Source organism: Eptesicus fuscus, chromosome 4 (genome assembly GCF_027574615.1).
Source record: "Eptesicus fuscus isolate TK198812 chromosome 4, DD_ASM_mEF_20220401, whole genome shotgun sequence".
NCBI classification, from domain to species: domain Eukaryota; kingdom Metazoa; phylum Chordata; class Mammalia; order Chiroptera; family Vespertilionidae; genus Eptesicus; species Eptesicus fuscus.
Genome location: NC_072476.1, coordinates 94,971,832 through 95,260,189, shown reverse-complemented (window position 1 = coordinate 95,260,189; position 288,358 = coordinate 94,971,832). Strand labels below are relative to the sequence as shown.

General features: G+C 36.4%; 1 protein-coding gene and 1 pseudogene across 1 annotated transcript; one reads left to right on the top strand and one right to left on the bottom strand.

Moving 5' to 3' along the window:
* Window positions 1-19,237: 19,237 nt before the first annotated feature.
* LOC103305286 (RWD domain-containing protein 1-like) lies at window positions 19,238-20,015 on the top strand (annotated as a pseudogene).
* Window positions 20,016-65,480: 45,465 nt separating this feature from the next.
* Window positions 65,481-279,048, bottom strand: CDH18 (cadherin 18). The gene is made up of 11 exons (XM_008161781.3): window positions 278,821-279,048; window positions 235,455-235,749; window positions 218,587-218,706; window positions 148,294-148,461; window positions 134,873-135,060; window positions 125,995-126,248; window positions 108,383-108,519; window positions 96,910-97,031; window positions 88,125-88,242; window positions 75,052-75,303; window positions 65,481-66,190 (listed from the first exon to the last, which is right to left on the bottom strand). Exons 1-11 carry the CDS (start codon window positions 279,046-279,048, stop codon window positions 65,700-65,702), a joined length of 2,373 nt encoding a protein of 790 aa, XP_008160003.1. The 3' UTR covers window positions 65,481-65,699.
* Window positions 279,049-288,358: the final 9,310 nt, after the last annotated feature.

The following is a 288,358-nucleotide window of genomic DNA, read 5'->3' as shown; positions in this document are numbered from 1 at the left end:
CAGAGAGGAAGAGAGAGGGATAGAGAGTTAGAAACATCGATGAGAGAGAAACATCAACCAGCTGCCTCCTGCACACCAACTACTGGGGATGTGCCCGCAACCAAGGTACATGCCCTTGACCGGAATCGAACCCGGGACCCTTGAGCCCGCAGGCCGACGCTCTATCCACTGAGCCAAACCGGTTTCGGCGAGGAGATGCACTTTCACTGGCAGGTATGGTCTTGGCATATGTGCCCAGAGAGGCCACGTGAAAAACATGGCACATAAAGAAATCTAGAATGGAGGGGTGACCTGCCTGAGCCAAAGTGATCTGCAACTGCTTCTCTTTTTTACAGTAGAGGGAACCAGTCAGCTGAAGTGCCTGGGAAACTATTCTTGACATGTTGTGGGACATCCCATTACAACTCCTTTCCTGTGAGTTGCTTTGTCACCTTTATATTCTCTCCAGCTAACTAAACTGGTGTATGAAGCGTACATCCTCAATGAACTTTCGGTCAATTCTAAATGTCGGTCAACTGATATAGATTGAATGGTCTTGTAGAAACTTTTCAATACAAGAAGGCATGCTCTCTCCAATATGTCCCTTTTGAAATTCCATAGACATATTTTTTAAATTCTTAAAAACATTTAAGACCATGGTAATAGTGTTTTAGATACATTTTTTTTTCTCTTTCTCACATGGTTAAAATTATGCTGCTGTATTGTTTTAGGAACATATCTACTAGTTCCCAGCCCTACATTCCATGCTAAAGAAAACTGTTCAGTTCAGAAATAGGCTGCAATATTAAAAGGTGGTAAAATTGGTTGAGGCCTGGATTAATCTTGTTCTCTTTTTTCTTTCTTTTTTTTTTTTTTTTATATCTGAACTACAAATAAAGGGGGCATTTCCTGGCAGAGAGGGATAGAATAGAACGATCTTGATAGCACAAGAGGCCAGAGCTGCCATTACGCATTTGGCAAGCTATGGTTAGGAAGAAGCACAGACTATGACCATCAGGAGGATGAGTAAAGAGAGGACAATTAAGCCCTAGCCGATTTGGCTCAGTGGATAGAGCATTGGCCTGAGGACTGAAGGGTCTCAGGTTCGATTCTGACCAGGGGCACTTACCTGGGTTGCAGGCTCCATCCCCAGTAGGGGTTGTGCAGGAGGCAGCCAATCGATGATTCTCTCTCATTATTGATGTTTTTATCTCCCTCTCCCTTCCTCTCTAAAATCATAAAAATATTTTTAAAAAGAGAGGACAATTAAATGGGAGTGCAGGGAGAAATTGCAATTTGAGTAGAAAAATTTTGAGACTCTCATAAGAGTGAAAAGGTAAGAAAAAAAGGGGAATAAAAGAGCAAGAAAAATGCTCACCCATTTTCTATAGAAGCCTTCTTCTCACTACACTTTCCAGTTTCCTTCTATAGATGCCCTTATTATAAAACATCTTTCCTTAACACTTCCTAATTCTGTTTCTTGAAAGAAAAAAACCACAATGACAACAAAATAACAAAACAAAACAAAAGCCTACCAGAAGAAAAAGTCATCTTATGAAATATTTTGTGCTTTGTGTTGTCTTGCTTAGAAATAATTTTAATAAGGCATCTTTTATTAAGATGTTTTTTAAAAGACTACAAATGCAACAATGGTTAAAACTATGGTAATAGCTATAACTTTTTTATTTTTGACTTAGTAAAGAAACATCTTTAAAATTTTTTTTTGCTTTAATTTGAACCATTTGCTTCATTTCATATGTAAAATTATAGAACTAGTTATACTTATTTCTTTACAAGCAATATTATAATTATTTGGTTATTTTTTATCCTTGTATATGGAGCGTATGTTTCTCACAAATGGGATGATATCATTTATTTTGGTATGTGTAGAACTAGCACAGGGCTTAGCAAATACAAGGTGCTTCTTTAATACTTATTGAATGAATGAATGAGTAAATTAAGAACCACATTTTTATATAGTCTTTAGGGAATTATTTTCAAAATATAACTTTTTACCCAAATGGAAAAAAAAAATAGTTTACTCTTCATAGCAACATGGGTGTGAAGAAAAGAAATAAAGAAAACAGGTACCAGGAAAATATTTTTATTATCCACCCATGAGGGAACATTGGCACTCTCTTTACATTTCTTTCTTTACGGGGGAATATATATTTCTTTTTCTTGTCTTCCTCCTTGTAGTTCAACGAATGGAGTTTGTGTAAATCATTTCTTAGTCAGAGGCCTTTTGAATCAATGTGTTATCAATATTTTCATAAATAAAGAATCCCTTCAGCTTGACTACTATATATGTATATCTCAAGAAGAAATCCAAATAACTCAACCCTTCTTTTTAATTTTTTAAAATTTATCTTTGTTGTTGAAAGTATTACAGACGTCCCCCTTTTGCCCCCATTGACCCTCTGCTCCTGCTCCATTTAAGTATTGGGATATATAATATGAAAACATGTTTGTTTGTTTTTCTATTACTAAGTAGAGGAAATTGCAAATAAACATTGAACAGGGAGGACTTTTTATAAAGCAATAAGAAATTCCCTTGTTATTCTTGAATTTGTATAATTTCCCTTTCTTCAACAGTGTTGTTAGGTGATATTTTTTTTTTAGGTTCTAAAGTCATGAAAATCACTTGACATTTGAATGATACATAAACCCTTTTCTACTTTAAGAAAAAAAAATAAGTGCTCCTTTTTGCAACATATAAACAACTGACTCAGATTTTGTATATGGTTGACATATTTGATAATTTGTCATCTGATGTTGATTCGTGACTATAAGGGAACATTGAAGCCTTGGTCCTTTTAGACATATAATATTTTTAAAATGCACTGTTATATTTAATTCATTGAAAACTATTTTAATCATTTAGAACCAATAAAATGTGCATTAAAGCCAGGTTTCTATGTATTATAAATGATTTCAAATTAGATATGAAATTATAAGATCCAGAGGTCAATCAAAAATCTGCAGTCACTAAGTCTGGCAATAAGGTACATTTTGGAACATGGGTATTTAGAAACTATTCTTTTTCATTTGTATAAAAACAATATTCAACATTTTGACTTTTACTTCAGTTCCCAAGCTACATCTTTCAAATATATTTTCTGACATCCTTCACTTCTTCAGAAATATTTATTTTCTATGATTGCTTGAGTCAAACATGCAAGCAGCAAGATCTGCACTTTTTACTCTGTAAACTTTTTACAACTTTGTTTTTTTTAGAAGGTTTAGTATGTTAGGTATGAGATGTATATAAATAAATATTCATAATGATAATGAGTCTGTCCTAAATTAGAGGTAAATATCCTGTGGAAACATACAATAAAAAGCAATAATTTAACAGTAATAATGTCACAGAAAACTGCAGGAGGAAAAACACAGAAGATGGAATTGTACATTGTTTTGGGAGAATTACAAGAAAAATAAGTTTCATGAGGGTGCATTGCAAAGGGAGGAGCATGGAGGAATAAGTACCACAATATTAGGAATGTCTCTGTAAATTATAATATACTAATTAAATGTTATATATTTTAATTACGTATGTTAAAATATTATAAAGATTAAATCAAATAGCATAAAATATTTTTCTTTGTTTTAGGTTGGGTTGGCCCAGAAGCAGATCTTGAGACAAAGATTCAAATGCAAGTAGTATATTTGGAGGTCATCAAGAAACTCAGACTAAATTTAGAATAAGTGCCATGAAGTTTGCCCAATCAATAGGTAAGGAAAGTAGGGTATTTTTCCATTAATATTAGGTTGAAGGATGCTCAAGAAAAATGTCATTGTCCAGAATTCCTGACTTCTATGCTGTTGTTAAAACAGATTTCTGCCAACAAAGGAAATCTTCAGGCAAAGAAATGCAAATGTTAGCATTTGTAAGTCAGTGCAATGAAATGTTATGGAACAATAGCTGGCATGTGAACAAAGCTGGCTACATACACCTCTTATTGGATAAACATTTATAGGTATTTCCTACAAAAACATTATTTTAATAATGGGAAAAATTAACTGCAGACAAAAATAATATAGCAAAACAAATATATTTGCACATTTTTTCCCTCATATTGCTCCCTTAAAATTATCTTTAGGTGATTCAAAGCAATCCCTGTCAAAATATTAATGGCATTTTTCAAATAACTAGAACAAGTATCCCTAAAAGTCATATGGAACCACAAAAGACTGAGTAACTACAGCAATCTTGAGAAAGAAGAACAAAATTGAAGGTATCACACTTCCTAATATCAAATTATACTACAAGGTTATAGCAATCAAAACAGCATGGTACTTGCATAGAACAATGGAATAGAATAGAATGTCCAGAAATATGACAAAGGAAGAAAGTACATACAATGGGATAAAAGATAGTCTATTCAATTAATGGTATTGGGAAAATTGGACAGATACATGCAATGCAGCCCAACCACCTTCTTACACCATATACAAGAGTATTAAATACTTAAATGTAAGACTTGAAACTATAAAACTCTTAGAACAAAACATAGACAGTAAAATCTCTGACACTTCTTTTAGCAAATTTTTTTTCTGATATATCTCCTCAAGCAAGGGAAAAACATAAACCAATGGGACTATATCAAGCTAAAACACTTTTGTGCAGCAAAGAAAACCATCAACAAAATGAAAAGCAAACCTATTGAATGGGAGAAGATACTTGCCAATGATACCTCTGATAAGGAGTTAATATTCAAAATTTATAAAAAACTCATATGCCTCAACACCAACACACACACACACACACACACACACACACACACACACACACACACACACACCCAAACAATCCAATTAAAAATGGGCAGAGAACCTGAATAAAAACTTCTCTGAAGAGGATATACAGATGGCCAAAAGGTGTTCAATGTCAGTAATCATCAGAGAAATGCAAGTTAAAACCACAAGGAGATATCTTACAACTGTCAGAATGGCTAACATCAATAAATCAACATATAGCAAGTGTAGGTGAGAATGTGGAGAAAAAGGAACCCTTGTGCACTGTTGGTGAGAATGCAGATTGGTGTATCCACTGTGGGAAAAAGTATGGAGTTTCCTCAAAAAATTAAAAATGGAACTGCCTTTGATTCAGCAATTCCACTTCTGGGTATATATCAGAAGGGACCAAAAAACATTTATTCAACACCATATATGTACCCCCACGTTCAATGCAGTAATATTTACAATAGCCAATATATGGAAGCAACCTAAGTGCCCATCAATAGATGAATAGGTACAAAAGCTGTGGTACATTTACACAATGGTATATTACTCAGACATCCTATATAATAAAAGCTTAATATGCTAAGTATCTGGCTGTCCAGTCATCTGTTCAGTCAATCAAAGCATAATATGCTAATGATATGCTAAGGCTGCTCAACCACTCGCTATGACGTGCACTGACCACCAGGGGGCAGATGCGCCGACTGGTAGGTTAGCTTGATGCTGGGGTCCAGCTGATTGGAACTGAGTGAGACAGGCTAGAAATGCCCTGGAGCCCTCCCATGGTCCCTCCCCAGCTGGCCAACCTCCCATATCCCTCCCCAGCCCTGATCATGCACCTGTGGGGTCCTTCTGCCTGGCCTGTGCCCCCTCACAATCCAAGACCCCTCAGGGGATGTAAGAGAGCCAGTTTCTCCCGATCCCGCAGGCCAGGCTGAGTGACCCCACTGGTGCACGAATTTGTGCACCAGGCCTCTAGTAAAAACATAAAAGCTTACTATTTGTGATAACATGGATAGACCTAGAGGGCATCAGGCAAAATAAAATAATCCAGACAGAGAAAGACAAATACTGTATGCATTTGCTTATATGTGGAATCTAAAAACCAAAATAAATGAGTAGACGAAACAGAAAACAAACAGAGATACAGAGAACAAACTGAGGGTTTGCAGATGAGAGAGGTGTGTGGGGCGGCTGGATGAAAAAGGTGAAGGGATTAAGAAGTACAAATTGGTAGTTACAAAATAGTCATAGGAAAGTAAAATACAGTATAGGGAATATGGTCAATAATATTGTAATGATCATATATGGTGCCAGGTGGTATGGTAATTATTAGGGGGATCACTTTCTAAATTATATGATTGTCTCACCACAAAATAATAATAATATTGAATGTCGAAAAAGAGTACATTTTGAGGTCATGGTTGGATTCCTGGTCAGGGTCTATGTCTGGGTTGCAGGTTCAGTCCCCAGTGAGTGGCATTCAAGAGGCAGTCAATTAATGATTCTCTCTCAAAATTGATGTTTCTATCTCCCTCTCCCTCTCATTTCCTCTCTGAAATGAATAAAAATATATTTTTTAAAAAGAGTACATTTTGTGGCCATTCAAAAAAATTTGGTTTTAAAGGGGAAAAAATCATTGAGTTTTTTTGTTTGTTTGTTGTTTTTTTGTCTTTTTTTATTACCACAACTATTTATTTAAAGATGTTTTGGTAGTATTAGTTATCTATCAAAATATGTCTAAATTGTATAATAACACTAATTATACTTATATTTATTGATCTCCTGTTCACAGTTAGATGGTAAAAATTGATTATAATGATTGTGTCTATGATTCTGTAATGGTATTGGGAGTTAGAATCCAAAACTTCTGGCTTTTCATTGGCATGGAAAAATAATCAATACCCCATATATTATAAATTATGTGTGTTGCATGAAGAAAAGCGAGTAGCTCATGAAAGTCTTCTACCATGGGAACAGGGAGAAGAAATTGTGGGATTAAGAATGAGAGAATGAAATCTTGGGCTTTTGTTACCTATTCTGTTTTCCCTTTATTCATATACACAGTGAAGAAAAAATAAATTTCTTTTTAAATTACCCACTTTAAAAAATGGTTAAATTGAAACATGTGGATATTCATACAAATCTTATTTTGTTCTTTGGGGCAAACTATGGTAAATTATGAAAATTATATTTTATTTCCTTGTATCCAGACCCGTTATAATGTGATGGTGCAAATCCTCAATTCAAGAGTTGAACCCTTTAAACCTGCATGTGGCTTGCTTTGATTAAGCAGAGGTTGGGAAAGCACTGTATATCGGTCATTCTCTTTTCTCACTCTGGGAAACTGTTGCCGACACGTAAAAATCTCTGGGCTACCCTGGTGGAACATGAAAGACACATAGCCTAGTTGTACCTGTCACCTCAGCCACCAACCAATCTCTGGAAGCAGAATTGCTTCATTAACCATCCGCTGGACACAAATACATGAGTAAACCTAGCTTACCCACAAACTGATTCCGGACCATTTTGCCAACACAGGACATTATGCGTGAGATGCGTAGTTGTTGTTTAGGATCACTAAATCTTCGGAAGGTGTGTTACACAGTAAATGCTTAGTGTTACACCATCTGTTATGGGTTGAATTGCACCCCCACAAAATTCATATGTTGAAGTGCTAACCAGTTGGACCTTAGAATATGATTTTACTTTGAAATAGGGTTGTTGCAGATATCACGACTTAAGTTGAGGTCATAGTAGAGTAGGCTGTGTCCCCAATTCAATATGACTGCTATTCATATAAAAAGGAAAAAAAAAATGACTTGTACATGGAGAGAATCCCATGTGAAGGTGAAGGCAGGGAGCAAAGTGATGCTTCTAAAAGCCAAGGAGCACAAAAGGTTGCTCGCAAACCACCAGAAGCTAGGGGAGAGTGATGGGATTGATTATTTGTCACTCTTGGAAGGAAGCAAACCCAGCAACACTTTGTTCTCAGACTTCTAGCCTCAGATGAATCTCCATTGTTTAAGCTAGCAATTTGTGGTACTTTATTAATGCAGTGCTAGCAAACTAATATACAACTAAACTAATTTTTTAACTTGAAATCTTTGTAGGTTCTATTTCCACTGCCTGAAGATGAATTTTCTCACTTTCTCTTTCATTTAAATTCTAGCTATAGTGTTGACTCATTGATTACATAATTGCAAGATATCCTTTCTCCAGTCACCCTCTATCAACTAGTTTTATTTTGTCCATTACACTTATCTCTATCTGCAGTCACTTAAAATCTTTGTTTATCGATTTTTAAATCTTCTCTACTAAAAAAAATAAGCTCCATGGAAACAGAACCCTTTATTATCATTTTATCACTTTATCCACAAGGCTTAGCATATACCAGGTTCTTAAATATTAATTACATAATATAATACATAAATAAGCTCGATAATATTTTTTAAAAATATGTTTTATTAATTTCAGAGAGGGAGAGGTAGGAACATCTAAAATGTAAAAGAATCACTAATGCATACTCCCCACTGGATTGAGCCCACAACCCTGACATGTACCCTGACCGGAATCTAACTGTGACCTCCAGGTTCATAGGTTGACACTCAACCACTGAGCCATGCCAGCTAGGCTAGCCAAAGAGCATTTAAATAGGCTATCTCATAATTAAAATTTTAACATATATAAGATAATTTCCTTCAAAGTAACTGCTGAATAACTGCCATTTGCAAGAAGTATGATTGCTTACTTAGAAATCCATGGAGGGGGGGGGGAGAAGAAAGAGAGAGAGAGAGAGAGAGAGAGAGAGAGAGAGAGAGAGAGAGAGAGAGAGAATTGATGTGAAAGAGAAACATTGATCAGTTAGGTGCTATGACTGGAGATCAAACCCACAACCTAGGTCTGTGTCCTGACCAAAAATCAATCTGGCAAACCTCTGGTGCATGAGACAATGTTCCAACCAACTGAGCTACTCAGCTAGAGCCTGAAAGAAATAATTGTGATTGAAACAAGAAATTAAACATATGGGCTATATTATTTTGTTAGTCCTCTCTAAAATGAAGTTCTCTTACCATATGCTGACACGAAGGCACTAAAGGTTAAGTGTAATATTCAACATCATGTAACTAGGGAAGCACTCTAACTCAGGTGTTATGAATCCAGAAGACATTATTTATTTCCAAAGCTCTGTTACTTTCCTGTGGCATAAAATTAAGTTGGTTTTGATTGACTAAACCTTATACATATAGTCTGCATGTTTATGTTTGGAAAATACTGGTTAACAGAGCCTAGAAAATACATAATAACAATAAAAAGGATTATTCATCTCTACTTTGATAACTTTTTTTCAAAACCTGGTTAAGCATGCAAAGGCAAATAAGAATCATCTTCTAGTTTTTCTACTTTCAAAATGTTCTGAGTGTTTCTTTATTTCAGCCACCAGGCTAAAAGTCAGAGGACAAGGATGAACAAATATACATAGTCTCAGGATGATGAAAGATACTAGTAGAATAATTTTGAAATTGAATTATAAATGTGGTCAGTACTGTATAAAATATGAGGCAACACAATGAATCAGCTAGCTTGGATGAACTCTAGGAGATGTTGTAATAGGAAATACTCAATCTTGACACATTTGGGATGAAAATACAAAATATGAGTTCATAGACTGTCTATTAGGAAGAAGAATAAAAATGACATTGATTAATAGTGTCCCTGGGACTTTATTAATAATGTAGGAATTTTAGGACACATCCAGCTTTGTTAGCATGAAATGTAGAGAATATACATGGAGGGCAAGAGATGATAAAACCTGTCTTGTCATGTTAAGTTCAGAAAAGTATTGCCACCCGCCAGTTATAGCTTGAAAGAGACTATGAATAATAAACTAAATTTCTGAAACTGAAGAAAGGAATGATGAAAGGGTAAAGGTCAGGGCATTATGAATAAACATGTGGATGGAGTTTATCTTGAGGAAGGTCAGCACCATGAATTTTTAAAAAGAGGTTTAAGCCATGAGTTATCAATAGGAAAGAATGTTATTATTAGTGCACAGGGGTATTGTGTTTGTTGTCTTAAATTGGGGCCCTGTAAAAAAGTATTAAAAGTGATGTAGCAGCGACAATAAAAAAGCAACATAGATGTAAGCCCACTCAATATGAAGGGAATACAGTAAGCCAATTTGAATAGGAGAGTGAGACTATGAAGTAGTTCTTGTTGATTTTCTTTTCAATGAAAATACTTTTGGAAAGGAAAATTATTGGTATTAACACAGTGGTGTGATGGTGTCACAGACAGGAAAGAGAAAATGCAACGAGAGAGAAGGGAGCTATATAATTTCAGCAGAGTCATTATCTTTAGTTAGAAATTTGCAGAGGTGGGTTTTAAGGAAAAGGAAATTGGCCATTAAAGAATGGGGTAAATGATTGAATGTCTAAACAAATTTTCCCCAAATAAATCTCACAGACTTCAAAGGAACAAATATGATCTTAAACAGAGAATGATTTCATTAAAATGTTTTACTAAATATCATATTCTCTTGTTTCTTTGCTCTTGTTTTTTTCTCCCTCTCTCTCTACGCTCTCTTTTTCAGACCACATCCATACACCCTAAAATACTCACATCCACAGATACACACAAATTCAAAATTCAAATGTATTTTTTCTTTTTTTCGTAATACAGTTGACACTTGAACAACACAGAAGTTAGGGGCATCCTCCTCCCTGCAGTCAAAAATCTAATGTAACTTAAGTTGGCCCTCCACTGATAATTTCTCAATAATGGAGCCCCTCTTTTATAAGGTGAGTTTGAATTGTGCAGGTGAAATGACTTGCCTGCTGTCACCTGAAAAATAAAAATAAATCTGCATCTAAGTGAACCATCTAGTTCAAAGCCATGTTATCAAAGAGTCAGCTGTAATCTAATAAAGTCCTTGTAATATTTCCTCAGCATCGTCTTTCCTTAAGGAGCATTTTAAAAGACATATTTCATGTGTTTTAAAGTAATCATTTTTTTAATATCTGCATTTTTAATAATATAAAACAGTGTGGATAAATGCATATTTTCACTAAATGATGATATTTGACTAATTTAAAGTTATCTTAAATTATGGTAGGCAGAATAACAATATGGTAGGCAGAATCACAATCACAGCCCCAAAATGCCCATGTCCTAATCCCCAAACCTATGACCATTTCTTGTTGCAAGACGAAGGGGAAGTAGATCAGCTAATTTCAAAATAGGATTAGGTGGCCTGGGATTTGGGATGTGCAAAGTAATGTAAAGAAGATGTATGGGAAGGCTATGTTGGACTCCCTCTCTCAGCTACTGTCCCTCATCTGTCCTAGGCATTGGCAGAGCTGCCGGGCCAGAACTGGCCTAGGGACTGGAGCAGCAGGAGCTGGGCCTCCAGATGCAGAGAGCAGGCCTCAAAGAGAGTGAGGTGCCCTTGTGCAGTTGGGGAGGTGGGCAGTGGCAGTGCTATAGGCTACTGGTGCTGCCAGAGGATGGAATTGTTGCCTTTGTGGTAGGATGCCAGGAGGTGAGGATAAGTGAGGGTTGCTAAACGGATTTTTATCCATGAAAGGGGAGGCTATAATGCACTTCTAAAAGAAGCCCCTGCTACAGAAGAGGCAGGTGATGCTCCTCGTGTGGGGACTATATGGCTCTTGGGACTGGTGAGGAGCTGGGAACTGGTTGGTTCAGGACTGCTCTGTCCAAGTGGATAGAGAGTAAAAGCCCAGGGAGTGAAAAGAGAAACTCAAAGCAACAAGGCTGGTGGGAGGAGAGAACTGGCTAAGAGAGCCTGAGGGGGTGGTGAAAAGCGAAAGCCTGGGCCTCCCCAGAACACAGAACTCGGACCTGGATCTGGGAGGCAGGGTCAGGAGCCTGGTCTCCTGCTGCCCCTGTTTCTGGGTTGCAGAAAATTGCCTCACCGTGTCTGTGCCTAGACTTTCTCTGCTGTCCGTTCCTCTCCATCTGATCCCATAGTGGTTTGAGTCCAAATAACCTGGATTCAAATCCTGCGTCTACCACTGAGTAGCCTTAACACCTTTGGCAAATTAGTGAATCTGTTATTTTAAACGGGGTGTTGATAATACCTACCTTAGAATTTGGAGGTATTAATCGGTTAAATTATACATAGGGGTTAGGGTTGCATGGGCAGAGTTTATAGTAACTGTTAATACTCAATTTTGACACTGTCACTCCCCTCCCTCACAGGAGCTCACTCAGCCCAGCTGTATCTTGTAGGTGAAGCCACCAGAAAGAGCCGAAGGCTCTGTAGGCCTTGCCTCTCCTGGGGACCTGAGGGCATGTTGGACACTCCTGATGAAGAGGTTAGTGCCATGCTCCCCCTCGTGCCTCCCAGGTGGTGCACAGCCCTTCCAGGAATGCCCTGTCAGGCAGATGTGTGTTGGTCTATCCCTGGCTGGTCAGTGACTCAGGTGCCATAGCCACAGGGCGGATATGAGACCAGCATATGGGGTACTAACTGTCAGACAAGCACAAGACCCCATTTGTAGGGTTTCAGATGAAATGTCCCTCCTGCCAGAAGTGGAGGGTTCATCTTAAAAAGCTTCTAAATAAACTGAAGTGAGTGTTCAGCATGTGGGAGAAAGAATTTTTGGTCAGTCAGTAGTTAATAAGGATGCGTGGGGAAGCTACATAATCATAGGGTGTTGCTCACATTCGAAAGGATGCCCTGTTCATTAGTGTTTTTTTGTCACATTGTCCTAATAAAACTCTATTTTTGAGTAGAAAAATAAAATAGGGAGATTATCATGGGTTATTCTGCTGGGCCTAATGTGATTACAACAGTTTTTAACAGTGTAGAGGGAGGCGAAGTATTAGCATAGGGTAAGATGTAATGACAGAGAGTTAGGTTAGTGTGATGTCATGAGAGCAGGACTCCACCCTCCCTGCTGACTTTGGAGCTGGAAGAAGATGGCCATTAGACCTGGGCTGGAGGCCATCTCTAAAAGCCTGAAAAGGCAAGGAGAGGGCTTCTCTCCAAGAAACTCCAAAAAGAAGAAAGGCCTGCTGACATCTGGATTTAGCCAGTGAGATTTATAACCTATAGAACTGGAAGATGCCAATAAGTTGGTGCTAATTTATTATAGCAGCAACCTTGTTCTGAGTTTCTTATTATGTCCACAATTAAGGATAAGCCAAAGGTAGACCAAGACATATGTAGTATTTCAGTCATTTATTGAAAATGGTACTTTCGTTAAAAGTTTGTCATGATCTTTGTTTCCAAATATATAAAGTTTAGTGACTAATTGGGTAATCTGCCTGAAATTCTTTGCAATCATTACAATTGTAGATATAAAGCTCCATGCATGTACCATATGTAATGCTGGGAGTGGAGACTCAGGGGTGCCAAAGGCTCATGGTGAAAACATAAAATAAAACATACAAATGAACCAAACTTAAAATTTACACTGTGCCTGAATCCCAATAGTCTTATGCAAAAGTTAACCTCAGTCATTATGAGGGTGTGTGTTTTATTTAGATCTCAATTTTATGTAAAGATCTTAGAGATTTGAGTTAGATTAACTGTGATAGCTGATATGACCATTGTTCAGAGCTCCAGGGACAAAGTCTAGATTCAACATGCATTCATGCTATCTATAGTCATGTTACCATTTCTGCTCTTGAAAGTTTGTTATATACCTTTTCCATTTATTTGTTTTATCATTTTATTACATTTGACCCTCTATCCAATAAATCTTATCATGCATATATCTTGTATATCCTTTGTATAGAAAATAGAGCACTAAACGTCACTAATTTTTTTAAGTTTTCATGTGGTCATTCAATGAAAATTAAGTTACCATCCAACAGCTTCAGCTATGTGCTTTAGTTTCTTTCTGAGAATTGGAGGTAGATGGGGAGTTGGTGAAAATAACTCAAATGAATATCCAAACAAATACTCTACCACAAGTGAAATACATATCACATTAAGGAAATCAAAATCTTTTAGTAATACAAGTATACCTTGGTGAATAGTTGATATTTTGCCAAAAATAATAAAATTCCCTCAGCCTTTGAGAGATCAGATTTGTTAAAAACAAAGACATGATAGGAATGATTTATGCTATAGTGTTTGTCTGCTACATGTAAAACTTTATGAGCTAAAAAAAAAGCAACAAAACCTTAAAGTTTGTTTTTCTGTTACAAGAACATCATGACACTTTTTGATCTGATAAAGCTACAAAAAAATCAATTCTATTACATATGAAAACATGTGAGTGGGCCATAGATTTCAGAGATAAATTCTTATCATTAAATACTTTATCGTTGCAGGCACTCTCTACCAGGATCCCAAATGATCCCTGTCCTGAATTCCTGTTCTAATGTAGTATTCAGCCTTTGAGTATGGGCTGGACTTCTTTGACTAGCTTTTAAAGACTAGAATACTACAGAAATGAGGGAATGCCACTTCTGAAATCAGATTAAAACAAAAAAGTATGTGGCTTTTATCATTGGAAACTCTTATTTATATGGAAAATGGGAAGAGAAAGTGGGCAAGAGGGACTATTCAAAGGCATAAATGGTGGATAATTTTTCAGATTTGTATACAGAGATGAAAAATACACTCATATCTAGACACATTTAAAAATATATAATTTGTGGGAAGAGAAATGGAATGTTTACATTTTTTTAAATATTTTTTTTAATGATTTCAGAGAGGAAGGGATAGGAGAGAGAGATAGAAAAATCACTGATGAGAGAGAATCATTGATTGGCTGCCTCTTGCACACCCCACATTGGGGATCAAGCCAAACAGGGAATATGCCCTGACTGGTAATTGAACTGTGACCTCCTAGTTCATAGGTCAATACTCAACCACTGAGCCATGCCCACTGGACTAGAAAGTTTACTTTTGGGGAAAAAAGGAAAATGTTTACTTTTGGGGAAAGAAAATGAAATTGGATCAACTTAAAAGAGGGGGGGGGAGAGAAAAACAAAATTGGTAAATGCAAAGTTAAAAGATAAAAATAATTATATTAATCAACACAACAAATGCAATGCTATTTACTTTGTATACATTATACACTAGATGAATGTATGTTTGTGTCTTTACTCTATCCATTATAGAAAGAGAAGCTCATATCAAAATGAAATTATTCTACTGAATAATTCTCTTGTACTTTAAAATCATAGTTTAGTATCTTTAAAAAAAAGATAGTAATTCAAAATATTTTATATACTAGCAAATCTTAAGTTTAAAATCAACAGAGATAGTGCACTACAAATTTAGAAAGATAAAGAGATAAATAAAACTATGAAATATATATGCAAAATTGTATATAGAATAACAGTCGGTTTTACAGAAATTTTTAAAAGAATTATAACCCATATTGAAATATTTTACTTATATTTAGAATGTGTTTATCATACAGCTAATAAACATTTCCAACAACAAAATTAATGCTGAAGCATATTAAATAAAATCCAAAAATCCACAGCTATAAACAAGTGAATTAGTAAACTAATAATAATAGGAGCCACTTCCTTAATCTGGGAAAATGTCATTGCCACAAACTAACAGCAAATACTCCTCATGTAGAAAAATGCTGGCAGAATTATTTTTGAAATTGTGAACAAATAATTTAGTTTTCCTTTATTAAGTTTACCTAATGTAAGGAGCATTATATAAAAGTGGGAACCAGGAAAAGTTTTGTATAAGAAACTAGTTTTCATATACATCAGAAAACACAGAAGTCACAATGGACAAAAATATTTCCTTAAAAGCAGCAACTGAAAAAACTAGATATAATCAAAATAAGAAATGTTAGGAGTTCTTATGAAGACAACTAGAGTTCCTCAGAATAAGAATAATCATGGTGTGTGTGTGTGTGTGTGTGTGTGTGTGTGTGTGTGTGTATGCAAGTCAGAGTGAGAGGACAATAACAAACGAGTATGAGATAGAAAATGAAAGAATGTCCAAGAAAGAAACAGATTGTGGGGAAAAAGATATTTAAAAGGGGCAAAGTGCAACAGAAAGAGAAAATGAAAGAAAGAGGGAGGGTGGGAAAAGAGGGAGTAGGCAGTCTTAAAGAGAACATCATAGGAAAGTTCACCACTAAACATACTGTGATAAAGAAGGTATGGTATGTGCACTTTATTCTCAAAAAGATAATTTGCAAATTGTGCAATAAGTATACATCAGATTTGCAATTCAACAATTAAAAATAAGTTTTAAGATAGAAAACAAAGCAATTTGCAAATTTTGTCAAATGCTTAGAAGAACAATTATGTAAAGTAAAAAAATGGAGTGACCTGAAAGCCTGAGTAACAAGATTTACATTAGCAGGTAAATGACAGGAAATTAGAAGATTGTAGGAATTTATAAGATGCAGTGTTTACTTAGATAAACATTCCCAGATAGACTTGCAAACCCTCTTTACATAATTAATGTACAGGAGGAGGCAGAGGCAGAAATGAGTTTGCCCAGGTGGGCGTTATCACCCAAAGCTGAAGACATTATTAGGCATAAACACATCCACACAGCTTCTCATTTGGAGCATCAGTTTAGGTTAATTTGTTCTGTGACTGTGCTTTAGAGAAATGACAGTCTTCAAACAGAGATTAGATGCACTGTAATAAGTTCTTTACTGTAATTTAATACTTTCTAGAAGAATTTTGATTTCCCATTTGGTTCATCTGCAGGTTCTGTTTATCATGTTGTATGCAAATTTTTGGTAGACAAGTAATTGCCACCCCTGCTGAATGAACTTCCAAGGAGACATTTACAGGAATATTTATAAGTACATAAATGCTGTGAAGCAGAGGGCATCCTCTCTTCTCTGCAACTTCTCACAAAATGATCTCACATTGATATACATATTAATAGTCCTACAGGTATATTTCAGGAAGAATTCTACACTTAAAAAATATATGAAACTGAGGATGTTATTGGACAGAAGTATTCAATACTGAATTTAAAGTAGGAGGAATATTATCAACTGTGTTATATTTCAAAACATTTGCTGTCTATGAATAATCTCTAAATGAGAAAGCCCTGGGTGGGAGGGATCTTGGGTTTGTCTCCATGACACCTCTTCTTTTATATCCACTTGTGAAATTTATTTAGCCTGTGCTGTGCATCCTTTAAAGTAGTGGTGTTGATCCTAGTGAGTTGATGTAGTTGTCTGCCTTCATAAAAAAAAATAATGCTTTTACGAAATACTCATAACAACTTTTGACAGAGCAAGAAAATAAACTTAGACAATAATGACCACTGAATGAGCTTTAGAGATACATAGAAAAAAAATGAAATCGGTGGAGGAATAAGGACAGGTAGGAGTCATTTTAGGAAATGTTATACTTGAAATACTCATAGGGGATTGCATGTAGAAACATGGAGACAAGGGAGGTCTGTGCCTCAGTAGAGAAATGGGCTTGGAGTTCATGACTTAAAGTCAGCACCTATGTGTTATTATTTTTCACTTTTTGATTAGGTCCAAAATAAGGGAATGCTACATCCTGTGTGTTTATTATAAGGAATGATTAAAATCTTTTAAATTTGGCAAATTAAAGTGACTTCTAATTAAAAATGTACTGAAAATGGGCCCATTGTATACTGTAAAGGGATTGTTCCCTTTAGAAATGCAAGACCTAAGGAAGAGAAAATTACTATCAAAATTCTCTATTCTGGTATTTTCCTATAATTTAGAAAATCATCATTCAATTTATTGAGGAGAAAGCATTTTTAAAAATATCTGTACTTTAAGCTACACCTTTGGGTTCTGCGATCTTTGAAATGCTGTTCTTCTACAAATGTCCCCACTAAAAATGAATTAGCTCCACTTTTCAATTTCTGTTCCTTTAGAAAACTGCTATGGGGAGAGGGAGAGAAAAGTCCCAGGAATGCTGAATGTAGAAGAAGCTTAATGAGGAAGCACAGAGGATGGGGAGAAATAGTTAGAACTAAGATGGGTGAATGGGTGAAATTTCCCCACTGCACTTTGCCTTGCTTGGACAAACTTGCTAATTTGTCTTGTGACTAAACAATTGACAATGCATTTGACGTGGGGACCCAGGTGTTTTACCACATATATTCTTTAAAAAATAACCATTATTTTTTAATTCATCTTTATTGTTGAAAGTATTACAGTTGTCCCTCTTTTTTCCCCATTGACCCTTTGTAGCCACTATTAAAAGTGATGAAGAGAAATTTGTAAACCTCCCCTTAGGAAAAATTTTCTAGATATTTATTCCACTGGGAGAACTGAAAATAATGGCAATATCTCTAAATTGTAGAGTATAAGTGAAAGTAAGCCTACAGTTGGTCTTATGCAGATACTAAAATGCATAACTAACTCTATGATTGACACATATAGACAGTTGACAGAAAGTGAACTTACTTTGGTCCACCATTGAAAGAATTCAGTATAGGTCTCAAGTGTACAGTTCTATGATGCATCCTCTATACACTTAAAATCGAAATAATATTTTTAACCAATGTCAACCCAATAAATTTAATTAAAAATCAGTAAGTAAAATGATATTCTGCATCTAGAGAAGTAAATGCAATATAGATGATAGAACCACAGCTTACAGCATCCTCCTGTGTATTTGTGTGTGAGTGTCTGTGTGTGGTTAACTTCTCTTAGAATGGAAGCAATAACATGGTTTAACTGCATGATCCCTTAACTTTTTGGAATTGCATGACAGTGTTCTCTAAAGGGACCAGATTGTTGACTTGAAAGTCAACCTTCTTATATTTCCTTCCCTATCACCATTTTGGTTACTATTAAATTGTAGCTCTGATCAATAATTTTCAGAAATAAAGAAAACATTAAATTTTCCATCACTAGGCAAAAAAATAAAAGCAATGCAGAAAATCATGTTAAGAATTTCTGTTGCAAAAAAAGAAGGAATTATTATTGAAAGAGAATAGTAGATTTGTGAAAACCCTTTGATTAGTCCCTTTCTCTTGGTGTCCTGATTTCAATCCCAATATAATCAAAAGTACTCAAGTACATTCTGTTCCAGAAAAAAAAGTAGGCACTCCAAAGTGTGAGAGATAGTGTAATAGAAATTGAAAGCTGGAAGAACTATTGATGATTTCTGAGTAAGCACTGGGAATGAAAAAAGCAACACAAAATAGAGAATGGCAAAACTCAGCCACAATCTTTGATTTAATGCAAGAAAGTTTGATGAGAGTGGCAAAATATTGAAATGGATGTTTTATAATTGGTTTTTGAGTCTTTCCAATAAATTAGATAATGTTTAAAAATTATATTGGTCCCCATTCCAAGAATTATGCAAAATTAACCAAATATTTTTTTTAAAAGAAAAAGGATATTGTATATATTGATTTTAGTAGCCACTTGAAAACAATCTTTTTTTTTTTCTTTATGGAGAGAATAGATAGAAAAATATTTGTTGACCGATTATAAAGTTAGGAAGAACTACACATAGGTGTATCCCTGGGAATGGACTGCAGCATGCTGCCTGAGTGTCTGTGCGATCCATGGACAGCAGTGAGAGCCCTGATTGATTGATGGCAGATTATGGAGAGGATCAGTGCAACCAGATGGAGGCTCTGGAGTCCATCTACCCCGACTCCTTTACAGCATCATCAGAAAATGCTCTCAGTGTCACCATTATTGTGCCATCTGAGTCTGGAGAAAATGATGAAATTATCCAGATGATCATCAACTTTACATACAGTGAAAAATACCTAGAGGAAGCCCCTGTTTATGAAATATTCTCCCAGGGAAATCTAGAAGATAATACTGTCTCAGGCATTTTAAAATTATTAGCATTGCAGGCAGAAGAGAACTTTGGTATGGTAATGATCTTTACTTAGTGACAGCTCTGTAAGAAACATTAGATGAGTTGATCAAATAAAACCTAGTAGAAAAGAGGAAAAGAAACAAAAGGAAAAAAAAAAGGTAAAAGCAATTATTTCATGGCACTACTATTACAATTGAGAATTTCTAATGTTGGAAACCCAAGTTTGATGCAGAACTCTTGGAAATTAAGAAGAAATGAATGAAAGAAGAACAAGCAGGAACTATTACATTAAATGGGAAATAGCTATTTGAAACAGATTATAATCTTGGCACATCTGATATCTAGTTCTTGGAGGATGCTGGGAACAATGAGATAGCTGAGTCTTTGTTCCAGGAAATAATGAACTGGAGCTGGAGGACGGTGAGGATGACCCAGACTACAATCCTACTGACCCAGAAAGTGACTTGACCAACAATGGACTATCCCCATCTAAAGAGAGGTGTGACTGCCACGCCATCTGTGACTATGCTGAAAGGGTATAGATTTTCCTCTCTTGTTTTTTTTTTTCTTTTCTAAATAATAAATAATAACTTTCAGGAGAATATTTTTCTGATAACTTTAGTCCTTTGACTTAATAAACTGGCCTTAAAGTTAAAAAAGATTAAAGAAGAAATGTTAGTGGGATAAATGTGTACACAAGGGAAAGAGAAATTTAGAAGAGAAGAAACTCAGAAATAATAAAATATATAATATTTGACTGTACAAAGTTTTATACTTTTTAATTTAAAATTATACCATTACACAGCTTCTAAACAAAGCTATTAACATTTGTTTACAGAGATAAAATTTTGGTATTTATACTGTCCAAACACCTGCTACTTATTAAGAAAAAGATCCAGTGTGATAAAAAAGAAAATTGGCAAAAGATATCCCAAGAGTATCTTCCAGCTGCCAATAGACTGAAGGAAAGATGCTCAATCTTAGAGATTGTCAAGGAAATTGAATACTAGTAAATATAACAATGAACTTGACTTCTTGTGATTAGGAAAAATGAATAAATAACAACAAGTGCTTGCAGAAATATAAGGAATGTGGTGTTCTCATACATTGCTATTAGAAATGTGTATTGCTAATTTTTTTCAAAACAATCTGATAATAACAATTAAAATTAGAATATACATTCTTCAGTCAAAAATTGTACTTTATACAAGAAGTAGAGGGCCAATGCACAAAATTCGTGTAAGAGTAGGCCTTCCTTCCCCCAGCTGCCGGCATTGGCTTCCCTCTGACACCCTGAACTGATATCTCCTGGTTCACAGGTCGACACTCAATCACTGAGCCACACTGGCCAGGCTGATGTTTAGGTCAACCAGTCTGTGGTATTTTGTAATATCAGCCCTCGCAGCCCTGGCTTCGTCTGGAAGGATGTCCGGTCTAATTAGCATATTATGCTTTTGTTATTATAGATATTTAGAGATGAAAGCATCAATATATAAAATTATTACTTTGGCATCTTTTGTAGAAAGCTGTAATATCCATCAATAGGAATGGTTGAGTAAATAATAGTACGTTTTAATGGGGACTGTTATGCAGCTATTAAACATTACACATATAGTCTATACATGCATGTGTAATATATGTATATATTTACCAAAAGGCTTGGAAGCACTTTCATGATATTTTGTTAAGTGAGAAATAAAATGTAAGAGAAGAGCATACAGAATTACATCATGCTTACTCCAAAATCTCCATATACATAGAGAAGTCTTGACATTATTTACTAAACATGTAATGGCTTGAGTGGAGGGGAGTGTAGAGTGCCATAGATAAGGAAGGGAAAAAGAGACCATAGAATAATGAGTTACCACATTATTATGAAATCTAAATAAATATTATATATGCAATAATTTTAACATATTATAAAGATATGGAAAATAATTGTGTATGTGGTAAATACTAAAAATTAGCACTGCAATGGAAGAAGAGGAAGACAGAACCAGCGACAGAAGGTGTTATGCCACTGTGTCATGGGCTGAATTATGTGTGCCATGCCCCCAATTCATATGTTGAAGCTCTAAACCCTAATCATTTCAGAGTATAACTATATTTGGACACAAAGCCTTTAAGGGGTAAAAATAAGGTAAAATGAGATTATTAGGGTGGGCCCCAATCCAATAGGTTGATATCCTTATAAGAGGAGAGATGAGAATGCAGGAAGGGAGATATTAGGCACAGGGAGACAGGCAGGTACAGACACAGCAGGAAGGCAGCCATACACCCATGAGGAGAGAGGCCTCCGAGGAAACCAACCCTGCCAATGCCTTGATCTTGGGCTTTAGCCGCCTTTTTGAGAGCAAATTATTTTTTGATGTTTAGGTCAACCAGTCTATGGTATTTTTAAAAAACATATTATTATTGATTTCAGAGAGGAAGGGAGAGGGAGAGAGAGATAGAAACATCAATGATGAGAGAGAATCATTGACCTGCTGCCTCCTGCACACCTCACACTGGGGATCAAGCCCACAACCCAGTAGGTGTCCTGACCAGGAACTGAACTGATATCTCCTGGTTCACAGGTCGACACTCAATCACTGAGCCACACTGGCCGGGCTGATGTTTAGGTCAACCAATCTGTGGTATTTTGTAATATCAGCCCTTGCAAGCTAATACATATTGGCTTTGAAGGTAGAAACGGGGGCCATGAACTAAGGAATATAACTTGACATGCTGGAAAAAGAGAAGGAATACCCAAATTCAGCCAAAACCTTGATTTCTCCTTGGTGATACTACAGAACTGTGAGAGAATAAGTTTCTGCTCTTTTAAGTCAGCATGTTTGTGGTGAGTGGTTACAGCAGCCACTGAAAAAGAACACAGGTAATTCATTAGAAATAGGTTTAACTCAGAGATACAAACTGGCCTGAAATAATGCTTTCCCATGTAAGATAGCCAAAACAGTATTTGTGAGGTAAAATCAAACCAAGTTTAAGTATACTATGGACATTATCAGTATGTCATAAGGGGACAAATCCTATTTGTGGCAATGATAAGATGTTTTATTGACAGTATTGATACTGGAATTTTGGGAAAGTTAGGGACATTTTCATATGTGTAATATACATGCCTGTTACTAAGGTTCAGTTTCAGGGATAATGCTTTGGGGAGAGAGATGTATCAAGTGCTTATGAGATATCAGAACCTCATTAGTGCAGACAAATTTAGAAATGATTCTGTCTCCCAGGCTTATAATTGCCATGCAAACAGAAACACAACGTTCATAAAGACAAACAGTGAATATTGAAGACACAAAAACATGTTTTAAGATTAAGCTCAGACAAACTATGCCACAAACTAATGAGTCTGAAGTTACCAATTTCTATCCAAACCAAAAACTTCTGGCCCATATCTGATAGAGCTGGAGAGGATGGTGAGACTAGGAGACAATGACTTCTCATTTGGACAGAAATTTGTGAATGCAGTAGAATACATGGGGATTTTTCAGCCCATGTCTCATATTGTTTACTGATTTTCAGCTGAATTTCTTTTTTTAAAAATATATTTTTATTGATTTCAGAGAGGAAGGGAGAGGGAGAGAGAGAGAGAAATATCAATGGTGAGAAAATCATCAGTAGGCTGCCTACTGTATGCCCCCACTGGGGATTGAGCCCACAACCCAGGGCATGTGCCCGACTGGGAATCAAACTGTGAGCTCCTGGTTCATAGGTCGGCATTCAACCACTGAGCCATATGAGCTGGGCTCACCCGAATTTCTTATATCAACTACTGTCAATATGTGCCTCACTTATACATTGAATTTTTGATACTCAAAGGCTTTCATTTAAATAATTACTAATAGTCGTTTGTGTTCTTCAGATATATTTCTGCCTCTCCATCTTCCATGTGCAAGGTCAGATGTCTTTCCCTTCACTTTTGAAGTCTGGTATGACCATGTGATTTGCTCTGACAAATGAAAGATTAACAGAAGTGACTGCTATACTTCCCAGATGGACCCTTGAGGAGACATGATACTTGTTAAATTGGCATGATTCCATTTTCCTGCCTAGGAAATGAGGATGCACGGAGTGTAGGCACCCTGAGACTTCGTCCTTTAGGGAAGACTATGTAGAGCAGAGCCCTCCTCCCCACAAGTTAATCTTTACCGAAATGTGCAAGCAAGAGAAAACTAGGGACATTTCATAAACCACTGAGATTCCGAGTTTGTTCATTGGAGCGAAATAACCTAACCAATGATGAATTTTTCACATGGTCCATTTTTATTTTTGGATTTGGGCTACATTCTAGATTAATACCATTACTTTAACTTCTAGTCACATAATTATTCATTTTACCACTCATAGAAAATACTAAATTTCATATACATATTTTTCTGTTTTCAATCACATTTTACTAAATGGAATTATAGTGAAAATGAAAAAAATTCATTGGTTATGGTTATAGTTTTAAAATATTTTTATAGAGGTCTTAGAGACTAAAGGAGAAACTTTGGGAACATCTTATTGAAATCACTAGCATCGTGCCTTTTAAAATGACACATCTATTCACTTTCTTTAATGAAACAAAATATTAGCCTTGCTCTGAGTATCTTTCTTTTATTTATTTGTTTTGTTAATCCTCTCCTGAGGATATTTTTCCATTGATTATTTGAGAGAGTGGAAGGAAGAGGGAGAGACAAAGAGAAAGAGACATCGATGTGAGAGAGACACATCGATTCGTTGCCTCCTACACAGGCCCCAACCAGGGATAGAGCCTGTATCCCAGGTACATGCTCTAAACTGAAATTAAACCCGGGACCCTTCAGTCCATAGGCCCACACTCTATCCACTGAGCCAAACAGGCTAAGGCTGAGTATCTAGCTTTTAGTTTAAGATAATGGTTTTGTAAAATTGCTATTTATTTTATCTGTTATATCATAAAAATATCAAAATAAATAAGCTATGATTTTCACATCTTTCTCTTCCCTTTGTGGTCTCTGTCTGTCTATCTGTCTCTGTTTCTCTCTTCATACACCACAACATACAAACGCAAACATACATACTCACACATACATTGATAGAGATCAGTTCCTATATTTGGTCAAATAAAAGGGACTTATAAGAGAACCATCTTGGTCACTATATGACACGAATGTATTGCCTAGGGCCTAGAACAGAAAGAAAAGAAGGAGGAGGTAGGAAGAAGCAAAGGATAGAAAAAGGGAGACATAATGAGAGGTAGGAAGAACTTGTTTGAATTTAACAAACTAGAATTTAAAAAAAGCAGAATGGAAAGAAGACAGGTTGAGTGTGTTCAGCAGGACTTTATTTGACACACATGTAAGTACTCTTTCAAGGTACTTTGCTACTTTCTTCAAGGTTATTCAGCTGTAGTTAGATCCAAATTACACACCCTGTTAAATGACTTTAAAGCCTTAAGACTTATGTTTCTGGGAATCTGCTATAGTGTGGCAAATTGGATTTTACAAATAATTTAATCCTTTTTTATTCAGTCACATTCACACAAGTTTTGAATCAAATGAAATTAGAGAAAAGTCACCCTATCAAATTTTACCCTCAAGTTCAAGTACTCAATGCAAAGAAAAACAAATAAAAAAATGAAGGCCAAATATTAAAAATCCTGCACTGAATTTCTGGATTCAATAATCATCATGACTCATTCTTTTAAACTTACAAATAAATTTGTTAATATCTTATACTTCTGGGTAGCATATATTATATACTTGAATAAGTAAATGGGACTATAAAAGTAAAGTACATTGAATAAAAATTTACTTGAAGAAATATATACATATACACACATACATACACATATATATATATACACACACACACACACATACACATATATATATATTACTAAACATCTCACAATTTAAAGAAACCAAATGTATTTTTGCTTTGGTGTCTTTTTTAAAATATCATAAAAATATCAAAATAGGTCTTTTAAAAATAAAAGAAGACACAATTCTTCAGTATATATGATGTCCTCTTGAACTAAAATTATTATGTGCAACAAAGACTTACACACTTTATGTACTCAAGTACAGACTGAAATTTCTATGTGAAAGCAATTGCCATGGTCATACAAAATAGCTATATACAAAAGAATATTGACTTTTATAACAACATAATGGGAATTTCAAGAGCAACATGAAATATCAAAAGCAACATTGTATTTTTCTGTAAAAGGAATTTCTGATTCTCATTAATTAAAGTGTATTACAAATTTCAACATTTAATTTATGTCATACATTCTGTGCTTCTAAGTTACTTTGTAATTTCTCTAACTAAATGAAATATTTATTTAAAATTTTTAATATTATAAAAAAAATAATCAAGTGTAAACCTAAAAATTTATATCTGAACCTTTTAATTCAAAATTATATCCATCAGATAACAAAAATGATGAATTTACTAATTTTTACTGAGAATAGCCTGCTCTTCATATTATTATTCAACATGTTTTTCATTTAAAATTATAGTTGCATAGATTGCTTCCTTATTCCTTTTTAGAAATGCCAAAACTCAGTGTTACAAGTCTTCTTTGTCTTAATGCTTTGTGGTTTGCATCCACGTGGCTAATATAAAATTTGTTATTTCTTCTTTTACATCAACAGCTTTTCATATAATTTTGTCTATACTGCATATATCATTGTCATGCTTTCATTTTTAATTTTTTAAAAAACCAGTGTGATTTAGGTATATCCCTTATATACGAAAAAAATTGCAAATTTGTTATCTGAACTGAAATTTAATAGGTTAAGTTAAACGCACTTAAATGTATTGATATGATAATATATTTAATCCTAGTTCCCTTTAAACTTTTATGCTATGTTTTCTATTTTTACAGGTTTTTTTTTTTAACTTTTCTTTTGTGACATGTTTTCTAGTGATTAACTTTGTAATTATGTCTTTTTATCATACCTTCATCTATTAAGTTCAAGCACTCTATATTTGTTCCCTAAGTGAGCAGAGAAAAAACTGTCAACATTTTTTAAAAAGCATAATGACTGAAAGAAATACAGGTTGCCTAAATACATGAAGGTGATGGATATGCTTTTTAAAAATTATTGTGATAATATTTTCACTTGCAATATTATGTCAAAAGTTAATTTTTAAGTTTTAAATATGTATAGTTTATTGTATGTCTTTTATGCCTCAATAATGATGTGTTTTAAATTAACACTTACATAAAGACCTTCTCAGATAAAACGAAGTTTAGAAAGTTAAGAGTATTCATTATCAGGAGACCTACACTACAGTACAAAAAATATTACAGATAGTTCTTCTGAAAGAAAGTGATAACAGATGGACATATGAGCTATGCTAAAAAGTTAGTAGTCCTGAGAATGGTTTTTAAAAGTGAATAAACATAGAATACATAGTTTCTTATTTTAAGTCTATAAAAATAATTGACTGTCTAAACTTAAAAAAATAGTAATGTATTGTGAGGCATTTAACATATGTAGAAACAAACATAAATAAGAGTGTAAATATGCGAAAGAAGGAAATGGAAGTTTGCAAGTAAACTCCTTAAAGTAAATATGGGTGTTATGTAATTTGAAGTTATACTGTGATGAGTAAGGGAGATCACAATCCATAAAAAACAAAAACATTGAGTATGAATAGAGTAGAACAAAAAAAGTAATAAGGATGGTAAGAAATTAAAAGATGAGAAGTAATAACAAATAAAGAAGCTGCAAAATTAATCAATATGCTGCAAAATTAATCAATATGAGGAATAAAAGTTGGCATTAAGATTTAGCAATGAGGAAGTTATTGGTAACTTAGGGTAGACTTATTTCATGCAGTGGTGGAGAAGATTTTCAACTGGAGTGACCTGAGGAATTAATGTGTGGTGAGTACATGCCATCTTTTCAAGAAATTATGCATTAATAAAAAAGGAGACTGGCGAGCCATAGTGAAATGCATTAGAATGAACTAAAGTTTAATTATTTTTTATGTTTGAAAATATAGAAGAGAGCCAAAATGATGATGGATTCATGGAAATAAGGTGGTAACTCATAAAAAATAGAGAATATGCTATATAGGGCAAAAGTTTATTAGACTAATACCAAGATAGGACTATTTTCATAAAAATAAAAAAGTTGGCAAGGCTAGATATTGATAGACAAATTCACTTTTTGTTTGTTTGTTTATTTGTTTTTTTCGGGGGTGATGAGAAGATAACTATTTTATCGGTGAGGTGACAGACAGAAGTGTACATATGCATAGAATGCTAAAGAAGCACAGAAGAATGGAATCTACCTTTAATGGAGAATAGAATAAAGGATTTCAGAGCAGACAATGCTAGGACTTGATACATTAGAAAGAGATACCAAGGAAAAGTAGAGTAAGATGGTATACAGGGGAAAATAAAGTCATTTGAAACCAAGGCAGATTGAATAAAACATCCTCTATAAAATGAATAAATGTATGAATTCAAAGTATTATTCAAACATAGGTAATATATACTATTTTATTCTCTACACAATTTATATGATCTCATTAACCAAAGCCAGACATAAACAGCAACATAGGTAGATTTTCTCTTTTATTAAATTTATTGGGGTGACAGTAACACAGATAGATTTTAAAATAGTAAATAAAGTAAGATCCAATTTTAAACTCAAATTTTTCCAGTCTCAACATTTTGCTTAATCTATATATATAAAAACCTAAGCGACCTTTACGACCGGTTGCTATGATGCGCACTGACCACCAGGGGGAAGATGCTCAATGCAGGAGCTGCCCCCTGGTGGTCAGTGCACTCCTACAGCCAACCTCCCCTCGCCGGCCCAGGATCAGCCCCAATCGGCCCCGATTGCCAGGCCAAGGAACCCCACCCGTGCATGAATTCGTGCACCTGGACTCTAGTTTGTTATAATTCCTTTGGCACAGCATATAGTTTATAGATGAATCCATTAATTAAAAATGAAGCTTTCACTAGAAAAAAAAGCAAATAAACTTAACACTAAACTTAAGCAATGGACAGTCTTCTACTGCAACCACTGCTGTCTCTCTGTAGTATATTATATACTGTAAGTAAGAATTAAGGGAAGAGATTGAACTCTCAGCTCTACTAATTATTATTTTTGTTATAAATAAATTACTTAAAATTCTTTTTTTGGTTTTCTTTTTCGTTAATCCTCACTTGAAGATATTTTTCCGTTGATTTTTAAAGAGAGTGCAAGGGAGGGGGAGAGACGGAGCGAAAGAGAAACATCAATGTGAGAGAGACATATTGATTCATTGCCTCCCGCACATACCTGACCAGGGCCTGGGATTGAGCCTGAAACTGAGGTTCATGCCCTAAATCGAACCCGGATCCATCAGTCCCAGGGCCAATGCTCTATCTACTGATACAAACTGGTCAGAGCATATTTCTTCTTTTTTTAAAATAAAATAAATCAGAATCCTCTGTGCATCCCCGACGTTCCATTTAAAATACATGTGCACCATTTAAAAAATTCATTTACTGCTTAAATACCACATTCTAATACCCACTTTCTTGAATTGATTAGAGTTATTTAAATTGCCTACTGATTGCCAGGTCAGTGAATTTCCTTAATGTTTATCTTGGGAATCCTGCCTCAGCTTTTGTTCTTTCTAGCAATATCATTAGTGGATGTCATGCCAAGATTCCTGGCAAGAGTGAGACAACGAGGAGTGTTGCAAACACTCAGATCGATCTAGCAATTCAAAAATCAACACATTATCCCCAAGTACCCGTTCCTCGCATTTGGCAGTACAGAATGTCTGACTTATCACAAGGGTATATCATTTTAGATGTCGTATTTAAACCAAGTTTTCTCAGAAACAAGTTTCCTTCTAGTTATTCCTATTTTAATAAAAGGAAAAGAGTCCCCTTCACTTATAAACTGTTTTATAATCTTTTAGTCTAATATTAGGTAATTTAACTATTTAATTATATAGAATTTAATCTGTGCAGGAGTCAAAATGTGTATTTAACTAACTGTACAATATAGATATCACTTAAATTAACCTTTCAATGAACTCAATCATAAAATGGCAATATTCAACCATTAATGTTATTAAAATTAAATATAAAAAGTCTTAATAAAGCTTTGAAACCATTAGAATATTTACACATGTTGTCTATAGCAACATTAACCATGCAGTAATATTATACTTACTAAGGTGCATGTAGAATAAATAAAGCATGTCTCTAAAGCAAAATATAGGAATTCAACCAGCCAAGTAAAGGGCATCAGACCTAACCAATTAACAGCAGGTAATAAATCCATCAAAAATCCTGATATATATTAAGGTAGCTTATAATGAACATAGTGTTCAAGGAGGTATTAGATATTATGGTACAAGGTTGTCAGAATAAGGGACCAAAGTGAAGGTGAGAACAGCCGCAAAACAGAATATGAAGAACTGTCTTCCTGTGATATTTAAATTCTCCAATTTCTCTGAAAAGAGGGGTGAACTTAATGACAAAAGTGGGGCATAAGTGGGCTTTAGCTGTGTGGGGATAGAAAAATATGTAGAGATAGACACTCGAGAAAATACTCATGATAACAGAATATATTTTCTTAATATTAAAAACAGATATTTGTTTACTAATTGCTAATTTTGGTTTCTATTGAATAATATCAGAGAATAACAGCACAGGACATCCTTAATAAGAAATATTTGGCCTGGCCGATGTGGCACACTGGTTGAGTGTCAACCTATGAACCAGGAGGTCATGGTTCAATTCTGGGTCAGGGCACATGCCCGGTTGTGGGCTTGAACCCCATGTGAGGATGTGCAGGAGGCAGCCAATCAATGATTCTCTTTCACCATTGATGTTTCTATTTCCCTCTCCCTCTCCCTTCCTCTCTGAAATAAATTTAAAAAAAGAAATGTTTGAATGCATCACTGTTCTTTTTTTTTTTTTTTTAAGGAATTATATGTGTACATATCTTACCATTCCCCCCCCCGCCCCCCCATGAATGCATCACTTTGAATGGGCACTAACAATGTGGTGAGATCATGGCCCCCTTGAGGAAGAACTCATGAATACTAATTCCGTTGTTTATAACATTGTTTTTAATAAAACATAGATTCTACTGAGAGCTAAATATTTCTGAGTACTTTGTGATTAAAAAATTAAAAGACTACTCTGATAAGCAGACTCTAGGATGGCTACCACTAATCCCCACCTCCTGATATCATAGCCTTGTCTATTCTCTTCCTCTTCCCCTTGAGTATGGCCAGGACTATTGACTGACTTTGAACCCATAATGTACAGCAGAAGTGATGCCATGCCATTCCTGAGATTAAGCTGTAAAAAGTTATATGGTTTTCATCTTGGTTTGCCTTCCTCATTCTCTCTTGGCTGGTTTGCCCTGGTAGAAGCCAACTGTCTTATTATAGCACTAGAGGCACAGTGAGGGTAGGGTCCCTAGGCCTAGCCTCCTGTGATCAGAGCCATCTTCTGCCCATTAGCCAGTCCCCAGGCCGAATACGGCCTCCGCCACCAGGCTGTCAGGCCGTTAGGATCACCAGCTCATTCCTGGCTGCTCCGGGGCCTGCGGGAAAGCGGCACCGGAGACATCACCTCCATGCGCTTACACTGGGCCAGCCACTAATGGAACGCGCTGCCTGCTCAGGGCCGCTCACGCGGGTGCTGCTGCCCATCACTGCCGCTGCTGCTGCTGATGGGGCCTGAGGCACCGAGGGGGGCTGCAGGGCGCTTGTTCCATTAGCGGCCAGCCCAGTGCACGTGCATGGAGGTAATGTCTCTGGCGCCTGCTTTACCGCAGGCCTGAGCCCCCAAACAGCCGAGGATGAGCTGGTGATCCCAACGGCCTGACAGCCAGCCTGGTCCTCTCACCACTCACTGCTATTCCCCTGTTCACCTTGCTGATCCATCGGAGCCTGCGGGCCGGGGAGAGGGACCAAAAGGTCAGCAGCTCAGTCTGCTCACCAGTCCCCAGTCCCCAATCCCACCCCGTCCCCGCTCACTGGCGGGGAGGGGGAAGGAATTAGAAGTGGTCAATGCCACCTCATGGTGACAGGTCTTTGGTCATTGTGGTCGTGACGCCTCTTGGCCTTTCATTATTATGATAGCTAGATGCCATGTCATAAAACAGCCCTGTGCAGAAATACAGGTAATAAGAGATTGCAGCCAGCCAACAATCACAATTTTCCCCACTTGAGCTTTTAGATATGTCCACAGTCCCTGCCAACAGCATAATTATAAAACCATAAGAGACCTTCAGCCAGAAGGAACTGACTGACACCTGGATTTCTGACTGTCAGAACCTGTGAGAAAATGTTTGCTGTATTAGCTGTCAAATTGTGAGATATTTTTAATGCACCAATAGGTACCTAATAAAACCATTAATTAAAACAAAGATTTTAAATATATATATATATATTTTTTTTCATTTATTTCAGAGAGGAAAGGAGAGGGAGAGAGACAGAAACATCAGTGATGAAAGAGTATCATTGATTGGTTCCTCCTGCATTTCCCCTGACCAGGGATTGAAATGTGACCTCTGGGTTCATAGGTTGATTCTCAACCACTGAGCCAGACTGGCTGGGCTAAAACAAAGATATTTCTGATGTATCAATCCACTGGTGGTCAGTGTGCTCCCACAGCGGGGGAGCCACTCAGTGAGTTTACGGAGCAGTGGCGGCAGCAGGCACAGTGGGGCCAGGATGAGCATGAGCGGCACAGTTCCCAGCCCAAACTCAGGCTCCTTCCCGGCCATCTGCTGCTTCACACACTACTACTTCCCTCAAGGGATGTCAAACTGCCGGTTTCGGCCCGATCCCTGCAGTCCGACATGTGCTAAGGGGCCCCAGATTGGGAGCGGGTGCAGGCCAGGCTGAGGGACCCCACTGGTGCACAAATTTGTGTACCGGGCCTCTAGTATGGGTATAAAAAATTTAAAGTGTTTTGAACTGTTGAATGCGTTTCTCTTAACTGAAAGAAATATTTAAAGAAAACTTTTTAAAAAGTAAATTAATTGAATAGTCTGATGTTAATATCCTCCTCTGACCAATTACTAATTTTACTTCATATTATTTCTATTGAAATAATAAAAAAAAAACACACAGTAAGAAAAAGGAAATTTTAGAAATCTACAGGTTAACTGTCACAGAATTACAGGATATCAGTGCTGGACAGGAATTTTCACATGCCACTGCTGGCAAGGAATAGTCATGAAATGTTGGGGAGCTATACTTTAGCATATACTATGCTGATGATAATCTGAAAGAAAGTAATCCATTCCATCATTATAATGATAAGCTTTTTCTCTATTTCAATAGTCTTCATAGATTTTAGTTGGAAACTACTTGTGTATAACTTCCTTATTTTTCTCTAGAGTAATTCACATTACGCCTACTCCCAGCTTCAAATACGTTATTTATTTATTTATTTTTAATGTTATTTTTCAGTTATAATTTATATCCAATATTATTTTGTATTAGTTTCAGGTGTGCAATACTGGTAGACAATCATATATTTTACAAAGTGTTTTCCCCTGGTATTTCAAGTACCCAGCAGACACCATACATAGTTATCACAGTATTGTTGACTATCTTTTCAATGTTTAGCTTATTTTCCCTTGACGATTTTGTGACTGCCAATCAGTACTTCTTAATCCCTTCATCTTTTTCACCCAACCCGCCAACGCCCTTCCCTCTGGTAACCATCAGTTTGTTCTCTGTATCTATGAGTTTGTTTTTATTTTGTTCTTTAGATTCCGCATATAAATGAAATCAGATAGTTAACACTTGTTCTGCATACTTCTTCTTCAAGTAAAGTTGCAATACTAGGAACTGAGAGAAATATTTTCCCTGAGTTGGTGGCCTCTGGAGATTTATCAGAGATTATCATTTCCTTTTCTCAGCACATGATGCTCTCAATAATGGTGTGTAAGTTTCAATTAGATATACTGTGTTTCTCAACACATTGTTGGCTCATATTGTTCCTGTCAAGTTAATACCCCAGGTCTGTCTTACATAAATTACTATTGCTGTTCTTGAGCATGGCAGTTTGTTTTAAAAATGTAACATATACTCCTAATAAATAACACTGACATAGATTCACATAAAAATTGATGTTATCTGAAATTGTGTCAATATGTATTTAGTTACGCCCAGGATACATCTCTCAAAGTTTTCAACTCTCAATATTGCCCTTCAAATTATAGTTTAAAATTTTGGGTGATAGATATGCAATGGTGCATTTCAGAGAATCTTAATTCAAAATGAATTATTTTTTTCTAATAATTTAAGTCTACAATATATTCAAATTTGAATTTGTTCTTAGTCTAGTTAACTTTTCAATTTAAGGCCTTGGATTTATATCCTGCAAGCATATCAGAGATTCTTTTTTAGGTAACTTTTATTGAATCTCTTTCTTCATATGGAAACAAAACTGGAAGTTAGGCAGAATGAAAATAGAGTCACCAGCATGTAGTCTTGAAAGCAACATTATAAAGTTCTAACAGCATATTAAAAGAAGGAAGCCAGCTTGAGAATCAGTGGGATTACTATATAAAGAGGGTGTAAATGAAGTTCTTTTAGATAAAAGGGAAATTGCAAAGAAACTAAGTAGATTTTTCTCAATTGCTTTGCCTGAGGAAAATGTCAAGGAAATTTCTATAGTTGGATCTTCCTTGAAATGGGCAATTAGCAATATTATACTGACTAGTGGCATGCTTTTTTCAGTGATTTATATTTTAACATGGATTAATCTTTTATGTACTATGCATGTCCAAATGATCTTATGAAACCATCAACTCCTTTGTGAAAATGTGTAATTCGTATTATCTGGTACTTGCTATCAGATTTTACAAGTAGAAGACATTCATTTAGATTATTTTACCACACCTCTTGGAGGTGAAATGTCATAAAAGATGTGATTTTATTTTGAGATAAAAATATAGTCTAGGAGAAATGGTAAATGTCATTTTATTTAGAAATTACAAATAAATGCCTTTGTCATGAATCATGTTATTTTCTCTCTCTAATTTAATTCATGTGAGGTTATTAAGCTATTAAACACAAATACCAAAATCTTAGTTCTCAAAATATTCCATTATAGGAGCTGCATCAATTTTTATGCTTTCCATATAAAAATGCATATATGATTTGCAATAAAAATAATGAATGTTATTAGTGGACAGAAATGTGTAGTAAATACTCGTGTGGAGAGACAATCCTCAATGGATCTCTTACATTTCTGATAATCTTGTGAATCATTGACAGTTTGTGTCTCAGATTATTTCAAGGATGTTTGTGTAGCAAATAGCCTTGGAACATAGAGTATCCAATTATGGAGTAGAAAGCACATTTTCAGATCAGGTTAATAAAAAATAATGCCATTCTTCAGGGAAATGTTGGGCAGGCTTGCTCAGAGCTCCATCCTGGATATAGCTTTCAACTGGGGTACTCTCCATTGCCTCAAGAGAATCGGGGACAGAGCAAGGGGAACTGATACAAATAGGAAACTCATGCTGCTCTCTCAGAGTAACAACATTCTTTCTGACCCAGGGGTTTTGTGCGTTCCACCAGCATCATTGAAAATGGGAAGCTAACTTGTTAGCTTGCAAATAGGTTAGAGCTTCAAACCTTTCATAGTTTTTGACAACCCCTCTAGTTAAGATCTGTGCAGCATAACATTTCCTTAAGTCTCAAAGTATAATTTCTGAACCACATTATATTGCAGTAAGAACATGGTTTCAGTTTTCTATTTTTCACCATAATATCCAGAGTGCTGTATTCATCACCAAATGGTTCTATTTACTGAGATGTCAAGCTTTTCATCTTTTTGAAACATGTCATTTTGTTATATTGAAAGCTGCACAGTGCTATAAAGCTGGAAAGTAGTTTTATATAAATTATCTAATTTAATCTCCCCAAACATGAGGAATATAATTGCAAGCAAGTTTCCGATAAGAAAACAATGAGACTCAACAACATAGCCAGGGATATACAGTTAATGAATGCTAACTTCTGCCTGGCCAGCGTGGCTCAGTGTTTGAGCATCGACCTATGAACCAGGAGGTCATGGTTCAATTCCTAGTCAGGGCATATGCCTAGGTTGCAGGCTCAATCCCCGGTGTGGGACGTGCAGGAGACAGCACATCAATGATTCTCAACATTGCTGTTTCTATCTCTCTCTCCCTCTCCCTCTCTGAAATCAATAATATATATATATACTAGAGGCCCGGTGCACGAAATTCGTGCACAGAGGGGGGTTGTCCCTCAACCCAGCCTGTACCCTCTCCAATCTGGGACCCCTCGAGGGATGTCCGACTGCCCGTTTAGGCCCGATCCGGGACATCCCTCTCACAATCCAGGACTGCTGGCTCCTAAATGCTTGCCTGCCTGCCTGATCACCCCCTAACCACTCTGCTGCCAGCCTGGTTGCCCCCAACTTCCCTCCTCTGCTGGCCTGGTCACCCTTAACTGCCCTCTCCTGTAGGGTTGATCACCTCCAAATGCCCTCCCTTGCAGGCCTGGTCCTTCTAAACTGCCCTCCCTTGCAGGCCGGGTGCCTCCCAACTGCCCTCTCCTGCTGGCCATCTTGTGGTGGCCATCTTGTGTCCAAATGGGGGCAGGATCTTTGACCACATTGGGGCAGCTATATTGTGTGTTGCAGTGATGACCAATCTGCACATTACTCTTTTATTAGATAGGATAGAGGCCTGGTACAGGGGTGGGGGCCAGCTGGTTTGCCCTGAAGGGTGTCCCGGATCAGGTGGGGGTTCCCTTGCGGCATGGGACGGCCTGAGCGAGGGGCCTGTGGTGGTTTGCAGGCCAGCCACGCCCCCTGGTAACCCAAGCGGAGGCCCTGGTATCTGGAATTTATTTTCCTACTACAATTGAAACTTTGTAGCCTGGAGCAGAGCCAAGCCTGGGGCTCCCTCCGAGGCCGACAGCCATTTGTGTTGGGGTTATAATTGAAACTTTGTTGCCTTAAGCAGGTAGGCCCGGCCAGGGTGTGTGGAAAGCTTTGCTTCCCCTGTTGCCTTCGGCAACCCTGGCCTGCTCTCTTAAGCTCTATTCTGTCGCCATTTGTTTGAATTTGTTTACCTTCTATAATTGAAACTTTGTAGCTTGAGTGGAGGCTTAGGCCTGGCAAGGGCAGGTGGAAAGCTTGGCTTCCTCTGTTACCTAGGAAACCTTGCTCTCTGTGGCTGTAGCCATCTTGGTTTGGGTTAATTTGCATTCTCGCTCTGATTGGATGGTGGGCGTGGCTTGTGGGTGTGTCGGAGGTATGGTCAATTTGCATATTTGTCTATTATTAGGTAGGTATATATATATATTACCATAAAGGGATTCATAAAAATTTAGATAACTTACAGAACATTTTGGATTTAGTACTATTATCAGAAACATGCTATTTCTGGGTATACCAGGTATTTATGACAGTGAAAGGTATTATTACAATTAAAATTAATAAGTTCTTTAAGTAATAAAAGGATGAATAATAAGTTATTTAGTGTATTTTTAGAAAAATGACAATGAAAGCACTATATCTTAAATCTAATATGATATATGTAAAACAGTAGATGGAAATATTTTTATCCTTAAGTGTAAAATTTAGAAACTAAAAATATTGAAGGTTAAAGGTTCAGAAGTTAGAACAACAACAACAAATTAGCCTTTAGAGAATAGAAAAGAATTGTTAGAGAAGAAATTGAGATACAAAAATATATGGAGATAAAAATGAAAACAAGGAGGAGAGGAGGAGGAGAAGGAATAGGAGGAGGTAGAGGAAGGAGAAACTGAATTTGGTTCTTTGAAATGATTAATAATATTTTTAAACCTCAAGATCAGTTAAAAAATAAAGTACAGCTGAAATACATAATCTTGGGAACATAAAATTGGACTACAAATTGAATAGATATTAAGTAGAAGTACCTTTTGAGAGTAAATTAAAAAGATAAAAGGGTAAATTCCAGGAATGTATACATGTCAAAAACTTTCTTAATAGATATATGTAATCTGAAGTTCCTTATCAATACCCACATTAAAAGCAATTTAAATAAAAGTCAGTGAAAATCCATATACTCAATTTTATGAAATGATCAAGAAAAAGATAATTCCAGTCCTAAAATAATATTCTACTGTATTCTACTGTATATAAAAGAGAAAAAAAAAACTTGACAGCTCACTTTATGGTGCTAGTATAATCTTTACCTCATATTCTCTAGATGGTTGCTAATGACCAGTAACCATATTCAAGGTAAAAGTTAAGGGCAAGAGGGAATTGAAAAGATGCTGCAAATTGCACGTATCTTCTTTGATCACAAATTGAAAGGTTTCCCACAGACTCCAATGAACATTTCACCCCAGGACTCATTGGTCAACATAACATTAAAATAATGTCAGGGACTGTATCCAATTCAGTTTGGGAATATATTTTTTTGAAAGATCCTCTACTACATGCTTCCAGGTAGGAGAAGACTGTGCAAGGAGTCTGGACTCACAAAATGTTGCCACAAATTGAATGATTTCATTTCTTCTCTTTCTATGTCTTAATAATAGTAACATAGTAGAAATTCCAGGCACAGAAGTGTAGTGGAAATTGGTGTTTGATTTTTAACAAATATTCAAATCAAAGTTTTTGCCTCACATCCAAAATTGTGGGCCTAACAATAATATGAGTATTAGCAGTGGGATTCACACCTGTTAACTGGTTGTTGTCTTATAGCATTCAAGTTGCTCTGTGGATAAATACTTTATTAGTCTAATCATGGAACTAAAAAAAAAAAAAAAAGAATTATATTTCCTATCCACTTATAAACCATTCATGCATTTCTTCCTACATTCACTGATGACTTCTGATATCCCATCTTGGGATATGTCCCATTTTCTGATTATTCCACACAGGCCAAAGTAGCTGGTTTTTTATGCTTATGCTATAGGCTTCCCATTATTTTGTCTCTAAAATCATCTTTTAAAACTTCCTGTTAAAACTTGTCATTACCCAGGGAGCTTTCCATTTCCTTTCATTTATATTATTCACCCAATTTATCCCAATCTCTATATTTTGTATTTTAGGAATAGAGTTAAAATAAAACTTTTATTATTCATATTTGGTAATTTCATTCATTTTTAAAGACGTATTTTCTTTAAGAACTGAGATTTCACTTGATCCACCTATATATTGATAAAAATTTATATTTTTCCATAGAGTAGCTAATCTTTCTTGCTCCCATATCTCATTTTAAAGACCTTGCTCTATGCTGAAAACTCGCTTAGATTAGAAACTCCAACTTGATTGGGCCTAGACTATGACTATTAATATTCATACTAATATGAAGAGCTCTTATGTATTGAAAAGCCAGATCTTAAGATACCAAGGATTGCATATAGTCTCTAAAACTCACAAAAAAGCCTATAAGTAAATGATTTGTCTCCATTTTCTATATAAGAAAACTGAGCTTTCAAGAAGTAAAATAATATGACCAAGTTAAATCACTTGTAAGTACGGACAATAATTGTGTTTAGATATGCCTGACTTTCAACCTTATGCTTACTTACAACAATCCCCACTAACTTCTTTAGTCTTATCTTCATCCATAAATCATGAACAATTGCATATATCTTATATTATCATTTTTTGTATATGTAAAGATTCTACAGTCTTGTCAATTATTTTTCAGATATGTTTGGATATTTTTCATACAAATAATATTTATTTACATACTATTGGCCTACACAAATTTAAAATTATTTTCAAATTCATATAGAAACTAGATTGTCTGATAATTTTCATTGACGGCAAACTACTTGATCTGGGAAGTTGTTGAAAACATTAGGAAACTTTACTCAACAAAATCAGATGAAACACATGTCTAACATTGTCATTACTCTACTAGTTTAATTGAGAAGCAGATGAGATTTAAGCATGTCTATCCACCCCTGACCTTTTTAATTTTTTATTATGACCTAAAATACAATTAAAATAATATAATATTACTCCCAGTATTTACTGATTTTTTTTTGTCTCAAGAAACAGGCATTAAGTAGTAAAAATTCAGCATAGATTTCTTATAGACATTTATTTAAAGTAAAATTATGAATTGGGATAATCAGAAATGGTCCCTTAACAAACCAGCAAATTATATAACAACAAGTATAATAAGGGATTGGTTTTGTTCCCTTTAGACGCATTCTTGAGTTTTGTGCTATCATCACTCACCCTGATTTCAAGATTTTTCCCTAGCCCACTAACGCAGATCAAATTAGTACTCTTATTACTCCTTTTCTATTATAATAGTGCAACTGTAGACTCTGAATATGTGAATTGCTTTTCCATTTTTAGCTCAGCAATTGTGCCAAAGTGGGGTGCATTCATATTTTTCTTTTTGAATGAGGTGAGAGCAGTGATTTAACATGTACCTCTTGATGATTTGCCAGACTAAGTCCAATCACTATTATACCTTCTGAAAAGACAGATGAGTAAAAAGCTTACCTAAAGTCATCTTCTAAATGATTAGAAGAAGGTACTTTTCAGAAATTTGCCTTCCATTGTGGCTTTAATTTCTCAATATTTCTTCCTGTATCATGGGTCAATGACGGACATATAGAAACAAAAGCTTGAAAATAGGATTCTGGTATTTTCTTTAATTTGGGGGTTTAGAGGCTCAATATAATATTTTTTCTTACAGATCTGACCCAAAATATTTGCTTAGAATATCTTTTAGTTCTGCTGATGATTACTCCCTTGGGCCTCTTCTATAATATGGTTGAATAGCAGTCTACTCAAGGAGAAGTAATAGTTACACCCTTCAACTCTCATAAGAGAATTCAATCATTCATGCAAGAAATACTTATTGAGTGCCAACCATATGCCAAACATACCATTCAGGTTGCTTGGATTATATCACTGAATAAAAAGATAAAAATATTTGTCCTTGAAGCATATCAGTAGGGTTGCAGAAAGTTAAAACAAAATACTACGTTTGCAATTACTGTGCAACACAGAACACTCATTTCCATGTATTTCTTAAAGAATATATCCTCAAAAACACTCCAAACCATTTTTATCAAAAGCATGTTAGAGAGAAATGATGTTTGTATTTGTTTGCTAGGGTGTTGTAACAAACTATCACAAATCGGGTGGCTTACATAACAGAAATGTATTATCTCATAGTTTTGAAGGCTACAAGTATAAGATCAAGGTGTCAGCAGGGTTGGTGTCTTGGCTGGCAGAATATCACTGCATTTGCCTTTATCATCACATGCTGTTCTCCCTCAGATTGTATACTCTCCATGTGTATCAGTCTCTGGGACAAAATTTCCCCATTGGGGGACAAGGGTCACATTGGATTGCCTCCCACCAAAACATCACTTTAACTTGACTAATTATATCGTCAATGACCCTATCCTACCTAATAAAAGAGTAATATGGAAATTGACCCTAACTCCACTACACCCACAAGCCACTCTCACCAGCCACACCCACCAGCCAATCAGGAGCAAATATGCAAATAAACCCAACCAAGATGGCTACAGCCACAGAGAGCAAGAGGGAGGCTTGGGTTTCCCTGGCAAAAGAGGAAGCCAAGCTTTCTGCCTGCCCTTGCCAGCCTAAGCCTCCACTCAAGGCTACAAAGTTTCAATTACAGAAGGTAAACAAATCCAAACAGAAATGGCAGCAGCTACAGAGCTGGAAAGAGCAGGAGGCAAGGGTTGCCCCGGCAATGGAGGAAGCAAAGCTTCTGCAGCCCTGGCTGGCCTAGGCCTCTGCTCCAGGCTACAAAGTTTTAATTATAGATATACATAAATTCCAACAGAAATGGCTGCCACCACAGAGTAAGCAGGAGGCTTGGCTCCGCTCTAGGCTACAAAGATTTATCTACATAAATCCCAGATACGAGGGCCTCTGCTTGGGTCACCAGGGGGCGTGGCTGGCCTGCAAACTACCACAGGCCCTTCACCCAGGCCACTCCACACCCCAAGGGAACCCCCACCCTGATCCGGGATACCCTTCAGGGCAAACCAGCTGGCCCCCACCCATGCACCAGGCCTCTATCCTATCTAATAAAATAGTAATATGCATGCAGATTGACCATCACTCCAACACACAAGATGGCTACCCACATGTGGTCAAAGATCCTGCCCCCATGTGGACACAAGATGGTCAGCACAAGATGGCCAGCAGGGGAGGGCAATTGGGAGGGACAAGGCCTGCAAGGGAGGGCAGTTGTGGGCGATCAGGCCAGTAGGGGCAGGCAGTTGGGAGGGACCAGGCCTGCAAGGGAGGGCAGTTAGGGGTGACCAGGCCTAAAGGGGAGGGCAGTTAGGGGCAAACATGCTGGCAGGGGAGCAGTTAGGCATCAATCAGGCTGGCAGGGGAGTGGTTAGGGGGGTGATCAGGCTGGCAGGTAGAAGCGGTTAGGGGCAATCAGGAAGGCAGGCAGGCGAGCAGTTGGGAGCCAGCAGTCCTGGATTGTGAGAGGGATGTCCGACTGCCCATTTAGGCCCGATCCCACCAGGATCCCAGATTGGAGAGGGTGCATGCTGGCCTGAGGGACACCCCCCACCCCTGCCGTGCATGAATTTCATGCACCGGGCCTCTAGTCTATAGTAATAAAAGCATAATATGCTAATTAGACCAGACAGCCGAACGAACTTCCAGACGTTATTCCGGACAAAGCCAGGGCAGCGGGGTCTGAGGCAGAGGCGGTTAGGGGTGATGAGGCAGGCAGGTGAGTGGTTAGGAGTGATGAGGCAGGCAGGCAGAGGGGTTGGGGTGATCAAGCAGGAAGGCAGAGTGGTTAGGGGTGATGATGCAGGAAAGCGAGTGGTTAGAAGCCAGCAGTCCCAAATTGTAAGAGGGATGTCTGACTGCCAGTTTACTAGGTGTACTAGTTAATAATGCAGATTTTTTTCAATAGATGGAGTTACACATACGTTGATATATATGTGATTTGATATGTATGCTATTTTGTTGTATTGATAACAAGCTTCAAAACTTCATATGTCAAATTTTCTGAAGGTGTCAACATCATATATATTTTCACACTTAAAAATGTCGAATTTTTTGCCAAAAAAAGAGCATTTGCGGGAAGTTATAATTCATTACTTTACTTTGAAGATAAAGTTATGATATACTTTGGGAAGCTTATGGTGAACGTGCTCCATCTCAAGATACTTGTGAACACTGTTTTAAATGCTTTAAAAGTGATGATTTCAATGTGAAAGACAAAGAATGTCCAGGTCAGCCATAAAAGTTTGAAGACCAATAATTACAAGCATTATTGGATGAAGATGCATGTCAAACTCAAAAACAACTTGCAGAAAGATTAAACATTGCTCAGCAAACAATTTCCGATCACTTACATCAATGGGAAAGATTTTAAAGGAAGGAAAATGGGTCCCACATCAACTGAATGAAAGACAAATGGAAAACCGAAAAGTCATCAGTAAAATGTTGCTTCAATGGCACGAAAGAAAGTCTTTTTTGCATGGAATTGTGACTGGCAATGAAAAGTGGATTTATTTTGAAAATCCCAAATGCACAAAATCATGGGTTGATCCAGGTCAATCATGGGTTGATCCATCAACATCGATTGCAAGGCCAAATCGCTTCGGAAAGAAGACAATGCTCTGCGTTTGGTGAGATCAGGAAGGTGTGGTGTATTATGACTTTCTAAAACCAAGTGCAACCATTAATACTGATCACTACCAACAACAAATAATTTGAACCATGCTTTGATCATGAAACGACCAGAATGTTCCAGAAGATGCAGCAAAATAATTTTGCTTCAAGATGATGCACCATCACACACTTTAAAACCAGTTAGCGACACGTTAAAAGATCTTGCCTGGGAAGAATTAACCCATCCACTGTATTCACCAGACCTTGCTCCTTCAGATTACCACTTGTTCTGATGGATGGCTCATGCACTTTCTGAGCAGCACTTCAAAACATACGAAGAAGTGCAAAATTGGGTCTCTGAATGGTTTGCCTCAAAACAAGAAAAGTTCCATTGGGATAGTATCCACAAATTACCTGAAAGATGGGGAAATGTGTAGCTAGTGATGGACATTACTTTGAATAAAGCACTTTTGATGTTTCTCTTGAAATTATCATGTTTTCTTTGATTACAAAATCCGAAGTTTTAACTGGTATACCTAGTAGGTGGGATCAGGCCTAAACCAGAAGTTGGACATCCCCTCATGGGTCCCATTTGCCAGAGGGTGTAAGCCGGGCTGAGGGATCCCCTCCCCACTCACCCCTGGTATATAAATTTCATGTACTGGGTCTCTAGTCTATATGATAAAAGCCTAAGCAACCATTACAGCAGAACAACTGGAACAACTGGTCACTATGATGTGCACTGTCCACCAGGGGACAGATGCTCAACGCAGGAGCTGCCCCGTCATGGTCAGTGCGCTCCCACAGGGGGAGCACCACTCAGCCAGAAGCTGGGCTCACAGCTGGCGAGTGCAGCAGCGATGGCAGGAGCTTCTCCAGCCTCTGTGGCAGCACTAAGGAGCAGCAAGCTGAGTGGTAAGGAGCCAGCAGCCGGGCAGTAAGGAGTGAGATATCCTGTACTGCAAGAGGGATGTCTGTCTGCTGGCTTAGGTCCAATCCCCAAGTGTTTCTTCATTCCATTCGGCCTGCAGGGATCATGCCTAAGCCACCAGTTGGATATCCCCCAAGGGGTCCCAGACTGTGAGAGGGCAAACACGGGCTGAGGGACCCCACCCACCCAATTCACGAATTTCGTGCACCAGGCCTCTAGTTTTAAAATAAGTTCACAGTCTGACATACTGAGGATTAGGATTTCAAAATATGAATTAATTTTTATACATGGTATCAAACTGTAGTTTAGTTTTATTCTTTTGCATGTGGCTTTCCAATTTTCTCAGCACTGCTTATTGAAGAGGCTTTCTTTTCTCCTTTGTATGTTTTTGTCTCCTTAGTAAAAAAAATATTTGCCCCAACACATGTGGTTTTATTTCTGGGCTGTCAGTTCTGTTCCATTGGTCTGTATGTCTGTTTTTCTGCCAATATTATGCTATTTTGATTATCATTGCTCTGTTGTATAATTTGAAATAAGGTAATTTAATACCTCCAGCTTTGTTCCTTTTTCTGAGGAATGCTTTGCCAATTCAGGGTCTTTTGTGGTTCTATGCAAATATGATGACTTTGTGTTCTATTTCTTTTAAAAATGTCATTGGAATTTTGATGGGGATATAAAACTGAAATTCATAGATACAGGTAACAGTATGGTGGTTACCAGAGGGAAGGGGGTGTGGGGGTAGAGTAAGGGTAAAGAGGGCCAAATATATGGTGATTTGATTTTGTGTGGTGCACACACAATGCAATGTACAGATCATATATCATGGAAATGTATACTTGAAATCTCATTAACCAAACCAATGCCATCCTAATAAATGTAATTAAAACAATAAAATTCAATCTAAGAAAATACTGCAACTAAAGGAAAGTGGTGATGTGTGATATAACATCAAGTAAAATGTAAAATGCTGCTTGAAGCAAGTCATTTAAAATTATGAGAAGACTGTGGGACTATGCCTTTGGCTTGAAGAATCACTTAAGGAAAAATGGGGTGATTAAACACACACACACACACACACACACACACACACACACACACGCAGACAAAAGGTGTTCTCTGATTCTGTGGTTCTCTCTTCAGGGAAGGCTCAAAGTTCAAAACTGAAGCAAAGTTGGTTTTATCACAGGCTCAGTCAAGGAGTATGTCACAGGCACTTAGATGCAGTCCCCTGTTCTCACCATCCTTTTTTCAGGTAAAGTCTTTTATGGATGACAGGGATCTGAGGTGAGAAGCCTGGGGAATACTACATCAAAAGGCTTCAAACACCAATACTCTTTCCCTTAAAACTCCAAATCTTGCCAGCTACAGATGCATCCTCAGAAGACTACAATAAGCTATATGATCAAGAATGAATAAAAAATAATTTTATATTGGCATGCTGCTATTTCTACTTATTAGTAACTATAAATATAAAATCATTCCGATTGGTATTCTCAGAGGGAAGGTAGGGGTGGGGGTGGTGGGTACGAGGAGACCACTCAAAGAACTTGTATGCATATATGCATAACTCAAGGACGCAGACAATAGGGTGGTGAAGGCCTGGGGTGGGGGGAGGGGGTGGAAGATGGCTAGAAGGGGTCAATGGGGAAGAAAAAGGGGACATATGCAATACTTTCAATAATAAAGATTAAAAAAAAAACACTATATAACTAATTAAACACCAAATTCAAGCGGCATTATAGTTTGACAGATGGTTGTTTAACATGGATAAAGACTGAAATTGTGAACTGTGGGGTGCAAGTTGTTAGTTGAATATTTGCAGGAGGGTGTGCTGATGTCTAAGCAGGAAGTTAAGTTTTTGTTTTTAATTTTTAAATCAGATCATACTCATCTAATAAATGCATCGTTTCCTACCAAAGAAGCAATCCCATTACTCCACAATTTAGGAATACTGAAAAAACTTAAGAGGAAAGCTACAGAAAAAAGGAATTTCCACAAAAAAGAGGAAACTTGCATTCAACAGAGAGCAGTTTCTTAAATGTCAGTATGATGTGTGCTGTAGAAAGTTGTTAATAACAATTCACTGCTTGAGCAAGTAGGGATTACACATTTTCTCTGACTGAGATCTAAAACCATGGCATTAAACGGAAAAACTTAACAGAAGTTGATTGATACTGCATAAAATGACTAAAAGAGAGAAAAACATACATATAAAACCAGTACATATCTCTTTTAAAATGATGTTTGTTAAATCTTTGGATAGGAGATTTGGCAGTTAAAATTAAAACCACGTGATATATAACTGATATGTACTTACTGTTTTATTGCGTGTTAACCTCTCATTTTATGATTCTTATTTTATGATATAATTTCACTAGTTATTTCTTCTTCATTATGAAGCTATTTGTCTGTTCTATAAATAGTTATTTAGCATTTATTATCTATTTGAAAGCCAGAACCATGCTAAGTTCTGTAGCAAATAGAGCCCATGTTGTCATTTTTGTTAAGATTCTAAAGCACAGAATGGGAAAAGAACCTGAGCAATATCCTTGAGAAGATGTTGCTTCAAAACATCTTATTTCTGTCATGGAGGATAATATATTTATAGTACCAGAAAAATCTAATTCTTAAAGGTAAAAGGAAGACTGTCTCTCAATTTAGATACTCAAGAATTTAACTAAATTCCAGATGCATGCACAGTAAAATCCATGAGCGACTTCTTAATATGTTTTAAATTCCTAAATAAATGCTTGGCAATGGATGCTGTATAGTCATTTTAACAACGAATGACTCTAATGCCTTTGACTGTTTTCTCAATGCTGAAATGCCAAATAGAAGCAAAATATTGCCAGAAGCATAATGGGAGAAAAACACTGACTTCTTAACTAGCTATGTGGTTGTAAAATGAGGAAAAACATATTATTTTCTAACATGCAATTTGCCATTTTTTTCTCACTTTGTGCAGGAAGAAAAGTAGCTGGGTTTAAGAATACATGGTTCCTTTTGCCTATGCTGTGCAGGAGATTTACTAAGACACAGCACTACTTATTAGAATAGAAGAGAAATCAAAAATAAGTTATTGATGTCTAAGCCAAAATCAGTTAAGTTATGGTTAAACAAGGGCACCAAACTCAAAATAGAGAAAACAGAGGAACCATAGTGTTAGAAAAGAAAGACCAGAAATAAAATGTAAGCTTAATGGAATCAAATTATGGGTAGTATGGTGGTATGGGAGTGGGGAAGTAATGATGAGTAAAACGTAGATACATTTTATTTATTAGAGACTAGGTGTAGCATGGCCAACTCTTGGATCCTGCACTTTTATTGATGTCATTCTTTTCTATGTGGCTTTCTGCATATCAGCTACAACAGTTCAAGTTATGAAAAAGATTGACCACTAATGGATATCTTATCAAATGGGTCTATTAAAAGAGAAGCTAATTTTACCCCAAAATAGCCTCCAACTAAAACATCTAGTAAAAGTAATTGATCATGGACCAGCCACAATCATTTCTGCTTAATACACAGTAATTTGATATACTCAGAAGTGAGAGTGTGGTTAATGGATATGTCTGAAATTCATCATGTGATCACCTTGGAAATATTTCTGTCATCTAAGAACTACAAATCCTAATTGATTTGTTCACTTTGGAATGACAAAACCATACTGTATCTTTTGCTTTTAAATTAAGCTTCTATAATCCCTCTCTGACTTGCTTTTTTCTTACCAGATCAATAAAATGAAAGCAATTCTGAAGCAAATGGACCCTACAGACCATCTCTAAGGAATTCCAAATAGGTCCATTGGACAATGGAGTTAAAATTCAATAGGTTGTTGGTAAAAAAAATTGATTTGGAATTCAATATTTTAAATATGAACTATTTATGATTCTGATTAGAATATTTTTTTCACATAAAGTTCTACCATTTGAATAAGATCATTTTCAAGGTACTGTAAAACTGATGGAGCATTACTTTGAAAGTCTTGAACATGTATTTTCTCTCCCTTTAAATCTGGTTGTGCCATTTTAAATTTTACACTTGATATTCTGGAAAATGAAATTGAAACATCTTTAACCATCTGGTAGTTTTGTGGATAATTTAGCCTAAAACTACATGTGGCAGTATATTTCAAGGTAGTTCCCATTAAATTCTGAACTTTAACCTTTTGCACTCGGATGTCCAGTGTGACTTGACACGGTTAGCATTAGAATAAAGGAATCGAGAAAAAAGCAAGCGAGTACAAAGGGTTAAGTATTGGGACTCCATTTTTTAAATATAAAAGTGTTGTAATTATATATTTCTAGTTGTCCTAAAGCTTTAACTATAATTGAGGTAATTGTATTCAATAAAAATATATAATTTTAGGCTCTTTATCATTGTGGAACTGCTGTTGCCTGCATGTGGTAGGTCAAAATGGTTAACCAATAGATGAACCAGGGGGGTATTTGTGAGGAATACACACAATGGCTTTTTTCAGATTTTATTCAATTTATATTTGCTTTTTCACTGGAAAAGACCTTGTAGCCTTCATAAACTTGCATAGCCCCTTGGTAATTCTGATACAGTGTGAGCCCTCAGAATATATCTAGAAAGTTAATGAGGTCATTTATAATGGGTAGACAGCAAATTTTCCATGATGTATTTACTTATATCTACTGTAAAGACATTTGAAAATAATGATAAAGGAAAAAAGAAACAAACAAACATGTGCAATATTAACTGAGAAATTTTAGGAGAATGTTATTTTCCTTTAGTTAATATAGAGGGAATGATTCAAGGAAATGATCATTTCAGCTGAATTGCTCTAGCAGTCTAGCACAGGGAAGAGCAGAACATAAAGAAAGACTTCAAAAAAGGTTGAAATAATCATTCAAGTGTTTCTGGGAATAGGAGAATCCCATGCAGGAGCATGAACATAGATGTGATTTCAGAGCCAAATTACATATACTTAGTAGTTAAGATAGCTATGTAAAATGTAAGGTATTAATACTTTTTACTATTTTATTTTTTTAATTGATATCAGAGAGGAAGGGAGATGGAGAGTGAGATAGAAACGTCAATGATGAGAATCATTGACAGACTGCCTCCTGCATGCCCACACTGGGGATTGAGCCCTCAACTCAGGAATATGTCCTGACCAGGAATTAAACAAAACATGACCTCATAGTTCATAGGTCAATGCTTAACCACTGAGCCATGCCAGTGAGGCTACACTTTTACTGTTAATAAGAAAATGGAAAGCAGTTTTTAATGGGGAGAGGGAGGCAGTCATTTATATAACTTTCATATTCTCTCATTTTCAGCTTAGAAATCCTATATAATAAATGCCTAATATGCAAATCAACTGAATGGCAGAACAACCGGTTGCTATGATGTGCACTGACCACTAGGGGGCAGATGCTCAACACAGGAGCTTCCCCCAGCCTGCAGACCCCAGGCCAGCCAAGACGGGTGCCAGCAGGGCCCCCCCCCCCCAATTGCCCCACTGGTCGCCCTGCAGAGGGAGGTGACCAGCTGTGGTGGTAGGAGGGTGTTGGGGGGCGGGGCTGGCAAGCAGGTTGTTGCCCCACAGATCGGCCCTGATTGCCGGCCAGGACTAGGGACCTTACCCATGCACGAATTTTGTGCACCGGGCCTCTAGTTATACATATAAAACTACAGTTGGAACAAGACTCAAAGCATCTTGGTAGAAAGGTCCATGATACAGCTTGAACAAAATGCAAAAACAAGGGTACTCAAGTTAGCAGTAGAATTAGAACATCATGGTTTCAAATGGCTGGTATTTTTCTATCTTTTCTTGAAAAGCAAATATATAAATATATATATATACATAAATCTAAAATAAACTTTACCAGACTAATTCTTTCATTTACAAGTTCTTTTATTTAAAATTACTAATTATTAGAGAAACAAGTAAATTATTTCTTGAATAGGCAGAGGTAAAGTCATAAATTCTTTGATTGTTTTACTTTCCTGATAATGTTCTGTAGCATGTCACTATGACATATATGCAAAAAATGAATATATATATATATATATATATATATATACACAGTTTGTATCTGTACATAAATATTCACTTGTTTATGTTTTATTACACTAAATCTTTAACCATAACTATATATTGCTACCTTCAAAAGGAAAATGTCATCATGGTAATGATTAGTATTTGTGTATGAGTAGAACCAAGAGAATTATGTGACCAAATTGCTTCCACAATTCATACTATGAAGATATTTTTATGACTCATTCACATTTAATTTTTAGTGCCAGACTCTGTTTTCAGGATTTATGTTTCTTCTGCTGTACTCTATTTAATAATGAGAGTACACATATTGAGTCACCTATCTGAAAACATCAAATTATAACAATGTATATATTTTGCTTATGGTTAAATTAAATAACAAAGAAATATTAAAATTCATCCATGTTCTACAGGCAGGATGCTAATTTAGTAATCAATTATGTGTTTGGTAATTTCCATTCTGAGGTACAACATAGGAGTTGAAAAGTTTCTCATTACAGCAAATAATTGCCTGCATTTTTAAAATGTCAAGGTCTGGGAATAATTTCTGTCAAATAATAGAACATGATAAAAACTATTTCACCTGACCAGGTAGCTCAGTTGGTTGGATCATCATGCCCCTATGGCAAGGTTGCAGGTTGGATTCCCTGTCAGGGCACATACAAGAATCAACAAATGAATTCATAAGTGGAACAACAAATCTCTCTCTCTCTCTCTCTCAAATAAATAAAAACAAATTGTTAAAAAATTGATGAGGTATATTCACTATTCTGTATTTGCACAAAGGAAATACAGACTAATGGTAAGAGATGTGGTCTTAATATTTCACAGTTTTGTATTTTTATTATGATCAGAATTAGAGTTTTTCTCTAGCCAAATACTGTTCTATAGCTTGTGAATTTTTTCATTCCTGACATTACATTTCCTTTCTTGTGCCTAACAACATTACTAATCTCTGTTCATTCTTAATAAGTTGGTTCTAGATTTTCTCAGATCAAATGTTCCCAAATAAAGGCATTTTTCCCCCTGTTATTCTTGTCATTAAAATATTTTTTTTTCTAATTAGATCTTCCATATACAGAGTTATCATGAAAGATTGCTGAAATTAATCAAATTCTCCTTTTTTGAGGTCGTCATGCTTACGCATGTATGTCTATCTTTTTATGGCTTAGCCTTGAGGGGCCCAAGACATTGGACTTCTGTCATAATCTCTATTATCTCTGGCCTCAAAAAGCTGAAGAGAAAGTAAATGATTCAGCTAAGGCCTCCCTTGTCCTAATACTGGTACAGCACAAGGAGAAAAATCTGCATTCCAACCTCTGTATGTCATAAGAATCAAAAATAACCAGAGAAGTTATCTAATAACAACACATTAAAGTGGCTAAGTACTAGAACTGAATTGTCCAATACAGTAGCCACTAGATACATAAAACTATTAAGCACTTAAAATTTGGCTAGCATGACTGAGACTACATTTTATTTTATTTGATGAACATTTGGTGACTTAATTGCAATGTGCTTCAAGGGTAACACATTCAGTCAGTTTAAATAACATAACATAAAATAAGGTATCTTAATTTTTATGTTGACTGCATATTAACATGATGCTTTTTGATACAATCTAAGATACAGCTGGCATGGTTTGTGTAGCCTTTATAGAATTGTTCTAAAGTGAGAGTTTTAAAATCAGAGTGTAGAAATGAAAAGTACTTGTCTTTCTGGCAATAAGGGGATATGATATCTTAGGGGTGGGAGAGCATCTTTGTGCAAAGCAGTTCTAATATTTGATAAAATACAAAGACATACTTTTAAAAGGCACTGTTGAGCAGACAATTACATAAAGGAAATCTTCACAGATTCCAAAGAGTAAAAAAAGCAGAAATTTAGAAAGGCAAACAAGCCCTCTAGACATTAAACACATAGACTATCAGCCAAGATTTGCATTCCTGGATGAGAAGCCATTGGGGTAAACACTAGTAGAGACACGTAAATGGTAATTTTGACAAATTGCTAGAGGCTGATTGCGGACTAGCATGAGAAATCTTGGGGCCTTCATCTTGGGGAGTCTACAATTTTGTGAGTTTTAACTCTAGGAACTCCAACATGCTCCTGCATTGAAGAGCCACGAAAGATTTCTTCCTGGATCTGACAAGGTGATGGAAAAATCAACCATTGAGAAATAAACCCAAAGCATTCCTTCTAACATGAGAAATAGGAAAAAGTCTTTATCAGAGCATTAATTCACCTAGGGGAAGAGCATTTACCTGACTCCATTTACCTCTAGGCTAAGTGTAAGGGAGGTCATAAGCTAAGAAGCACTTGTTAAAAAACATCACAACCCAAGGACACAGGATAACTAAAATGCACCGATTTAATCACAAGATTATAGTGAGGAGACAGAAGAAAGCTAGGAAGATAGGGGTGGGACCACGGGAAGGGAAAGTAAAACCCAACTAGACGGAGTTACTAAGACACCCCAACTGGGTGGGGAAGAAAGGGCATTCAAGTCAGAGGCATGAATTTTAAAATGTATGGGTATTGCTAAGACAGGCAGCATGCATATAACTAATCACAAGGCAGTAAGGCATACAAACCAATCCTAAGGATATTGCCAAGGCAGAATTCTCTGAGAATTCACCCCCAAAATTAAAAGGTGTGTGCTTCCTCTCAAGCTCTTTCTCTTTTCCCCAATATGCAATGGGTTCCTGATGTTCATTCCTGTGGCAGAGGAGCACATCCCTGCATCCACGTGGCTTATGGCCATGTGGGCCTCCACACATGGACTATCTAATATATAAAAGGCCAGGGTTGTAACCACCAATCATGACCGAACTCTGACAAACCTGGAAGTTCTTCAGTCAGCGCTGGGTTGCCGTGGTGACCCAGCACTGACTGCCCAGCTGCAGCCTAGCTTCCCAGCACTGACTCCCCAGGAGCCTGAGACCTAGAGAGAGAGACAGGGTCTGATCTGCAGCCTCAGTGGCAGCTGTTGATCAGTACTTGCCTCGCTCTTTCTCTCCCTCTTTCTTCCTGAGTTTCGCCAGCAGTCTGGCTTTTCTTTCTCTCCCAGCCTGGAGGGGGCTGCTGTTAAGCCCCGCCTCTCTAATCAGGCCCAGAGATAGGCCCGGAGATGCTGACTGGCATAGGAACTGACCAATCAGAACCAAATGTGGGTGCTGTGAAGAACCAATGGCTGCCTAGAAGGCGGAGCTTCTTATGCTGACTGGCATAGACACTGACTAATCAGAACCAAATATGGGTGCTGTGAAGAACCAATGGCTGCCTGGAAGGTGGAGCTTTTGACATTGATTGGCATAGAAACCTACCAATCAGAACCAAACTGGCCACCAGTGGAGGGCAGTTGGGGGCGAGATCCGGCAAGCAGGTGAGGGCCATTGGGGGCAACCAGGCTGGCAGGGGATGGCAGTTAGGGGCAATCAGGCAGGCAGGTGAGCAGTTAGGAGCCAGCGGTCCCAGATTGAGAGAGGGATATCCCTGTGGGATGTGGCCTAAACCGGCAGTTGGACATACCCCAAGGGGTCTCCAATTGGAGAGGGTGCAGGCTGAGATGAGGGAACACTACCCTCTGTGCACGAATTTTGTTCACCGGGCCTCTAGTTAGACTTTAGTTAGCTTGATACTAAACTACTCCCGACTGTAGCATGGAAAGGAAGCTCTGGACACTGGCCTGCTCCTGGAACCCCGGCTGCTCCTTTTCTAGGACTGGCTTCTCCCAATAAACTTTGGTTCCATTAATTGTTTTTGTCCACGCCTTCATTTTTTGATTTTTATGAGAAAAGAACTCGGACTCAAACACCACCCACATTTTTGGGTATCAGTAGTATAAATCACTAACCCAGTAACAACTTTGCTTATTATCATTATCAAGTATTATGTACTGGATATTACTATAAATGCTATACTTTGATATGACTGGCAGCTCAAGGGTATTACCACAAATATGTGAGTAATGCTTTGCTTGACTTTACAATGGCCACAGCATCACTAGATGAAAGGAATTTTTCAGCTCCATTATAATCTTGTGGGTACACATCACTGACCAAAACATCATGATGTTGTGCATGATTATATATACATACAGACACTTCTTACTGGTTCTGTTTCTCTAGAGAACCCTGGCTGATATACTCATTTATGATACAAATCCTTGGCAAACTAGGAATAGCTGAGAACTTCTCAATTTGATCAAGAACTTCTAAAAAAAAATCCATGAAATCTAACATGCATAATGGTGCTAAATTGGATACTTTCTCCCTCAAAACAAGGCAAATATGCAGAAAATAATTAACATAGTAGACCTAAGACCACTTTCCTTACAAAGGCCTGCTTGCAATTTGGCCCTTACCTGGCATCTGGGATCTTAGATTTTGAGAGACTTCCCACTTCTCCCGATCTGAAACTTAAGCTGGTTTGTGGTACCTAAATTGTGCAAAAAAATATGGTTTATTCTGAACATCTCTTACCTCTGGCAATCTGAAATTTTGATGTGCATAGGAAGAGAATGCATACATGACCAGGCCCCAGTGAATACCCTGGGCATTGAACTATAACAAGCTGATATCCAGTAATATTTCATACCTTTTATTGCATCTGGATGGGCCATGGCACCATCTCTCACCAAATAGAATGTGAATGCATCAGTCTGTCTTTTTTATGAAGGCAACTGGCTGTAGAAGGTCCGGCATTTGACTTCAAGACCTAGGGGATATCAGAGAGATAAATGGAAGGAGACTAGATGTATGAATCACTGCTTAGGAGAGATACTAATACAAATCTGGAACACTTAAACTTTACCAAAGAGGAAATAAATCCCTGTTTTCTAAACCACTGAAACTCTTTCCTGTTACAGCAGATAGCACTGCCCTAATAAATACAGATAAAATAGTTATAAGAGGTGGGGGAGAGATTTGTATATTGGAAGGCTAATACTTAAAAATAAGAAAAAATCTTTATTTAAATGAGTTAACTTTCAAACTTAAAATGTTCAATAAAGATTAATTACTAAAGCAGAAGGAATTTTAAAGATATGAAGTTAACAGAAACTAGGAACCTAAAATATGCTATAGAAAGAAATGAAAATTGAATATTACTCATTAAAAAGTGATAACATTGGCAAAATTATTTCAAGTTTGAAAAAAGAGCAAAAGGAGAAATGAAAAAAATGTTTGAGTACTGAAAGTAAATAAATGCTGATGCAATAGATATTAAAAAGATAGTAAGATACTTCTTACTATCTTCTGCTGAAATTTTAAAAACATTTTAAATGATAAATATCTAGAAAATTCTAATTTTACAACTGACACAAGAAGAATTAGAAAAATATGAATATTCCTAAAAGTATTAAACAATTGAGTCAAGAATTAAAAATCTCACTCATCTCCACTGTCCCCCAATGTAGGCCCAGATAATTTTACAGAGAAGTTCAATCAGGTTTTCAAAGAATGGATTTCTCCAGTTTTATCTAAAATACTCTAATAATAAAAATATGTTAAAGGTCCCTAATTTTTATTTTATATTAGAATAAGATTGACACCATAATTTTAAAAAGCAATATAAAAAATTAAAGCAGCCCAGCCAGTGTGGTTCAGTGGTTGAGTGTTTACCTATGAACCAGGAAGTCACAGTTCAATTCCTGGTCAGGGCACATGCCCAGGTTGCGGGCTTGATCCCAAGTATTTTTTTTTTTTTTTATTTTTTATTGATTAAGGTGTTACATATGTGTGATCCCAAGTATTTTTGTGCTTGCTATAAAACCTTGTCTATTGCAAGTTGTGACATGGACTTGAGACCTACTGTACAGTAAACTGTATATATTCAAAATTATCACTGTTCTTCCTATAATAATTTGATTTTGATTCTTAAAATTTCTCCATCCAAATAATATCAGGGTAGCTTTCTTTCTCCTTCCAATTTCTATCTGAAAAATTTACCCTTTAGGAAACCCATAATGAGTATTGTTTCCTATTACCAAGAATTTACTTTCTAAATGTCATACAAAAGTGACTGACATTAGCCATCTGTCCTGATTTTACTAGAGTATTTTGTTGTAATAATTTGGATGACATGAGGCATTTTTATTGCTCAAAGATTTGGTGTTTTTTGTGCCCTTATTTTAATTTGATTTCCCAAACTCACTTTTGTCAGCACCAGTGTATGTGGTAGGGAAGTGTTTTTATTAAAAAATATGACTGACAAGCCTTAGCAGGTTTTGCTCAGTGGATAGAGCATCAGCCTGTGGACCAAAGGGTCTCAGATTCTATTCTGATCAAGGGCATGTACGTTTGTTGCAGACTCCTCCCTGGCTCAGTCCCTGGTCACTTTCCCTATGGCCATCTAAAAAAAAAATAAAAATCTCCAAACTTCTCATATTCTAACCCCTTCCTGTCTACTCCTGGCTTTAACTTTCTTGACATGGCCACTAGTACTTTATAACACAATGTTTTTTATTTCATATTCCCAATATGTTCTGTTCTCTAGTAAATTATATTGTCAAAACCTTTATTTGTGAATTAAAAATTCAGTTCCCTTATCATTTAATTTTTCTCAAAACAATTAAGTATAATCTAATTAGGCTGCTGGTTGGTCCTCTTTAAGAAACCATGGGCAAAAAAGAGTGTTTAAATGTGCCAGGGAGAAATACTCTCAGAAAATGGTACAATTTCACCAGCACATTGATGATTTTTTGTCACTTGTTTTGTTGTTGTTTGGTTGTTGTTTTGGGGGTTGTTCTTTTTTTGTGTGTTTTTTTTGTTTTGTTTTTGCTGTGTGTGAGGGACTGCTTCAATGATCCTGAGGTAAAGGGTAAGTGGAAGTTTAAGGAACTATTCTTTAACAGACAAGGAAATAGCTACCAAAGATGACCTCACAGGGAGAATCTGAGATGTCAAATTTATTGAGACATAATAAGATTTAGAAAAGACAAAAGGAAAGGTGTGAGATTCTATTATATTTATTAGGAATTTCTACCTTTTCAGCGAACAAGATTAGGCTGTCCTTTAACAGAGAGTGACTGGTGTGTGACTGGGCTATAGTGAAAAAAAATGTCCTCCGGATCAACTCTGGTTTCCAATAAGAGCTGCCTTGATATTATTAAGTTACTATGTGCCAGTAAAATGCACTCCTGTTAACTCCCACAATGGGAAGCTATGTTTTATGAAAACAAATGTTTATTTTCCTATATGTGGAACATGAAGTTTTATTGTCTGTTAGATGAAGAAGTAGCCTCTAAGTAAATCATTTTATTTTGTCCAATACCTCCTAAAATAGGAGCATTCTTCTTTCATTGAAATTGGATAATAGACTCTCTACTATATTAGAGTTAAAACTCTATCACAATTAAGAATGTATAAATAAAAATTGATAATCTGGTATCTCTGGATTTGGGGTAGAAGGGAGGGGTGAATTGATTTTGAAGTAGATGCCAGGTTTTCTGCCAGATCCTGCATTATTTTGATTCTAAGAATTTACAAGCACTGGTTGGTAATTGAGCATTTATTACAATTGAGCATTTATTAATTATTATATAATAGCAAGGTATTATTATACATGATCCTATCCCTGTAATTCCCCCCATAGAAGTGTTTCCTTTATCATACAAAATATATCTCATGAATATGCTAATGAATTGTGTTTCTTTTGAATTTTGAGAGTTTCATAAACCTCCAAATATTCTTACTCTAAACACTTCATTTACATATTTAAAAAATAGAATTAATTTTCATTTTTAAAATAATTATATCAACAATATAAACTGATATTTATAAAAAAATTCTGAAACAGAGAGGAAATAAAGACTAAGTACAATTCACAAAATTATACTAATTTATTAGACTAACCTTATATTTAAATTTTTATGTACTAAAATTACTAAAGAAAATCCAATACACACAGTGAAATAGAGATTACAATGTCCTTTGTCTTCTGCATGATGAAGTGAAGGACTGAGTGAGCTAATACTCTATTTTTGCTTGCCTGGATGGGAAATACATATCCTTGCTTAGTCTGTGTTGAAACTTGGCAAAGCTTTGAGACCTGTAATATATAACCCAGGTCACCTTTTTCTGAGTCCAGAGGTTGGGGAGATTGAGGGAGCAAAAATCAAACCATAATACTACTATTTAATTTGCTAAGAACTTTGCTAATTTCTGTGTTTTGCACAAAAAAATCACAACTGGTACTCATAATAACTCTGTGAGGTAAATATAAAGATGTTGTTATTTCTATTTAAGACTCAGAGAGAATTTGAACAATGTTTATTTTGACATTTAAACTTAGACGAGTAGTTATAGTCACAGATTCATGATATGTTCTGAATCATGGGCTCCTAAGATACTCCCCCCCCCCCCCAGCTATTAATTTAGGTCTAAATATTTCTGTTAATATTTTACAGGTTCATATTTTAATTTAAGGCATTAATTAAGAATCAAGGAAGCTGAATTGTGACCTGATTTTCCCCCCAAGACTATTTGTCCCAATAAAGCATTTCACTTTTCCTATATCACTTACTTTCTCAAACTGAAACTGAGACAGTTAAGGGTGGTTGGGACAGCTAACTTTAAATTGGGCAAGTGAAAGATAAGGACAGATACTGGTAGCAGGCAGGGAGAGAAGTACATACCTTTCCAATTTTTGAAAATCATAATTTGAGAATTATTTAGTGAAATACAACTTAAAAGAAACTTATGCACTGTATCTCAACCTAAACTAAAAGATACGATTGAAAGTAATTTTTAAGTTGGTCTTTTATCGATAGGCTAATTGCCATTTATTACCATTGTGTGATCAAAAGGAAATGTATGTGCAATTGGAAAGAGAAACATAGGTGATGAAATCTGGGAGATTTATTCAGGGTTATTTGTTCTTGAAAATCAATTTTCTAAGTTTTCTTTTAAGTGAAGGAAAGGGTCTCAATAAAATAATACTTATTTTTTGAAAACTATAATTATACTTTAACTTTTAAAACATTATATTAAAAATGCTTTTGTAAAAAGTAAAACACTTTTCATTTCACTTCTGATTTTAATGTCTTATGGGCTGGGTCATCAAAGCCTTTTGAAATAAATTTAATATGAACAAAAATGGCTTCTCCTGCCAGCTGTCTTTGGAAGAATGAAGACAGGATGGATTAGAGGAGATTGGAAACCCACAGTGTTGCAAGAGCTACAAAACCAAACCACATAATGGAATGAAACCTCAAGCTCATAGGAAAGTGACTTTCACAGAGTATTTTTCTGAATGCAATTTTCTTTTATTATTTTTTTTTTGTGAGGAAGAGCATGATTAGTGACAAAGGGGGAGGAAATGCATTGAAAAACAAAATTCTGAAAACAACATGATAACTACTTTCTATTTCTGAAAAACAGTTTTCTTAAATTTGTTCTGAAAAATACATGAAATAAAGAAATTGCTCTTATATAGCTTTTCAAGGTTTGTAAAAAAAATGAGGCAAGTAAATGTCAAAAAAGAAAAAGTGAGAAACAGAAGATATAAAAGTAGGGATTTCAGGCTAAGTCTACTTGTAATATTAACAAGTCATTGAATCTTCATTCTGTATGATAGCCACTTTTGAAAATAAATTCATGTGTAATTTTATAAAATGAAATACCAAAACATGTGCCATCTTTTTTGTAGAGTATTAAAATAATACATTAAAAATAACTGGTATAGTTTTAATAAGGCATCAATTTGTTCTTTGGTATTTGAACATTATTTCTTTTTACTTCAAAAATATTTTATACTTAAAAATGTGATTATAGAAATTAAACACATTTATATAGTTAAGAATAACTGTTATTCTTAAAAGCATGTTTTTTGCCTTCACTTTAATTTATTTTTATTAGGATAAAAAATGATAAAATTAAGTGATTCCATGCTTGAAATATATATTACTGAAGATATTTTTTAACTTTCTCCAGATAGCCAAATATTATTTATTTATTTTGTAGGTACACAAGGATCCAGAATCTGTCTTTACCAAATGATAGATATTAATGAAAGATACAGATTCCTAAAAGAGAAGTCTGGCCATGCCCACTTTTCTGCTTTTTCTGAAACTCAGTGACATTCAGACTGGTTAAAGACTAAGTTCCATTCAGTCGTCTTAAATCTAAATTCAACTTTCTTAACTTAACGTGTGATTTCCCTGCAATAAATTATCTATTTCACATAGAATAATCACCCTTGGACATTTGCTGAAACTGCTTGCTGTGCTTCTACTTCCCTTTGGACTTGTATCATTCTCCCTGAGGTAGAGTACTAAAAGTGCTGCACAGCTGTAAGGTGATCTTGGATCTTCCCTAGCATTTTTATCCCAACATATTGTAGAACACATTCCACTTTTGCTTTCTTTTATATAGCTTATAGTTTTTACATGTAGGTCTTAATCCTCAAGTGAGACTCTAGTTTCATTGATGATTGAGTCACCAAGACTTTTTTACATCTCTCTCAGGGCCTGGAAGAGTATCTTAAATATGGTGCATATTTAGAGGACCTTAGTCAATTAATAAGTGTTAGAATACATGCATTTTTGTTGGAAACTAAGGCATCTGAAATAACATTTTGAAAATGCCAGTAGGTGATGTAGAGTAAGAATTTGCAGTATTTTTACATAAGAAAAATTGCTTGATCAAATTATTAGGGTGGCACTAACTATTGTGGCCCAATTTTCTTATTTCCAAAGCTAATATTGCTGGGCAATAAGACTAAACCATGCAGCCCTGTCAGTGTTGCTCAGTGATTGAGCGTCAACCCATGAACCAGAAGATCACACAGTTTGATACCAATCAGGGCACGTGCAAACCATCCAATTAACTCATTTTAAATTACAAACTGCATACCTTCCTCACAGGATATAATTTCAAGAATCCTTGAGCGACTATTTTCTCCATTTAATTTCACCTAAGACTTTAAAAAATGGATCATTACTAAAATGCATTTGATGTCTCTGTAGTATTGAAGGGCAAAAATCCTTTATTTCCATAAACTCAGCAAAGTGAAAAGGTGTAATTCTTACTCACTAACTTAAAAAGCATTTTTTTGAAACCCTTCTTGAAAAAATGATTTATTGTTTTCTCTCATCTCTTCCTTTATTAAAAAAAAAACTACATATTTCATTGGTATAAATCAAAGCAAGAACACTTATTTTCAAATGTTAAAATCATTAGTATTGATATTTTTATTTTTAAATTATGTATTTGGAATACTTGAAAAAGTGAGTGGGTTCTGTGCTGGTTGTGCTAGTCAAATGCTTGTGAACTACTTCAGATTGTATAGTTTATGAGATTCCTAATCCTATAGAACAAAAAGATTTACCTTCTGCAGATGAGGTAGAAAATAAAAGTTGAAATAATCTTGTTTCCTTCAAATAATATTTAAATAGTCTTTCTCCCTAAAGGGTAAAAAAAAAAAAAAAAAAAAAGGAAATTTGAATTTGAGTCAGATCTCTCAATAACTGTTCTGAGGTTTGTTCTATTAAAATTGAAAGCCAAGTAAGTTAATTCAATGTACTAAATCTTGAAATTAAGTACAATTTAAGTTTGAAACTTGAGATTCTTCCCTCTTTCCAGAATATGTAGCTTTAGAGTTCTGATTTGTTGAATAGCTGATCAAGTACTATCCATACTAATAAGCAGATGAAAAGTTATCCTATAAAGGTATTGGAGCTATGCACATCCTTCTATACTTATTACCATGCTCAGTTAATTGCTGATTTTTGATGGTTGCTGAAATGAATAGTCTACCTACATTTCTGTTTGTTTTCCCTATATATTCAGGTAAACCAGACAAAAAGCAAACAAGCAAACAAACAAACAAACAAAAGCTACACTCATCAGTGCAGGTTTGTACAAACAAACAAAACAATGAGTAGTTGTATATTTAATCTTTCCATATTGCTACTAAGAATGTTGGACCAATATGATCCTCTCCTTCTACCCAGATTTTTGACTATATTGCATTACACTAAGCATATAAGTCAAAGAACGTGTTAGCATTTAATAGCTGCACTGTGACCATTAAATCATTTCTAAAATAATGATTTATTACTGCTTGATAACTTTGTTCTGTGTAACCACATCTATGAATCAGCTTCAATCTTTGACAGCACTGAAAGTTAGGCTAAGGTTGGATACACAATGAAGGCCAAAGGTTGTTTATTAAATTCTGCCTGAATCTTCCAAATGCTGTATACTAAAGGTTTATATACTTCTTGTATTTGGATCATATCAATATCCAAGTCACTATTGTAAATATTCCTTTCTTCTCCAATATTCTCCAAGAAGAGTTATGAGTGTGTGTGCACATATATGTGTGTTTATGTCAATGCAATTTCTCCCAAAATATTTTCCTCCTTGTACCAGGTTTTAGGAAAGTCACAATTTAACTTTGTATAGAGCCTTTTCTTAGGGAAAATTTCCTCTTCAGTCTCATCTTTAAATCTGTGTTTTGTACAGATTTGTTATAGAAATAATTTATGATAGATTTTTAGCAATTTCTGCAAGATCTATTAATGGTTTACTGTTTTCACAAAGAATATTGGAATTTATAAATTAGCATAATAAAACCTTGGATAAAAATTTATTATAACAATTTATATTTCCTCTATTTAGCAGTCACCATTTAGTATTGCCTCTGTGGGTTAAAAAATTATCTTATTAGAAAGAAGTAAATTTATTTCAAAGTTATATTTTATTTAGATCTATGAATATAATTATGATATGCAAAATGTGCTGAGCACATTATTGATCCCATAGCTGATTCCATATGAAATCATATATGGTTCCATAGCTGATTATCCATGGCTAGTGAATGCTCAGAGTTGATTGTCAACTCTTTGCTCACTAAACATTTTGAGAATTTTCTCCTAACATTGATAAACTTGAGTTTTTAAAGCAAGGTATTGAATGTTGAATGACTTCAGTGCATTTGCAAAGCATTTATACATCATTATTGTTTGTGTGTGTGTGTTACTAAAAGTAGCAGAATAAAAAATATGAGACCCAATCCATACTTATGATAATAATATAATTGCCTAGTTTCAGAGGTCATATAAAAATAATGTTTGTAATGCTTTCATTAATAAAATTCTAAAAGAAATCAACATAGAAACATAATATTTCAATACGACAGAATCTCCATTTTGCCTCCATATTAGATTTTATATCAGGGACTTAGAAGCAATCCATTATCATTAGCATGTGCAATTAAAAATTAGATGGATCTGGCTTTTTTTTTCTATAAAAGTAGGGAAATATTTTAGTACTTGAAACCATGCAAGAGGCCCTTGGCTTTTATGTAAATGGTTATACGTACAGATACATTTTCATCGTTCAAATCCTCATTTGTAAAGTTACTGGGTGAATATTAAACACAAACAAGCAAAACAATATAAAACAAAACAAAAGCTGTGGATAGTTTATCAAAAGTCTAAACCCAAAAGCCTACTGGACTCCTGAAACCTGGCCTTCCTGGTCCTCTTTGCAGAGGGAAGTCAAAACACCAGGATTCATAAAGTTCTCCCAAGGTTGACCCTTTGTTTGGGATGTGTGTGGCCCAACATTTCCATAACCAGAGTAGGTACCTCCAGAGCTTATTCCCCAAAGCCCCCGTGTCTCTTTTGATTTAGCTTTTTGCCAGAATGCACACTCTTGTGATATAAAAAAGCGATAAAGTAGTATCTGGAAAGTTAAAATGTTATAAAAAATTAAATTGCATTTTATTCCTCAGGCTTAAAACACAAATTGAGAATTATTCAAATTAAACTTATTTCCCATACCTCAAAACTGAAATATGATAGCACAGGGCAGTTACGAACAGAGGCAAATATTCAAAGTTTTGCACATAGGTAGAATCAGACAGAAAATGTCATATAGCTTTTGAGGACACTAGAATATGATAAATTTGAAGAGCAAACCAAAGAACAGCCCCTTGAAACTATTGTTAATTGTGGATTTCAATTAATACATAAATGTGGTCATTTTTGGCTAATAGGACCCTATGCTATGAATTGTTATTTCAAGATCAATAGCAACAACCGCAAATATTATCTAAACAATTTGGGTGCAAAACCCCAAGAAATTCTAAGAAAATTAGCTGATTTGGAAAAATATTAAAATAAGTAAACCTGTTTATTATATGTATAGTTAGTAGTTGCTTCACTGTTGAAGGTTTATGCAATTCTCCCATGATAATACATTTTATTCAAAACGTATGCTACTATACATTTGTAAGTCAATGGAATTAGAAAATTAGATGGTGTCTGCAAGCCTTAATTTAACAAAACAGTTTATCGTTGGCAAAGCATTGTTGCAGATACTTATGGATCCTCACACAAGCCTGTGAGGTAGGGAGGAAAGCCATCTTTATAGTTCGGACCCTAAAGCTCAGAAACTTTGGGGACGCCTCCAGGAATAATATGTGTGAATCTCCTTTTGTTGTTGTTTGCCCCTAGTCTTACATATTTTCTTTCAGATTCCAAGCATATAAGGGCTAATCAGTCAGTGAGATGGGACAAATCTGAACTGATGTAAGGAATAAAAGTCAATTTGAAGTCTACAAGGTATTGGGGATAATCTTTTCGGACTACATTCTTATCTGGCGACGCACATATTTTCTATGACTGCCGAAGCCATAAATAAGCCAACTGTACTGAAATATAAACAAATTACAAAATTTTTGACAACTAATTTGAGTTACAGGAATGATCAAATCTGCTGATTTAAACATACTAAAACCAATGAGGGGTGGGGGTGGGAGGGAGAGAAATAGAGTTCCCCAAAGGTTTGAACAGGGTGAGGTTTATAGCTAATTTTTACATTAAATCTTTCCCTGATATTTCAGATTAGCTGAGTATACCGCAAACCATTCATTTTATCAATTTAATAAAAAGTGTTGTTTTGTTTTTTTATTTTAAAATAAAAGGGGGCCTGTGGGACAGAGACAGCAGTCTCTGTGGTTCAGAGCAGTGCACCGTCAGTGCACAGAAATTGCATACATTAGAGTGCAAGCAGCAAATCCCCATGCTCCATCAATTCCGTGTGGAGAAAAGAAGTGGGGAGGGCAAAGAAAAATGGTCCATTCAAGTCCATGACAGAGTGGCCGAGTAAGATTGAATATCTCTCACGTCATTTAAACATAAGACAAAGCTAATGAGATCTGTCACAATAACAGAGTTGGGTCTCAAAAGTCCACTCAGAAAAGTGGACAAAGAGGTCTTGATTACCTTCACAAGTTTTATTCTGCAGTGCACCGCCCCTAGAAATCAGGCATAAGTGATTTTGAACCTTTCTACTTAGTTTTGTTTTGAAAAAATAAAATAAATAAATAACAAGGTATTGAAACGAATATCATTGTTTGGTTGAATCCAGGTATTCTTAAGTAAACAGTACCACAGACTTTATTGAGCAATTGAAAATATACACAAGGTACAATAGCTTTTTCTCTGTGTTGTTTTGTTTAATGTGACTTTTCTCCTGATTAAATAACCCAGTTTCGATCATGAAAAGGGCACTTGTTTCTACAGTGGCTGTGTACAGCTTGCTCAGTTCCAAGTACTGTGTCCACACTTCTTCCTTGTCATGGCTGAGGTTATGTCTTCACTTGCTCAGGCAGCAAAATTCTAGAATGGTGAAAGAATTGACCCCCTAAGTTGTTCTTTCAGATTCTATTTCTCCATAGAGTTCAGCCAACTTTTTAAACTCTGGTCCCCAGTCCCCAAGGTACTGATAATCCTGGTCTGATTGTGTAGTGGCTGAGTCCAAGGAGCTGATAGAACCAGCTTCTGATCTCTGACCCTCATAGGCATAAGTCTGAAGAGAGTCATAAGGAGGGACACTGGGATCGAGGTCAGCTTCTGCCAGTCTTTGCTTAATGAATTCCTGAACATCTATACTTTCCAGGGTGGACAATGTCTGGTGTCTGGGCGTGAGCTGCACTTCAGGCCTGATATCTCTCCGGTACTTGAGCTCCTCAGCTGCAGACGGGTTCCTCAAGGCTGTGATGTCAAAGGCCTCAGTGTCTTCCTCCCCGCCCCCTTCATCATCATAGGTGACCACATTCTCCCGTACGTCCTCCTCTGAAATGATCAGGGGCTCTTTTTTGCTGCGTCTCAGGGTGATAAAAAGTACTACAATCGCTGAGGAAAAGGGAAAGAGAATGAAGAATTAGAGAAAAAAGGAGGGAATTTGTGAGGATTTGACATCAGCAATTTCCAACCCTTGTCATCAACTGCATCCCATTCAGGCTTGCATTGTAACACAACCCTGATTTTTGCACTCTCTGAATAACACATCAAGGATTTTTTTTTTAACATCTCAAATAATTTAAAAAATAATTACCCTTATAAAACATTAAGCATTTCTGATCTTTTCTAGAATGCCACAGTGTTCTCATTTGCCAGGCCTATGCATTTGGGGATTGCGATATAGCCATTCATTGTTTACACAGAGGGAAACTGATGATGGAAGTGAAATATGAAGTTTTGACTAGAAAAATGATGATGATGTGTGGGTCTATCTACAGATAGTTTTTCTAGGGAGATACACTGAAGACAGGTTATTTTTTTTAATCTTTTTTTTTAAAGATATATTTTCATTATTTCAGAGAGGATGGGAGAAGGACAGAGATATAAACATCAATGTTGAGAGAAAATCCTCATTCCGCTTCCTCCTGCATGCCCCCTACTGGGGATTGAGGCTGTAACCCAGGCATGTGCCCTGACTGGGAACGGAACCTCTTATCTCCTGGTTCAACCATTGAGCAACACTGGTCGGGCAACACAGGGTATTTTAAGTTTCTGTAAAATAGGAAAGGGTCTCTGCCATAAATCCTATACTTTTGATGCTTTGTTGGAAACCAAAGCAGGGATATTTTACATGGTTGATCTCTTTTGTCCATTTTCCTTTAGAAAAATGGCATCATGTATTAATAATTGCATTTTCTATCAAGCTGCAAAGGTGTTATTTTATCTGTATATAATTTAGATTTCCTAGGAATTTTTCAGTTGGCACATTCTTCTTTACATGATGTCTTTACTTAATCTTCACAACAGAGCTGGGGCTTTGCTCATTTTAAACATGAGAACACTGAGACTTAAAGTGCTCACATGAATTTTTACAATCTAAGCCCAAGATCGCACAAGTGGCAGGTGGGAAAGCTTGGACCAGAATCTATGACTTCTCACATCAAAGGTTAGGATGTTCCCATTACCACATTCTGCTTCATTATTTTAAAAATATATATTTTAATTTGAAATTCATATTTCTATACTGCATTTTGTTTATCTATTTTTTTGAATTTTGATATACTCTATTTTATTCGGCAATCTTAATTATATGTAAGCTTTAAACAGTTGTAAAACAAACACGGGGTAATCTAATTAAGAACATACCTGTACCCTAGAAACTTTCCTTTTACCCCTTACTTCTAAAAAGTAATGGGAAGAGATTAACCAAAGAACTTGTATGCATAGTATAAGCACAACCCATGGACACAGACAATAGTGTGGTGAAGACCTGGGAGGTGTGTGTGTGTGTGGGGGTGGGGGGGGCTAGAAGGGGTCAATGGGGAAAAAAGAGGGGCCTCTGTAATACTTTTAACAATAAAAAAATAAGAAATTAAAAAAAAGAAAGCTAACTGAATCTACTACTAGTTGATCTTAATGTTATTTTGCTGATGAAAATGGAGATCACATGACTTTATGGAACTCTAGACCCCAATTGTGATTGGCTTAGATGTTCATAGATCTGCTGAGTAGATTCCTTCCTTCTCCAAATTGAGCGGATGTGAAGACTGGAACAGAAATTAAAAATATTGTTCTGATAAATACAAAGCAACTTCTAGTCTTACTTTTATTGTTATTGTCTCCTTGCTTCTCTTTATTGTTTAACCCCTTTAATGTATGCCCCTACGCAATATAGATCACTTTTGTCTATATTTGAAATAGATATCATAATGTACATGGGCTTAATACTTCAAAATATGGAGACTAAGAGGAATAGATCTTCAAGCCAGAAGTGAAAAGGATAATTATGAGGCAGAAATCTACTACTGTACAGGTAAAAAGAGATGGTCACAGTACATTGGGAGGAATCTGATTTTTTTTTTTTTAAAGGCACATTGGAGGCTATGAGGATGAAGAAAAAAGAGGACAAAACATTTTTAGATAGGATCAAAGAATTATCTCGAGAAGTATGGAATAAAAGGATCCTGACAAGGTAATGGGAAAATGTAATAGGGGAAACCTTAGCAGGCACAGGGAAGCTTTGGGTCACTGTGTTTGAAAAGGAGTCATTACAGCAAACTGAAAATGAAATGCTGATGCTATGCAGCCCTGCTTCGCAAAAACTAACCTACAGAATGAAACAGTTTCCCGTCCATGTTGCTTATATTTCAAAGACATTTTCTAACACAGCACTTTTTTAAAAAAAGAGATTTTCACTGAATGTAGTCAATATACATTTAATACTTCACTTTTTATTTCAGTGTAAATCCATCCTAGAGCTTTCTAATTCAATGGCCTAAGCAGCATCCGCAAGGAGCTGACTTCATTGTATTCAGAGGTTTAGATTTATCATCCACTATATATTTCTGCTCATCTTTATGATTAAGTGATGAGGCTGCTCTAGATTAAAATATCTATTTCTACACACTGCCTAATTTATTATAGCAAAATTTCTAATGTCTATCAATAAATCAAGTTATTTTCCTTTATGTTGAAATAATTGGTGGTTGATGTCAAGGGGATTTATGTGCATACATAGGAAGAACTGGATCGATGCTAGTGTCAAAGTATGGAGGTAATTTTGATGTCACCAATATTAGTGCCATATTTGCCTAATGAACATAGGGGATAATGCTGGGTTTATTATTATGATAGCTTATGCTTGCTTATTCCCCCAAACTTAAGAAAATATTCCTGATATATTTTGATCCAAAATGTAGATACTAGTTAAGTTTGAATTTTGAGAATTTACATCTATTTCTTTCCAGGATAGTTATTTTCCAGTGACCAATATTCCTAGATTTGTTACATGCGGATTTGATATGGGGATCAACATATAATTAATCATACCATCTGAGACACTTTTAAGAGTGAAAGGAATGTTGTTTATAAGGATATCAGGACAAATATGAACACATGGTCCTCTCGTCAAAGGCAAATTCAAGTAAAATCAGAGAAGCCGGGCCAGCGTGGCTCAGTGGTTGAGCATTGACCTATGAATAAGGAGGTCACGGTTCAATTCCTGGTCAGGGCACATGCCCAGGTTGCGGTCTTGAGCCCCAGTATAGGGCATGCAGGAAACAGCCAATCAATGATTCTCTTTCATCACTGATGTTTCTATCTCTCTCTCCCTCTCCCTTCCTCTCTGAAATCAATAAAAATATATAAAAAATTTTGAAGAAGAATGTGGAAACATGGATGATAAGATGTGCTTTTGATGACTTTTTACACACATGGTTGTTTGGTAGCTGTTTTGAGAGCAGAAAGCACACAGTAGATATTCCATAATAAATTCTCATGTGGATGACAAAGAATCATCTGTGTAAAACTGGCAATGTGGCATTGTAGAAGTGAAACTTCATGCATAGTAATAGCCTCAGTGAGAAAATAATTTTAAAATATATTTTAAATCAGCTTATGGTTACTAATGATACCAAACACAATTTTACTTGAAACTTTTTTTAATATTTGAAAATCAAACTAAATGTTTTCTAAAAATTTCAAGAGCAGATTTATTAAAGGAGAATGAGTGAAGATAATAATTATACACATAGCTTTGAGAGTTAAATCTTTATTTAAAAACTGGCAATGAAATGAATATATTGAAATGATTCCCTTTCTTCCCCTCCCACCAGTCTATCAAACCATATATATAAGACATGGTATCTGGGAAAACAGAATATGATAAAGCCATTGGGTTGAAGAGAAACAGAAATTGTTCTTCTTCATTCAAAATTATAAATAATTTGTGATATTATGAAGTTTGGTTATATGATCTGGACTGAAACATGAGTAAACTGTATTATTTTGAGAAGTCTTTATTTTAATGAATATTTGATTCTTTGTCAGTGTTTCTTTTTCTTCACTTCTTTTCTCTTTGAGTTTGGCCAGAATTTTCAAGCTACTTGATTTTTTTTATATTTAAGAAAATTTAAATTAATTTATTAAATATCATAATTTTCTTTTATTGAAAAGGGGATTGAACTTTGGAAAAACATTTTCCTATTTGTTTTCTTTTTTTTTTTTATATATTATCATACTAGTGATTGGAGTTCTAAGGGGTTTTGAGTTTTCTTAACCTAAACTGTCACACAACTTGCATTTGAATACCTTATTTACTGACTCCCAACATACTTCCTCAAATATTTTTAATAGCAGGGTTTTTTTTTACTCCAAAATAATCACTTAATTTTTAATTTTTATATGATCATATCTTAATATTAAATTTGATAGAATGAGATGACCCAAGTCCGGAATCCAGGAGATTATTTTTATTAGCTCCTTCCATCTGTCTATTATACCTGGTATTGGCACTTCTCAGTTTGAAACTTCTTTTTTCAAACCAAGGGGTGCCCACAAAGTCATCTAAGATAGCTCTGGTGACAAATGGGTTGACACTTATCTCCTTAATCAATTCCACCTTTGTCTCCTTGTTCCTTTATTTTAAATCCACTCTGATCTCCATTTATCAAGAAATTGACATCCCAGAGTAGGAACAATCTAGCTAATGTACCCATCTAAGTCACCTGCTTATATGTGATGTGTGGACTGCAAAGGTCTGATTCAGATCCTGTTTCGGTGATTTCTTGTGCTGTGTGATTAAGGTTTGCTTTGCCAGCGGCCTGGTGCTCAGGCAAGTGGTGGGGTGAAGAGGGGAAACAGACGTCAACTCCAAGGAGGGAAAGGGGTTATAGCTGCCCTTCCTCTAGCACCACATTTTAATTGTACCATGAAGGCTCACTCTTTATTCTCTCCCATCCATCCCATAAAATAGATCTGAAAAAGGTAATTCTAACAGGACAATGCCCTACTCACAATCGCACATCTACCATTTACATTTAGGCCTTTTGATTTTCAAGCACCCTTTTTGTGGTAATCAAAATATACATAGATGGAGTCTGAACATACTGAAAAATATTGAATCATAATATGAATATAGCAATATGTATTATTATAAGAAAACAAAAATAAGCACCACAAAATTCTAAATATTGCTCTAGGTCCTTCCAGTTGAAACTGTATTTTCACAGAATCAGAAGTACTGTAGAAAGAGCCTGAATGGGTCCCTAAGGTCACACCATTAGTTAATGGCAAAACTAGGTCTAGGTTTATACAGTTAAGGTCATTTCACAAACAAATGGCTACTAGTTAAAACATATTTCTAAAATATTAATTTCATGATATATTTAGCTTTTAGGAGTAAATGTCACTTCAGAATTACAAAGTCTATCATGAAGATTTGTTACCTCTGGTGTTGCTAATATTTTCCTTAGAAATTATAAACTCACACCTTAACAAACATTGTTTTAAAATGACAAATGACTATATTCTGAGTCTGTTGGTTAGTACCTTCTGAATAATAATAATTACACCTAAAATGTCATAAAAATATAAATTACATTACAAATGATTGCTTAAATCCAAGTTTAAGAAATTATTAGGCAACCTTTGGGTAAAACTATAAGAACACATTTGAGTTTCAATAAAGATAGCATCTTGGCTTCCTTAGTGCTTAGGGATAACATAAAATTTAGAAATGTTCTCTTATTTATCCCAAAGGGAAAATCAAATTTTATAAAGTAAGTTAAATGAAAATATTGTTTCATGAAATAAAATGTTATTTTACATAATACACCTTCAATGGACCTGAATATTCATATTTTTCAATTGCTTTTAAAGGTCTTAGCATAGTAAAGGAAAATAGTTTCATGAAGATAAATGATAACAAAAGCCAAAGGTAACATGCCTCTCCCAACTGAACAATCTGTCAGAATAAGGACTCTGGAAGAACTTATGTCAAAGTCATTAAGTTCTATACTTTGTGGTTTTAAGTTAAAAACCCTAAAGGAATCAATGTTTGTAGTTGTTTCCTTTCCTGTTTTTTTTTTTTTTTTTAGTTTGTTTATGAGGTTGTTGTTGTGGTTTTTTTGTTTTTAATTTTCAAAGACAAAGAATGCAATGTGTTACTATCTAAAGAAAACAGTATTGTGACCAATCAATATATATAAACAAACAAACAAACAACTCCAGCCTGACAGTTGTGTCTCAGTGGCTGAGGGTTGACCCATGAACCAGGGGGTCACGGTTGGATTCCAGGTCAGGGCACATGCCCGATTGCAGGCTCCATCCCCAGTAGGAGGTGTGCAGGAGGCAGCCAATCAATGGTTCTTTCTCATCATTGATGTTTCTATATCTCTCTCCCTCTCACTTCCTCTCTCTGAAATAATAAAAAACAAACTAACAACAACAACCACAAAAACACTCCAGGAAGTCTGATTTTTCTGACTTCCTTCTCCACCATGCATCTGCAAAAGAGCATACTGCAATAAAATGGTTCTTGTTATGGTGCGCCAAACCTCCATACCCATGTTGCTAAGTGCAATGGATTCTTTTTGGTAATCAATTTATCTAACCTCTGAGCACCTTTTGACATTGTGGAATGGTCTTCTCCCTTTGATACATTTTCTTCCTTTGACTTTTACGACATTATACTTTACTAAACTTTTTTTTTTTTTTTTTTTTGCTGACTTTTCCTTTGGTCTCCTCTGCTATCTCATTCTTCTTGACTTAATGATCACATTCGAGTTTATCACAGATCATTCCTAGTCTGTTACCACTTTATATTCTCCAGCTGCAGTGGCTTCAACAAAGTGCGCTTCTGAAGTCCACCAGCTCAGGGAAGATCAGGATCACAGTCAGCCAGAGATAAAAGGTGGCATCTGATACTGTTCTAACTTAGCCATATATCAAATTTATCCAAGATCACTTCTTATCAGCTATTTTATTTTTTGACTGTGGAACGTTGTTTCAAAAAAGGACACTATGTCACAGACAATAATTTCTCTTCACAGAAATTAAATTATTAACATTGCACTTTTTCAAGTGGAATCTCAGGTGCTTTAGCTAAAATTTGTTTTAAATATATTTTTATTGATTTCAGAGAAGAAGGGAGAGGGAGAGAGAGAGATAGAAACATCAATGATGAGAGAGAATCTTTGATCGGCTGCTTCCTGCACGCTCCCCACTGGGGATCTAGCCCGCAACCCGCACACATGCCCTTGACCAGAATCCAACCTGGGACCCTTTGGTCAGCAGGCCAATGCTCTGTCCACTGAGCAAAACTGGTTAGGCCTTTAGTTAAAATTTTGATAAATATTTTCATCAGGGAACCTGCACCATATTATCCAAGGTAGCTTCTGATTTCAACTAAAAATCTTGACATTAGCCACCTTTTTGCCATTTCACTCAAAGTCAGCTGATCCAAACACTGCTATGTCTGAACGAGATGCTTCATTTCCTTCCTAGTCACTTTGCCTGGTCACTTCATTTCCTTCCTAGTCACCATCACGCATGGCACCATCCGGCTGGGGAGGATCCCTGCTCCTCCGGGAGCCCAGGCGCTGTGCCTGTTGGTGCTCAGCCACTCTTGGGTGAATCTAATACAAAACCAATGAACTTGTTCAGACCTTGTTCAGACCTACGGACCCTCATGTCTGCAGACTGACCGATTGGAAATATATTTCCACTTTGAACTATAAAGCAGAAATACCCTTTACATAATTTTTTTTCTTGTTTTAAAAATCTAGATTTGCTGTCTTAAATTAAATAGCAATTCCTGAGATCTGTTCTCAGCTTCATTTATAGTCATCTCTCTCTCTCTCTTTTTTTTTTAATGCAAACTTCATGATGACTTTTCGCTACTTTAAATCTCTATTTATACTCCTGGAACAAGTCCCACCACATTTACCATGTCCAAGAAGCCCTCAACTGCCTCAACCTCTCCTGAATCTCTATTTACTTTTCAGCCAGATCCCGCCTTGCTCTCCACTCCTTCTGTACAGGTAACTTGGCTTCTACCCCAGAAACTAAACAGGAAACATATCTTGCAAGAATATATCTGTTTCACCAAAGCATATATATTTTGCTTTATTTTGTTTTGTTTTGTTTTTTGGATGTATAGTACCAAGAAAAGAACAAAAGTGAAGGCTGCTATGAGAAAGATAGAAGGGAGAGAACACACTGGAAAAACAAATATATTTCCACTTTGAACTATAAAGCAGAAATACCCTTTACATCATTTTTTCTTGTTTTAAAAATCGAGATTTGCTGTCTTGTATTAAATAGCAATTCTAAAAAGTTTATAGCAATAACAGCTACAAATGAGGTTGTTGTAAGAATTTGACTTTTACAATAATAATACAAAATTAGAGGAAGTATTTTTCTTTTAATCAAATAAAAGTCCTAGTTGTTGTATTTTAATAAGTTTTAATAACTCTAAGGCCCAAATTATTTAGACTACATAACATTAGAATTCAGCTACCATAGAAGATTAAGTAATATTTCAGACTAATAGACGTTTCTACAAGAAAGCAATTTTTTTAAATTTGGTGTTGAGATTAATTTTAGAACAATGCCACTTTTGCTCTTTGAAATTAATTGTAAAAGCCTGTTCAATATGTGATTTAGAATATCAATTGTTTCTAAAATAGATTCCAAAATGACTTCTCTCATATTCCATTCCATTTTCCTGCTATTTCAACTTTTTTGTCACATCTGAATCAAATTATGTCTAGATTAATGGTAGTCTTGAGAAAGTAAATTGAAATTAAATTGTGTAGCCACATTTTGCTATTCACCTTATATATTTTTATTTCTTAATTTTGTCAAAATCCCTCTCTTCTCTCCATCTTTCTCTCTTGTCTAGTGTACTACTGGCCATTGTAGAGTACACTCAGAATTGCTATCATACAACATTAGGATTTAGAAGGACTCACCTAAGAGAATGACAACACACAGAAGAATAGCGATTAAGGCTCCTGTACTCAAACCAGTGGAGGACAGGAACGCTTCGGGATGGCAGGTCCGCACGCGCCCATCTCTCTCGCATGCACAAACCCTGATGGTGAGGGTGCTGCTGCTGCTGAGAGAGGGGATTCCACCATCAGAGATCATAATGGGGAGATAATACACATCCTGAATAGTTCGACTAAATCTCCTCCGCCTTGTCAGAATGCTGGCTGTGTTATCTATGACAGACATAAGCAAAACAAAATGTACTTAGTAAAGCACCATTCAAGATTCACATTTACTTTAGTGAATAAAATGGGTATGTGTGATTTGTTTATGAAATGGAAAAGGGAACATAAAGGGGCAGTTACTAAAGAGTCACTAATATTGGTTCTCACATTGAGAAACCTATTTGAAAAATTAATAAAGTCCAAGCTAAAGGAGAGGGGAAACCGTGGGAGGCAGAGGAGGGAGAAAGCAATAGATACTAAACTTTAGGGTGAGTCAGTGGTCCCAAACTCAAACCTGGTGACTATGAATATAAGTGAGAGGAATGGACATCTACATATTTAGCAAATATTTAGATGACATTCATGTACAAAAACGTTTAAGGTCCACTGGTATAGATACTATATTTACAGGGAAAACAGATCATTTGATAAACTTTTTTAGACTTAGTTGTGATTTGAAGCACTCTTCTTATAGCAAACACATCATGGGAAAGTCAACAAAGAAAGAAATAGTAATTGCATTTTTATGTACTTTTTAAATGCTATACACTACAGTAAATACTTGCATGATAATCCACACACCTTAAAAAGGAGAGGATGTTAAATTCTAGTGAACAAAATAAATCGATGGACAAAATAGATCCAGAGACATAGAACACACTGACAAATCTCAAAAGAAAAGGGCATGGAGCAGGAAGTGCTCAAACAAAGAACTTGTATGCATAAATGCATAACCCATAGACACAGATAATAGAGTAGTGAAGGCCTGGGAGGATGTGAGGGGTAGAAGGTGGTCACTGGGGAAAAGAAAGGAGACCTCTGTAATACTTTCAACAATAAAGATACATTTTTTTTTTTTTTTACAAAGGGACAGGATGTTAAATTCCTTATATTTTAAGGGATATCATTTTTACAATAAATAATAATTTGATAATAAAGAAACTGAGTCCCAGAGGATAAATTGGCTGAAATCACAGAGCTAGTGAATGATCAGGATACAATTGCATTATATTCTAGAACCCTCAAAACCACAATGTCACATTGCCTCTTCTCCACCAATGCCCTTCCTATTGGTATTGATGGCCTCTGGTGCACAGGGTACAAGGTTATTTTTGCATTGTTCTTCCTCATTCTATGTCTGCTAGTTTAATGACCCTCCTGGTGCACACTATTAAAATATTTCCAAATCTATCAGAACAGGAGAAACGATTGAGATTCTTATTGTTTTCATTTTTTCCTGTTTTTTTTTTTTTTTTTTTTTCAGAAGCAGTAAGATCCATTCATAATTTAAGTGTTATCAAGCCCATGCATGAAACAAAGCTTTTTGGCTTTCCCGCAAAGCTCCTTTCACATAATAGGTACTTGATACATAACGATGTGAACTACACTCAGCAGGAATTTGTCTTTTGTTATGGTGTCTTTATTATGTTGACACGTATTAAGAAATTAAAACAGAAATGAACGAATATATCTTGTAATAATTCAGCAGCACAATCTCCTCATGTTCTCCACTGAAGGTGTATTCTTTCTCTCATGTTACCTGACTTCTCCTTCTTTTAATCTTAGAATTTACCTAATCTCACTTTTTAGACTCTTGATTCTGCCTGTTCGTTTAAGTTTGTGAGTATTCTCCTGGCTTCTCTTGTGTTTCTGCCAAACGACAAATGTATGATTCCACATGTCATTAAGTTCTGATTTGCACCCTGGAATGTCATTCCTCTGACCATCTGCCACATTCCTTCTTGATAAATTTTAAAGCCCAGATAAACAACACCATCCATTGTGTTAGGTTCCTCCTTTTAGATTCAGAAATAATATGGATATAGTAATTAAAACCAACTTTATCAATTTCACCAAGTATGTAGAGAAATTTAGACTGTTCTCTCAGAGGGGGTTAATAAACAATCTATTACTATCCATTTTTATCCATTACCATAAAGTAGTTATTCTAATTTGATTTAGCATTTCCTTTTGAGCCATATTCCCCCACTCACAGCAGGAAAACATTTCTTTATGTGAGGAAGCTACATCTATTATTGACATTTTAAAACTAGAGTTGAAACTGCCCAGTCCTTCTTTGATATTAATCATGTCTACCTGTGTATACATGACTCTGTATATTAGATCATGAAGCAGAACAGACTTACTCTGTAGACTAATGGCAATTTTATATTGGGGGATGCGGTTATCATTTTTAAAAATGAATATAAATACATATGAAACAAAAAAATATATATCTTGAAGAATATCAGCAAATCTGTTCATGAATAACACATAATTTGCATAAGAGTGTTAATTTAGGCAGAGAAGGTGATAGAAAATTTATAAAAGGAACCTTTTAAAATAGAAATCCAACCCAAAATTCAAAATGATTCATAAACATAACACAATAATATAATTTTTAAATTAGAGATAAAAACAGCAGTTTAGCTTGGCCGGCATGGCTCAGTGGTTGAGTGTTGACCTATGAACCAGGAGGTCAGGGTTTGATTTCCTGTCAGGGCACATGCCCAGGTTGCAGACTTGATTCCCAATGTAGGGCCTGCAGGAGGCAGCTGATCAATGATTCTCTCTCATCATTGATGTTTCTATCTCTCTCTCCCTCTCCCTTCTTCTCTTGAAATCAATAAGATATATATATTAAACACAGCAGTTTACAAAAAAAAAAAAAAAAAAAAGGAAATAAGGTTAAACCCTCTCTACCTATTATTTTTTACCTTTAACAAATGCTATGATTTTTAGTAGGGAATGGAGCAGCCAAAGTAGAAAAAATTCTGTTTGAAGTCACTAAGTTTATAAACACTGCAGGAAAGTATAAGGATAAATCCTCCAAGAGCTTTGCTTCAAGTTCCCCTGCCTAAAGGCACAGGGTGGAGTAGGTGATTCCTGTGGCATTTTCATTACCTGGTTCCAAGCAAGGAAGGAATTAGGCAAAAGTGCATATTAAGAAGGAAAGCAAAACAAAGTGGCACAAAATGGTAAAATTAGTGGTACTTTAATTTTGTTTTTATAATTTTACTTTTTTGTTTAGTGAGTATGAGTCAGCTGTCCTTTTGTTGTCACTGTGAGTAGTATAGCATAAGGATGTGAGAGGAAGTATGAGCTGACAAACACATTTGCAAAAGATATATAAACATAAAAAAATCAGCAGAGGTTAAAATAAATTAGGAGATAAGAAAAGCTCATATATAGTTAGCTAGAGCATCAGGCTCACTAAAACAAATCAAATCACTACATCTGCAAATCACACTTCCCAATTTCAGGGTTAAGATTGCATATGGACTGTCAAGCATTGGGGTCCACCTTGCATAAAGAATAGCGTGATTCTATCAGGTGTGACTGGATAAATGCTGTGAGTGAAGACTGAGTGAGACTGGACTGAGAGCAGAAAGACATTCATGGCAGAGCAAAATCAGCCTCATCACTGCCACCAGGTGAGTGACTCAGCAGGCACAGCTGCCCCACATCCATCATGGCATATTTGAGGCTCATTGGCAGCCTTATTCTCAGGACAGGCTATGGCACTCTTTTACTTAGGAATGAACGAACTGCTAAGTGGTCTTTTGAAGCCCTGTGGTTAAAAACAGAATTGTAAATGGTTATGCTCTGTAGAGAAATTACTCACCAGCTGTGAGCTCTGGTTTGAAGGACAGGAATGAACTGGGAATACTGACCACTACAAATCTGACAATGCTAAAGAAGCACAAAATAAACTTAAAATTCCCCGTGGTTTCCAGAGTACATAAAATCAAATGACCGCATTTCACTACAAATGAACTGAAATTTGAAAGAAAAGACATCTTTTTATTAGCTACATGGTCAAAGTTGAAAGTATTCCTTATCTTAAATCAAGGCAATGTACTAGTAAACTCGAAGTTAGATATTCTTTCACTAAACCCATATTCCATAAGGAGAAGCAGTATTTCCCTACTTAAGTATTTTTCAAAAAAATCATTAAAGATTTGTAAATAATATGACCTCATTTTTAGAAGTAGAAATAAATATTGAAAAGAAATAATAAAAAGTAATAAAATGAAATAAAAAACAATAGCTTCAAAACGTTGCTACGAGGTGAAAAGGACAGTCTACAAAAGCTTTTGTTCCATTTTTGTTTAAAATGGAAATTTTTAGTGCAATTCTTTAATTACTTTTAAAAGAATGTGTTATTTGGACTTATTTTTTTTAAAATGCTAGTGTCTACAAAAGTGGAAAATGCATATGAGAAGAAGGAAACAGGTAAATATAAGTAGCAGATGTCCTTGATAGCAAATTATCAGCAAAATTATAATAAGGATTTTCAAATTTGAAAGGCACATTAAATGCTATTTAGGACACTGAAAACTGAGATACAAGTGTATAAGAGTTATAAATTACTTTTCCCCCTACTAAAATGTGTGAGATTTGTAAATACACTTGACAATTGGTATTAAGCCTAGGAATTAGGCTAGCGAAACGCCTTGCCTCAAATAAAACGTAGTCTCAAGAGGCAGCATAAAAGATCATGAAGCAGAACAGACTTACTCTGTAGACTAATGGCAATTTTATATTGGGGGATGCGGTTATCCTTTTATAATACAAAAATAAATGAACACAGTAATTGTATGCACAGCCTCCTGGTGTAAGCCTCTCTTCACAGCCTTTGTGGCATGGCTATAGCACATCTGCTTTAGGCATTGGGTTAATTCAAAATTATACAATGGATTTTTTGATGCTAACATTAAAAACTTACTTGTCACTGTTTAAAGAGTAGGTGACAGCAGGAAAAACTACATTTTAATCAGGAAACATTTTATGCTTTTTTATTGTTTTAGAGTAATAACAGTTTACAAATGCTGGAACTTAAAAATCATCTAAACCTGATTTTTAATTTTAAATAAAATTATTTCATTATCAATATATTATTAGTTCATGATAAAAAGGTCATTATCAAACATACAATACAATATACACTTCACTAAATATGTTGCAAAAAGAAAGTTAATTCCTTCACTTGATTATTTTCCAAATCAAAGTCTTTAGTATTTAATAAGTGTTCATAACTTTTAAGATAACTACTGATTATTTCTGTTTATTACAGTTTTTTCTATCTACCACAGTTTGTTACTAGAGTCCCTAAAGTATTCATGGCAGAATAACTTATTCATTTTTGGAGTGCAGAATATAGCACATGCTTATTACTTAAGGTTAATAGTGAATTATAATGCCTGCGTCTTGGCTTTGCCGCATCTCCCTTGTTAGATCCTTCTGACCGACTTAACTGATGCGGCATTGTGTCATCTCTCTACCATCTTCATTTCCCACCTCACTGGAAAGGGTTCTCTGATTGGCTCTACCTGGTGGAACACTCTGTCCTTTAAGTCAAACCCTGTTCTTCCTCTTTCAACAATATGACTTTTAGTGATCTCTCTAAAGCAACTCACATTTCACTGCCCCTAATGGTCAGTTACACTGAATATCATCTTTATTTCCCTAATTAGATGACAAGTTTCTCCTACATTTCGGGGTGGGTGTTTTAATGCCTTACATTCTAGCCAGCTCAGATTACTGCCTTGTAGACGGAGGAGAGTGCATATCACCTTAAAGATTAAGTGGCAGGAGAAAAACAATGTTTAGTTAAGAGCTGACTACAGAAATTCTTTTAGAGAAAAAAACATTCTAAGAAGGGAGAGGAATGGTGGTAAATAGTAATATAGTTTGAAGCTGGAGTAGAATGTGCTGGACAGCCATTGTAAAATGTCAGTCTAGGAAATAGAGCTCTGTGGTGTGTGTGTGTGTGTGTGTGTGTGTGTGTGTGTGTGTGTGTGTGTGTGTACGTGTGCATAAAAATTTTGGAGAGTATCTTGGTTTTGATCAGTACATAGGATGGGGTCCTGAACCAATTTAATTAAATTTCAAAATACAGATATCTGTTTCAAATCAGCAAACATCTAGGCAGTCAGCATCTCCAGGTTAGATTTTTATTGAACAGTGTCCTTTCTTCCAAGCCCAGTTTTTATCCCAACTATTGAATGAGACTGTTCCCAAAAGACTCTTGCTTTATAAAATGTAGGCCTGAGTAGAAGAGTTTTTGATTGACCAATACTCCCACTGATAACAAAGAGAAAGGCCTGAATCTTTCAAGAAATTCTGTTTAATGGCATGAGACAGCTGCTAAAGCGAGATAACTAGAGGGATTAGATTCCAGAGGTCAAAAGTGTGGAGAGGTGAACTGTTGATTACAATGTAGCTGCTTATTATACTAGGAACTGACAAGAGGCTGAAATTCTAACCCCAGGACAGGGGAAATAGGAGAATTTTTATAGAAGTCTTAGGGCCTGTAATTAATTTGGAAATTGAGGGGTCTCAACCACAAAAATGATATTCCCTAAAGACGTTTGTTAAATTGAAAGTTGAAATTGGAAATTTAGGAGGAGGAAGCTAAAATTCGAAGCTGAAAAGCCCTGAAATGCAAAGCAGAGGCTTTGTTGTTATTGTAGTTGATTTGTTTTGCCATCTCTGATAGTTGCACAATGATTAGAGGTAGGGACCAGGGTGAGTGGCCCTGGTGCACAAACAGGCACCTACTGGAAGCCCTAGAGGGCCACGCCAGAAACACTGACAAACCTGAGGTAGACGGAACCTAAAGGAAACTGAAAATTGGCCTTGGTTTAGCTCAACTCTGATTCGATTAAAGTAATAATCTCCCTCTTTTATTGCTTATCACAGAAAATGGTGACTATTTTCTAAAGAAATACATTGTCCTTTGAGAGTCTTCTAGGTTTACAGACTACCTGACATCCAGCTAAACATTACTAGACTAACAACAAATAGGACATCAGTCCCAGTCTTGCCTCTCCGGTACCCCTCTGAAAATCAAACACAAAAACCTGTCACCTTATTGAGATATTAAAATTAACTGACAATGATTATAAAATCATTAAGATTAATATGTTCAAGAAAATAGAGGAAAATATTAAAAATAAAACAAATATTAAAAAGACAGAAAATTTCACCAGAGATAGCCATCTCTATAAAAAGTAAGAAATGGCTGTTAACTAAAGAAGTCAGTGTTTGGACTATGTTTTCTTTGAATGGACATGTTTTCTTTGATAGGACTCTTGCTTCCTTGAGCAGAATGTAAGTTGCATGCTGGTGTTTTCTAACAATATATTCCCAGCATATGTCACAGTAAATTATAAAAAAAGCAGGCCCCAAGTAAAAGACTTTATATAAATAGGATGGAACACTAAAAATGACATCTGTTCTCCCATGTTCAGATAAATTAGGAAATTGCAAATTAATGAGAGATAAAAAAAATATGACAGAAAAGATCTACTGAATATAGTAAAGATCTGGGAAAACATGGAATATGGTTTAAATTTAATTATTTAGTAAGCAGATAAGGGTGGTAAACAGGAGAATCCCCTCAGAGTATCAATGGACAAAGACCTGATTTGGCATGAGGATATTAGCTAGCTTGCATGATTCCAGGCAAAAATGCCATCAACGCATCTATCTTTGGGATACTCTAAGTATACATATAGGAACAATTTATCATTCAGAAACAGATGTTTTGTTTTGTTTTTACAATTGTTTTTACTAGGAGTTAATCCAATGAAGTGTCAAGAAATATGAAGTAATTAAGATTTTATCGTAGCCATGTGCTAACAAGTTAGCCTGCTCTACTTTTATGGAGGCTGGCCGAAGACAAAAGGCTCCTGGGTCAGCCCTAAAGGACTTGATTACTAATGTCACAGCACACAGCACAAGCTCTCATTCAGAACAGTCTTAGCAAGAGAGAGAGAGAGTGTCTCCTCCCAGAATGGAAGGCAGGTTTGTTGCCACCCAATACAATCCATTTAATGACTACCTCTGGGGCAAAGGCCAACCTGATTTTCTGGCAACCCATTGTAGAATATTAGGATTTCCTAATCCCAAGTTAATTAAATTTCAAAGGACAGATATCTGTTTGCGTGTACCTGGGCCACTTCATGTCACTCTCTTGGGGTAAGGGAAATCAGAGAAAATATGAAGTTCATATTGCTTCCCATGTCGTGAGAAATCAAGTAATTTATCTCTGACTCAGAAGTGTGGAGCCTTCTGCCAGGCATCCATAAAGTTGTGTCCAGACTAAGTAGCTATCATGCATGAAAGAAGGATACAATCTCAGTAGCAAGGTGTGAATGCTACCAGAACACATCTTCAAAACGTGGTTGTTGAACCATTGACATTCCCAGATTTATATATATATTTATATTTTGGCTAAGGAGTTACATGTGACATATTATTATCTTTCCATTTTTATGTTTAAGATCACTAATGGTTTTGAACAATTGTTCATATGTTGATTTACTATTTTGGCATCACTCTGTTAATTATTTATTCTTTCATGTCCTTTAACTGTTTTATTTTCTCTTTGAAATGTTTATTTTATTTTGTGGGAGGTTTTGAATATATTCATGGTATCAATCCCTACTCACTTATATGTATGGCTATATCTTACACCAGGTTATGACCTGTTTTCAAGATTTGTTTGGAAATAATTTGATGCAGAAATAAAATAATTTTAATATTATCATGTTTATCATTATTTTATGAATGTGATATTTATGTCTTTTATAAAAAAAACAATCCCTCCCACCCAATTACAAAATGTAGTCCACTTCAGTTTCCTCTAAAGCTCTTAAATTTTTTATTGTATAAATAATTATTTAACCTATGTGTAATTTATTTGTGTATATATGCACAAGGAATTCTAATTTTAGTTTCTCTAGATATATAGTCAGTTGGTCCCTTTCAATGTACTTTTTGAATTATCCTTCCCACAATGGTTAAAAATACTACCTTGGCCTTCTGTCAGGTTTATATATTTATACATAGATTTATATATCCAATTATTTATTTTTGCCCTCTGAATTTGCTCTCATTTATCTATCTATGCCTGTACTAGTACCATACTTAAGGAGCACATTGTCGTGTGCTCATCTCACACTATGAATGACCTATGTTGTGGCTGGACCAGTCCTTATGGTTATTATTATGATTGAAAGACAGCCTCAGCAATAACCACCAGGAAACTTTGGGAAGAGGTTTGTTGCTTACATGTCTGGGAAACTACATGGCACACCTGTGGCCAAAGAGGTTGCAGGTTGAGAATGATTGTGTGCATATGTATTTTGGGGTTCTGCTTTTAGTGGGGTTGAGGGTAGGAACCTAGAGTTTTGCGGGTTTTATATGAATGGATAAGATAAAAGTGGGAATTTAAAGTGTGGGAAGAGAAGAAGAAAAAATGCAGCCCATATGATCAGTTATTGAAATTAACCAAGACCTCTAAAACAAAGGGGATGGGGTGTAGGGATGCAGCCTGTGGCTGGTAATGGTTGATTACAGATAACTATCTTTGAGGTGGATGCCTCAACAAATAAAGATTAAGTCAGACACATGTATTACAAAAGAAAACAAAATATTAGCAAACCAGATCCAGCAATATATTAAAAAGATCATACACCATGATTAAGGGATTTATTCCTGGAATACAAAATGTACAGCACCTACAAATTACTAAACATGATACATAACATTAAAAAAAAGGATAAAAAACACATGATTATATCAATCAATGCAGAAAAAGCATTTTATAAAATCTGGTACCCATTTATGATAAACACTCTCAACAAAGTGGGAATAAAGGGAACATACCTCAATGTAATAAAGGCTACATATGACAAACCTACAGCCCACATTATACTTAATGGACAAAAACTAAAAGGGTTTCCCTTAAGATCAGAACAAGACAGGGATGTTCTCTTTTATCACACATATTCAACACAGTATTTCAAGTCCTAGTGACAGCAACCAGACAAGAAAAATAAATAAAAGTCATTCAAATTGGAAAGAAAGAAGTAAAACTGCCATTATTTGCAGATGACACAATACTGTATATAGCAAATGCTAAATAGTCCACCAGAAATGACTAGAACTGACTAATGAATTCAATAAAGTAGCAGTATACAAAATAAATATCCAGAAACTATTTGCATTTTATACACCAATAATGAACTATCAGAAAGGGAAACCATGAAAACTATCTCATTCACAATTGCTTTAAAAAGAATAAAATACCTAGTAATAAATTAACTGAGGATGTGAAAGATCTGTACTCAGAAAATTATAAGACACTGAAGAAAGAAATTGAAGAAGCTACAAATAAATGGAAGTATATACCATGTTCATGGATAGGAAGAATTAACACCATATTACCCAAAGTAATCCATAGATTCAACACAATTCCTATCAAGATACCAATGAGATGTTTCACAGAGCTAGAACAAATATTCTAAAAATTTATATGGAACTACATAAGACCCCGAATAGCTACAGCAATTTTGAGAAGGAAGAACAAAGTTGGAGGACCCACACTACCTGATATTAAACTATACTTAAGGCCATAGTAATCAAAACAGCATGGTATTAGCATAAAAACAAACATATATATCAATGGAACAGAATAGAGAACCCAGAAATAAACTGACACCTTGTGGCCAATTAATATTTGACAAAGGAGACAAGAACATATGATGGGGTAAAGATAGTCTATTCAATAAATGGCATTGGCAAAATTGGACCAATATGTGTAAAAAATAAAACTAGACCACCTTCTTACACCATACACAAGAAGAAAGTCAAAATAGAGTAAACACTTAACTGGTAGTCTAGAAAAACCATAACAATTCTTGAAGAAAACATAGGCAGTAAAATCTTGGACATTTCTTATAGCAATACTTTTTCTAATATATCTCCTCCAGCAAGGGAAACAAAAGAAAAAAATAAACAATTGGGACTACATCAAATTAAAATGTTTTTGCACAGCAAAATAAACTATCAAGAAAATGATAAGAAACCCCGAGTGGAAGAATATATTCACCAATAGAGGTTCAAATATGCTATAGATGCAATCAGATGAAATATCATGCTTAAAGATATCTCATTATATTTTTAAATATACTGTCTTACAAAATGATTGAATAAGAACTCTGAAATTTTTATCTTAGTCTAGAACCCTAATATTATGTTAATCATAAACTGAATTTAATAATCTGCCAATAAAATGATAATTGTAAAGGGTTAAGAAAATCAAGAATGTGTTGAAAAAAAGATCAAGAAGATGTATAGCTAGAGGAAAGAGGAAAAGAGAGCCATATCTTAATAGGTATCAAGATGTCATAAAGATTTACATAGTGTCATCCCTCATAGTTTTAAAACAGGTTATTTTTTCTATCTCAAATATATTATTTCTATTATTTATAATATATATTTTCAAAATTTAAATAGTCTTACAGAAATTCAAAAATCTTTTAAAAAATATATTTTTATTGATTTCACAGAGGAAGGGAGAGGAAGAGAGAGATAGAAACATCAGTGATGAAAGAGAATCATTGATCCACTGCCTCTTACACACCCCATGGGGATTGAGCCCACAAGTTGGTCATGTGACTTGACTGGGAATCAAACTGTGATCTCCTGGTTCATAGGTCAATGCTCAACCTCTGAGCCACACCAGCAGGGCAAATTCAAACATCTTTACCCCTACACAACTATCCATAGTTCTCTCATACTTGAGATTGTGCAGCTGATTAAAGCATTTATACATATGATTAAAATAAATGTTAAAAGATTTACATCAATATTATAAATACATTTTAAAATGTTTATATATGAGTTTCTAGCATTGAAAATGTGGTCAAGTCACTGTAGTAAGACCTTTTGAATATATTCATTAAATTCACAAATTCCAGATATTCTAATCTAGTAGGAAGAACTTCACAAATTAGTTCCCATTGAAATATAAATATGGGTATCTAAACATAATTTCAATCTCCTAGGAGAGAAAGTTGAATGCTACCCAAATCATGCAATTATTTACAATATGGGGAAATACTAATTGATTTTTTACATATTTAGTATGCTTAATTCCACTAAGTATATTTGGAATTATAGAATGGGATTTCAAATGTAAATACGGTACAATAGTCAATTAAATACAATTTGTCATACACATATGCCATTATTTCTTTTTTGTTATTCAGAGGCAAGTGTTAAATCCCAAATAATAGCATATTCAGAAAGATAATCTGGGGGACAAGAAACTTGATGCTAATCAGAAATTGTACATATTGAATGACCTAATGTTTTTCTTATGTATGAAAGAATGACTCTTACACAATCTGGAGGAACCTACCAAATAGGGATCTAAACCATGATAAATCTTCTCTGATTAAATTATGGTGTTCTTTCCCTCCTCCCCCCCTCCACAATACAGAAGGTTAGACAAAAGTAGTTCAAAAATTTCCACAATACTCTGTAGTTACGCATATTTATCTACCCATGTTTTGAAAAATATTCATAACAACAAGAGGAAATATAATTCGTACAGCACATCTTGGCAATCTTACTAATGCAAGGTGATTCAAACATTGCATTTCTTTCTTAACTGTTCCTAGGACTCATTTTTCATTTTTCCTAATTTAAAATTTTTCCACCCCTAGCAGTTCCAGCAGCTCTCATAAACATGTTTGTCAGCTAAGATTTCTCTTAAAATTTTCCCAAGAGCACATTACATGTACATTGCTTGTTTAAAGGGATGCTTCTGAATAAATTCAATGGAAGTTATTTGTACATATGTCTCAATTTTAAATACAAGCTATTCACAGATCATAACATATTAACATCAAACTGACTTTAAAAGCTGATTTGCAAGCTGTCCATGGATATAAAAGAATATAGCAAAACTGTTCAGGCCTATTTCATAACAAGTCAAAACTGATTAAAAATATATATGTACTTATGTTCACCTTCATTGTCCTTCAGGGTGAAGTTTGGATTTATAGACAGGTGTTCATCAAGAAAGAAGTTAAACCTTGGTCCATTGGCAAAATCATCTTTATCAGTGGCACTGATGGTATGAATAACCTAAAGAGAAAAACAAACACCAAATAGTAAATTTAACTTGGCTTATTCCCTTGATTTTAATTATATTACAACATTTTCAGCTGTTAACACAAAAGGATTTTTAAAAGACCTCTTGTACCATCTTGAGTGCTTTCTCATTCTACTAGTAAAAGTACCAATTAACTTGCTCTTATTTGCATTGATTTCAAGAAACATATTATGGTATAATTTATAAGTATTCACATTTTATTTTCTAGCATGGCACAAACATTAGTTTTTTTTTTTTTTTGTTTTTTTTTCTTTATCACCCACAGTAACTTGGGGCCAATTAGTTTTAAGATTTTGTTTGAACAGCTGTTTGGGGAGACATGAGGTATTGTTTGTAGAAATATAAATATCCCAGTGTTGATATAGAATGGTCTTAGAGTATATGTTAGTCTCAACCAGTAAATGCAAAAGCAGTGGAGTTTTATTTTTGTTTTTATTATTTTTTTAATGTTTCAGGAAACCTTTTTGATCATGGTACAGCTCCTGTATTTTAGGGATGAGGAACCTGAGGCCCTAAGGAGTGTGATGTGCCTGAAATCTGAATAGTAAAATAATGGCACAGGCAAAACCACATCACTCAGAGCTTCATGGAACAGTTTTCATCTCTAGTGAGAGAAAACAATTTCAAAATTTGGATTCCTTGCACATTAAGAAGCTGAGAATATTGGCATATGTAAATAACATATTCCAGATGGCCTAAAAACTGAATATAAATTTTAATAGCTATAGCCATTATTAGTATACTCTTAAAAAATAAATATCCAAATTAGCAAGATAATATTTTCCTCTTTTAAAAATTAAAGGGATGCTTCTGAATAAGTACAATGAACATTATTTGTACATGCCTCAATTTTAAATATAAGCTATTCGCCTAATGCTTAGGTATCCTTTTTACAGCCTTTCCTATTTTTCACATGCAGGAAAAAGAAAAACAGAGAGAGAGAGAGAGAGAGAGAGAGAGAGAGAGAGAGAGAGAGAGAGAGAGAGAGAGAGAGAAAAGAGCCATAAAATATAATTTCCTGCATGTGAAATATTGTACATCCATTACAAAAATTGAGATTTCAAAGAATATTTTACTCAATACTACCTAAGTGAAATAACTACCAAAATGTACCACAGTTAAAATTGAAATTCCTCTCCATGTACTAAGCCCATGATGTTGTCAGGGTGTTGAGGAAGATAAAAGCACTGAGAAGGTGTGGTCAGTGAGTGTTGGACAAGACAAGCATGTGTTTTCATGAAGTGAAAGTGAAGAAAGTGCTTCAGGATTTAGAGTGATCCCTTTCCTCCATATAGTCACATGGCCCACTCCTTTATGTTCTATCATTACTCAAAAAGTACTGTTTTAGCAAGAGATCTAGGTGAAAGCCCTTCACTCTCTTCCCCCAAGAAGTCTTCATCCTGCTTTCACATATTTGTTCATTTTTAATTTCCTTTTTATTTAAAGCACTGGTGCCCAGTGCATGGATTCGTGCACATTGAAAGGAAATTAATTAGAAGGTGGCCAGTGGGGTGGGACTGGGCAAGACAAGCCAGGCATGCCCTGGAGCCAACCTCCCATGGTCCCTCCCTGGCCAGCCACACCTGGGGTAGCGCCGGGGCTCGAAGGGCTTCTGTCGAGTGAGCAGGGTCCCTCTGGCAGGTGGCGTCCCTCAGGCTGGCCTGTGGGGATCAGGCCGAAACCAGCTCTCTGACATTACCAGAGAGGTCCCGGGTTGCAAGAAGGTGGTTCTCGGGTGATGCACCCTGGAATGGGGCTCCCTCCTCTCTGTTTCTGGGGTGCTTCACCTGAGAACTGCCACTGCCATCACTGCAGCTCTGTAGCTCCTGCATTGAGCGTCTGCCCACTGGTGGTCATTGCATGTCATAGCTACTGGTTGGACAGTCAGATGGTCACTTAGCCTTTTATATATATAGATAGCTAGTCTCTGTTTAGATAGTTTTCCTCCTTGTTATTGTCTCTTAGCTATGATTATAGACTAATGATGAATAATCAGAATCTAAAAATATTTTTCTCAAGTATAGTACTCTCTATGGAGAGTACAGTGTGTGCATATGACAAACATACCTACATTCTCTACATGTCAGCTACTTACTGAAAAACAAATAAAAAAGACAAATTTCAAGGTTGTGTTCAGGGTTAAATAAAATAAATATGCTTTTCTTTTGGAAAATCAATGTCCTCTTACCCCTAGTCTTCATTCATTGTGATTCTCCAATTAGCAATTTTATTTTGGCAATGATCCCTTATAACATACTGCCACATTTAAAAGTTCACTTCTTATCCTAGAAAGTAATTTTGGAGGGGATTGGTGGAGAACAAGTAATTTAAATCAAAGACTATTTTGTTTCTTGTTATTACTTCTTTGGGGCAATTATATTCTTCTCATTTCAAAATTAGTTTATATGTTATTTTAAATTTTCTTAATATTTTTTACAAACAGGAGCTTATTCTTTTTGTACAACTCTGATACAATTCATATTATGTTGTATTTCCTGGTTTCCTGTTACCTTTAGTAAAATATATTTCCATGTTTATAAAGGTAATTTTAAATCTGAATTCACTTGGCAAATATGTCTTGATGAGAGGGTTTTTGGTCCCATCTACATAGAAAATGATGAGGTGATTATCACGACTTTTATTTCAGAGTGAACCATTCATCTTGAACTGTTGTAGAATTGTGAGTCATGCATCTATACTTACACTTTTCCATAACTTTTCTGAGAAATGCTTCCAAAAACCTAGAATGTTGTTCCTTTTTTGTCCAGAAGTCAGATATTTTTTGGATATGAGATGGGATATTTCAATTTTTCTGTTTTACTAATCATCTTTTCTCTTTCATTAGCAAATAGGATTTCCATGTATTGTCTCCTCAGACTTTTACTAGGAGAAATACTTAAGAAATTAATGTTTACAATTTCCAGAAGATTTAAACTTCTGGTAGATAGACCTATAATTGACATGTCTCTGTCATCAGTATTTTCTACACTACACTATGATTTATCTAAACTGACTTATGGAAACACAGTCACAGATTTAATCAACCAAAGAAGAAACAAATAAAAAATAGAGTTGGTATTTATAAGTAATTACTAGAATAATTCTTTATAATGCCCATGAGTAAATATTTACTTTTGACAAAAACTAATTAGAACGAATTTTGATTTCTTTTATCAAATAAATATATCCTCTTGTTTAAATGTGATTTCCAAAGTCTATTATTTCTGGAGAACATTTTAGGAAAAAAATATATAGTATCAAAAATTTCTAAAAATAACAATCTTCTATTAGGCAAATGATCTAGCCCTAACTAAACATTTACGTTAAAAAGAGCACTCTATGCCTGACAGTTGTGGCTCAGTGGTTGAACATTGTCCCATGAACCAAAAGGTCTCTGGTTGGATTCCAGGTCAGAGCCCAAGCCTGGGTTTTGTGCTCAATCCCAGTAGGGAGCATGCAGGAGACAGCCAATTACTGTTTCTCTCTCATCGATGTTTCTCCCCCTCTCTCTAAAATCAATATATATCTATATCTATATATCTATATATATATATATATATATATATATATTTTTTTTTTAAAGAGCATTCTATAGAAAACATCGCATCTTCTTTAAATTAATCAACAAGTTTGCTTTAATTTTTTTCTTTATTGATTAAGGTATTACATATGTGTCCTTATCCCCCCATTGACCTCCCCCACTCATGCCCTCACCCCCCTGGTGTCTGTGGGATTATGAATATATTTTCTAATATAATTATAATGACTTTTGTTAGTTAAATGAGCTTGATCCTTGACACAGTGTAAAATCTCTACTGATCTAACTTTACTTTTTTTCATGCAAAGTTGTATTGTTAATTGGATGCAATGAGGCAGAGACTTGTGTTAGGTAATAAAATATTTTATTTTATACTAGAAGACCAGTGCATGAAATTCGTGCACAGGGGAGGGGGGTCCTCTCAGCCCAGCCTGCACCCTCTCCAATCCGGGACATCCCTCTCACAATCCTGGACCGCTGGCTCTGAATTGCTCACCTGCCTGCCTGCCTAGTCGCCCCTAACTGCCCTCCCACTGCTGGCCTGGTTGCTCCTAACTGCCCCCCCCCCCAGCCAGCCTGGTCATACCCAACTGCCCCCCCTGCCGGCCTAGTTGCCCCTCACTGCCCCCCTGCCAGCCTGGTTGCCCCACGCAGCCTGCTGTTCAGTTGTTTGGTCATCCCTCACTAACCCCCCTGCCAGCCTGGTCACCCCACGCAGCCTGCTTGTTGAGTCATTTGGTCATCTCTCACTAACCACCCCTGCTGGCCTGGTCATAGGCAGCCATCTTGTGAGGGTGTGAGGGTTAATTTGCATATTACTTCTTTATTAGATAGGATAGTTTATTTCCTAAGTTTAATTACAATAAAACACACACACACACACACACGCGTGCGCGCACACACACACACACACACACACAAGAGAGAGAGAGAGAGAAAGAGAGAGAGAGAGAGAGAGAGAGAGAGAGAGAGAGAAGATTAAAAGCATTCCTTCATTATTTTCTTTAAAATAAATCTTTAGTGTTGAAAGTATTACATATGTCCCTTTCCCTCCTCATATTAACCCCCACCTTCATTTAATTTCAAATTTTCTATTTACTCTATTTTGGGAAATTATTTCAAATTTCATGCATGCATGATTTTCTTTTTAAAAAATTATTTATTTTCTTTATAAATCTTTTTGTTGAAAGTATTACATATGTCTCCTTTTCCCCCCATTGACCTCCTCCAGGACACCCCTGTTCCCCTGTGCCCCAGCCCCAGGGCCTCACTGCCTCATTGTCTTTGTCCATGGGTCATGCATATATGCATACAAGGTCCTTGGCTGATTACTTCCCACCTATCCACCCTCCCTGCCTCCCCATGCTAGGTACTTAAAGAACAGGAAAACATATTAAATCATGGAAATATATTGTTGCAGTTTATATTAATACCTGAATCACCCTGATCTCTACTATTATGTGGTTTAAACCTCTGCTTTCATAAAAGACCAGTCTCTTTGCCACAGTCACATGCTATTATATTTAGACACACAGCATCTATATTAGAAATGTCTTTAATTCTAAAATTAAGTGTCATAGAGCTGAACAATGCAAATATGCTTCAGAAAACCTATTTCACAAATCATTTAAACAGAATTATCCGTTCCAAACCTGCATCAAATTACACAGTTTCTTCAGAAATGCTACAAACATAAGTTTTAAGAAGTCCAGGACTGCAAAATTATGTAACCAACCATTTTCCATGTGAGCAGGGTTAATTTTACAATTGATCACACAGATTGGCAATGAATAGTTTAAATACAAGTGCAATAAGCAATACTTTAAAAATGTTTTTATCCCCTCAATGACAAATCTAAATTCACTTTGGTGAAAGAGTTGGAAACAAATGTTGAGCAACATAAAGAACCCAATTATCTTATTGTGACAGCTAAAGTCATACAACATTAAAAGAAAGCGATGATGCTAAATATAAATACAGTTTTTAAAGGGTAAAAAGAAGTAATCACATAACTTAATCAAATTTCATTACAATTCAGGGCTATTAAGTATAGTAATTAGTTTCTGAAAACAGTAACAGCTATGTGAATAAAAGAGCAATATTATACACTAGTAAATGCTCAATTGCTGCTGATAATTGAATAAATTATATGGTAGACCTACAAGTAGCATGTCTTTCATATTTGTATTGATACTTTCTTTTCATCTTTTTGACATTTTATTCTCATCTATTTTTCAATTCACTTATTTTCTCTTCAGCTATGTCTAATCTACTCTTACTACCGAGAACTGAAATTCCATATTCAGTTGCTGTATATATTAAATCTGTATTTATATTTTAATTTTAAAGATTTTTCTCAATAATTGTACCTTTATAATGTATGTTAGGCAAATAATATTTAGGATATATGCATACATTTCTGGCATATTAAAAATGGGATTTGGTAAGTAAATCATTATATATCTGTACCATAAAATTATTTACTGCTTTTAAAAGGGTGATATAGGAAAATTTTTAAGTACCAGAGGTGATAAACGTAATCTACACTAATTAAAGAGAAACATGCAATTCAACCGTACCTCTGCCATGCCCATAAGCCATGCCCACAAGCCAATCAGGAGTACGTATGCAAATTAACACAATCAAGATGGTGGCAGCCACAGAGCTAGAGGGAGCAGGAGGCTTGGGTTGCCCCGGCAATGGAGGAAGCCAAGCTTCCCTCCTGCCCTGGCTGGCCCCGGCCTCCGCTCAAGGCTACAAAGTTTCAATTATAGAAGATAAATAAATCCCAAATACTTGCTTCCAGCTGGCCCTGGCCTCCACTCAAGGAGGCGCTGAAAAAAAAAAAAGAAAAGAAAAAAAAGGAGGGGCTGGGAGCTTGGTTCACCAGGGGGTGATCTGGCCAGGATGGGATGACAGTTGTGAGTAATCAGGCTGGTGGGGGGCGGGGCCATTGGGGATAAGCAGACCAGCAGGGGGGCCAGTTGGGGGTGAGCAGGCCGTCAGTGGGGGTCATTTGGAGGTGATCAGGATAGCAGGGGGGGCAGTTGGGAGTGAGCAGGCAAGCAAGGGGGCAGGTGGGGGCGAGCAGGCAAGTAGAGAGGGAAGGTGGGGGCGAGCAGGCCAGCAGTGGGGGCAGTTGGGGGTGATCAGGCTGGCAGGAGGGGGCATTTGGGGGTGAGCAGGCTGGCATGGGGGGCAGTTGGGGGTGAGCAGGCCGACAGGCAGAGTGGTTAGGGGCAATCAGGCAAGCAGGCAGGCAGGTGAGTGGCTGGAGCCAACAGTCCCGGATTGTGAGAGGGATGTCCAACTGCCGGTTTAGGCCTGATCCCTGTAAACCAGCAGTCGGACATCCTTCAAGGGGTCCCAGATTGGAGAGGGTGCAGGCTGGGCTGAGCAACACCCCCTCCCCACGTGCATGAATTTCGTGCACCGGGCCACTAGTCTATAATAATAAAAGCATAATATGCTAATTAGACTGGACATCCTTCTGGACAACTTTCTGGATGAAGCCGGGCTGTGAGGGCTGAGGCAAGCCACTGCGACTGCGAGGGCCGAGCCCCTTGCACGAATTTCATGCATCGGGCCTCTAGTTTATTAATAAGAGACTAAAACATATAACTTGTACTTTAAAATAATATAATTTTCATCAACTTTGTCCTTATTCATGTTTTCTATTTTTTTTTTTGGTGGACAATAAATATGAAACAAATTATGTAAAAAAGATTTCTCCATTTATATATATAAAATACCTTTCCTGGGCATACTTAAAACGCATAAGCAATGGTTACTCTAGCAAGCCACTATTGACTGTTCTTCATACATGAATATATAAAACAATGTTTCTCAATATTATAATTTCATCAGAAGCTTCTAAATAATTTGAAGATATTTTGGATGATATCTTCATTCTGGTTTACCCATGGACCTATATCATTTTTTTATCTCTAGATTCATCTATGATGACAGACAGACTTTAAGGTGATTCTTATGCAATGCATGACGATGTGATCTCTTCCTCTTAAGTGTGGGTGTAACTGGGTCTTGTTGCTGACCAATAGAATATGGTAAAAATGTTGATACAGCATTCATCTGTTTATATTACATTATATAAAGCTGTTTGCTAGCAGTGTCTCACCAGAAATACATTCCTTACTTGTTTGGTGAAGTAAGTGTCCTTACTGGGAAAATCCTGAAGTTCTTGGGTCTACAGCTGAAAAGGACTAAATGTAGCTAGCAACCTTGTAAGCTTGAAAGAGGTCTCCAAGCCCCAGGTAAAAGCACAGCCCTGATTGATACCTTGATTATGGTCATGGGTCTGTAAAGACCCAGCTAAGCTATGAGCACATATCTGACTTCTGGAAACTATGAGATGCTCAATAAGAGAAGAGAAATAAATGTACTTCCCCTTCAAAGTCCCCCACTTGTATTATGTGCCTCAGCCACCCTGGCCTTCCTTCAGAATTGCCATACTCCTTTAGCTAGGTGCCTCAATACACGCAGACTCATTTCCCATTTTCAAGCTCTTCTCTCCTTCCTTTGCTCTTCCAGCTCCTTAATACATACACACTCTTCACATTGTTAAAACCTCATCATTTCTTTGTACTAGTATCACACAATGGTTACTCATGCCACTCCCTTGGGCCCTCCAAAATGGAAAAACCAGTCCATTCCTCCAATCTAGTCTCAAAGCTTCATTAGCACAGAAAAGTTCACAGTCTCCTTCTCATTTACCATGGGGCTATACACAAAGCATTCAATATAATTTTATTGGCATGATGAGTGCCTGCACGGATGAGTTCGTTTTTGAATTACAGTTGGGATTTGGAGAAAATTTATTTCCTATGATTCTAAAAAAATCTATCTGGTACTTAAAATAAAGCTTTGTAAAATTATTTTCACTGGGCACAAAAATAGCATTTTAAGACTTGGGGTGATGAACACACAATACAATATACAGATGATGTATTACAGAATTTTACTCCTGAAACATATCCTTTTATTAATGAACAAATTCAATAAAATGAAAAAAAGAATAATAGAAATAGAGCTGCTTTTCCTTTTTTCCATTCAAATGACAGGAAGAGAACAATTAACTTACCTGGCCAGGCTTAGAATTTTCACAGACAACAATATCATATTCCCTGGCAAGTTCAGGTGGATTGTCATTGACATCCAGAACTCTAATACCCACTGTGACATGGCTCAGCAAACCAGGATTGTCTGCAAAACACACAGGGATGTATTTAGTATTTCCATGCACACTTTAGAGGTTTGGTTTTAAACAAATCTCCTTAATAGTGTAGCTTGTCACTAGCTCCATATGCTACAGCAGGACTCTTGGCAAAAGACAACTTTATGATGGCACTCCTTGCTAAACTCATTAACTTACAGGAAAATGAAAAATGAACACCAAGGCATGCCATGAATGCTAAAATGGTATTTTTGTCATATCAAGGAAATTACATGTTATTCAGAACTGGAGTGGGAGAAAGTTGTCAGAATTCATTGTATGCTGTCAGAGTCTAAGGGATGAACAATCAGTTTCATCATTAAACTAAGAAAAGCACAGCAGTTGGTAAAAAAAAAAAAAAAAGTCACACGATCTTTAAAAAGTTCAAGGTTTCAAATCTAAATAAACTTGGAGAAAATAGAAAGTAAAGTCCTTTACACAAAGAATCATTCCCTTCTTATGGGAGAATATACACAGTGTGTGATGTCAAGTTCCACTTGGGGAAAATAAAGGGAAATTTAAATAGAACTTAGCAAGAATTCTCATAGAACTCTGGTAGATAACAAAATATTATAGTTAATACAAAGATTATCCAGACATAGAGGAAGAAGCATAAAAAAAGATACTTGCTTTACCATTTATCAAGCCTCATTATATGGAATTAGAACTTAAGACAATGTGATAGTGTCAAAAGTATAGACAAACAGAAACAGAAAAGAATCAACCACAGATCCATTATATATGGACACTTAATATATGGTAAGGATGCTATTGCAGATCAGTGGGTAAAGTAGGATTGATCAAGAAATGGTTGCAGCCTGGCTGGTTTGACTCAGTGGTTGAGTGTCAACCTATGAACCTGGAGGCGATGGTTCAATTCCCAGTCAGGGCACATGCCAGGGTTACAGGCTGGATCCCCAGTAGGGGGCATGTATGAGCTAGACGATCAATGATTCTCAACATTGATATTTCTATCTCTATCCTCTCCCTTCCTCTCTGAATCAATAAAAATATTTTTTAGAAAGAAATGGTTTCAGTAAAATTTGTTATCTATATCATTATCATTATAAGAAGGGCCACAATTACACTATACACAAAAATATATTTTAAATAATTAAGGACTTAAATGGGTAAAACAAAACTATATCTAATTTGGAAAAATATCAGTATGTAATATATCTTATCTAATAAAAGGGTAATATGCAAATTAACCGTCACTCCATCACAAAGATGGCCGTGGCCACAGCCACAAGATGGCGGCACCCAGTCCCCAAAGCCCCGCCGGAGTCCCCCAGTCCTGGGGGGCAGCCGCTGAGAGCAGGCAGCATGAGCGGCCTGGAGGAATGCTTGCTTCGTCGCCGTGGCGGTGAGGCAAGTGTCCCGCCCTGGTGGTGGAGGGCCTCGGGGGACAGGGGGGCTGGCCCGCAGCCAATGCAGCTGAGTGCAGACCGGGAGAGAGGACAGGGGGCCCGCCTCCCTCGGAATCAGCGTGGGTCCCTCCAGGCTCCTGAGGAAGTGGCGTGGCTCCCTCCCGGCTCCCATGGGCGCCGGCGGCTTGCTTCTGCCTCCCGCGGAAACCGCACGGAAGCAGCGGGGCTCCTGGCGGCGCGCTGCGGTTCCGCTGGCTCCTGTGGAAGCAGCAGGCAGCCTACTGCCTGCAATATTGTGCGATGGGCTACTAGTTTAGTAAATAAAAGCTTTCAAAACACAAAGTGCCCCGATCACAAAGAAAGCTCTGATAAAACTGATTACATTCAAATGTGACTTTTTTTTTAGTTCTTCCAAATATAGCACAAAGAGGAAGAAATTTCACAAAATGAGTGAATATATTTGCTGACAATGGATTTTCTATAATATATAACACAATGTATTAAGTCAATAAGAAAAAAAGAGCCAGCACAGTATAAAAATTGGTAAAATTAATGACAAAAATTTAACAGAATAGGTAATATAAGTGCCAAATAAACACATAAAGTACTTTCAACATTAAAGAAAGTTAATTAAAATAAGTTACCATTTAACACCAACCAGACTGATACAATATTAAGAAGTTTGACAATATTTCTCCAAATGCTGAACTGGATATAAACCAATGGGAATGTTTATAAATTAAAGTAACCCTCGATTGAAATCCTTTATTAAAAATAAGTTAATACAGCGTGTCCCCCCAAAAATGTACACACAATTTTTTCTGATAGTTCAATTGATGTTTCTTTCTTTTCAGATTTAACCCATTGAAATTACTAATTATTGAAATGTGTATACATTTTTGGGGCACCCTGTATGTTAAGTAACTTGCCCAAGTTCCAAATGCTTGTTATAAAGAGAAACAGAATTTAAATAGAGATAGTCTGACTTCAGATATAGTGTCCTTGAATAGTATGCATCACTGTCTAATAAAATAATGAAAGGATGGTAATGATAATAAAAGAATTATTAATGAGCTATAAATCAACAGCCTTTACGAACATAAAAGTAAAACTGGAGAAGTATATATAATGAAAACAATACAAAAGCCAGAACAGTCTATATTCATTTAAAAAAATCTCTAAAATGTGCTCAGATTCATACATAAGACCTAAAGCAAAAACAAGATATTTCTCACCTTTACTCCTTGTTTGGCAGGATATATGTGTAACACTTGGTTCACCCATTATGAGTGTCATACTTTGTGACCTTAATTTATTTGTGAGTATTTAATCTTATTAAAGGAGACTGCATAGGCATTACTTATGATTTAAAAGAAACATTCTGGCAGTTCTCCGGGTGATAGGTTAAAGAAGGATATTTAGGAAGCCACAGGGAATACTTGGTGGAGGTGGTGCTTGTTTGGACAGTGGTTGGAGTGATGGAAATAGTATAAAGTGGTTGATTTATGAATATTTTTTTAAAGCATAGCTGACAGAGGTTTCTGAAAAATTGGATGTGGAACAAAAGAAAAAGTGGAGCTGAATATGACTCTGAGTGATTTACGTGAGGAATTTGAAGGCTGTAGCCATCATTACTAACATGGATAAGACCTCTGGAGGAGCAGATTTAGAGAAAAATTGGATTTGGGGGAGGAAAAAATGTACTTGTGTGACTGTCATAATTAGCTAGCTAATATTAAAAAATAGGAAAAGAGAGCAAAGGAGAGGGCAGACGTTATAAGCCTGGTCATCTGGGCAACTTCACCAGGAAGCTGCAAGTCCATGCTCCCCAGAGAACCACCAGGCCATTCCCTGCCGATCCCTGGGGAGAAAGAACAAAACAAAGGGAAGATGTGCCCATGCACAGTGACATCGGGGTGACCTCGGGAACATGCTTGGCTGTCAGTCTAACCTGGGAACAAAGATAACTGTCGAGGCGGGCAGAGCCACTGGCCCCACGAAATCCGGAAGGGTTCATTGGTTAAGCGCCTGGTTCTAACTCTAGACAAAGAGTTCTGTCTCCTGCCTCTTCCTTTGCTCCTGCTCCCTAGCACTCTCTTGCTCCGTGGCTGGCACTTGCCCGTGTGCTAGCCTATCAAGTGGCATTGGCAGCTGCAGGACCCATGGCCATACAAACCTCACATACAATGGACTACAGCTGGGAATACAAGTTATGCTACACAGATGCTAGAGAATCTGGAGAATAATGTGTTCTTAAATCAAAGAAAGAACCTCTTTCTTGAAGGAGTTTTGCTAAATGCTGTTGCTTTGTTGAGCAAACGGTGAAATTAAAGTTAGACTTTAGATTTTACAATATGGAGGACAAAATTAATTTTGGCAAAGCAATGAGCACAAGATTGCTTTTACCGTGGATTTTAAAGAGCATGGTGATAGAGGGTGCAGACTGTGAATACAAGTCATGCACTACATGGCAACGTTTTGTTCAAAGAGGAATGCATATGTGATAGCGATTCCATTAAGTTCATTATGGGGCTGAAAATGTCCTGTTGCCTAGTGACTTCATAGTTGCCCTAATGGAGCACAATGTATAACACAAATACCACTGTGTTACAATTGCCTACAGCATTCAGTACACTAAAATGTTGTACAGATTTGTAGCCCAGGGGCTGTAGGGGAACAAAATTTTTCACCTGAAAGTATGTCTATTTGGCATAAAAATATATTTTGGTGGGTAAATTTTAAGGACTAGCAGACATGGGAGAAGATCTAAAAACCAAGTAGATGTTACCTTTTGTAAAAGACATTAACACATGTAAGGGGAATCTCCATTTGCAAGAGTATCTCCCTAGCTATACCAGGAGGCGGCAGGATGGGGGATTAGGACCTTATCTCTAGGGACCCTTAATGGAAGCTGAAGACAACTACTGAAATCTGCATAAGTTTTACCCTCCTTTACTGTGCTTCTCCTTGTAACCTCCCCAAACTGACTCCTACCAACCCAACATCTTTTGTCTTCAGCTGAAGCCTGGCTTCCGTCATTTTTGTGAGGTACTCAGTTTTCCTGGCCATGTTCTCTTCCTTGTAGACAGGAGGTAGACATGCTATTAAACATCTGTTTGTTTTTCTTCTATTAATCTTTCATTACAGGGATGTCCAAGCCAAGAACATAGAAGTGTAGAGAGAGAAAAAATATATATTTTCCTCTACTACAGAGCAAATGGCTATACCATATAGCATAGGTTGTGTAGCAGCCTATACCATCCAGATTTATGTACTTGCACGCTATGATGTTCACACAAAGACAAAATTGCCTAAGGACACATGTATCAGAATTTATCCCTATCATTAAGCTGTGTGTGACTGCATACTAGTAAGTAACTCCTCCAAGGGGTTTTTGGTAGAGGGAATACAGTAATGGAGTTGTATCAGGAGGGAAACACTGAAGGTAGGTGTTCAGGTTTTGTTTGTGAGAGTTCATTGTCCTTTCAGATAGGAATAAAGCCTGTTTATGAGGGCAGAGCGTTGTGTATCAGACAGGGGAAATGCAAGTGCAGAGAAGAGGAAAACAATTGACAGTGCAATGTCTCTGGGTGAGCAAGTGAGGACGCAGGGCACGCCTAGAGAGGGGGTCACACACATGGCGTGGAGAATTGACTTGCGGGAACCTGAAGGAAGACAGATCTGTGCAGATGAAAGCACACTGTGCTAAGTGGGCTGATAGATGTGATGGCAGAAAACTGTGGAAACCCTTTTCTGATTTTTCTCATTTTATGTCTTTAGAGAAGCAAGCTTATTTTTTTTGCATATCAGGAAGAAATTGTGTTGAAAGAGGTATTGAAAATTTAAGGAGAAAGGAAAACTATAAAATAAATATCTATCAGTGCTATACATAATTGCTTCAGTCATTCAAGTTTTTATCTTTAATACTCACTTTTGCTCTAATTCTTCCAGCATTTTTTAAAATATTGTTTATGTTTTTATGTATTTCAGGGAGAGGAAGAGAAAGGGAGAGAGAGATAGAAACATCAATGAGAGAGAGAATCATCTATTGGTTGCCTCCTGAATTGAGCCCACAACCTGGGTATGGGTTCTGACCGAGAATATAACCTTGACCTCATAAACGTTTATGAGACGAAGCTCAACCACTGAGCAACACCGGCCGAATTCTTCCAGAATTTTATACTGAGATTGGCATAGTGCAATTAGTAAGCCCTTAAATGCATCAACATATCTATAATAATAAAAGCATTATATGCTAATTAGGTTGGACTGCTGAACAACCTTCCGGACCGCCTTCCAGAGGAAGCTGGGGCTGCGAGGGCTGAGCCCTTTGCATGAATAAATATATCAGGCCTCTAGTTATTTAAATAACTAAATGACAACAAAAAATAGAATGAGTAAGTATGATAATTGCCTCACCAAACTTCTTCCACGTGTAGAACCCTCAAAGTTTGAATGCAATTGAGGGCAAGTGAAGATAAAATATGGGCCTTGATTATCTTGAGCAAATGTGATGAACACATACCTTTTGCCATAGTATTTAATCCAATTATATGCACATTTCATGAATAAAATGCAACTTTTAAAAACAGTGAATGAAAATTTAAAAATGACCTAATTGGATTAAAATTTTAAATGGTTATTCAAAATGACAATTTCTCTCACCTTGGTTATGAATGAGTTTACCCTGATTTAAGGTGGCATTCATCCTGTTAATATATACAAGTTAATGCAGTGTTTGTTGCTTGTTACTATAATATAGCAACTCTAAGGCAAAAGATGAGATAAAAATAAATGTATGAAAGGAAATATCACAGAGAAATGAAAATAGAGACCTGATCAAAGTACAGTAAGTCTAAATCCTAACTCACATGTGAGCTTTATTGTTTGTTACATGGGCCAATCAATTTCTTTTACCTTAGAACAAATTGAATTGTTTTTGGATATTTCCTAGTAACCTGCTATATGAAAATAGATAACTAATACACTGAGGCATCCATGTATAGACAGATATGTCAGAAAAGGACTTTACTATTTTTGATCATGCTTAAAGCAATACCAATTTCTTTGTGTGCTAAGGAAGAAGAGCCCATAAGAAATTATTTTCTTGCTAAGGGAAACTGCAAATATGAACAAGTTTGTGAAAGTTAAATTTCATATAACAAAATAAGAACACTGACAATAGCATGCATATGGCCAGAGAGTATATGGGGAATTTCTGTACCTTCCTCTCAACTGTGCTGTGAACCTAAACGGTTCTAACGTATAATGGCTTTCAAAAATTCAAACTGAAAAAAAAGTATCAAGTGCATTTCCACAACAGAATAAACTAGAAAAGACACTGATAGTGTGGCTGGTGTTGAGGTTAACACTTACAAACAATTGTACATGAAAGAGCCTCCAATATTTAATAGGCACTTAGGCTAAGTAATCAGGGCATCGTTGTGCAGTTTTCTAAACAGTCTCGCCATACGGCTATACAATCTTATCTAGTGCTCATTCTACATATGTGTTTATGATTAGGATTAAATTACATTTTAGTATTGCTCATTGGGTTGTCTTTAAAGCATTTTTATTAGCATCTATAAAATTCAGGTTACTGCAATTTACTATATTCTTTTACTAAGTAGATATGTATGAACTCATTTCCCATTTAAAGTACCGGCAAATATTTTTTTAAAAGTAAGTATATATTTTAGACATTACTGCAGTGAAAATGGGCCTCTCCTTTGGTAATTATTGCACATAATACAATTTTCATGATATATATGAACTCACGTATAGGCATAAATTAGTTTCTACTTGATACAAATATTATTTGGACTGAGGTAAGATTTAGAGCAACCTACAGTATGGTTTTTGATCAAAACACCACTAGAATTGGACTTGATTTTATTATAAAACTAGGGGCCCAGTGCATGAAATTCGTGCACTGGGGGGGGGAGGGTCCTAGCCCAGTCTGCCTCCTCTCACATACTGGGAGCCCTCAGGGGATGTCATACTTACGGCTTAGGCCCGATCCCCACAGGGAGCGGGCCTAAGCCGAAGTCTGGCCTCCCTCTGCGGGAGGTGACCGGGCTGATCAGGGGAAGGTGCCAGCCCCATCATCCTGCTGCCGCAGCCACTGAAAGTCACCGCAGCCACCAAGGTGTTTTTATCAACACGGACTCCAGTCCCTTCACCATGAAAACTTTCTTTAGGCATTTTCAAGATGTGTCTTTCATAGGATATGACATTTCTTTCTTTCTTTTTTTTTTTTATCCTCACCTGAGGATATGTTTCCATTGATTTTTAGAGTGTGGAAGAGAGAGGGAGAGACAGAGAGCAACATCAAAGTGAGAGGAACACTTCGATTGGTTGCCTTCTGCATGAGCCCTGATCTGGGCCCCGGCCAGGGAGGAGCCTGCAAGCTAGGTACATGCCCTTGATCAGAATTGAACCCAGACCCTGCAGTCGGCAGGCCAAGGCATTATCCACTGAGCCAAATCAGCTAGGGCAGGATATGACATTTCTTAGCCTTCCAGCAGCGGACCTTCGTTTTTTTCTCCAGAAGTGTGGTGGAAAAACCCTAGATCAACTTTTTGGATTCTTATTACCCAAGTACTAAGAATATTACCAGTGGCAGACAGGGAGCTTAGCCAATGAGTGGTCAGAAAAGGTGTTTCCTCTGTAGTTCACACCAGTCGCCGGCTTGGGCAGGGGCCCCTTCTGCTCTGATCCCCGGCTCGGCCCTGCCCAGGGGCCCACGTGGGGCCTACCTCAGAGTGACCTGGGTGCCGAGGATGTTCCTGGAACCCAGGCGCTGGGCACCTATGTATGCAAATTAACCACCATCTTTGTTGGGTTAATTTGCATACTCACTCTGATTGGCTGTGGGCGTAGCAGAGGTACGGTCAATTTACATGTTTGTCTATTATTAGGTAAGACAAGTTCCTATTGTTTCTGACAAACACAGTCATCCTTTTCAACAATTTGTCCCTTCCATATTCTATACATGGAGCCTGTTTCAAAAGAACTTCAGAATATTTTCTGGATCTTTACAATATTCTCATCACCTCTTTCTGGATTCATCCATTTATTCCCTTACTTTATCAACTAATTTTTAATGAGCCCTTAGCATTTAACAGTCATTAAATTTTCCTCAGGTGACAAAGAACATGAAATTCTACACCTATTGTGATTATTTTGAAAAAGAAAATTAGCTAAAATGATGACAAATGAACTCATTTATAACACTCATTTAAAAGTAATTAGTGGCCCTGACCAGTTTGGCTCAGTGGATAGAGTGTCAGCCTGCAGACTCAGGGGTCACAGGTTCAGTTCCAGTCAAAGGCATGTACCTTAGTTGTGGGCACAGTAGGGGGTGTGCTGATTGATGTTTTTCTCTCATCAGTGTTTCTGACTCTCTCTCCCTCTCCCTTCCTCTCTGTAAAAAAAATCAATAAAATATATATTTTAAAAAAATAAAAGTAATTAGTGAATGCTTATTTTCAAAGAGAATATGATGTTGAAAAAATTCTAAATGGAAGCTACTTGAGCAAATGTTATAAATCACAAAAGGTAGAATATTCATAAAAGGTAGAATAAAAAGTCTAACATAGTATACTTATTGATTTGTTTCAAAGGACATTATAAAATTGCATTAACTGCAAAGAGCAATAACCCACACACACTAGGATGATTATAACAAAAAAGATACATAATAAAAAATATTGGTAACAATATAGATGAATTGAACTCCTATACTGCTGATGGGAATGTAAAATGTGACCACTTTGAAAAACAGACTGGCAGTTAAGTACTTCTGATGGTTAAATATAATATCCATATCTCACTCCCAGATATATACCCAGAATAATTTAAGACATGACTACACACAAACTTTCTCATTAATAGTCAAAACATTATTCATATTGGACAAAAAGTGGAAACAACCCAAATGTCTACCAAGTGATGAATCCTATATAATAAAAGCATAATATGGTAAGTGTCCAGTCATCCGGTCAACCTCCCGTGTCCCTCCCCAGCCCCAATCATACACCGGTGGGGTCCCTTGGCCTGGCCTGCACCCTCTTGCAATCCGGGACCCCTCGGGGGATGTTGAAGAGCTGGTTTCGGCCAGATCCCACAGGCCAGGCCAAGGGACCCCACCGGTGCATGATTGAGGCTGGGGAGGGACACGGGAGGTTGTCCCCCAATTCATGTACGACACTGGTGTATGAATTCTTGCACCAGGCCTCTAGTGGATAAATAAAATGTGGTATACCTATATAATGGGATATTTTTTTTTTAGCAATAAAAAAGAATGAATTAATGACATGCCATGATGTGGATGAACTTTGAAAACATTATGCTAAGAGAAGTAAGCCAGTAATAAAGGACCACCGATTATATGATTCTTTTGTATGAAATGCCAATAATAAGTAAATGCATTGCTATAGACTGAATGTTTACATCCCTGCAAAATTCATATGTTGAAACCCAACCGCCAATTGATGGTATTAGGAATTGGGGTCTTTGGAAAGTGATTAGGTAATAAGGGTGGAGGCCTCATCATTAAGATTAGTGTTCTTAGAGTAGAGAGCTCTAAGAACGTCCTTGCCCTTCTTCCTTGTGGGGACACCACTAGACGGCAGCCATGGATGAAACAGGAAGATGGTCCACACCAGACACTGAATGTGCCAGCATCTTGATCTTGGCCTTCCCAGCCTTCAGAATTATGAGAAATAAGTTTATCATTTAAAGCACCTAGCAGCCTGAACAGACTAAAACAACTAGAGCAGTGGTTTTCAACCAGTGTGCCACAAGAATTTTTAAAACATACACTACCTGATTATTTAGTCAGGGGCACTGACCTCTTTTCCCTTAGATTGTCAAATGACACCAGCCAACACAACAATTGTCATCCCGTGTGAGTGAATAAAAATTATACCCTTTTTTGTCAGATCAGCATAAAATATAATATAGTTTTGGTGTGCTACAGAATTTTAATCATTAGTTTATGTGTGCCATGAGACAAAAAGGTTGAAAATCACTGATTTAGAGAAATAGAATCTAGATTAGTGGCTTCCTAGAACGGGGCACATGGAGGAGGCGTAACCTCTGAGGGCAAAGAAAAAGAGCATAATTTCATGTTCTATAGCACTATTTTTTAATGTGAAGTTGCTTATATGTGTGTGTGTGTGTGTGTGTGTGTGTGTGTGTGTGTACATTGAAATCTTTTCTAAATGCCTACATAATTTCTGCAAACATCAATTCTAGACCTGGGGTAATTTAGACTTTGGTTTATCACTTAATATGTAAAGAAAGAATTCATTATTATGATAGATCCATTTTCTTAGTTTTATTCTAATTTCATTTGAACACAGTCATATACAACTTTTTAAACTCACAAATAATTATTGACATTGATGCTTGTGTTTTTCTGAACTTAGGTATTAACCATAGTGCATTATTCTGTATCTCCTATATTTCTCTCAAAGAGGGCATAGTCCTGCCTATTGAAATTCCAGGTTATTACTTTACAATAAGTTTTCTAAATGGTAATTGAAGCTTGAGGAGGGGTGTTATATTGATGAAATTATTCAAGAACAATAATCAATTTTCATTTCTTTTTCTTCTAAACTGAAGTGTGTGAAGAACCATTCTTCTAGCCCCTTGATGACTTACTTATAAGTATGATATAAGAACAGTTAGAAGGAGAACCAAATGCTTTGACTCAGGCATGAGGACTAAGTGCCCATGATGCAATTTTTCACCACTATGCCAGGATTAAGGTAAAGGAGAACGGATATGATGTATTCACTGTGTCTGACAATGAGTAAAATTGTATCTAATACATTCTGTGCACTCTCTTAGATCCTGGCATCAAAAATAAAAATGGTAAGAGACCTGCTTATGAGAAAATCTCAGTATAAATCTTCCTGTACAGTGACATATTTTCCTATAGTACATAAAGTCAAGTCATTTACCATTTTCTGAAGCAGCAACTGTGATGTTGTACCACGGAGTTTCTTCTCTATCAAGAACCTTTGTAGTCTTAATAGATCCAGTATTGGCATCAATATTGAAGAATCTGTCATCTTCAGCATTGTAGTCAATGAAGTATCTAGATAAGAAAATAGATAAGTATTTTTACTTGATGTTATAATAAAAAAATAAAACTGAAGCAAGTGAGATACTCAAACATTTAAATATATATATATATATATTTAACTTTTATGTCTGGCTCTTAAGATTGGACTGGCAACTTTATATTTGCATAGGGTGACATCAATTATTTTTAATCTTAGTTTGTCTTTAATGCTATGCTTAGTTTAATTACTAATTAAAAAATACCTACCAAATTCCATGAATAGAATAGTAGATAGTAGAAATGCAATAGTTAATAAAGGAGAGAAAAAAATCACCTCTGGGAAGTCAATAGTATATTGGAAGAAAAAAATCAAATGCATAATAAAATTTCTCGTTGCTACATGTACAAACATTTTAGGATAGAAGGAGATGTCAGAGACTAATTTATATTAGAGTTTCATTGTAGCTGAGGTTTGATCATAAAAATAAAATGAAAAAAAATTTCGTTATCATCGTATGTCCATCCTCTAGCACCTTTTTTAAGTCAACGAATGAGAAATGAAATAAATGGAAGGTGGGTTGTATTACTGACCACAACTCTTCCTTCTCCAATTCATGTACTTTGCAGGGCTCTCTCACAGTAGGAGTGGCCTCCAGCTTACTTTGGCAATAGAATGATTTGAAAGCAGTGGTGTCCTAGACCAGTGGTCGGCAAACTCATTAGTCAACAGAGCCAAATATCAACAGTACAACGATTGAAATTTCTTTTGAGAGCCAAATTTTTTAAACTTCTTCTAACACCACTTCTTCAAAATAGACCGCCCAGGCCGTGGTATTTTGTGGAAGAGCCACACTCAAGGGGCCAAAGAGCTGCATTTGGCTCGCGAGCCGCAGTTTGCCGACCACGGTCCTAGACCATATTTGCATCTAGGTTTCATGAGACTTTGCATGTTTCCTCTTATGCTTTGCCACTGCCATAAGAAGTACATGCCGGAGCTAGTCCGCTGGCCCCAGAGGACGATAGGAGATGCATGGGCAGAGTTGTCCCAGTTGAGGATGCCCAGCCTGGGGTAGAACTACCTAGTAAATGAGCAGATGCAGGATGGAACGCACTGGAGATAAACAGAGCCAGCAAACAAAAGCCAGCTCAGTTCAGCTGATCCTCAGCTAACTCACAGTGGCATACACTTTGGATTTAAATTACTTTTTTCTTTACCCCCAAGTTTTGGGGTTTCACATTATTCAGAATAGTTAATTAACTTAAATATGAATAAAAAATATAATAAACAATCATGTGTTCTAAAAATGTTCCAAACCACAAGGAGAGAAGAAAAGTCTTCTCTCCTAAACCTCTAATACTTCTTCCCTTTGCATTAGTCTCAGCTTAAGTAACATTTTATCTTAGACCTGAATAAAAAGTGAACTATTATATGAAAAGTGCCAAGGGGAGAACACTTGAATATAGAAAACCAACATGCAAAGGTCGAACTTAAGGAAAAAGTTTGACCTGCTTTAGAAACAAATGTATCTTTCCATGTAGCCCGCAGAATGAATGAGTTGGATGGACAAGCCGTGCAGCACATGGTAAGGAGTTCTTGCTTTTTTGAAAAAAGCAGTGGTTTTCCATGAACACAATTTATTTTATGTCATGGAAAAAAATCACAGTGACTACTTTAAATCTTGGATTGTAGAAATGTAAAAACAATTCAGAATATAAATTATGCCATGTTGGACAAAGGTGGGGGGAAAAGAAGGGAATGGAAACAACTGTACAACATAATGGTATGCTGTATATAAGACACAACCTATGGAACTTTTTGTTGAAGTGGCAGTAGTAAAGGGTAGAGATCCCAAATAGCTTAGCTTGTGTATGTGTATGTGTTATAGTGTTATGATCATAAGGAAACCCCTCTAATGTGTGAAATGATTATTGTGTGAAATGTTGGCTGTGTGGAGACCCCAATACTCTGTAACTTCCAAAATGTTATAAACATGGTGAACGCCCCAGCCCCACTATCTTGATGTGAACACCCTAAGCCCTTAAAGTGTAAACGCCCTGCTCCTAGCGTAAGGCACACCGTCTGGCCCACACCGATAAGACACAAGTTGTTTACCACCGGCTATATAAATACCGGACCGTCTTCAGTCGACATCTCCTGCCTGATAGAGGAGGACTCCATGTCGCTCCGTGAGACGAGGCCCTGAATGACTGCTCTGATGTGTGAGCCTGAACCAACTGCAGTCGCCTGTCTGTCTCCCTCTTTGTCGTCCGTCATTCGGTGTGCATCGCCGGGTGGCCTTTGCCGGAGACTAGGACCCACTAGGAATAGGTAAATAAACCTTGTGTGATTGCATACTCATTCTGTCTTGTGTGTTCATGTGTCCCGGTTCGGCTCAGCTGTCTAGATATTAAAGTACCAGGGGATAGGCCGTTATTGCTGACCCCTGGTCACCTGCATTTGTCTCACTAAATCTAGGCAGATAATTAATTAATTGGGGCATAATTGGGACAATGTGTGTGTGTGTGTGTTTGATCTACCATATAATGGATAAGCCCATTTACTGATCTGGACAAAAAAGTAAGGGAGCCCGGCCAGGATGGTTGAGTGTTTGAACATTGACCTATGAACCAGGAAGTCACAGATTGTGGGCTCTATCCCCAATGTGGGGCATGCAGGAGGCAGCTGATCAATGATTCTCTCTCATCATTGATGTTTCTATCTCTCTTTCCCTTCCTCCCTGAAATCAATAAAATATATTTTTTAAAAAGAGGTAAGGGAAATACTCTCTTTGGGAGAAAAACAATTTGAGAAAAATCAATCGCCTTAACCCATTATGCCTTCGCTGTCAATTAGATAAGCATGTGTAATAAAAAAGCAGAGACTTAGATGTGGGTGTGAAATTTAAGTGTGTTTTCTGAACAGGAAATATAAATTTGAGATATATCAGCTTAAATTTAACGTAATGGGAATGGTGCAAGCTCATTTGGGAGAGAACTGCAAGAATAAAGAAAGTGAAAGATTTTAATACTACAGCTCTATTAGTCTAAAGCAGCCCAGGATCTGTGTAAAAGAAAGTGCTGGTAAAAGGAGAGAAACAGCCGAAAGGAAGAGAAAAGTTGGGAGAGCTAGGCAATAAAGAAATCAAGAGAGAAGTGATATAAACGGGCAGCCCTGGTGAATTCTGTTAAGCTGGGTGAGGTTAGTAAAGGTTGGTTTGATTTGGCAGGATGGACATGACTGGTTAACTTGAGAATAAAGTTTCAATAAAATATGAAAGGATGGGATTGTTATCCTAGTGGATTTAAGAATATATTGAATGTGAGAATATGAAGCACATGAGTTATGACACTTTGTTGGGCATCATTACCTGAAACAGAGATCAGGAAAAAATGAAGCCTTATGTCATCAGAGAAGTGAGTTTCAATAAATTATTATTTTTTTCTGTGAAGGGAAATATTAAGCACTGTCTTTCTTGAAGGAAGCTATCATTTTGAAAGAGTGAAATACCTAAAAAGGTGATAGGATTGGGTTCCAAAGCACAGATATAAGAGTTTCCATTGAAAGTAACAGAGACCCTTTTCATGAGGAAAATCTCAGAAGTTGGACAAATATTTTGAATAGGTAATGATGAGCATGGCAATATCACAGAATTCATCTTACTTTCTAGAACAGAGTATAATTGAAAAACAACCCAAATATCTGATAGGCATGTATTAACAAGACATCCTATCTAATAATAGACAAATATTCAAATTGACCATACCTCCAACACACCCGCAAGCCATGCCCACCATCCAATCAGAGCGAGCATGCAAATTAACCCAAACCAAGATGGCTACAGCCACAGAGAGCAAGGTTTCCTAGGTAACAGAGGAAGCCAAGCTTTCTGCCTGCTCTGGCCAGGCCTAAGCCTCCACTCAAGCTACAAAGTTTCAATTATAGAAGGTAAACAAATTCAAACAAATGGTGGCAGAATGGAGCTTGAGAGAGAAGGCCCGGGTTGCCACCGGCAACAGGGGAAGCAAAGCTTTCCGAACACCCTGGCCAGGCCCACCCGCTTAAGGCAACAAAGTTTCAATTATAACCCCAACACAAATGGCTGCTGGCCTCAGAGGGAGCCCCAGGCTTGGCTCCACTCCAGGCTACAAAGTTTCAATTGTAGAAGGAAAATAAATTCCAGATACCAGGGCCTCTGCTTGGGTTGCCAGGGGTCGTGGCAGGCCTGCAAACCACCACAGGCCCCTCGCTCAGGCCGCCCCACACCCCAAGGGAACCCCCACCTGATCCGGGACGCCCTTCAGGGCAAACCAGCTGGCCCCCACCCCTGTATCAGGCCTCTATCATATCTAATAAAAGAGTAATCTGCAGATTGATCATCACTGCAACACACAATATCGCTGCCTCCATGTGGTCAAAGATCCTGCCCCTATGTGGACACAAGATGGCCACCACAAGATGGCCAGCAGGAGAGGGCAGTTGGGAGGCACCTGGCCTGCAAGGGAGGGCAGTTGAGAGGGACCAAGCCTGCAGGAGAGGGCAGTTAGGGGTGACCAGGCCGGCAGAGGAGGGAAGTTGGGGGCAAACAGGCTGGCAGCAGAGTGGTTAGGGGGTGATCAGGCTGGCAGGCAGAAGCGGTTAGGGGCAATCAGGAAGGCAGGCAGGCAAGCAGTTGGGAGCCAGCAGTCCTGGATTGTGAGAGGGATGTCCGACTGCCCTGAGGGGTCCCATATTGGAGAGGGTACAGGCTGGGCTGAGGAACAACCCCCCTCTGTGCACGAATTTCATGCACCGGGCCTCTAGTCCTATCTAATAAAAGAGTAATATGCAAATTGCCCATGCCTCTGCTACACCCACAAGCCACGCCCACTAGCCAATCAGGATCAAGTATGCAAATTAACCCAACCAAGATGGCTGTGGCCATGGAGCGAACAGGAGGCTTTGGTTTCCCTGGCAATGGAGGATGCCAAGCTTCCTGCACACCCTGACCCACCCTGGACTCCACTCAAGGCTACAAGGTTTCAATTATAGAAGATAAATAAATCCCAACAAAAATGGTTGCGGCCACGGAGCAAACAGGAGGCTTGAGTTTCCCTGGCAATGGAGGAAGCCAAGCTTCCTGCACACCCTGGGCAGCCCAGGCCTCCACTCAAGGCTACAAATTTTCAATTATAGAAGATAAATAAATCCAAGATACCAGGCCTCTGCTTGGGTCGCCAGGGGGCGTGGCCAGCCTGCAAACCACCACAGGCCCCTCGCCCAGGCTGCCCCATGCCCCAAGGGTACCCCCAAACTGATCCAGGACACCCTTCAGGGCAAACCAGCTGGACCCCACCCATGCAGCAGGCCTCTATCCTATCTAATAAAATAGTAATATGCAAATTGACTGTCACTCCAACACACGAGATGACTGCCCCCATGTAGTAAAAGATGGCTGCCCCCATGTGGACACAAGATGGCCGCCACAAGATGGCCAGCAGGGGAGGGCAGTTGGGAGGGAATAGGCCTGCAAGGGAGGGCAGTTGTGGGCACTCAAGCCTGCAGGGTAGGGCAGTTAGGGGTGACCAAGCCAGCAGAGGAGGGAAGTTGGGGACAACTTGGCCTGCAGGGAAGGGCAGTTGGGGGGACCCAGGCCTGCAAGGGAGAGCAGTTGAGATGGACCAGGCCTGCAGGCAAGGGCAGTTAGGGGTGACCAGGCCTGCAGGGGAGGGCAGTTAGTGGCAAAAAGGCTGGCAGGGGAGCAGTTAGGCATCAATCAGGCTGGCAGGGGAGTGGTTTGGGGGTGATCAGGCTGACAGGCAGAAGCATTTAGGGGCAATCAGGAAGGCAGGCAGGTGAGCAGTTGGGAGCCAGAAGTCCTAGATTGTGAGAGGGATGTTCGACTGCCCGTTTAGGCCTGATCCCGGTAGGGCCTAAACAGGCAGTCGGACATCCCTTGAGGAGTCCCAGATTGGAGAGGGTGCAAGCTGGGCTGAGGGACACACCCCCTCCCCCCCGTGCATGAATTTCATGCACCGGGCCTCTAGTTTAGAATATATTGCTAAAGTGTGAAACCTTATAACTACTTGTGTGTACATACACATGCCAAAACATTGCAGAAATTAATATTACCATGCAGATTAAGACTATAGAGCATCTCACTAAAATGTAGGAGCTCTTTAGTAAAAATAACACATATAAAGGGACAAAAGGTATCACTTGTAACTGTGTGATCAAAATAAGAAATTGACTGTTGTGCACTAATTGCTCTAATAATAATTACATGTTAATTGAAGGAAGTTAAACAGTAAAAGCAATTTAAACAAGAAGTATAAGGCAAATCTGTTTCAAAGAAGCGACACCAGATTCTAACACTACAGAATATTAGGAAAGAGCTATGTCATTGGGCTTTACAAAACATTAGGCCATGGCACATTGAAACTGTTTTACTTGAATTCATAATACACACAAAAAACCTTCTCCTAATATGTCTAACCTAGAAGCCCAATGCTAAACTGCTTAGGAGGTGTGAGAAGATTTGATGAATGAAAAAGCTAGCATCCCTTAAAATATAATCAATTAGCATTCTGGTTTTTATACAGGAGTGGGAAAAAGTAATTAAATAATAATAAATAATGCAATAATTAATAAGTAAATAACAAAATAATGAATTCTGAGTTTCATGTATTCACAACTGTAAACCTACTTTTGCCCACCCATGTATTATCTAAAGTTAGTTACTATTAACCTGTCTTCAAGAAACTTTTCATTTGGGGGTACTCTCTAGAGAACAACAGTTTCTGCATCCGAAAATTGGACCCCAAAATTGAAACATTATTCAACCTGAAAGTTTCCTGTCGCAACTAATAGCAAAAGTCCAGATTATGTTTCTATCAATACAGCCCTATGAAATATGACAGAATATGCCCCTTTTTTGTAATCTGATCATTTCAGAACTGTCAGTCTGAAATAAAATGGGGGTTTCTTCTGTTTGTAAGCAAAATAAAGAATCTGAAAATGTGTAATTTCTTTATCAGAATAACCCCCTCTCTTTTACACACTTTGCACAGAGCTTTCTAATGTAAGGGCTAGTATTAGTTGTTAAATGCTTTTAGAATAAATATAGTTTTATTTGAATTTATAGAAAAAAACACCTTTATTTAAATATGTTTGGAAATGGTAGGTATAATGCTAGGCATGTGTCCTTTGACTCTTACTATTTCAATTTTAATTTTCTTTGCAACCTAACACCCTTGAGATATCTGCAACATAAGGGCTAGATATCAGCTATGCTTGGTTCCCAAGAGTCTTATTTGTGGAGTCGCAATTGAATTTCAACTCAAGGAGAACTAAATAGTTCTGCTTAAGTAACCGTGGATTTCTGCCTAGTCATAGAAATAAAAACTCATAAAAAGGGTAAATAGAAATGTTAGAAAAAAATAAACTATTCAAAACTATATTAGGAGACTAAATATAGAATAATTTAATGCTATTTAAAATTTAAAAAGTGGCATAGCTCTATTAAGCTGCTCATCAAACAATAAAAAATAGATGACAATATTCTTAGTAGGTAACTATCAAATAATCTATAATAATAAAAGCATAATATGCTAATTAGACCAGACATCCTTCTGGACATCCTTCTGGATGACCTTCCTGATGAAGCCAAGGCTGCGAGGGTCCCAGGTGCCAGAGGGAAGCTGCTGATGGCAGCCAGGGGAAGGAAGGCCTACTCTTGCACGAATTTCATGCATCAGGCCTCTAGTTTTTATAATAAAATTCATTCATTTCCTTTTACAAACCTTCAAAAGGTAAACATGGCATCTTAATATTTTATGAACTTTCATACACAGTTTTATGCAAATTATAATATTAATTTGATATTTTGAAAACCTCCAGCAAGTATAATATCTGGTAACCATTTGCCTAAGTGATATAGATTCTAAATTGGGATTAATGGTAAAACCTAAAAAAAATTAGAATTGTAGTCCACAGTTTTCAACAGCAAACCAGTGTAAATTGAAGCTAGAGTATATGTAACTGGACAAGACATTTAAAAATATTCTTCAAATTCTACTCTTCCCCATAATAAAGACTATATAGGGGTGATGTGTGAGACTGCAAGAAAACTGATACACATACAAAAGCAGTCTGTAACAGGTAATATAAGCTAACATTTATTGAGCAATTATATGTACTGCATTGTGCTTTAAGTGTCTTCTAAATGCTAGTTCATTACATACTCAAAACAACTGCGTGAGATCACTATTATTTGTAGGCTATTTTTACAGAGGAGAAAACTGAGCACAGAGTGATGGAAATGTTATCAAGGAGCTCCTTAGTGCAAGAGATTAAAATATAACCTAGGTTCGTTACATAATATTTATAAGCTCCTTTTCTAAAGAGTAGACAATATTGGAGCCTTTCCATATACATTCAAAAATATGTATTTGAGGGAGTACAGAAAATAAAAATATTCAAGGAGAAGAAACAGCAAAAGCTGAAAATTATTTAGATATCAATTTAGTTACGGCAGTGGTCGGCAAACTCATTAGTCAACAGAGCCAAATATCAACAGTACATGATTGAAATTTCTTTTGAGAGCCAAATTTCTTAAAGTTAAACTTCTTCTAACGCCACTTTTTCAAAATAGACTCACCCAGGCCGTGGCATTTTGTGGAAGAGCCACACTCAAGGGGCCAAAGAGCCGCATGTGGCTCGTGAGCCGCAGTTTGCCTACCACGGAGTTAGAGAAATGAATAAGCAAAAAAGGAAAAATAAAGTATTTCAAACTAATATGATCGATGGCCAGAGAATAAGTATGTTTACATTAACTCTATGTCAAAATTGAAAATAAAATGCCTTATACTGAAATAAGATGGAAATTCATTATTCAAATTAGAATAAATGGGCCAACAAAGAGGTAAACAAGTTATAAAGATAGCTAACAGTCACTTTCAGTAGCAATTACCTTTATTCCCATATTTTTATTTTCTTCAAGAGAAGCTACTTTAAACCAATTACTCAGTTCATCATCTGGCACTCAATTCCCCTATGATTATGTAGGTATAGACTCAAGAAAATCAGTCATATTTAAGTACATTGGAAGAGTTATTTTTCATTTAAATAACAAAATTTCACTCCTCAGAAGCATTTATTATTTTGATTACAGTTTGTCCATTTCACCATAATAAATTAATTGAAAATGTATGCACTGAAAATCTTACAGTGATTTACCTGGAGAAACATCAGTTGGCTTGAAGTCTAGGAGATTTCTCTCACATGTCACACTTTAGATACTTGCAGACACAGAACGTGAGTGGTAAAGCAGATTTATTTGAGATTTTGCCTCCCAAACAGCTGTATTTGTAGGTTTGACTGACCTTGACTAATAGATGGGATCAAGTTTAATCCATATACACCCTGTGGGATACTTCAGCAGCTTGGCCTTGTCTTTAACCAACCAACCAAACAAACACCTGTAGCATAGCTCAGATTCATTAAAAAAGTTAAGGTTCATTTTTCATTTGTTCATTTTTGGGATACAATGTATCCCACAAGCCATGCATCCAGAAAATAATCTTTCCAAAACATGTGGATCTTGTCACTTGATAAAGAGCATAGTGTGCTTCATAAAAGGGGCAGCACACAGAGCGCAGAGCTATTTTGGAAGGCTTTTGAATTTTCTGAACCAAAGCGATCCAATGAAACAAAAGCATCTAACTGAAGTAAAACGCTGGCATAAGAAATCATGTTTCCCCATCTGTTAGTTACTCCTCTAAGTTACCAAAATATCATACATTCTAATAATCCCGAGTTCTAGAAATGCTATGGAACCATTTAAAACATGTTTTATTTCTTTGAAATAGTCACATGAAAGCTATTAGGATGTTTAGTCTCCAGTCAGTAGTCTAATAAAAGAGTGTCCCTAAGCCAGGATTTAGCTATTCATTCCAGGGCCAAATGACACCAGACCACCCAGAAACTACACTCTCTTCCTGGGTCAGGACTGTGATTTGGGAAGGTCACTACTATATGCCAGGCTGTTAGATGAATTTGAGCAAAAAAAAATGGGGAAAAGTTTACAGGTGTTCTGTACCTTTATTAAGGCATGGAAATGACCATGTTCTGATTGAATCTCTATGATTGGTTAGCTGTGTGATCTGGAGCTAGTCATTTGGTCCTCAGTTTACCGATATCTTCTTCTATATAAGAACGGGTTTTTCTCAATCATTTTTACATTCTCAAGTGTCATATTTGCATGACATTTAGCAGTAAAGTTCTTAGTCAATGTAAATATGCTAACTTGACTATATGGAATGTGATACAGTTATAAAATGCAAGTTATAGACAAAGACTTCTGGTTTTAAATAGGAGACTGCTTTCTCTCTATCTTTACTTGACTAGTATTAACCATCCTTAATGAATTATCTCCTTTGTATTAGAAGACCCAATGATTCCACTTCTTGGAATTGATCCAATGAAACCTGAAACACTAATTTAAAAGACGTATGCACCCCTATGTTCATTGCAGTGTTATTTACAATAGCCAAGATTTGGAAGCAGTCCAAGTGTCCATTAGTAGAAAAGAGAATAAAACAGTTATGTACATTTATACAATGAAATACTACTCAGCCATAAAAAAAGAAGAAAATTTTACCCTTTGAGACAGCATGGATGGATCTGGAGAATATTATGCTAAGTGAAATAAGCCAGTCAGAGAAAGACAAGTACAATATGATTTTACTCATATGTGGAATCTAGTGAACAAGCTGAACTAACAGGTAAATTAGGAATAGAATCATAGATAGACAGCAGGCTGACAACTAAGGGAGGTAGGACAAGAGGGGTAGAGAGATTGAGCAAAAAAATAAAAAAAGAGAAAGACCTCATTCAGGGACATGGATAACCATGTGGTGATTATGGGGCGGAGGGAGTAGGTTAGTAGCTGGAAGTGGAGGAGGATACAGGGGAAATAAATGGTAATGGAAAAAATAAAAATAAATCAAGAAAAAGAACAACAATAATTAAATAAAAAAGAAGGATATTAAAGTCTTGATCAGGGTATATTAAGCTTGCCATTAAGGATCCAATTAAACTATACTAGATTTTCAATAAATTAAACTTTTATAAGCAAATTTGGTCTATAGAATAAAAATATATCAGATGATATCTTTAACATGAATATATTTTGAAAAAATTTCTGGTTATTCTTTGTCTCTCTTTTCAAAAGTTTGAATCCTATATTCAAACCTTCTTAATTATGTTTTGTTTTTTTTTACTGTTGAACTTTGCAATATAACCTTCTTATTATTCTCAAATATCTCTTAATTTTGTTGTTTTTAACATTTAATATTAATGTGGTATTTCTAATTCCAATTTCATCACAAGCTATGGGAAAATTTCAGAGAAACATCAAATAATATAACAACAAAAAATAATATAACAACAAACACACCAAAAATAATGCAGTCAAAAAAGAAAAAAAAAATAAAGAACCCATGGACATGGACAACAGTGTAGTGATTGCGGGGCTGGATGGGGGTGGGTGGAAGTGGAAGAGGGCACAGAGAGGATAATGGTGATGGAAAAAATAAAATAGAAAACAAAAATAAAGAACGCAGTGATTACACTGCGGGCATTTGTTCACTGAGGCTACAAGTAAACTCAAAATAGGCAGAGTAAACACTTCTAATTCTCTGCAACTCTCATTTGTTTTTAAATGATACTTTAGAATTTCTTTTTTTAATTTGGCATATATTTTCAACTCTAGTCACAATTTTATTCCTAATGTTAGCATATAAATGGGCTATTGCTTCCTAAATAGTGTCATGTTTAACATTTGAAACAATTAAGCACAATATTTGTTATTTCCTTCTGATTGCTTTAAAGTTATACAAAGAAACCATAAAAATGTTATCAACAATAAGTAAATATATAGATAAATGCAGATTTTAAATCAGAGTGGAAAGAAGTTAGGATGGTAGAATGTATTTGTAGATTCAGAATGTATATATAGATTCACACTAAAGCTCTTCCTCCTTTAAGAAATTGTTAATTGAGGTCTTCAATAATTTCTTTGTGTTGAATTAAATCAAGTACTGCATGTTTTAGTAGTATTACATTTACTACCATATGTTGTACTATAAAAAGAGGCTTGACTCCTTTCATCATCTCATTTTTCCAGTGTATGAAATGCATCCAAATAGCAGACCTGAGGTCCTGGCTTTACTCGATGGCTTTCTGACCATGTAAAACATCAGCCTGTTTGTTACTTTGTGATCCTTGACTTGTACAAATGCAATTGTTTATGACTATTATTATTAGAAGTTGTGGTTGAAATATATAAGAGGCCTGGTATTCTGCCTTTAAAAACAAACAAACAAACAAACAAACAAACAAGGTTTTGGGGGTAAAACAAAACTGGATTTAAATTCTGAATCTGCCACTTTATCACTATGTAAATTTGGCCAAATTACTTAACATTTTGAGCTTTAGTTTCTTCATCTGTAGACTCCTTAGAGCTCTTACACGGGTTCTTGGCATGCTATATAAAGTCCCTAGCTTACAGATAACAAGCCATAAATGATCACTATTTTTAATAGTCACAAGATCATATTTCCAGAAAGCTCTCTAGCTCCTCTTGTACAACCAAAGATTGTTCATCTCTCCCTGGCCAGATGGCTCAGTTTGTTGGCACATTGTCCTGTACACCGAAAGGTTGCTGGTTCTATTCCCAGTCAAGGCACATACCCAGGTTGTGGATTCCATCCCCTGTTGGGTCCTGTATGGAGACAACCAATCAGTGTTTCTCTCTCACATTGATCTTTCCCCCTATCTCTATCCCCTCCCTCCTCTTTCTCAAAAAAAAAAAAAAAATCAATTAAGACATAACCTCAGGTGAAGATTAAAATATATAAATACTACAGGCCCAGTGCATGAAAATCCATGCACTGGAAGGGGGTCCCTCAGCCCGGCCTGCCCCCTCTCACAGTCTAAGAGCCCTCAGGGGTGGGAGGCAACCTGGTGATTAGGGGAAGGCGACACCCCCATCACACCTGCTGCTGCCACTGCCAGCAGCAAAAGCCTTGGCCGGCCCTGGTTACCTGAGCCTTGGGCGGCCCTGGGCAGCTAGGAAGCTGTCATCCAAGGCTTGCCTGCGCCTCGGGCCGGCCCTGGGCAGCTGGGGGGCTGTGGGGACTGGGAGACTCCAGAGGCAGGCGCGAGGAGCGGGCCCGGCCTTGCCGCACGCCTGCCACCCTGGTGGGGCTGAGGGGACTGGGCACCACCATCTTGTGGCTGTGGGCGCTGCCATCTTTGAGGGTGGGACAGTCAATTAGCATATTCCCCCTTCTTATTGGCTGTGGGCACCTCCATCTTTGAGACAGTGTGAGGGTTAATTAGCATGTTCCCTATTTATTAGATTGGATATTGCTCATCTCTCCACAGCTACTGGGGAGTTTCTGATTTCCATTTGCAGCATGTCAGCAATTGAATGCAGCCTGCTTAAATTGAGGGTTTCTTCATTGCAGGTAAATAGCCTGGTTCTGATTTTACTTTTCTAAAAGGTGGTGATTATACTGCTGCCAATTGCACATTCTTGTTGTGAGTTGAAAGAGACAAAAGCTAGACATGGTATGCTCTTAGAAATCTGAAGAGTCTTACTAATAATTTAGAAAATTGAAATACAAAAGACTGAAGTCAGGAAGCTTTTCACAAATGCCTGAAAGACTCAAACTCCCTTTCATTATCAATTCTACAGACTTGGAGTTAATTGCATTTCAGGGCACATGGCAAGGTACATCTTTTCACTGCATTTTTCCTTAATTAGTACAAATGTTTAGTCCCCAAGAAAGGTGAAAGTATAAGGCTTGCTTTTGTGTTTGTTAATGTTTTCTGTTTTTTATTCACTGTTTGCACCCAGAGGCCCATATGAATGACATACTTTTATTGAAATCAAGAATAAATATTATGTAAATTATACCTGGCAAAAGCAGCTAAGGAATCTAATTATTTTAAGGTAGCTTTAGAAGGATTTATTTTGGTTGTCTAACCAAAACAAAGCAGAAAGAATAATGCATATGCTAATGGATTTGTTCTCAATATTAGCATTTGGAGTCAATACACCAATCATCTTTGCATCCCAACAAGTGGGATGTTCAATTAAATGACGGGTGTTCCTTTAATGCTACCAATAGTACAGAGAAATTACTGAGGCAATTAATAATATCATGGGACAGTCAATTATACATACATAATTTGTTTTATAAAAAGTGTATAGGTTGAAATATTACATGGCTGTGAATGTATGTGAAACATACTCATTGGTATACATTTCCCAAAAATCTCTTTTCAAAATCTCTTTCCCGGAGTATAATTAGCAGTCCAGTTTTACCAGTGGACCAGCCAGTTTAGTTTCCTCTGTATCAAGGATTTTCAACCTCAGCACTACTGACATTTTGGACCAGATAATTCTTGGTTATGAGCACCATCCCTGGTCTCTACTCAGAGGTAAGTAGCATTGCTCGCCCAGTTGTGACAACCAAACATGTCTTTAGACATTGTCAAATGTCCTCTAGTGGGGAAACTTGGCACGAGTGCCACTGTGCTATGTGGAATGGGTGTTTTGGGATAGTTGGCATCTACAGAGCAACAGTGAAAGAAGTTTGTCCCTGACCTCAATGTTTCTTCCTCTGACCTACCCTTTGGGCACATAGATGCCACTCTTCATAGCAGTTAAAAAATTCATTGTTACTTATTTTGAATTGCAAATCTTCCCATCATTGCTTTGATTATAATGGCTCATACTTTGTCCTTTCTTCTCTTCCCCCCTGATATTGCTGCAGGATAAATTTCAAAGATGTCAGCACAAAGCCTTTTCATGGTCTCTGTCTAGCTTCTTTCTACAATCTCAGCACTTGCCCTTCACACACAGGTAACCTATGCTCCTGATATACACAAAAACTACATTGATTTTCTCTATGCTTCATCTGTCTCATCCTTAACCTGGGTTTTGAACCTTACAATCTTCAACTCATTATGTATACAAGATTTTGTGCACACTTTTTCCCCATGCACACTTTCATATCTTTATCACCCTATCAAAGAATGCAATTTTTTCAAGTTTATCTCTCCACTGGACTTCAAACTGCTGCTGCTGTGGGTGCATGAGCTAATTTCTTTATCATAAGGACTATTGTAATAATCAAATAAGGTGCTTTAAATATCACTTTTAAAACTGAATGTACCTCCCACCTCTTTTAATTAAAAGGTATAGACTATATCATTAGCATCTTAATATTCAAAAAAAGTCTTATTAAAGTTTATCAAATACTTTATGTGAAACTAACAGCATGAAATATTTTTATTCTCAAAGGTGTTGGCTCCTTTTGGTAAAAAAATGGGCCACATTTGCAAATATCCTTTATAATGCTACAGTTTTAAATGAAGTGGAACAAATGATACTTACTGTTAAGTATCAGAAATGTCATTTAAAAACTAGAGGCCCAGTGCATGGATTCATGCACCCGAAGGGGTCCCTTGGCATAGCCTGCGGGGATTGGGCTGAAACCGGCAGTCCAACACCGCCTGCTATTCCTGACAGCCACTCTTGCTCATCCCTGCCCCATTGCACCTGCCGCCACGCCACCGCTGCCACTCAGTAGGCTCGCTGCAGCTCCGCTGAGGTCTCCAGGCTGCGGAGGCCAGCCATAAGCCCTGTGTCTGGCGCCTGTGGGTCAGCTGAGCGGCACTCCCACTGTGGGAGCACACTCACCACCAGGGGCCAGCTCCTGCATTGAGCATCTTTCCCCTGGAGGTCAGTATGTGTCATAGCGACTGGTCGACCGGTTGTTTGGTCATTCGGTCACTTAGGCTTTTATATACATAGATGGCATTCTATGTAATGCCCAAGCATAGAAGGCTTTCCTCTGCTTGGAAAACTAATTATGTCATCTCTTACTTTCATCCATTCCATATCAATTTCTATAACTGGGTTTATGCATATTATTTTGTATACTTGACCATCCTGCTTCTTCAAGCAATGCCCAGCTCTTGCTCTCAGTGTGAGAGAGGGTACCAGTTGACAGGGTACTCCTTCTATACTCACAGATGAAGCAGGATTGTTGAATACATACATTTGTGCACATAACATTGGTTCTCTCCATGCATAGGTACTGTGGACTTCTTTTTTTAAGCTGAAACAATCATGCTTACATAAAAGGAAATTGAGAGCCTTTACAAACATTATATAGATAACAATGGAAATGGTTACTCTATTAGCTTTTGTTAAAATAGGTGAGAACTCGCTCTGCCAGGTATGGCTCACGGTTGAGCATCAACCCAGGAATCAGGAGGTTGCAGGTTTGATTCCTGGTCAGGTCACATGCCTGGGTTTTGGGATTGATCCCCAGTAGGGGACATGCAGGAGTCAGCAGACTGATGATGTGATTGACGATGTTCCTTTCTCATTGATGTTTCTATCTCTCTATCCCATTTCCTTCCTCTCTCTCTAAATATCAATAAAAAACATTAAAAGCAGTTAAAAAAATAAGTGAGAACTCAAGAGAATCAGAATAAATATGGGGAAAAGCTGAAAGATTTATTAAGACTTTCCAACTTCCTAAGGCCTTAGGATTACCCAAGAGTATAAATTCAGGGTAACTGAAGACTCTTCTATATGTATGCAGTTTTTGATTTTGTTATAATTGAGACCAAAAAAAACCTTTCTGATTATACAATAAAATTTTAATAATTTCCACTGCATGACATACTGGTGCTAACATAATAAAATATTTACTGAGCACTTACTGACTGTGCTAATTACTTTGTATCAATCTAATCTAATTATATCTGCATATTTATGCAGTATTATTATTCCTTGTTCATATATTTGGAATTTACATTCCAAGGTTGAAAAACTCTATCAGATCACACAGCTAGTCAGTCAAGACTTCAGAATTCCCACATGCCGTCCTATAGTGTCAGTGTCTAGTCAGATTTGGACAAGATGACATTTATTAAATGACTACTAGGTGCAGGCCACTCTGCTTAACACTTTATACACAATGCTTAATGCTTTTTCATAATACCTGAGAGATAGTCAGTTTTGTTTTTTTCTTTTACAGGTAAGGATGGATGATTTCCTAAAGGAACACAGCTATTGAGTCACAACCCAGAGGCAGATAAGCCTTATTCCCAACCCCCTCCCTTTTTGTACTGTATCTATATTTCCTATCATTAAGGGATCAAGGTTTCTCAACTTAAGTTCTATAAATGTTTCCAGTGAATTATATCCATATCTATTAAGTCAAGTGGAAAAACTAATCTGTGTGGTCAAAAATATACTCATGGATACAGCTACATATATTCTTCATTTACTACAATACTCAGATAAAATATCAGTAATATAATTTAATTGTAATAATAGAAAAATAACAGATATAACATATTTAAGTATTATTTTATAAATTTTAAATTACTATGACACAATCAAAATATTTAGATGTCTAAAATGTTGAAGCAAACCTTACCTTACTAAGCTGTTAGCACTGTCAGGATCTTGTGCCAAAACTGCGCCAACGACAGTTCCAACCTTGGCATTTTCGTAGACTTCCATGATGTAGGAGGGCATGGAAAATAGAGGTGGTTCATCCACATCCCCGACAATGATCTTCAGCATGGTGGCATCTTTAAAGGGACCCAAGTGAGAGAAGCGAAAATCAAGGTGTGTATTTGCTCCTTCTATGTTGAGGGTGTAGGACTTCTTTTTCTCATAGTTCAGTGGCTGCAGGGAAAAAACACCACACAAGATCCAAATGATCACAGTTATCACTTTCAAACAAGCATTTTTTTTCTATTTTTGAATCGATGTAAGTACATCTATTTTCTCTTAAAAACAAACTATAAAGTTTGTATTAGTAATAGTATCTAAAGAAGAAATCAGGGAAACTCAAGTCTGAAATCAATTGTTACTTTTCACAACCATAAATACGATGATAACTAAGTACAAAAAAATATTCCCCATAGGCAAACAAATGTTGCTTTTGGAGACTCTGATTTATAGTCTCCTCAAGTAACTTTTCTCACCCTTCTTGCCAATTTAACTTATTAAGTATTAATTTTAAAAGCAATTATCTATAATACTATCAATAGTAAAAAAAATAAATTTAAAAAATTGCTAATTTGTTAAATTTTAAATTATATATATATATGTATATTTATATTTGAACTTAAACAATATATCTCATATCATTGATTTGCATCTACCACATCTTATTTTTTCACCTTGCTGGTTTTAAACTTTGCATCATATTTTAGAATTTGATTAACTTTTAAAAAAATAGTTTTATTGATTTCAGAGAGGAAGAGAGAGATAAAAAACATCAGTGATGAGAGAATAATTGATCAGTTGCCTCCTGCATGCCCCACACTGAGGATTTAGGCTGCAACCTGGGCATATGCCCTGACCAGGAATCGAACTGTAACCTGGTTCATAGGTCGATGCTCATACACTGAGCCATGCCAGCTGGACTAAACTTTTAAGTTTTCAGTTCAAAATATTTTTATTGGAATTTTAGCAATACATTTTATATAGACTTTTCAATTTCATTGTTTTGTTTTACATTTATTTTCTCTTTTGCTAATAATAGCATTTCACGTATTTGTTTATTTTATTACTAGAGGCCCGATGCATGAAATTCGTGTAAGGGGCTGGGCCTCTGCCATCATGGCAGCTGCCTCTGCCTCAGCCCCCACTGCTGTGGCTTCATCCGGAAGGTCGTCCAGAAGGACATCTGGTCTAATTAGCATATTACACTTTTATTATTATAGATATTATGGTGTAATCAATTCTGTTCTGTATAGTTTTTGTGTTTCATTTATTTTTTTAGCTTTCAGTTTTGACTAATCTTATAATCTTTTTAATGTACTCTCTTTTTTTAAATTGTCAACCAATATTTATTTTTCTCTATTAATTACATATGTCATCAATAATGAATCTGACTTAGCATATAATAATAAATAAGGTCAGTATGGCATTTTGTCCCAAGGAATATATGGTCTAATGTAGCATATAAAATAGTAAACAGACATTTATAGCACTGTGTATTTAGTGCTATAAGACTGGGTACTATGGAAATTAATAATAAGGATACAAACCTAGGTGCATGTAAGCAGCTCTGTCCTGTTTCTAAAAGGAAGTACCTTTGCAGAGAAGAACTGAATGTTTGGGAAGTGTTTAGCATGATGCATACAATAGGCTCCGCAACCTAAAGTGAGTTCAGATTTACGAGCTTAGAAAACAGAGTTCAGTGTCAAAAGTCTCCATGGTGATGTTAGTGCAGGTGATGCAGAGACCAGGCTTTTAATGTGAGCCTGGGGAAGTACCCACTGATGCTGAACTTCCTTTGTAATATCTATGAGAAGAAGAAGAGATTTTTTTTTTCATCCTTATTTCTGTCACTAATTTTGCACTAGCATGCTTCAATCTTGAAGCCTTTTCTCTTGGCCTTTTCAGAGAATGATCGTTCCCTATGGAGGAACTCAGCTATTTTCTTTTATCCTAAGGGACAAGGAGAAGCTGATTAGAATGAGTATCCTCAAGGAATTTTATAAATAGAAAGATCAGTCTTACTGGTGTTTATTTTCCTTACCTCTTCTGAATTGCCTTGGATAATTGGACTTCCCAGAGATTGGTGATTGCATAGAAGGAAAAATAACCATTTAATTTAAAAACTTAATATGAAGAAACTAAAACCTAGAAAACTTCTCAGGTCATGGGGACATGGATGAGATTGGGCTACCATAATATTTTATAAGTTTTTAATAGACAAAATAAAAAAAATTTTATCTGAAAATCTCAAATTTTCTAAAGTTATCATTTGTTCCTGGGAAATTATTTAGAAATCTGTGGATTTTACTTTCTTTATTTACCGGAAGATTTTTATTTACTTTTTTATTTAAAATACAGTCTACCAGGATCAGAGAAACCTATTCATGTAATACCTCATTTTGATGCAAAGATGTTACAAGGGGGACATTTTTTTTTGGGGGGGGGGGGGAATTACCCAGGCTATGCTGGTGCCACAGAAAACAATAACATGAGATGTGTGGCTGAGAGTTTATAAAATGCAAAATAAGCATTCTTTTCAGCCTGAAAAAAAAGGAAGAAAATAAATTCATAAAATAAGATGTAATATGAACTTAATAAGTATAGTTGTAGAACCAGAAAATTTTAATGAGTATAAGAAAGAGTTTGTCCAACTCTACATTAAAATGCCAACTGTCCACGCTCTTGTGGATCTTTCTGGCTAGATTCTGACAATAATCATTCAAATTGAACGATGACTAAACATTCAAGCTAAAGAAAAACTTGGGGAGAATTCTTCCTTTTAGAACAACTTTAAGACTCTTCAAAAGAGTAGGGTCCAGTCTTTGATAATTTGTTCAGCATTATTTATTATATAGATTTTGACTCATCAAGATATTTGGTGTAGGGATGGGAGTAGGTAATGTGAATATACTAGTAGTGTATACCATTCAACAACATTTCAGAATTATGAACTTCCTGGAAAACTGCAAGTCTGGATTATCAACAGCTCTAACATTTTCACAGAGATTGGAGTGATGTGGCCACAAACCAATAAATGCCTGGGGCCATCAGAAGCTGGAAGAAGCAAGGAATAGATTATCCACTAGAGTTTATGGAGGAAGTGCATCCTAGCCAAAAACCAAGCTTGATTTCAAACTCCTGGCCTTCAAAACTGTGAGGTAATGTTTAAGACATACAGGTTTGTTTTTTTTTGTAATTTGTTACAGGAGCCCTAAACACAAATATAGATTTACTAGGGGCCCGATGCACGAAATTTGTGCACTGGGGGTCGGGGGTCCCTCAGCCCAACCTGCCCCCTCTCACATACTGGGAGCCCTCAGGGGATGTCCTACTGACGGCTTAGGCCCACTCCCCATAGGGAGCGTACCTAATCCGCAATCTGGCCTCCCTTTGTGGGAGGCAACCGGGCTGGTCAGGGGAAGGCACCAGCCCCATCACCCCACTGCTGCAGCCACTGTCAGTCACCACAGCCACCAAGGTGTTTTCATCAACATGGACTCCAGTCCCTTCACCAAGAAAAAAATGACAACTTTCTTTAGGCATTTTCAAGATGTGTCTTTCATAGGATATGGATTTCTTTATTTATTTTTTATCCTCACCTGAGGGTATGTTTCCAATGACTTTTAGAGAATGTGGAAGAGAAAGGGAAAAACAGAGAGATACACTTTGATTGGTTGCCTCCTGCATGAGCCCTGATCTGGGCCCCAGCCAGGGAGGAGCCTGCAACCTAGGTACATGCCTTTGATCACAATCAAACCCAAACCCTCCTGCTACAGGCTGAGGCTCTATCCACTGAGTCAAACTGGCTAGGGCAGGATATGATATTTCTTAGCCCCTTCAGCAGCAGACCTTCATTTTTTTCTCCAGAAGTGTGGTAGAAAAACCCTAGATCACCTTTTTGGATTCTTATTACCCAAGTTACTAAGAATATTACCAGTGGCATACAGGATGTTTAGCCAATGTGCAGTCAGAAAAGGTGTTTCCTCTATAGTTCACACCAATGCATGGCTGGGCCCTGCCCAGGCCTAAAGCCTCTGGCTGAAGCTTTAGGCCTGGGGAGGGGACCTCCAGCTTTCTCTGATCAATGGCTCAGCCTCTGCCCAGAAATGCCCAGACCAAAAGCCTCTTGGGCAGGAGCAGAACCCCAGCTCCCTACAATCAATCACAGGGGGTCCGCTCCTGCCCAGGCCGAAAGCAGACCCCCAGCTCCCTGCCCAGGCGATCAATCACAGGGGGTCCGCTGGTGTACCAGGCCGAAGCAACCCCCAGCTCCCTGGGATCGATTGCAGGGGGTCCACTCGTGCACCAGGCCAAAAGCCACGGCCAGCAGCTTTTGGCCTGGAGCCTGAGCGGACACCCAGCTCCCCGCCTCCGATGGCAGAAGTCAGCTCTGGGCGTCTATGTATGCAAATTACCTGGCATCTTGATTGGATTTATTTGCATACTCGCTCTGATTGGATGGTGGGTGTGGCTTGGCTGGTGGGCGGGGCTGGTGGGTGTAGCTTGGGTGTAGCGAAGGTGTGGTCAATTTGCATATTGCTGTTTTATTAGGTAGGATTTGCCTCACATATAAACACAGTGAGTTTTTTTTTTTTTGTTTTTTTTTTTAATGTGCTGAAAGGTTTAAATATCTTTGGAACCAATTGCCCCTAAAGTTTTCATAGAATTTTCTTAGTGTATGACTGAATCTGAAGAATTTGGAGAGGTAGTTCTTTCACAAGTTTCTCATTATCTTATATGAAATTAGTTTATATGTATTTTTTTTATGTCTGAAGTTGCTTTTTAGAAACTTTTACAAAAATATTCTTTACATGAAATTTATTTGTGTAAAATTAAGAAAGTATGTCACACTTGCTATTTTTATAGCTATTTATTTTCTATTATTCCTTCCATGATTTTTATTAAGATTATTTAAAGCTTATTTATTGTTTTATATTTTGCTTTCTTTCCAAAATCTAAGGTTTTTGTATATAATATGTTTCTGATTTCTAACCTCATTAATGTCTTTATTTACTTTCTTATTCTTTCTATTTTTAGTGATATCTTCAATTTATTTAATTTTATTATTTTACTTTCTGTCTCTAATATATTTAGGATTATGAATATACTTTCAGAAGCACTTATTCTGTACCTCATAGTTTCCATATACTTTTTTTTGCTAGAAATTTTGCAATTTTGCTGTGCATTTTTCATTTTTTCTTTAATTTACATTTTATTAAAGAAAAGTTTGCTGTTGCCTGTTGTTGTGGTTAAGTTTCTAGGTTTTGTTGTTTTCTGAGTCATTTTCATTAATTTTTAGTTATATTGTATTTGGAGGAGAGCATTTTTGTCTGTACTCTTTTGGCACTTCTCTGTCAGAAGTTATTACCAACACAGTAATAGATTTCACTGAATTGACATGGACTCCTCTCTCTTCAGCATCAGGCTGAGCAGGAGTATTACTTTCTAGATATTAGAACCTATTAAGAATAAAAATACACGGTTGGCTGAGGTTTTCAATAATAAAATCCCTAATGAATATTCAATTTTTGTAAATAGTTCATTAGAATTAGAAAACTATTTTTTCTTATGTACAAAGTATGATCATGGATTTGCCTATATGTATATTTACAATGTGTTGGGATGCCTTGTTTATTGCTCTTTGTAGTTCATGGCCTCAAAAGTTTACAGTCCATGGCAAAGGACATTCTGATTCTTAGTCTTTCATGTAATGACAGGCAATGTAATGATGTCAAAAAATCAAATAAATACAATCTACTAAAAAAAAGTGGTTATTTGGAATAGATATAGTATGGCTATAGTGAAACCCATTTTACTTTTTTTTTTCTCTTAGGATTAACTTGAGATTTTACAATATAATTTTAAAAGTTACTATGTTTACTCATTCTTCATCTCAATGGATCATTTATTAAGTGAAATCATATAATATAGAATATGATTTTTATATAATATAGAGTATAAAATATAAGTACCTGGTTATAAAATATTTAACAGCTATTATAGACAGAGATACATTTGTAGCATATATTCATGGGAATACTAGTGGATTCACAGTAAATTAACCAGAATAAGGTCTTCCTACTTCTCCGACCTAACAGATTTAAGAAAGAGATGGAATTGCTCTGTTTTATACCATAAGAAATAAGTGAAAAATGGAAAAGATAATCCAAAGAAGGATATTTGTGGCTGAAATATGCCTGAAAATGTTGCACTACAAAGACAATACTTAAATTGAACTCTGAAAAACGAAATAGTTTTTTTTTTTACAAAGGAGGAAGGAGAAGTGGATTACCAAGACACATTAACGACAGCATGTTCATGTGATACAATATAATACCACAGGATACTTCATGCTTTGTGTGCTTCCAGGTGAATGAGACAACATGCAACAAAGGAGGGCAGCTATATAACAGCATGGTGTGCTCTGGAAACTATGTTTAAAGGTTTGGTGCACATGCAGGAAAAAGGGATGATAATTAAAAAATAGATATTGAGGTATTATTGTAATTATTAGCCAGGCCAAACTTAAAGTGTCTTTTGATCATATTTTATCTATGTTCAATAACCACCTTGTAAAGTGCTTAAATAAGAAAACTGAAGATTAAAAGACTTGATATAATGTCATATATTGCTTTAATGACAGGACCAAACTTATATTTCATCTGACAGGAAGAGTATGTTTTCCATTACTTTTCATTGATATGGAGACAAATTCAAGATTTTTTGGTTTAAATCAATAGGCATCTGTATGTAATTAAATAGGTTTAAAAGGAAAAGTAATACTACAAATGATATTGTTGATATTTATTAAGAGCAAATAGGGTTGGAACCCTGAATTAAAAAACAACAACACATGGAACAACTTTATAAAGAGTGCAAATTGGTATAAAAAGCCCAAGAAGGGATTCGGAGACAGACTGCTAAGAAGAAGCACATCCCTAGCTAGAGGTTGATGTCAGAGGAAAAAGTGCATCAACTTGCATTCATCTTTATCACTTTTCCCCCTTTCCACTCAGTCAGGCTCCATTAAACAATGAATGAAAGTTATCAAAGTGTATTTACAAGGTGCCATACCATGGACTGGTGAATTTAACTTGGCAATTTTCTGATGAAGAAATGATATGGACAGGAATGTGCAGTGCTCCTGCAAGCTGATTTAGAGAGCACAGCTGATTTTGATCTTTGGGAAGATTAGCTGCTCTGCCTTACTGGCTAACATGAGCTACTTTAGAGATTAAATAAGGAACATATTTTGACAGACTTGTATCCATTTCTTGCCATCTGAATCAGTACCCCTTAAAAGTTAAAACCCACTGAGTTATATAGTTTAGGTTTTAACCCTTTGCACTCGCTTGCTTTTTTCTCGATTCCTTTATTCTAATGCTAACAGTGTCGAGTCACACTTGACATCCGAGTACAAAAGGTTAAATCTCTATGCTTTACAACATAAAACATAGCAATAAAATAACTCTGAGATTGATAATGCTAATCTGAAAGATATGATTATTTTACACAGACCAGTGATGACTACTGCTTTATACACTTTAAGTTCTACTTTGTAGGCCCCTGCATAGCATTCAGAAATCTTGAATTTTAAATCAATATAAAATTGTGATTAATAGAAGAATTAATGTGATTTAATATAAAGCAAATAGAAAAGTATATACAAAACAAAAATAGATGGATAGACAGATGATAGATAGATAGATAGATAGATAGATAGATAGATAAGACAGATGATACATAGATAGATAGATAGACAGATGATAGATAGATAGATAATTAAATTTACATTAATATCTACAATAGCACATGAGGGTAAAATTTCTCAGCCTGTGTTCTGAACATATTTGTTAAAAAGGTCAATTCCACCTTGGTCAGTACATAGCTCAGTTGGTTGGAACATTGTCCTGTACACCAAAAGATTGCAGGTTTGATTTCTGATCCGGGAACATACCCAGGTTTTAGGTGCATATGTGAGACAACTGATCAATGTTTCTCTCTCCTCCTCTCCCTTCTTTTCTCTCTAAAACAATGAAAGAACATGTCCTCCAGTGAGGACTAAAAAAAAAGTAAAAAGGCCAATTCCTTGGCCCCACCCACTCCAGTCTTTCTGAATCAAAATATGCAACAATTAGAATCTAAAGATCTGAATAAGTAGATTTTTAAGCTGAAGTCATTAAACATTTAAAGACTGAGATATAACTTCACTAGGCATTACATTTAAATTGATTTTTGTAATTTTATTAGTTCCATTTCTTTTTTATAAGGACATGAGCCTTATGTACTCTTAAAAGCAAAAAGCAATTGACAAATTTAATCCAATGACAAATTCTTAAGAATAAAAAAGAATGGGGAATAAGGTTAATGGTTTTGCCAAAGCTGTTTTTATGGATCCATGACCATCAGGTATAAACCTATATCCTACAGAGTGTTGGATAATGTGGTAAAGATTTTTACATTACTGTAGTTTAGGAAAGTCTCTTATTTACAACATAGAGTAATGATATTAATATAACTGACATTGATGATAAATCTGTTACCTTAGAACAAAGACGAGGGGGCACGTTCATGGTGTATTCAACATAATGTTTTTCAACATACAAGATATAATTTCTAAGAGAGTATCCAAAGAGCCAGTCACAATGTTGCATAACTAAAATGTAATTACATTTTAAAGAAGAAATATTTTATCATCTTAATGACCTGACAATATGGATTATTCATACCCCTGCTAAATTTTCATTCATGCAAAAATGAGTGAGTTGCCTAAATCACTAACATTATATTCATTTTACCTTCTTTAAGGAAAGGATCCCTTCTCTGGTCTCTTTGTCAGTAGAGATGGAGAATATTCCAATACCGTCACCATTAATGATGGAGTATGTCATGTCAGCATTTGAACCAGTGTCTGCATCATTTGCCTTGATTTTCCCAACAGCTGAACCAACTTGAGCTGACTCAGGAACATACAGCTGATAATGCTCTGAAAAGTATTTTATATTAAACATTTCAATGATAATAAATTTATTTTACAAGAAAATACATTCAAATATTTAGAAAAATATTTAAATGAACATAAAATTAAGTTGTTTTCAAGTTTTAAATTTTAGTATACCACTTAGTAATGCAATACTAGAATTACATAAACTTTAACTTGTATGCAAAATAGCTTACATGCGAAGAATTTGTAGATATCTGAATTAAAATATTTTATCAATTCTACACCCAGAAACAACAGAAAAATAGATGAGGGAGGTCAAGTTTGCATTTTGATGTTGAGCAAAACTGTAGTGCAATCTCTACTTTTGCTCCAGATAATATGTGAAATTCAAAGTGAAAACAGAAAAAAGAATATAGCCTACATGTGAATGTGATTTTTACTTTGTTTAATAAACTTAAGTTGGTGAAAACTATGGCAAATAAATATAGTGTTTTTATACATTTATTTACCATGTATTCTTGGTCAGCTTCTAAAAATAATTTAAAGTAATTTTATAATTAATTAAAATAAAAAAGGAAATTCAATAGGGTGCCCAGAAGTAAATCCATACATATAAAGCCAACTGATCTTTGATGAGGGTGCCAGCAGTAAGCAATGTAGAAAGAATAATTTCTTCATCAAATGGTATTGGGGAAATAAAATGTTCACATATAAAAAATAAAATTGGACCTTTGCCTTATATTATATACAAAAATCATCTCAAAATGAATTAACAACTGAAAATTTAAATTCCTAGAAGAAAACATAGGGGGAAATCTTGACATTGGTTGTAGCAACAATTTTTTGGCTATGACATCAAAAGCACAGGAGAACAAAAGCAAAAATAGATCAGAAGGACTACACCAAACTAAAATACTTCTGCACAGCAAAGTAGAGAATCAACAAAATTAAAAAGACAACCTACACGATGGGACAAATATTTTAAAATTATTAATATAATAACATTAATATCCAGAAATTGAGGAACTTATACAACTGAACACTAAAAGAACAATTTGATCAAAAATGGGGAGAGGAGCTAAAAAGACATTTTTCAAAAGAAGACTTTCAAATAGCCAATCGATACATGACAATATGTTCACCATCACTAATCATCAGAAAAATGCAAATCAAAATAACAATGAGATATCATCTCACATCTGCCAGAATGTTTATTACTAAAAATACAAATATAACAAATATTGGCACGATCTGAAGAAAGGAAATCCTTGTGCATTGTTTGTGGAAATGTACATTGGTTCAGCCACAATGCAAAACAGTATAAAGGTTTCTCAAAAAAGTAAAATTAGAACTACCATATAATCATTAATCTCATTTTGAGTATATTTGAAAGAACTGAAATCAAGACCCACAGAGAAGTCGGTATTCCCATGTTCATTGCAGCATTATTCACACTGGCCAAGATATAGAAATAACCAGTGTCCTCAATAGATGAAGGAATAAAGATAATGAAAATGATTTTTTCTAATAAGATAAAAAAATACAAACAATTTGTAAAATACAGCCTCTGAGTACATATTATATAAGGCACAAAGGTAATATTCTAGCTAGAGAATTACAGGATTAATAGAAGTGGAAATTGAAAACAGAGACACTATGATAAATGTAAATGAACTCAATGAGCTTAAGATGTCTCTGATAATAAAGATTATTAAAATATAAAAATAGAACCTGCTAGAGTAGAAAGCATATTCTAAAGAGCCTAGCATGAATTTAATGCTTACACATTTGTGTTGAACATAAATATGATATCAACATCTACCTTTGTAACTTTAAACACCAATATAATTCATTTATGCCCTAACACATGTTAGCATACTATGCTTAACAATGGAAGAAAACACATAAAATTATCCTAAAATAACAAATTATATCAAACTTATTCTACATACTAATTCTAACAAAAACAGCATGCCAGTACTAACCATGAAGATATATAAATACTGTATAGAATTACCCTTAAAAATTCTGACACCTGAGAAACAACAGTCCACAAATAATTAGGTATTATGATTTTGAATTATAATGGTAATACATAAACTTTCATTTACCTGTTAATTTATGAGAATTAGAATTTTCTATGAGAGTGAAAAACACAGGGGAGAAACTTTATAGGGTATAATCAAAATGAATTTAGAAATCTTTGACTAAAAGCCTGAAGTTTTGCCATTGCCATTAATTCATTCACATAGAAAAAATCAGCTTGCTATTCAGGAAAAGAAATGCACTTTTATCTAAATAAGATTAATAAAGGTTGTAACTCATAGAATATTAATATACATGCTGAATAATCTTTTGCTTTTCCATAATATATTTACTTTATAATTACTCTCTGGGAAAAACAAACAAACAAAAAACAACACCCATCTAAATAATTTTATGCTACAGTCCAGTGAGCATTTCTACTCTTGCCAAAAGAATGCTCAGAGCACTCTGAGTTCACAAGAAGGTTATGTAGCCTGGCCCCTGGTGTGGCTCAGTGGTTGAGCATTGACCCATGCACTAAGAGGTTGCTGGTTCAATTCCCCATTCGGGCACATGTCCGGGCTGCAGGTTTGATCCCTATTAAGGGGTGCACAGGGGATGCAATGGATGTTGATGTTTCTCTCTCATCAATGTTTCTATCTCTTCCTCTCCCTTCCTCTCACTCTAAAACCAATAAACTTTTTTTAAAAGGTTATATACTGTGCTATACCATCTTTAAGAGGGTTAAAGCGAATTAAAAAAAATGCCACATAGACAGACAGCAATTTCACACACACACACACACACACACACACACACACACACACACACACACAAGCATATATACTCATGCATATTGTTTATACAAGCACATATTATATGTGTGTACTATATGGAATCTCCACTTATTTATTAGCTTGAGACAGAGAGAAAAAGAGAAATAGGCAGATAGAGACAAAGAGATCATTCATTCAATTTTCAGAAATACATTTTATAATTGGGTTTGTGAGAACAATTCTTAATTCTCCCTCTTGAAATTAATGATTGAGTTTTCCTTGTTCCCTCCCTTTTTTAGAGCATTTACTAGAGAAAAGAGTTGTTATTTTAACAGTTATCAATAATGCAAGGGTATTATGTAGCAGTGAAGAATCACTGGAAAAGATCCTTTATAGTAAAATAAATTGTTCTTTTGTTGAAGGCTGAAGTAGATAATGATTTGATGTAAATTTATATGATACAAAGACTCCTCCCAAACCAACCAAAGTGTCCATATTTGCATCACTGTATATTGTGAGATGGGTATATATTTTTTCAGAGAAGGAAAGTACAATTAGCCAGCTGATTTGCTCCTTTTCCTGCATCCATAGTTAAGGTTTATTTTGGTGTTTATGATAAACAAATATCATCAGATGTGCTTAGTTCTAGATGGTGTTTTCATATTAAAATGTAGAGTGATAACTTAGTCTGAGTTCTGAATCCTTTTTTTTCCCAGTCATAAAAGTTCTCTTTCAAAATGTTTATTTTATTTTGTGTTTATAAAGGAAAGTTTACATTTCACAGTTTTCTTCTCTGACCACTTCACCTATAATATACTAACTTGCTTATTGTATAGAGAATTTTCTCTACTTTCATTTTTATTTCATTGTTTCTATATTATTCATTCTTTTGATTTTTCTTGCTTTCATGACCCATTTTAATTATTTTCAGGTTTCTAGAACTCCTGGTTTATTCTATATATTCTTTTCACATCATTATGATGTCTTTTTTTAAAATCATTTCAACACAAATGTATATATGGCAGAAACTTCAATCTTTCTCTTTAATTCAATTTTTTTCCACCACGTATTGCATTGGTCAAACAAAGCCATTGGTCAAGCCCAAAGTTAAAGTAGTAGGGACATACACACCACCTACAGAAAAGCATGATAAGAGAGTGAAAGGACAAACAGTCCTGAATAAATGATACAGTTTGTTCAGTCTACTTTCCTGTCACAAACATTTGTCTGCTTCTCACAGGTAAAATCCACTACAGGCTGAGTGACACCCCAAATATCTTTAAACCATGGCATCAGACTTGTTGTATAGGTGTACTCATACCACTACAACCATAGGGAGCTATGAAGTCAATTGGAAGACTTTCTATCAGTAGCAAGGACACATGATCCCCTGAACTCTTGTTCCCCTGTATGCCACTTGGGCTTCATGGGGCTCCACAATAAGGCTCCCCTGGGAGGAATGTACTCCACATTTTCAGGGCCAGGGAGACAGGAAGCATGTCTCCTGAATGAGGTGCCTGTTACACCAAATGTTTACTACATAGTCTGTAGCATTTTGTTACCTTAATTTATTTTCAAGGTAGAATGTTTATCTTATCTCAAAAAGTTGAATGTATTGGAACAATTAGGATTTAAATGCCTTCAAATAATGATATGACTGACATCCGCCAGATGGCAGGTTAGAAAGCTCCAAGACCTCGATTCCCCGTGGAAAGGTGGAAAACACCAGAAACTGGCTGGACAAAGTTATAGGAGTTCTGGAAAAGCCAAAAGTTTATAGCCACCAAGCAAATACTCCATTAAGAAAAAGCACTTTCCAAACTGTAAGGATTTGTGGTGTTTTTACTTGCTCTTGCCCCACCCTCTCCCAGTACACAGAGCTCCCGGTCTGCAGAAAGTACCAGCTCAATTCTCAATTCTCTCCAAGCAAAGATAAACAAAGATGACAAACCTTTAACCAACTGACTGTCAATAAACTGAGAGACAAGTCAAATTACTAAAACCATAAATGAACTGGAGTCAGAACCACATATTGTGTAGAAATAAAAGAATTGTAAGATTTTGTAGAAAGAAAAATAATGTAAGAAAATGCTAAAAAATTATATATATAGGAAACTGACAAATTATTAGAAACTCACAAACTATAAAGACTGAAATTAGAATAGCTATTATTTCTACAAAATCAAAAGAAAATAAGTATTAACAAGCATGTAGAAAAATTGGAACACTAATGCATTGCCATTGGAAATGTAAAATAGTAAATTTTCTAAGAAAGAAGTATAGTGGTTCCTCAAAAAGTTAAACATAAAATTATCATAGGATCCATCAATCCTTCTTGCTATACACACAAAAGCATTGAACACCGCAACTTAAATATATATCTGTACAACAATTTTCATAGCAGCATTAGTGATAATATCCAAAAGACAGAATCATCCCAAATGTCCAACAGCAAACGGCTAAAGAAAATACAATATAATATCAAACAGAATATTAATAAGCTTTTACAAGGTATTAAATTGTAATATATTATACAGTATGAATAAAGCTGGAAAACATGCTAAATGAAGTAAAAAAGGGCAAATACTTTATGATTCTACTCATATGAAGTAGTAGAATAGTAAAATTTAGAGATAGAAAGTTGAATAGTAGTTGCCAGGTATTGAGGGGAGGGGAAAAATGCAGAGTTAGTGCTTTAATGGGTACAAAGTTTCAGTTTTGCAAATGCAGAGTTCTAAAGATGGGAGGTATTGATGACTGTACAGCATTGCAAAAATGTGAATGCCACTGATCTGTACAGTTAACAATGATTAAAATGGTAAATTTTATGTTATGTACATTTTATCACAGTAAAAGTTAAGTAAAATTGAGATGTGAACAACTGGTATTTGAATCTTTCTTCAGAATGGAAAAATTTGGGATACCACAAATGCTGGGAATCCATAATGATGGGGAGAATCTAATAAAAATGAGAAATATATTATTACAAAAATATATAATTGTCTTCAATATGTTAACTTTTTTCTGATCCTCTGATTGGAAAACTAAAAAATGAAGGTGAAATAAGCATTATTTAATTTTTAAAAAATTATTTATAGCATATTAGTATTTTTTTCCTTTAGTTTTAATATATATGAACTAGAGGCCCAGTGCACAAAATTCATGCATGGCGGGGGGGTCCCCTCAGCCCAGCCTGCACCCTCCCTATCCGGGATCCCTTGGGGGATGTCCGATTGCCGGTTTAGGTCCGATCCCTGGGATCAGATCTAAACTGGCAGTCGGACATCCCTCTCACAATCCTGGACTGCTGGCTCCTAATTGCTCACCAGACTGCCTGCCTGATCACCCCTAACTGCCCACCTGCTGGCCTGGTTGCCCCTAACTGCTCCCCACTGCCAGCCTGGTCAACCCTAACTGCTCCCCTTTGATGGCCTGGTTGCCCAACTGCCCCCTCCACCAGCCTAGTCGCCCTTCAACTATGCCCCTGCTTGCCTGGTTACCCACAACTGTGACCTCCCCACCAGCCTGGATGCCCCTAACTGCCCCACCCCCACCGGCCTGGTCTCCTCTTACTGCCCCCCCTGACAGCCTGGTCACCCCCAACTGCCCACCCCTGCCTAGCTGGTCAGCCCATGCAGCCTGCTTGTTCAGTTGTTTGGTCATCCCTCACTAACCCCCCTGCCAGCCTGCTCTTAGGCAGCCATCTTGTGAGGGTGTGAGGGTCAATTTGCATATTGCCTCTTTATTATATAGGATGATTTCTGTTAGAGTCTGCCTTATTAGGAAGTTTTAAAGATATCTTCAAATAGTGCTAACATTACCTATTTTTGTTTTATATTATGTAATTGTACACAGCATAAAGATACAAATACAATTATTTCATATTTTTGTTTCTGACTGTGCTATAATTTTATTTGCTAGATGTGATCCTTTTCACATAATTTCTTAGAAGGCATCATAAAATGTTAATGATTAAGTGAAGTACATTAAAGAAAGGAAGACTTGGTGGGGATAATAAAAGGGCATTTTGCTCAATGAAGCTTGTCCCTTTTAACAGTTTTTCCCCAGGATAGCATTGATTCTAATTGCTTTTTAAAAGACCTGTATGCTTGCTTCAGTGACTTTGCCAGGTAAGCAAATAAGTTATTCCCTAAGATTAACCCAAACCACAGCCTTCAAAACCTTTAATTAATCTGATCATCACATTCATTGTGACTAATTAATATTTTCTTATATGAATAATATTTATATGATAAAGTGACCAGCTGAATATAAAATATGTATTTATAGATGATTCTGGGAGAAAATTGATTGGCATATAAATAGTTAGATACCACAATATCTGAATTATCAAGGTTGCCTGACATTAACAAGATTACCCAGAGAGTTTCTAAATCTCTCTTTTAAATTGTGTTATGCAGATAGTTTACATTGGAAATGCTGCTTTCAACTTAGGAAAAGGAGACACAAGCAATAAGGAATTTTCCTGCATCTAATTGAATTCTAATTTAATTTTATTCATTGAATTTTAATCATTAAGCATTATATTAAGGTATGCCTGCAATGTCTTAATACATGAATAAAGTATATTGCTAACTAGTGGCCCAGTGCATGAATTCGTGCATGAGTGTGGTCCAGCTGGCCCGATCAGGGTGGGGAGGGTATGGAGAGTGGGGTCAGCTGGGTGGAGGGGCTGTGGGCGGTTGGCCAGCTAGCCCCACCCACTGATTGAACTCTCAGTTGAGGGGACAATTTACATATTAGCCTTTTATTATATATGATGATACTATAGCTATTTTAATGCCACACATTAAAAACACAATAGTCCAGTATGAGAATCTTCACTGCACTCTGAAATAACATCTTTAAAATTCTTTAACCTAACACATTCTGTGTTATGATGTGTTAATTATAGCAAAGCTGAACTTATGCTATGAAAAGTTATTCTCTTCAAAGTGAAGATACAGTGTGCCACTTTTGAACATTCTCTCACTTTTATTCTTTAAATATTTTTTATTGATTTCAGAGAGGAAGGGAGAGGGTGAAAGAGATAGAAACACTGTTGATGAGAAAGAATCATTAATGGGGTGCCTCCTGTATGCTCACTTCTGGGAACTGAGTCCACATCTGGAAATCATCAACCATGACCTCTTGGTTCATAGGTTGACGCTCAACCACTGAGCTGCACTAGCTGGGCAAATATTCTCTCACTTTTAATGATATGCATGACTCATAAAAAGCTAAAAGATAGTAAATTTATAAATTCTAATAGAAAATAATTCCTATTTTTTCAGCTTTCTGTGGAAAACTAAAAATTGATTTATAAAAACTAACTAGAAACAATCAAAGCACTTCAAATAAATTTCTGCTTATGACCATAAACATAAATATCTATACAAAAGAGAGAAAATAAAGGGAAAAAATGATAATTCTGCCATAGCATACTGCCAAATATATTTAAAACAAAGAGCAAAATGGTTGACATGTTATGACTGGTAAGTTTCTAAACAGGCAACCTGAAATGATTTAAACATATTTAACTTTAAAATCAGAAGTATGTTTCTTTAGACCAAGTGGAAACCTTCCACAAAATAAAAAGGCAACTTTCTGAATGGGAGAAAGTATTTGCAAATCATAGATTTGATAAGGCGTTAATAACTAAACACATAAAGAATTCATACAACTCAATCACACACACACACAAAAAAAAAATCCCAAACAATTTATTAAAAAATGGGCAGAAGACCTGAATAGACATTTTTCTGAGAGAGTACTATTCAACCATAAAAAATAATGAAATCTTGCCATTTGCAATGACCTACATAGACCAGGAAGGTATTATGCTAAGGGAAATATGTCAAAAAGAGAAAGACAACTGCTATGTGAAATCTGAAAGAAAAACAAAAACACCAACCTCATAGATGCAGAGAAGAGACTGGTATTTGTCAGAGATGAGATGGGAGGAGGGTAGATAAATGGGTGAAGGAGGTAAAAGATAACACAATTTTATAACTTAAAATAAAAAGTTAAAATAGTGTAAAAATCATAAATTATGACATCTGGCTATGGATTAACACTTATGGTTATTTTGTTCCCTATCTTTTTAACTTCCTCGTTATTCCTGATACTTAAAGAAATCCTTGCAAATTTCAAAATAATATGCCTGTAACCATAATAAAATCAACTGGATGTCATTTTTAAAAGTACACTACGGATCAAAGAAGCTTTTTGTGTGTTTCTTTGAATACCACCTTCAGGTAAAATACTGGTGTTCAATGTATTATATACATTTAGATTTGTTTTTATGAAAATGTATGTAATAAAACTATGGTTCTTCCTCCAGAATATTTGCTATCGCAATATCACAATGTCAATATCCTCATCAATTATATTTTCTTTTCCAGTAACATTAAAACTTACCCAAATCAGTTAAACATCTGTAATTTTTAGTATTATGGGAAATACTGCCATCTATTGAACTTTCAGGACTTGATCCTCCCACTATTACATTGCACTATATTAACTCTAGTCATAAGTGGGTTTCATGTTGGATGACTTATAGTTTTGCAATCATTTCGTTATTGGGAATTTTGTTAGATAATCAAGTTTCATTGCGATTATTTGACATGTGTTATGCTTCTTTCCCCAACTTATTTATTTACTCTTCAAGGGCAAGTCTTAGAAACACATATCCTTCCATTTGTGGTACAGAAAGTTTGCTTTATAAACTTTTGTGTAAGGTAATGACTTTTACATGCACATTTAGTTTATACAGATTAATAGTTGTCAGTGATTATTTTTTTTTTTGCCTAATAGTAAATTAAGCAACAACTACAATATAACTCTAACATAGCTAAAACCAGAGAAGGAAACAAGAATCTTAAGGAGTAGAATAGATTTCTTTCAATAAAAGGACTAATATTGAGGAATTTTTCATCGCAAGGTGTTCTCCTCTGAGGTGAACTGGGCATCCATTTGTACTTTTTAAGGATTCAAGCCATAGATGGTCTGGTTTCTTCTCAATCACTGAGTCTTACAAGCTGCTCCCTTTTCTAACACTCTCCTGCCCACATGTAGGCATTACTTAGAATTGAGCAGTGGCTGATCTCTTAGATGGGCATGGCTTTTCTCTCTGATGGACCTTTGTTCGCCTTATATCCTAGGACACTGAGTTTGCAACTCTGTAGAGTCAACTTTGTATAGCTATTAGTCTAATTCACTTTTGCTCTCAAACACTTACTCAAAGCCTATCCACTTTAAATGAAAATATAGTGCTAGTGGCTCAATGGTTAGAGTGTTGACCTGCACACCAAAAATGTGCGGGTTTGATTCCCAGTCAAGAGCCCATACTTGGGTGGCAGGTAGGATCCTGGCCCCGGTAGGGGTGCATGTGGGAGGCAACCAATCAATGTATCTCTCTCACATCTATGTCTCTCTCTCTCTCTCTCTCTCTGCAACCCCCTCCCCCTCTCCACTCTCTCTCTGAAAATCAATGGAAAAAATATCCTCGGGTGAGGATTAACAAAAAATAAAATACAGATCTAGCTTTAAATTAATACAAGGTATAACAAGCTGACTCACCTTCTCAGGCCATGGTAGATCAGCAAATAAAAGGAAAAGAATAAAAGCACAATAAGGTAATATTTTTGCAGTTTTGTATGCTGGATGTTTATGCTAGAACTGATCCCATAATGGTATAAGAAAGATGGCTCTCTCAGATAGGAAAAGATAGAAGGAAGTTAGGAGAACTAAACATATCATGTCTTAAGAGCAACAATGAGACCACAGGATCCATTTGATAACTGGATGTGCTCTTTATATAGGTTGAAATATAAATGGATTTATGTTTTGTGGTGCTTCATGAATACCAGTCCTCATCTACATCATTTCTTTCTCCCAAGAGTTTACAAAGTTTCCCATATGTAAGCAGCCATTTGATGAGTTTAATGCAATGGGTAAATGAAAAATAGTTTACTGCAAGCTACTCTTGTCAAGGTGACACTAAATCATTTTGAAAGCAGCAGTATGTTCGAGCAACATGAGTGCAAAATAAAATATATTTTAAACAAGTTAGGGTAGATACTGGCTCTGTTTCAAAACAAAGTCCATCTTGCAGTGTGTCAGGGGTGACATCGGTCAGTCATTCTGCACAGACTGTCACTGACCAAGGACAGGTAGATCCCATTAGATATAATGAGCTCACTAAGAGGGTACACATTTATTGTTTCCTTGTCAGGTAAAATGTTTGTTTTCACCATAAATTGATGCTTCCAACAACAAAACTATTATTAATCTATCATAAGCCCATACATAGTTTTCTACATTCATCACTATTACAATTTTTCTGTTGAATTCTAAAATCTATTTTAATTGACTTGTAAATTAAAAAAAAATAGATTATAGAGAGAAGAAGGAAGAGAGAGAAATGGAGATGTTATTTGTATTTTGACCAAGCATTTATTGATGTCCTATTGTGTAGAAGTGGATTTATTTTATTTTATTTTTTTTATTTATTGTCTAAAGTTTTACATATGTCTCCTTTTTCCCCTCTTGACATCCCCTCCTCCAGCCATTCCCACCCTGGATTTTTCTCTTGATTAAAATCAATGATATTAATATACATCTTAACAATAGCCATGGTATAATCTGCCTGAAAATAAGGTAGACAAGTTAGTATTGTAAATTATATTAAATTTTGTATTCAGTTGATTTTAGCACTATTACTCATTATCTTTTAAAAATATTTGAAATTCAGTTTTCTAATCCTGTGAAATAACAGCACTTGTGAGAAAGTGATGTATGTGTATTTGCATAATGCATGGACTAAATGACAAACTAAATATAAAAGTACAATGTACTTTGTAAAATGACTTAAATTTAATTATATGTTATGTTTAATGTAATATAACCCTATCTATGATTTATAATTTTCTTTTAGACATACTTTCTCCACAGGGCAAAGGCCAGTGAACCAGGTCACATAATCTTAACTCTAGAACCAATATTTTAAAGTGGTTTTGCCTAACTGGAAACTGGAGTTGTATGTATTACAACAATGGTAGTTTGACAGAGTATTTAAATTTGACCCAGTCACTCATTAGGAATCATTTTTCAAGGGCTGGGCACTGACCTGCACACTTAAGTTTACAAAGACAATTCAAGCATTGTTCGTACTTAGATGCATACTAGGTGAGGAGATATGCACCTATGGAAATAAAGGACATGAGAAAGTGCTATGTAATAGGAAATTAAGAATATAAATGCTGCTAATTCTGCAACAGGGTTAGTTCTGCAGGGCTTTTAAACAAACAAAAAAATGTGAGTGTGGAGTATTCTGAGTTGAATTAAGGGTATGCAAAGTATTACTGTGTTTTAGGAATGATCAGTATTCCACCCTGGTTGAGCCTGAGGTGTACTGAGACCAACATTAAGAGATAAAGCTGGGGAGCCCTGGCCAGTGTTGCTCAGTTGGTTGGTCACCAGTTTGATTCCTGATCAGGGCACATGCCCAGGTTGCAAGTTTGGTACCAGTTGGGGTACAGGAGGCAACTGATCGATGTTTCTAAGTCACATCAATGTTTATCCCTCTCTTCCTCTCCCTTCCTCTCTCTCTAAAATCAATAAAAAATATATTTTTTTTAAAAAGAGATAAAGTTGGGGAAGGAATTTAGCACTAACTTGTGAAGAGTCATTACTGACATACCACATTGTCTATTTTATTAGTTTTGAAACATCATGTGTAAGAAGAACATAAGGGGCAGATCTATTACAGGACTTTTATAATTAAAAATCATTCTATAAAATGTCATCTACAGTTCTGCCACATCAAAAAATTCAAATATAATTATTTATTGTCCCTTCTGATATCATAAATATCACTTCCTTCCAAGCACACAGAACTGATACTTCTCCCTAAATTGCCTGCTAGTTTATGCTCTCCCTTCTTAAGACTCATAGTCTACTCCAAAATCCTACCTTATTATATTAGTTGTAGCCTGATGTTGGATTGTTGGATGGTATGTGTGTGTGAGTGTGTGATGTGTGAAGAGCATTCATTCCTAATATGAAGAATTTTCTTTTAAGTTTTAGTAAAAAGGAACCTATGCAATTATTTTGCCTGAGAATGCCCATACCAAAGAGAATTTTGAATATCTCAATGAATACCTTGGTAACCCATAAATACTTTAGTCAATGCAGGACAACATCACTCCGTATGACTACAGCATTTTAAATGCTTAACTGTGATACCAACTGAAACACACACCTTTAACATGGTGACAATTATCCACCAGGTTCAGGAGACAATAGGTAGAATGGATTCTTTAGTCTTGTTTATAGGAGGGAGACCATATGGCACAAAAACAAAATATCCCATTTAAGATAACAGTAACATGCCACTATAGATGGAAGTATTTCATTTTGCTTTATATAAAGGAATAGTGTTACATTCAAACCAGAAGGAACAGGCACATACTCTGAGGAAAGCGTGGGGGGTTGTCGTTGACGTCGGTCAGGGTGATGTTGACCGTCGTGGATCCTGAAAGCCCTCCGACTTGCCCAGCCATGTCTTTGGCTTGAATGACCACCGAGTAGTGCTCTCTGGCTTCTCTGTCCATGTTATGTAAGGCCGTTCTAATAACTCCTGTAACACAGATTTAAAACCCAGAGTGGGTTATTCAATAAATGAGAAATGGCATAGAAATATTTATCCTTTTTTTCTGTTTTAAGAAATGCATTTTTCATGAAATACGTCTGAAAGAAAAGCCAGGCTTCCGAGGCAAAGCGTACCTTATCAATGTTACTAAACTGTCCAATGAAAACATGTCAAGCACATGTCCCAAACCATCCTATTCATGGGAAATGGAAGATGCCCATCTCTGCCTTCCCTGGGGTGGACAGCTACTAGAGGGCAGATTGCAACCTGAGCTTCTTCATTCTGCTGGTGTGTTCAACACTTCTCACCTTGTGCTTCTCAGTTGAGATGATCTGAGGTTACTTTTCCTCTTTGCAGAGAATTTACATAGTTTCTTGACAGTGATGTCAAAGTTTGATGATGGAAAATGTTGATAGTTGAAATAAGATTATAGGTGGGAAGCATTTTAACATATATCAAGATTAAGAAACTCACGGAATTTGGCAAGAAATAAAAACAACAATAAGAACTAGATCTAAGTACATATGCAAAATAAAGTTATGATATTGAGTCAAATTATCACACATAATGTGATATTTTTATAGGGACAAAGAAGACATTTAATGGACTTTCTCATGAATTAATACTTGAATCCAAAAGGGATTAAAAAGATTATATATCTACTAGAGGCCCGGAGCACGACATTTGTGCCTAGGGGTCGGCGGGGGGGGGGACCCTCAGCCAATCCTGCACCCTCTCCAATCTGGGACCCCTCGAGGGATGTCCGACTACCCGTTTAGGCCTGATCCCAGACATCCCTCTCACAATCCAGGACTGCTGGCTCCCAACTGCTTGCCTGCCTGCCTTCCTGATTGCCCCTAACCGCTTCTGCCTGCCTCTCACAATCCAGGACTGCTGGCTCCCAACTGCTCACCTGCCTGCCTTCCTGATTGCCCCTAACTGCTTCTGCCTGACAGTCTGATCACCCCCTAACCACTGCTCTGCCAGCTAAATTGAAGACTAACTACTCCCCTGCCAGCCTGTATGCCCCTAACTGCCCTCCCCTGCAGGTCTAGTCACCCCTAACTGCCCTCCCCTGCTGGCCTGATCGCCCACAACTGCCCTCCCTTGCAGGCCTGGTCCCTCCCAATTGCCCTCCCCTGCTGGCCATCTTGTGTCCACATGGGGGCAGGATCTTTGACCACATGGGGGCAGTCATCTTGTGTGTTGGAGTGATAGTCAATCTGCATATTGCTCTTTTGTTAGATAGGATAGAGGCTTGGTGCACAGGTGGGGGTCAGCTGGTTTGCCCTGAAGGGTGTCCCAGATAAGGGTGGGGGTTCCCTTGGGGCATGGGGTGGCCTGGGCAAGGGGCCTCTGGTGGTTTGCAGGCCGGCCACGCCCCCTGGCGACCCAAGCGGAGGCCCTGGCATCTGAGATTTATTTATCTTGTATAATTGAAACTTTGCAGCCTAGAGTGGAACCAAGCCTTCTGCTCACTCCATGGTGGCAGCCATTTCTATTGGGATTCATTTATCTTCTATAATTGAAACTTTGTAGCCTGGAATGGAGGCCGGCCAGGGCTGCAGAAGCTTGGCTTACTCCGTCGCCGGGGGCAACCCTAGCCTTCTGCTCTCTCCAGTTCCATGGCTGCTGCCATTTTTATTGGGATACCCCTAATAAACCCAGCGCTGAAGTGAAGCTGCCTGCCTGCATCCCAGGCTAGGGACATGACGCTGCCTGTGCGCATCCCCGTTCAGCGCTGACGTGATGCTGCAGGGGGGTGGGGGGCTGGGCTTAATGGGGGACCTCAGACCATGCCCCTCGCCCGGCAGGGCTTGACTGGGGACCTCAGGCCACACCCCTTGCCCCATCACTGGGACAGGACACCTCAGGCTGTGCCCCCCACCCCAGCGCCGGGCCGGGGGACCTGAGGCTGCACCCCTGCCCAGCGCTGGGCTGGGGGACCTGAGGCTGTGCCACCCGTCTGGAGGTGCTTGACAGGGTTGGGGCCGGCCAGGTCTGGGTCTCACCCAATGGAGGTGGGGCCAGCGGGGTCTAGGTCTCTTGTGTTTTTGAATTGCGGGTGGTAGGCGTGGACTTGACTCTAGGTTCCACGGCACACCCCAGACTCTGACAGGAGAAAGATTTTATAAACATTGTACTAATTTTCTTTCATCTCTGACACTTCTATTATAGAGAAAGGGCAAATAGCAATATTAAAATATTTCCTCTAATTAATTCCTTTTTAATGTTCACGAATTTCATGCACTGGGCCACTAGTTAAGTCATAAAATAAGAAAAACTGTCCTCATGTAGATGATCTATCTTATAAATAAATATCTAAATCTATACGTATATATGCTTTATGTGAATGCAAATATATAGTATAAATATAGTTGCTACCCCAAACATTTGTCTACATTTAACAACCACCTTTTTACTTCCATTAAAAAAATATCTGGATCATGCCACTTTTGAGAATGACACCAAAGGCTTCAATCACACACTTGATTAGTTAGCAGTGCAATTCATAGCATGATGCCAATTATAATAACTGCTAAATATAGTGTTGAACTCGTTTGCAAACAATATCTTGATATAATGAGAGAAAGTTGATTGTATATTCAAGTAAAAAATAGTCTTTTAAAAGTGGAATGGAATAGTCAATCAGTTGTTTTGAATAAAAAACACCGAACTTCTGGAATTTCTTACGGAATTGATTTACTGGATGTGTAATGACTTTGAGAGGAGAGCCTTGGGCACCAGGATAAGAGATCCCACAACTTTCAAAATTTGTGAATATATAATTGAGGAGTTCATAAAAACTTTCCTGAAGCTAAATATGAAATGAAAATTATTCTTATAAAAATTATAATTATATGATAATAAGTGATTCATCTAATTCATGCATATAAAAAAGCCTCAAGCATTTTTATTAAAAAGAACAATGTATTATAACATTTAATAATTATATAAGAAGGGATTGAGTTGATGCAGAAGGGAATGAGGTAAGAATTAATTAATATATTTTGTAAAATAAATATATATGTTCTAGTATTGGATATAAAATAAAGATGCCATTCTAAAAAGAATACATAATAAGTGGAACTTACCTCTGGTGGGAAGAAGTATATGATTATTGTCCAGGAAAATGCTTTACAATGAAATAATTAAAGTAATATTCTATATACTATAAATATACAAAACATTGATCATTACAAAGTGAGGATAGATACATGCAAAAAAAAAAATAAAAACTTTACCACTCATATAATATTTTTAAAAAATGCTTTAAGGACTAAAATGTAAATCCTAAAATCATAAAGCTGGAAGAAAATAGACAAAGTAAACTGTCTGACATTAGTCTGACTAATATCTTTGTGCACACGTCCCATTGAGCAAGGGAAACAAAAGAAAAAATAAACAAATGGGAATATATCAATCTAATAGCTTCAGTACATTGAAGGAAAACTTCAACAAAACAGAAAGCAACTTACTGACTGGGAGAATATATTCACTAATGACATATCTGAGACAGGATTGATGCCCCTTTTTAATTGGATTATTTTTTTCTTATTGAGTTCTAATAGTTCTTTGTATATTTAGAACAGTCCTTCATCAAACATCTATTTTCCAAATATTCTCTCCCAGGTTAGGCCTGTGTTCTTATCCTCTTGACAATGCAGTGTCTTTCACAATGTAGACGTTTTTAAGTTTTTTTGAAGTTCAGCTTTTTAATTATTTCTTTCATGGATCATGATTTCTGAGTTGTATCTAAAAAGTCATTGCTAAACTCAAAGTCATGGAGACTATCTCCTATGTTTTCTTTTAGGAATTTTATATTTTTGCACTTTATATTTAGGCCTGTGATTCATTCCGAGTTACCTTTTTTAAGGGTGTAATGTCTATGTCATGTTTTTGCATGTGGATGCTCATTTGTTTCAGCACAATTTGTTGAAACATTATCTTTTCTCCATCGAGTGACCAAAGACTAGTAGAGCTCCAAACCCACATGCTAAAATCTTAAGAGTTCATATAGTGACCTGGATCCAGTCGCATACACCACCTCAACCACACATTGCTTCTCAAATCTGTGTCCTTGAAAACAGCTCCTGTCATGGGAACCACAGGTATAAGTAATATTCCAAGGGCAGAGGTTGGGAGAGGAGCCCCAGATTGCTCCAGTCCAGCTGGAGGATAAATTGGTTTTGTTGACTACCCCCAACATCTATAACAACTACCACAGCTTATTCTAATGCAAGAGGGTCAAGGTCATATTTTAAAAAGCCGTAGTTAGAAAGATGAAGTTTTACCAGTATGTATTTATACTTTTGTTTACTTTTAATCTCCATCATGTAATGCCAAAAAATGCATATATGTATGGAAACACACGCACAAAGACAAAACAAAATGTGCAATGGTATTACATATTTTCAGAACTATGAAGCCTAAACTCATGTGACAAGTTAAACTATATTTACACAATGCAAGTAAGAAATGAAGTCTTCTTTGTTTGTTTGGGTTTTCCTGCCATATATCCATGCACACAGTATTGTAATCTACTTTACTTTTGTCTTCCAAATAAAACTAATAAGGACATAAACATGGCCTCTTCATTAAGTAAATTTGTAAAGAAAAAAATATGAAGCAGCTGTGGCTCAATAGTTGAGAATCAGGAGATCACAGTTGGATTCCTGATCAGGGTACATTCCCTGGTTGCATACTCCATCCCAGTGAGGGGCATGTGGAAGACAGCTGACTGGTGATTCTCATCATTGATATTTCTACCTCTCTCTCCCTCTCCTTTCCTCTCTGAAATAAATAAAATTAATTAATTAATTAAAAATATATATTATATGAAGCAGCTAAAGTAATTACCATAAATTATTGCGTTGCTCCTTTGTTTGAAACAAAGAAAACTCTTCTATTTACAATACATGTTAGGTAACTGGTAATGGCATATAGTGAATGTTTGCAAGACATGCTTCACTAGCAATGTTTACTTCCAAATTGTTAACGGGAATTGTTGCCTTTTATTCTCCTGTGATGCTGGGTTGAATCAACAGGATGTGATTACCATTGTATTATGTTGTTTTGTTTCTTATTACTTTCCTGGTAAATGATTGCAGGTGCCCCACTGCCTGCAAATTACCTATTGACTACTGCTTCCCAATCACCTTGATATGTAGGGGCTTGTAACGGAATTACTCTCTGCTGAATACAAGTTCATAACATTGAAAACTCATCTGTGGATATAAACATTGCTTGTTGAATCCAACTCACAGGACTACCATATGTGTAATGTTCCCTGAATGATGAGATTCAGATACAGCCATAGATTCTCCAAAATGTTTTCTTGCATTTTTACTCACTAAAAATAATTTAAGACTGAAATGTAAAAATTTAGTTCATTAGATACTGCCACAGAAGACTGCAAAATAAAATCCCTAAAAGGCTAGAACAAATAAATAAGAATGCACATTCAAATTCCTACAGAAATCTCCAAGATACGTGTACACATTTATAAAAGAAACTGGTAAGATTTCTTCAATGTCTAAACTATAATATGCACTTTAGCTCAAGTGCTTATTTTACTTCTTTATTTGCCTAACTGTTCATTCACTCAATGTCTAGCATGTTATTATATAATGTCTATTAAAATGTGCTGGTCTTTCAATGTTTTTCTAATGGGGCACAAGGACCACTTGATTACAAAATCATGTGAAATGTCAATTATTATGTAACTTCAAGAATGTCACCTCAGACCTACTGATCAGAACCTGGGGGAGTGGGCCTGAGCATCAGTACTGAGGACAAGCTCCTTTCCTGAATCTCATGAATGGTCAAATTTGAGAAATCAATCTAGAGTTGAGAACACATGATCTCTGGCCTTAAGGTGCTCGTATATCATTGGAGAATCTTTTTGTTTAAATGGATATGAATGCTGACAGGTTTAATAATGTTCAAAAGTTCCACTACCGTTTTCTACATGATGACACTTGATATCTTGTCACTAATAATTCATATTTCCAGCTGCCCCACTGTGGTGAGTTAGGAACCTGGGAGATTCTTTGTGTTAGCTATTCAGTTGCTATTTATTTTAACATTTAGTATATTATATGCTATGTTTGTTCAGTATACACTCTGAAATTTCCTTACTGATTATGAAGATCATGTGGCTTCCGTAAGTTCTTGTTTACAATGAAAGCAACGTGATTTAGACATTGAATCTCTATGTATCCATCAGCAACACAGTTCCAGAAATCTCTTTCTTCATTTATCACAAATTTAATGTATGCTGAATATGTTTATGACTTATATGGCAGAGCTTATGACATTAGAATGTTATGATTTGAGTGTTTACTGATGGGGAAATTGATATGCAAATCTGGAAAGTTAAATAATACAAAAAATATCATTTCTTAAATGGCAAACAAAACCTAGACTTCAGAGGTCATAGTTATCAAAATGGACAAGCATGACCAAAGAGTACTTTATGGGAGAATGGTATGCTTACAAAATATGGAAGGATTATGGACAAGCATGGTATCCATGCAAATGGGATCTGACATTAGTAAAGGTGTGCATCTGGGATGTGTATGACTGTATGGATAAAATGATATCATTGGAAAATGATTGTAGGAGAACAGTAGAGATCAGGTTCTCAGTAAGTGTGAAAACTCTCTCTAAATATTTGTTTTGTTCCTCAGGTGACAGAAGGTTTGAATAGCTGTCTTGCTGTCCCTGTGGACAGCTGATACTGACTAAACTTCACTACTTGTCAGTTGGTACTGGCTGAGGCTGAGCAAAGCTATTGCTGTCTCTATAGTCATATTCAGCATATTCCAGACTCTAGACTTCCAATGGGTAATGGAATAACTTTAGATTTATATTTAGATTTTTCTGTACAGTTTATTTTATTTTAAATAGAAACACAGAACATCTATATATATAAAAGCCTAAGCAACCGTTATGACTTAACGACCGGAATGACCGGTCACTATGATGCACATTGACCACCAGGAGGCAGACACTCAATGCAGGAGCTGCCCCCTGGTGGTCAGTGCGCTCCCACAGCCAACCTCCCCTCGCCTACCCCCTGCTGGCTGGCACAGATTGCCCAATCAGGGCCTGCTGGCCAACCGCCCTCGGTCCCCCCTCCTAACCCTATGCACGAATTTATGCACCAGGCCTCTAGTATTATATGACACTGGCATCCCAGAATTTGAAAACAAACAAAGTAAGCAATTCAACATATTTAGCTTCAAGTTATGACTCATGGACTTAATAATCATAGATTCATGAAGGCAGACGTTTTTATGCTTTAGTAAGGAGATTCAATTTTTCCTTCTTTATAATTTTGTCTTTCTATGATTAGAATTGATAGTGAAGCATTTTATTTCTACTGAGCAGAAAAGAAAGGAGATTCACATGTTTTGAATATGGGCTGTGACTTTAGGAGTATATCTTATATATATATATATATATATTTTTTTTTTTTCCAAAAAATTCCATGAGAAAGCAAACTCAAAGTTTAAGTAACTCTCCCCAGATCATATATCTGCAAAACCAGAAATGTAACCCAGGACTGCCTGCCATAAAAATACCAAATGCCACAGTGGCATTTTACATAGGAATATCATCATCATAAAAGTAAGAATTATCTTCTTTATAGATTTGGGGCACAAATCATACATATTCAAGGAGAATGTGGGTGTGTTGATGTGTCATTAAAGATTCGTCTGACTTAGAAAGTTTTATTTCTATTTTTTCTCTTTTTGCATTTTTTCATTTAGTTTTATGTATATTGTTAGTGTTTTAATGGGATTTATACTTTCAAAAGATTAATTATTAGTATACTTAATGATCATACCATTAAAAACACAGGGCTTCCAGGGCATTTGTGAAGGCCAAATATTCTATAGAATTTTAGACGTTTAGTATACCTATTCTATTCAGAAAGTATGTACTGAGACAGCACCATATGGAGAAATATAAACTATAAATTTTGAAAAAGCCTTATCTTGGAGTAAATTCCAATAGTGATGATGATGATGATGATAATGGAAGTGCTGTCAGTTATTAAGTATTTATTAAGCACCAGAGGCCCGATGCATGAAATTCGTGCAAGAGTAGGCCTGGCTGCCGGGACCAGCTTCGCTCTGGCACCTGGGACCTGAGCTTCCCTCTGGCCTTGCGGTGGGCAGGACAGGTGGGTACAAAGCCCTGTACAGCAACACCACCTCCGAGTGCCCATCGCCCATCATCACCGAGGTGAATACCTCTAGGGCTAGGGCCCCCCAGCAGGAGGGGAGGGACCACAACCTGAGCCCAGCCCAGCGCTTTGCCTAGCCTGCCCAAGCCACTGGGTCAGCTCGACTCTACCGATTTCAGATCCACCTGGGACCCAGGCTTCCCTCGCAGACCCATCTTCATCTGGAAGGACGTCCAGAAGGATGTTGATCTAATTAGCGTATTATGCTTTTAATATTATAGATTATGAAGAATGCTTTATTTTGATCATCATACTAAATCCTGGCATCAACTGCCTATGAAAGTTATTCATATTACCCTACTTTTTGTTTTTATCAAGGAGGGATTGCAAGAACAGAAAGGTTAAGGAAAATTGCCCAAGGATAAATAGGTACCATAGAGCCTGTATTCATTCCATACATCACTACCCTCCGAGTTTCTGATTCCTTGTGATGAAATTGGGGGAAATACAGCAACTGAGCCTGAAATAGATTTTGGAAGGATGTCTACATTTTGGCAATGTGGTTTCAGACACGATCCTGGTTCTCTTTGTCAGGTTGGGTTCTAATAGCACTGGAATCACAGTTCTAATTATAATCAATAAGATGTCAGAAAGGTGGTGGATAGCCTGGGGTAACTGAAAGATTTGACTCTAAAAACTGAGGATTCAGTCTTTTGTACAATAGAAGAAAGAGCAAAAACCCAAAGAACTAAATATCCATCTTTTTCCAAGTGGCCATTAGCAGTTATTGGTCTGCTTTATTCAAGAAACTAAATACTCAAATCACTAGTATGGGCTGGCCTGTGCCTGTTTTGGCCAATACAGTGCAGTGGAAGTGAAATTATGGCTATTTCTGCCCTGGACTTACGAGAACTAGAAGCTTCTACCTTGATCTACATAAGCCTGAGCTTTTATGTAAGTAGTCAAGCTACTCTGCTCTCTAGAGAGGCCCTGAGATGGAACAGGCAAAGGGCCTATCTGAGCCCAGTTCCCCAGATCTTTCCACTGACAAACCAGGTATATGAGTGGTCTCATCTTTGAACCTCCAAACAAATCCAAGTATCATCTGAATGCTAGCTAGCAAGTAACCAAGTCAATGCCATATGAATCAAGAAATTGCCTAGATAGTCCCTGCTCAATTTCTTGACTTTCAAAACCACAGTTGGTTTGAAAGTTCCGAGTTTTAAGGTAGCTTGCTACACTGTAATGGCATTTCAATTCAAAATATACATATAAACACATACATACCCATATATTCATGGATGCATGCATGCAAACATATGCACACAAACACAAATTTATTCCTAATAATTGATGGTTGGCTTTCTATGTCTCTTTCTCTAACACCTCTTCCCTCTCTCTGTCTTCTACCCTATCCTTCTCTCCAGAACTGAATTACATATGCTTTAATATATATAAAAACATATATCTCAAATATTTCAGCTATGGCACATGTAAATATATTCTATGAATCCAGGTAAAAAAATAGTATTTGGAAGGTAAAGAAAAGAGGAAATATGAAACTGACCTCCATAAAATTGATGTGTAATGAACACATGGAATACAACTTCTGTAAATAATGAAATATTAAGAGTATTATCATCTGGAAATATGTACTCTATGGAAAGTAACAAGATTGTAATTGACCTTTTTTTGATCAAGAGAATTCATAATATAATTTCATTTTAAAAATAACGAATAAAATATTTTTACCAGGTATTGAATGTTTGCAGAAATATTCCATTTAAGTAGAAATGTATTTTCTTGGAAAATAATAATGAAATCTATAAATCTAGAACTAAAGTATTATTTTCCCCAAATAGCTATTCACGTAGTTTATAAAAAATTCATGGATTCAAAATGCAGAAACAAATAATAAATATTAAGTTAATCATATAGATATATTATGCCTTGTTTTAGCATTGCCATGTTTTTCCACTATTCTGCTTCTTATTTTTATGTAATTTAATTTTTTCTCTTTAGTTTTGTGTATGGTTAAAATGAATTTAAAAAGGTTAAATATGCTTTATGTAGATTTTTATAATCCTCACTCAAGCATACATTTTTACTGAGAGATTGAGAGAGAGGAAGGGAGAAAGAGAGAGAAAGAGACATTGATTAATTGTCTCCTGTAAGCGCCTCAATTGGGAATTAAACCCACAACCTTTCAATGTATAGGACGATGCTAAAATGACTGAGCCATCCAGCCTGGGTTATATAGTTGTTATTATTTAATAAAGGGTACTTAATATAAATATCTCAAAAACATTTGAAATATCTGTTGTTGAGACAACTACAGTATTTTTACATGTATAAGACACTGTTTTTTTTCTAAAATCTTTAGACTGAAACTCTAGAGGTGTCTTATACATGGAAGTCAGCCAAGGAGGGAGCCGCATGGGTGCACAGCTGCCCATACCTTGTCAACCAGGCTTCATCCAATCACAACCCTTATTGTTATTGATGTCAGCTGATGCCTTAATTAGAGGTGGAGGTGGAGAGTGCACAGATGCAACAGGGACCAGAGCATTCTGAGCCTATAAAGATGTCCAAAAAAAAATAAAAAGATAAATACCAGTAAGCGATTGTCTTACTCTGCAAAATTCAAACTGAATGTAATCAGCTGTGCAAATTAGCATGGAAATGGAGCTGCAGAGAAACAATGTGGACCTCTTCCCACTGAGTGTATGATCAGACAGTGGAGAAAACAGGAAGAACAACTCCTTAAGATGCCAAAAAAGAAGAAGGCCTTAAGAGGAAAACCAGCAAAATGGGCAAACTTGGAACAGAGGCTTAAGACTTGGATTATGGAGTGGCACCAGAGTGGCTATGTGTGTCAACCAAGCTTATTCAATGTCAGGCAAGAATATTTGCAAGTGACATGAACATGGTTGATTTTACAGGAAAGACAAAATGGTGCTTCAATTTAATGAGGAGAGAGGGGTTGGCCATGGGAATACGAACAAAGTTAGCTCAGAAAATGTCAAGTTTATAAGGATTATCTCACATATATAGACAGTGACTCAGAAGACAGCAGTGATACAATAGAAGTTGAAGAAATTGATATGTCTGGAACTAATAGTGATGAAGAAGAGAGCAGTGGTGCAACAGAGGCTGAATAAAGTGATATGCTGCATAATATCAGAGTACTGTTAGGTAAACACTAGTGACCCGGTGCATGAAATTCATGCACATTAAAAGGAAATTTATTAGAGGAAATACTTTAATATTGCTATTTGCCCTTTCTCTATAATAGCAGTGTCAGAGATGAAAGAAAATTAGTAAACTGTATATGAAAATCTTCCTCCTGTCAGAGTCTGGGGCACACCGCAGGACCCAGAGTCAAGTCCCTGCCCACCTGCATGTGCCTTGAAATCGCACGAGACACAGATCCGGCCGGCACCACCCGCATTGGGCGAGATCCAGACCCAGCTGGCCCCACCCCTGTCCACCCTGGCTGGGCCAGGGCGCAACCTCAGGTACTCTGGCCCGGCGCCGGGCAGGGGGCACAGCCTCAGGTCCTCCAGCCTGGCGTCAGGGCGGGGGACATGGCCTGAGGTCCCCGGCCCAGCACTGGGGCAAAGGGTGCACCTTGAGGTCCCCTTTCAAGCCCCACCGGGCAGGGGGCGCAGCCTGAGGTCCCCTGGCCCAGCACTGGGGCGGGGACATGAGCTGAGGTCTCCCAGCCTGGTGCCGGGGTGCTGCCTGAGGTCCCCCAGCTGAGCACTGGGGCAGGGGGCATGGCCTCAGGTCCCCGTCAAGCCCTGCCAGGTGGGGGGCACGGCCTGAGGTCCCCAGTCAAGCCCCGCTGGGCGGGGGCACAGCCTCAGGTCCCCTGCTCCGGCCCAGCACCACACAGCCTCAGGTCCCTGCTGATCACTCGTTATGGGAACCCCACCTCCATTGTGGGCGCAGCCATCTTGTGATGGCGTGAGGGTTAATTTGCATATTACCTTTTTATTATATAGGATTACCTACAGTAATTACTAAATAAAAATGTGCTCTGTTTTATGTTTAAAATATTGATTTCTGAATTTTGGGTTGGAAAAGTGGGGGGGCATCTTTTACATGGGGATATTTTATACACGGAAAAATTCTGTATTTAAAGTCATATAATTTTTTTAAAATTTTAAAGCACTGCTTTATCAATGTATACATATACCAATGACTGTCCAGTTCTATTAGTAATTGCATAGTTGACAACATAAATCCATAAGTAACAGAAAATTGACAATTCCTCCTGAAATACCAGTTTTCTTATTGGGTAATCTGCTTTTCTGATTTAAAAAAAAATATATTGATATCAGAGAGGAACGGAGAGAGAGAAAGAGATAGAAACATCAATGAGAGAGAATCATCCATCGGCTGCCCCCTGCGCACCACCTACTAGAAACTGAGCCTGCAACCCAGGCATATGCCCTTGACTGGAATCAAACCTGGGACCCTTCAGTCCATAGGCCAACACTCTATCCACTTAGCCAAACCAGCTAGGGCTTATTTCTTGATTTCTAAAAGAAAGTTTTATTTTTCTTTTAGAGTATGATTTTAAAATGATTTTATTTTATAATGCATTATATTATACTCTAATGATCTAAAAAAATCATTGCCATTTTCAATGAACTCTTTATCATATTATATCTGCTATATATATTATATATATATAATATGATAAACAGTTCATTGAAAATGGCAATGATTTTATACACACACACACACACTAGTGGCCCGTTGCATGAAATTTGTGCACAGGGAGGGGGGGTGTCCCTCAGCCCGGCCTGCACCCTCTCCAATCTGGGACCCCTCAAAGGATGTCCTACTGCCAGTTTACAGGGATCGGGCCTAAACCAGCAGTTGGACATCCCACTCGCAATATGGGACTGCTGGCTCCTAACTGCTCACCTGCCTGCTTGCCTGATTGCACCTAACCACTCTGCCTGCCGGCCTGCTTGCCCCCAACTGCCCCCTGACCAGCCTGATCACCCCCAACTGCCCCCCTTGCAAGTGTGCTCACACCCAACTGCCACCTAGCTGTCCTGATCACCCCCAACTGACCCCCACTAGTGTCCTGCTCACCCCCAACTGGCACCCCTGCTGGTCTGCTCACCCCCAACTGTCCCCCTCGCACCGCCGCTGGCCTGATCACCCACAACTGCCGTCCCATCCTGGACTGATCACCCACAACTGCCCTCCCCTCTTGGCCTCTAAACACCTCTACCTCGGCCCCACCACCATGGCTTTGTCCAGAAGAACTTCTGGAAGGTCTCCTGGAAGGTTTCCCAGTCTAATTAGCATATTATCCTTTTACTAGTAAGGCCAGGTAAATGGGTGGGGGCCAGTTGGTTTTCTCTGAAGGGTGTCCTGGATCAGGGTGGGTGTTACCTTGGGGTGTGGGGCAGCCTGGGTGAGGGGCCTGTGGTAGTTTGCAGGCCGGCCACACCCCCATGGGTTGAGGGTCCCTGCTGGGGGTGTGTGGTTAGCCTGGGTGAGGGGCTGAGGGCTGTTTTCAAGCTGGCCACACCCCCTTCAGGGTGGGGGTTCCCGCTAGGGTGCCTGGCCAGCCTGGGTGAGGGGCTGATAGATGTTTGCAGGCTGGCCATGCCCCCCAGTGGAGACCCTCAACCCATGGGGGTGTGGCCAGCCTGGGTGAGGGGCTGAGGGCCATTTTCAGGCTGGCCATGCCCTCCAGTGACCCAGGCCCCCAGCCCCTCCTTGCCTCCTGCTCGCTCCAGCTCCATGGCCGCCGCCATCTTTGTTGGGTTAATTTGCATACTTGCTCCTGATTGGCTGATGGGTGTAGCGGAGGGACGGTCAATTTGCATGTTTCTCTTTTATTAGTGTAGATGATATACACATATTACATATGTTCCATGTAACATGAACGCAGTACTGAAGCAAACTCATTTATCCAAACCCTAAAATTATCTTTACAATTTCAAGAGCTTGCATATACATATGTTGTATTTCTTTTGGCACATAATTTAACATTGAATCCTTAAGGTACTTGTGGAGAATTAAAGTGAATATTGTGATTTTTAGAATAAGAATTAGAATGTAGTCAGAATAGTTGTAGTATATTCAAACTACAACATAAGGAATTGTAAATAAATTGAAGAATGTAGTAAAGTAATTCGAAGGCTTTCAAGAATGTTCATGAATTCTTACTGCCTTTGATCTTTTAAATATGTCTAATATGAAAACAAAATCATTTAACCATGACACTCCCTCTATTTTTCTTGAAACTTTAAAAATAGTACAAATTATATGTTTAACACTTTTGGGGGGATATATTATACTGATTGTATAACTTTGACAAATAAAAATTTTAGTTTTACATGTCTAATTGCCATTAACTCACAGAGAAAGTCATTATTAATTAATAATTAACAAGTGCAGATTATGACTCCAGTATCACTGGGAGGCAATATGGTGAAATCATGTGAACAGGAAAATGAATTATAAATCCTCTTATACTAGTAAGCACAGGTGCAGATTACAGAAAGTAGCAGGAACAAAAATAGGTCAAGGAAACATTAAAGTTTTATAGAAAAAGACTCATTTATGAGAAAAAAAGTTTTCTCATGTGTGAAAGCCTTATCGATTCACACTCTTGAATGGTTCAAGTGAGAAATAATCATACGATGGGTACATTCTTAGCATCTGCTAGGTGTAAACGATCCAGTTATTTAAAATTCTGGTATGCTATTTATTTAGCAGCTAAATGGTAATAACAGAATGTACAAAGTAGATCAGTATAGATTATGGGGGGAGGGGGGATAAGTACAAAAGGTATCTACATTATATATAGTTGATTAGGTGATGTTAATTGCTGGGGGGGAATGGATATTTGGTGTGGGCTTATAGTTTGAACTATGACTGGAGTAGCGGAGTGCTGGAATAACCTAGTATAACTCAAAAGAGTTGATTGTTAAAATTAAAAACTTGGAGAGCTGGTTTGTAAATATGGCATTGTTAAAATTTAAAGTATACAAATGAAAAAGTCAACATCATAATAAAAAAATAATAAACACTGGAAACTCATCACTTTATAATTGAATTAATATATTTTACTATTATTTATGGTCTTGTTGCTATTTATGTCTATTTTACCATATGGTAGAAATATTATACAATGCTGTAAAGCATTCTAAAAAATTATAGAGTACATTCTATAAAATGTTATAGAATGCTATTGCTCATTTTTCCAACTCCATGTTCGGTGGTGTCACTTGTGTCATCTTATCACTTAAAATTCATTGGCATTGGGGGCATTTTTATTGTACAAGTCAGCAAATGATACTAAATCAAGGCTTAATTTACTTTTTTTTTATTTTCTAGACTTGCAGAGTAAGTAAAGGAGAAAGCATAAATAAAGCATATTAAAGGTAAATAAGCCATTACATTGGGAATAATACAAAAAGTTGAAGAATACGAGTATAACTAATAAAAACTATATTGTTCAACTTAGCAGAAAAAAAGTGGCTCATATAGTTGATGAAAAAGTGAAGTTTGTATAAACTCTTTTATCTATGTTAATGTAAATAAAAATATCAACAGACACACAAGTCAGAACTAAACTTGTTCATTAATGGCCCCAATTACGTTTTTGCTGATTAAGATAGTAATCAAGTATTTATTTGTAGTAGGATTTTGTTAATATTCATTGAATTGTAACAATAGGTTGCCTGTGGATGCAAGAGTTTGGCAAACATCAATGCAAGCATTCTGTAACAATCAATAAGCTATGTAGACTTTACAATAAAGAGTAAAGCATATTTTATCATTATTTATAAATTGGGCGATACATATCTTATATCAGTAAAACCTACAATAACCATATATACAGGGTTGGCAAAAGTAGGTTTACAGTTATTCATATGGCAAATAATACAATAATTAGTAAAAAATAATATTGTTAAAAAATAAACTCCCTTTTGCATACTCATAACTGTAAACCTACTTGTGCCCACCCCTGTACTTATACACAAGCATACATAATTATGCTTGTTAAATATTTATGAACATGACACTGACTGCTACGAATAAACAGACTTGAAAGAGGTGAGAAAAAAAAATCCAGGATAAAGAGAGAGAGTAATAAGTACAAGTGCTCTAATGTAGATTCTTTCTAGCTTCTTTGAGAAAAATCTGTGAGTTCAGCATCTCTAAAACAACAAGAACAAGAAGAGGAGATGATACCAGAATGACATGCTGGGCCAGATCATTTACTGCATGTACATTACGGTATTGTAATGCTTTTTACTTTAGCCACACATGGGACAGGAAGTCATTGCTAGGCTTTTGAGCAAAGGAGTGACATGATCTGATATAATCTTACCTAATAATAGACAAACATGTAAATTGACCGTACCTCCACTATGCCACCAGCCAATCAGGAGTGATATGCAAATTAACCCAACAAAGATGGCAGTTGATTTGCATATACAGGCGCTGAGTGATGGGGGTGGGATGCTTGCATCGTCGCCATGGCGACGACGCAGGCGTTCTGCCCCACCCCCAGTCTCTCAGGGCCTTTGAGCAGCGTGGGAAGGTGGGGCCGGAGCAGAAAGAGGCAGCTCCCAGAGTGGAAAGAGGCGGCTCCTGGGCCTGAGTAGAAAGAGGCTGGGCCAGAGTGGAAAGATGGTGCTGGCAGCCAGGGAAAGGAAAGCCCATTCTAGCATGAATCTTCGTGCATCAGGCTTCTAGTCTAACATAATTGCTTTGGCTGCTGTTTTGGGAGCAAACGGTGGAACAAGGGAGAAATTAAGGAGATAGCTTAAGAGATAATTAAAATAAAGTTAGTTAAAATGGAAATGAGCAGATGTGGTAAAACACTGGGTATATCTTGAAGGTAGTGCTTACTGATGGAATAGATATGAGCTATGAAAGAAAAAAAGAAATAGAGTATGGACCAACATTTTGGGGCTGAGATCTAGAAGACTGTGAGAACTGTTTTTGGGGAGGTGGTTGGATTACAGCAATTTGATTTTGAACATGCTCTGTGATATGCATACTAGACACCCAGGCAGAGATGTTCAGTTGGCAGATGGTACTGGTATGTTGGAGTTTAGAGGAACAGTTCAGAGTAGCAAGAGAATGTGGTCATCATTAAGACAATATTTAAAACCTTTAAGCTGGATGATATTAGCAAATGAATAATTTGTGGAAAAGGTTCAAACACTGTGAACACTGCCACATGCCAGAGAATTTGGAAGAAAAGGTGGAAGCAACACATAACCAGTGATTGTTGAGAAAGGAAGAAAATCATCCTGGTTAACTAAGAAAAGCTGATTTGGTTGACAAATGCAGTTGCTAAATCAAGTATGATATCACCTAAGAAGTATACAAAATGAATTGAATTCAGTGATATCATAATGCAAAATGTGGCAGCCACATATATACACTTACCAGAAGATATGAAATGAAGAAAAGGATATGTGAGGCATGCTGGAGTACCTTTTTAAGGATAAGAACACTGAAAGTGGGTTGTGAGGGAAAGGAGGTATTCAAATGGCAGTCAGTCATTTGGCTTAAGGACTTGGGTCAGTATGGTGACCATTTACAAGATTAGAAGTATAAGAAAAAGATCAGTGAAGAGGTGTTAATTCATGATTATATTGACTATTATAAGGTTACGAGCTATCAATGTAAAAAAAGACTGATAGGTAGTTGCACACATGGTGTTCAGTAGAAAGATTTGGTGAATCAGGATAATGATAGTTATAAAGAAGAGCTGGATGTTATAAGCTCATCCTTGCCCAACGTAACGAAGAAAGTGCCATGAACTACAATTAATTGTTCTCTATTCAGTCTTCATTCCTTGCATCATATACTAAAATCTATCAATCAGGACTGAACATCCTACCTAATAAAACAGTAATATGCTAATTGACCTTACCTTCACTATGCCCACAGCCAATCAGGGTGCTATGCAAATTAACCCAGTAAAGATGGCAGCCCCCACATGCTGCCCCGCCCCCCATCGCTGCGGGAACTGGGGTGGGCGGGAGGCGCCAGGGCAACCTGGGACGGCGGGAGGCGCCGGGGCAACCGGGGCTGGCAGGAGGCGCTGGGGCCTGCCACCGCTCTGGTTGCTGAGCGGCTGAGGGAACCAGGGCCAGCGGGAGGCACTGGGGCCTGCCGCCACTCCCATCGCTGCTGGTGGCACGGGGCGGGCGCTGTCCGCCCTGTGCCACTGCCACCCGGGGCCAAGCCCAGACCCTGAAAGAAGGCAGAAGGCGGTGGCCAGAGCCAAGGCCTGGGTCCCCGGTGCCGGCGGAAAACTGGTGCAGGCAGCCAGGTGAATGAAGGTCTATTGCACGAATCTTCGTGTAACAGGCTTCTAGTTTTTATTTTATATAAAGGAAGAGTGAGACAAAAAGCAATGTATCAAGTCTTAATGAGTATAAAACAATAAAGTATTATTTTGACTGAACTTAACATTATTTTTTTCTTCTATATATATGACTATCGGAAGGACAGAATTAGCTTAATTACTCCTATATAAGTAATTAAACCTTGGCAAGGTTAAATCAAGTTTCATCAAAAAGTACAAAAACAGCTTGACTACATTGAATTTTCCTCAACCAGGTTTTAAAAACTTTTTAGCACAATATAGGTTAATTTAGTGATAGTGAGTAAAGTAGACATCTAAAGAAAAAATAAACTAATTTAAGCCCAGCTTGTGTGGCTCAGTGGAACCAGGAGGTCACAGGTTCCATTCCAGGTCAGGGCACATGCCTGGGTTGTCGGCTTGATGCCCAGTCATGGGCTTTCAGGAGGCAGCCAATCAATGATTCTCTCTCATTATTGATGTTTCTATTTTTCTCTCCTGCTCCCTTCCTCTCTGCAATTAATAACTGTATATGTGTGTGTGTGTATGTGTATATATATATATATATATATATATATATATATAGTTATTAATATTCAAACTTTCTTAAATTAGTTATTTAAAAAATATATATATATTTAAAAAAAAACAATTTAAGAAAGTTTGAATATTTTTTAAATTTCTTCAGTTATTGATTTAAACTGCCCATCCATGGCCCCTTTCTGCCACTCATTTATCAATGTGGCCCTTCCTTTGTCAAGCTATATCCTGCTCTGTCTGCTAACTGGAAATAATATAGTACATAAACACTGCCCTATTGTAGCTTTGCATTTTTAATGTTGTTTCTACATTCATGTGGGATGAGTAGGAATCCATTGTTTTTTGTTTGTTTGTTTTGGTCCTTGTGTATGTGTTTTGTTTTGTTAATGTAGCTATGAATGCTTGTATTTTGTGAGAGAATCAGGATTCTGGAATTAGGAAGTGGCTGCTTTCTAATTCTCATACCAAGTTCTTTCTTCAGCTGCTCCTTTGCCATTCAATAACTTTTCATTTTGTTTCTTAGTAGAGGGATCAGGCAGAAACAGAACTAGACACCTAAGGCAGACTATGAAGTGAGTAGAAAAAAATATTGCAACAATGAATGTATTGCAGACTGAATATAAATATCTGGGTCCCTGGAAATATTTGAGGATTCTTTGTATACAGTATTTCAAATTTGAAGAATGAGTTATATTAGTGAACAAGAGGCTAATCAGACAGGGGTGTGGAACAGAATTGAACTAAGAAGGGAATTGCTATGGCAAATAATGGCAAGGAAGGGAGAATAAATGAGGCATTGATTTAGTTATTTAGAGGCTTTTTCTATTAAAATAAACCCAGAAATCATATAGCTTTTGTTGATTTAGCACCTTTCACTGCTTATTTTAATGCTGTTCACTCTTAGATTTTGAGAGAGCATATAAATGTCTTTCTACTGATTCAAACACCATTTATCAAAGTTATTGCATCAGCTCACAAGGCAAGAGTTTGGTTATCTAACACTGGTACTTTCTTTCCGAAATAATTCAAAAAGAAATTAATTAAAGAGAGCATCAACTGTTAGTGCAACTTAAAATATTTCATACCTATGTATAATTGAGGTGTATCAAGTGGGGTTTTTACATATTCCCAATTAATTCAGAAGCAGAAGAACACTATACATGAATGGAGCTCTTTTTAAACTTACTTCTTTGTATGCCATTTGAGATCCCAACTGATTTTCAATTTCTCAATTTTTTCTTTGCCTTGTAACAGAATTTTGTTTACTCAAGTTTTTATTATAAAAATATTTATGTTTTATTTCTAATCTCTTCTTTGTAGGGACTTTAGCAAGGTCACTGGATGAACCATTTTTCAAGCTCTGAGGCTAATTTTCAAGTTAGAGGCTGGGTCATGGTACACCTAACTCAAACTATCTGACTATCCTTTAATATTTTAAACAATTCAACTCTTTTTTATTTTAACTCAACTTTTTGGTCATTAGTTGCATGCGGTAGCCTTTGGGATTCTCTCTTAGCTACATTTGTATATTAACTTGCAAAAAATAAAAATACTTTGTCCATATGGTATGATTGAGGGAGAGTATGGAGCTCTAGGCCAGTTGCCTATATTCACACCTGGATTCCACCATTTCCTTGCCTAACGTTCCTTAACTGTAAAATGGAAACACCAATAATACATATTTTATTCAATTAATCTTCAATTACATGAGTTAATTCATGAAAACATTTAGACAGTACATATCACATATTAAGTGCTCAATATAATTGTCATCTGCTTTAAAAAAGGTGCATTTCTGTTTTTCAGTTTTGTTCAAAATAGACGTGTTTTACCCCTCCAAAGCAAATATTCAAATTGGAAACCTCACAATTCCTGCACTTTTCTCTGGTTTGCATATTCCCCCTAGAGAATTTAGAATGGTGAGCTATTTGTTTTGTTGGCCTCAGCACTGGCAATATTTTAAACTGTAGTTCTAGTGGTTTGCATTGTTTTGTTTTAATTCCAATTAGAAATGCATTTCTAACTCTGAACTTTTCTTACCGAAATGTACAAGTCTTTTCCCTTCATTCTTTCTGATGTCCTTCCTGCTGATTCTAAAACCTTTGTGCTACTCCCTAAATCTTTTAAGAGTGTCCTGCCATCCCAACTATATTAGCAAGCCTTTATTATATACTATCATGTTTCCCAAGTACCTCTAAGTATGTGTGTATATACATAATTCAGAATACCTTCCACGTGCCAGGCATGCTATTTCGCATAATCACCTTGTGGTCCAGGTTCTTAAGTATCAACACTTATAAAAGTCTCTATAGCTTGTCTGTAACTCAGGCACCACTGTTTAGGTGAAGATGATGAACTCACTGTCTGTACCCATCCACCTTGTGTTGTGTAGGTGCCTGCCCTCCTTTAAAGCTTTGCATTCATGCCTTCTCTGCTTCACAGCAGGCTGAAAAGATTGCTCTGGCCTTTGGAGGCTGTTAAGTACAGGGCACAGTGTGATGTGATAAGTAGTGGTCAGTGTAGTATATTCATTCACACTAGATTAATTGGCCTCCAGTGGACTAACCTAGCTTCTCTCTGTAAATAAAATGAACAATAAAATTACTATATATTCTGGTTCTTGTGATATCTAATTTCTCTATAGTATATTTATTATACTCAGATTTGCCAGTGCAGCCCTTCCATCAAACCCAATTAATAAAAAACAAAGATAGCCCTAGCTGGTTTGGCTCGGTGGATAGAGCATCAGCCTGTGGACTAAAGGGTCCCGGGTTCAATTCCAATCAAGGTCACATGCTCAGGTTGCAAGCTCAATCCCCAGTAGGGGGCATGCAAGAGGAAGCCAATCAATGATTCTCTCTCATCATCGATATTTCTATCTCTCTCTCCCTCTCCCTTCCTCTCTGAACGCAATAAAAATATACTGAAAAAGAAAAACAGAGACAGTCTAATATCTACATTTCAACAGATATTAAATATAGCCTATACAATCCCATGGCATTATGCATGTTTAAAAAATTCTAACAAATTAGAAGTAACCAAAATAATTCAATAAGTGCCCAGAATACAAAGAAGTATAGAAAACAGTTCCAAAACTAATATGCTTATAGGTTAAATAGCATGATTTTTTTCTTAAATATTACATATTTAAGTTAGTTCAATCTGAATTATTTCAGGTAATTTTTAAGAGAATGAAGTGTTAGGGTGTAGGATGTTTTCTAATTAATATTTAAATTCTTTTCTGGCTAACCAATCATGTAGGCCCTGGTAGAAATAAGTGAGAAGTCCCTGGGTGTAATAACGATGCTTCAGTAATTTGTATTTAGGAAACATTGGTCAAATGCATTTTTTTTTTTTTTTTAGAGAGAGAGAGGAAGGGAGAGGGAGAGAGATAAAAATTAATGTGAGAGATGTGAGAGATCTATTGCCTCCTGTAAGTGCCCCAACCAGGGACTGAACCCACAACATGGGTATGTGCCCTGATCAGGAATCAAACCCACAACCTTTCAGTGTATGGAATGATTCTCCAACCAACTGAGTCACACTAGCCAGGGCTCCCTGCAATATTCTTGTAATGGCATGTAGGAATTTACGTTAAAGGAAAAGCTTTATTGTTCCTCACTTAAGATCATAATAAGCTATTGCTACAGAACTATTTATAACATGTGAAAGAAAAAGCTTACAAATGACTATAATATAAATAACTATAATTTGATATATAACAATAATGGTATTTAATAAAGATGATGTTTTCTTTTTTTTCTAATCCACACTAGTAATCAAGGCCACATTGGAAATAGTGTATCAATTAAAAACATGAGTTCTGCAGCAGACTGATGGAGTCCAAATCCTTTTCAACTCAGTTTCCTCTTTTAGAAAACACTAGAGGCCTGGTGCACAAAATTTGTGCACAGGGGGGGGGGTATGGCCCTTAGCCCAACCTACACCCTCTCCAATCTGGGACCCCTCCAGGGATGTCCGACTGCTCTTTTAGGCCCGATCCCACTTGGGCCTAAACAGGCAGTTGGATATCCCTCTCACAATCTAGGACAGCTGACTCCCAACCACTCAGCTGCCTGCCTGCCTGATTGCCCCTAACCACTTTCTGCCTGCCAGCCTGATTACCCCCTAACCACTCCCCTGCCAGCCTGATAGATGCCTAATTGCTCCCCTGTTGGTCCGATTGTCCCTAACTGCCCTCCCCTGCTGGCCTGGTTGCCCCCAACTGCCCTCCCCTGAAGGCCTGGTCGCCCCGAACTGTCCTCCCCTACAGGCCTGGTCACTCCCAACTGCCCTCCCTTGCTGGCCCAGTCACCCCTAACTTCTCTCCCTTGCCAGCCTGGTCACCTCTAACTGCCCTTTCTTGCTGGCCTGGTAGCCCCCAACTTTCCTCCCCTGCAGGCCCTGTCCCTCCTAACTGCCTTCCCTTGCAGGCCTAGTCACCCCTAACTGTCCTCCCCTGTTGGCCTGGTCGCCACCAACTGCCCTCCCCTGCAGACCTGGTCCCCTCCAACTGCCCTCCCTGAAGGCATGATCACCCCCAACTGCCCTCCCTTGCAGGCCTGGTCCCTCCCAACTTCCCTCCCCTGCTGGCCTGATCACCCACAACTGCCCTCCCCTGCCGGCCATCTTGTGTCCACATGGGGGTGGCCATCTTTGACCACATGGGGGCGGCCATCTTGTGTGTTGGAGTGATGGTCAATTTGCATATTACTTCTTTATTATATAGGGTGGGTCATAAGTTCTCATATAACCATATAGGTTATAATTAAACTATTGTAATGATTAAATAAAAGAACATGTAGAAAGCACTTAGCCACTGCCTAGAAAAACACAGCAAAATCATAAGCAAAATACAGCAGTGCTCGATTGTTTTCATATATTATTATGTGTCAGGATGACCAGATAATATAACCAACTTTGCAGGAATATTCTTCCCAAACAAAGAAGATGAAACATTTTTATAGTATTTCAAAGTAGTATACACATTTTGTAACTTAAATTATCTAATTTTCAACTAAAAATGTTCTGATGAAGTGACAGGGCAGAATATTTGTACATTATTTTGAATTTATTGATGAGGACAAGGGCACAAAATATCAAATCATTCTTCTGGATCAGCTAATAAGTATTTAGTGATTTCTATAACCATTGATACAAAATTTGTTTTATAGTTATTTTAATAAATATAGCATAGTATTTCCATAGATTAGTAGGCCTGTCTAACCAGAGTTGCCTATGGGAATACTTTATCTTTTACTTTTTTGATATAAGTATATCAGATAGTCTTACTGATGATGTTTGATTATTAGGTGATTCGTCTTAATTACATGAAAACAAAATTTGCATATGCATATACAGGATGTTCCCCAAAAATGTATACATACTTTGAATAATTATTAATTTCAATGGGTTAAATCTATCTGGGAAAAAAAAAAAAAAAAGAAAAGAAACAACAATTGAGCTATCAGCTGTTAAAGTGTTAATACATTTTGGGGGAACACCATCTACATATGGGGACTTTAAAAATTGTCTTCTCTCCATGTAATTCTCATGTCAAAGATGTTGCAATTGTGCTAGTATTTCAGAACCACTCTAGGAAGACCAGAAGAAATGAGATCTGATTGTCTTGTAAACCACTGGTAATGAAGTCCTTTATCTTTGGAGTTGCATTTGATGGTTGGAACTATGTAAAGAAATTTGAAGGAAGCTAAATGTAATTAGTAAGTAATTATTATGATGTATTTGTGCCAAAAAAAGAGTATAAATTCTTAGAAAGCAAACTGTATTTATGTGTGTATATGTATGTGAATCTATCACCTCTCTCTCTCTCTCTCTCTCTCTCTCTCTCTCTCAGTCTCTCTCATCTTTCTATCTATTTTACTTTTTTGTTTTGCATTACAAACTGTCTTTATGATTTTGAAAGGAAAGGGCTAAAAGATATGTTTAACAAGCTTAACATGATTATACAGAATATAATTCTCCAAAGAAATTATCTTGAAAACTTACAATTATTTTTACATGCTTTGGCAGAGTAAAAATAGACATTCTTATTAAATCTTAGTCAAAATGTATATTTATTATAGATAATGTCAGCAAAGGAAGGTTTTCTGAAGGTAAAGAGGAGTTTTTCTCTTAGTTAAATGGCAATGAATAGTGAAATATCACCCATAAAACCACTATTTGCTGAAATATACCTGACTCAATCAATGATTTTCAATTACCAAGTCAAAAAGACCTCCCCTGATTTTTATATAGTCTGATTCACTTATGGCAATAAAAACTACATTAAAGGATTATAAACTGTGGGTTTATAAGTTCACCTACTTCTAGAGCTTAACTAATAAATATCAATCACCTCCCTCATTAATGGTTCAAGAACCATGAATAAAATTTTCCAACGAAAAATGCATGTTATTTTTAATCAATGATCTTGTGATGAAAGTTTTATTTTCTTTGTTTTGTAAATGTTCAGTTCACATGATGTTTCTTGTGAGTATAAGGAAATTTATTTACAATTTGAATTTTAATTATTTACCTTTAAAATGTCTGATCAACAATTTTCATATGTACTGCTATCTCTAAACTCCAAGATGTGTTATCATATATATAATATTAAAATAGTTTCATTTATCAAAATAAAATTTTATACAAAATTATGCAATTATCATAATTACTAAAAATAGCTTTTTGTGTATCATGTCTTTTATTTTTTGACAGAATTTATTCATGCTATGTTCCTATTTACTCACAAGTTAGTAAAACATTTGAATAGCAAAGAAAATGAAAAAAAAAGACTGAAATCATGATGTAATCAGATTCTTAGCCGAATCTCTACTTCTATTGGCATTTTGCAAGCATAAGTTTTATTTTGTAAGTTATTTGCATAACTATGGATTTCATAAGCAATGTGATTTTACTCTTTCAACCAGACATAACAAAATAAATACCATCTCCTCTCAAGCAAAACTGAGAGAAAATGTTTAATAACAGTCTGCACCTCTTCTTTAATAGAGTTTTGCTCTTCTGGGGAAAATTAAAGTAGAACTTTTGGAAATCTTCAAGTTGTAGGTAGATTATTTTTATTCCTGCTCTGATTGGACATTCTAATATCACTGCCGATGCACCAACCCTCACACCTTTTATTTAATATCAAACCTTGTTTTAAACTAGTTTCCATACACCTGACCTTTTCTATAACTTGTTTTAATTTCATTTTTATACCATAGCAATTGCCCCCTTCTAACATGCTACCTAATTTTATTTATATTATGTTTTTATTGTTTATTGTCTTCTCTTCACCATGCCCAACAAGTAAAATGTAAGTCAGGCATTCATGGATATGGGTTTGTTTTGTTTGCTGATGTATTGCAAACACCTCAGTCAGACAAGTGCTTGGCATATACCAAGTTGTTAGTAAATACCTGTTAAATGAAAGAATAACTGATAAGAAAAAATGACAAGATGATCATTAATGCTGAATATAGCCTAATGACCAAAGCATTGTAGTTTCTCTCAGGTTTTTTAGACTTTTGACATTCCTAGTGTGGTCCCTGGAATGACCGCATCAGCCTCTCCTTGGAACTTGCTAACAATGCAGATCCAGACCGGCCAACTCTGAATCTACATTTTCAGAAAACCCTCCTCCCTTAACTGCATGGCATCTAACAGAAACCACAGTGCCTCCTATTATGCAGCACATACAGGACATTTGTATTTTTTTCTCTTTTGTCATGTTTTATAGGAAGGCATTCTTTCCCATTCTCTCTCCCATCAATATGACAGTAAGTGGGTAAGTGCATGTAGATCAAACACTTCAGTGCATTTATGTATTGGCTAAATATTTTGCATGAATTATGCAAGTTAAAATGGTGCTTAATTTGGCTGATAAAAGACAATTGATCAAGTTATACACAGCTTCTTTCTTTAGGTCCAAATTTTATTCTGAGTAAGTGATTACTATCTGTGGCTTTTGGAGAAAAAAAAAAAGATAAAATTGAGAAAACCACTTACTTAGTATCCAGATCAACTGACCAAAGGAATGTGCTAACAGGGGAAAATCTACTCGACACTCTAAAAGTAAGATCCAAGAGATGCAAGCTTCCAGTGATCAATCTTTCATGCAGTTAAAAAACCAAGTGATAGGAAAATTCCTAGGGATGAAGCATAATTTTTTTTTTCTAATAATGTGGCATGTGTCACAGGAAACACATAAACAAAATCTGTTTCTTGTGCTATGTCTCTAAATCATTCCAAATCACTTATGTCTGGAAGCCTAGAGCTGGCAAAGCAGTAATAATCAGATGACTCATTCAAGTTGCTTTTCCTTCTCCCTGGACAGTGGAGTCCAAGGTTCTTGTCTGACATTGCAGCCCAACAGCTAGGATGAAGTTTTAATATAATGACCCCATGAAAGTTGTGATAAACCAGATACAGAAATGTAGATCATCTAAATGTGTGTTTTTCAAAATAATTACAAAAATTAAAAAAAAAAAAGGAGGGATAAACAGGAAAAAATGAACAAGAGATAATTTCCCTTTGTGGGGGTTTGCTATGGCCCCAATAGCATCTTTTTGTTCCTAGGCCACTGAAATAGTAATGACAGGTTACATCAAACCAGCTTTCACATTCTGATCTTGGTAGGCGATTTCAGCAGCTTTTAGATGAATATGTGCAGTCCCAAGGAGACTTCATGCATAAACCTGAGACAATTCCAGACTGGCTTAGCACACCGCCTAAGCGCTTGTTCTTAGGGAATGCCCAGGTTCATCTCAGGCTTGTTCACTTAATCTTTTGTGAATTTGGTTAAATTACTTAACTACTTATCCTTCAGTTTCCTGATCTATAAAATAACAGTAGTGCTCTCTTTGTAGTATTATTGAGAGGATAAAATGAAATGAAACCTAGAAAATTCTTAGAACTGTGCTTGCATGTGTAAGTACCCGTATGTGTTCTCTACTGTTACTTCTGTATTGAAAGATATAAGCAACAGTTTATATGAAGACAAGTAAAGCAGAGTATGAGGCAAAAGGTGACTCAGTTTGACTATTACAGAGAGTGGCTAGGAAAGACCTTTAAGAAAGGTGATATTTGATCTGTGAATGAAGAGAATGATTCCTGTGTTTGTCTAAAGATGAGTCTTGCAGGCAGATGTGGAAGTAAATGCAAACTACCCAAAGCTAGAGGAAGCTGAAGAAGTCCAAGAACTTTGTGAATCAACGTGCCTGCACCAGAATGTATAGAGGAGCCAGGCCGGTGTGGCTCAGTGGCTGAACTTCAACCTATGAACCAAGAGGTTACGGTTCAATAACAGGTCAGAGCACATGTCTGGGTTGTGGGCTCGATCCCCAGTAGGGGGTGTGCAGGAAGCAGCTGATCAATGATTTTCTCTCATTATTGATGTTTCTATTTCTCTCTACCTCTCCCTTCCTCACTGATATCAATAAAAAAATGTATAGAGGCAAAGTAAAACAAGAATGAAGGGATACAGATGACTATCTCATGGAAGGCACTGAAGGCTCTCAAAGAAGTATTGGCTTCCATTTTGTAGAATTACTGGGTGTTTTCTAGCAGAGAAAGTAAAGAAGGTCTTAGCCAGGATAGGCTGAGCTCTGACCTAAGGAATTGCACATGTTGCATATCCATGGACACAGGTCAGTTGTAGCTCTATTACATTTCTTTTTATTCTGGGACTCTTGTTGAAAGACCATGCCCCAAGGCAGAAGTGAAGAAGGAGAGACATTTTTCTGCAGGGATCCGGCCCATATCACTTCCATTCATATCTCATTACCCTATAAGTCATCATGACAAGCCTCTTGATAAGGTCAGGATGTGTATATTCTTTGTCCTGAGAATCTCAAAGTAGCAGGGGTGGAAGTATATATACCATAGAAAAGAGAAGGAGCAGATGAATGTAAGCAATAATATCATCTATTAAAGTTAACATGATTACGTGAGTTTTTAAATGATCCTTCAATTGTTTTGTGGAGAATGCAATATATGGAAGAAGAGAATCAGAGAGATGAGACAGATGATATTAAAATCTTCTAAGGAAAGTGATAATGTCTCTCTTATATTGAAAAGAGAAATGAAATGATTAGATTGAGGATGTATATTGAAGGCAGAGTTTATGAGATTTACTGGTAGATTAGATGTAAGGTATGAAAGAAGGAAAACTCAGAATGACTTTTTGTGTATTTTGATCTGGACAACTAGAAGGGACTTGTGATTTACTGAGATGGGAAAGACTGAAATATAAATGAAAACAATGCCTATTTGAGGAAAATGTATTTTATAAAACACAAAATTATTTATTTAATTTAAATTATAATAAAAATTTACAAACAATAAACTCTTGCATCAATACTGAAAAATTCAAATCAACTTAAGTAATATAGAAAACATGTTGAAACATTCTCCTAGAAAACAGTGAAAAATAGCAGAGAATAAAAGAAAAGTGATGCAAGGGACAGACTTCAGTATTTTATTAATGACAACAAAGTCTTTAAAATGATAAAATGTATGCAATGTTTAAGGATAGAAGAGGTGAGGAGGAGGATGAGCAGGATGAGGATAAAATGAAGCTGAAAACTTTCTTACTGGTAGATAATGGATTTTCAGATTAAAAATTCTTTTAGCTGAGAGTGAGAACTACAATAAAAGAGTTAGCATTGAAAGACGTTAATGCAAGGTGTGTGTGTGTGTGTGTGTGTGTGTATGTGTGTGTGTGTGTGTTTAATTGCATATTTTGTCATATTTACAACACAGCTCCCCGGGAAAGAAGTGTGGGCTCACGTGATAAGAGTAAAGAGTTATGGTTCTCACTGACATTCCTAAAGTAAAGCCAAAAAAAGCAAAAATTTTAATCCCTTTGGCTAATACAGATTGTTGCAATTTAAGGATGGCTTTTGTAGTTGGTCCCAGAGGCCAGCCCAAGCAGGCAGAGGCAATTTAGAAGCAGCAATCTCCTCTCTGCAGCGGCACTTACACAGGGAACTGGTCCAGGAAACTGGAGGGTCAGTGTGCTTGAACACCTCAGTTAACTCAGCCAAGCCACAGATTGATCACTTGGTACTGGCCTTTGGCTTTGCTGCCGCATTCTCTTTGACTGGTTTTACATTGATGGAGATATGCCATAGATGAGATGGGGGTTGGGGGGTGGGGGCGAGGGTTGGGATGGAGGTCCTTCCATCATTTTTGAAAATGCTAGTTTCACTTGCCAGTATGAAAATAATTGAGGAAATCAGTAAACTATTCTTATTAGAGGGCTTAGAAGTGCATTTGCAATTGAAACTACATGAAATCCAGAAATACTCGAAAATGAAGCTATGAAGACAGAAAAAGATGATGTAATGGGTTTTAAAGCTAATAGAGGACAGAACTATCAAACGGTCTATAATGGAGTCTTGAATTTTAGAACCAGATCTAGACACACCTCAGCTACCCTGTGCTTTTAGCTAATGGCCCAGTTATAGAGGGGAGGAGTCAGATTTGACATCCTGTAATGTCTTTTAAGTAACTAAATAGTACTAATTGATTTTCACATTTTGTTTGTTTTGCTGCTTGTTTTCAAATTCAGCTTTTGAACCAAATTCCAGGCTCTGCCTAATTAATTCTTTCTCTTCTGTGTTCCACCCCTTAGCTATTCCATTGATGTTCACTTCATTTTGTAGATGAAATCTCTTTCTTTTGATGATGACTTATTTGATAATCAGTGTCAGTTTTCTTGGAGTCATTTTAATAATGATTTAAAGAAAAAAATTTAGTTTTGGACTAACATTAAAACACTTTATGTTTTATGATTCCAACTATCCTTCTCCTCTCTCTCATTCTTCACAATAAACTAAATTATGTACATGGAAAATTTTTTAAAACTTTAAGTTAGAAAAAAAATATTTGTTTTAAATGTAATAAAAACGTTTGCCTTTTTGTAAACCTAGTTATGGATTCTTGAGGTGTTTGCATATTTTATTTACTTTTTCCAGCAGGAATACATTTAAGACAGAAGCTGAAACAAGAATTCATAGTGAATTACTTCCTACCCCCAGATACTTTCTTAATCTATGTATTCATTCCCGCAAGAGTTTTAAGTGAATGCAAGAATAAACAACAAATGGCATGAAAATCTATAAACTGCTTGTTTTGACCCATGCATTAAAAATATACCACATAACAAATACTAACATGAAACTGGCTTCTTAGAAACCTTTGGATATACAAAAACAAAACAAAACAAACAACAAAAGCCATTCAGCTTAAGAGTAACGAAAAATCAACACTAACAAATACTGTCACCACTCTTTTTTCCTTTACCTTTATAGAATACACTTCCTAAATTAATGGGGGAAGAATTGATAAATGAGTAAAATCTTTCCCAGAAAACATTGTTAGGAATAAAGTTGCCAGTAAATATCTCTGGATTTTTTTTTTTTAAACGGGTTCCACCAGAATTGCTTGTCAAAGACATTTCTCCATTGCTCTTCTTAGGTAATTTGAAACAGAGGCACCACCATGACCATTAGAGGTCAGATATGCCACCGGGAGCTGCAGCACAATAACTCAAGTTCTGTCAAAGACGGTGCTAAGAAAGAGGAAGAACCTTTTAACCGGTGACAGGGTTTCATCTAGAAGATTCTCCGAAAAGGCAATTTTGTGTGAGTCTCATAAAAATTATAAGATAAAACTTTTCTCAGCTCTTCTAACCTACCATGAGGAGCTCCTTGAACACACATAGGAACTAAGCTAAAAGTGTCAACCTACACTTCTGTTTTTATTTGAAGGGAGAAGAGTCTGTGAAATAATAAATAACAAATAATAACAAATAATCAAATCAAGAATTGTGGGTCATGAGGTTCATTTCATGAAACCCAGAAATTAACTGCAAAGACTTCAGGATCAGGCTGTCATAGGGTCTTGCTGTTTTGTTAGCTCTGAATTTATTTCACCTCTCAGAACAACAGCTTCCACACTTAGAGAGAGGAAAAATAAAATATGCAAATTGTTAAGGTTTGATTAACTTTTTAGAAGTTTTGTGAAGTTATGAAAGTTATCTGGAATTCAGAAGCACTTACTAAATTATAGCTATCAGTGCTATTCATGTTCCTATTAAAATTTTATATAATTTTCATACAGTAAAATATACCAGCCATTTATTTGGTAGTTACAATTTACTGTTAATTTTAATTTTATTAAATTCTGTTTCATCTTTTAAACATTTTTATCATATTCACATTAGGTGAAACCAAATGATTAAACTATGATTTCATTGAGATATTTTGTTTTACTGGCAATTTTTATATTATTAGCTGTGTCTATTTAATTTATGACTTCTGGCAGACCTAGTCTGACAGAAATTTGTCAAAGGTTAACATAGCAGAGTAGGTAGCTCAGAGTGATGGTTGGAAAATCTTACTGAAGGCCCTTAAGGAAGTCACCAGTAGACGCGCCTCTGAGACCAATTTTGATGCAAAAGTAGACATTAGCAGGTAAGAAACTGGGAAAGGAATCAGGCAGTGGAACTGCCCTTTTAAAAGGAGAGTACAGGCATCCTTATTCTGAGAGAAGACTGCAGCAATACATAGTTTATATAGGGATGGGAAGCATGCTCCTCAGAAGGTAACTAGACTACAAAAGGGTCTGATATGTGCTGTGAAAAAGTTTGGCTTCTGTTCTGATGATGTTGGGAGGGAAAGGAGAAGATTAAAGCTTATAAAGCAAAATTGAAATGATTGCCTTCTGAGTGTTTGAAATACCAAACTGGAGAGGGTGTGGAGTACAGATTGAGAATTCTGAGACCGAAAGTAAAAAAAAAAAAAAAAAAAAAGGATTCAGAAGAATAAAGGAGATGTGATGGTATGAGGTAAGGAGCTAAGAATTAGAAAATTATGTTCAAAATTAAGATAGGAAATAAATGTTTCTTTAACTTACAATAATGCATTTTTTTCCAGGAAGGGTTGCTAAATAGTGAAATGGCTTCATATTTCAGGTTAAAAAACTTTTGGGCATGTAGTTGGATTTTGAATGACCTAGATTTAGATTCTGTCTTGTAACCAAAAATCAAACTACTTTTACTTCCATCATCCCTTTCCATCTGCTTTGTGAGCTAATCCTTTTTGATACTCCTGGATAGAACCTCAGACAAGTCCCAGAGCTTTTCAGGTACTCTATAAAATATATACTATAAAACTTTTGTTGTTGTTGTTTAGGCATTAAAAATTCCAGACCAAATTATTCATTACATAACACTAGTCTGATCCAGAATAGTGGACCCCACGTTTGGATCCACTCAAGGCCTGTAAGCCTTCATGGGACATGAACTGGTTGGTTTATTTTTGCTACATTGTTTTAACTGCCCAAGGTTTTGACCCAGATGAAGGGAAGGGTTTGATGAAAGCAACACAGTCACACAGGGCACAGTTAACTGTAATCTTGGGTTGGTGCCCTCCCAAATCATTGATGCTCTCGTGCTTGATCTTTTCCAGGGACCATTTCTGCGGACTCTGACATTACCCACTGGGGACCTGCAAGGGCAGTCACCTTAATATAGACAATGCCCAAAACTTTTCTGGCACTTCACTTAGCATTTCTATTTCATCCTTTGGATCAAGGGAGCTTAGCCCTTTTCTGATTAAGGGTTAACCTTTTAGAGTATCCTCCTGAGCAGGACCCCCAATTCTTTTTATTTTATGGTAGGCAGAGCACATTCCATCTTGCTGGAAATAAAGACTTGGCTACTTTAGCCTATGTTCTGTAGCCTCTGCTACCAGCTCATTGGGTCCTCAAGCTCCAGTGAACATATGACATACCCTTACTGTGACTGCCATGGAACCTTCTTTATTGGGCTAAGGTGAAGGGAAACATTCCCTGCCTTGGTCCAAGAATGGATTGGAAGAAGTGGTCGATGGGCCGTGTGCTGCCAATTTTCTATAATAAGATCCTCTCTTCCATATTTCCAACAATCTCCTCTCTTAGAGGAGGCAGGTGACTGATTAATGTTCCTCAAAGGACAATTGAGTAATTTCTCTGAGAGGTAACGTGCAGACATTTTTTACTTCTCACTAGAGGAAGGTGAAATAGGTCACTGTTGTTGTTTTTCTCAGTCTTTCTTTAGAGTCCTTTGCAGAAACTTTGAGACAATTGAATGAAGATAATTTACAACCTATTAGAGAGGCCTTTAGAGATAGAATATGTGCATTTTGATTCTGATTTTGATTCCTATGAGTTTAGGTAGGGTATCAGGGACCCTGATGGAGAGGAAGAAAGAAGTGGGAAAACATCCATAATATTCTCTTTTTTGTCTTGTATTTTGCAACTACAAAAAAGTCCTGTCTACGTCATATGTATTTGAAAAAACTTTACAATATGTAAACTATATGTGGGTATATAAAATAGATTATATTTATATGTGAATATATAAGTGCATGTGAACATATATGAATAGGTATATAGGATTCAATGTATACAAATTAATTTACATACACAGATATATATATATACATATATATATATATATATAGCATATATATATGTACATCATACTGTGCATATGTGTATATGTCCATACATCTATGCACACACATCCATAAAGGTAATGAGACATAAATACTATTTACCCAAGAAAAATTTCACTTAGAACAATCTTTCAAAATTAACTATATTTGATAATTATATGATTTGTATGTCATAGGTGTCAAACATGATAAATAAGGAATAATGCACATATAAATAAGAGATAATTTCTCTCTAAGTTATGTCTTTCTTAAAGTTGGTTTCGGTTGGTATTTGTGGAAAAAATACATTATTTTGTTCATTAATGTGTTTGCCAATGTTTAAATGCTGTTGTTATACTAAACTCAACATTTCCTTTCTCACATATTTAGTAAACTATTTCTCTGTATATTACCTGCATACAAGCAAAGGCAGTGGATACCTCGTACTAATTAAGTACCCAATTGGATGTCTTCTCTCAAATGGTCCTCCCGCGTATTTGATATAAACCTTTCAAACTGCAGGGAAAAGTGACAACCCGCTTCAGAGCTGCACTAGGGACTGAGAGAATCAGTTATCATGGTGTCACTGGAAGCACGATCAATTCATGTGCTCTGTCATCCTTATAAAGTACTCTCTCACGGGCTGTCAGCAATAAATTTTACAGGATTTCCCCAAAGTCAATTGCTCCTTCTATTTGGGATTAAGATGAAAGCAAATTGATTCTTCCTATACACAGAGGAAGCCCAAGAGAAGAGATACTTTTCGTATACTCACGTCATTTTTTTTTTTTTTTTACTGACAGATTTCTCCTGGCTCACTAATGTAAGGTTCTTAGTAATTGAAATTCTGGCTGTGAAATATATTCAGGCATAACCAACATGAGTGCAATTTCCCTTCGAGCTACCGTCCATGCAAGTAAGCAGGGAATTTACTTCTGAGCAGCTTAGTTCTGAGCACATTAAAAAGAAAGAAGAAGAAGCAACACTTTTCAACATTTTAATTGGAATTACTATTACTATCGGGATGTCATATTAAATATAATTTTACATTATCTTCCAAAATCTACTGATAATCTCACTTTTATCTTTTTCTTTATATGAATTGAACAATTTTAGATTCAGCATTTAAAATATTTTAATAAACTTTTTCTTAAAATATAAATTCTTAGTAGAGAACATATTATAAAGCCAAACAAAACCACTTGCAAACAACCACCGGTGGATTATGCTGCCATTTAAACAAGTTCTGTTGAAGTTTTTCTATAAGGAAAGTGAGGACATAGGAATACATTTTCTTCCTCCTTTTGAGCAGCATTGACATGTAGATGAATTTAAGAGAATTACCTAAACTAAATTAGAATTTACTAAAGGTACATAGCTACATAAAGTGCCGGGTGGAAGAGACTAACATTACTAAAGAAACAACAACAACAAGCGATCAAACAAAAATATAAACTGATGGAATATAGAAAACACTAAATTTCTATTAAATATGTACATGCATGCCGACCACTCTTTTGACGTTGTAAATTATATACAGTGCTCAATACTGTTTGTCATTATGGCCCCTAAGTGTACAAAATCTACAATTATTGCTTCAAGTAAGAGGCCACAACAAATGATTGACCAGGAAAGCAAATTAAAACTGATTAAGAACTACAAAGGCAGAAAATCAGTGGTGGTTATTGCTTGCCCGTCAAGCATGCCCCATTCCACCACAGCCAATCTTAAAGAACAAGACCAAAGTGATGGAAGTTGTTGAAAGATCTGCTCATTGGAAGTAAGGAGATGAACAAAAAATTGAGCAGGGCCTGTATCAAACCTGGAAAAACATCTAAGGACCTGGAGTGCAGACTAGACACAGCAGTGTCAGCACCATCACAATCATGCCCAAAGCAAAAAGTCTGTGGTGTGGTGTTTTCCGTCACCTCCTGCAGTCTTCACTGACTGACTTCTGGGGAGAAACACCTTCTATCAACCCTGCTAGGAATTCTGTGGCTCCTCAGACCTTCTGTGGAAATGCCTGCTTCATGCTTCTCGCTTGTTCTTGTGGCAGAAATCTTAAATTTGGATGCCTTCTCTGGATCCTGCAATATACCAGGCCAAGTGCCAGCAGCATCCCTTAGGCTTTCTCAAAGGCAAGCTACAATTCATGATTGCGGTCCTTTCCTGGCCCACAGATTTCAGCTGGTTTTCTGTGTGTGCTGTCTAGCTGTGTGTCAAAATTTAGTCTTACCTTTGTGAGTGCACACAGAGAACCAACCACAATGTGGGGGGGCCTTGGGGTTAAGCATGTTTAATGCTGGGGGTGTCTGTGGACTATTTAGGGACATCAGAATGTAAGGTAACCCCTGAAGCTCAATGGGGGGCTTCTTGATTGAGTGTGTGATGTATTTATTATGCTCTATGTCCTTTTATTTTTTTAAACACCTCTTTTTTTATTAAATATATTTTTATTCATTTCAAAGAGGAAGGGAGAAGGAGAGACAGAAAAACTTCAATGATGAGAGAGAATCATCAATTGACTGCCTCCTGCATGCCCCCTACTGGGGATTGAGCCCACAACCAAGGCATGTGTCCTGACAGGAATCAAACTGTGACCTCCTGGGTCTTGGGTCGACACTTAACCACTAAGCAACACTGGCCAGGCATTCCATGTCTGACCATCCTACTTGCTACTCTCCTAACCCATTCCTGCCTCCAGTAATGCAGTACACAACTCAATATTCTAGAAGGGGCAAGAGAGAAAAGCACGCCTCTTTGGCAATGTCTCACACAGCTGGGGCAGCAAGGCACTTACTCACACACTCTCACGTCCTCCACCATGGGGAAATTGCAGGTCTAGAAGGGCTCACTTGGCACTGAGCTGTTCTGTCTTGTGAAAGGATGACTTGGATAAAGTCAAATTTTTTTCTCTAAACATCTCTAATGTGTCCAAACTTATTTGTTTCAATGGTGTGCTACAACTTCTAAGCTGGGAACCTGGACAAAGACATTCTCTCAGACTGTTCTACTGGAGCTCCCAGACGATGACTGAGAGGGTCAGGAGCCAGTTCCTGGTCTATTGCAGGGCCCACACCTGGGATGAGGTCTGTATGCTTATTACACAAGGGTAGGCGAGTCTCCTCCTGGGTCTCTTGATATATGGTGTTGGCTGCCACAGCTTTTGTGCATGGATGGGGGCCAAATCATTGTTGTTGAGGGGGAGCTACTACGAGGACATTTTATTCAGCCATGTTGTTGATGTCACTTAAGCATTCATCTTTAGACATTAGTGTTTTACCTGGAACCTAACTTAGCACCAGGCCCTCTGTAAAAATGTACAGAAATCAATGGATTACAGACTTACAAATAAGGCCTGAAGTTATAAAACTCTTAGAGTGAGTACAGTAGACGAAGAAGCTTCCATAGAGCAAAAGAAACAGACAACAAAATAAAAAGGCAACCTACAAAATGGGGGAAAATACGGTAGTCACCCCTTATCCAAGGGGAATATGTTCCAAAACCCCACTGGATGCTGAAACTGTGAATAGTACTGCACCCTATACACAAATGTACTCTAAGTATACATACACACCTATAGTGAAATTTAATTTATAAATTAGGCAGTTTCATAGATAGAAAAGTTATTTTTCTTTTTTTTCCACAGATCAGCGATTTTCAACCGCTGTGCCACAAGAATTTTTAAAACATGCAATACCTGACTATTTAGTCAGGGACACTGACCTCTTTTCCCTTAGGTTGTCAAATTTTAAAAAATGACAAGAGACAAAAACTATACTTTCTTTTGTCAGATCGGCAAAAAAATATAACATACTCTTTGGTGTGCCACAGAATTTTAGTAATTAGTTTATGTGTGCCATGAGATGAAAAAGGTTGAAAATTGTTGCCGTAGATCATAGCCATCTTAAAATATGATTTTTTTCTTTTCTAATATGAAAAGTTGAGAACTTTCTCACTTTTTTACTTAATGTAAGCACTTCACAGCTTCTCTTCGGCATATCCACATTGCCTGCTTCACTACTGGGGTGCTTGTGGTCACTGCTGAGAAAAACAAACGTTACTTGAACACAAGCACTGCAGTAAAGTGGCAGGCAATCGGGCATCCCAGACGCCTCTAAGTGACAAATGGGTGGACAGCACAGACAATCAGAAATGCTGGACAAAGGGATGATTCACATCCCAGGCAGGATGGAGTGAGATGATGTGAGATCTCATCACGCTACACAGAATGGCGTGTAATTTATTGAAAACGTAGGAGTTGTTTATTCCTGGGTTTTTCTATCGCATATTTTGAACTGGCATTGACTGTGGGTATCTGAAACCTAACCTGCATTTAAAGGGAGACTACTATATTTGCAAATCACATATTTGATAAGAGAGTTGCATTCAAAATATTTTTAAAACTTGATGCAACTCAAGAGCAAAACAAAAACAACAAAACAAAAACAAAGAAACAATTATTCCTATTCAAAAATGGCTGGAGGAACTAAATAGACATTTTTCTAAAGAAAACATACAATGGCTTCAGGTGCATGAAAAGATGCTCAACATCACTAATCATCAGAAATGCAAATCAAAACCAAAATGAAAAATCACTTCACCTCTTTATAAGAGCTGTTACCAAAAGGAAAGGGATAAGTGGCAAGAATGTGGAGAGAAAACCCATGTTTGCTGCTGATGGTAATGCATATCGGGATAGCTACTGTGGAAAACAGTATGGAAGTTCCCCAAAAAGTTAAAAGTAGAACTAATACTTGATAGATAAATCTCATGTTTGGTTATATATCCAAATGAAATAAAATCAAATATCCAAAGGAAATTAAATCAGGACCTCAGAGAGTTATCTGTAGTCCCATGTCCATCACAGTATTATTTACAATAGCCATGCTATGGAAACAAACTAAGTGTCCATGTATGAATGAATGGTTATATCACTTATACATGGAATCTGAAAGAGCTAAACTCATAAAGACAGAGAGTAAAATACTGGTGGCCAGACATGGGTGGTGGGAGAAATGGGGAGATTTTGGTCAAAGGGTACAAATTCCAGTTACAAGCTCAATAACTCTTGGAACCAACTATAAAGCATGATGACTACTGTTAACAGTACTGTTTTATATGCTTAAACATTATTGAGAGAGTGGATCTTGGACATTTTCATCACACACAGAAAAAAAAGGTGATTATTGGAGATTATGGAGGTATTAACTCTACTATGGTAATCAATTCTTACCATATTTGTCAATCAAATCATCACACTGTACATGTATATTGGAAAAAAATTATACAATGTTATATAGCAACTATATTTCAATAAAGATGAAAAAGATAAATGCCAATTTAGCTTGTGTATGTGTGTGTTGGTATAGAGTAACCGTTTATATAACTGCCTAGTAAAAAGTAGGGCTAAGCTGATTACAATGATAAAAAATAATGATAGCATGGTATAGGAATGAACAAGTAGGACAACTGAATACATTTGGAAGTTTCACATTGGTCTTTGGTCTACAAGGATATGTAACATATTAAAAGCCAAGGTTAGAATAGCAATAATCACTTTTGTGTATGAGAATTATAAATGCTAGATCAAAATTTTGTTAAATAAACCTGTATTCTCCTGTGACATTAATATTCAGTTTGCTATCTAACTAGATCAAGATCTATCTGTATATGAGCTTTTTACTTGGGAGAGAATGTATCAAACTGAAAAAATGATAACTTGTAATTAGAAATATCATTTAACATCATATGTTTAAAAATAAATTAATCTGTATAATATGTAGAAAAAGATGCCAGTTTTCCAATAACATAACTCTCCACATGAAACTTTGAAAAATAAATCTCACAATCAAGAGTTGGTGTTGTCAATGCCTTCGTACAAGCCTTATGAGGTATTTATGCTCTTAGAAAATACTATTGTGTTCAAAGTATTATATGAAATACATTTTGTAACACAATACAACTACTTTTCAATTAGTTTAAATAAATTTGTTTAGATAGCTGAAGCTAATGGTAATCCATGGTCTCTGAGGAAATTGAAAAGTTTCAATTTATTTTAAATATCATGTATTTGAAAAAAATTTGTCTAGAAAGTATACTTTTAGTTTTGTTGAATCAGCTTTAAATGCATTTTCTGATTGAAAAACAGTTTAATTAATTTCAATAAAACAAGTTGCTTTTCTATCTTCAAGGGAGTTGTACTTTGAAACAACTTGGAAACCATTACTTATTTTCAGCACTCTTGGAATCTCGTGTTTTTTAGACCAGGTGAGGAATAGCAATTTCTCCTGCAGGCATTTGAGAAGAAATAACATCTATTCTTCTCAGTCTATTCTAAAAAATTCAAGAGGAAGGCACACTTCAAGCTCTTTCTATAAAGCCAGCATTACCCTAATTCCAAAACCAGATAAAGACACTACAAAGAAAGAGAACTACAGACTAATATCCCTAATGAACATAGATGCTAAAATCTTCAACAAAATTCTAGCAAATCTTATCCAGCATTACATTAGAAAGATCATACACCATGACCAAGTGGGATTTATTCCAGGGATGCAAGGATGGTACAATATCTGCAAATCAATAAATGTGATACATCACATAAACAAATTGACAGACAAAAATCACATAATCATATCAATTGATGCAGAAAAGGCATTTGAAAAAATTCAACACCCTTTCCTGATAAAAAAATCTCAGCAAAGTGGGAATTGAGGGATCATACCTCAACATAATAAGAGCCTTATATGACAAACCTACAGCCAACATCATACTCAATGGGCAAAAACTAAAACCATTTCTGCTAAGAATAGGAACAAGACAGGGATGCCCACTTTCACCACTCCTGTTCGACATAGTACTGGAAGTGCTAGCCACAGTGATCAGACAGGAAGAAGAAATAAAAGGCATCCAAATTGGAAAAGAAGTAAAATTTGTCATTATTCGCAGATGACATGATGTTGTACATAGAAAACCCTAAACACTCCAATAAAAAAACTACTAGAATTAATAAATGAATTGGGCAATGTAGCAGTATACAAAATTAACACCCAGAAGTCCTTTTTAATTCTTAACAAAAAGTTTACAGTTTGCCCAAAGGGACTGAGGGCTAGCCAGCTGAGGTTTTGAGTGTAGGGCCTCTTCCCCTGTACAACGCTTATCTCTAATCACTTGTGTAAGAGCCTTACCCAGGGACAAATTGCACTAGAGGGAATTGAGGATGCTTTGTATCTAAAATTAGTCTTCTGATAACTAGAACATTTCTTTTATTCAAAATCAAAGCTACTTTTGCAAATATTTCTAAATTCACATATCATTACTCTCCTGCATTGCTGTTATTTCTTAGCTGTTATTTTAATTGTCTCCTTATACTGAAATTTTGCACTTGCATTTTTGTGTATAGCATCTACGTTTGCATTTTTGTATTCATTTTTATATGTGGTATCTGAGCATAAAATATTATGTTCTTCCCAGAAAGGAATGACAGCATGTGCATGTCATGTCAACACATGACAGGTTCTGTATTACATCTCATGGATTGTCAAGGAGGTGAATTTATGCAACAATGGCCCTTGAGTAAACATAGCAAAAACTGTATTGGACTTGTTACCTATATGACTCATCAAGTTTATTTCTTTTCTTTTTTAATATATACAGATCAACTTTATTTTTTATTTATTTTCTCCATTGCAATTTATCCCCTCTTCCACCTTTACCCCCTTCACCCCACCATCACCACACTACTGTCCATATCTATGAGCTCTCTCACATTTTTGCCCAATCCCTCCACTCCTCCGACATTCCTCCCCTCTCACCAGAGCTGTCTGCCTGCTCTCTATCATAGAGTCTGTCTCTATTTTGCTTGGTAGTTCAATATGTTCATTAAATTCCACATATAACTAAAATTATATGGTACTTTTTCGTCAAGTTTCTTAATAAGACCATTTAACAAACTCTAAAAGGAATACAGTATATACTTTCCAAGATTTCCAATATTATTTATGTAATTTATTCAAACTGTCTGTGAATCTACTTTAAATATAAAAGGCACCCAGGGTGGGTAGTTATATTATTGCTTTTAATTATACAATTGCTGATAATAAAAAGTACCAAGTTTTAATAAATTTATTTTGCTCGGTGCATTTATTTGATAAAGAGCTTTTAAAATATTTAATACTTGTCTTTTATAAAATTATAAACTACCTACTCCAGGAGTTCTGTGAGGATCAAAGGAGATGAGGAACAGGAAAATGCTTCACAGACATTTGGTTCAAGTGTGAAATGTTTCCAACTGGCTATAAAGCAAGTCGTGTTCCTGGGCTGAAGAAACTGCAAGGAGGCTAGTCATAGGTAGGGAGAGGAAGCTATGTGACGTCATTACCTGGCACCCACAGCGGCCATTTCTGGGCTGGGCTGGGCTGTGAACCGCATTTTGCGCCTTAGGGCCTCGACAGCGTTGGCTGCGATTAGGTGGGGTGTGGCTCCGGGGTGGTGGCAGGGCCTGTGTCCCACTTGGGGGAAGCCAAGTGTTGCTTTGTGGGTGCCAGGTCCTCAGTGCCGTTTCTCTGTGTGCATCACAGCAGCTCCTGCATTGAGCATCTGCCCCTTGGTGGTCAGTGTGCATCATTGTGACGGGTCGGACAGTCAGACACTTAGCATATTAGCCTTTTATACATAGAGATATTTACACACAGGATGCAAGTACTTTTTAAAAAAAATGTATCCTTTTTATAAAAAAAATACATTTTATTGATTCTTTTACAGAGAGGAAGAGAGAGGGATAGAGAGTTAGAAACATCGATGAGAGAGACACATTGATCAACTGCTTCCTGCACATCTTCTACTGGGGATGTGCCTGCAACCAAGGTACATGACCTTGACTGGAATCGAACCTGGGACCTTTCAGTCGGCAGGCTGATGCTCTATCCACTGAGCTGAATGATTAGGGCAAATGTATCATTCTTTTACACATCTATATATATAAAAGGCTAACATGCTAAGTGTCTGACCATTCAACCAGTCACTATGGTGTGCACTGACCATCAGGGGGCAGACACTCAACACAGGAGCTGCCTTGATGCACACTGGCATCATGGACCTGGCGCCCACAAAGCAACACTCAGCTTCCCCCAAGTGGGACACAGGCCCTGCTACCACCCCGGAGCAACAGCACACCAAATCACACCGAATGCTGCTGAGACCCCATGGTACAAAATGCGGCCCACAGTCCAGCCCAGCCTAGAAACGGTCACTGTGGGCACCTGGTAATGAAATCACCTAGCAATGCCCAGCTTCCTCTCCCTAGTGATGACTAGCCTCCTTGCAGTTTCTTCAGCATGGTAACACAACTTGCTTTATAGCCAGGTGCAAACATTTCACACTTTAAACAAATGTCTATGAAGATTTTCACGTGCCTCCTCTCATCTGATCCTCACAGAAGTCCTGGAGTAGGTCGATAGGAGACTCGGTGGAATCCTATTTTCTTTTTATTAGCCGGAAAGTGAAGATTTAAAAAGTTTAGAAAATTGACCCGACTGAAAAGAAGAAATGGTGGACCTTGAAAATGACTTCAGGTTTTCTCATTGCACAGAATATAGTCAAACACTGCTGCAGCTAATATTTTACTTTGTTCTCCCTGCATGTTCTACAATAATAATCTGCTTTGTGTTGATATTTACTGCTATGTTGCTGACAATTACCTGAAAGAGAATTTGGGGTACTTCACTGGGCTGGAAAAAGTTTAGCTACATATGAAAGCAGATCTAATTAAGCAAATATACTCTATATCTATAAAAGGCTAAGTTGACTTGCACATGCGCCATACATATAAAGCTCTCACTGGTGACAATTGTATGCATGTGTTTCGATCTGTCATTGTCGATCGTGAATTTGGTTGACACTTCTATTATAGAGAAAGGGTGAATAGTGATATTAAAATATTTATTCTAATTAATTTTCTTTTAATGTGCATGAATCCGTGCACTGGGCCACTAGTAAAAATATAAGTACTTGCCCAGAATGTCCAAGATGCTGACTATTCTTATGTCTTTTAAATGTATCTAAATATGCTGGCTTTTATTTCAAGCTATCATATGTTACCCGTATGAACAGTGGTATGGAGCTGATGAAATTCCACAGATATTTTAAGAGGGGGAAAAAGAACAAATGGATCATCTAGTCTTTTAGTATGCTGTTTCTTACTAGTACTATGCAGAATAGAGGTAAATATTACCATACAAGAATTCTTACAGTGAATTTATATTTCAATGTCATAGATATATGGTTTATCACTTGCAAGGTACATAATTGCATAGTTTGTATCATGTGCACATTTCAGTTCTAGAAGCTTGGGATCCCCTAACCTTTTAGATAAAATACTTACAATCTCTTTTCTATTAATTATTATAGCTTTCCTATTCAATTTATAACCATGTAATGAACTATAAGCCACAAACCACTGTATCTGCCCTATTTTTCTCTATCCATGAATTAATTTTGAGTTGTGCTTTGCCCATGACATGTATAGTGTACAAATTAATGCAAAACTGTGCAGAATAAAACAATGTATAGCTGTCTTTAAAATTATAGCATACTGCTCCTATACTTTCATTGCCATAGCAAGAAAATACTATATATGTGAGAATAATAAGTACATAGGCTTATTTTGCTGGTATAATTTTAGAAACAATGCAAAGTGAACTAAGAGAACTTGGGGAAAATAGTAAAAGAAATGGGAATGAATGTGCTGTCATTCTCTATTTTGTGAAACATAGATGAGAAAAGGTCATCTAAAATTCTGAGAAGCTGTAAATTACACTAAAGTACTCATCTAGCAGAACTGTTTTCCTGGATGGTTAATTATTATAATAATGCAACTGTGCATTAAAGCTAACAAAATACTTTCAAAAACGTTTTCCTTTATGTTGCAAACTGGCATTTGGACATTTCTGGAACCTTTCAAATAATGACAATTTTATAAGAGGAAAATGCCTTACTGAGGAAATATAATGGTTCTATTTTCCTGCAACTTTATAATTTACAGCTTTATCTTTTATTTTTGCAATCTTTTATAATATGAAAAATATATATTGATGCTAGCTGATATTTATAAATATGAGCCTGATTATCTCCTATGTCTGCAAGTTTTGTAAGTATGACTAAAGTACATGAAAATTGATTGATGGAATCAATTTTGAATGCTTCTATTCCTGCTTCTTAAATTCTTAGACTGCAAGAGTGGATATGGGAGCAATTATAAGTTAAGACTCCAAAACCAGAATAAACAAAATTGAAACAGACTCAGACATAGAGAACAGACTGATGGTTGACAGAAGGAAGGGGGATGGAAGACTCGATGAAAAGGTTAAGAAGTACAAATTGGTAGTTACAATATAGTTATAGGAATGTAAAGTGCAGCATAGGGAATATCGTTAATAATGTAGTAATAACTATATATGATGCCTGGTGGGTACTAGAAATATCAGGGAGAATATTTTGTAAAGTATATGATTGTCTAACCACTATGCTATATACCTGGACTAATATAAAATTATATTGAATGTAAGCTGTAATTGAAAATAAAATATAAGAAAAAAATCATCAATTTCATTATAGTTCTCAATTAAAACCCTCTTCCTTAATCTTTAACATTTGGATAACATACGCCTCTATTTTTATTTTATTATTATTTAAATCCTCACCCAAAGATATGTTTCCATTGATTTTTAGAAAGAGTGGAAGAGAAAGGGAAAGGCAGAGAGAAATACCGATGTGAGAGAAACACATCGATTGGTTGCCTCCTGCACACGCCAGGACCAGGGCCCGTCTGGGGAGGAGCCTGCAACCGGAATCAAACCCTGGGCCCTTTGGTCCACAGTCTGACACTCTCTCCACTAAGCCAAACAGGCTAGGGCTACTTTTGTTTTTATATTAGCAATTAAGATTTTGCTGAAAAAATAATTTTCCCCCAAAATTAAATTAATAAGTGACAAAAATAAAGAAATATAATTGAATACAATGATAACTAATATAATATTACCAGAAAATAATATTTTTGTGTTTTTTAAATATGTTTTTATTGATTTCAGGGAGAGGGAAAGAGGGATAGAAACATCAATGATGAGAGAAAATCATTGATAGGCTGCCTCCTGCACGCCTCCTACTGGGGATCAAGCCTGAAACCAGAGCATGTGCCCTGACCAGGAATCAAACAGTGATCAACTACTGAGTCACACCGGCCAGGCAAGAATATATATTTAAAATGATTTAAGTATTTCACAATATTTTATCTGTACAAAATAGTTAAAACTTTCATCTTACTATCTGAAATAACAGTTCAATAAATTAAACATTCAGTACTTTATTGTCAAAATTATTTTCTTTTTGTAAATAAACACACTTAATATATACTCAGCTAATTATTAAGATAGATTTTATATTGTTCATATGCTAAAATCATATGATCTCTCTCAGGATTTCAAAAATCTAATATTTTTAATTTAATATTAAATCTAATATTTAATCAGTTTTTCACATTACTTTTAATTGAGTTTATTGTGGTGACATTAGATAATAAAATTATGTAGATTTCTGATGTACAATTTTATAAAACAGCATTTGTATATTGTATTGTGTGTTTATCACTCCAAGTCTTCTTCCTTTACCATTTACCCCCCTTTACATTCTTCTACCTTTCCCTACCCCTTCTTCCCTCTGGCAATCACCATACTGTTGTCTATTCATGAGATTGATAACTATAATACAAATACATAAATATATATATATATTAGAGGCCCAATGCACGAAATGCATGCAAGAGTAGGACTTCCTTCCCCCAGCTGCCGGCACCGGCTTCCCTCTGGCACCTGGGACCAGGGCTTCCCTCGCAGCCCCAGCTTTGTCTGGAATGATGTCCAGTCTAATTAGCATATTATGCTTTTATTATTATAGATATGTGTTTACAATATTCACACACACATATATATAAACAAGTTTGCTAATCCTTATTGACACAAATACAGGAATGATATTCAACATAATTAAATCAACTATTTAAATATTAATATTTATGCATAATTTATATATTATTTGCCAACTTAAATAGCAGATAAACATATGCATCTATTTATATTATTTTATTAAAAGATCCACATATCTTTGTAGTAAAGTATCCTGTTCTTCAAAGTTTTATATATTTGAATGTCTTCAAATTGATTAATTATTTTACCCTTATATTAAAAATCCCATTAAAAATTATTCTCTTGTTTATGTGGCTGGTAGTCCAAACAGGCACCCTTACACATGCCATCTGCAATAGGAACTTACAATGCTGGATCACCATTTCAGTTGCATTTCTTATCCTCTAATTAACATGTACAATAATAAAAAATTAGTTTAAACATAATTTTGGCTATTCAGTTTTATCAATAATAACAAAGCTAATAAAAATTACAAAAAAGCTTTTTCCTTTCCCCTCAAAATTAAAGTTGTTTGATTGATTTATTTAGAATAATGACAAGGGCTTTCTTCATGTAAAAATATATATTTAAATACATGAGATGAGACAAATTATCAGAAATGAATGCCTGGGTAGTTACAAATTAGAAACCTTTATATGCAATATATTTCATTTTCACTGTGAGCTTTGAATGAGATAATTCTGGGATATTCTCTGTGAGTCTCTGTGTGTGGTCTTTGTTTGAACTTGTGAAAGCTGTTGAATATGTATTGTAAGAATAATTTCACCCAGACTTTTAAACTGACACAAATCCTGTTTAATATTCTATTTATTTCTATGATTCTAATTAGCATTGAAGAAACATATAAGATAATAATGATTTTCCACTTATTTTAAATGTTTCTGTATTCTTCTAGGGCATTAGACCACTATCATTAAAAGACCTGTTACAGTAATTTAAAGTATAAATGCTATCTATTTAATTAATAAGAGATAACTATAACTATCAGGAATGGCTGCAGAGAATTATAGTCAGTACTATATAAAATAATAAAAGACATCAGCTTAGCTCAGTTTTGAATAAAAATAAATGAAAGTCAAAGAGGTCAGTGTGGTTTAAATGATGTGTGAGTGAAAGGGATTTTTTTTAATAATTAAAAATGGTCTTGTAATGAATGTTTCTTAATTGTCAAAAACACGAAATGAAGGTGACTGTAAGGCTCAGTATCATTATGTTCCCTGACTGGATGACGTCTCAGCCATGAAGAATTCATACCAATGCGAACATTTGTTTCCTGTGTTAGCACCACACCTATACAAACAAATATTTTAGTAATATAGATCAGTTTCAAACTAGTCTATTTTGCTATATTTAACCATAGATGTTTTTGAGGCTATATTTAAATAAGAAATTAAGTAACATATCCAAATCTGAAATACTAAATATAATTCCTTTTGTACTCAGCTACTTTTTCACTCGCTGTTTGTATAGGCATTCATAAAGTAAAACAACTAAATTATCAAGACAGAATATTACATCAAGCTTGGCTTGTGCAATCTTTTGTAATGGTTACTTTATCTGAGGGGGAGAAAAGGAACATTTGTATTGCTGAAAAATTCAGTCTATCTCAATAATGTGATACATGTGTGTGTATGTATATATACATATATATCACATACACACATGTTTATGTATGTATATACACATACACATATGATAAAGAAAAAAAGAAATGATGTCATCTGTGTGTTCATTAGTCAGCAAAAATGTACACAGTTACTACTCTATGCCAGGACTTGTACAAGTACAGCAAATATGTCAGTTAATAACAACCCCAAGGGGAAAACAAAAAAATTAAATCCAAATCCATTTTTATCTCCTAGATCTTAGTGTCTGGGTCTATGTGGGAGTCTGAGTGGGGCTTGCGAATTTGCATGTCTAGCAATTTCCCAGGCAATGCTGATGCTGCTGGTCCAGGGTCCAGCAATTTGGGAAGTACTGACATGGGAACCTGGGCACATGGGAAAGGCACTCTGGAGGAGGTCTGAAAAATGAACAGGAGTAAATTAGGTAAAGAGGGTGGGTAGATTTCCCTATAGGTTTGGGGAACATTATTCATAGAGCAAATTCTGTACAAAGGATTAGCAGTGAGAGACGAAAAAGAGATCAAGTTGGTTAACATCATGAAGATAAATGCCTTTCATTAAAAATTATTAAAAGCTCTTTTCAGATAAAATATGAAAATGATTTAATGGCTTGAAGAAATGAAATAAATACTGAAAATGTGTTATGCTTTCAACATAGAAATTTAAATAATAGTTTTTAGTGAGAATAGAAAGTATATAAATAACTAGTATATTTAAATGAATTTTAAAACATAAGGGTGGGCAAAGAATGGAATCCAACAGTGTTACTGCATTCAAGGATGGTTAGATGTGTGCTTAGAGACTGAAGCAAATATGTGGATGTAAAGAGAACTCCTTAACATTTAGGACAAATTCAACTTTCATCTCTCAAGACTGGGAAATACTGAAGAATTGTAAGTACATAACGTGATATAATATATATTAATAAGCTCATTCTAGCTCTATATAAATATGAAGAAGTCTATGATTGTTGGTGGAAATACCAATATTTCCAAAAGCATTTGGAGATTAATATACCTTTGGAAACCCATTCCAGGACTTCTGCTCAACAAGCATGAGAAAATCCAATAGAATTTATATATTTTATTGAGATGATTATATTTTAGACATGTTGTGGTTCTGGTTTGTATTCAGAATTTTTGTGACTTAAGCTTTTCTTTTTAATTAAATTTATTGGGCTGACATTGGTTGATAAGATTATATAGGTTTAAAGTGTAGATTTCTATAATACATGATCTGTATATATCATTATGTGCCCACCACTCAAAGTCAAATCATCTTCTATCACCATATATTTGGAAAAATGGAAAATCTTGCCAATTTCAATTAATCAAAGACAATCACCTAAGAAGAAAAACATGATTCAGTAGCCACTAAAGTAGTTTTAAAAATTATTTTAAATATAATTTGGTTAATGGAAGAGATTATACCAAAATATTTAAGGAGTTCATTATATGACCTTAAGTATTATAAACTCTATATCTAGATTTCTATTTCTGAGCTTCAGAGAACTTGTTTCGCTATTATGTAAAATTATTTATTGTAAAATATCATTTAAATCATTTCTGAAGTTTAGAGAACTTCTAAACGCTTTTAAAATTAAGATTCAAAATATATAATTACTACAATTCTCTTACTGTGTGTTATTCTTATTACTTCTTACTCCACTTTTAGAATTAATAAAGATAACTATAGTTTTCAATTTCAAGCAATTACTATTTCCCAAAGTTGAGTAAAAGAGTTGAAATTAACTTAATGTTTTAAAAAGTTTTTAAAAAGTAGATTAAAACCATCAAAAATAACTAAAGTGTATCTTTCATGGGAAATTTTGATTGGGCAGGATTTCATTATCTATAATAATCTTACCTAATAATAGAGAAACATGTAAATTGACGGTACCTCCACTATGCCCAATCAGAGTGAGTATGCAAATTAACCCAACAAAGATGGCAGGTTAATTTGCATACATACCTGGGTCCCGGGAACCTCCTTGGCACCCAGGTCACTGGGGCAGAGGCTTTAGGCTTGGGCAGGGGCTGAGCCTGGGATCGGAGGGAAGGGGAAAAAAATCAATGAAAACATATCCTCAGGTGAGGATAAAAAGAAAAATAAAGAAAGAAATGTCATATCCTATGAAAGACACATCTTGAAAATGCCTAAAGAAAGTTTTCATTTTTTCATGGTGAAGGGACTGGAGTTGATGAAAATACATTGGTGGATGCAGTGACTGGCAGTGGCTGCAGCAGCAGGGTGATGGGGCTGGCGCCTTCCCCTGATCAGCCTGGTCGCCTCCCGCAAAGGGAGGCCAGACTGCGGCTTAGATCTGCTCCCAGTAGGACTTCCCCTGAGGGCTCCCAGTATGTAAGAGGGGAAGGCTGGGCTGAGGGACCCCTCCCCAGTGCACAAATTTCATGCACCGGGCCCCTAGTCTATAATAATAATAATAGCATAATATGCTAATTAGACCAGACAGCCGAACGACCTTCCAGATGTCCTTCCAGGTGACCTTCCAGACGAAGCCAGGGCGGCGAGGGCCAAGGCAAGCCACTGTGGCTGCAAGGGCTGAGCCCCTTGCATTAATTTTGTGCATCGGGCCCGTAGTTTCCATATAATTAGTAAGATGTACCCCTCTCCACATCCATTCCTGAAAAATCTTGATATCTCACTTGGGCCATGTATTTCAATCTCTCTCAAACTGGACTTATATTTTGCATAGAAAATAAAGATTGTAAGTAAATAAAAATAAAATTGAATGATGCCTCTAAGAAATATTATCAGGAAAGTTGAAGCTTAGCAAACTAGGTCAAGTTCCATTCCAAATGTTATCTAATCCATCACAGCTCGGGAACACTTTTCCACATCCCTGTTTTGCACACTTTACATACATAAGGATGGGCATGTACATACATGCACAAAACATTCACACAAACACAATCCCAGCCTCCAGGTATAAGAAAGAATTTCTACCACATAAATAGGTCTAGTCTTCTCAATGGTTAATGAACAGAAGAGCATATTTAAGTTTTTCAGGATTTTTTTCTCAAGCTGCATGTTCCCACCACAACTGTCCACTGTTTTAAAGTCTGTTCTAAGTAATAATGACTGAAAAATAAAGAGCAGGTAATGAGAAGCCTACTTAGCAAACTGAAAAGCCTACTTAGGAAACTGAATTAAAATATTTTAATGAATATTAATGTTGTATTTTTTCCATACCCCATATATTTTGGATTCATAAATTATCTGACAAGAAAATAAGGAAATTAATTTATATATATTTTAAAGCCAATTTAGAAAGTCTTAAAGGTAAAATATAAACTTTGATAGATATTAAAAGATTTTTAGTATTTTTGAGTTCACATTTCTCTAGTTTAACAATTATCTTGCTGCAGTTCCTAGCACATGGTTTCTCAAGCTAATTCATAATTAAGCTCTGTGTGTGAGTGTGTGTGTGTTTATGTGTGTAGTAATTTTTTTCTCTTTTATCTCTATAGTCTACTTGAGTCTCTGGCCCTGTGTAAGAGATGAATGCTAATGAATGTTTATTGAATGTTAATGAATATTTGTTGAATACAGGAATGACAAGGTCAACTATGTATGATGGATGACATAATGTAATCAGATTAGGCTCAGGCAAAGAATGCTTAGGAGAAAAATGATGTTAAAAGAAAAGGAGATCTTGATGCAGCTTGAAAACAGTGCAAGACAACACCTAGAACAGTGCCTGAGACAGAGTGGGGCTCAGATCATTTGTGTGAAAGTGTTATCCTTTTATTCCTCTTGATTCCCATGGGGCAAAACAATACCTTCCTCCTGGTGTGTGACTATGTGCACACATTTGTGCATGCATGAGTGAGAGGGCTGGGGAGCAGTGTTATAGATCCAGATCTGTGTGTGTGCATAGAAAAATTGCAGCAATCTGCTGGAAGGATACAGCTATAATTATTATTTTTCTGCATTGACCTTCTGTCTCCAAACTAATGATTTGTTTATTGAACAAGTACACATTAAGGGCATAATGTGTGGTTGTGTTGTATCTTTGCTACAAAGGGTAATATTTACAATATCACGTCAGTATTAAATCTAAGGATGCAGGGCTCTTTAATATTAAATAGCACCTTGCAAACCAAAAAAAGAACAAATGAATGATTAGTGTATCTGCTTATACAACAGAAATAGCTCTTCTATATTCTACTTCATGTAAAATTTAGGACACATTAAAAGTCTAAAAATGCATAAGGTTGTGTGTGTGTGTGTGTGTGTGTGTGTGTGTGTGTGTTTGCCTGACATAGTCAGTTATAAAAATAGCCACAAAATTGCAATTATTGTTCAAAAGTTCACTGACAATGGCTCATGGGCTTGTCCCTTACCCAGGTTTTAGCAGTGCAATCAGCATCCTGGGGGCTGCAATCAGGAACTGGTTAGTGCTCTCCCAGCTGACAGTTCAAATAACTTCAATTCTAAGAGTCCAAGTCAGAATTTATTGCAACCACCGGGTAAAGCAAACTTTGCGACAACAACCAAAGTTAAGTATCCTTATGTGTGTGAGGAGCCTAAACAACTTCTAGAAATTAGTCCATCTTTAGTATCAGCAATCAAAAGCAGGAATATAGCCTCAAACATGGACGTCAAAATGGGATTGACTATACTGTGCTTGCTCTATTTATTTACTGTAAAATAAGGTTAAATATTTGGACATTTACGTTTCATATACATTGGAATATGACTTTACTGCAATTAAATGATATAATAATTCATTGATACGTATAGAGATTAGTATGAGTGTATCTTTGATAGAGTGTGTATGCATTTTTTAATGTTCATAACTGACAGGGAATTAGGGCCGATATTGGTATTCCCATGTTATGGGGGAGAAAACAAGCTCAGGGTCATGTGTTGGTGGAACGGGACCAAATGGGGAGTATATGGTAGAGCAGAAATACATCTTTATCATCTGAATTGGGTTTCAGTACTCTCCCCTTTATAAACTTCTGCTTCTAGGAGCTCACCACCATGTATATGTTTTCTAGGTGAGGTCTGGACTTCAAAGAAAATGCTAGTGTTATATTTTGTTCCTGTAACTGTCCTTTAAATTGGAGCCCAGTAAGCAAATTTGAGCCTTATTGGAATTTGAGGCAGTTTTGTTAACCACCATAGTATTATATATCTTCATGAAAAATACCTTTAATTACTGAAAGCAAATCAATTGCTTCATTTCATAGATTTCAAAAATTAGATAACTATCAACCATTCATAAATGTTTCAGTTAATCATAAAAAATTACTCAATCTTGATGTAAGCCCATTCCTTGTACCATATAAACCAGTCTCATTACTTTGTTCTGATCTTAACATGGTTTAATAGGCTGTGGTAGTCATAATTTTATGGAATTTAATCAATTTTTAATACATAGCATTAGCTTACTGGAAGTGTATATTTTTATCATCTCTCTAAAGCTTTCATGTAAATAAATTTAAAAACTTGTTTTTAAACTTGTATCCTCATTTGGAGGTTAAAAAATACATTTATGAGTAACCTAGAATCAATTGTGTCAGCATATAAGGATGTATCATAACCAGCATAAGCTTTAGTGGCACAAAAGGCTAAATTTGTTTAAATACTGTCTCCACGGATAACATTTTTAAAGTTGAGTCCTGTTTTAAATGACATCGCAGTGCCGGTATTTCTCAGTGGTTAAGCATTGACACATGAACCAGGAGATCACAGCTCCATTCCTGGTCAGGGCACATGCCTGGGTCATGGGCTTGATCCCCAGTAGAAGGCATGTGGGAGGCAGCCAGTCAATGATCTCTCTCATCATTGATGTTTCTATCTCTCTCTCCTCTCCCTTTCTCTCTCTGAAATCAATAAAAACATATTTTTAAATAAATAAATAAATGACATAATCTATAGAAATATCACAGGATCCACCCGGTTTCAATAATACTAAATACATTTACTATTTACAAAAGTTGTTTCAAATAACATCAAAGATCATCTGAGTTTACTGAGAAAATATGATGCACCTTGTTCATTTGAATAACTGTGAGGCCTGGGTTGGAAATTTTGTTTTTGTGTCCTGGTAATTTTTTTTTAAATCCAAGAAGGAAGACTGTCAGAAATTTACACCCTAATTTCCTCCCATTAACTGAACATAATTTAGCATTTCACATAGTCTTGCACACACAGGGCAAGCAATAAATACTGACAATGAATGAATCAGTTGACGTGAATTTTACAATGAGCAATTTTGTTTTATATGAGTTATAGAAATAACTGGAAGCTCCAGGTGAAACACATAATGTAATGCCTATTAAAAAATAAATCAACTTTGCAGGGAAGTAGAAAATATCATGTTTTATGTGCTAAAAATATGACCCCTCCTCCCAGATATATCCCAATACTTAACAGTTGCTGCAGGTGATTTTCTGACTTTTAAAGTATAAAGTGAATTCAACCTCATGGTTTATTTGGATGAGAACAATTAGCGATAGGTCAATATCAGTTACATATTTCACATAATTCATGTTACTAGAACTAGATAAGACTGATGCATTATTTAAATTATTTGTAAATCCAAAATTATATATTAAATGTATATTCATTTTTACTGCATGCATATCGGCTATCATAAAGGGTTTATGTTTTAATTCTTAATGTATGACTTAAATAATTCCATTTTATTAAGCAGGGCACTAGCAAACCATAAAGCATGGATCATTCTATTCAAGGTTTATTCATAAATCTGACAATACTACAGAAAATCATCTGAAGAAAATTTGACACAGTGGTTTGATTGAATACTCTTCACAAAAGGCCCCAACTTTTTAACAAAGGAAGAAAATATACAGAGAAAAGTTATATAGTTCTAAAATAAGAGAATAAAATTATTTTCTGGTCAAAAATTGAAAAATTTCACTCTTTTGACCCCCACAATGGGCCTGGTAATTAAAAGGCTTTATGAAGATTAGTGTATGATGATGGAAGAAGATTTGACTTTGGGTCACACAATGCAATATAGAGATGATGTTTTCTAGAATTGTACACTTGAAACCTAGATAATTTTATTAACCAATTTTACCACAATAAAGTTAATAAAAATACATTTTAATAAAAAGATTAGAAAACCATACAAAGGTCATGTGGACAGCCAGCCTTGAGTGTATTTAATGTGTTCCCAGGGAGAGAAAGTAGAGTCAATCCGTCTAAACCTTTACAGTATTTCTTCAGTGAGCCGCCTCTCGCTTCCTCAGATGAACGTGGGCCTTGCCTAGGGAAGCACCTTTTAGGCTTTCCTGCTCCAGGTCCCTTAGTCAAGGGTGCCTTACCAAAACTTACACGGAATCTTCCTTCTGTGAACATTTTTAAATAATATAAATGCCGTACCTTCTCAATCTCACAGAAGTTCTATCTATGCCCATTCATATATGCCTATGCCTATTTTTTTCTAACTCAGGGACTATTTCATCAGTTCTGTGAAGAGCAGTACTCATTTGGGAAGCAGACACTCTAGCCTATATTGCAGAATAGGTCACATTCTTGATACTGAGATTATCTTGGTGAATAATTGATGCGGACTTATAAGTTGAAAATATGGATGTCCTTTGAAAAAATGTTTTTCCATTTATTTTTTCTAAGAACATTATTTTCACTTGGTAATTTTGCCACATTGAATTTTTTATAGCCCCATGTGTTCTGATGCCATAGAAATACAGAAAAATAAAATCAATGATAGCAGTTACTGGAATCAAAGAGTCAGGAAGCCCAGGGTGTTAAAATTATTGACTGTATTTACATATAACCATCAAGTGCTTTAAACGAAAGACTTTTCCTATGGATTTGCCACCCCTATCCATCAGCTACATCTTGTAGTCCATCAAGCAGTCACCTGGAGAGAGCTGCTCACCAGTGCTCACAGGGGTGAGGGTATGTGAGCAACAATGAAGCATTTGAAAGGCATAAAGCTACTGCTTTACTTGTTTTCAAGTGATGATAGAGGGAGCTGAGCATTTTGAGTGTATAGGAGCTATCAGTAAAACCATAAATGCTCAGCTAGCAGGGGAAATTCCACACATAAGGCATCATAAATATTTATTTACATAATGAATGCATAGATATATGTACTAAGAATGTGGAACAAATGTCAATTATGGGTCATAACTGTATAGGAAGCTAATATATATATGCATGTAATGAAATACAAATATAATTTATACTTTAAATATAAATAAGCTTTTCAAAGTGGTTTCTATGACATATTTGCATGTACTTTAATTTTCTGAGGTTTTCATACACAAATTCTGCACAAGGAAAGGACTGGGACCATAAAGCCCTTGTCTTTTAATACTGAAATTACTCCTGCTGCAGATGAATGCTTCACAAACTGAGAATGACAGTCTCCAGTGGGTCTTTTGCAAGCACAGATGTGCCAGTGGCAAAGCCTGCCTGTCAGTACGTTCTGGTGCACTCCCAGGCTTGTGCATGGCTGCATATACCTGAATTTTCCCCATAGGGAGGGCTTTTATTTTTTTCTCACAAAAATAGCCCATAGGCCTGTTGCTATCGTAACAGTTTCTTTACAATTCTCATTCTGTGAAACTTTTTAGTCATCCTCTGATTCACAGGAAAAAATCAGAAAGTTGGTGTGTTTTTTGTTTTTTTTATTAAAGTAAAGCATAAGAAATTTGAGTGACTAAAGGGGAGAAAGCATGAGAAGAAAAAAAAAAAGAAAAAGAAGATAAGCCCGGCCAGTGTTGCTCAGTGGTTGAGCATCGACCTATGAAACAGGAGGTCACAGTTCCATTCCCAGTCAGGTCAGGGCACATGTCCAGGTGGTGGACTCGATCCCCAGTAGGGGGTGAGCAGGAGGAAGCCAATCAATGATTCCCTCTCCTCAGTAACGTTTCTCTCTCTCTCTTTCTCTCCCTCTCTTAAATCAACAAAAACATATTTTTAAAAAACACATTTAATTTTAAAAAGTAGAAGATAAGAAAAATAAGCAAGAGTCAAGAAATGCAAAGAAAACAAGTGATTGTGGTGAGTAGATTATTATAAACAAAAATGATAACTGGTTGTAGAACTAGAGGAAAGGATGAGAAATACAGCGAAATACTAAAATGTTTAAGCTGTGCATATTTGGGGAAATATTTACTTAGCAAAATGGGAAATGCATGAGGGCTAAAAGGCTGCCAGGCATTTCTGTGAAGGAAGGACCCAGTAGCTCCAGGTCGCCTGGGGAAGGTGAAGCTCCTTCCCTTGCATGCGTCAGGTGAACAAAAGGGACACAAAAGGAGGCCCATGTTTCCCTGCATGATAACAGTAGAGGTTCTATGGAGCATTCTGGAAGATGTTAGAAAGATAGAAACAAGGGCCCTAGCCATTTTGGCTCAGTGGATAGAGCGTTGGCCTGTGGACTGAAAGGTCCCAGGTTCAATTCCGGTCAAGGGCATGTACCTGGGTTGTGGGCACATCCCCAGTGGGAGGTGTGCAGGAGGCGGCTGATCGATGTTTCATCAATGTTTCTAACTCTCTATTTCTCTCCCTTCCTCTCTGTAAAAAATCAATAAAATATATTTTTTAAAAAGAAACCTTTATTAAAAAAAAAAAAGATAGAAACAAGAAAACGTGCCCCAGAGAGTGAGGGAGAGAGGACCCCTTTTAAATAAAATGACACTTTAACTCTCCTATAACACAGACTGAGGAAAATTTTTGAAATATTTAATTTTCAGTTTCAAGTTGATTCCTTTTGCGTGAATCATAAGTCTCCTCTACAATTCCTCAACTTTCAGAACATTCTGGTTCCCCCAGATCCCTGTGTTAGCAGCATTTAGGGGCATGAAGAGACACTGTTCTTCAGCAGAATCAGAGAGGACAGGAGCCTTGAGACCTAAAATTGGGAGGTAGGATCTGGCAAGTAGAGGAGAAGCTGCTTCCCCACTTCTTTCCACATTAGGAACCTGCAAAATACTTAGGGGGGGAGGGGTGTGGGGCATTTTCTTTCCACACTTGATAGGATGGGAACATGAGCCATTTACCAGGTGTGCTGGTTAATAATGCAGATTTTGTAATCAAAGAAAACATGATAATTTCAAGAGAAACATCAAAAGTGCCTTATTCAAAGTAATGTCCATCACTAGCTACACATTTCCCCCATCCTTCAGGTAATTTGTGGATACCGCCCCAATAGAACTTTTCTTGTTTGAGGCAAACCATTCAGAGACCCAATTTTCCACTTCTTAGTATGTTTTGAAGTGCTGCTCAGAAAGTGCATGTGCCATTGATCAGAACAAGTGGTAATCTGAAGGAGCAAGGTCTGGTTAATACAGCGGGTGGGTTAATACTTCCCAGGCAAGATCTCTTAACGTGTCTTTAACTGGTTTTGAAGTGTCTGTTGATGCATCATCATGAAGCAAAATTACTTTGCTGTGTCTTCTGGAACATTCTGGTCATTTCACAATCAAAGCGTGGTTCAAAATGATTATTTGTTGTCAGTAGCGATCAGTATTAACAGTTTCACTTGGTTTTAGAAGCTCATAATACACCACATCTTCCTGATCCCACCAAACACAGAGCATTGTCTTTTTGCCTTGCAGTCCATGTTGATGGTTGACCTGGATCAACCCATGTTTTTGTGCATTTGGGATTCTCAAAATAAATCCACTTTTCATCGCCAGTCACAATTTGATGAAAAAAAGACTTTATTTCGTGCTGTTGAAGCAACATTTACTGATGACTTTTCAGTTTTCCGTTTGTCTTTCGTTCAGTTGATGTGGCACCCATTTTCCTTCCTTTAAAATCTTTCCCTTTGCTTGTAAATGATTTGAAATTGTTTGCTGAGCAATGTTTAATCTTTCTGCAAGTTGTTTTTGAGTTTGACATGCATCTTCATCCAATAATACTTGTAATTGTTGGTCTTCAAACTTTTTCGGTTGACCTGAACTTTCTTTGTTTTTCACATCGAAATAATCACTTTTAAAGCGTTCAAACCAGCGTTCATGAGTATCTTGAGATGGAGCATGTTCACCATAAGCTTCCCGAAGTATACGATAACTTTCAGCAGTACTTTTTCTTCAAAATAAAGTAATGAATTAAGACTTCCCACAAATGCTCTATTTTTGGCACAAAATTCGACATTTTAAAGTGTAAAAATACCTATGATGTTAACACCTTCAACAAATTTGACATATGAAGTTTTGAAGCTTGCTGTCAATACAACAAAATAGCATACATATCAAATCGCATATATATCAACATATGTGTAACTCCATCTACTGAAAAAAAAATCTGCATTATTAACTGGTACACCTAGTATTTAGATTTTAAAGGGAAGACTTATCTCAAAATGTTGGGAGAGGTAGGCACTTTAGAGCAAGGAAAAAGAAAAAATATGTGAGAGATAAAATGATTAAACAAATATTTTTAAAACCTCAACTTCATTATTCTTTTCTGGTTTAGATACTCAACATGTCTAAATTTAATATGAGAAAGATTTTTTTTTGAAAAATAAAACAATTATGGTAATAACAAAAAAGAGATTTAATATTAGGATCAGGTATTATTTGAAAACAACTCTCCACAAATCATATTTTATTCCTATAAATGACTAGCGTTGTCTTCTACATGTCATACTAATCATTTTGAAAGACACAGAGATGAATAATGGAAATTCTCAAAAATTTTGTGTTCTAGACATGTCTTGTTTTTCAGGAATAGTTTTCTTTGTGACCTTGAAACTCAAAATGATTTTTTTAAAATTATGATATCTCAAATACTTAGTATTCTAACAGCAGTTATATACTAATTTGATGGCAATCATTTGAGAAAGATCCTAAATTAGATTACATGATTGACAGAAATAGAAAGATTTTTTAAAATATTTATAAAAGACAAAACTTGAGGCTTATATGCAGTATAGTAAAAAAAATAGTACTAATTACAATAAAAATTACTAGTAAAATCTGCAATGATAATAAGTCATTTATTTCTATTGAACTTTTACAAAATTAATGTTATACATTTTGATAATATATCGCTTTAGTAAAGATAATTATGAACATGATTCTATGTGTAAGGCACTGTACAGGATCTGGTTCAGACAGAGCACAACAGAAATATGGTCATGTTATGCCCTAAAGGAGTTCTCAGGTGAAAGAAAGAAGTACTTGCTATGTTTTGTGAGGTATACAAAAAATGAGCTCAAAGATCAGAGGGATTAGTTCCGACTAAAGAGTATGGGAAACCATCCATATGTGCAGAAGTTGGCCTGGGACGGACATGCCAGAATAGAGTAGCAGCTTAAGTAGAAAAATAATGCACAAGTCATACTTGGCTGAAATACAGAGGTTGGTGGAAGATGAGATAGATATATAGATAACACTAATGAATATTATCCTAAGGCAGTCGAGATTCAGTTTAGATATCTAAGCTATTTGATCAGGGAAAATCAAAGGGTGTCAGTGGGATTGCAATACATTCTGTCCTTGGGCCAGAGAAACAATAGCCTCTCAGAAATTATTTAAAGGACAGGGGGAAATTTTGAATTGCTTAGTGGTTACACTCCATAGATGATCCTTAATCAGGTTTAAATTTGCAATATTTCATGTCATACAGTTCTTCAATACATGGCAATCATCATTCAGCTAATTTATTTACCAGACTATTTGCTAAAGTTTAGAGATACCAATATATTAATTCCTGGCAATTTTCTCAACAGCAACTGTTTAGGTGTAGGATACATGGAATGAAGTTACAAAAGAAAAAGCTAAATTTATATTTCCCCAGGAAGAAATAGTATAAAACTCATTACAATTAACCAACATTGATTTCTACCATTTCCTGTAACTCCTATTTTATAGACAATGAGATTGTTTCCTTCCAAATAATAGCTGCTCAATTTTGTTGCAAGAAGTTAGTATTTATTAAAAAGCGTATTCAATTTGGTTCACTTATTTGTTTGCTTGTTTAACAGTTTTATTTACGTTTAATTTATATACCATAAAATTCACTAAGTGTCCAATTCAAGTTGATTCAATTGCATGGATCCCTTTGAGGCTGCAACAAATAGTTTAACTGACTTATATAGAACACTAATCTATAATTTTGTCCCATTAGAACTATACCCATAGCAGTTAAGTTCAATAGATATTGTTAATTCTATTCATGTCAATATGATGCGATGATTTCCTTCCTACCAATTCAGAGAGTTATCTGATATCTATAGTGCCTATAAAGGACTTGGCTGCTACTTGACAAGTAGCAGCAAAGTAATTTTTTTTGTTTTGTTTAGAAATGCATTCTCAATGGAGTATCAGAATAAAATGCCTTTGGTTCCATTCTCTGATCCTCCAATATCAACAATTAACATAACTGTTGATATCTGCTTTAAGTTATTTTGAACAATCTCCTTTTCTGGTTTAGTGCTGGCACTAGACATATACAGTGGCTACTCATCCACAGACAGCAGTGTGCTCTCTCTAGAAGGTGGCTTTGGAGTTGAGAGCAATAAAAGTGGTCTCAGGGAGTCTGTGCCACACCTGCCTGGGCAGTGCATTGTACTATGAAGTTGATTTATTGGTCTGGAAAGCACATTTCACAAAGATCCAGGTATCAGCATTTTATGTGTCTGCGTGTAAAAATAACCTAACCGGATCCTTTATATCTCACTGGCCAAACTATGCCATGGCAGCTACAGGGAAGCTTAAAATCTAGCTTTTTAAGTGAGTCTGTTACTATAATGAACAAAATAAGAGTTCTAATAGGATGAGCAAAATGATAAATTTATATTGAATGGACAACCACTAGTGTCTACTGTATTTTATTGACTCTTAATTTGTTAAATGTTATATAAAATAGACTTTTCTGTTAAGTTGTTAAATCCCATACACATTTCTGCAGTTCAGGAACTATTTAGATGCTTTCTAAAAGAGATAATGTATGACAATTTTTAAAGTAAATTGATAATATGACATAGTTTTGAAATAATGCATTCCACTTTTCCCTCGGGGAAGCAAATTTTTTAGCATTGAGTTTAACAATTAACTATTTTTGTTTACTATGCAGTCGAGTGAATGAAAATGTATCTATAGTTATTTGTGCATGCACTTATTATTATTATTATTATTATATCAATTGGGGATGGGCTATGAAAAAGAAAAATTGACAAAACATATTCTACTGTGGAATATTCTACCTTCTGCAGATCTTGTGGACCTTACTTTAAGTATATTAACTTCTTGTGTGCGTTTTGTACCATTGAGTCAGCTCCCACTCCTGGCAACCCTTTGAATGAGTGATGCCCACAAGGTCCTGTCCTCACCAGCCCTGCTCAGCTCCAGTAGACTCATGCCTTTGGCTTCTTTTTGGAGTCGATTCATCTCTTATGTGGCCTTCTTTGGTTCCTTCTGCCTTCTATTTTCCCAGACCCCCTGCCTTCATATGATGTGACCAAAGTAAAACAGTTTCAGTTTTCTCATTTTGGCCTCCAGGAATATTTCAGGCCTAATTTGCTCTAGGATCCACTTTTTCTGGTGGTTCAGGGTATCCATGGAGCCCTCCTCCAGCACCATATTTCAAATGAATCCATTTTTCCTATCAGTTTTATTCTTTGCTATTAATAAATATGAAGCATTGCTTTGGGTAAAAGAAAACTATTTTCAGGTAGGTTTTCATACTACTCAACGGTAAACAAGAAGGAAATCTTACCTTTTTCAACAGCATGGATGGACCTGGAGAGTATTACGCTAAGTGAAATTAGCCAGTCAGAGAAATACAAATACCATGTGATTTCACTCAGATATAGAACCTAATAAGCAAAATTAACTAACAAAATAAAAACAAGCGCAGATATAGAGGACAGACTGACAGTTGTCAGAGGGAAGGGGCTGGGTAAAAAAGGTAAAGGGCCCTGGCTGGCAAGGTTCAGTGGTTGAGCATCGACCTAAGAACCAGGAGGTCATGATTTGATTCCTGGTGAGGGTACATAGCCCGGTTGTGGGCTTGATCCCCAACGTGGCGTGTGCAGGAGGCAGCCAATTAATGATTCTCTCTCATCATTGATGTTTCTCTCTCTCTTTCTCCCTCTCCCTTCCTCTCTGAAATCAATAAAAATATATATTTTTTAAAAAGGTAAAGGGATTAAGAAACAACTAAAATAAGAAAAACCTAATAGACAGACAACGGTATGGTGATTGCCTGAGGGAAAGGGGGGTAAGGAGAGGTAGGAGAGGGTAAAGAGGAGATAAATGGTGATGGAAGAAGACAAGTGTCAGCTAAAAATAACTATGATTATTATTTAAGGTATTATTTATGCAGATACATTGACACCATATTGACTATTCTCATTTATTCTTTTTTAAAAAATATTTTTTATTTTATTTTATTGATTTCAGAGAGAAATAGAAACATCAATGATGAGGGAGAATGGATCAGCTGCCTCCTGCACGCTTCCCACTGGGGACCGAGCCCACAACCCAGGCATGTGTCCTTGACCGGAATCGAACCTGGTACCCTTCAGTCCACAGGCCAACGCTCTATCCACTGAGCCAAATCTGCTAGGGCCTCACTTATTGCTTCATATTATGGTCAAAATATCTGGTCTTCACCATTGTCAGATTGTAAAAATTGTAAATAAAGCTTAACTAGAATTTTGTAAACCAGTATATTCTTCTGTTTTCCCTGACATCAGGTTTTTATCCCAGATTTTAGATTTCCAGAATTGACCATCAGGAAGATTCATCCAATCTGTATAACAAAAGCACAGACTTAACATCTATGCACTAACTAAAATAACGAAGCCATTCATAAATTGTTGACATGAAACAGCTAGTGTAGAGAATCATCAGATGGCTATAAATGACATGACCATAAACAGACTTGCATTCTTAATTTAAAACTGCACAACTGCCCAGCAGACATAGCTCAGAGACCTATGAACCAAGAGCTTACCATTGGATTCCAGGTTAGGGCACATGCCCAGGTTTCAGACTCGATCCCCAGCAGGGGTCCGTGCAGGAAGCAGCCAATCAATGATTCTCTCTCATCATTGATATTTCTCTCTCTTTCTCCCTCCCTAAAATCAATAAAAATATATTTTTTAAAAATAATAAAAACTGCACAACTGCTCCTTGTGAATCCCCCATTCTGTTTCTAAGACCCTAGAAAGACACAGAGTACATTTCTGTTCTTGTCTTTGACCTACGTCAGAAAACGTACTTTCTTTTTGTAGCACCTCGATCATTCTAAGAGAAACTGCATAGTTTATAAAGAAGCATAGGAACTTTGAACATCTTGATTCATTTTTAATGAAGTTAGCACTATATTAACTGGACTAGGACTAAGATTTGAGTTGCACTAATAAACAACTATCAGCCCAGATTTCTCTTGACTTTGGTTCCCTAACCTGTTCATACATATGACTTCTGCACTCAGCTGCTTTCCTCAAAATGCCCTGTTTAGGGTTAGCAGTGTTCATAAACATGAAAATGGTTCCTTTTGTTGATAACTCTGATGTGTTTTCTAGCTGAATTAAAATCATATATTCAAACAAAATTAACCTCATTAATTTTACATTAACATGATTTTGCATAAATCTTGGCAGCAATGATGTATGTCTTTTATATTCCATTGTCATCTCCTATAGTTTATTCTTTCATTGTCTTCTGCATCTTAAAAACGGTAATGTAAGATAGCATTACTTTCATTGTTATACACTAAGCAAATGACATAAAACAGTTACCTTGACAAAGATTATTCAAAACAATAAATTATTCACAAGATTTGTTTCATATTGATTAATGGGATTTCAGTGTCAAACATTACAGAACTTATCAAATCAATTATGTATAGTATAGCTACTCAAGGGTCACATAATTCAAATGTATGGATTCAGTGATACTTAGATTGTTTATAAAATAGGAAACAAGGCCTCATAGGCAGCTCAGCATTAGAAAGTCATTGTGAGTACCAAAATGTCCCTTTTAATATCATAAAATAATACAACCCAAAGTCCTGATCTTAACCATAACCACTCACAGCACTATATGAGCACAAAAGTTCTGCTTTATTATAATTGGTATTCATTGAAAGTAATTGGAAACGTGTTGAAATATAATCATACCAAATAAGAGGACAGAATGAAAGTGTTACTATTAAAATGTACATTTATAAGTAAATACTATGCCAACATTTCTTATATAATATCCCTTCCATAGCAACTGTTGAGTTTTTGGTATGTTTATTTGTACTTTATTCCAGTTATTTTAAGCACAACTTCCACTAAATTACTTACTTCTGAGGGTGTATAATTACATGGTACTAGGTCTTTTTAAGTTTAAATTACCAAAGAAGTCTTAACTTTAAAGACAATAATGAGCATTCTAGGTTATAATACCTATTAGCACAGACAACTAAGACATTGCATATTTAAAGAATCTTTATAGTAGTACATATATCCATAGTTTCCCATGATGCTTCAGCCACTGTAATATTCAAATTAAAACATCAACATGCGGGCATACATTTCACACAGTGAATTATTGTGCTTAAAGAAAAGAGCAAAGAAAATGTAAGAGCCAAGATAATTTCATAGAGCAGTATGTGAGCAGAGCCTATTTTAAGTTATAAATAATATTTTTGTTTAATGAAGTACTTAATTAACCTATAAATATGTATAACCAACTGCAATATTTATTTAAATATTGTGTTACAGATACATTTGCTTCACTAATGCACAAATTACAGCAGAGTACAACACTAGTCAAATCTTGTCCTCAGAAGCCTACTGTATCCAAAGTATATACCAATCCACGCACACACCCAACATGTGCAAAATTCAGATAGACATTCAGACACACATATACACACAGAATTAGTATTTGCTTTTTAAAAAGTTCAAAAAGTGCATAGAAATTTTTCAAAATTCATATAGGATATTTATACCATGCATTATTATTTTAAGTAACTGTAATATTTTTTTTAAATAAACATTTGTCTATGTATAGGATAGCTAATGGGATAAAGCAATGATTTTTTTATCCTTTTCACCTCATGGCACACATAAACTAATTACTAAAATTCTGTGGCACACCAAAACATATATTTTTTTGCTGATCTGACAAAAACAATAGGTATAGTTTTGATTCATTCACACTAGGTGGCTATTGTTGTGTTGGCTGTTGTCATTTTTCTATTTGAGAATCTTGGGGAAAAGAGGTCAGTGTCCCTTACTAAATAGTCCGGTATTGCATTTTTAAAAAATTCTTACAGACATCACATTGGTTGAAAATCACCGGGCTAAAACCCATGTGTGTGTTTGCATATTTATGCATGTGTGTGCCTGCATGTAAGTGTGTGTGTGTGTGTATGTGTGTGTGTGTGTGTGTGCGCGCAATACTAAACAAGGTAATTGGAACACAGTCTTCTTGTTTCCTTCCTTTAGGGAGATGCATATTTAAAGTGAGAAATGTATTTCTTTCTTATATAAAACAACCATGATTTTGGGGAAAATAGAACAAAATGAGCAAGTTATATCAATGAGATGTCTTAAGATTTTTTATCACTACAATGGCAATCCTATTACAATATAGAAATAATCAAATCCATGTCAAACACCTTAAATTTACACAATGTTATAGTGTACATATATTTTAATAAAACAAATATATTTAACTAATTCCAAACCTCCATACCAGATTAAAAATGGTTAAACATACGTATACATATTTTTGTCCCAGAAGTTTGATTGCCAGATTAATAAATATTTTATTTCTAAATATTTAGTAATAACTTGGTACTAATAACTTGGTACTAAAAACTTGTATACCACATTTATTTTAGGTAACATTACATTACTTATTTTTATAATCTAATTTCTATTTTTACTTAATTTAATTACATATTTAATTTATTCTATAATTAAAATACATATAATATATGGGTATATATGTGTGCATATTCTTCATTTTCATATACATATCCACATATATTCTTCATTATTTTATTCATAAGTTATGAGAATTACGGGGCTAAGCAGTATGCCTAATGTCTATTCTTAACTCCTGTGTTGGAGCATGACAAGGATGAAAAAGAACAAGTAATTTGGATGAATCTCTTTGTAAATATGATGGTGATAATACTCTTAGAAATCTAATAGTATTAATCATTGAAAGTGTTCTTGTCTATAACATCTTTTCAGTTAGATGTACCTTGTTGTCAAAGATAATGGTAAACAAACCTGGAGTCTATAGACTTGTGGAGCAAGGTTCCTGGAAAATTTGTGTTTTTATTATGTATACTAGAGGCCTGGTGCACAAATTTGTGCACAGGTGGGGTCCCTCAGCCTGGCCGGTGATGGGGGCCGACTGGGGCCGGCCGGCCACAGGGAGGGACCACGGGAGATTGGCCAGCAGCGGGAGGTTGGCTGTGGGAGTGCACTGACCACAAGGGGGAAACTCCTGTGTTGTGCATCTGCCCCCTGGTGGTCAGTGCGCATCATAGCTACCGGCTGGTCATCTGGTCGTAACGGTTGCTTAGGCTTTTATATATATATATATATATATATATATATATATATATATATGAATATAAGGGGGTAGTTATGACCAAAGGTGGCTGTCTGCTCTAGTTCTGTGGTAGTGCCTTTTGCTTGAAGACCCCACTTGTTAATCTTACTCAGAAGGCATCAAATGTGACTTAGGGAGCTGCTGGAACATCCTGGATCTCTCTCCTTGCTTCATCTATGTCTTGTGATTGGTATATCCTTGAAATTATTAGTAAACTTGAGACTTACAAGTGCTGTACAGCTGTCTACATTAAAAATGAGTTTTATATTTAGCCAAGTTTTTATTAACAAATTGTCAATGAGGCCAGAGCTTTTAGTGGTTTTTAGATTGTGTTGTTGCAACATAACCCTATAATGCATTATTGAATATCCTTCACTTCCATTTTGGCATCACATCAAGTGATATGATAGCATATGATTGTTTTGGCCAGAAAAATAGAGAGGAAAGAGGGCAGATTCATGTTTTCCTGAAAAAATGTTGATATGTCTTTGGATTTATTCTCAGTTAATTTCTCATTATTACTACAATATTTAAGGGCTGAAAATTCTTTCTCTTTAGGAAAAAATGTCAGTTCAATACAATTCTCCAATGTAATATACAACAACTTGTTTGACAATCAAATACAAATAAAATATAAAATAATCAAAATAAGTCATTTACCTTCTTTTGCAAAGAATTAAACTAATATGTAAATAAAACAAACATTAAACTTGAAAATCTCATTTCCCATAATGCCTCATGTTTGTTTTAAGGAGAAAGTATTTCACTAACTGTTATAGGAATAAGCTAACATAAGGAGCTTTTTACTGGTATAGGTATGAATATTGGATAATCAAAATCCTGAGGAAAGCAGTTAATTTACCTTCAATTATTCAATCACATTGTTTTAGAAAAGTGAGGGCATTTTCAAATGTGCTACAATAACAATGTCAGATATAGAAGAATACACAAAAATACAGGTGACCCTTAATCAAAGCAAGGGTTAGAGGTGCTGATCCCCCCAAACACACTATAAAAATATGTGATAACTCTTGACTCCCCCAAAACTTAACTACTAATAGCCTACTGTTGACCAGAAGTCTTACTGATAATATAAACAGTTGATTGGCACATATTTTTATGTTATATGTACTATATACTGTATTCTTATATGAAGTATGCTAGAAGCAAGAAAGTGTCATTAAAACAGTAAGAAATTAAATACATTTATAGTACTATATAGAATCAATGGAAAAAAAAACACACACATCTAAGTGAATCTGCATAATTCCAACTCAAGTTGTTCAAGGGTCAACTATTAAAACATTGTTTTCTTTCATTGTACATGCACCTGCACACAAATCATACGTAAATGCACTAACCTGTTTTAGGATCTACGGAGAAGTAGGGCTGTCCCTGGAGAATACTGTAAACCACCCGGGCACTGTTTCCATAGGTAGGGTCATCTGCATCAGTAGCTGTCACCTGCAGAACAGAGGTACCTGTGCATTCAGGAAAACAAATTTTAGTATGTTATGGCATTCAGCATGTAAGTGATTTTTACATAGAAAGAGTTATATTGAGATATCTATGGAGAACCATAATGGATTTGTCCCACTAAATTTAATTCTTAGATTTATTGGCCAAACATATTCCTTAATTTCTTTGCCTGAGTCCAAAATAGAATATGATACGACTCTCTGTGCTGATAACACTCACATAATTAGGTTTGGGTTGGATCGATGTTTAAAAGTCAAATCGTTGTTAATTGTGGGGCAAAGACAAAGCTGTGATGAGAGTGTATATTGTCTGCTACATGAAAACCAGGTGTGGAATGGTTTTGGAAGGTGACTGAATTGACATTAAATTATTAATACCATCAAAACAGCCCATTCAAATCATTTCTGTCATTCATGCTCTTTTTATTTCATACATGGACAGTTAATGAGACTCCTAACTGGTTCCCATGGTTCAGTTAGCATTCTTTTAGTCTCTTCTACACAGTACCAATATAATGATCTTTACACAATGGGTATCAGGATATTCCTACCACACTAACTTTTTGGTGGTTAAAATGCATTTTAAAATAATTTATAAGCTTTAAAATATTATATCGTGGTACTAATTTTTTGGATCTGTTATGCTAGTTTCTTTATGTTTACACCTTTTAAACATTATTTGAATTGTTAGATAAATCAATCTAATATCCAGTTATTCCCAAATAAAACTGATCTAAGTGTAACATGACAACCATCTATTAAGGGCAATACAACTTCACCGTAGAATTAGTGGTTAAGAGCTCTCATTTATTTATAACATGTATTTGATGAGTCATCTACAAGTGCATACTTGATATTATTTGCCACACTAGAAAATTCTACCTACTAACACAGGTTTTATATCAAACAAAAATATTTCCACAATCAAGTAAGCCTCTATAAAATTTTGCATTCATTTTGGTACTTGACTATGGAAGTACTAGCAATTATCAGTCTTTAATTTTAGTAATTACTTCAAATACGTAGGTATGACAGACCTATTATGAGTCTAAATTCCAACAGAACTTTAAACAAAGCTTCTCCTTTGCCTATGAGGGATCCTAGAGAACTTAAAAGAATTAGCATGAGAAGTGCAACTGAAAATTCTTATTAGCAGACCAAAAATGTGTGACTTTTAGTAATACACTATGATTCTGGGCTAAATAGTGTTGTTACATTGATATTCTAAGCAGAAATATAATTAGTAATTAGGCATACCCAGAAAAGGAGGACTGACTATGTTATTTCTAAAAGAAATCTCTAATTATGGGTAATAAATACAATTGCAACACCAAATGCTAGTGAGAATACTGAGAAACTAGGTCACTCATATACTGCTGGAAATGTAAGTTTAGCAGATTCTTGTAAAACTGAACATACATTTACCATACAACCCAGCAAGTTGTACTCTTGGGCATTCATATTAAAGTAATAAAAATATATGTTCACATAAAAACCTGTTTACAAATATTCATAGTTACATCATTCATAGTAGCTCCCAGATTAACACAACCCAGATAGCCTTCAATGGGGAAATGATTAAGCAAACTGTGGTACATTCATACTATCAAAAACTACTTAGCAATAAAAACAAATAGACTATTAATATTTGTGACAACTGAAATGAATCTTCAGAGAATTACATCCAGTGAAAAAAGCCAGAGATGGGACCTTGGAAACTCAGAGGTTTAATTCCACAGAAATAAAACTTTCTAGGATACCTCATCCTCCCGTGGGGGCCTCCGGAAATTCTTATTCCAGCAGCACCCCAAGAAGCCCACTTCTATGGACAGCCATGGGCACACAGAGGACATCCACTAATGATAATATCACTTTATAGTTTTGCAATATGTTACCATTGGGAAAAACTGAGTAAAGGATATAGGCATAAGGAATCTCTCCATATCATTTCTCATGACTGCATGTGAATCTATGATCTCAATATTAAAAGTAAAAAAAAACAAGTATTTTTTGCCTCAGTGCTAGTCCATTCTTAGAAGCCTTGTGTATACCATGAATTTTCAGATTCTAGCACTACATGTTCTGGCTTTATTATACTTATCAGAGCTAATCATGTAAACTTTCTCTTTCACTACTAAGTATAATTATTACTATTATAGAATATTAAAGACACTTGCTCCAATATTCATCTCTCCAACTTGTTTAGAGAATACCAGTAGGTAGATATTTACAGAAAAAATGTTGATTTAGGAGACATTTTCATTGGTACCTCACTGAAACTAATTAAAATCTGTAGTAATTTCCCTGGTCAGTCTATAATAGTGGATAAAATGTTATAAAATATTACCAGTAAAATATTTGACCTGATAGGAAAAAATGCTAATAATACCTGGCATATAGGGATGACTAGGATTCAAGAAAGAGAAAACAGGATAAAATGTTGTGAAATAACGGCCATTAAGAAGCCACACTTATACAATCCCAAGCTTTTGAAACTTGCTCTGGTTTTGCAATAGTGATTTAAGTCTAAATCATTTTTAACATCTTAAAATAGTCCCCAAGCAACCATTCATGGAGAAAGCTGAGAAAAAGAAACAGTACAAGATCACACCTCATTGATGGTGATGACCTGGATCACCGCATGAAGGACAAAGAGGCTCTGCTTGGCTTGAGGTGTTTATAAAACCCAGCCTTGTTAAGTGAAAGCTGAGAAGCATGAATGGAGTGACAAATGGACGAGAAAGATCTAGGTAGGAAAGGAGATAGAAAAGAAAGAAAGGTGGACTGGAGGTATTGACTAAGTGATGGTTAAAGTAGAAGAGGTAAGTAAACAGCAGGAAAGCGATTTAGGGGAAGAAAAGAAAATATGATCGCCCTCTACCCGGGTCACAAACTACAGTCCTTAACACATCTCTGTGCTGCAGGCCTCACAGGTACTGGCAGTTCTATTTGTGTGTGAAACAAGGAACAGCAAATTGCCTCTCTCACTGTACTTTGGTGGCATCTGAAAGCATCAGGCTGCCACTTTGAGTAACAGATAGCTGGTTGAAGGGAGCAGAGGTATATGCATAGCACAGAGCAAGAAAAAGTCAACTTGCCCCAGGAGATAGCAGCAGGAGAGATAAACAACAGGGATGGAAAACAAATCTCTTGCTCAAGTGTTCAAGGATTTCTTACCAAAGAGATTTAATAAGGGAGTTTCAGGCCAAAAGAAAATTATCTACACTCTACTTAAATTTAAAGTTCAGATGGGAAAATTATAAGAACCAGTGGTGCTTTGGGAAGTATTTAAATTAGAAAAAAAAAAAGCTTTCTTTTTCATTTAAAACATATAAGTAATCAAAATATAAGAACACTTAAAGTATGTGTTATGAGTTGGATTATTTCCCCTGAAATTTTATATGTTCAAGTTTTAAATTCCAGTACAATGACCTGGAATTAAGGTCACTGTAGATGTAATTGGTTTAGGTGAGATCATTCTGGAGTAGAGTGGGCCCCTAATCCAGCAGGACTGATGTCCTTATAAAAATGGGAAATTTGAAGACACACACACACACACACACACACACACACACACACGGTGAAGTACATGTGAAGATGGAGGCAGAGATTGGGGTGATACTTCCACAAGCCAAGGGGAGTCAAGCATTCTAGCAAACCACTAGAAGCTAGAGGAGAAGCTGGGATCACATCCTTCCCCAGTGATTTAGGAGGGAGCATGGCCTGCGGTCACCTGGACCTCAGACTTGTAGCTTCAGGAACAGTGAGACAATAAACTTCTGTTGTTTTAGTCACCCAGTTGGTAGTACTTTGGTACAGCAGCCCTAGCAAACTAACACAGTGTGCTACAATTGCAGTGGGAAAAGTGATATTTATTCTCAGAATTTACAGTTGTTCCTTTAACAGATTTTGAACAAGAGTCTGGGGTTACAAGTCAAGAACAAATGAGGCATAATTTCCTGTACTATTTGATACCAGATACATCATAAATGAGATAAAATTAGAATGTAATCTCATAAGAGAAAAATTAAAGCAAAAAATAATGGTATTTTATTTTTTTATTATTTTTATTTATTTCAGAGAGAAAGGGAGAGGGAGAGATAGATAGAAACATCAATGAGAGAGAGAATCATTGATTGGCTGCTTCCTGCACAACCCACACTGGGGATTGAGCCCACAACCCAGGCATGTGCCCTTGGCAGGAATCAAACCTGGGACCCTTCAATCTGTAGGCTGACTCTCTATCCACTGAGCCAAACCACTTAGGGCAATGGTATTTGACTTTTTAAAAACATTAGACACTATTTGTGATATAGCCTGTTGGCATTTTAAAATAAATTAATGATTTATGTTGGTAATTTTAATGAATTTTTATTTCTGGTTAAAAGTTTAATTTAAAAAATCATCAAGATTTATACATTATGTCTTTGTAAAGTGCCCTATAATGGACCATTTAATTCATTTATTCATCCTATGTGCCCTAATTGCATAGATAGTAGAAAAGAAATAATTATTATCCTCTCCTGTGCTAGATTTGCAAAGGGAAATATATAAAGTTATGCCTATAAGATCATTATTCCACCAGAATATTAAAACAATAATTCAATTTTCTATGAAAATTATTATATGGATTTGGTCAAGAGATACTAAACCAAAAGCCCCTTCCCTACATATTTAGTTTACATAAAAAAATTTTTAAGTGCTATATGTTTTCTTAACTTTCACAACCGTTTCCATTAAAAACAATAAACAGAAGCATTGCATTTAAAAGTTTCATTAGTTACTTAGTGTATAATCTTTCCATGGTAAATATTTCCTATGGTGCACTCTTAACTGTTCCCATGCTACGGATCAGCGTCCCTCAGCTGATGTCTTATACAAATCTGAAAATGATTTAAGTACATAAAAAAGCTTTCAAGACATCTTTTCTACAATAAAACTGAAATCCTGTTTCCTTTGCGGATTGCCCTGTGTCATTCCTTTCATTCAGTTTCTTTTTGTATTACAGCTTTATAAATAGCACACATTTTATAAAGTTACATGCCAATGAGAAGCAGAAAGAGTGGACTTCCTTGAACGTCTCTGAAGACCCATTTGAAATATTTAATAAGCCATTTTAATACCAAGCAAATATTCTCTGAGATTGCAAATCATTATGCATGACTTGTCAGGGTTCACAGCTCTGATAAAAATCTCAAGTGACTCAATGTTGAACCAGAAATTTGGATAAAAATAAGCTGAGGATTTAGGAAGGCTGAGAGTACCTCTCTGAAGAAATCTCTTAAGGCTAAATTCTCAGAAGATTTTTCCAGAGAAAGTAAAAAAGCAATAGTCATCAAGCTATAGTTTAAATGTCATTTTACACAGGAGGGCTGTAATTTCACCAAACAGAGTGATAGCACAGGGTTCTAGTCACCATGCCATTCTATAAAGCTTTGAGTATTCACCCGAGAATCATTTGATTAAAGAAAAATCCTTCTTCAACAACGCTTTTGAAACAACTAGGTACCAAAACAAATGTTACTCTTCTATTTTATATCTTGGCTAGTGTTAATCTCTGTGTATCTTCAATTATATCCTTTTCTTTTTATAAGAATGCCTAATGCTAAATTTCATATTACTCAAGTAAATTTTATATACTAGAGCAGTGGTCGGCAAACTGCGGCTCTCGAGCCACATGCGGCTCTTTGGCCCCTTGAGTGTGGCTCTTCCACAAAATACCACGTGCGGACTTGCACGTACAGTGTGATTGAAACTTCATGGCCCATGTGCAGAAGTCGGTTTTTGACTCTCAAAAGAAATTTCAATTGTTGTACTACTGATATTTGGCTCTGTTGACTAATGAGTTTGCAGACCACTGTACTAGAGGCCCAGTGCATGAATTCGTGCACAGATGGGATCCAGCCGGCCCGGCCCCAATTGGGGCAGATTAGGGCTGGGCTTGTTGGGAGGAGGAGATAGTGGGAGGTTAGCCAGCAGGCCCGCCCAGATCAGGCCTGATCAGAGCCAGGCCTGCTGGCGGAAGGGGCCGCAGGCAATTGGCCAGCAAGCCCTGCCCCCAATTGAGGTGAGGGATGCTGATAGGGGATCAGGGGCCAGGGGGAGGGGCCATGGGTGGTTGGCCGGCTGGCTCTGCTCCTGATTGGGTGTGGGGGGGCCAATCTGGGGGGGGGCGGGCAGGGGGAGGGGTTGCAGGAGATTGGCCAGTGGGCCCCTCCCCCTATTAGGGTTGGGGAAGTTGGCCTGCCAGCCCTGCCCCCTATTGGGGTGGGGCATGCCATCAGGGGCAGGCCAGCCAGGGGAGGGGCTACTGGCTTATTGTGGTGGGGCAGGCTGATTGGGGTTATGGCTGGCCAGGAGAAGGGAGAGGGCGTTTGGCTGGCTGGCCCACTGTTGTTCAGGGTGGGAGAGTCCGATCAGGGAAAGGCTAACAGCAGGGAGGGGCCTAGAGGTTGGTCGCAGGCCCCATCCCCTGATGGGGCAGGTTCGCTGGCCACAGCGTGACTGCTGACCACAGCGGTCATTAAGATCATTATGGCCATTATGGTTACTGGCTTTTTATATAGATTTAATAAAAAATTATGAAATTATATGTATTGAATGACAATGATATGGAAAGCCCTCTGCTCTAAGCCATTTTATTTGAATAATGAGATTAACCTATTGAAAAAATTACATTTCAAACCATTTTACAGATGTAGGCACTGAGGTTTCAAAGGTTCTGCAGTTGACAATTGTAGAAGGCAGCATTCGAGCCTGGGCCTATCTATTATGCTATATGACTTTCTTTCCCATATACTCTTTTGCTCCACTTATTCATGATATTTTGAATCCTATTTAATAGTCACATTATCTCCTACCTTTTTCTTGTTTGCTCCCTTGGCAGTAAATCAGGGCAGTCCAGATGCATCTGCATGGGTGAGTTCATTGCACATCTGAATTTTTAGAATAGAATTTGAGAAGCATATACTGTAATGCAGTGATTTGTGAATTGGGTTCAACTTATGGTGAAACTATTTATTCCAATAAAGTAATTTATATTATAAATCAATCAGTTAATTTGGGGAGTCCCAAATCAAGTCTACTTTCATAAAAGTTAATGGAGAAACTTAGGAATCAGAAGTATCATAAAATATAACCTGGTGGATCAATCAACCACTAAACAAAATGTCATTAAAATATATGTATTCTTCTAGGAGTTTTAGTTTCAGGTCTTACATCCAACTCTCTAATCCACTTTGAGTTTATTTTTGTGTGTGGTTTAAGATAGGGGTCCAGTTTTATTGTTTTGCATGTGGCTGGCCAGTCTTCCCAGCACCATTTGACAAAGAGACTATTCTCTTCCCCACTATATATTCTTGGCTCTTTGTCAACAATTACCTGACTAGATATACGCATAGGTTTATTTCTGGTCTCTCTTCGCATGTTCCATTGACCTATGTATTTGTTTTTATGCTGATACCATACTGTTTTTATTAACATAGCTATGTAATATAGTTAGCAATCTGGAAATGTGATACTTCCATCTTCGTTACTTCTCAATATTTCTTCCGCTTTAGGTCTTCAGGGGTTCCATACAAATTTTATATTATTTTTCTACTTCTTTGGAAAAATGCCATGGGGATTTTGATAGGGATTGCCCTGAATCTACAGATTGCTTTGGGTAGTATAGACATTTTACCAATATTATTTCTTCTAATCCATGAGCATGAAATATCTTTCCATTTGTATGTATTTTCACTTTCTTGCAGCCATGTATTATAGTTTTCATTGTGCAGATTTTTCACTTCCTTGATTACATTTATTCCTAAGTATTTTATAGTTCTTAATGGATTTGTAAATGAGACTGTTTTCCTAATTTGTTTTTCTCATAGTCTGTTATAAGATGATTTTTTGAGCCACTAAGCTGTACGTTGGTTTGTTACACAACAGCTAAGTGACATAGACAAACAGGTGTAAGATAAAAAATGAGAAGAAAAAAAGTATGAACCTTAGACATTTTTGTACAACTTACGATTTATCAGTTGTCTTGTGTTATGACTCAAATGCACTCTAATTTACCATGTACAAGTACAGAAATGGCCTCATTTGGAAGATTATGCCCCAGGGTAGTGATTTAAAAATGTCTACTAGAATCTTGGAAGAGATCCAGGGTGAAGCTCCCTAGATGTTTGGGCAGAACTAAATCAGTCCCCCTACAAACAGTGCAATAAAGTAAGCACAGCTGGTGTCCCTACTTGTTGCTGTGCAACACAGAACACAGCTGCAAATGGAAATGAGCCTGTGGGTGTGAGATCAGAGAGGGGAACAAAGACCACAGGAAAATGATTAGGGATGTTTCAGTACATCTCCAAAGAATAAGCCTCGCAGAAGTTAAGGTTCATATAGTAAAATTTCATATATATTTTTAATATCCCAAAGTAAGTTTCAGTAATTAATGGAAGCTAAAGTTTATAAATAATGCATGCAATTTTCATACAAAGTAATATGTTGACCTCTCCAGTATATTAAAAACATTATTTATATCATATGTTATCATTTCTAAAGTCCTTTTAATTAATGTTCAATTATATGTATATTTATTAATACACAGAAGAGAATAGGTAGAGATTTATATATTTCCTTATAAATATGTTTCTGTGAAAAACAAAGAAGATATAACATTTATTTTCAGGCAAATTGGATTGTGGTTTGGTATGGTTTTCTTTGAAACAACTTTAGATGTAAAGCATTTTTTAAAAATTTAAAGTGACTGCAATGCAACCATATTTAAATTTATACTAAACACTCCTGATTCCTGGTGTAAGCAAGACTATTGTTGCAGAAATCTTGGTACATGTACATACAAATAGAAGGGAACATTTTAAATAATAATATGTCCTTGTAATATCACTAAATGTCTTAAGACATATACCACCCTTTTCATCTGAGAATGGCAATACTGTTTGCATATACAATTTCATTCCTTCTATCTTCATTTCTAAACTGCCACACAAGAGCTTAAATGCTGACTCCAAAAGCAGGAATAATTTTAATTCATGGTAATGTTCCTCTTTGCTCCACATGACGATTAGTATTATTGACTTTTCATTTCCTATTCTTAAGTCTCGTTTCTGAAAAAATAGACATCTAGTAAAATTATGTAAAACCAAATTTAAAAAGCACTTCTGTAGAATAATTTATAGAAGATAGTAAAGTCATCACGGTTGGGGCGATCATGGACTGCATATCACAGAGAAAATGTTAAGTGTGCAGCAGTACAATGTGTACCAGTCTCTCCGTGGTCCACTCAGGTTACATGGCCCTTCATATCATTACACTGTCATGCTGTCCATATACGTTCACTTTGTTTAATCTGACTCCATTTTTAGAATAGAATCTAAAGAGCAATATGACAGCCAATAGCTTACTAGACACTGATCATAATTCAAATGATCCTTTTCTCAATTAATGCTTTAGAAAGGTAAATGTAATTATTTTTAAATGAGAGCCATGCCATTAAAGTAGCCACACGACTGTCCTTTAAGCACCGAAAACTTATGCAAATGTTTTTGCTGCTGTTGTCATCACATTGTGCATTTGAATGTGGCGATTAATATTTAAACATAAAAAATTACTTACCTGGGCACACAGAATGGTTTTTGTTCATAAAATATATAACATGAACATTCTAACGTTATGGCATTCTTTTTGGAAGTGACTATAAATGTAACAAATACCATATTCTTCCATTCGTGATTCTACTTCAAAATGTTTTCCTTCTTTTCTCTTGCCTGTTCCCTAGGACAGATGTTCTCAACTGAGAGCAGTTTTGCCCCCCAGAGAGCATTTGGCAATGACTGAACACATCATGATATGGCAGTAGTGGGAAGGATGCTATGGGCATTTAGTGGGCAGAGACCAGAGATGCTACTAAAATCCTACAATGCACAAGCCAGCTCCCAAGACAAAGAATTATCCAGTCCAAAGTGTCTGGATAAAAAACCCCTGCCTTCAGGGATATGATTCCCTAGATAGTGGTAGAAATTACATGATGTAAATCAGAGAGATAAAGAAAAACTTTATTAAAACATGCATCGAAAACCACTACAGTTTATTTTGTATCTTTCTTTATTAAACCATCCAGAATACCAGAGACTTTGCCTGCTTATTATTACCCACTGACAAGAAATATGTAAGCACATTAGGCTTTTTTCCCTGGCAGTACAGCGCACAGCAATTACTTGGAGGGCTCCATGACCATTACTTAGTACTACAGATACACAAGAAATAATAATCTGATAAAAAAACTGTGCACCCTGAAAATCTCTGGTGCTATCTTTCCTGTGTTCTCATAGCATATTTTGCTAAGCTATAAAGGGAATTCATCATTTGCATGATGATCCTGCTTATTCACCTTTAAATATACCACACACACACACACACACACACACACACACACACACACACACACACACACACACTTACTCCCTTCAACTCACAGGGAAGGGAAAAATATTTTTCATCATTGTATAGTCTATGAGGAATGCCCTCCCTTTTTTTTCTAGTCCAACTGACAAACCCCTATTTATTATGTTAGATTCTCAGAGGACGTCTTTTCTTATCTGCCAGCTAGACTCTGCCCACTCCAGAGTTCCCCTGTATTTTGCTTATCAAACACAACATTAAAATTTTTCTGTTTTTATGTCTGCAAGCTGCTCAAATGTAGGGTCATTGTTTTATTTACCATTTTATTACTAGCCACTATCACCTTTCTCAGTAGATTGCATGCTTTCAACCTTTCTCCTTCTCTCCAGGAGAACTGGAGAGATATAAGGAGAGAAAACAACAACAATGACAACAACATTTTTTTTTTAATGACTAGCTAATTCAAAACTCAATTAATGAGATTATGATAAGCACAGTGATTTCATAAAGCACCATATACTGGGGAAAATTTTGTTGTCACCTATCTACACTGTTGGCCTTTATTAGTACTAAAAACTGACATTTTAAAATTAAGTATTCATGTCAATCACATATATTCTGCAATACACACTTATTTTCTCAAACTGAAGGCTATTCCAAATGCATTTCTGAAAACTCTTTTCTTATGAAAATAACAGAGATATCTGTATGTCAGCATATACATACAAATCCATTTATTTTAAGGTTGCATAGGGTATCTGTGTATGTTTGAAGAAGCATTTATTTGAAAACTTACTTATCTGTACTTTAAGCATGTTTCCAATTTTGAAATATTATAAATGATACTGCAGTGGGCACTCTTTTACATACATCTTCCCATATCCATGTGGGTGTACCTATTGAATAGTTATGATAGAGATTGTCCAACAAATTAGCATGTTTGTTTTTAAGTATTAATAGATATTGTCAAATTCCTATCCAAACCTAAGAGAATTTACTCTTCTGCTAATAGCTCTGCACATTAACAATTCTGTGATTATCAAACCTGCATACTTGGTAGGTAAACATTGGTATCTCCTTCTCCTTTGTGATTTCTTAAATTACTAGTAAAATTTGAGATTTTGGAGGGGATAATTACAGTGTGTTTATTTTTTTCTATGAATCTCCTTGAATATAATTTCCCCCATTTTAATTTGAGTGTAGTGTATTTTTTATTTTTAAAAAATCCCCATATAGAACCTTTGGTGGGATTATAAATTGTTACAGCCAGTGTGGAAAATGGTGTGAGGTTTCCTCAAAAAATAAAAAATAATAATAAAACTAACTTATGATCCAGCAATCCCTGTCCTAGCCTGTTTTGTTCAGTGGGTAGAGCATCAGCCTGCAAATGAAGGGTCCCAGGTTCAATGCTGGACAAGGGCACACACCCCAGTTGCAGACTCCTGGTTCTGGTCAGGGGCTTGTGGGAGGCAACCAATCAGTGTGTCTCTCTCATATCAGTGTTTCTCTCAGTCTCTCCTTCTCCATCCCACTCCCTCTAAACATGAATGGAAAAAATGTCCTCAGTTGAGGATTTAAAAAATAAATAAATACATGATCCAGCAATCCCACTTTGAGATATTTATTAGAAGAATATAAAAACACTAATTCAGAAAGATACATGTACCCTTTGTTAATTGCAGCATTATTTATAATAGCCTAGATACAGAAACAACCTAAGCATATATCAATAGATGAGTGGATAAAGAAGATATGATATATAAATACAATGTACTACTACTCATTCATAAAAAAGATAAAATATTGCCATTTGTGACAACAGAGATGGCTATTGAGGGAATTATGCTAAGTGAAATGTCAGATGGAACAGGCCAAAAAATGTATGATTTCAGACATACATATGTGGAATTTAAAACAAACAAAAACATAAACTAAGCAAACAAAATTAGAACAAACTCATAGATACAGACAACAGAACGTTGGTAACAAGAGAGTTATGGGAGTGGTTGGGAGGGGGAAATATATGATGATGAATGGAAACTAGACTTTTGTTGGTGATACAGATACCAAATTATAATGCTGGACACTTGAAACTTATATAATGTTATTAACCAATGGTACCTCAATAAACAACAGACAAACAAAGAAACAAAAAGGCCCTTATGTAATAAAAATTAGTTCTCTGCCATCCATGATGTTCACATTATTTATTTATCTTTCATCATATCAGCTTTAGCATTATTATGTGACATCTGTATTTTCAAATGTTTATTCACTTAAATTCATGTCTTATTTCTTATTGCTTATTGGATTCATAGCTTATACTAAAGTATTTTATCAGCAGTGTTTGTTTTGTTGTATAGTGGTTATGTTTTTATTAGCAGATTGAAACTTTCTGTTTTTATTGCTTAATCATTTACTTTGTTCTTTGAAAAAATATTTTCATTGATTTCAGAGATGAAGGAGGAGGGAGGGAGAGATAGAAACATCAATGATGAGAGAGAATAATTATTCAGTTGCCTCCTGCATGCCTAACACTGGGCATCTAGCCCACAACCCGGGCATGTGTTTTATCAAACCGTGACTACCTGGTTCATAGGTCAATGCTCAACCAGTGATCCACACAGGCCAGGCTACTTTGTTCTTAAGCATGGAGAACAATACACTCTTTTACCCTGTCCCACTCTTTCACCCTGTCCCAGTATCATGAGCACACTTGGTCCTCCATCTGAACTCCACTCCTTAGCTGAGCTAATGAGGCTACTTTCCACTCCAGAAAATGGCCCTGGACTACTCCACACCATCCATGTTACAAAGGTTTCTCAGTTTTTGGTAAACATGCCTACCTGGAACCAGTCCATTGTCTTTATCCACACTGTGCCTAATGTACATAATTTTGAGATTTTCAGAGGATTTTTTTTCAAAAGCATGTAACTGTGGGACTCCTTAGGGATTCTATTTTAGAATAAATAAATGGCTATTCTCATACTTCTAGGCAATTATGAATAATTTTTTTCTCTTCATGGTATTTGGCCATCCCCAAATCCTATCTCTTAAACAAAAGGAACACTATAATAACATCCAATCTACTCCACTGGGTTAAAAATAAGACCCCCACTGCTGGTTTAGTAAACAAATGGCTTCTGGAACACCTACTTTTTTGTTGCAATGATTCAACAAATATATTGATCCAGATTTTAGTACTTTTACTATATTAAAAAATGGGAACTCAAAAGGTAAAGCTCTGCCTAGCTTAGAAATATTTCCCAATTGCACTTCTCACTAAACATGCAATCTTGGGAAAATTACTTAATTCTATATATCTGTTTCATCCTCTGTAAAACAAAGATCATTCTAATGTTGCCTTCATGATTATGCAAGCATGAAATTATTGCAAACAGCATGCAATGCCTGACACATGCTAAGTGCTCAATAAATATTCTCTGGAGCTATTTCAGTGGTCATTATCACAACTGCTGTGGCAACCCGTAGTCTCAGACTCTGACAAAACTAACTTGTTTTGTGGGGATCGATTTTAGATTTTCTGTAGAACTCCAAGTCTAAATGCGAAATGTCCAATCTCCTTTTATCCACTGATCAGAACTTGTACAGATAGAATTGATTCCACAGTTGATGGCAAGCAAGATTTAGGTCTCTGAAAACTGTGAGCAACACCACAGCCAGAAAGGAACATTGCCATCATAGCAAAATCAACTAGCATCATAATTACACAGTGAAAGGGGAAAGGAGTGAGGACTTCATGTATTATTTGCAAAGCAAAGCACTTAATGGAACATGGCATGGCTGTTTCTTATCTGGTGCTGAAACCTCTCTCCCTGTTCCTTGAGATTCAGTATTAGGTCCTACTCTTTGCTTATTAGGTCCATGTAGAAACCTAGAATTTGGCCAAGTACCAATTCGGGCTCAATGTACATTCATGTATCTGAGATTGAGTGGAAGTGTTTAAATAGGAAGAGGTTTATTTTCAGAAGAAAGGTTTTGGGATGGGCAGGCCAGGACTGGAGCATCAGTTCCGGGCCCTTTTCTCTCTCTGCTCCATCTCACTTAGCAAAAGGCTTTGCTCCTGTGGTTGCTAGCAGCTGCTGCATTTCCACACCACGTCTGCATTACAGGCAGCAAGAAAGGAACATGGCAGTGCTGACATATGTGTGCCAGGTATGACTTTTAGTCCGCAGACCTACATCTTTCCCAGAAGCTCCCTCTTTGGACTCCACTTACATCGTGCCAGCTAGAATTAAGTCACATGGCCACTCCTAGATGAAAAGAAGTGATGGGAGGTGAAGATTTGACTCTGCATGGTACCTCCCTGAACAAAACTGAGTTCTCTTAGAAACACAGAAGGTAAGGCTGAGTATTAGTTAGATCACTTACAGTGTCTGTGTAAAGGAAATAAGCATGATCTTATTATTTGTAACAAATGCCATATTTCTGCGTATAGGCATTACTCAGCAAGGCTGGAATGCCCTAAATCAACAGATGCCGGGTCTATTATCATGACTACAACACCATCCTCAGATTATTCCCCCTACCTCTGGCCTCGTTTCCTGAAAGCCCTTACAACGGAGTTTGGCAAACTTTTCAGTCTTTTACAACACAGGAAGTGTTTTAGGCTTTGTGAGTTAGTCTTGACTGCAACTACTCATCTCTGCCACAGCAGTACGCAGGCTACTGCAGGCACAATAAAGATGAATGGCTATGACTGTGTTCCAGTAAAACATTATTTACAAAAACAAACAGCAGGCTGGCTTTGTCTCCCTGCCATTGTTTGCTGGTCCTGTTCTACAGTATTGCTAGCTTTTTATTTCTGAAACTAGAGGCCTGATGCACAAAATTCGTGCAAGAGTAGGCCTTCCTTCCCCGGCTGCCAGCACCGGCTTTCCTCTGGTAATGGGGACCTGGGCTTCCCTCACAGCCCCGGCTTCGTCCCAGAGGTTGTCTGGAAGGACATCTGGTATAATTAGCATATTGCACTTTTATTATTTTGGATTAGAGTCGATGTATCACCTATTCTTAAGCACCCAATATAAAGTCAGTTTCTCCTTGCACTTTCACATGACCTTCCATACATTCATATTCCAATGCCTCTAATGTACACATGTCGAAAATAACCTTTATTCAAATAATATATTTTAAATCTAAGCTTTAAGTCTCAGGAATGGTCAAAATTATTATTACCATAGCTGAACTTTAATTACATTTTGGAAATTAATCACAGATAAAGATAAAATAAAAGATAAAATAAAATAGCTGGACCACAGATATCTGTGAGTGGTGAGAAGTTGCCAGATCATCAGGTGACTGGAAACCTAGAGTATAATTTATTAACTGCTGTGTAAGCTTTGCATTCAGAAGAACCTGAAGTTGTTGTTGTTGTTGTTGTTGTTTGTTTGTTTTTTTGGCCCATTTCTAGACATGAGAATTTAGAAAAGTTACTTAAGTACTGTATGCCATTTTGTACATTATTATTATTATTATTATTGACAGTGCTACAGATGTCTCCCATCTTCTCCCTTTTTAGCCCTCCACCAACTCCAGGCTTTCTCCATACTATTGTCTTTATCCATGGGTTATGCATATATGCATATATGTTCCTGTCCCCTCCCACACACCATCCCCACTGAGATCTGTTATTCTATTCCATTCATCATACCTCTAGACCTATTCTGTTCATCAGTTTGCTTTGTTCATTATATTCCACAACTAAGTGCAATCATGTGATATTTGTCTTTCTTTAACTGGCGTATTTCACTTATACATTTTAAAAGTGGTATTCTAAATACTTCACAGGGTTGTTGATATTTAAAAATATATAAGTTATATAAATGTTTAAGAGTAGGTGTAAAGTTTTACTTATTAATGTAGCTATTATTTGTACTATTAATACTATTTTAATTGGTTCATAAGCTATAAGCTTAAAAGACATACCAAAAGACTTATGATGTTATATTGTCTTTCCTTATCTATGCAAATTGTCACTTCGAATGCGTTGCTATGTTCTCAACAATATACTAGAAAAATGTTCATGGCCAGAAAAACCTGTCAGTTAAGAATTGCTGTTTTTTTTTTCCAAGTTATGATAGTGTTTTCCTGAGATCAAACCATTACTTACACATACAGTATACTTAGAAGTTTAATTTTACTAAATATAATAACTAGAACCAATATTCCTTAATACTTTAGGCCATGGGAAAGTATTAAAATATTTTAGAACTTCTTCAAATTTCTACACACACACACACACACACACACTAAAACAGGTGTTCAAAATATATTTTTGGATCCTCAAAAATATATTAAGTCAAAATGTAAAATGATTTTCTTACCCATATCTGACATTTCAGGCACGGTAACGATATATGGTCCATCTGTGAACTTTGGAGCATTGTCATTGATGTCTTGCACTTTGATGATGAACTCGGACTCCGGTTCAAGAGGCTTGTTTGTCCGTCTGTCAATAGCCTGGGCATGGAGAACATAGTGGGTCTTCTGCTCTCTGTCCAGGCTTTTCGTTGAGTGGATGTCACCCGTGGTATCATCAATGATAAATATGGTCCCAGCACCTTCTCCAGTAAGGATGTACTTGACAGACCCATCACCTTTGTCAGAATTGGAGTGCAGCTATAAAATACAAATGGAATAATTTAACATACAATTATATTCCAACCTTACTTGATGTTCTCTGATAACTGTCTATCAATTATTTAATACTTAGTTTGATTATGAATGTTTTCCACAGTGTCTTGTGAGTTACTACAATCATTTATTTTTCTGACATTTTGTTCCACATGCGATTGTGAAGGAAAGGAGCCACATGCTGACCTGACAAGCTCAGGGGAGGCCTGCGTGGCAGTCTTGCAAACTCAGAGACCTGAAATAACCACAAAGGATGGTTTGAAAATTAAATATTTAACTACAAACAGGTTATAGTGGGCAGTCATGTCCTAGGCCGATATCTTCCCTGACAAAGGTCAACTTAGATCTTCTTTACTGAGCCCATTTGCCTTTTTGCCTCTAAGATAACATATCTGTGAGATGTCTGTGAGATGTCTGGGTAACTTGTAACTTCCTTCTTTTGCTGGAGCCCCTGGGGCACAACCAAATGTGGTGGGCGCCAGGACAGATACTTCAAATTCCTTCATTATCATGTTAATTGTTCCTGTACCCACCTAAGTATGTGTCCATCATTTTACTTTTTATCCAATCCCAGGGGTTTCCCACCGTTTGACTTTATCCCACCTCCTTAATTCGTCACCAATGAATTTCATGTAGCCCACCTATGTCCCTCCTCTGATGGCAATGTATAAATACAGATGTAACCCACCATTTCTTCGGAGCATTATCTCAATTCATTGAGGTTCTGCTTCCCGGCATATGTCGACATTTTGGCTCAAATAAACTCACTAAAATTCTTTACAGGTTTCAATGGTTTTTTTCGTTAACACGATTAATATGGATATTTTTACCAATATGTGTAAAAGACATCTACTTATTGATTTAAGAGAAATTAATCCTATATAAAAAAAGGATAATATGAATATTGACCCTAATGGCGGAACAACTGAGAATGACAAGTTTCTATGACATGCACTGACCACCAGGGGGCAGATGCTCAACACAGGAGCTGCCCCCTGGTGGTCATTGTGTTCCCACAGGGAGAGCTCTGCTCAGTCACAAGCCCAGCTGAGGGCTGCGAGCTGTGAGTGCAGCAGCAGTAGTGGGAGCCTCTCCTGCCTCCTTGGCAGTGCAAAGGATGTCCGACTGACGGCTTAGGCCTGCTTCCTGCAGGGAGCAGGCCTAAGCCATCAGTTGGACATTCCTCAAGGGCTCCTGGGCTGCAGGGGGGAGGTCTGATTGCCAACTTAGGCCTGATCCCCTGGGGAGTGGCCTAAGCTGGCAGGTGGACATCCCCCAAGGGATCCCAGACTGTGAGAGGGCACAGGCCAGGCTCAGGGACCCCCCCAAGTGCATGAATTTTCATGCACTGGGCCTCTAGTAATACTTATAAAAGAAAAACAATAACCTTGCTGTTATTATACCAAATCAATATTTTACTACCAACATAGAATAGCAAAAATAAATGACCAGCAAATCCCTTGGAAGAATACTGTTTCCATACTTGTAGAAAAATGTTGTGTTGTTTTTTATTTTGTTTTAATTTGTCTGACATTGTATTTTAAAGTTAAAACTTGGTAAAATATGGTAGAAAATTTCAGACTAAAATTATTAAAATTACCAAAAGAGATACATGTTTGTCACAGAGACAAACATTTTTAATTAAATGTATTTTCTAGATAAATTATTCAATTTGAATGATAAAAATTTCATGGTAGAATGTTTTCTTTCTTTCCAAGTTATAAAAAAAATTCACTGAAAATTTAAATAGTATTAAAGATTTAACCAATAAGCAGGCCCCAATTTTTAATTAATTGAGGTATACTAGTTAAGCCTCACTTATTAAAATTAAAATGACAGAATATTCTTTGAGCAGATATTAATTAGAAAAGTAATATTTCAGGTGAAAGGAGGTTTTCAATAAGAATGACAAATAACATTAAGACCATTTTAACCTACTTTTTGTCACTCACACATTAGTAATAGCTTTTAAATTGTGTATAGTTCATACTTAATATTCTACTATAACTCATAATATCAAAACTCAGTTAAAAATTTCAGGGAATGCCACTGCTACAATTCTGGCTGGTAATAGCTTCAGTATTTTATCAAATCACAACCATATATTTAAAGAATTGTTTCTCCCAAGAACTCTGAACAGTTATCCTTTATATGAAACCTTTTTGGTCATATAACCTCCACTACTTACCTTTTGTTCATTTCTGACACTTGGGAACATTGAAAAATATAACCTGTTCACATAGCATTTTGGTTTCTTGCCATAGTAAAGTGAAAATCTTCAAGGTTTATTTTAAAGTCTCTGAACTTTTAGATGACTTTTTTAAAAAGATGGAATGTAGAAAAAAGGCTATACAGCATGAGGAAAGGAATACTTTTTAGGAAAATGAAGTCAACTGAAACAAATTATAGGACATAAGGAATAATTTTATTTCTTTTTTGAAAATAAGACATAGATAGGGACAAAATTCTGATGAGAATCACTCCGCAAGATTGAACAAATAAAATCATTTCATAACTACTTTTATAAAAACAAGTAAAACTACATTAGCAAAATATGAAACGTAGTTTTCAAAGATTCACACTTCATTAGTAAATTAATTACTAAGAGGAGAATGCAGAATGAGTTGTATGAAGACAGTTATGTGCATGTATAAAAATGTACTTGTTTCTTTCTGTCTCTTGTCATCATTTTAGCACCTAGAAGAAAAGATCAATCATTTGATCGACAGGCATCCTATTTCATATTCTCTAACTTTGTATCAGTTTCTGACTAGAAAATAGCAGAGTAAAGCAAGAAATTCACTGAACAAATATTTTTAGAACGTTTTCTGAAACATTCTTATTAATAAATTAAATAAGAGGTGAAATAGCTATGTTAGCTATTGTTATGACATATATAAATTATAAGCCTGTATAAAATAAAAATAAGTAACTATACATGCTTTTGGGGGAAAGTGGTATGCCTTTTATCAACTAATTTCATAAAGAAATAACAATGGTTACAATTGACTCTTATCTTCAGGATATATTTGTGTACTCTTCTATGTTTTTTAGTGAAGATGACATAATGTGATTTGGTTTTGGATTAAAAGTTGATATAATAAAATATATTTATATTTAAAAGACCTATGGCTTACCTATGTTGACCAGCAACAGAAGTAGTTAAAATAAATAATTAAGTTGTCAATCTAAAGTATCTATTAAAAATGTTGTATACTCTATGCTTTATATATATCTGGTAAGTAATCATAATACAAATTAGAATTCTAATAAGAGGAAAATTCTAGTAATTTGTATGCTTTAGCCTTTAAGATTTGGATCTGTTTTCATAAAGTTTTTAGAATAAATAAATCACTTAGTCAAAATGTTTCAGAAGTTATGTCTAATTTGAAAATAGATGTGAATTATAATTTAAAAGTATTTATATTGTTGCCTAACATAGTAAAAGCTACATTAAAATACTATAAAATGTATTTGGAACATATTAGGTGTTGATAATACTCATTTTAAGTATTTATATAATCAGTTAAATGATTTTTAGATGATCATTTTATGAATGAATTATTTGAACTCTCAGCTGGTCTGGTTAAATCTTGAAATAATTAGTTTCATGTAACACCAATGGGAAACCACCACAGGAACATTTAGTCAATTGATAAATAGTTCATATGAGTATGATAATAACCATTTGTGAAGCAACAAAGTGATGCACTCTCAAGATTACCTCGTCTCTACCATAACTGTTCTCAAATATTCAGTTCTTTTTGCCAACACACAGTCTGCAACATAGGTAAAGCCTGAGAAAAACACTGGCTAGGTTGTCTTGTTTGGCTTAGTAAGTGGATTTTAAGATCCTGGAAAAGCACATGTTTTGTATTAGATATTATAAGGCAAGAAATTATGACTAAAAGTGGGTGAATAAATTCATTCATTCATTCTTTCATTCATTGAGTGAGCAATAATGGCGATAGTACAGATAAAAATTTTAAAACATGGAGAGAAAGCTTTTACACACAGGTAATCAGGTAATACAGATAATCAGACACAAATCTTTAAGTTGGACAGCCATGAGACACCAAATGAAAGGGATTAGAAGGAAGGCACGAGAAGTAGAATTACTCTGTATATACACAGGGTACTGATTTACTAACCAGTAAAATATTACATTGTAAGTCTAACTAGCTACTATATTATTTGAGAGATTTTCATTATTTTTACATTGAATTATGGGAAAATATTTAAAATATAAAGCTGATTTTTAGTCATATATAATGAGCCCTTTTTAGCAGTCAATTTTGAAGAACTATCGAGACAGCAGTAGCAGGATCTGATCATAGCACCCATTGGTGTGAATAAACTCTTAGAGTCAGGAGATTTTGCAACATGAGTGATATTTTTGTGCTGAAGGACAGATGTTATACTGCTCTAAAGCAAGAATAGGTAATCCTTGTGTATCTGATCACATATTAATAAAGGTTAATGAGCTGCTCTTTAGAGAACAGAAAAAGTAAAAGAATGAAGAAAACAAAAAGAAAATTTAGTCACTCAAGTAAAGCAACACGAATCTTTCTCTGGAATTGCTTTAATACACTGACTGTTAACTAGTAACCTATGGCATTTAGAAAGCTAATGTAACTTACCTAGAAAACTCTTCACCCCGGCCCATGTTAGGGTCAGTACCTAAAAATTTATAGCTTTCGGTCTAACGCAGAATTCCTCACCCAGATAATAGTCTATCCTTTTGGGGTACAATAACTTTAAAAGGTTAAGAAGATGGTGGTAGTTGCTTTTAGCTAGGATTTTAAGATATGCTAAAAAGGTAGGTCACTGACTTAAAATTGTAGTATTTTGGACTACATAATTTATGTACATTTTTTGAGCAGAAACTTATGTTTACCATATTCCAGTCAAAGCCAGAAATAAGTTCAGAAATATTATATAGTAATCCCACTATTACCATTTTCTCCAACACATAAAAGACAAATGATGCAAGATGAGAGGAATGATCGTAAGATGGTATCTTTAAAATGTACGTGTTCTTCATTCCAGAATGTGATATATTGCAGTTAAACCATAAGCATATGGAATAAAACTCAATTGAACTATTAATAAGTGATTGATGTGAAGGGAAAAAATAACATAAGTAATAACAGTCACTTGGTCACTAATACATCAGACACTTGCTGCTAAAAGGGAAAAAAATACATAACCATCCGTTTTAAATTTGCATCAATTAATATGTAAAATGGTATGATGTCCTTAAAGCACTTAGTTCAGCCACCAAACTAATGCTAACAATTAAAAGGTTAGGAAAATACATAAGGGTAAGAAAATAAGTAATGCAATTATTTCACTAGAAACATCAGAGGTTTTCACAGACATACAATGGCATGTTGAATTTCAGTTTTTAGCTTTTAACTTCTTTATGAGAATTCTTAGAAAATCTTGTAAATGAAGAGGAGGAGGGAAAAAGGAGAAAAAGGTATCACCTGTTTGATATCCCCTGAATACCAGATTAGGTATATTAACATGTGTATATCTGTTTCATGCCATTGAGTTGGCTTCAACTCACGGCAGCCCTGAAAATGAGTGATGTCCACAATGTCCTGTTTTCAACAGCCCTGCTCAGCTCCTGTACTTATGCCTATTATGGAGTCAACCATCTCTATTTGGGCTTCCTATTTTCCTGCAGATTTCTATTTTCCCAGTCTTTATAAAGAACCCTGCCTTCTCACCATATGCCAAAGTTGAACAGCTTCAGCTTTGTCATGTTTACCTCCAAGGATGTTTCAGTGTCCTCTGACCAAAAAAAAGTTACATTATTGTTTTATCCCACAATCACTTGTAGGAGTCTACTCATCTAACACATATTTTTGTAGCACCTACCATATGCCAATCATGGAGCTCAATATGGGAACATGTCAAAGAGCAAGCATGCAGGGATCCCTACCCTGCTACAGCCTACATGTATCCCAGTCAGGAGAAGCAGACAGTAAACAGAAGACAACAATGAAAAAGAACAAATTAGGAAGACTGTATATTCCAGATGTCAAAACTTACTACAAAGCTACAGTAATCAAGACCATGTGCTTTTGCAGTAAAGATTACTGGAACAGAAAAAAAAAATCAGAAATAAACCCATGTCATCATTGTGAAATGGTTTTCAATAGGTTCCAAGATAATTTGATGGAGGAAGAAATAAACTTTTTAATACATTTCGAAAAGACAACAGGGTATTCATATGCAAAAGAATGAAATTGCATCCCAAGCTTATTCATATACAAAACTAACTCACAATGGTGAATCAGCAGAAATTAGCTTCTATACATGACAAGTTAGGAAGGTAAATGAGCTGAGGAGGGAACTGACTATAAATTTCTGACAGTTAAAAAATAATAACAATCTGCTGCCTAATTCTCAATACATAACTGTAGTTGTTTTTTAACCTCTGTTGAAGTTACCCATATCTTCATGTACCACTTCCATTTACATAAATACAGAAGGTGTTCATCAATTAACTAGATATAGTTACGGAAACCAAACTCGCCTGCTCTGTTAGGTCTTGAGCTTAACTGTATAAAAAGAATAGCTATGTGTTTCCTTGTCAATAAAAAGTAATAAGGAATCCTTCTTAGGCCAGTATTTTTCCTAACATAATTTTCTCATTCCTTGTAAATAAATAGAGTATCTCATTTTCACAAGCTAATTTTTACTCTGATTAAATATTTCAATATATCTTATTAGTTTAAGAATTTAAATAAAATTAAAAAAAACAACAACTTTATCTTGGCAATCCTTTACACTGCTTCTAGACACGTGTTTCCCTCGGTTATCTAATTTACCGAACAGCAGAACATCACAGCCTGGTTCACGTGGACTTCCATTTCTGCTTCAATAACTTCCCTGAAGAGTAAAATGATTTTCCATCACCAGCTGCAAATTCACTGGAGGCAACATTTACTTATTTTTCTAGCTTTACTGTAATCTCATTCCTTGATGATTTCTATATGGTAAAAAACATTTTTTTAGATTGTTAATAATGTTTCCTAAATTAAAGTACAGTTTATAGTTACGCTCAAGTCACACTTTACTGGCCTTGGACAAAAGTTTGATCATGGAAATTGTTATGGCATGATTGAAGGAATGTGTCTTTCTTGTCAGATAATATTGCTACAAGTGATCAAATCCAGCTTCCTGAGTGTTTTTCTTATTGAGTTATTAAAATTAAATTGGGAAAATCGTTATTTAAAATGCCTTTAGAAGAAAAAATTCACAAATAAATGTGTTATTACAAGTCACATATAAGAAAAAATATTTAGCCCTAGCTGGTTTGGCTCGGTGGATAGAGCATCAGTCTTCAGACTGAAGGGTCCCAGGTTTGACTCCAGGCAAGGGCACATGCCCAGGTTGTGGGCCCCACTCCCAATGGGGGGAGCTCAGGAGACAACCGATCGATGATTCTCTCTCATCGCTGATGTTTCTATCTCTCTCCCTCTCCTTCCTCTCTGAAATCAATAAAAATATATTAAAAAAAGAAAAAATATTTAAAATTTATATCTGACAGCAAAAAATAGGTACATTAACTCTAAAGGTGATATTAGAAAATAGAAATATATGTATGCCCTAGAACCTTCTTGAATAATTAATTATGATCACCATAAATGACAAAATAACAAAAAGACAAATAGTGTAAGCAATATCAGAGTTCTCTATGTGTCAAAAGGATTGATGTAATACATTCAAAAATTGTTACATTATTCATCTTTTATTTATATAAAATATGGTTTTAGTGAAATCACCTTAAGATAAGCTGCATTACATAATGAAGAATGATTTCTAAAGATTTGATATCTGCCATAGTTTTTTCTTTCTCAACATTAGTTTCTACCATACTAATTAAACACTCAAAATAGATGAGGTCCAGAGAGAACTGTAGGTGAAAAGAGAAAATGTGATGGGAACAGAGGAGAAAAGAATGCTGGCAATTCCTCATTTGAAATGAAAAACAAGAGGCAGCATTGTTTTGCACATCCGTAATTTTTTTGCTACTTTCTGCATTTCTTTGCTGCATCTAAGGCATCCTTCATTACCATACAAAGATGCCATATCTCTCCTGTCTAGAATACATATTTACTCATGTTTAAAATCATTTAAACTCTTCTCTGCGAAGGAAATATATATTCTGATTTTAAAGCCTATTTTAAATTCTAACATTAGATTGGCATGGGACATATTAATGCAAAAGTGAAAGAGCACAGCTTTCCATGGCACTGAGGGAGGACAAAATGGACTTTCATGCGGTACAGTCTAAGTTAGTGGGTTGTGACCAAGCAAATCCAGATTTATGGAAGAAAAAGCCATGTCCTCAAGGCTATATCACACGACAGCGGAGGTGACATAGCAGAATGGCAGTCAACAGTCTAGATCTGCTGACTGGTTTACTGAATTTCCATGAGCATCCTATGCTTACTTGTCCTGGGAGCTGGAATAAGTTACTTTACTAACTTCCTTGTGACTCAGTTTCCTCCACTGTAACATGAGGAGGATAACATTATCCCTAACTTACAAGTGTTGCTGGGTTCAAGCCTCATTCTTAATGACGGAAATCATTCGTATTCTAGTTCTGAAAAAGCTCTGCATGGACATGTCCATCTACACCTGGCTAATCCTTCAGACCTTTCTCAATTTAGCAGAACAGCTTTTGAAGGACTGGATTTTTTACCTTGTGTTGCCTGTATAGCAATAATACATCAATAATTGTTGATTTAAATATTTTACTTTCACTAAATGCCTTTGTGTTCTTGACAGTGGTTTAAAATTTTGTGTAGTCTAAGACATTTAAATGTGACATCTGGTTTACAAATGCAAAATGTATTTGAATGAATGTTCTTTGCTGCTCTAAGCTGCATTAACTTTGCTTCTGCCTAATTAATAGGGACAGATACTGATAAAACCCTTTTGAGAGTTTTTGCGGGTTTATGCATCAGAATTATAAATTCATCTGCTGTGTGCCCATATGTAACAGGAAGGCGGGATACAGCAGTGGAAAGAACATGACATTGAGTCTGGCAGGCTTCTGCTCACATCCCGATCCCACCATTTATTCATAAGGCACACTTAGATAAGTCTCTTAACCTCCCTGAATGAGTTCTATAGAGAGTGATGGATGTGGAAAGAATGGATCAGACGTAATAAAACCATGAAAGACATAAATTAACATTCATAAAACTTATATATGTACATATTAATATATCAGGTGCTTTCAACTTTCAAAGCAGCAAGAGTGAAGGAAAAAGAAACACATGACTAGATTTTAAATAATCATCTCTCACTGTAACCCGGGAGATGTTGCTCTTACATTCCAAACTTAATACCCTTTCAACTAGGAATTCCTAGGTGACAACGCCAAACAGGTGTTCAGCCAACGAAAGCTCATTCACCAGGTGGGGCTGCAGGCAATCCTGTCATTGCTGCTCCCCTCTCTCTTCCACTCTCACAGTTTCTAGGGATCGTTTTGTTTCATTTGTTAGAGCCCGTTATGAATTGTGTACTCTATCCACACGTATCATGATCGCCTTGGCACAGGAATATAATGTCATATCGTTGAGTACAATTACATCCCACTTGAAATTTATAAGACAAGGAAACACTTACTAGGGGAATCTCAGAATAAGAGAACTTTTGTGCTACTGCTGGTGGGAATGCACACTGGTGCAGCCACTGTGGAGAACAGTATGGAGTTTCATCAAAAAACTAAAAATGGAACTCCCATTTGAGCCAGTGATCCCACTTCTAGGAATATATCCTAAGAAACTAGAAACACCAATCTGAAAGGATATATACACCCCTATGTTCATAGCAGCACAATTCACCATAGCTAAGATTTGGAAACAGCCTAAGTGCCCATCAGCAGATGAGTGGATTAGAAAACTGTGGTACATCTACACAATTGAATATTATGCTGCTGTAAAAAGGAAGGGATTCCTGCCATTTGCAACAGCATGGATGGAACTGGAGAGCATAATGCTAAGCGAAATAAGTCAGTCAGAGAAAGATAAATATCACATGATCTACCCATTTGTGGAATATAATGAACAACATAAACTGATGAATAAAAACAGATCCAGAGACAGAGAAGCATCCATCAGACTGTCAGAACTCAGAGGGAAGGCAGGGGAGGGTGGGGTAAGGGGGAGAGATCAACCAAAGGACTTGTATGCATGCATATAAGCATAACCAATGGACACAGACACTAGGGGGGTGAGGGCACAAGGGGGGAGGCAATGGGATAAGGACATGGGAATGGGATATGTAATACCTTAATCAATAAAGGGAAAAAAACAATAAAATAAAGAAAAGAGTACTTTGTAGTAATGTGCTTTTCATGCAATTTAAAATTATACGATACTAACATTAAAATGCTCTGTGCTATTTATTGAGTGCGTACTCTTTGCCAGACACAATACCGTGTCCATTATATACAAAAAAATCATACAGGTAGCCATTATTTTCTTCATTTTATACATGAGTAAAAACATTATATTTCTAAGTTTTGTACTTCAACATTTCATTTATTTATTCACTTAGCAGTCATTAGTAAATTTTAATTATGTACCATGTGCATAATATTCTACATTGTTTTGAGCAAATTTATGTTTTTAAAAAAGGCACAGGCTGTGTTTTCTAAAGATAATATGTTTAATTGGAGAAAATCTACACAAAAACTAAATTTAATAGGATGCAAAATTAAGAAAGTATAATACTTCCAAAATTTATCATACAGATATAAGTAGGAAAGATCTAAAAAGTTGTTTTCATTCTCTGGAAGCCAAGAATTCACCTTTCAACAATCTGACCAGTGAATTCAGGTGAGCCCAAAAAGATGTGCAATAAAAATTCAAATACTACCAGGGAAGTTAGCAGTGATCTCTATCAGTGCTGGCCAACTAAAAAATCATCCAAGCCACATATGCAATTTAAAATTTTCCACCAGCTGCATTCAAAATATTTTCAGAATAGCAAGTAAATGTCATTTTAATAACACATTAACTTAACCTATTATATCTAAAATAGTATCATTATTCTTATAATCAAAATAAAAAATATTAATGAGATTATTTATTTTATTTTGTCTTTAAAATCTAATACACCTTTGATTATTTATTTATTTATTTATTTATCCTCATCCAAGGATATGTTTTTATTGATTTTAGAAAGAGAGAGAGGAAGACACACAGAGAGAGAAAGAGACATTGATGTGAGAGAGAAACATCAATCAGTTGCCTCGTGTACACTCCCAGACCAGGGATGAAACACACAACCTTTTTTGGTTTATGGGACAATGCTCCAATCAACTGAGCCAGGCCTGATGCACCTTTTATACTACAGAAAATCTCAATCTGAACTAGTAATACTTCAAATGTTCAGAAGACACTTGCTATAGTATTGAACAATGCATCTCTACAGCTTGGTCAAGGGGGTGGTTACTAGGGTATAAACATCCATAAAAATTCATTGACCTATATTTTTAAATGTATGACAATTATTCAATATTAACCACGTATTGAACATTAATAGTGAATGAAACACTGTGATGTTTGATATTAAAAAACTAAAAGGAGAATAAAGATTTATAGACAATGACATAGATGAATACTAATTTATTATACTGCATACTATGCACAGCTCTTGAGCCAGTAATTTTAATTTTACAAAATCATTTACAAAATTGTTGAACAAAAGCATATTTGCCTCCATGCACTTGTCTTTTCTTGTCATTTGAAAATAATCATATATATTTCCAAACGCCCCCTTCACTTTAGATTTTACAATGGGTTCTTGAACTAACTGGAACCCCCAGTCTGTTGTGTAGCTTATGTCTTAGGTTTCTACACTGTGTCTTATCAACAGTTTCAGCTGCCCCAGGCATTGTCCTTCCACCGTACCAGATTCATTCTTACCACTCTTTCTTTCACTTCATTAATTTCAAAAAGAGCACTAACTACACTTCCGATGACAAATTGTTAAATACTTTGCCAAAGGTTATATAGCTAGTAAGCAGTTCATGTGTAGGAGACCTGACTTTTCAATCTGCGCTAATTAAAGTCATTGACACCTGTCTCAGGTCATAATACAATTCTTGATTTTTTAAAAGTGTCAAGTGCAAAATTAAAATAAAATCAAAGTTGGATTACAATGTTGGGTGTATGATAAGATGTATTATGTTATTCTATATAATAATGAGTCATTGAAAACAAATAAAATGTTAAATAATAGACAAATTATGGATTATTTTAAAATGAAATGTTGTCTAGCAACTGAGAATGCTATTGTATCAATATATTTAGTAATTAAAAGATAATTATACAAGTTTTTAAAACTAATTATTTGGGTGGACATTATCCTATTGTTCAAAGTAAATATACATAGAGAGAAAACTCTACAATGGCTTAAAAATGTTAATAAAATATTTTTGAAATATACTACAGATAATGAGTTTTAAATTCTTCTTTACTTTTTTCTTCATTTTTCAATATTCCTACAATGAATACATTCATTACTTGTGAAATAAAAAATAAATAAAGTGCATCTATAATTACTATATCATAACATGCCACAACTAACATAATCCTGACATATATACTGTGATTTTCAGTAAAGTTCAGGAACTCAGCCATAATGAATGAGTTCCTGAACTTTACTTAATTCATTTTTTTTATATTTCAAAAATTAGTTCAAAATACTTGGCACATCAATATGAGAGCACTGCTCTTGTAAACATTAAGAACTAAAATTATATAAATTTCCTATCAGTCTCTTTAGAAGAGAAAGATTTACAGCTTTCATAAATAGTCAAAATAGCTTTCTTCTATTTTTTAAGTAATTACTGCAACAAAATGATAAGAAAAAAATCTTTAGGCTTCGGCTTTTTCTCCACGGTCCACTTTTAAGACTGTATTAGATTAAATAATCAATTAAGAAAAGCATAAGGAAAAAAAAAAGTCAATAGAGAATGCTAAAAATAAAAGCCTACAATTATTTCTAAATTAAGATGGCCCTGGTGTGTTGACACTGATATAAAAATGTCAATAGGCCAGACTTCTTTATTATATACACTGAGTACTTTTTTTTGTAGTCCCCATATTGCTACATATATTTGTTAACTTTGATTTTATCAAAATAGAGCAACTGCTTCACATACATATTTTAAAATATAGTTTTATTGATTTTAGAGAGGAAGGAAGAGGGAGAGAGAGATAGAGAGAAACATCAATGATGACAGGGTCACTGATCAGCTGCCTCCTGCATACCCCACATTGGGGATCAAACCCGCACCCTGACATGTACCCTGACCAGGAATCGAACCATGACCTCCTGGTTCATAAGACAATGCTCAACCACTGAGCCACACCAGCTATGCTGCTTCACTTACATTTTTAAAAGCATATCTATTAAAATGAAAGTAATATGTTATAGTCTGACCTATATAGCTACAATCAACCTCCTTGAATATATGGGACTTTAACCCTACTTAAAAATGGAAAAATAAAATAACCTTAAATGAAACAAAGGTGAAGAGAAGAAAATAGCATGCTATAGGCTCCTGCCAATTCTAAAATAACTTCCTCAATTCTCCTGATATCATATATTTGAACTCTAACTCCTCCATGTCCTCATTGCAATCCACAGACACTTAGCCACTTAACCATATACTGCACCTTGGGTATTATACTAGATAAAATTTCAATATGTATTATTGTCAGAGAATTGAAATAAAATCACATTTAATGAACTATAATTTCAAAATCATTGATGCAATAAATCTAATATTTTAAGCATTAAAATAATTGATATAAACAACTTTGTACATTTAAGAAAATATCTTGTATGCCTTCCAAAAGGATATCATTGTCCATTATTTTATTACAGTTGAAAATCAAAACAATGTATTACATATAAATATTGGTATCAATAACTTTCATCCTATTATGAACATTTAAAAGTAAAAATATATGCCTTCTGTGGCATTGTACATTAGCACTAAGTTCTGTTTCTTCAGAATTCTTTAGCAGTAAACTTTCTGCTCTTCTTGTGATTACTACTTAAAGTGGCTTTTCACAAATTGTTACCAGTGTGAAAAGGGCCTATTCTCCCCTGATTGCTAGAGGGAGTGGAATTCTTGCTATTTCCCTAGAAAAGGAATTTTCTGAAACTCGCATGGGAGGATGCGATATTATGGAAAGCTTTATTTCTGTGGAATTAAATCCCTGAGTTTCCAAAGTCCCATTCCCCTTAGTCCAGTCATAGAAGAAGTGTAGCTGGAGCTTTAGAAGAGCTAAAATAAGAGCCAGTGTGGAGAATTTCTTTTCCATGTCTGCACAATCCAAAACAGCATCAGGCTAGTTTAATTTGGGTTTCCCCACTGTAGTCCATCAGTCAATTGCATACGGAGTCCGCAGGTCCACATGGCTATGGAGGAAATACGAGTGAACACAAGGAAGCCAAGAGTACAAGGGAGAGAATTTCTTTGTTTAGGAGATAAAGTATTCCCAAATTTTCAAGTGCTTTCAGTGGCCATGCCCATTCTCGCCAATAATTTTTGTTCCCAGTTGTGATTGACAGACAAATACCTTCCTATGTCACCCTAACTTCACTGGGCATGCCTCCATCTTCCCTTTATTGGCCCCTTCCCTCAGTGTTTTGCAAGGAATAGTCTGGTGGTTCCCTGTGAAGTGCAAGTTACAGCGTCCTAGTGAAGCTACCCAAATGGCATGCCTATAATATCCAGCTCATTTCCTATTATTAATAACTAGCTAATTACAATGGTATCAAAATGACTTAATGATGCCACCTCTAGAGCTGGGCAATGTCTCCAAGAGTGAAATGAAGCTAAGAAAAGTGAAACAAAGCAAATGAAGACTAAATTAGTATGTGCCAAGCTTGGATCTAATCCTATCTAATAAAGAAGGAATATGCTAATTGACCCTAGTGCCATCACAAAGATGGTGGCGCCCACAGCCAATAAGGAGGGAATATGCTGATTGACTGCCCCGCCCTCAAAGATGGCAGCACCCACAGCCACAAGATGGCGGTGCTCAGTCCCCTAGGCCTGCTGGGGTGGCAGGTGAGCGGAGCGGCCGAGCCCGCCTTCAGTGTGGCCCTGCCACTCCGCCCGCCTGCTTCCAGAGTCCCCCAGTCTCCTCAGCCTCCCAGCCTCCCAGGGCTGGCCGAGGCTTGCGCTGCCGGCAGTGGTAGCAGCAGAGGTGTGATGGAGCATCGCCTTCCCCTGATTGCTGGGTTGCCACCTGCCCCTGAGGGCTCCTGGACTGTGAGAGGGGGCAGGCCAGGCTGAGGGACCCCCACTTCCAGTGCATGAATTTTCATGCACTGGGCCTCTAATACTATATAACAAAGCAGGAAAAAGTCTGTCATGAGACCTAAAAAAGAATCTAGTGATAAAAGAGAAAAGAGAAAGAGAAAGTAAAATAGTGAATGGCAGACAAAAATTCAAGATAGGTGACAAAAATTAAATCAATTTAAAAGATACCTCCTCTAACAAATGCCTAATGAATTAAAAAAATATATTTTAAAACACAATATAAAGTAATTATGTCAGAAGTTTTGTCAGACAGGTAATAATTATTTTAATTGGATAAAGCACTCATTAATATTTACCAGTTTGTGGAATCTCTCCAAATCTCTCTCTTAATATCTACTGTTCATTGCCTACAATTAGCTAATGCTCATGGAAAATCCTGTTAGACTGTGCTTACCATTTTGCTTATAATCAGGAATAGAGTAAGCAGTGGGAAAAAATGAACCTGTTATTTTCAAATCTTCAAATATCCTGTTACTCTGGGTGCTAAAACAAGTAACCAAGCAACTGCCGCTGAGGTTGCAATTTGTTTACTTTGGAGACATATAGGTACACTTTTTTAAGAAATCCATAGTGAGATGATGAGATGAAAAGGGAAAATTCATTCTTGCAAAAGATTTGATGAAATTTCTGTCATTTAATTCATTTATATCATTACATTATGATAAAAATAAAATTTTAATTTCAAGTGTTTAATGAGAAAGTTGAATATTGTTTTTAAAACATTTTTATCTAAGCATATATTCTGGGGATAGTTTTTAAATTTGGGAAGTGAATGCCACTAATTTAATTTATATACATTCCAATTTACACTTAGCATCTACACTCATGGGATCCATCTCCCCAACTGCATAGGCTTTCTAGTAAAATGAGCTTCTTACCAGATTATACATTAATGCTTTGTCATTGATAAGGTTGATGTTAAGTACTAAAGTGATATGATACATAAGCTCATATAATTTAAATATCAAAACAATAATGGGATGAATAAAGGATCGTGTGCCCAGTTTGCAACAATGACTCGAACTTCCACTATATTTTAGTCGCAATCTGAAATAGTGACTTACTCTTAATGGAGAAGTTTGAATTCTTTGGAATTTTGAACTTTTTGGAATTGACTTTAAAAATGTATTTATATCTCATCATTTAGCAAGGCCTTTCCTGCTTGTTTCCCCCACCTGAGCTTTTAGCCGCTTTTAGCTAATGATAGGGACTGGTTATGAGCGTGTAAATACATTTTCAGTAAATGGTGAAAGACTTGTTTTGGGGGAAGGGCAACCATCTGAATCATGTTTGCCATTTCTCCACCTTTCTGGGTTCTGAATGAGTTCAAGCATCTAAGGAAGCAGTCTGCACTGCTCTGAAATTAAAATGGAAGTTCTTCCCCCCTAGCTGTCATCAGGCGATTCCTTTAAAATAGTAATCTCTCATGGTTCTGAAGTCAGACTCCATCTGAAAATTCTGACTGTTCCATTTGCTGGTTGTATGTTCTTAGGCAAATTACTTAACCTCACTGGGTGTCAGTTATTTTATCTGTAAAGTGAAAATAATAGTACTACCTCCCACAAAGTGTTACAATGAGGTAGATATGAATTCATGCATGTAAAGTATTTAAAATAGTTCAAAGCATGAATAATTAATAAATAATGGACATCACAATTGTAATGATTATTAATAACAATACATTTGTAATTCCAGTTTATATATGTCAGTAGCCAATATGAGGTCAACTAGAAAGTACGCAACACAGGAGTCAATTAGAAAGCCAATTCCAAGGGGCAATAAAAAAATTCAAAAGAACTTTGCTACATCATATATGAAAAACATATACTCAGATTATATATTATGTGCCAGTACTTGGCTATCTGCTGTCTATCCAGAGGCACATGATGAATAAAAGATGGAGCATACCTGAATCGAAGAAGTTTAGAATCCAGTGAGGATTCCAGCTGTTGATACACAGACCACTGAGACATTCTAATTTGGAAGGTTTAGAGGAACAACAGATGTTGCTGTGAGAGGAGATAAAAAGCCAGGGGAGCTGAGAGAGCTAAAAGGAGTTGAAGCTAAAGAGGCTGGGAATCATCCAGAGGCGACCATGCCATTTAGTTTGTGTATACAGAACTGGGATTTAATCTCAATGCACTTGGTAGCCACAGAAGGATTTTAAGCCCTAGAATGATGGGGCCAGAATTCTGTTTAAAAAGGATCAATCTGGCCTCCAGATCGGGAAGAGTGTAAACAGTGCAAGAGAAGTGGGATATCAATTAGGAAGCTTGTGCAGTATTTAGGGTGGGAGATAACGACAGAGTAAGTTAGGGCGGGGAGGTTTGAAATGAAGAGGACTAGACAGATATGAGATACATTTTAGATGAGGAGCTGACAGCACTCACTAACAGACGGGGTTTACGGAGAGGTAAGTGTGAAGAGGTGTCACGAATGATTACTAGGTATGTTCCTTGAACACTTGAGTGGATGGAGGTGTGATTACTGATAAGAGGATTCTTCAGGGAAACCAGGTATGACCTCTGTGAGGAGAAAGACTTGGAGGTCAGTTTTATCCAGGTTAATCTGAGATGGTAACAAAGCCTCCAAGCCTATAATTGACATTTATAATACCTGTAGGAGTCTCATGCTCAGAAGAGAGGTTTTGGTTAGAAATATAAATCTCTAACTCATCACCAAACAGACCATGCATCAAAGTTAGTTCCCTCATTTGAAAATCAGGGTGGCACAGTTTGTGGTAGTAAACACTGAAATGTACCAAATGCCAGGCACTAACAATGGGCACAGACGTTAGAGATGTGAGACTAACGATATTTCTAGACCATACACCACACACACACACACACACACACACACACACACACACACACACACACACATTAACATGCATTATGTATTTACTAGGGGAGGAAGAAAAACCTTTCTTTAATTGCCCTGCCCAGGTTGGTTGGAGCATTGTCCCACATACCAAAAAAAGGTTGCAAGTTCAATTCGAGGTCAGACACATACCTAGGTTTCCTGTTTGATCTCGGGGGATTGGGAGGGGGGCACATATGGAGTTCACCAATTGACGTTTCTCTCTCACATGGATGTGTTGTTGTTGTTTTTGTCTCTCTCTCTCTTCCCCTCCCCCCCTTCCTCTCTCTCTCTAAAAATCAATAAATAGATCCTTGGGTGAGGCTAAAATAATAATTTTTTTTAAGTTGTGTATTTTTTTATATTCAAAACAAATGAGTACATGAAATGCAGAGTTTATTCTTGTATTATTATTTATTAATTATTGTATTATTTTCCATACAAACAACTGTAAACCTACTTGTAGCCCACCCTTCATAATATCTGTACTGTGTGAAAACATGTGAACTTTCTGGCTTTCTCTTTCCCTTAACAGCTTTCCCATCACTTGTAACTGGACAGACCAGTCACTCCCGCTCACTAAGCAGAAAGGTAACTTCTAGCAGAATCAGTCAAAGCCTGTAGCTGCACATGACAGAACTGCTGTTTCTCAGGAGCGAAAACACAGTTCCAATCCCAATTGGCTTTCAGTTACAGAATTTTGAAAGTAATTATCTGACACAGCAGAAGCCAAACAGAGCTCTATTTTTATTTTCCATTTCAAACTCCGAATGTGAATTAGATTCTCACAGGCAATGTGACAGAAACAGGAGGAAAAGAAATAGATTTCCTTATTCATTTACACTCGCTGAAGCCGGGTCAATACTCTGAAAAATTCAGTAAGACATTCCCCCCATTTTCACAGCTCTTGTTCCATCTTCACTTTATTTATTTTGTGGTGTTCCACAACAGACTACATTTGGAGAAATATTACAGAACTTAAAATTTACATAATTTTGACACCTCATATGATGGGTAAAGTTATATGGCAGGCATTATTTGGTGTCTGGATTTCAGTTGATTAAAATTAAAAATAGTTTTGTCACAGTTTTTTTTAGAAATATTTGCACCAAGGCAAGATGGATTACAAGTGCATGATAAAGTATAACTTTAAATAATATTTACTAAAAATATGACAATAGATGGTAGAATATAAACTTAGATGTAACACACAACAAACTATGCCTTAATGTGAACAAATACATTTTATGGTCTTCCACAGATATGGAATAACTATGGTAGAAAGTTTACTTCTACTTCAATAGAAGAGTAAGTCATTTAGACACCTATGCAGAGACACACTTATAAATATAATAGAGGCCTGGTGCACAAAATTCGTGCACAGGGGGGTGTGTCCTTCAGCCCAGCCTGCACCCTCTCCAATCTGGGACCCCTCGAGGGATGTCCAACTGCCCGTTTAGGCCCAATTGTGGTGGTAAACACTGAAATGTTTAGGATTGGGCCTAAAAGGGCAGTCGGACATCCCTCTCACAATTCAGGACTGCTGGCTCCCAACTGCTCACCTGCCTGCCATCCTGATTGCCCCTAACCGCTTCTGCCTGCCAGTCTGATCACCTCCTAACTACTCCCCTGCCAGCCTGATTGCCCTATGCCATTCCCTGCAGGCCTGGTCACCCCTAACTGCCCTCCCCTGCAGGCCTGGTCAACCCTAACTACCCTCCCCTGCAGGCCTGGTCACCCCTAACTCCCCTCCCCTGCAGGCCTGGTCCCCCCAAACTACCCTCCCCTGCAGGCCTGGTCCACCCCCAACGGCTCTCCCCGGCAGGCCTGGGTCCCCCCCAACTGTCCTCCCCTGCAAGCATGGTAACCCCCAACTTCCCTCCTTTGCTGACCTGGTCACCCCTAACTGCCCTCCCCTGCAGGCTTGATCGCCCTCAACTGCCCTCCCTTGCAGGCCTGGTCCCTCCCAACTGTCCTCCCCTGATGGCCATCTTGTGGTAGCCATCTTGTGTCCACATGGGGGAAGCCATCTTTGACCACATGGAGCAGCCATCTTGTGTGTTGGAGTGATGTTCAATTTGCATATTAGTCTTTTATTAGATAGGATAGAGGCCTGCTGCATGGGTGGGGGCCAGCTGGTTTGCCCTGAAGGGTGTCCTGGATCAGGGTGGGGTTTCCCTTGGGGCGTGGGGTGGCCTGGGCAAGGGGCCTATGGTGGTTTGCTGCTGTTTGCTCCACCCAAGTGGAGGCCCTGGTATCTGGGATTTATTTATCTTCTATAATTGAAACTTTGTACCCTTGAGTGGAGGCCTGGGCCAGCTAGGGTCTGCAGAAAACTTGGCTTCCTCCATTGCTGGGGAAACCCAAGACTCCACCTCACTCCGTGGCTGCAGCCATCTTGGTTGAGTTAATTTGCATACTTGCTCCTGATTGGGTGGTGGGCGTGGCTTGTGGGTGTAGCAGATTGATGGTTAATTTGCATATTACTCTTTTATTAGATAGGATTAGATTACAAGCATGATCATTGCAATTTATTTCATTAACATTTTAATAGTCTTCATTGCATGACATTTAGAATAAAACCATTATAACATTCTAGAGTCTGGTAAAGGGCAATAACAAGTGATAATTACTTTCTATTTCTACAACTACTACTGTTCTGTTTACTATGAAAGAAAACTTAAGGTTTGAAGGACAAGAGAATGGACACAATTTGTTTGCAATTTAGCCTTAGGAAAGAGAGAGAGCAGCCCAGCTGGTGTGGCCCAGTGGTTGAGCATGGACCTATGAACTGGAGTTCGATTCCAGTCAAAGGCACATGCCAGGGTTGTGGGCTCAACCCCCAGTAGGGGGTGTGCAGGAGGGAGCCAATCAATGATTATCTCTCATCATTGATGCTTCTATCTCCTACTCTCTCTCCCTTCATCTCTGAAATCAATAAAAATATATGTTTTAAAAGAGAGAGAGCAAAACATATTAAAACGAGAGTCTTGCTACTGCATTCTCAAGAGGCATGGCTTGAACATATTCTGGAAGAAGATAATGCACCATTGCAGTACATTTTGAAGACATTTTCCTAGAGAGACCCTACCCCAGGTGGTCTGGTCCAGGAAGCTCTTTGACTTTATTGTCTTGAGATTCTCCATCCCTATCCAAGGACAACAGAGACATTGGAAGCACTAGAGAGGTGAGATTCGAAATCAATAAAACAAATGCTGACAGAGTTAAAGAGAAAACCTGACAAATTCACCAATTCAGTTGGGAACTTCTACGCCTGCTCTCATCAACTGATAGAACTAACGGAAGAAAGTCAGCAAGGATTCAAATGTGAACAATAGGAAACTCCAAAAGAATTTAATTGATATAGATAGGATAATCTATTTAATAAAATATTACATACATAGTACATGTATATTTTTGAAAATATCCAGGAAACATTCACCAAGATAGACCATAAAACAAAACTCAAAATTTTTAAACATATTGAAATCATACAGAATGCGTTATCTGACTTAAATAGAATCAAACTAGAAATTAGTAGCAGAAAGACAACAGAACAAATTCTCTAAATATCTGGAAATTTTAAATGACATTTACAAATTATTCATAGGAAAGTCCTAAAGGAAACAAAAATATTTGAACCTAAATGAAAACAAAATACAGTATATCAAAATATGCGGGACACACCCAAAGCAGTGCTGAGAAGAAAATTTATAGCTAAATTTATAGTTAAATTTATACCTTCTATTACAAAACTCATGTCAATAACTTTAGTTCCTACCTCAAGAACTAGAAAAAGAATAAAACATAAACTCATAAATAGAAGGAAATAAGTAATAAAGATAAAAGCAGAACAAGGAAAATTATTTAAAATAAATAAAACAAATTTCTGATTCTTTAAAGAAATAACTTAAATTGATAAACACCTAGAAAGATTAAATATATTTTTAAAGGAAGAAGACAAAAATCACTAATTCAGAATAAAATATGGGATAATACTACAGATTCCCAGGCCTTTAAAAAGATAATAAAAGTATACTATGAAAAATGTATGTTGATATACTTGAAAACATCAGAGAAATGGGCCATTACCTCAAAAAAAAAAAACACAAACTACCACAGTGAAACAGATGATTGAAATTGCCTATACCATCAAAGCAATTGTATTCATAAATAAAAATTCCAGGTGGTAGCTCTACATTGGAAGGTATTATTGAATAATTTCACTAAATATTTAAAGAACGAGTAATATCAATTTTACAAAATATCCTTCAGAATATATAAAATGAGGGAACATTTCCCAAATAATTTAATGAGACAATATTACCTTGATACCAAAAGGAAAGACAGTACAAAAAATAAATAAATAAAATAACCCTGTCCACTGATATCTCTCATGGAATTAAATGCAATAATCCTCAACACATTTAAACAAACTGAATCATCAGTGTATAAAAAGATGAAGTGAAATTTAGTCCAAGTATGAAAGGCTTGAGTTCAGCTTTTAAAAATCAATCAATGTAATCCACTCTATCAATAAGATAAGGAAGAAAAAACACATGGTCATACCAATCAATGCAGAAAAGCTTCTGGCAAACCACAACATCTATTTATAATAAAAACTCTCAGCAAGTTTGAAATAGAGAGGAATTGACTCACCTTGATAAAAAATTGTCTAAAATAAACCTGAATGTAACATTGTACCTAATCGTGAAGAACTGAATACCCTTCCCCTAAGATTAGGAACATGGCAAAAATGTCATCTCTCATCACTCTTATTCAACATAGTATTGTCTATCCTATATAATAAAAGCCTAATATGCAAATCGATCAAAAGGCGGAACGACCAGGGTGCAGATGGCTCAATGCAGGAGCTGCCCCCAGCCCGCAGGCCCCAGGCCAGCCAAGGCGGGTGCCAGTGCCCCCCCCCCCCCCGCCCCGATAGCCTCACCAGTTGCCCCACAGAGGGAGGCGACTGGCGGCAGGGGACAGGGCCAACAAGCGGGTGGCGCCAGGCCAGCCAAGGCAGATGCCAGCAGGGGCTCCCCGATTGTTCCACAGATCGTCCCTGATCGCTGGCCAGGCCTAGGGCCCCTACTTGTGTACGAATTTCGTGAACTGGGCCTCTAGTGTTCTAATAAGTGCAGCAAAAACAGAAAATAAAAATGCAGACAGATCAAGGGGTAGGATTAAAATTCTTCCTGTTGTCAAAACCGGTTTGGCTCAGTGGATAGAGCATCGGCCTGCAGACTGAAAGGTACCAGGCTCGATTCCGGTCAAGGGCATGTACATTGGTTGTGGGCACATCCCCCGGTGGGGGGTGTGCAGGAGGCAGCTGGTCGATGTTTCTCTCTCATCGATGTTTCTAGCTCTCTATCCCTCTCCCTTCCTCTCTGTGAAAAATCAATAAAATATATTTAAAAAAATAAAAATAAAAAATATATATATATAAAATTCTTCCTGTTTATAGAGAACATCATTATCAATGTAGAAAACCTACAAAACAAACAGATAAACAAGAACTCCTACAACTAATAATTGAATTAGGAAGTTTGCAGTATAGAAAATGAAGAAACACAAATCAATAGTAATAATGAACATACAGAAAATAAAATTAAAACACAATCACTCCAATGAAACCATATACTTCATAAATAGCACAGTAATAAAACATGCAAAGGATTTTTGATGTATTATACAATGAAAATTACAAAATGCTTATGAAAGAAATCAAAGACCAAATAAATGAAGATATCATGTTCATGAATTGGAGGACTCAACACTGTAAAATGTCAATTCTTGCCAAATTAATCTATAGGCTTACTGAAATGCCTATCAAAATCCCAGAAATATGTTTTATAGACATAACCAAGCTTATTCCAAATTTTCTATGTGAAGACATAGGCCCTATCTTAGTTAAAACGATCTTGACAAAGAAAAATTGTATTTTGATATTAATAATGGTTCTACAGCTATAGTAACCAAGAAGGTGTGGTATTGGTTGAGAGGAATATATGTACAGATCATTAGAATAGAAAAATGACCCAGAAATAGACCTTCACAAATACACTCCACTGAATTTTAACATAGGTGCAAAACCAATTCAGAGGAAGGATAGTTTTTACAATAAATTATGCCGGTTCTACATATTTTGACATCTATAGCAACACTCTTTTAAAAAATCGATGTTGGCATAAACATACTGTGTTTAAAAGGTTATATCAAACTGCATTTTAGACATAAATGTAAAACTTACAACTATTCAAGTTTGGGGGAGCAAGGGGAAAAGAAGAGAAAATGTTGGTACCTAGCACTAGATGAAATCTTAGACTTGGCATCAAAAGCATCATGCATAAAAGATAAACTGGAGCTAATTGAAATTTAAAAAAAAAAAATTCTCTATACAAACCTCTGTGAAGAGGTTAAAATGATAATTGCTCCCTAGAGACTGGGAGCAAGAATTTGCAAACGAAATATCCAACAAATGGTGTCTATCATATTTAAGAACTCTCAAAACTTAGTTAAAAAAAGTTGAAAGTGAACAAAGGACCTGGAAAGATATTTAATCCAAAATATGCATTGCAAATAAGCATGTGGAAAGGTGTTAAACATCATTAGTCATTAATTAGGTAAAAGAAAAATTAAAATCCCATGAGCCAGCACAACGCACTTACCAGAATGGCTGAAATGAAAAACAGCAACAACATTAAATACTGGGGAGGATGTAAAAAATTAGATCACTGAGATATTGCTGGTGAGGATGTAAAATATTACATCCACTCTAGAAAATTTGATACTTCCTTAAAAAAAAGTAAATATGCTGTTACTATTCAACTCAGCAATTGTATACACTTACATTTATCCTGAAGAAAAGAAACTGTGTTCACACAAACACCTGTACATAACCGTTCAGAGCTTTATTTGTACCTGGTAATAGCCCCAAACTGGAATCAGCCCAGATGTCCTTCAGCACAGGATTGGTTAAGCAATATGTGGCGCATTTCTATCGTGGAGTCCTACTGAGCAAAAGATTGATACACGCAACAACAACTTGAGTGAATCTCCAGACTTATGCTGAATGAACAACAAGATGGTTACAAGTTATATCCTATCTAATAAAGAGGGAATATGCTAATTGACCATTACTCCATCACAAAAATGGCTGTATCCACAGCTGAGGCCAAGTTCCCATAAGAAGCCTTAACGAGCAATCAGCAGGGATCTGAGGCTATGCCCTCCCCCGCCCCCGTGGGGCTTGACAGGGGACTTCAGGCCGCGCTCCCCACCTGGCAGGGCTTGACAGGGGACCTCAATGTGCGCTTCCCATCCTGGTGCTGGTCTAGGGGACCTCAGGCTGCGCCCCCCGCCCCAGCACCAGGCCAAGGTGCGCTTCCCATCCTGGTGCTGGTCTAGGGGACCTCAGGCTGTTCCCCCCGCCCCAGCACCAGGCCAAGGTGCGCTTCCCATCCTGGTGCTGGGCGAGGGGACCTCAGGCCGTGCCCCCCACCAGGTGGGGCTTGACAGGGGACTTCAGGCCGCACCCCCCACCCAGCAGTGCTTGACAGGGGACCTCAAGGTGTGTTCCCCGTCCTGGTGCTGGGCTAGGGGACCTCAGGCTGCTCCCCCCACCTGGTGGGGCTTGACAGGGGACCTCAGGCTGCGCCCCCCACCCCAGCACGGGGCCAGGGGACCTGAGGATGCGCCCCCTGCATGGCTGGGCTTGACAGGGGACCTCAGGCCGTGCTCCCCACCCAGTGGGGCTTGACAGGGGATCTCAGGCCATGTCCCCCACCTAGCAGGGCTTGACGGAGGACCTCAAGGCATGCCCCCCACCCTGGTCTGGGTTGGGGGACCTCAGGCCACGCCCCCTGTCCTGGCGCTGGACCAGGGTATCTGAGGCTATGCCCTCTGCCTGGCAGGGCTTGACAAGGGTGGGACTGGCTGGGTCTGGATCTAGCCCAATGGGGGGGGGGCAGGCCGAGTCTGGGTCTCATGCGATTTTGAGGTGCATGTGGGTGGGCAGGGAATTGACTCTGGGTCCCATGGTGTGCCCCAGACTCTGATAGGAAGGTTTTCATATACATTTTACTAATTTTCTTTCATCTCTGAAATTTCTATTATAGAGAAAGGGCAAATAGCAATATTAAATTATTTCCTCTAATTAATCCTCTTTTGTGGATGTGCACGAATTTTGTGCACTGGGTAACTGGTATTCCTATAATATATGAAATGACAAAATTGTGGAAAAGAACACATTAATTTTTGTTATGGTTAGAGATATTGGGGGATGGAGAGGTGGCAGGAGGGAAAATTGGTGTGGTTACCAAAGGAAAATGAGGAATTCTTGTGGTGTTGGATTGTTCAATATGGTACCTGTAGGCCTATGCAGATGATAACTGTTTTATAGAACTTAAAGCTCACAGAGAGACATAAATCAGTACAAGAAGTCTTTTGGAAATCTGAATAAAATTAGTAGATTGTATCAATGTCAATATCCTGGTTGTGATAATAATGGAACAATTATAGAAAAAGCACTTGATTTCTCCAAGCAGAAAACCAGTCATAAACCTCTCCCCAGAATAGTGCATATTCTTAGGAAAAATGTAATATAAATTAAGATGACTAGGAGAAGTAACCAGAGGTACTAGTGATGAAGCTAGACTAAATCCCTGTCATCTATATCAATGCCTAATGCTTTCTGAAGTCAATGATAGGGCATCCTTTATTCTTATCCCAAAAAGTGGGAAGTGATTGTGCCTATCCTACCTAATAATAGACAAATAAGCAAATTGACCGTACCTTCGCTATGCCCACGATTGTCCAGGAGGTGCGGGGGGGGGGGGCGGGACTTGGGGTGGCGGGGGTGGCTGATTGGACTGGAGGGATGCTGAGCTCGCATCGCCAGCAGTCTGCACCATGGCTGTGCTGCGGCACAGAAGGGGCTTCTGGGGCAGCGAGCTCACGTCCCGCCGCGGACCATCAAAAGCAGGGGAGCTGGGTGCCTGTCCACTCCGGCACCAAGCGCGCTGGAGGCTTCTGAAAGGCCTGGTGCACCAGCGATCGAAAGCAAAAGCGTGGGAGCTAGGTGCCTGTCTGCTCAGGCACCAGGCTTTTCAGAAGCCTTCGCCGTGCCGGAGGCTTCTGAAAGGCCTGGTGCACCAGCGGACAGGCACCCAGCTCCCCCGCGATCGAAAGCATAAGCGTGTAGGGGACCCTACAAGTGCATGATTTAATCATGCACTGGGCCTCTAGTCTATAATTAAATGGGAAAGAAATGAACATGTCAATAATTTACATATGATAAGAAGACAACCAATGGAAGAACTATACTGTTAGTGATAAAATTATATGGAAAGAACAAAAAAAGAGATAGGATATGTAAACCAGTAGATCTCACATACCAAAGTAGGAAGTCAAGATAAAATCTAGTCATGTTAAAAGAAAAGAACTAAAATCTTACATATTGACTTTTATCTTTAAAGAAGGGCTGTGAGGAAGGAATGGTAGTCAAGAAGAATATTAATTTTGCTATAACTGCTTTTGTGCTAATTTGAATCCCCCCTATGTACATGTATAATAAAAATAAAAATAAAATAATAAAGATAACATAAAGACATGTATGTAGAGAAAAAAATACTCAGTTTCATTAAAGGGGAAGAATTATTTTATTTAGAAGTTTCAGTATCATTCAAGATTATGCGAAAAGATTAAGCTCATGTATGTTCAATTAAGATGATCATTATTTTTCAGGTGCCATTATTAAGAGAGAGTATAGCTATTTTCGACACCATTGAAGGTTCTTTTCATTTTACTCAAGGTATCCTAATGTATCATTATTAAACTGAGCCTAAAAACTAGTGGTTCTGAGAGACACTCATTTAGGACAGTGTTGCTTGCTTTAAAAATGCTGATATTGGCTCCTGTTTTCAGATTTCCTGACTTCAATGATCCAATGTACAGTCTGAACTTGAGGGTTTTTATGAACTTCCCTTCGTACCTTGGATGTTAAGAAAGGTACGAAGAAAGGTTGAAAACTACAGCTATGCATCTCATCAATTTTTGTGCCAGAGTAAAATATACCAGATCAAATATTTGTTTTTGATACATTAACTAAATGTACCATATACTTATCTCCTTGCTATTTTCAACTTCTCTTATAGACACCAAGATAAATTTAGCCTCAAAGCATAGAAGAAACTACTTACATGCAAATTAACCACTCTTCAGAAAGTCTTAGTCTTGCACAGCTGCACTGTCTTTGACGCTCCTCCCCCAGAAACATAAATATTGACTTAATGTTTGTGCCGATAATTGATGATAATTAGATATTATTTTATCCTTCTGCATCTAAATGTTTATAAAAATAGTAATAAAAATCAAACCTCTTCATGGTCCATTTAATCCAATGGAACAATAATAACAGGGTTCAAAGAACAAGACTAACAATGGCAATGCCAGAAGAAGAAGAAACACAGTATAAACTCATAATACAGGTCATGAAAGAGCGGATGTAATTCCAAGTAAAAAAAAATATACGTCTCTCTTACCACATTTTCTTTCTGTTTAGTGCCCTCTTATTTTAATTAAAAGTAGTTTATATTGCCTTGAGTCCTACAGACGCGTTTAATACTTCTCATAATTTTGATATAACAATAGAAAGAACTCATGCATGCAAAGCAGCTAATGAACTGAACAAGCAATTACCGAGCAGACAAGGTATTTCAGAACAAGTTTATGAATCATTATAAAAATACATTATAAAAAAATATATATAGGATAATCCCTTTCTTTAAAAAAATGGTGGACATTGAAGTGAGTTCAAAAATGAAAGATCGTGACCTCTAATTAGTCTGAGTTCTATTTATTTAAAAATAGGATGTATTTTAAAATGAAATGTATTGACTGTATCTTGGTGACACAATCAATAAAATAAAATAATGAAGTAAAATAAAATTCAAATATATTAAACTTTCCCATATAGATTGGGAATTATTTTAAACTATATACCGTATAGGTGTGTGTGTGTGTGTGTGTGTGTGTGTGCACACATGCATGTATTACAAGTGTGTCTTTTGTGCACTCCACACCTGACTTGGGAAAAATCAGTACCCCATTGTGAGACTTTTGACAGAAGAGAGAGCTTTGTCTCAATTATGGAACCTCAGGAGCCAGACTGCATCTTCCTACTGGGAGCAGCCAGGCCACTGGCATATGACTTAGGCTGGGCCAACACATGCTCCTGTCTGCAGCTTTGAAACTGGATCAGTGACACGAAGACCAACGGACAAAGCAGATATTACTTATGACCATGTTTTCAACAACACAATGGCAATAGCAGTGCAAGTCCAGAGGCAGAAGTGTCTGTGGCAATGTTCTGACATTTTCCCTTGCGTAGCATCTTCTTCCCTTGGTTCCTGCTTTACCTCAACACTGATTCAATGGCTGGCTTCTCTGCCAGTTCTATGGGCTATCCAACATCCATTTGGAAAGTTACTTGTGCTTCAATGACTCAGAATCAGATTCTGTTGCTGTCCAGAAGGTGATCTATTAAATCATGGTTTGAGTACAAGCACAGACACCCCCCCACACACAAATACATGAACAGTAATGATTTGAAACAAAGGAATGAGAGTCTGCATATATAATAAAAGCATAATATGCAAATTGTCCCCTCGTGCGGTCATTCGACCGGAAGTTCGACCATTCGCTATGACGTGTGCTGACCACCAGGCCAAGGCGGGGTCCCAGTCGGGGCTGTGGGGCTGCAAGGCTGGGGGTGTGAGCTGGGGCTGTGAGGCTGGGGGTGCAAGCTGGGGCCTCATCTCTGCCGGCCACCCAGAGGGACCCCATCCATGTATAAATTCGTTCCCTGGGCCTCTAGTTTATACATATTAAAGTTAGTCTTTTAGATCCATAGTGTTTGATTATGTTAAACATAACTCAGACCCTAACATGTGGAATTGGCAAATAATTGGGCATGTAAAATCCCTCTATACATAGCTGCAAGTAAGGGAATTCTTTTGATAACAGAGCACAGAAACTGATTGTACTATTGCCTGTAGATCTTAGAGTTGGACCTCACATACTTATGAGTTTGCAGTTTCAGGATGTTGCTTAGAATCCTAAGAACATCATTTATTTCTCTAATTCTAACTGTGCCTGGAGCCTGTTCTACTCTTCAGGCTTGCAAGTTAGTAAAACACGTCTTATTATTAAACTAGTTTCAGATAGTTTTCTTCAAAATCCAGCAGGGTATTACTAACTAATACAAACAGTTGTCAATTGCTAAAGCTGATGAGAAGGTTCAGGATGAGTGGCATGTTGAGGGATATGTAAGTTTTCACATGTTCTGTATTATTAATGGCTGACAGAAACAATTAAAAAGACTGAGGAAGCCCTGACCGGTTTGGCTCAGTGGATAGAGCGTCGGCCTGCGGACTGAAGAGTCCCGGGTTCGATTCCGGTCAAGGGCATGTACCTTGGTTGCGGGCACATCTCCAGTGGGAGGTGTGCAGGAGGCAGCTGATCGATGTTTCTCTCTCATCGATGTTTCTGACTCTCTATCCCTCTCCCTTCCTCTCTGTAAAAAATCAATAAAATATATAAAAAAAAAAAAAAAAGACTGAGGAAGATGAATCAGTTTACCACAAATGAGTGGAGAATACACAGATTCACATTACTTTATAGCCTTTCTCTATCACTGCTTAATATTGTTGTATGTGCTTCAGCCCTCTGGATTGGAGAAAATAACTTCTGAGGTAGTAAATTTAACTGAAAAATACTTCTTATCTTAAAAGTTTTATTGTTATCTTAATTTTTTTAAAGCCACTTTATTAGATTATGATTAACATGCAAAAATATGTATGTATTTAATGTATACACCTTGATGGGTTTGAAAATACCATCCTATATAATAAAAGGCTAATATACAAATGACCAAATGGTGGAATGACAGGTCACTATGATGCGCACTGACCACCAGGGGGCAGACACTCAACTCAGGAGCTGCCCCCTGGTGGTTAGTGTGCTCCCACAGGGGGAGCACCGCTCAGCCAGAAGCCCTGGGCTTACAACTGGCAAGCACAGTGGCAGTGGTGGGAGCCTCTCCCGCCTCTGTGGCAATGCTAAGGATATCCAATTAATGGCTTAGTGGGACTAAGCCATCAGTCAGACATCCCCCCAGGGCTCCCGGACATGAAACCATCACTACAATCTATGCCATAAACAAATCTAATCCATCACCTCCAAAAATATTTTTGTTTATTATTATTTAAGAATACTTAACATAAGTTCTGTCCTCTTAGCAATTTTTACATATATAATACAGTGTTATTTTATTATCACTTAAGAATAAGATTCATTGTCCACTTCTGCCTCCTCAAAGCTTTGTCCTTTATCCATTCTGATTCCACTTCTGCTCTCTTGTTTCTACTCCCCCTATAGAATTTCATTTTCAAACTCTTTATGCAGATCTAGTTTTCGCTTTCCCCTAGTGACCAGAACTGAGGTGGTACTTAAGAAATTTTGAATAGATGAATATGAATAGTATTCAATTTTCATAAAAATAAACTCAACTCTGATCAAACTATAGTTCTAAATGGTACAAACCAAAAGGTATAGTCAGTATATTTTTATTTTTTATATTTTATATAATACTAGAGGCCTGGTGCACGAATTTGTGCATGGGTGGGGTCCAGCAGGCATTCCCCAATGGGGGCTAATCAGGACAAGGATGGCAGGGGGAAGGGGACCAAGAAGGTTTGCTACCTGCTGGCCATGGGGAGGCCGTGGGAGGTCAGCCAGCCCTTCTCCCCCAATGGGGGAGCTGATAGGGGAGAAGGCTGGCCAGGGGGGATGCAGGAGATTGGGGGGCCAATCAGAGCCCCCATCGGGCCGATTGTCTGCTGTAATGTGCATCATAGTGACTGATCATTCGGGTTGTTCCGCCATTCCGGTCACTTGGCTTTTATATATATATATATATTTTTTTTTACTGTTTAAATTTTATGTTATAATTATATTCTTTTAGTGTAGAAAAAGATTTCACACCGTATATTATTCTAATTTTTGTGAATATGGTGACAAATAAATCATGTATAGGAAACATAAATAATCCTACTGGAAGGGACTGATTATATTTCACTCTGTATTTCTTGTAATAAATGCCTGGTATTATCTTTATGAAATCTAAACAAAACAAAATAAAAAACTGGATGTATTTGAAGACCCTAACCAGGTTCAATTTCAAATTAAATGCCTTTGTTATGTGAGGTCCAGTGCAATTAAATGTTCAAATATACATTGGATAAAAATCAATAAAATTAAGGAAACAGATTCCTTCAGAATAATCCAATAGATATGTTGCAAAATATTCATTTCCTTAAGGCAAATACATGTTGAAGTAAATGATCTATAATTATGAAGTGCAATATGATTTTTTGAAATGTATATTTCTTCTCTTTAATATTTTGGGGGGCATTTACATTTTTAAGTCTACTGCATGAAAATATTAAAGCATGGTAAAAGATTACTATTATTTATATCTAGAAGATATATTAATAATATTTTCTAATTCAACATCTATTTTTAAACAAAGGAAAACCTGAGGCAAGATATGACTATAAAAATAGCAGCCAAAGTTAATAAAGACATGTCTCTTACTATATCTGATTAAAATGGTGCATAAAATTAAAAGGTAAAGGCAATTCAACTGAGCTAGAAACAGTGAAAGACATCTCTGTAGGGACAAGGAAGGAAAAGAGGACCTAGCAATAGGAAGGTCATTTCATCTGGCATCCAGGCTGATATTTCAGAGAATTCAAACCTGATACTTGCCCTGCATACCAAGAATTTGGTTTTATCTATCCTAAATATTAGAAACCATGACTTTTGGTCTACTCAAGGTATAAAATTAGAATAAAGATATCTGAATAAAGCAAAACTACTTGAAAACAACTGCAAGACATTGAATTAATTATCTACCTACCAGCTTTTTAAAAAGTAGCAAGGAGCCCAGCCCATGTGGTTCAGTGGTTGAGCATTGATCTATGAACCAAGAGGTCACAGTTTGATTCCCAGTCAGGGCACATGCCCAGGTTTTGGGCTCGATCCCAGTGTGGGGCATGCAGGAGGCAGCCAACTGATAATTCTTTCTCATCATTGATGTTTCTATCTTTTTCTTCCTCTCCCTTCCTCTCTGAAAATTAGCATGGAAGCCTGTGTTCTGTTAAAATTAGCAAGGAAGCCTAGATGAAAGAAATATGTTACAGCCCAGATGAAAGATATATGTTTTATTTTATAGTATTGTTGATGTTCTTGTTATTGCTATTTACATAAAATATCTGGACAAGAATCAGTAGTTAAAAATTTTAAAAATAATATTTATTCAGATTTATGAAACCAATTGGTTGCCAGCTGACAAAAAAGTTAAGTGGTTCTCGATGGATATTTCTCGAGCTTTATTTTGGAGGAATCTCACCAAAATCCCTATTCTTACATATCACACACACTATTGAAAACAAGTAAAAATAAAATTCTAAAAGGCATACCAGAATCAAATCTCCATGACAGTGAATAAACAAAAAATAATTCATCAAGCAATAAAGCACAAAAAATTAGAAAAGTTGAACAAGATTGTTTAAATAGATGGTTTGCAATTATTAAAATAATAAGGAAACAGAGTTCAAATGAAATGACATATTACTTTATAAAAAGATACCAAAAATGAGGAAATAAATCAGAAGAATTAGAAAATTCAAAATATATTCAAGCTAATATTCATGTTTAAGTCAAAGAACATACTTAACTATTGAACTTATTTGAAGAGAGCATTAAAGTGCTATAAGTAAATCCGACAGAAATTATATCAAATAGAAGCTTTAAAATAGAACAATAAATGAGAAACTTTCAAAGAAATAATGGATGCTATATTTTTATAAAGTATAAATATCTTAATAATTATACCAAAACAGCTGGTATCAACTGTTGAGTTGAATTTTATCTGACCAAGAACACCATGTGAACATGAAGACAGCCATTCATAAGTCAAGAAGAGAGGTTTGAAAAAATGAATCCCTCAGAAGCCACAAATGTAACCAACCTTGATGGCATCTTGATTTCAGATTTCTAGCTTCCAGAACTGTGAGACAATAAATTTCTGTTGTTTATGTTTAATCCACTTAGTTTATAATACTTATGGCAGCTCTAGCTAATCAATACACAGACCAAGAAAAATAGGAAGCCAAAAAAAAACCAGAAAACCCAGAACCCAGACACAGTAATGGATCTATAGTTCATAAACTCAGTGATAATCCTAGTATCAACCCACGAGAAAAATAAAAAAGGCAATTTAAAATGGAATTTCAGCAAATTTCTCATTATCAAAATTAGAGTCCAGAATAAAACAATAATGAAAAACTGATCCTAGAATCCTACACAAAAAAATAATGACTCAATTAAAAAAAGAAACAGAGCATTTACTGTCCACAGTTTGAATTGAAAAACAAAAACAGCCCAGCCGGTGTGGCTTAGCGGTTGAAGGTGGACCTATGAACCAGGAGGTAGAGGTTCGATAACTGGTCAGGGCACATGCCTGAGTTGCAGGCTCAATCTCCAGTGTGGGACATGCAGGAGGCTGCCGATCAATGATTTTCTCTCATTATTGATGTTTCTATCTCTCTTTCCCTCTCTGAAATCAATAAAAATATATTAAAAATTAATTAATTAATTAATTTTAAAAAAGAGTAAAGGTTGTGTATAGGCAATGAGAAAATCAAACCCAGAGAAAGAACAAAGGTAGAAGCAATGAGGAACAAATATATTGATAAATGTGGGTAAATTTAAGAAAAAAAATGTTGAAATGGTTTTAATAATAATGAAAAATCAGGAAGGTACTTTTTAAAAAAATTAGAAAGATACTAGACAAATAGGACATAAAAAAGAAGTGATTAATGTTTAAATACCCTATGGTAGTTGTAGTGTTTATGATAACTGTAATAGGATAGTTGTCAAGTTTAAACTTTATAAAGTACCTGTTAAAAATAAATAGGGCATCCTCATCTTTCGGAAAGCAGTAAACTGAACCCAAAAAGTTTAACATAGAATCAAACAGGAGTTAAATGCTCTTAAGTATGTTAGGCATATAAATAAGTATACACTTAATACAATACTACTACTAAGAAGAAAAACAATAAGTACTAGCTTAAAAACAATTTGGCATATTAGGCATGTAAAACCAGAAAACACATTAAGTGATAAAAGTTTGACCATTTTATGTTCTTATTATTCAGAAGGGAGGTAGAAATATGAAGTTTTGACCACTGAGGTAAAAAATACATGCAAAAAATTTAGAGCAAGCAGATATATAAAAAACATACAATATAAAAATTCCAAACTGGTAGAGAGAAATCCCAATAGACATCATTATGGTAGAATGAAAACAGAAAAAAAAAAAAAACAAGAAAAAAAATAAAACAAGACAAACACATAGTGCACATAAAATACAAAGTAAATTATCATTAATAAGCCAATGTGTATCGGAATCCACAGTAAACAATGGAATACAATTATACCTTAGAAAAATAAATTTTCAGAATGTATAAAAAAGCTAAAAGTTAAAACTAATCTGTATGTGTATTATAAAAGAAGCATGTAAAATATCCTTATAGTGATATAATAGCATGGACAAAATATTCTAAGACACTTTGACCAAGAAAAACACATTATGAGGATGTCAATTTCAGGCAAACAGTGACACTTATTGCCATTTTGGGCTGGATAATTATTTGCTGGGCGGGAGGGAGGGGCGCTGTCTATGTTACGGAATGTATAGCAGTTACCCTGGCCTCTAATAACTAAATGCCAACAATACCACATCCCTACTTGTCACATTAGAACTTTCAACAATTGGCCCTTTTGACTTTATGGCCTTGTTATTTAATTAAAATAATAAATTCTATTTACAGTTTTATTGATATGAAGACTAATATAATGTCTACTGAATTATATTTACTTTCATATCTTATTCTTTTTTTTTCTTGTTAATCCTCACCCGAGAATAGTTTTCCATTGATCTTTTAGAGAGAATGGAAGAGAAAGGGAAAGACTGAGAGAAGCATTGATATGAGAGAAACACATTGATTGGTTGCCTCTTCTTGCACAGGCCCTGACCAGGGCCCAGGCCAGAGAGGAGCTTGCAGCCAAAGTAGGTGACCTTGACCTGAATCAAACCCAGGACCCTTTGGTCCACAGGCCCATGCTCTGTCCATTGAGCCAAACTGGCTAGGGCTCAAATTTTATTCTTATTTTAAAATGCATTAAACATTTTTCCTTTAGGTATCTTTGACCTTAGTGATTACGCCAACTGTAACTAATAGATAATTTAGCTGAGGTGAAAAAAAAAAATGTATCCAGACATTAACAAATGCCCCCAGGGGTCAAAGTCACCTCTGGTTTAGCAATATTCACACACACACACACACACACACACACACACACACACACACGTGGGTACAATTATACTGGTATAGTAGTATAATGTGAATAAATACATATGATGTATCCATAACATATTTATTGCTTTGCATTGATGACCTTTTAAAAATTGTCAGTGTAGCGCTAAGAAAGGCTATGTAATTAATGCTAAAGCTGTTTAATCACTTAAACACTTTTTAAATTATTCAAATAAAATGCCATTTATTCTCTAAAAATACAACTAAACTGATGAAATCTGATTTATTAAAAGGTAATTATAAAGCATTACAAATTAAATGAAATATAAGCCAAGTCAAATTCCTCTTTAATGCTTTCAAGTTCCTATAGGATGGATCTAAATAGTTAAATTTCTATTACAACTACTGAGAAAGTTATATCCATATAAAACTGAGTACCATAATTAATTTCACATGCCATCATGTCATCACACTGTCATCTGTATAAAATTTAAATGTCATGTTTTGATACAGGAAGTTTTCCATTTTAAGGAAGTTATGATAAAATGTTCATAAAATTATCATCTTGACAATATTAAATGACAATTGGGACCATTTCTTGCTGTGCATTTAATTTAAATCCAGAGTTCATGATGACATTAAAGCTACCATATTTTTTTTCCAAAAAGCTTAAACCGTGTCATTCATTTCTACATAATGTAGTCTCTCTTTTTAACCTCAAAACCATCTATTAATTTAAAACTAGAGTACTCCGTATTCAAAGATATTTGAAGGTTCTCTTTTAAAGAAAGAAAAAAGTATAGAATAATGACAGTAACAGTGATGATGAAAAGGGGATTTCATGCACTATATACTAGAAACTAATTTTCATTAAAGGATCAGATGTGTTATGATTTCTTCTTTGGCAGTGCCGTAACTAATCCCTCTTCCCACGAAGAGGTCACTTAACTGTTTCAAGCATCGTTGGTTTTTATTACTTGAGGGATTTGGCAAGATGATTTCTTAGTTCCATTATACTGCCAGAATTCCTTGCTTACCCTCCATATGTTTGCTGTTTTTCAATAAAGCAAATCGTGAATAATTGCATAGAGTCAACACTCCTCTACACACAAATGTAAGATGTAGGGAGGGAGGTGAGGGAGACTGATGGAATTTTAGAACTAACCTCTTAACAGATATAAGCGATATATTCCACATATTATGATTTATATCTAAAATTTTCTAAGTTATAAGCAGATACACCATAAATGCAGGAAAGTAAATATGAAGAATGTAATTCATTTGTTTATCCTGAAAAAAATTTTAACTTTTTATAAGCTTTTATTATCAACTATATGTTAATATCAATGCACCCCTAAACCTAGCATAATATTGTTAATATGGACAATATCTATTTAGAGATATCCTGAATAAACACAAAATTTCCTTTGTTTCTTATATAAGAATGTTTTGCCAGTTAAAGAAGTCAATTAAATTGTTTTTAAAATGAAAATAATATGTATTTATGGAGCACAACGTTTAGCTAATTACATTTACCACTTGAAGTATAGAAAGCTTATTACCAGTAGTTGTGTGTTAATAGACATATTTCTAGTGTGTATCCTTGGTTAAATTTTACCAATTACATATGATTAAATATTCCTTATGTACACCAGTAAGGGTCGCTACTCTTTGCAACTACAACCTGAACATCAAGAATATAATTTTTAGCAAATATTAGATACATGCAATACAGCCAATGGCTAGTGCTAAAAATAAGGATTCAAATGTATTCAGATAATACTTTCTGCTATCTAACATAGCAATTCCATTTTTATACCATTCTTTTTCAGTTGGTAATATTTTTAATATATGTGATAAACTGGATATTAGGTTTTAACAAATGCATTTTTATCTACTGCCTCTAACTCTGAACCAATATGCTAAGGCTGCTCAACCACTCACTATGACATGCACTGACCACCAGGGGGCAGATGCTCTAACCAGTAGGTTAGCTTACTGCTGGGGTCTGGCTGATCGGGACTGAGCAAGATGGGCCGGACACACCCTGGAGCCCTCTCATAGTCCCTCCCTGGCCCCATCGTGCACTGGTGGGGACCCTCAGCCTGGCCTGAGCCCTCTCGCAATCCGGGACCCCGTGGGGAATGTCAGAGAGCTGGCTTCAGCCCGATACCCTAAGCCCCTTCCCTTGGGAGGGCGTCAGATGCAGGGCTCATGGCTGGAGAGCGCTGGCTGCTGCAGCAGTGCAAGCCTCTCCCAATCGGGACTGATTGGGTATGAGCCTGCGGCAGGCACAGTGGGGCCGGAATGAGTGGGAGTAGCAGGTAGGAGCTGCAGACAGCGCTGGTTTTGGCCAAATCCCTGCAGGCCACCCAGAGGGACCCCACCCGTGCACGAATTCATGCACTGGGCCCCTACTATTAAAATAATAAACTCTTATAAAGTAAAAATCATAAATGAATATAAAATGAAGAGCCATGAAGTGCCAGTAAAAAAAGAAATATTCATAGCCCCAAAAATATGAAAAGATGATCAATTTCACCCATAAGAGAAATGGAAATCAACATTACAGAGAGATGTAATTTTTCACTGATTGTATTTACAAAATTCCAACTTTTACAATCCTATCTGTGGGTATCGCTTAGAAAAACAATCACTCTTATTAGTATACATCACCGAGAGATGTGCAAACACGACAACACCTATAGAGAGGGATCAAGTAATTCCTACCAAAATTGAAGATTCATTGATCTTTGAATCAGAATCTCACTTCTAGAAATCTCTCTATAGATATACCTATTTGGATGCTAAATGATATGTGTACCAGGACATTTGGTATACTCTTCCATGTAATGTAACAAAACAACAACAATCAAAACATTGCACCAGAGTTCATGAACATTCATCAGAATGACTATGGGGAAGTAGTATGTCAGCAAAACTGATGAAGTAAAGACCTACAAAAAAATTCTCTCTCCCATAAAAACAATGGTTAGTGAGAGATATTTTATTTCAATAATTATCAGTAATTATCACAACCTAACATGACTACAAATCGTTATAGTTTATATGGAGTACTTCCCAGTGAATTACCACATTTGATCATTATAATGGGAACTGAGATTGATACTGTGTAAACAAAGATGAACTAGTCCCCAAAACTGCTTTGAAAGTATTCACAGTAGAGTAGGTAAGATAGACATTTTAACCGGAAGCTCACAAACATGTCCTGTAATTTACCATTAGTCAATATTGTAGACTTTGCAGGCCTTATTCTTTCTTGCCACTACTGGATTCTACCACTGTAGCTTAAAAACAGCCATATGCAAAACTTAAGTGCATGAGTGTAGCTGTATGCTAATAAAATATTATTTATGCAAACTGAAATTGGATTTCATATTAATTTTGAGTGTCACAAAATATTATTTTAAAAACTATTTTTACCAATCAAAAAATAAAACAAAACTTCTTTAGTAAGCAGGTAAAACCAAAACATGCAACTGGCTGAATTAGGCATGTAGGCTGTAGTTTAAATTACCTATAATCTAAACAATAAACCAAACTCTCTAATATACATGAATTAGTAATTGAAATGTCAAACAGTATTTCTCAGTTTTACATGTAAGGGAAAGAAATGCAGGAAAATAAATAGACTTGCCAGTTTTAATACAGATAATAAGCAGGGAAGCTATAACTCAAACCCAGCTCTCTGCTCCCTAATCATTATTATCTCATGAAGGCAATGAGTCTACTCAACAGTAGGTGTGATGTATGGCAGCCCTTTTAGGTTATGTGTGACATCTTAAATGAAATTATATTCTTGTTTTAATGGGATTTACTCCACACTGTTCAACTTTTAAAAAACTAAAAAATAGACTACATGGTCTATGGTGTTTTAAATGATTTTCAAAAAGAGAGAACCCTGCCTGGCTGGTTTAGCAGCAACCTCTGAACCAGGAGGTCACGGTTTGATTCCTGGCCAGGGCTTATGTCCAGGTTGCGGGCTCAATCCCCAGTGCGTTACATGCAAGAGGTGGCCGATCAATAATTCTTTCTCATCATTGATTTTTCTATCTTTCTCTCTTCCTCTCCCTTCGTCTCTAAAATCAATAAAAAAAATAAATTAAAAAAAAAGAGAGAACCCTTTTGTTTCAAAACTTTAATTATATTACCATATAATTAGTTCCAGGAGTGAAGGGTTTAATCTCTAACAAATGTGCTATTATATCTTCAGTATACTAAATATTCTATTATTTAAAAATATATTTAACCAGTCTATGAGCTCAAATTAATAAGATACAGTCACATGTTAGTTCTGGTATTGGATTTCTCATGATCATTACATTCTGGAATAAAATTATGGATCTTCAAATATGCATACATATAAGATATATATAATTTGTATATATATGATCCATATATATATATGAAGGTAAATGTATATGTATAATAGTTATACTATTTACCATTAGAAATGGCCTTATGATCATGGCCTTAACCATATATAAATGTCTGAGTAGTGAATAACATATATTGACCAATGTCAACAAAATAAATTCCCTCATTATAAATCTTATCATTGACTAAAAAAATTATCATAAAAATATGAGAAGTTGATATGTATCAAAATACTTAGGTTTGAGTTTTTATCAAAAGTCCAGCAAATTTTATCTATAATAATAAAAGGGTAATATGCTAATTAGACCAGATTTCTTCAGGACATCATTCCAGATGTCCTTCCTGACAAAGCCTGGGCTGAAGGGAAGTCAGCCCCGGTCCTGGGTGCCTGCGGGCGGCCCGAGGGAAGCCATTCCAGGTCCCAGTGCCTGTGGGCGGCCCAAGGGAAGCCAGCCAGGGTCCCGGGTGCCGGAGGGAAGCTGGTGCCAGAGGGAAGCTGGTGCCAGCAGCCAGGTGCCAGCAGCCAGGGAAAAGAAGGCCTACTCTTGCAAGAATTTTCATGCATCAGGCCTCTAGTTTGCTTCATAATGTGAAATATATCTATACATAAAAAATTAAAATGAAGAACTTAAGGATACGCCTGATGGAAATTTTTTTTCAGTTATTTTTTTCCTCTCCTTTTTAAGGATTATAGTAAAGGGACTATGAAGTTCATAACAAAAGTATTTTTCTAATAATTCAATATGCTATGCTTTTATTTTATACAAGTGTTCCCATTTAGTTCATGGGATACTTTGTAGGAAAAAACAATATATGGGATGAAAATAAGGTTTTTTTTTTGGTCTCATTTTAATATGCATATGAGGATGATGGAATTGTTTGAGATCTTTTTATGTGTGTTCCATATTCTGACTCCACAGCTCCTGCCTTATATGGAAAATACAGCTGCAACCCAGCCCCTGTTGGATGAGGGGTGGAACAGATGGCTTGTGATCTTGTATTGCCTACACATTAAGGCAGCATCATAGCTTGGATTAAGTACTTTTTTTTTGGTACTGACAATGCTAAAGTGAAAATAAATAGTCCAGCAGGGAGATGGAGCCTGCGGTCATGGAAATTCTACCGCTGTGCTTGCTGTTTCTCTCATAGGTACAGAGCTAACCTAAGTGTGGCTGCTTCCTAGATCGATGAGTAATTCATCAGAAGACCTCTCCACTTCCCACTCAATTCTTCTCCCTAGAGCCCAGATGACACATGCTTAAACTGTCCCATTTACTGGGCACACAATTTCCTATAGGGTTTGGTAAGCCATTAAATTGTTTTGTCTGGTATTGAGAGAAAGGAAAGTTGGCCTGAATTTACTGGTCATTTTATCAACTTCATTATTTTGAAATTTAACAAAATCTGTACATCTAGTGTATATTTAATCTATTAAAATATATTAAAATTTTTATGGAATATAATTTGAGGGGTTAGAAAAATATCCATGTGCTTATAAAGGCTGACAAATTCAAATACAATCTCTTTAATAGAACTATATTTATTAATATAGTAATGATATAGTATATTCTTTTTAGCCTCATGAGTATTTGCAATAAATTTTAAAAAATGTAAATATTAATATACCAATAAATGACATTGTGAATATACCGGCATGGTAATAAAGACAATTATTTAACTGTGCATTCAATGGTTTTCACTTTATATACTAGTATGAGAACAGAAAGAGTAATATGTTGGTAAAGAACATTCAGTCTAGAATTTATGGACCAATGTTTAGAGAGATGTGACTTGATTGGTAAAGTTCATTTTTTGCAATCTTTATTTTAAACTGTTCAGTTTAACTATTAGTATTCTATAACATAATTCACTTACGACTCCACACCTCTTCAAATTCAACTCCCACTCAACCCTAATATCACCTCAAAATTTCTCCATAGAGGAAAAGCAAACCAAACAACAAAAACTTACCTTTCCAACATATTGTGGATCGGGTCCCATATGTTCTTCTAAAACAAAGAACTGATTCCACACCCATCCCCTTTTGGGACGATGGTGGACTTCGGTCTCTCCTTCGATGTGCTTGGTTTGATTTCTGGTCACCTTGATGGAGCTGTGGTGAGCAGTTCCATAACACCTCTGCACAAAACAGAGACACACGAGGACTGGACAGATGCAAGACGTGCTCGTAATTTTCATTGTAAGATAACTTTCCAGTTCAGTTTTCTTCCTTTTCCTTATGAGCTACAAATGCTTAATGAGCATTCAAGAGAGAAGCCAAAGCATCCTTTGGAAGGACAGTCCAAAGTAAAGTGTTTAGCGTGTCCATGATTTAACTCTCCACCAGGGAAAGGTCAGATTGCATTTACATCCTGAAACACTTCAGAGATTCAAAGCTGCAGTGGTCTGATTCTTAGTCTTCAGAGTAGGTGAACACAGGCAACCATTTTCCACCTAATGGAAAGAGAGAAAATTACATACAGAACAAAACTTGGTAGGTTTAAGTATTTGCTCTGAATACAAAATATACTGTTATGCAGTATGATAGGAAAGAATGTGTGCAAATTATTATATAGACATTCATAAGCCTGTACACTGCACGTATTTTTACATGGACCTCCCTACCTGTACTGCTAATCTTCATATACATTTAGACTAAATGTATATTGAGGATATTTATATGTTTCTTGAAACAACAAAAATGCAGCCCTAGGGAGTATTTAATTGTTCAAAAACTGATGATGAGTGTGTGCACATGCCTGAGTGTGGTATGATTGCTTACAATACATGATCTATTAGGGACTCCATGCTAAGTGCAAATGTTTTGTTTGTTTTTGTATTTATTCAGTTTTGTTGAATGTGATAAAAATGTACTGGGCATTAATTGCCTACTACATGTGACTCACTGAACTTCAACAAAGTACTCCATAGAGTTGACAATTGTCACAGACCATCACAAGAATCCAGCAGGCACTTAAGCTGTTTAGTAAGTAAAAGAAAAGAAAACAAAAAAGCAGAAATGAAACTGAAAGTTACCCCATTCTCAGAGAGCAGATTGGCACAATAGATTCTGAGTAAGAATATCAAGTGGCTCAGTCATAGCTTGCATGGATTTTGATAGGCCTGCAGATACTACTCTATGGTGCAGTCCTAACATATAGGCGAGGCAAATATTAAAGCATGGGAATGACACTACACATAATTCCATCAGCCTTGCAAGGAAAGTTATAAGGAGAAAAGAGGGTGGCAAAAAGAACATAAAGGAAAAAGGTTTTGTCTTTCAAATGAAATGTTGCAGACTTGGACTTAGGTTTTAATACAATTGGACAATAAAGTAAAACTTGAGAAAGATTTCTGGAAGATAAAAAGAAATTATTTGGTAGAGAAAATGTTGACTGATATTATTAGCTTATTGAAAAATAAAACTGTGTAGTTTTAGTAAAGTCTCAATTTTCTCATTTACTAAGTTCTACTGCGTTTTTGTGTGTATGTGTATTTCAGTATGTATTTAGAAAAATTATACTGATTCAAGATTATAGCTATTTCATCTTGCAAAAATATTAGATGAATCATTTTCTCAGTCTATTAAGTTCACCCCTGTAAATCAGCACAAACTGAAAAGCGGATCTAAATGAATCACAAAGTGTTTGACATGACAATATAAATTATTTCAAAAATTGAGCATAAATAATCAGTCATCATATAACTCTTTTATACAATTGGTAAAAATGTTCATAATAAGTAGGAAATAAATAAATAAAAATTACATGAGACTGGCTGGCGTGGCTCAGTGGTTGAGCATCAACCTATGAACCAGGAGGTCACAGTTCGATTGCTGGTCAGGACACATGCTCAAGTTGTGGGCTCGATCCACAGTGGGGGGCATACAGGAGGCAGCCAATGGATGATTCTCCCTCATCATTGATGTTTCTATTTCTCTCTCCTTCTTCCTTCTTCTCTGAAATTAATAAAAAACTATACCTTTATTTTTTTAAATCACATAAGACCCACAGCTTTCCGACCAGTATATTTGTCCACAAATTAGGGTTAACAGTAATGTTGACTTCACAATTGTGCAAGTATTGTATTGGACATGAATTGGGAATTCATTTTTGTCATCTGGCAAATAAAATTAAATTTTGTGATACTTTTGAAAGTAAATATTTTTTTTTTCACTCAATGAGAAAAATAAGAGAATATATGTAATAATTTCAACAATAAAGATTTTAAAAATGCAAAATAAAAAGACTTAAAAAGAGAAATGTAATTCTAGTTCCAACATAGTAAGAGCATAGAAAAGTCAGAAAATATAGGTTTTCTTCCTTTTTTTGACAATTTACTTACTATATGTGTTTATGTGAATCATATAATTTCAAGTCTCAATTTTCTCATTTACTAAATTTTGTGGTGTAATTTTAATGTTCTTTCCAATTTATCTAATAAATTGGATGATTTTATATTAAAGGTTTCTTTCTTCTTTTAAATAACAAATTTCAAAATAAGAAACTTTAGCCTTTCTTGTTCGAAGTAAAGTTGATGAATATACAGAAGATATTATCTTAATACTTTCACACCAGTTGGTGTGATTGTTAAATGAAATTAACATCTTTTCTTTTTATGCTGTTGTTTTACAAAGCATAATTCATGAGTAAAAGGTGAAAAAAGTGGCTTTTGTAATGCATTACTGATATATTGAATGAGGTTTTTTTTTTAAATAATGATCTTATGTTCCATTCTAAATATATATAAATGCATTTTAATCTATATATACATTACATGATTGTGAGTATCTATTACAACAGTTTTAAAAAGTGGTAAATAAGGATCTGGGAAATGAAAGAACAAATATAAACATCACTATGGTACTTTTGATACTAATTTTATTTACTATATTATGAAAGGACAGACCCCACATATGAAAATGTTCTGCTCTACTTCCGGAAATCAACCCTTGCATAGGTGAGAAAGAATTAAAATAAAAATAATAAAGCCAATGAATGAGAATACCACAAAAGATGACAGAGCCCTAACTTTCTCCTCGGAGCACCCGGGAACCAGACACATTCTTCTTCTAACGTCTTTTTTCAATATATTTTTATTGATTTCAGAGAGGAGGGGAGAGAGAGAGAGAGAGAGAGAGAGAGAGAGAGAGAGAGAGAGAGAGAGAGAGAGAAACATCAAGGATGAGAGAGAATCACTGGTCGGCTGCTTCCTGCACGTCCCACACTTGGGATCGAGCACACAACCCGGGCATGTGCCCTGACCAAAAATCCGACTGTGACATTCAGAGGTCAACACTCAATCACTGAGGCACACCAATTGGGCTCATCTTCTAACTTTTTAATCAGAAATTGCACTTGTGACATACAAGTTATTCACACACTCCAACAACATGGAACAAATGATGGATGTATGTAGTGAAAATTGAGAAATGTTTCATGGCAGTGTAAGGTCTCAACAGCCAGATGTAGCGGTGGTCAGTCTGGCAGCTGTGACAAAGTCAGTGACAGCTGCACAAAGTAAGAGTCATTCTAGCTACACAATTTCAGTGGTAAGTACTTAATATTGTTTCTTACTGCCTCACTTCTATTGGTATTTACTCTTTGATAAACCTAATCCTTAAGGCTCCTCATTAATTTTGATGGCTATCCAATATGCTTCCAATAAATGTATTTGCTGCTGTCCATGGCCAAGTTGACTTTTACTGTTTGAAAACAAGAACTTTCTCTATAAACAGCATTATTTTCATAAAACAAAAAAAAGTATTTCCAAATAATGCATTACTTGTAATAGTGTGGAATGCAGACCTCTCTCCTCTGCTCAGTACTTAATCTAAGTGATGCAACTTTGCTGCAAGAGACTAGTCCTCTTGCTTCTGTGACTATTCCCTATTTGGTAGTAGAATTAGTAATGCTGTACTTAGTCAAGAACATGACCTCACATGTTCATTTTATAGAAAACTATCCCATTTATGTGAGCATTTTATTCTCTGAGCTTTGTAGTTCTCATTTATGAAGAAAGCTTTGTATTTGAATTATCTTTAAGCACGTTCAGCTATCTAATTCTTTGACTTTATGATTTAATAACCATGCTTCATTTACAAATGACTTTTCTTACAGATTTACTCACATCACTCAAGGTTAAGAATCAGCCATTTATAACTCTTCAATACAGTCATTCTGTCAGAGAGCACTGAAGAAACACTATTCTCAACAAAAGGATTCTCACATTTACCCCAAAAGTAATTGCTTATAACTTGGGTCTTTTGACTAACTTTTCTTACCAATATATTCTTGGATTATAAACTTGAGATTCCAAAGAGGTGTAGAGAATGTCTTAGGTTTTCTCTCTCTTGTTTTATAAGAAAGTTTCTTTGCTTCTTTTCTTGTTTTGAAAATGTCTTTGTTAAAAATACTTTTGTCAATTTTATTTCAGGAATCTGCCATTCCATTCTCCATATGTGTGGGATGATATATTATTTTACATATTCAACAAGCCTAGAGTTATAATTGCCACCAATTTCCCAACTATGGCATTATACATTATTGGTGGGAATTTATCTGACTTTGCATAGAGCAAGCTTAGTTTAAATAGAAAATGTCAAAGGAAGATAGAGTATGATGGAAAGTCCATGTATTTTGGAAGTGCTTTCACTGTGAGATGTATAGGATATCCTATATGGAGAAGCGCATGTCAATGGGAACATGTTGCTTACTGCACATCTGTCAGACCTGCAAATCCATCAATGAGAAGGCTGTTCCCCATGAGAAGATGACTCATCTTGAAAAGAATGAAACTTAACTTTCCCATGATGAATTATTAAAATCCATCACACTGTCAGGCAGATTTAAGTATAAGGAAACTTAAATTAGGTCTGAATTCTGATGTCCTTATATAAGATGAAAGTTATAAATCCTTAACAGAAGCCAATGTTTTATTTTAAGAAATAATTATTTATTATCTGTATGTATATATGTATGTATGTATTTACTTACTTATGTTCAGGATGTGTGTTCTAAAACTTTCAAGTTATTTTTTGGGTTAGTGATTACAAGCCCAACACCCACTGCTTGCAAGGTGCATTCTCAGATATTTGTCTGACTCTGAATCTATGGTTTTCATCATTTTCAGATCCAATGATCAACAGTATCCGTATCATTCTCCTGTTCTATTTGTTTTATTTGTTTAATTTCTATTTATATTGACTTCTGAATTTTTGTTTTACCTTCTTGTCCTTTACTCTTTATATTTAGCATTTTCTCCACAACTTTGGACTTTTTTCCTCTCAATTGATAATTTATATGTTTAATAATTAATCATACACTTCTCCATCAGTGTCAATTGAATTAAATAGCTCTTGCTTAGTCAAAATCCAATACTCATAAACATCATGGAATTGTAGAAGACTCCACCTAAATTAGTTGCAATTTTATTCCCAAATTGCCTCTCAAATCGATATTTTCACTTGCAATCTGACCATTTCAAAATATTCTCATAGCATCAAGATTTGGACATAATAAATTGCATTTGCTTGAAATATACATATACATATATATGTATATACTAGGGGCCCAGTGCATGAAATTCATGCATGGAGGGGTGTCCCTCAGCCCGGCCTGAACCCTCTCCAATCCGGGATCCCTCTCACAATCTAGGACCGGTGGTTCCTAAACACTTGCCTACCTGCCTGGCTGATTGCCCCTAACCACCTCTGCCTGCCAGCCTGATGCCCCTAATGGCTTCCCTGCTGGCCTGATCATCCCCTAACTGCTCCCCTGCCAGCCAGATCACCCCCTAACTAAGCCTCAGGCCGCTGGGCAGCCGCCATCCCTGGCTTGCCTGAGCTTGCAGCCACCATCCCCAGCTTCCCTGAGCCTTGGTCCAGCCCTGGATGGCTGGGCAGCCGCGATCTGCAGCTTGCCTGAGCTCGCAGCTGCCATCCGCGGCTTGCCTGAGCCTGAGGCAGCCACTGTGGCTTTTTCCAGAAGGACATCCGGAAGGTCGTCTGGAAGGTCTCCCAATCTAATTAGCATATTACCCTTTTATTAGTATAGATGTATTAAAATGTGACTCTCTCTAAAAGATAATGAAATATTTAAATAATAACCAGTACATTAGGAAGCATTAACTTTTACAAATTGTGTTTTTCTGTTGGAAATATTCACTTAAACTTCATAGAGACGGTGATGAAAACATTAAATTTGTAATTACAGGTATTACTCCCTGAATGGCTCATTCAATTCTGATTTTCTTTTCTTTTTTATTTTTTAATATATTTTTATTGATTTCAGAGAGGAGGGGAGAGAGAGAGAGAGAGATAAAAACATCAGTGATGAGAGAATCATTGACTGGTTGCCTCCTGCACAACCCCTACTGGGGATAGAGGCTGCAACCCAGGCATGTCCCCTGACTGGGAATCAAACTGTGACCTCCTGGTTCATTGGTCAATGCTCAACCACCGAGCTATGCTGGCCAGGCTCAATTCCAATTTTCTTAAGAGCCTTACTGTCCAAACTCTATTTAATAAACCTTATCCTCTGAGACCTATACTAAAGGGTATTTCTCCACAAAGACATCTATGTTTTACAGACAATTCTCTCTGGGTCTTCTGAGAAAAAGGTATTCAGAGGCTCCTTTCATGCTATCTTCTCAAGGATATATGTGTGCAAACAGCCTTGGAAGAAAGCTAGAACCGTCCTTCCAGGCAGAGGGCAGATTTGTTTTTTGACAGGGCATGATCTTCTTCTAGGACAAAGGTTGGAGAAATGTGCTAGCAGACCCCATACAAAACTGGGAATTTATAATACAGGGTTCCTCAGCTGTGTGTGTGGTCTGTACCTGGACTTCTCCGAGTTGGCCAAGGGGATATGAGGAGAAAGGAAATCTTAAGGTACCTTCTGCACGATGGGTAAGATAGTCTTGTTTCTGATGCAGTCTCATATTCTCTGCCAGCACCTATTAATCTTTCGCAGCATAACTTACTCGCTTGAACGTAAGGCAAAATCTAAAATCCTTCATTTAAAATTCTGGCTTATCATACTTCAATGTAACTGCTCTTTCTCAGTATTGCAGACCAGCATTCTAAGTATTTGTATAGGAACCATTTAATGTGTTATTTGTGTCATATTTTGTAGGGCTCTCATCCCATGTCTATGTAATTTCCATCTCCGGTATTGGCTAGTGAAGTCCCTTTCATATTGTCACCATTAAATAAACATTTGTTGAATGTAGTATAAATAAATGGGAAATAGACAAATTAATTCAGGGTTTGAACAACACGAGTGGTGTTAAAATGCCAAGTTTCAATTGAAAGTAATTAATTGTAAGAACATGTTACAGAAAAACTTTTTGAAAGCACTCTTTGATTTGGTTAATATTATGCTTTGGTTTTCACTTAAAAGCCTGTCACAATCAAAGAAACAAACGTACTAGAAAACAAACAGAGTTACATTTTATCAACAAAAACCTGCTTTTTCTCTCAGGTTCTTTTAACATAGAGAAAATTTGGTATTACGGAAGCCATTAAATATTGAGCCAAATGTTCATTAATAAACTTTGCAAAGGCACATATTCTGTAGCATTATGAGTCACATCTTATTCATTACATGGTGCAAAATCTGTGCATGAAATATTTCTACTATGTTGACTAAAAAACTATGAAAGTAGCCCTGGCGGGTATGGGTCTGTTGTTGGGCTTAGTCCCGTACACCGAAAGTTTGCTGGTTTTATTCCTGGTTAGGGAAAATGCCCTGGTTGCTGGCTCAATCCCCAGTGGGAGGCATGCAGGGGGGGCAGCCGATCAATGATTCTATCTCATCATTAATGTCTATCTCTCTCTCCCTCTCCCTTCCTCTCTGAAATCAATATACTATATTAAAGAAATAAAATTTTAAGTGGTTATTTAGTTTGATATTATAAATTTAAAAATACTAAAAGAATCCTACTGGTGCAGACTCCTAGTGTCCTCACTCTCTGGTTTCTGTCACTGAATACCCTATGCATCTTGCCAAACTAAAGTTCCTATACTCCACTTCCCCAGTACAAAGACTACATTTCCTAGCCTCACTTGTAGTTGAATATTTATTGCTCAATTACTAAGTTCCTAGCCCATGGCATACAAGCAGAAGTATTGTCTGTTAACTTCCCAGGAAATTTCCTCAGAAGACTGTTGACATGCATTTTATGTTCTCTTCCCCTCCCTCTATTTTGCCACATGAATCCTGGGTGTGTGGCTAGAATGAGTATCAGCCTGGAGAGAGAGGAACCAAGCAACTCCATCCCAGAGGACTTATAGAGCAGCTGTCATATGAGCTCTGGGCTGCCTTCCTCTGAGTTAAGAGAAAAAAAATGTCAGTCTTTTCAAAGTCACATTCAGCCTGGTTGGCATGGCTCAGTGGTTGAGCATAGACCTATGAACCAGGAGGTCACGGTTCCATTCCCGGTCAGGGCATATGCCTGGGTTGTGACTTGATCCTCAGTGGGGGGGGGGTGGGGGGGGGGGGGGGCATGCAGGAGGCAGCCGATCAATGATTCTCTCTCATCATTGATGTTTCCATCTCTCTCTCCCTCTCTTTTCCTCTCTCAAATCTATCTATCTATCTATCTATCTATCTATCTATCTATCTATCTATCTATCTATTTTTAAATAAAGCCACATTTTGTGTTCCTATTTCCCAGAGCTTAAAACGTAGCACTACTTTAACAACCATTGAACTGAGGCAGTATATTCTCCATGGTTTTGTGTTTGGGGTAGGGTTTGGGGAATGAAGTACAGGGGAAGGAAAGAAAGGAAAGGAAAAATATGGGAAGACAATGGATGGCACTCTATTATAAATTCCAGAGAATTTATTTCTGGTGATAGTCTGCTCTGCAATTTTCATCACAGATATTAAAATATGCAGATCTTGCTTTCCTCTCTTCTTCCTCTGAAGTCAGAAGTCATACTTTATGCTATATCTGTGTCATTGGCAGCATAGATATTACGTAATGCAAATAGCAGTGGTGACACTTGTCCAAAGGTCTCCTTCAATGCCTTTCCATGGCTACATATAACACCCTCCCTGCTTAAAATTCTTCTATGTTGACATCACTTCCAGAATATACTAAAAAAACTTCCATAAGAAATTCATAGCTTTTCAATATTTGGTACCTTTCCACATCTCTCATCCAGGAAATCCCATGACCTGCTCACATTTTAATATGCTCACTGTCTCTTGGCTATACTGTGCTCTTGCTAGCCTTGATGCCTCTGTATAAGCTTTTTCTTCTGAATAAAAAGTCCACTTCTCTGTTTTAATTATAAAAAAAAAAAAAAGCCAAGCAAGACCTTAGAGCCCAGCCACTCTGTTCCCATGAAGGAATTCAGAATATCAGAATATATGGCTTCAGAACAGGCCACTTTGGCATATATATATATATATATATATATATATATATATATATATATATATATATAAAATTTTAAGTTAAAGGCACTTGTAAAATGCCAGATACAAAAAGGAACTCTGAC

Bases quoted from the DNA above. Each gene is read 5' to 3' on its own strand.
- CDH18 (XM_008161781.3), bottom strand. From the start codon at position 279,048: ATGAAAATTACGAGCACGTCTTGCATCTGTCCAGTCCTCGTGTGTCTC. The intron at 235,750-278,820 runs GTAAGTTTTTGT...TGTATTTTATAG, and splicing joins ATCCACAATATGTTGGAAAG to CTGCACTCCAATTCTGACAA. The intron at 135,061-148,293 runs GTATGTGCCTGT...AATACTTTTCAG, and splicing joins CCCCCCACGCTTTCCTCAGA to AGCATTATCAGCTGTATGTT.